Source organism: Anser cygnoides, chromosome 1 (assembly GCF_040182565.1).
Source record: "Anser cygnoides isolate HZ-2024a breed goose chromosome 1, Taihu_goose_T2T_genome, whole genome shotgun sequence".
Taxonomy (NCBI): domain Eukaryota; kingdom Metazoa; phylum Chordata; class Aves; order Anseriformes; family Anatidae; genus Anser; species Anser cygnoides.
In genome coordinates, this window is record NC_089873.1 from 159,629,007 (window position 1) to 159,917,364 (window position 288,358).

The following is a 288,358-nucleotide window of genomic DNA, read 5'->3' on the forward strand; positions in this document are numbered from 1 at the left end:
TTTGCAAGTTTCTGATGCATCAGTTAGGCTACTTGTGTGAATCTCCACACAAGAGGATGTGTAAGTTTCAAAGTCTTTACAGAACTTAACTGTAGTGTTGCACGTGGCTTTTTTTCTTCTTCTTTTTTATTTGTTTATTAACTAGGTTCTTGCCAACTCCACCAAGCCAGACTTATGTTCAAATAATCAATAAAAACAAAGATAGCTTTGAGATTTCCATGTTTTTATAGATTTTTAGCCCAAGTGGCGTTACTGGATGCAAAAAAAAAAAAAAAAGTTATAAATATTCCTTTTGGAACCTAACTAGGTGATCTACTGTTCTCTTCCATACATACTTGGAAGTATTTATTCTAAAGAGAGAGGTGCTTTTATATCTTCCTGCCTCTATGAAACAAATTTAAGTAGATAGGCCACCTGAAGGTCAGCTAAATTCCACTGAAAACACACACACACAAAGTATAATTTTTCTAGCAGACATGTAACTCAGAGGAAAATGGAAAGCCTTTGAGGCTTTACCTACGTAAGCTCTCTAATGAATATACTTTAAATTTTTTTCCAATAAAACTTTTTCCATCCTTCCTGTCAAAGATTATGGAGTCAAAAAAAACTTTTAGCAAAGGAGAAGACATAAAGGATCCTGGATCCAACTAGTCTGGAGAATTGAGATGAGGATCCCTGAACTGTTTTATTATTATTATTATTATCATCATCATCATCAGTATGTGTCCAGGCACCACATTTGCACTATTCTTTTATCCATGACAGACTTCTGAATGCCACTTGTGGGATCTGTTTTTTCTTCATCTGCTTTTCAGTTAACACCATGGTAAACAATACACCTGCAGCAGCTTTCATCCTCCAGCTTTTGACTTTTTACTTCCTACTAACATATTTCATTTGTATGCGTTAGAAAGAACAATAGCATAGACATTTGGAAATTGTTCAGGTAATTCATTGATGTAAGGACAACATCATTTTGTGCTTTATTAGGAAGATTAAGAGAAACATGCCACTCCATAATGTTTTGTATACAGTTTTATAATTGTAACAACAAAAGAGTTATCTGAAAGGAATACATAAAACTGAAATTATTGTGTTTTGACCAAAGAAGAAAACGTTTTCTGAATTAGTACAGTATAATCTAAAACCTAACTTAAGGGGTCACCACGGGATCAAACAGCACACATGACCCAATTTTCTACTAACAGGGAGACAAAATACAGGTCTTGTACTTGACAATCATGTGCATACTTGAGTTTTCAGCTTATATGATGAGACAGATCATCCTGCTGTGCACTGTTTTGGAAGCTAAAGAATACAAGGCATGAAGTAGCCAAATCTGGTATTGTAATTGTAAAAAGCAATTCAAAGTCAAGAAAAGGTGTAAAATTTGACTTATTTATAATTGCATAGATTTTTAGAAGAACAAAATGAACATATCAGGTAAGCCCCTATTACTTGAGTTAAAAAGAAGAGAGTTAAAATTAAAAGAAAAACAAACAAAACAAACACAATCAACAAAAACAACAAAAAAAACCCACAGAACATTGAGTCCTTTCAGCTCCTCAGTTTTTCAACTCAGTTTGAGCCGCCACTTCCTTAACATATTTTCAGATTAAAAAAATGGATTTATGCAAGACTTATGATTTCAGTCCAGTGTTTAGAAAGCAGGTATACATGTCATCACTGACACCAAAATCAAAAACTTATACTTGAGGAAAGGGGGGAAAGACAGATATTATTGCAGAGGGTGCTGTTTAAGAACTTGTATAGGACTTTTGTACAGGACAAATACTTATTCATAGTCTTAAGCATGCAAATTTTGAGTAGGCCCACTGAAATCAGCAGAATTACCTGGCACATACAAAATTAATTATATGTGTATATAAGACCAAAAATTTATTTAGCAGGCAGAACATTATAAGAAAGCTTTCACTATAAATGCCCACTCTTTTTAGAGAATAGACATGATTTTAGACTCAAGAGTTTGGACAAATCTGGTGACACAGCACTTCATGGATGCTGTTAGAAATAGCAGGTGTGCCAGTATTTTAAATTTTGATAGGCCATATGTGGAGTAACTTAGCATGGTGCTAGATAACTATGTGAATTATGTTATGCAGATTGACAACAAATTTGGAATTTCTGAAACACAGTAAAACTCATTTAAGTATATATTACCTCATACATGATTTACAGGTTGATATAGCTGATTATCAAGCCTACTGGATTCCTTCAGGGACTGTAGGACTTGTACCTACTGAAACTCCCACTGATTTTACTAGGAAAGGGATTACCTTTAGTCAGTAGATACTTATAACAGCATAAATACAATCCCAACTGATAAACCAGAGCAGTATTAACTTTAATATTATTTGAAAATAGTTTAGTGCTTTTCAAGAACCTAGTTCAGGATTTTTACTCATAATAAATTCAAGTAGTAAAAACTGTCATGCCTGTTCCCAGAACTCAAGGGAAGCTGCAAAAATATATCAAAAAATATATTAAAAAATAGAGACAAAAATCAGTGCTTTAATGCCAAGGTTATCTTTTAGTTTAAGAAAAAGAGCAGGAAAGAGAAAATGTCAAAACAATCACTGTTTTGAACAGTTCTGAGAAAACAGCGGAATTGAAATCAAAACACAATTTTTTAGAGCAAGTTTTATCTCTCAATCACCGCATCTCAGGTGTGAATTCTTAACACTTATCCTCAATAATTTTTGTACAGATTTTTCCTTTAATTCTGTACTTTCAAGTAGCTCTGAAATCTTATTTTGGCAATTTCATTATCTTTACCGAAAGAAATTCCATTCTATTATTCTAACCGATTTTACATTGTGTGTATCAGTATATATTTATTCAGACAACTTTTTGAGATTGTATTTTTCAAAGTCTGTAGCACAGACAATATTCTATTAAAATGGTGTTATTCACCAATTCATTATTGTAGTATCATATCAGTATACTGCAGTTTTTATTCAATAGTTGTCTGATGGGGAATAAACTACTTTTTTTGTGCAGTTTAAAATGACTTTACTAACCTCAAACTATCAGACTGTTTTTTTTATCATTTATGCATTTTTATTTTATGATAAACCTTTGCAAATTTCTTTTTATAGCAGTAAAGATAATAAACAAAAATTATGATACTTATGATTCAGTGTTTTCTCTAATGCTTTTCACTCTATAACACGTTAGGTGGAGAAAAGACACTTTTATTTCAGTAATGCTTTCACAGCTGTCTCCCATAAAATCCCCATAGAAAAGCTAATGATGCATATGTGGGACAAGCAGACATTGAGTTGGTTTGAAAACTGGATGAATGACTGGGCACAAAAAGTTGCAATCAGAGTCACAAAGTCTAACTGAAGGCCCATGACCAGAGGTGTTCTGTCTGGACATCAGGAATTTTTGTTTTCTCGTGAGGGTGGTTGAGCATTGGCAAAGGTTGCCCAGAGGGGTTGCGTAGTCTCCCTCCTGGGAGTTATTCAAAAGCCACATGGATATGGTCCTGGTCAACCAGATCTAGGTGGCCTTGCTTGAGCAGGGGAGTTGGTCCAGGTGACCTTCAGAGGTCTCTTCCAACCTCAACCATTCTGTGATTTTGTTCTCTCAGTTCTCATTTGGTAGATATTGCAAATCCCAAACCGATAGTCTGTCTCCCCTTTCGTGTTTGAGTAGTCCATCTGAAACTTGTGAAATATCAATACCTGGTACCTAACAGCCCAACTTTTAGGCATTGCAGTCATGATTATTGTGATGCCAAGGTCTGTTCCCATGGTTTGACTTCATTTATAGGATGACAGACTACACAGTACTGAGACACTTAAGGCTAATCGTCACTAAAAATTTGAAACTATCCTTTCATTTGTAAAGATGGGCTCTCCAAATAAGTCTCACATTGAATGACAATTGAGAAGAAATACATAAAAAAATATTCAGAGCAAAGGCTCAAAAGTGATGGCTACAGGTTAAAAGTTACGATTTTTTTTTCATTTTTTTCAGTCTGAATAAGAAAATTAGGGTATGATTTAATCAGGTGTGTTGATTTTACTGTGATTTTAGTTCAAACCCTCACGTAAAAGGAAAAAAAGTATGGGAGTACCTTGAAACTAGGTCTATTTGGAAATGGTATTTTAAAAATTGTACATTTCAGTGTTTTGATTTTATATGTAGTTAACTGCTTTCAGGTTCTTCAGCTTTTGGGACTGGCACATTTTTACCTGAACTGTAACATTCTTGAAGGAGAAACAAACAAAACCAAAGCACAGTACTGGACCAAAAGGTAAATTTATCTTTCAAATACTATAATTATTTTCACATAGATAGAACTGGAAATGTTTATGTCACTGTCCTGAAAAATCTCTATTTGTATGGTCTCATCTGGTCAGGGAAAATGTACATTCACAACAGATTGTTCACCTATTTTTTCCCAGTAATCTCTGGAGAGAGATACTTAATGAATCTCAGGGAAACTCGAGGAATAACCAACATGTAATCCCTTACTCTTTCATCTCTGAGTCTCCTAACATGGGTATAAGTGTACATAGTAGCTGGATTTTGGCCAAAATTCTGCCAGGAGAAGGTGATAATGCCACTCTATAGAAACAGCTGTAACCCTTTTGTGTTCAGAAAAGGGTATTTACTATATGTAGAACTAGCCAAAACCCTTAATAATTTCTGTGGTTCAATTATACAAAGGGAGAATTAGTGAGGTTATTTACATTAAATTGTTTCTATTTGAGTTAGTGATTAGGCAAGACTAAAGGCATTTCTTTTATGTGAATCATGGCTAAGATGGTTGAAGAAAACAGATGAGAAAATAGCTTGTTCGCTTACATAGCTGAAAGCTTATTAGAATTAAAATGTAAATATACTTATTCAAACATTTTATTTTTAATAGATCATAAAATAACAATTCACATCACTATATAATTATTGCCTTGGACTGTAAAATACTTAGATAAATGTGTTAATATATTTATAGCTTGTCTCATACCTTCCTAAAAATGCTTACCATTTGACAGACTCCACAAACACCTGTCATCTTGTCAGACTATGCTTTGCATTTTATCTTTTGTCTCTTCTTCATAAAATCTATGATTCTTAATGAGATTTCTCTTCAGAGAGATTAGAGCACTATAACGCTGTCATTCAGACAAGATTTTGCATCCTTTAGAAAAAGGATTCTATAATTTATTTTTATCTAAAACATCTCTAGTATCATTATAATTGGAAAAGGAAAACAGATCTTGATAAACACAAGTACCAATGTATTTGCAGATACCTAAATGCCTGGTTAAAAATTCAACTGGAAGCTTAAATTCCAGGTAATTCATTCATCAGTATCAAATAGAAGCAAATTGTAAAGTAAATTTATAGAACCTTATTGATTTTTGTTTTTCACCCAGTCAATCCTCTGACTTTATCTTGTCGTTACGTAAAGACTTAATTTTCTTTTCACATTATGTACTTTTATGCCCTCTGAATTCCTGTTCTGTATTCCATTTCAAGTATTTTTGATATTGTTGAAACAGTAGTTGTGATATTTAAGATCAAAAAGTCCTTTTTTAATAGGAATTAAATATACCCATCCTCTGAAGCACAAGTATTACAATGAGGTCATTTCACTCAGCATGGTGTAAACTAAGCACAATCTGCATTGACATAGCTTAAAATGAATATTGCTTATTTAAGGATAATGTTACACCTCATAACAACTCTGAAGTTGGAGAATGGGTTGTAAACAGAAGTGATCCAACTGGAATTTATGGTCGCTTGAGAAAATTAAACTTCCTTTGGCTTCAGAAAATGAAAGTGTGAAGTCTTTTCTCTTTGAAGAAAAATGATAATCAGAATTTCTTCACACTTCCCCCCAAAAGAAGAATAAAGCTGCATATAGACATGTAGCGTTACCACATCTCACTTTATGACAGCTACATCATGATGAGATAAAACAGCATTGCTATCACAGTCAAATACTATTTGCGCTGACTCCACTGAAAAATCTAGAAGACAATACCGCTGTAGTCATATGGTTGTATGACTCCATCCTAGAAAGTCTTGTTCGTTTTGTTTGGATTTGATCTTGATTTCTTTTCTCCTCAATGGGAAAAGGGCATGAATTGCTTACAGCTACTCTTGCTATACGTTTTTGTAAGGCAAGATAGAAAACATATACCTGTTAAGGAATAAAAAATTAGTGGGGATTGAGACATGATCCTTCCTGAAGGATCTGGCTTTACAAGCTTGCACTACAAAAGAAGTTGCAAAACCGATACTTATATTAAGTTTTAAGTATTAAGTTGTTCAGCCCTATCCTTGAAATCATTGTTTTCAAAGTATTCCTTGGGCAAAGCCTAGTGCTTCCAGTAATTTGAAAAGAAATAGAACTGATTTCATCTGTGGATACTCAGTTGGTCCCAACTAATTACTGCAATTTTGATTGTTGAAACTGATGAAGACTCTGAAGAAGAACATAAGAAAATTCACTTAAAATAATACTACACTGTATTAATAGCGTTCTTAAGAACATCTTGTAGAGAAATTAATATCTAGCCCAGGGAAGATTACCATCATGAGTTCAAACACAGCTTGCTATTCTTGGAAAAATAACATTGTTTATATTTTTCTGCATAAATAGATGATATACGCAGATCTTTTGTTGTTCTTCAGTACAAGATTCCAAGGTGAAAACAGTTTACACAACTTAATCATTTTAGTATTGAGTGAAAGTAGATTAAAGTTTAAAGTAGATTAAAGTTTAAAGTTCTAAAGATAAAAACAATAAACTAAACTAATTGATTCCAAGACCTCCTCACAAGGTCTACAATTTAATTTCAAGTATTGAATGTATGTGTATTCTCAATTGTTTATGAAGGGAAAATGAAAATTTGTGCTAGTGGTCAAAGGAGCTAGAACTAATTTTGCAAATTCTTCAGATATCCACAAGGAATTTTGTCCTGCCCCCCCCCCCCCCCCCCCCAAAAAAAAACACATTGTGGCATAAAGGTATGATTTCAGTTCACATCAGAAGACATTCTTCTCACTGCAGTACAGTTAAGCCCCACAAAGTGCCAAAAAACCTGCCAAAAAGTAATGTATTTACAAATTAGTTTTACATGTTGGCATTAGTTACTTGTCTGACCTTGCATTCAGGGCTTGATCTATCTGGAGGGGAACACGTAATGCCGTGCAAGGTTGTTTGGTTGTATGACTGACAACATGACTTTAAAATTTTGAACTGTTTGTATAGAAGCAAAATACAGAAGAGTACACTATCCCCAAGGGAAACATAGAAAACCACCTGTTGCTTCTCAGGTTTAAAGTCTTCCCTTCAAAGGTGTAAGCATCTGTTAAGGTGTAAGAAAAGGTGTAATCAGCTGTTTGAGTACAATTCTTACGTATACACGAACATTTTCCTCTCCAGTTTCTAACTTGCAGTGCAACATTTTTCATCGTACTCTTAGATCAGGATTCTGATTCTAACAATGGTTCCTAGTGCCAGTTTCCAGAGAAGAGAGAAGCAAACCAGTCCTGACTGCTTTGAATGAGATGGAGATAGCAAACAAATGTAAATGAAGAAAATAAACCTGTGGAAATGTTTTCAAGTAATTGTTATTGTCCAAAATCTTTAAATTAGTTGAAACCCTGAAAGTTAATTAATATCAACTTCGGTTGCATCACTAAATTTGAAGTAGTAAGGCAGACTTGCACCATTGCAGAGCCTCAGTCACAGTTTAAATTGACACTGTCTCTAACTCTACAAGAATGAAAGAGAAAAGCATATCTTCCTACCTTGTCAGCTCCTGGCAGACCTAAAGAAAAAGTTGTTAAAAGGTAATGTTTCTTAGGACATTTCACCAAATATGTAATATTTGGTAGTAACTAGACAACAAATGAAAGGGAAGATGAAACAGTAGAAGGTACTTGCATGGCCTTAATTTACATGGCGATTGACAATGACAATCTGCAATGGTTTATAAGGACCTGTGGACCTGTTGTTCAATCTTAACAAATACTTAAAAACATTCTTCAAAGTCAGCCTTACCTGCATGCACTTCAGCTTCTGAGGTTGTTTTACTTTTGTTGTTGCTTGTTTGTTTTTTGTTTTATTTTTCAGGGCTGGGAAGAAAGCTTAGAACCCATGTAAGTAACTTCACAGAAAAAAGTCAAGGTGAAGGAAGTACTCAAACTCCTCAACACTAAACAACTGTAGAACCCAGAAACACTTACCTGCCAGCTTCTGAACTTCAGTCACTGCTAAACTAATTCCCAGTAAAGTAGTACCACCAGGGTTCCACTGTATTGAGAAGGCACCACCAATGTAACTAGCTCATAGAGTCTCTAAAACTACTTTACAGAGACAATAGAAAACATGAAGAAAAACCAGCCTACTGAACACTGAGTTCATTTCACCATAGTAGAAAAACACCAAAAATAACCCAAGCCTCAAACTTCCCTAAGGAGACAATTCCCCCCAACTCCTCATGCTTCCTATATGCAAAGGTCAAATGATCCACACCTGGCAGATTTCACTTAACAAGGGTGGAGCCAAGAGACCTTGTGGAATAGGCTCATCTACCTGGCTTCAGTGTTTTAAGGTCAATTGCTCCTTATCGCTAAGAGAAATAACCTGACAAGGGGCTTAGTTGTTAGAGTTGACCTAATGAATTAACTGCAAAAGGTGCATAAGGGTCATATTTCTGTTAGTCATTCTGTGAGGAAAATTAGTACAGAGCCTGTTAAAATCGTAGAATCATAGAATATCCTGAGTTGGAAGGGACCCATAAGGATCATCAAGTCCAACTCCTGGCACCACACAAGTCTACCCAAAAGTTTAGACCATGTGACTAAGTGCACAGTCTAATCTCTTTTTAAATTCAGACAGGCTTGGTGCAGTGACTACTTCACTGGGGAGCCTGTTCCAGTGTGCGACCATGCTCTTGGTGAAGAACCTCTTCCTGATGTCCAGCCTAAACTCCCCCTGCCTCAGCTTAACACCGTTCCCATGGGTCCTATCACTGGTGATTATGGAGAATAGGTCACCTGCCTCTCCACTCCCCCTCGCGAGGAAGTTGTAGACTGCAATGAGGTCCCCCTTCAGTCTCCTCTTTTCCAGGCTGAACAGGCCCAGTGACCTCAGGTGCTCCTTATCATCTTCCCCTCCAGGCCCTTCACCATCTTCATCACCCTCCTCTGGACACTCTCCAACAGTTTAATGTCCTTTTTGTACTTTGTTGCCCAGAAAGAAAAAAGCTAAAGAAATGGTTGACTGCTCTGTCGAATCGTGTTCCTGGTGGAAAAATTCTGGGGACCAGATCTGGGGACTAGTGATTCTTTAAACATCACTCATTTTCTTCTTACTGCTGCTAAGCACTGAGCTGATGTTTTCACGAAACTCTTTTTCTTGCTTCTGCATAGTAATGGTCATCTCCAAGCCCAAGGTTATACTATCTGAAGCAGGAATATATTCTCCATGTGTGTAATGTTTTACATTAATCTGCAGTCAACTTCATCTTCCATTTTATTGCTTGGTCAGTCTCATAAGGTCCTTCACAATTTCCCCTATCCCTACCTCCTTTAATAACTTTATATAATCAGAAGATTTTCCACCCTTTACTCACTTTTCTAGATACATACATGCACAAAGCTGTTTAAATACATATGAAAATATTAAAATATCTTCGGAGACCTCTAGGTAACTTCCTTTCACTGTGATAACTTATCTTTAACTCCTACCCTCTGTTTTCTGTCTTTGCACCAACTGTTTTATCCACATAATGGAGTGTCATACATGTCCCATTCCCCCACAGCCTTCATTCCCATCTGGTAGCGATGACGGTATCTCTATGACTGCAATCATCATAAGATGTGGGAGCATAATGCTGCTGCCAGGTGCAGTCCTGTTCTAGTGTGAGATTCAGGCATACATTATGCAACTAATTCAGCTCCCAAAATCTCTGCCAAGAACAAACTGTGCCACCTGATGCCAGAGAGACACCCCAGCATGGTTCAGAGAGAGTATGCCTCAGCGAGAGTTCTCTATTTTAGAGTATGGCTTAATCCTTAGCTTGTTCAAAGCATTTTCACAGTGATTTTAGATGCTGCTGTTTGCCACTGTTTGTTCCCTTTATGAAAATTTGACCTATTGATTGCAATCAAGTCCACTTATTAAATTTGTTGTACAGTTTATATAATGAGTCCATTTATCAAAATAAGGTTTTGCTTGTTGTGAGATATTTCTCAATTAAAATGATTTATAAAGTCTAGCATACTGACAATAAAATTAAATACTTCAATGTAATGTTGTATACATAAGGCAAGGCACTGAATGTTACAGTTTAGTTTATTGGCATATACATACTGTTTTCTCTTGGTTTATATGCTAGCATTATTGCTTTTTGGCACAGATGGAATTTACAACAGATGCGGTTGTTTTACTTCCTTTACTTGCAAATATGTACATGATCAACAGGAAAATTTAACCAATATAGTATTTTCCTGTTACAGTTTAGCGGGATCATTCCCACCATGCAGGACAACAACAATAGTAGCAAATTTAGGAACTGAGTGTACTTAGTATATAAATCGTTCTTTATCTTTAAATGCATTTATTTTTAGTTGCTACTCTGTGTTTCAAATCTCACCTTTCCTGTAGTACTATGTATTGCCAGGTTTGAAAATGAAACTATTTTTGAATCATCAGAGAGCAAAAAAAGCCTAAGCAATCAAATTTAGGTGTGAAAGACACATTTTCATGATTCAGTAACTTCAAAGTAGCTAACTCATATTTTCCTATTCTTTCAGAAATTCAACTTTAAATTGAAAATCTTCATGGAAAAGTTTATCTCAAGGCTCTGTGGTCTGTTCTGAAAAGCTATGCAACAAGAAACAGTGCTTAAAAGAATCCATTGAGGACTATACCTTTAATCATATTATTATGCATACTATGCTCTAGTTCTACATTTATTCACTGTGGACATTGTGAACCTATTTCTTCAAAAATATATGGAGGACAGAGTACATTTTCAAAACACATTTGAACTTTTTGTCCTAGATAAAACAAGCACTTGAAAACTGTACACACTAGGTAATAATGGTTTTATTGATGTCTCACAAATCCCAAAGAAATCTAGTACTCTGGAAACTGGATTTATTATACTCCTTCATATGTTTTTCTAGAATGCCCTTTCTCTCTCTCTCTTTTTCTCTCTAGATGTGGGAGTGTGTAATACCTTTACCCAGTACTGAGACAAGTACCTTTTTGAGCATCAGGTCAGTCTCAGAGGTAGAAAATGAAATGTCTTACCTCTAAACTCTGACTGATTTCTGTATATTCTGACAAAATTTAAAGATATGTTATCTTCCTAGAAGTTTAGAATCAAACAGAATCTAATTATATGAAATAAAAATAAAGAAGATCGAAAGTCCTTTGCAAGCCTTTAAGAAATGTCAACCCTCTCACTCTGGAGTTATCAATAACTTTAGTGTCACAAAGCAGATTTTTTCTTTTTTTCCCCTGTAGTTTGAACTGTTTTTCTTGTACTCTGAAGTCCTGGATCCACTATGACAGGAGACGGGAGGTTCTGTAATGATTTCTAGAATACCTTGCTGTCTTCCCAACTTGTTTCCCATCATTTTGTGATCATAAGGTCTCAGTTAACTTATGATTCAGAGTTTGGCTCCAAACCATAAATATTGTACAAATTATATTATGTTATCTGTAAAAATAAATCTGGAAACAACTTCATATGTCCGTTAGCTTATGAACAGTATATATATATATATATTTCACTATGCACTAATATACGGAAGTAGAAAGAAGAGTAAAAAATATTCCTAATATTAATGAATTTTATTTTATCATATTTTACATCTTATTTTTAAGTCTGACAGCAAAATGGATCTGCATTTAATATTCACTGCTAGTGCCTCACAAGGTAGATGATATATATCATTATTTGAGATTCAAGAATATCTATATTTCTCTGTAGTATACAGTTTCCAACATTATTTTGAAAGCTTGCTTTTTCTGTAGAATGAAGTTGATATATTCAGTAACAGAGAGACTGTTTTTGAGAGTATATTAGTTCTAATTTGGAAGTCTAATTACAAATGCTGCTGGGAAGGTCATATTTCAAAAATAATGATGTTAAATCTCTCCTGTAGGAAAGGTCTTATGGTTTTAGAATCTCTTTCCTTTTACTTAACTGATTCATAATTCCTTGCCTTCATTATGAACACGTAAGCATTGCGTGGTAGCATGATAAAATATTCAAAGCTTTTGGAATCAATTGCTGTTACTTTCCTTCTGATCTAAAACAAAAAGTTGATGGATGTCAGTTCTTCAACTTTGAGATGTTTAAACAAACAAAAAAGAGGTAGATGACAACGCCAGAGGCCTAGTGGGCTGATATAACAAAATACTTCTCACGTCTTAAGACTGAAATGATACACTAAACTTTCTCTTCAGAACGCAACTTAATGGAAGCATAATGTAAACCTAGATGCAAAATGTTTCACCTTGAATTTTGGTTTTAAGTTTCACATTCTAATTTTTTCAGTTCCCTCACTGGACCAAAAAAGTACTGATTATATAAAGTAGTTTCAAAGATATCTTTGTACAGAACTCAACTATCAAGGTTTTATCTAGGGGAAAACTGCAAAACATTTTATGTTTCCTCATTTTAGATTCAAAAGGAAAAAAACAGTCATCCTCGCCTAACTATTCAAACTATTTTGATGAAAATTTTATCCAGGTTAAAATAATGTGTTATCTCAACTCTTTATTCCCCAGAAATATGGCAATAGTAAGCTGCAAAGAGACATCGTTTGCAATATGTTGGATACCTTTTACTCAATCCATAGACTGAAGATGCTGATAGGTGTCACACTATTTAAAAAACAAGTAAAATATGGTAATATTTTATTATGGTATAACTGTGGAAAAGTACATTTCTGTCTTTAAAATATAGCATTTTATATATATATATATGTTTTTATTATTATTTTAGGTTTCTAGAGCAAATTAAAATCCTCAACTAACTTCACTGGCAATAACTTTTCTTAATACAGCTGAAATGTGAAACCATTTTCAGGTGAGTTCATGAATGCTGAAGATGTCTTTGTAGTCTTTAGTTACATAGGTTAATATCTACGTGAAAGCTTAGGTAGTCTCAACACTCAGTCCTTCCTTTTATTTCTGGAGGTGTTAAAAGGGCACTAAATGCTATTTTCTATAGAAAGATGAGAGAAATAGTTATTCTAATTTCCAGAGCACTGAGAAAAATAGTCATCAGTCAAGAGCATTTGAAGTTGTCTATTGATAGGTGTGGAGCTGCTCCTAGTTCCCCAGAGGACAAAGGGACTAACAGAAACAATAACATTTTGATTAAATAAGTAACTGTAGCCCTTGTGCTCAGAAAGGGCAGTGAAATATTTTTATTTACCTTTCTGTGATTTATATCAGATTCTATATTTAATCCCTCCTATGTTTAATTTCCTTTCACTGCTTGGACAAGAGAAGGGTTCTAGCATTTACAGTATTAACTCCTCTTCTTGTCCTTTTTGATGACATAGTTTATATATTTTCTGGCTCTTCCATAATATTCAAAGGTCTTTTCTCCTCCAGGCTTAAACAGAAGGTATAACAATGAAAACTTCTTGTAGAAAGACTGAGAGATCTTAAAGAAAAAGTTTTTCTTGTTTCTGACTGCAAAACATAAAGCACATTTGAACAATAAAAAAATAAATCTTCCCTGTGACCATCATCCCTGGTAGGCACCTGGACAAATTTTGTATTAAGTAATTGCTTTTGTCTTGCTCCTTTGAGAACTTCCTTTGAGGTTCCAAGTGTCTTCAGTTCATGATGAACTTCAGGGACAGGAGAGAGGTTTCTGAGACTCTTGTTGCAAACAGTCACCATCTTTCAAAACTGAGTCCTCTCCAATAATATTTAATTTGTAGGATATCATTTATATTCATCTGATATTTGTGGCATTTGTGAATCTGTTTTTATATGGCAATGAGCTCTAGATTAGCAAAGTAGCATCCCTGTTATATTACAGTTCATTTCTTCCCTTCTGGACACACAAAAGATAATTGAATTCATAGAGTAATGTCCTGAAAGCATGTGTTATAGACTAGTCTTCCTGGATAAACTAAAGCTTGATTAGAACTCTGAATATTCTTAGATTGTGGCCAAATGCCACTGCTATTAAAGCTGAATTTTAATAGAGGCTAATGCGGGCTTTGGATAACATCTATAATTCAGTTTAAAAAGTTCTTTGACATTGTTCGTAACATCGTGAAATCACTATCAATGTGTGTGTTAAGTTTTAAATCAAAAGAAAATGAGGCAATGAAAAGAAAAGCTTTTTACTTACTAGATCCACATCACAGGATTCTGTGACATGTGACGTATAAAGTGAATAGAAATTATTAAATATTCTTTATCTTAAAAAGAATATATAAAACATAAAAATAAGGTATCAAATACAGATGGATAAATAAAAAAAATGAATTTAAATTCTCTTAAAATAAGAAATATAATTTTAAATCATTTTTCCCTACACATTTATTAAAGAAGGTAACCCATAAATCTCTAATGGCTTACTTTCAGTAAGTAGTCAGGATTACTTTCTCAGATTTGTAACTGAATCTAGTGCCCAGTCTACACATCCACAATTATCTAATTTCTCTACAAAAGATACAAATACAAATCAATCAATCAAAAGATGCAAATACAAAGCAATTTTCTGTGTTTAAAGACCATCTTAACACTTATGATGAAATCCAAACAGTTTTTGAACATCCAGATTTAAATTCAGAAGACTAGATGAGACAAAAAACCTCTGCAGCCTTTTTGAGAGGTGAGAAAAATTCTGGTGAAAAATTTGAGAGAGATAATTGGATATCTGCCTATTGTCTTCTGTTTGAGGTTGGTGGGATCCACAAAGCTAGTGTCCTCCTTCTAGGTCTTTGAAGTATCTGATTATGCTCAGAAATATCATACAGAAATACCGAACTTGATACTGTATTTTATTTTATTTTTTCCCCTAATAGTCTTGATAGGATTGAAATCTGCACATTTTCATTCCCAGAGTGATTTTCTCATCAACAGGGAATATCCAGTGAGACTCCAGTTTTTCTGTTGGAAGAAGGTCACCATGATGTCAGGAATGTCAAAGAATTATGTGTTCAAAAGAATAATTGAAGAAAAGGATAGAGGATATCCAAAAGACTTTGATGGGCAAACTTCAGCTCCCACTCTCTGTTTCTTCTTTGACCTATTCACCAATGTCCTTAACAAAAAAAATAAAAAAATTCTCTTTGCTTGGATATCAGATATGACCCAACTCTAATTCATAAATCTGCAACCTGAGGTAGATATAGTTTTAAGAATAAAACAAACCCTTTCAGTTTATTTAAGATGAACAACCTATCACACATACAGTTTCCTACTTGTTGATATGTACACCACATGAAGATTTGTGTGGTTTCTTTTGTAATCAAAATATTGCTCCCTGATGCATATTAATGTGTGCTTGTGGGAGTCAGAGGATGTCAAGTAGAAAAGAGTAACTGTTAAGGGAAGTCTAGAATTAATTATAACATAAATGGATTAAATGCATGTTTCAGAGAAAACAGAGAATAGGACTAAGCAAGAAAAATGACTGATGTTGCTTCCCACTGTGCATGCATAGGAGTCTGAAGAACATATAACTATTAATTTTCTACTAATTACACCACGGCTTCCAGACTTGTCCGAGTAGCAAACTTTATAGACTAGTTTTTGTATAAGCAATCACTCTCATTCCTTTTCAAAGTACAAATACATATATTCTCTGCATCAAGTCTCAGGCAGAATCAAAGTCATGAAGTGCAAGACTTCATAGCACAGCACCATGTGTAATCAGGTTATTAATTTATGTTCTTTTATACTTTCCCTAATTAGTACTGCCAAGCTGCTTAGGCATCATTTGCTCCAGAAATTCAGTCACAGAAGGAAAGGGGAAAGGTGTTTCCCTTTGAACTGAATTTCAGAGGTCAAATACTTACACAGCTGATAGGTTTAAGGGTGGTTTTTCCTTTGTATGATTTCTTTTTGCTATTTGAGGCCAGTCAAGAAGTCATGAACTACCTGAGTCAGCTCTTTGTTGTTCAGGAAAAAAACAGGCGTCCCAGCTTTAACTGCTGTTTTGGAATTTCATACAAAAATAGACCGTATTTTTCAAGGTGAGCATCCTACTCTTCATCAAAAACAAACAAACAAACAAAAAAACACCCTCTTGAAACATTTTACCCTAAAATAAATAATTAGTACATAGTGATTTGGAAATTTTGCATACACACACAACTTTGATTTCATTCTTTGTAAAGGCAGGATGTCAGGAACAAGGAGAAAGAATTAGCAAGTGAAAGATTAATAAAATCATCTTAAATTATTTAGATTTGGATTAATGTAATCAAAGTGTATGACAGTTATCTTTCATGTTATATATAAATTTCATGCATTTTAGGCACATAGCAGAGAAGTTAGTCATTAGAATGCTACCAAAATTATCAGTTTCTGTCTATTAACCCAATGCTTTCCTAGGGTTTAAAATTAATTTTCCTGTACATGTATCAACACGGCAGCAAAGAAATCTACTACAGAGTCATGGCTCCTAAAAAAAACTGTTTGGGGTTTGTGTGGCAAGGTTTTGGTAGCAAGGGACAGCAGGGGTGGCCTCTGTGAGAAGAGTCCAGAAGCCGCCCCATGTCAAATCAGAGACAGTTCCAGATGGCTCCAAAAGGGACCCGCGGCTGGCCGGAGCTGAGCCAATAAGTGATGTTGTTTGCACCTCTGTCAGAGCAGATTTAAGAAATGAGAAACAAACAAACAGACAAAAACTACTGAACAACAGCAGCTGGGAGAGCGAGGAGTGAGAACCAGCCCTGCAGACACCAAGGTCAGTGCCGCAGGAGGACAGGAGGTGCTCCAGTCACCCAGCAGCAGTTCCCCGGCAGCCTGTGGAGAGGCCCCTGGTGGAGCAGGCTATCCCCTTGCAGCCCATGGGTCCCACGGTGGAGCAGATCTCCATGCTGCAGCCCGTGGAGGGAGCCCAAGGTGGAGCAGGGGCAGAGAGTGACCAGGAAGGAGTGCCAGAGCTGAATGGAATAACCGCGTTAGGGACTGACCACAGCCCCCATTCCCCATTCCCCTGCATCAGTTTTGAGGAGGATGTAGTACAGCGTGGATGGGGAAAAGGTGTTTTTAGTTTGCTTTTAGTTTCTCACTGTTCCATTCTGTTATAAATAGGCAATAATTTATATTAATCTCCCCATGCCAAGTTTGTTTTGCCTATGATGATAACTGGGGAGTGATCTCCCTGTTCCTTTTCATCGTATTTTCTCTCTCTCTCTCTTTTTTCTTTTTTTTTTTTCCCCAAAGGGAAAGGCCCTTTGGGGAGGGGGAGCAAGAGAGCAGTTGTAGTGCCCAGATGGGTAAAACCAACTCACAAACTTATTTAATAATTTAAAACACTCTATTGGTATGAAATATTGACTACATAAAAGTGAATATAATTGCTAAGTGTAGAGGAAAATATAACTATTTTTTCCATATGATTGGATGGTCAATATGGGATTATACAGATAAAAATGGTTACTAAATTTGAAATGTAAAGACGTCATGACAAAATCAGAGATATTCAGAGAGACAGAAGGAAGAAATGAATGTGACACAACAAAACAGAAGTCCTTTATTTCAAGTGCAGATATTGCAACCAACCTTAATAAAGTATTTACATTTTGTAAGTAGCCTACTATAGTGCATCTCTCTTAGTGATAAATCAGGAAAATGAAAAATGAATTTAAACTCAATTATTACACCTCACTGTCTCAAAGATGTTAGAAATCCAGCACTGACAAAACTGTGCTGATGAAGAAAGAAAAAACAAATCACTTCTGGTCTCTGAGTTCCTCTTTGCAAATGCCTGCTGAATTCAGATCTAATTTTAAGACATAGAGGGAATGGTCAGACAAAAAGATCAATAGATTACAACCAGCATCTCTGATATCAAGTAAGTGAATTTAAAACAAACAAACAACAACAACAAACATAACAGCAAACACAATTAACAACACATTCTGAAGCATAGGTCTATGTGCAGAGGTACATATCCAGGCATACACACTACATATATACATACGGACACACTTATATAAGCATATGTGTTCAACTTGTGATCATTTCTCTAGCAATTCTAATGAATTAGGTAATTGTGAAAATGGGAGTATGCCACTCAGTTCCTGTTGACTCAGGATCTGCTGTCTTATGAAAAAATAACATAGGCTCTGTGTGTGAAGCAGCATCTCTGACGCTTAGTGACATGTGATCACTTAATTGATAATATCTTACCTTTCAGGACTCCTGCTGAGCTCAACTGTTAGAAAACTGCCTTTCATGCCACTAGCTGTCAATATGTGCAAAAAAAAAGGAACGTTATGAAAATCATGAGACAGGAGAAGATGCCTTGTTAGATGCAGACAATCATCTGCTCTTATAAAAGGAAAGGCTTCCTACTCGTGGTGAGTTCTTGCAGATTCCATGAAGCAGACTGACTTTCTCTCTGTAAGACAAAAGTTGGGTACTGTCAGAAAATAAAATCAAGGAAAAATATAGAAGTTGTCATTGAAAATGATCATCTTTCTTAGAAAATGTGGTGGAGTGCAATACCATCTTGTTTCACCTACTATGCTGAATCCTTTCAGATTTTCTTTGTCTTCCATATCTAATTACAGATCTCTTTCCATATTTTTATATATTATATAGAAACACATTTCTCTACTTCTCTCTTACCATATTTCTGATGCCCTCTAATCCTCTATGGACTCCATCCAGCAGCACACTAACTATTCCTTTCATATCTTTTATTCTGGTTGATGTTAGGACATCACTCCTTCAGGTGGCATTCAAAAGCACGTGCCAGTCCCTGAGGCCTCTTGAAACTGGAAGCACGCTCTGCGTGCTCTGGAGCCCTTTGTAAGGCCCACAAAAGTATTGCAATAATTCACATCTCTTCAGAGACAGCAGCAAACCAACCAGCCAGCCAGCCAACCAACCAACCAAAAAACTGGAAAAAAAACCCTGGAAATATAGCAAAGATCATCCTTTTTTCTTCTTTCTTTTTCTTTCTTTCTTTCTTTCTTTCTTTCTTTCTTTCTTTCTTTCTTTCTTTCTTTCTTTCTTTCTTTCTTTCTTTCTTTCTTTCTTTCTTTCTTTCTTTCTTTCTTCCTTCCTTCCTTCCTTCCTTCCTTCCTTCCTTCCTTCCTTCCTTCCTTTCTTCCTTTCTTCCTTTCTTCCTTTCTTCCTTTCTTCCTTTCTTCCTTTCTTCCTTTCTTCCTTTCTTCCTTTCTTTCTTTCGTTATTCTATATATATATTTTTTTTCAGAATGGTTTGGAAGAACATAAATAGGAAGCGTCTGTGTTCTGCCAGTTTAGTAGTTTATAAAGGTTATGTCTTTCCTTTTATAAAAATAATGCATGTAAATAAAGTAGATTTATATGTGATGTAAAATCCATCAAAGATGTTGCAGAAATTTTGCCTGAGGATCTTAACCAATGTTAAGACAACATTTCTTTCTAAATTAAATAGAAAGATTTAATCTTGGAGTATTAAAAGACTATATTCAATACTGCAAGCAGATTTCATTTTCTTTTTTTTTTTTTTTTGTTTTGTTTTGTTTTCTCCTGGCTTTTATGTTACAATCTTGGAAATAAGCAAGGTCTTATTTGAAAGCAGAGTAGTTTTTAGTAAGCATAGTGTTTTGCCCATTTCTAAATGGTGAAACTGAATGTTATGGTTCCAAGTAAAACATTTCAGTAGTCCAAGACAGTATGGTGTGCGGTCAGCCTTTTTTTTTTGATCCTTCTCCATTTAAGATATTTCTCAGTACAAGCCTTATCAATTTAGAGTGTCTGTGGAGATGTGTTAACTAATTTGGTTACTAAAAAGCTTTAGGAACATGGAACCAATATGAAATGAGTAAAGAATCATTTACTCATAGTGCTTTCAACTGTATTTCATTTTCCATTGTTCACCTCTAAAATGTCCATCTAGATTAAAAATAATTGAGATAATTACACAAAGTCTGATTCTTAAATTTTCTGTGGTGGTGCAACAGAATGCCCAGATGATTTTTCTTTTGCAAGATGACTCATTCACTAGACCTTTTAATGGAAATGATAGGGACAGGTGATAGTTTCAACTTCATTACATGTCTTAACTATGGACACTTGTGACTGGTACCCCATGCTCCTGAACCCTGGCAGTATGGCTAGCATAACCAACAATAAGGCAAATATCTATAATATGTTAGCAGGCTCTTAATGTACACTTCTGTCCCCTTCTCTTTCCCCTTTTCTTCTCTATGGGGGACACCCATAACCAGAGTGATAAAGAGCATTAGTATTGTCAAGACCCAAGTGCTGGGTAACCAGGAAGGTATGGGGAATATGCACCGTCAGGGTGGTTAAACCCATCAGCGTTGTCAATAAGTTGGGTTACCAGGAACTGGTGACACCTGTCCCAGAACTGGGAAGCACAACAGCATGGGAAAGCATAACAGCACAGGGAGCACTGTCTATTAAACCAGGCAGTAGCAAGCCCAAAGTGGGACTTAGACCAGAATTGCTATTGGACAGCAAAACCTCCCCATCTCTCCTCTCCCTTCCCTTCCCCTCCCCTCCCTACGTCCTACCCCACCTCACTTCCCAGTGGCCAGGGACACCTCCATTGTCATTTTCTTCATCAAGTGAGTGACTCATTCTTTTACATGAGGTTATGGTTGTATTATGCGCTGATTGATAAGAATTTGACTTGATCTGCCGAGGGTCTGTCCAGGTGACAGAAAAGCCCGTGTAACTGAGAATTCTAGAAAATCTGTGCACCTGTAAGCTACTTTAAGTGCTAGAAGTAGTAAACAATAAGATATGCTGATTACTATTTTTTTTTCTTATGTAATAATGAATCTTTAATTATAACCACAACCCTGTGTCTAGTTATCATTCTGCCAAGGATCCCTTAGGAATCTGTCTGTCCTCCGTTATGTTGGGTGACAATACTGCACAAGCCTTTGCAGAATTCTCACAAATAGTTTTTCAGTAGATGCAATGGATGTCCCTAGACTGGAGGACCACAAAGACAATTGTCTTTGATCTCTCCCAGTAAACTCTAGGACGAACAGAATCATCTGGGTCTTCTTTCAATTTCTGTTTGTGTAATATCTAGTATGTAATGAACTCCATATATACAAATATGTCACTAAAAGGATCATCCTACCCATACAGTATTAGGGAAGCTTAACTTTGTCTGGGAACATGAGAGAGAAAGGAAAGATATCATGGCAAAATTTTTTTGAGTCACCTTTGGCCACTTGGAGTTACCTACTTTTCAGCCACTGTGTCTCTGTGCATCCAAAATCAGCAACAATCCAATAAGTTTTTAGGGCTGTTCATAAACTTGAAACATCATTGGCAGGTGTTTTCAGCAGAAAGTGTAGTCCTAGACATCAACCACTACTTCTCTTGCCAGCAAGCATTATCTCTTTTTAACAGGATTTAGGCTAATACAGCCAACTTTCCCTCAGGGCTCTCTTTATGCCAAGAACAGAGTTACTAGAGAATCAGCTCTATTTGGTTTTGGTGTGGAAACACAGAACTGAGCATCACTGTAATACTGATAACAGTGGAGCTCATCACAGCTCACAGTTCCCATTTCTGATTTACATGTTTGTGTAGCAAGTAACAAGACTGAACTCTGCACAATGATACCTGTATTAATCTTAAAAGTGGAAGAGTAATTAATGAAACTATACAGTTCTGATTCCATTGAAAAAGTTGTGAATGGAGCTATCCTACTACAATTACATAAAAATGTGTCCAATCTGTAACCTCAGTTTGTATAAGTCACGAGTAAAAGCATGAATACTGTTTTTGCACATAATAGTATTAGCAGTGATGTCACTTCTGGCCATTGCATGAACTCATCTACCAAGTTAGTTATCTCTTTCCCACAGCCAACTCTGAAGCATCTGGTTAGTTTTTACTGTTGGAGTTTGTGTTATTATTAAATATTAAAGAATAATAAAATAATCTTTATATTATAAAGAATAATAAAATAATATTTAATATTAAATTAAATTACGATAATAAATAAAATTGCAGAATGGGAGATAATTAGAAATATTGCTATCAGAAGACCAATTTTTGAGCATTCAAATGTAAAATACTTTTAATAGGTCTGCATTTTGGATAAGTTTAGCAACTAGTAGTGGCTGAGAGAAATGAAATGGAAATGCTTCAGAAGACCTTCATTTGGGTGGTATCCAAGCTTATTCTTATTTCAAGTTGTTTTTTTCTGACAAACTTTATTTCCTGTCTTCATACTCATTTGTCATATCATCAAACACATGGACCATCATAAAGTATGGATACGGGTCACACATGAATATAGAAAAAAATCAGCTCTGCTATTAATACAAGGCCTTGGCACTACTTGTTGGATTTTACTAGTCATGAAAGGCACAGATTAATTTATTTGATTAGACATACTCCATGGAATCTCAAGACCATGTTATTAAGTGACTGTGAAATAAGAACACCAATGCATTAGCATTTTCATGTTCTTACAAAGCTTTGTGACCCTTAATACAACATGTCAATTTTGGTAGGTTTCTCTTTTGTGTGTGTCAAAAGACATTTGCACACTCTCTTTGTTTAGCTGTAAGTTCTAATATAACATGTAAATAAATTAAATATTTGTCTTTCATCATATACATATTTTCCAGTGTTAAAAATTGCAATTTAATTAAAAATTTTTCATGTATTTCTAACATTTTATTTAATGCAAACTACCTTGAAAACCGGGGTTGTCATGTAAAACAGCAAAAAGTCTTTTCATTCTTCTTCAAAGAGACCGTACTTATTCAAATATTGGGTTTCATGAAAAAATCAACACCTCTGATGGTTTAGCCAAAGTTTCAGAAGTATTTTTTCCAGATATAACTCATGTGCATTCATACCTGCAATGAAGTGCTATCAGATTCCGTTGGGGCTGCCCTCCTTTATCCATTAAATTACCTCAGAGGCAAGATAATACTTCTGAGGCAACCTAAATTTCAGGTGAACTTCTGTAGACAACCTTTTGATAAAAGCGATGTGGCTGAGCAGTGAGCAGAAGATATAGTGGACTTGTCAAGTTTTGTCCAGGTTTAGAGCAAATGCTGAGAATCCTGACAACATCAGACAGTGCTGTCAACATTGTTCTACTCAGACTATACGGGAAACATATTTAATTCTCTTCAGCTGCAGCCACTGGCCACTGGATAAACTGTAGCTTTTGCAAACCGTGAACTGAGCACCCAGATGTAATCCCATTCTTCCTTCACATTTTCATCTTCCATCATTGCTGCTGAACTAGGCAGAACAATAAATAGTTAGACTCCTTTACAGTTATTCTTTTAGAGACCTTATTTTACTTGAAAATGCTTACTTTTGAAGATGTCTTTTCACCTTGCTTTTACAGAATTGCTAAAACAATAAAATCCTTTTGAAGTGAAAATAACCAAAATTAAAGCCTCCTCTGTTTAACACACTTTTAAGAAATCATTTCAAGCCACAAAATGGCTTAAAAGCAGACATTTTGTCAGGAGCTATGAGCTTCAGAAAAGCTGAACACAAGTTCTCTAGCACATTTCTAATTAAATATGCAATTAAAAAACGTTCAGTGGCCCCCAAGGCTTCCAGCCTAGTTAATAGAAAACTTCTCATCTTATTTTAACAAGTAAGATAAAACTTTTTTTTTCTTTTAAAATATCCACTGTTAAATAAAAATGCCATTCTACTTTGTTTCTTCTCTATGCTTCAAGAACTTATTGAACACTGAATCAAATGGCAGTTATCATGTTTTTAGAAGGAAAAAAGATAATAAACATTAAGTAAGATTTTTGAAAAGTTAAAGTAACACAGACTGGATTTAGGGAGTGACACTTTAACAGGGAGCATAGTGATAGGACAAGGGGTAATGGTTTTAAATTAAAAAGGATAGATTTAGATTAGATATAAAGAAGAAATTATTTACTCAGAGGGTGGTGAGGCACTGGAACAGGTTGCCCAGAGAAACTATGGATGCCCCATCCCTGGAAATGTTAAAGGTCAGGTTGGATGGGGCTTTGAGCAACCTGGTCTAGTGGAAGGTGTCCCTGCCCATGGCAGGGGGCATGGAATTAGGTAATCTTTAAGGTCCCTTCCAACACAAACCATTCTATGATTCTGTGATTCTATGATTTCTGTTGATCAATTTCTTTTGGTTGAGTAATATGCAAGTTACATAAAAGAGTAGTGTGTATTATGTAAAGTATCTGGTTATTTTAACTTATTTGAAGGCTTGCATTTTAGTATAAGAATTCACATCAGAAGTGTATTTATTTCATTTGGACTACAAACCTTGTTCCAACTTCTTTTTTGATGGAAAAGGTATGGTGCAGATTGTAGAAGTTCCATTATAATAGCATTGATTAGATGATGTTGTACTTTTAGTTCTTCATCCTCCAAAGGATCTTGAGTTCTGGGCTTTGGGACTGAAGCATAGATGAAATATATACATGGAAAAGGGCATGCATGATGGATAAGAGTACTCAAAATACAGGGGAGGAATGGGCACAGTCCTGGTTTCAATGTGGAAGTTAGAGAAGGCCAGTGTACAAGGAAGCACTGGAGAACAAATCCAACAGAAATAAGTCAATGGAAAGTACTCAGGGAGATGCTGAAAGCATTTTGTACAGCCAAAGAGAGGATAAGATAATATCAATATGAATAAACATTAACACAAATCTACACTGTTAAAATTCCTACACAATATTGTTGCTTTTGAGTTATGGTGATGGAATAGTTCACATACCAATATTAATCATAATAATCAAGGCAGTTAAATTTTCTGGCAAGTAATGCATTTCATTTGTTAATTGCCTTCACTGTTAATGCTTTTTCACATATAAATCCTTATTTGTTCTTAAAAGTCATAGACATCACGTCCATAGATTGGAGAACTTATCACATAAGTTGGTGCGGCATGGAATGGTGAAACCATGTATATGCAACTTTTAAATTCTTTACCTCATATCAAAATGACTCTAAATCCTGCAATAAATGTTTTGTGCTATAGTCAATTTTCTGTCACAAAATATTTTCTGTAAAAGGTTCCTACAATGTTACAGTTTTTCTTTTGATATTATTTCTTTCTTGAATTTTAAAGAAAATGTATTATTGACAGATTTGTTTAGCACAGTAAATATTTGAAGATGTTTTCCCTTAAAGGTCATCACTATTTCCCTTTGTGCATCCCTATTCTAGAAAGTGAGCAATTTCCAACTACGTAGAAAAAAATCTATACTGTTTCAAAACTTAATGAAATAGGGTACAGAGGAAACAGATATATTATTTCTTTATATCTCTTCAGGTTTGGATTTCTCAAAGCTTCTTTTTAGTGATTTAGCTTTAATAGGTGTTTTTTTTTTTTTTGTTTTTTTTGGACAAATGATTCATGTCTTCATGTGGCTGTTTCAACATCTGAATGTAATGTAGATATGTGATAAAGTATTAATTTATTAACACTAAACAGCAAGAGAAATATATATCTTATGATAATTGTGCATTTTCAATTAGCGATGACTCTGAAAAGGGAACTGCATAGACACAGTCAAATAAATCTAACAAAATCAATTTATAATTTACTCAAGGAATGATGACATGTCAAGTAAAAGGTTTTCAAGATCTGATTTCCTAAAGTCTTTGGAAGTACAAAAATGTACAGCACACTTTTCTTCCTGATCAGCCGGGCCTTATCCAAAAGACATCCTTCTCCTCTGCGGCTGCTTTTAGAAAAAATCTTTGGATTTTCTTAGCTTTGCACATATAAAACTGCTTTGCAACCTGATGGACCTGTGATCAGTCTTTTGCAATGACTAGAGATATAGACTTTGTTTCTCCCATTTTTATTTTATTTGCAACTGAGTTTGGGAGAATAATATACCAGAAAATCATAAATTCAACATTCCCTTCTATATTCTGAAATAATAATATTTTTTCTATATATGTATATGTACTCATGTTGTGAGGATATCTAATTCTGTTTCACTCAATGAGTTGTGGTGGTTTCACAGTAATGGGCAGCTAAACTCCACCATGACTGCTTTCTTACTGCCCGTCTTCAAAGGAAGAGGTAGAGAAAATATGTTGAAGAAGGACTCAAGTGTTGAGATAAGGAAGAGGAGATCATTCACCAGTTATCATCATGGGCAAAACAGACTCAGATTAATATAATTTATTGCCTATCACTAGCAGCCTTGAACAATGAGAAACTAAAAGTAAACTACAAACAGCTTTCTCCCCACCCACCCTGTACTATGTCCTCCACCCTGAGTGGCACAGCGGAACAGTGGCACAGGGAATGGGGGCTGCGGTCAGTCCCTAACGCTTCGTCTCCACCGCTCCTTCACGGTCACTCTCTGCCCCTGCTCCAGCGTGGGGTCCCTCCCATGGGATGCCACCCTTCCTGAACTGATCCTGCATGGATTTCCAAAGGCAGCAGCTCTTCAAGTACTGCTTTGTCATGGGTCTATACCACAGTGTCCATTGTTCAGGATTGGACTGCTCCAGCATAGGTCCCCCACAAGCAGCAGCTCCTGCCGGAACTCCTGCTCCACTGTGGGCTTTTCTCCATGGCCTGCAGGTCCAGCCTAGAGTCTGCTCCTCTGTAGGCTCTCTGTGGGCTGCAGCATGGACCTCTGATGTGGTACTCCATGGGCTGCAGGGGGACAGTCTGTTCCGCCATGGTCCTCTTCAGAAGCTGCAAGGGAGCTTCTGGTCTCGGGCGTTGAGCTCCTCCTGCCCTCCGTCTGCACTGACCTTGGTGTCTGTGGGATTGTTTCTCTCTACATTTTCCCACTTCTCTCTCCCAGCTGCTGTTGCACAACATTTTTTTCCCCCTTTTCTTAAATCTGCTTTCCCAGAGGCCCAACCAGTGTTGCTCACTGGCTCAGCTCTGGCCAGCAGCAGGTCCCTTTTGGAGCTGGCTGGAGCTGTCTCTTCTCTAACATGGGGCAGCTACTGGGCCCTGCTCACAGAGGCCACCCCTAACAGCCCTCCCTCCTCTACTACCAAAACCTTGCCATGTAAACCCCGGAAAACACATGGATTAAATGTGAGCTCTTTTTTGAATGATCTATTCTGAGATTAACTCAGGGAAAATAAATACTTCAGTGTTAAATGAGAGTTTTTTGTTAAGCAACTCTTTGAATGCCTTAACTAAAGTAATAAACTAGTAGTAATAAAGTAATAAACTATTGGAATTGTATTTCTGTATTGAATATTCATGTTACTGAGTTAAAAATCTGTTTTAGCAAGATTTTCTAATATTCCCAAAAATGTTCTAATTCTCTAATCGTTCCCTAAAACACTAGTGTGAATAAATTAATCAAATTCCTTACAGAGATGAACCCATGAGATGGAAGGGAGAAAGGTGAGAAGTGTTACTTTATTAGGTATCTTGATCAAGATTTATTGCCATGGAATTTGAGTTTTGATTTGGAAAGACCTAGGATTAAAATTAATTTTACATAATTAATAGAAGTACAGTTTGGGAACCTGTACCTTAGTGACCTACCCAAACACCAATTTATTGCTCTGGGATGGTAATAAATACTTCTAGACTAAGTTTAGTTTAACCTATATTATTCTAGAAAAAGATGAAAGATGTAAGAAATTTCAAACGAGAATGGAATAAAGACATACAGAGAATGACAAATAAAAGTAATCCTCTTTAGACAGTGAAAACTAGAGAGATTTCTGCAGTGACGGCAATTGGACTGTGTTAGCCAAGTAGGAGAATAAAAACAGAAAAAAAGGTAAAAGTTGAAATACGGTCAATATGTCTGAAAATATGATGTTTTCAATGCCTTTGAGGATAGTTTATATTTGCCTTTGTATGGATGGTGATGTAAAGAAATGCTAAGAAGTTGTTTTAAGTATAAGGAGATTAATAATAACTGCTGAGTTGTAGTTAAGAAGATGGACAACATTGACAATATTCCTGAAGTAATCTGCAGTTATCTACAGACCTACAAGAAGAAAAAGCTAACTTATTGCTGTTGAGGCCTGTGTCTCTCTACTAACTGCATTTTCAAATATCCAAATCCAAATCAGAAATACATCAACTGCTATAGATTCAATATTATTGACAATATTCTGAGTAAATGGGTTTGATGCCAGGAAAAGTAATTTGATCCTGCAGGAATATGACAAAATAATGTCAACAGTTGTCAGAAATTTGCTGAGTTGAGCTGAGGTATTTGGCTGGTAAACTTGGAAAGCCAAAGAATTATGAGTCCACTCCAAACACAAAAAAAGATAAAAAGACAAAACAACAACAACAAACAACAACAACAAAAAATACAAATCCCATAATGACCACCTTTTCTTCATTATCAAATATTTATTTAGCTAGAGTCACAGACTAACATTATTTAAAGAGAAAAAGCCTAGGAGAAGTCTAGACAAAGTTATTTGTTCCTCCATCTTCACAAGATTACTGATTTGCCATTAATCTTTGTCTTAAAAGTTGTTAGATTTACAATTTTAAAAATGGATTAATTTAAATAAAATGCCAAATGTTTAGCCCTCAATAAATTACAGACCTTATCAAATACGTGCATACATCCAAACATATTAAAATGATTTTTAGTACAGAATTAAATAATATGAACATCATTTGTACCATACAAAGACATATTCTTAGCAAACTTAACAACCGGACCTTTGCAAAAATTATCATTTTTCTTGCATAGCAAAGAAACAAAGTAGCTTTAGTTCTATTCTTTAAAAAGGTCAAATAGGTTTAGCCATTTATCCATCATAATAACTATGGTGCTACTATAAGTAAATACTTAAATACCTTTTCTTCCGCCTTAATTTTCATGGGGATTCACAGAGATTTAGCAGCAAGACTCCCATTAGAATATATCATGTATCTAAATGAAGACTTTCTACCCTGAAAATTGAGATGTTAGGACACAATTCAGCAAGAATATATTCAGGCAAGTAACCTCATGTACATTTGCATTCTTCGTGCATTCAGTGGAACATCTGAATTTTGCTAATATTTTTTGGATCTAGCTATTAAATTTTACACAGGAAAACAAAACAGCTTGCAACCCTAATTCTAAACACAATGATTTTTAAATAGAAATGTATCATTCATTTACTATAGTATTGTGGATTCAATGTTTCTGAATTAAGCATATTTTTCAGTTATGAGAAAATTAACTTTCCAGCATTGAGAATTGACTATTTTTTCCTCACTGAAGTTTTTCTTACATATTCAGGTGGCAACTACTTACTGCTAAAGATTTCTACAAAACTGAAATCAAGGACTATCATATATGCAACAAAATTGTTGAATTGATGAATTTTTCATTTTAATCTGTACACAAAGGAAGACACCATGATGTCTTATGTAAGTAGAAATTTTAGCACCTCCTAACGTACATAAATTCTAAATAGATTATAGATTATACTTTGTATCTCCACCTCTTGGGACTTGTTGCCGTAGTCTGAAGAATTAGTTTAAAACAACTGCATTGGAAGAATTCTTTGGAAAGGTTCCCACTGTTTTCTACAGACATTGTTGGCTCACACTTAATATGGTGGGTTAGAAGACAAATGAGATTACACATGTATATGGAAAACAAGACACTAAAATATTTTTTCCTAATATTATTGGAATGACCCCAAGGTGTTAAAAAAATATTTGAAGAATTTCAAGATTCTGTTTAATTGTTTAATCTGTTTTTATCTGAACATGTATTTGTAATAAACACATACTTGGATTCAGACCTGCTCCTGACCTTATTAAAAAAAAAAAAAAAGTTTTCATGTTCAATGTGGGAGTAAAATTTAACTCAGGAATATATTAGAATCAATAATTAAGAGGGATGACATACGAAATAAGAGTTTCCATATCTTAAAGTATTCAATCACCTTGTTTTAAGTGACATAATCTTGCAGTGTTATCACCCAACCATAGTCATGGTGGTCACAAAGTATATTTAGTTGAGATACTGTGAGAAACACTCAAATGATGAAAGTAATTGTATAGATGAGGAAAGTATCATATTGCTGACTTGTCACTGTCTTTGAGAAAGGTTCAGTAATGGTAAATTTCAGGTTTATTCATGTTGCACTTGCTGTGATAATGAAATTGGGGACTAAACAGACAAGAAAATAATATCAACTTTGTCATAACTTATTCATATTTATATTCAAGAGTAACTTTGACTGTTCTGAATGACAAAGAAAAAGACTAGTAATTCAAAGGTAATAATGCTTATATAATGCTTACTTTATTTTTCTTATGCCTTTTATTTATTTATTTTTTAAAGATGAGGTAAAAAACATAATTTCTTACTTCATCCTTTATTACCTACAAGAAAAGAAGATTTTGATCAGTAGTTGCTTACTGGCCCTATTAACATCTCCTTTATTAACCTCCCTTTAAAAATGACAGTAAAAAATACTGACCTAAATATTAACAACATTTTTTTTCTGCACATGCATAAAATCTCCATCCAAAAAATAAATAAAATAATAAACAAATAAAATAATAATAAATAAAACAATAAATAAAATAAAATAAAATAAAATAAAATAAAATAAAATAAAATAAAATAAAATAAAATAAAATAAAATAAAAAAATAAAATAAAATAAAATAAAATAAAATAAAATAAAATAAATAGGGTATCTATCTATCTGAGCTGTCGGGATCTGTCCCTGGGAGAGGAGTTTGCAGTACTGAGCTCAGCTCTAAATCCCACTCTGTAATGAAGTGGATCCTGAATGCACAGGAGATTTTGAGGAATGGGACTCAAACTGGCCACCTGGATACGTGGGTGGGTAACTGCAGCCAGACAGCACGAAGCTCTGGGAAGAGAAGCATGCCCAAGCAATTAAGGATATGGTTTCATTAGTTTCATTATATGGTAGAGTTCTGGTTTCAGCTGGGATAGAGTTAATTTTCTTCCTAGTAGCTGGTATCATGCTGTGGTTTGGATTTAGGATGAGAGTAATGCTGATAACATGCTGATGGTTTATTTGTTGCAGAGCAGTACTTACACTGAGCCAAGGACTTTTTAGGTTCTTCTACTGCCCTGCCAGTGAGAAGACTAGGGAAGCAAAAGTAGCTGGGAGGGGGCAGAACCAGCATAGCTGCCCCAGACTGGCCAAAGGGATCACAGAAGCACAGAATCATAGAATTGTAGGGGTTGGAAGGGACCTCCAGAGATCATCGGGTCCAACCTCCCTGCCAAAGCAGGTTCCCTAGAGCAGGTTGCCCAGGTAGGCGTCCAGACGGGCCTTGAATATCTCCAGAGAAGACAACTCCACAACCTCCCTGGGCAGCCTGTTCCAGTGCTCCGTCACCCTCACTGTGAAGAAGTTCTTTCACATATTGGCGTGGAACTTCCTGTGATCCATTCTGTGGCCGTTGCCCCTTGTCCTGTCCCCACAAACCTCTGAAAAGAGGTTGGCCATATCCCTTTGTCTCCCACACTTAAGGTATTTATAGACAGTGATAAGATCCCCTCTCAGTCTTCTTTTCTCAAGGCTAAACAGACCCACGTCTCTCACACTTTCCTCATGAAAGGATATTCTATATCATTTGGCATCATGATTAACAATAAAACTAGGGAGGCCATTGCTTTGAAGAGGGGCTGAACAGTGGGTGGTGAGCAATTGCATTATGCATCACCTGCTTTTCATGTTCTATTATTCTTATTCCTATTCCTATTCTTATTCTTATTCTTATTCTTATTCTTATTCTTATTCGTATTCGTATTCGTATTCGTATTCGTATTCGTATTCGTATTCGTATTCTTATTCTTATTCTTATTCTTATTCTTATTCTTAACCTTCATTTTCTGCCCTATTAAACTGTCTTTATCTCAACCCATGGGTTTTTACCCTTTTTTTATTTTTCTCTGATTCTCTCCCTCATCCCACTATCCCACTTCTGGGGTGGGTGAAGTTGGGAGTGAGTGAATGGCTGTGTGGTGCTTAGCTGCCTTCTGGGTTAGACCACAGCAGGTAGGCATTGTTATTTTATGACCATTCTGTTCTAGCCATATATTGCATCCTTACTTTGATGGTGCTAGTTCCTCAGTTGCAGGCAGGCACAACTATTAGTGAAATATGCTGTCAAATTGCATCAGGATCCAATCCAACTGAAAAAAATAGATACTCATATATTTAGTGAAGGTACCACAGGAGGTCTTTTAATTATTCTGATATTATAATCATATAATATTTTTCCAGTTGCATTCTGGATTGTGTTCAACAAAAGCTCCAAAGTAGCACGGCATTGCTAGTCAGTCAAGGGAAGTGATTGTCCCACTCTACTCTGAGCTGGTGTGGCCTTATCTCAAGTACTGTGTGCAGTTTGGGTCACCACAGTACAAAAAGGACATGAAACTACTGGAAAGTATCAAGAGAAGGGCTACTAAGATGGTGAAGGGACCAGAGGGGAAGACATATGAGGAGCAGCTGAGGTTACTTGGCCTGTTCAGCCTGGAGAAGAGGAGGCTGATGGTGGACCTCATCGCGGTCTACAGCTTCCTCACGAGGGGGAGTGGAAGGGCAGGCGTCGATCTATTCTATTTAGGGACCAATGATTGGACTTGAGGGAATAGTGTCAAGCTACGACAGGGGAGGTTCGGGTTGGATATCAGGAAGAGGTTCTTCACTGAGAGGGTGGTCACACACTGGAACAGGCTCCCCAGGGACATAGTCACTGCACCAAGCCTGTCAGGAGTTTAAGAAGTGTTTGGACTGTGCTCTCAGTCATATGATCTGAATGTTTGGGTAGACCTGTGTGGAGCCAGGAGTTGGTCTCAGTGATCCTTATGGGCCTCTTCCAACTTGGGATATTTTATGATCCTATGATTCTGTGATGATTCTAAATTTATTTGTTTTGATACTTGCTACTAACTGTATTTTTTTCAGTTACCTCTCCTCAGCCCACCTCACAACACTGTCCATGATATTTGTGTCTGCCTGCAGCTGGGGAGGTAACGTGTTGTTATTGTCTCTGCAATAAAATATAAGGCCAAACACTCCTTTGTTTTAGTTTTGTTTCAGTAGGGCTCCCAGATTTAAACCCACCAGTTCCACTTCTACAAAATTGCGCAGAATGCTTTTTCTTGTTTTCAAACTACTTCAGAGCTTCACTATTGACAATAGGAAGAATTTCAAGGACAGTATAATCAAGGAAAAGTATGATAATTTTTATCTTTATTTTTTTGTGTGTTTAGGAGAGATGGGCAATGTTCTGTTTCTTTTTATTTTCTGAGTTTATTTCTGAATTTCCAATTAGATAAGGCATTTTATGTATTATGCATAAAGATGCACAGTATAAACTGGCTGTTTGATTTGAGAAATCTCAGACTACAAGCCAATGGGGCCTATAGAAAACTACTTGTTTTTTCTTGCTTTTCCTTCTAGCAGGATTTCAAACTTCAATGTAGCAACAACAAGAACACTGTTGCACCATTCATTCCATTGTCCAAATTTAAGTATGAATCTATTTTTTTTAATGTTTTTGGTTATAACTCTGGATTAGAAAATCCAGACATTTTAATTTTTGTCTATTTTTCTTCTACAGTCACAAATCATGTAAGTTATGCTAAAATACATGTATTCCTTAAAATTAGAAAAGCAGAATAAAAATTTAATCTATCCAGAGATTATACAGTTCAAATGCTTTAATGCTTTTAGTGATTCACATTCTCCAGTCTCATTATTTAATATCTAATAAATACACAAAAACTGTAGCTTCTTTTAGCTGTCTTATTTAATTTTTAAAGAGAAACTGATCCCTGTGTAACTCCATTTTGAGTGCTGGCATTTTAATTCCACTGAAAGCTGCATGCCTCTTTTATTGGCATCTTTATTCTTGAAGACTGAAAAAGAAATCATTCTGCTACATAGCCATAGGATATGAAAACAAAGGGCATTGGAAAGTCATAGTTTGCATAAATGCACACATCTTGACAAAGTGGCAGAATTTTCTCTTCTTATCTCCATTTTCATTTCAGTGAATAATTTAGTCTTAATAACATACTCCAAATTAGAGAGGCTCATTTTTTAAAAGCAGTTGCACTAGTATTTCTATGGCTGTTTTATTATGAGGACTTTTTTGAAACAGTAACTGTACTTGTTTGCTCTTTAGAGGGAAAATCTCAGCAAAAATACAAATGAACTACATGTCAGTGCTCACATACTGTCCCTGTCTACCTTAAGAAATTCTTCCATGTGCTCTGTTCTGAAATATGAGAAGATCTGGGGTGTTTTTGATAAAATTTACAATGCCCAAAGGAAAAAGAGATTCCCAGGAAACAGTCACATTTACAGCCACATCTTTGTTTCCTGGCAAAGTCCTAAGTTTTTTGCTTAAAGATATAATACAAACTCATCTTATGATTCTTTTGCATAATATGAGATTGAATGCTGATTTGGACATATATAACTATGATTGCAGTAGATCTCTATGGGAAACATTGTTCTCATATAACTTATACTATGTCCTGATAGAAAATCAGAGAACTTTCCCTCTGTTTGTGACAAGCAGGAAAGTAATTGCTTTGAAATGAATTGCTGCTTTTTAAAATAAATGTGTCATGCATTTTGAATGCCTATGTATCATACAAAACTATATATGAACCTGATGAAGCAAATAGGTTTACTACTGAGAATACTTCCTCTGAGTGAATATTTTCTGTGTGCCTCAGGTTCATTTTCTGGTGTGGTGGAACACTTAATGTCTGGGAGACTATTCACACTTCAGTGAAAACCCACAAACAATTTCAATAGTATTGTATTTATTATTTTTATTTTATTTCATTTTATATATTTTATTTTATTTATTTATTTGTTTATTTATTTATTTATCTATTTATTTATTTATCCTGGGGTTTGCTGTAGTCTTGAGTGAAATACTACTGAAGTGACATTCCTAAACTTACTGGAAATAAGACTGAATAGAATCATAGAATCATAGAATTTGGCCTTGTGATCAGCAAGAACTTTTACTTGGCCTTGTTGAACCTCATGAAGCTCACACAGGCCCACCTCTCAAGGCTATCAAGGTCCCTTTGGATGGTATCCCTTCCCTCCAGCATGTCAACTGCACCACACATCTAAGTGTCATGGGAAAACTTGCTGAGTGTGGACCCAATTTCACTGTCCATGTCACCAACAAAGATGTTAAACAGTACCGGTCCCAATACTGACCCCTGAGGAACACCACTCATTACTGATTTCCACTTGGACATTGAACCATTGACTACAACTCTTTGAGTATGACCATCTAGCCAATTCCTTACCCACCAAGTGGTCCATCCATCAAATCCATGTTTCTCCAGTTTAGAGACAAGGATATCATGGGATGCAGTGTCAAATGCTTTGCACAAGTCCAGGTAGATGCTGGCTCACAGTTAACCTCCTGTCCATCATGACTCCCAGGTCCTTCTCCACAGGGCTGCCTTCCGGCAGGTCAGCTCCCAACGTGTACTGCTGCATGGAGTTATTCTGCCTTAGGTGCAGGACCCTGCATTTGCCTTTGTTGAACTTCATGAGGTTCCTTACTGCCCAAAGCTCCAGCCTGTCCAGGTCCCTCAGAATGGCAGCATGGGCCTCTGCTGTGTCAACCACTCCTCACAGTTTTGTGTCATCTGCAACCTTGCTGAGGGTGCGCTCTGTTCCATCTTCCTAGTCACTGATGAGTGAGTTGAACAAGACCAGACTCAGTACTGATCCCTGGGGGACACCGCTAGCTACAGGCCTCCAACTGGACTCAATGTTGATGATCACAGTGCTCTGAGCTCTGCCATCCAGACAGTTCTCAATCCACCTCACTGTCCACTCATCCATCACACACTTCCTGAGCTTGACAGTATAGAAAGCCTTGCTGAGATAAAGGTAGAAAACATCCACCGTTCTCCCCTCATCCACCCAGTCACTTCGATCCCTGGGAAAGATGGAGCAGCTAATCCTGGAAACTATTTCCTGGCACATAAAGGAGAAGAATATCATCAGGAGTATTCATCATGGATTCACCAAGGTGAAGTCATGCTTGACCAACCTGCAAAACTTCTATGGATAAATGATCAGCCAGATGAATAAAAGGAGAGCAGTGGATATCGCCATTACTGGACTTCAGTAAGGCCATTGACACCCCCGTAAGACATAGCTGTTGAAGTATAGGTTGGATGTGCATACAGTAGGGTGGATAGAAAACTGACAGAGTGACTGGGCCCAGAGGGTAGTGGAAACATTATTCAAAATCTAGTTGGAGGGCAGTAACATGTGGAGTACCCCAGGGGTCTATACTGGGTCCAGTCCTACTTAACATCATTAATGATCTGGACAATGGGGTAGAGTGTACCCTCAGTAAAGTGTAGATGACACAAAATTGGAGGTATGGCTGATTCGCCAGAGGGCCATGCTGCCATCCAGAAGACCCTTGACAGGGTGGAAAAATGGGCTGACAAAAATCTCAGGAAATTCAACAAGAAGTGCAAAGTCCTGTACCTGGGGAGGAACAGCCCCAGGCACCAGTACATGCTAGGGGCCACCCAGCTGGAAAGCAGCTCTGCAGAAAAGGACTTAGGAGACCTGGTGGACACCTGGTTGAACACGAGTAATCAATATGCTCTTGTTGCAAAGAAGGCTACCAGCATCCTGGGCTGCATTAGGCAAAATGCTCTCAGGAGGTCAGAAGAAGTGATCAGGTGATCCCTCTGCTCTACTCAGTACTGGTGAAGCTGCAACTGGAGTAGTGTGTCCACTTCTGGGCTTCCCAGTAAAAGAGTGACATGGACGTACTGGAAAGTTTCCAACATAGGGCCAAAAAGATGATGATAGGACTGAAGCATCTCTCCTACAAGGAAAAGCTGAGAGACGTGGGACCATTCAGCCTCAGAGGTCTGAAGGGGGAGCCTCAGGAGGCACAGGATCCCCCCCCTCAGCATCAGGAGATTCAGAGGGATCTTGTCAATGTGCATAAATACCTGAAGGGAGGGTGCAATGAAGATGGAGCCATGCTCTTTTCAGTGTTGCCTAGTGACAGGACAAGAAGAAACAGGCACAAACTGGAACACAAGAGGTTCCCTCTGAACATCGTCAGGAAGCACTTCTTTACTGTGCAGGTGATGGAACACTGGAAAAGTTGCCCAGAATGGTTCTGGAGTCTTCACCCTTGGAGATCTTCAAAAGCCACCTTGACATAGCCCTGGTCAATCTGCTGTAGGTGTCCCAGTTTGAAAACGGGGGTTGGATCCCATGACCTCCAGAGCTCACTTCCAATCTCAACCATTCTGCATTTCTGTGACTCCATTACAGATATTCTCATCCCTTATTTCTTTTTGTACACATTTTTTAATTATCTTTATCATGAATCAAAAGACTTAAAATTAAAAACTGGAGAGTTAAAATTATGAACTACCTGTTTTTAGTGGTCAGAGTTAAATACCATAAATGTCTATAACTTACACTGGATACATTTTTTCTCCCATTCATCAAAAGGATTGTATGAACTAAGACAAGGGCCATTAAAGAGAATGGGACAGTCTCCATTAACTTCAGCGATGGTTCAATCAGATCATATTATATAACTGCATATGAAGGTAAGATATGCTAAAATCAGTTTTGCATCTCATGCCAGTCTTAACACCAACCAAATTTAAAAAGCACTGTCAATTACCAGCATAGAGAAAATATTGAAAGTGAACTTGTTTGAGAAGCATGGAAGTCAATGTCTGTTAAAATATTAAATTATAGAGTTCTTAAAAATGTTATCCTCCACTAGTTTATGTATATTCTATGAATGTGTATATATATATATATTTGTAGCTTTATTTTAAGTATATCAGAACATGTTATGTCTAGTTTTTTTATAATCTCTGACTGTACTCCTCTTACTGCTTGTTACAAAAACAGTGCCTGGGATGTAACAGCTCATAATAATAGAGGCATGTAATATTCTGATTTTGTAACAATATGGTTTTTTTTTTTTTTTTTTTTTTTTTGTGTAAGAACTGCTGCTAATATAGCTTCATTTTTTTTCATTGCTATGTCTGAAGTATTATTTCCTTATGGCAAGGGAAGAAAAACTGGAAAAAAATAGAATATGTCCTGGCTGATTTTTGGATGTAGGTATTTACGCTAAGAATACATGAGCAGGAACTGTATGTTACTTCAATGTCTCTAACAATGGAAAAAGACAAAATTTAAGTTCTGTGGAATTTTTCTTTATTGAGAATTTTGATATGAAAATGTAACAAAGCATGGAATAATGGATGGTACTTTTACTGGAGGTGAAACAACTCTGGAAACAAACAAACAAACAAACAAGATTTTGAAAAATACCAAGCTTGATTATTTATTCAATCACTCTCAGATGACCCCTGAAATGATAGCACATGCAAGTGAAAAACACAGTTTTGCATCTATTAAGATTTTTTTGTTTGTTTGTTTGTTTGTTTGTTTTTAAGGAAATTGGCCTTGTAGTCTCTCTCTCAAAAAGCAAAGAGCAAAAAGCAAAAGACCCTCTTACTGGTCTCCTGTGAAATGAGAGCTGTATTAATATGCTGACTGACAGGAAAGCACTCTCTTCTGCATACATATGTCTGTGTCTTGAAACAACATAAAAGTATCATGGAGTTTCTCACTGCAACAAATCTTTAGTTGTATTTATTTTGCTTTCTATAAGCCACAAATAGTTTACTGTAAAGACTGTTGGGAAGTCTGTTTGCTTTATCCATGGCACAACAGCTGATCACATCATAGCTTAGACAACATGATACTTCTCTGAAATTTAGGAGGAATTTTCTGTATTTTCTGTATCTGTGTATTAAGCTCATTTATCAAATGGCACTTTACCTGAAAACAGGATATGTGAAAACTTCTTAAAGAATTGTACAAATCAATAAAGTGTACAGTCCTTATCAGTAAGTAGTAATAAAGTACGCTTTTCTCTTTCTAGTTTTATTTTTATTTTAATATCCTGATTGATAATGATAATGAGATCATCTGTTTTCACTGTTGATTTTTTCCCATTAATGCAACCAAATTTTAAAGTTTCATAACGGGAAAAAAAAAATCAGAATAAAAACAGAACTGTTATTCTTGATTTGTGTGCTCTTATCCCCATGTACGGAGAATTTGCTCAGCCTGTGATGACGCTTCAAAAAGTTACACCAATCACATTTCTGCTTTTGTGAAGACTGAATTTTATTAAAACCTTTCTATCACATTTCATCTTCTCTTATTGCTTCCAGATCAGAATCTCTAATGCCGTACTTCAGTACTTCAAACATAATGGATGAGATCACCACAGATCTTTTGTTTTTCTGTTTCTTTTAGTATTTAACTGCTCTTTCAGTAGAAGATGAGCTGTGAATGCCCAAATGGAGAAGGAATTACAATCCTTCTACAGTCTTAAGTCTAAAAGGCAACAATATTACTGAAATTGAATTTGTAGCCTCTTGGTAATTAAGGTGAAGAAAAAAATTTAAAATAAGTTTTTATCTTAAAAATATTTAGAAAGTTTGCTTTATTATAAAAATACTTCAGGAAGATCATTGAAATACAATCCTTTTAGACTAGACTGCGTCACTTAGTCATCTTCAGTAGCATTGTTCCCTTCAAGTTGTCCTATCACTGTTAGTCATATTATTTGTGGACAAACACACTACTTAAACTGAGGGTAGAAAACCTAATTTTATGTTAGTTATATATTTTTCTAATGCATTAAAGATAGCATTTAGAATACCTTTTTGTTCAGAAATTGTAAATCAAGGAAATTAATATATTTTTAGTTATAAACAACATATACTGTTTATTTCTTAATAAAGTCAAACCTGTATATTTAGGCGATATCTTCCTTATGCAAGTATGCTGAAAACAAATGATATTTCACTGAAATTTGTGCATTTATTATGTAATATGATGCTTATCTGCAAGAAATCTGAAGATAACATATTCTCAGCAGAGATGACAATTTATGTTGACTTAGGGGATGATGTGCTTTATTTCACAAATATTAATGTGAAAACTTGTGCCAATCCTTTTGGGCCAAGCACAGAAATAAATACATCATTGAAATTTACATATATAAATATCATTTTCTATCTAAATTTCACAGCTACACTGAAAAGCCAATCTGTTACTTCTGAAGTCCAATGTTCTAATGTAGATCGAGGCAAAGATTAATAAACATCATAATTCTGTAAAGCTATTAGTGGTTATGTCTATGCTGAACTATGAAAAACTATCTAAAGATCTTTTTGTTCTGATGAACAGCATCAGGATCAGATATGGTAGTTGCAATAGGAAAATGTTTATATTTTGTGGATTTTCTTGGAAATTGTAAGATGACAAATGATGGTTCCCATTTATATAAGAGGCCTAACTGCTGTTTATTTTTACATTTAAACTGTTTTAGCAAAGGTGACAATAGATTTGCTGCAGTCATGCAAAATTAGAAAAGCTTTACAATAGCATCTGTAACCATGGTGATATATTTATAAATATAGCAGGACAATCATGAAGTCCAACATGAATGAACATTGTAAATAAACTTACTTTTATGAGATATAAAATCAGTTTTGTTTTAATGAACCTGTCTGTATTGTCCAACTGCAGAAAAATCCAGACTGGGAAAAAGTAAGCAGTTCTTTTGAAAGTGTAAGGTTGATGATTTTTTACTCAGAGTTAAATTCTGTTTAGCTCTTTATTAAGCTCTTTATTAAGCTATTATTATATAAATATCTTTATTTAGCTCTTTGTTAAGCTGTTCTATTTAGCTTTTTATTAACATCTGGCTTAGCAAAGTCAAGAATGCTCCTTGCTACCTGCTAATGTAATATCTGTTTGTTGCTGTAAATCCTGAAATATTTATAGCAATATTGATAACACAAAAACCTTTTCTTCATACTGCTGAATGGATTCATCTACACTTCCCCTGGCAAATGAGGAGTGAAACAACTGAGTGAGGACCAGGAACATCTCTTCATCTCCTTTTCTGATAGGACAGGAAGAGACAGTTCCTCCACTTTCACTGTTCTGTCGTTGTCCTTGTTCCTGGTTCCCTAGAGCAGGTTCATAGAATCATAGAATCAGTCATAGAATATCCTAAGTTGGAAGAGTTCCCACAAAGATCATCAAGTCCAACTCCTGTCTTTACACAGGGATAACTAAAAAGTAAATCATATGTCTAAGAGCATTTTCCAGATGCTTCTTGATCTCTGGCAGGGTTGGTGCCATGACTAATTTCCCTGTGGGGCCTGTTCCAGTGCATGACCACATTCTCAGTGGAAAATGTTTTTCTAATATCCAGAACCTCCCTGATGCAACTTCATGCTGTTTTCTCACAAATTTCTCTTCCTGCATGAAACCATATTTTCAACTTAATACGTCAAGGTCCCACCTAGCTTTCAGGTAGAAGAATATATGTAGCTTCTTTGCTTTAAGGCTCACCTGAAGTTCTAAACAGCACAGTATTATAAACCTAAACACAAGATTGAGTTCTCTGAACCCATCACCAATGTGATGCAAACCATCAACATTCGGTTAGCCCAATTATGATTTTTGTAGGTCCGTGCCAACTGAACTATTCTATTCTATTCTGTTCTGTTCTGTTCGCCATTTACTTTTATTGCGTAGCAACTTGGTATCGCAACTAAACATGTATGCAGTATGAATTAACATAAGAGAATGCTAAAAAATCTGGCAATAATACATAATAAAGAGTCAGTAATTATTCAGAAAGCATATATTGTCCAAAGGTGTCATGAAGTTTTGCCTACAAAACAAATTTGCCAGTCTTGTAAAAACAACTGGAAAAAAAAAAATCAAACCAAACCAAAACATTCAGTGGCAACAGGCTGAAACAAAAATGGCCTACTGTCCTCACCATCAGTCCAGATCGAGGAGCTCCAGGACAGATGAAATCTCTTCCCCTAGTGCAGAATATTTCAGCATGCACACCTCATTCTTGTTGTCTCCCTATTTACACACTCCTTGTGTGGCAAGACCCCCATAACAGAAGACTGGATCACAGTCTGGGTAACATGGACTGGATCACTGCTTCTAGGTTGTTTGTTGTGCCAGTGCTAGAAGCTATTGTTCCTTTGGGCAGCTGGCCCACACAGCTTAAGGCTTCCTGTCTGCAAGCAGCCAGAGGCTCCCTCGCAAGGAAGGTTCCTGCAGGATGCCATGTGCAGCCAGCCCCCAGATGAGGAACCTGAAGATGATCTCATCTCCCAGGTGAGATATACCATGATAAGCCATTGAAGCATAGTGCTTACATAGCCAGGGACTAACAATAAAGCCATTATTAACTGTATTGTGTTATTGGTATATTTCCTTTATGTTTGCTTGTGGTGTAATGACCACACGGAGGCCAGGGTTCTTTAAGGATCCATAACTTCTACTTCTTTATTGAGGGCATAACTTCAACCTATTGAGGACAGGCTCCGTTCTTGTACCATTCATTCTACAGCAGTACTTTTCCACTAACTATTCATTGGTCAAACATCTTTGTCCGGCAACAGCAAACACCCAGCAACTTCCATGTCTTAACTACTGGAGAACAAGCAGTCCGAGACAGCAAGGCGTCTCCTGTCTTCTGGTCTGCAACCTATATGTGGCAGTGAAGTCATGATCCTATTTCTAGAATGTAAGAAAGACACAGAAGATGAAAGAGAGAGAGGCAGAGAGAGAATGATTCAGAACTTATGAAAGTTCTTGAAATATTCTGCAAAATGGATTTCATGGTAAATCCTTTTGTAAATAACTGAGATGATACTGAGCAAATCACTGAAGTTTCTCCTTTTGCAGTAGTGCACAGAATCCTGTGCACAGAATAAAGCAAAGGCCCTGTGAGGAAAACAGCAATATACTACAATGTAACTGCCACTTCTAATACTTAGTCATAATAAATTACAATTTAACTTGAGACTTAGAATTAATCTGAGTAAGATCATTTTGTGAGCTCTGCGCTTATTACTGATAAGATTTAGTATACTTAAGCATAGGATATATATATATATACATATATATATATACACATTTACACCAAATAATCCCTTTCTACAATAACAGCAGCATGTACTCAAGAAGTAGCCTCATAGCTCACTACAGATGTTCTAGAACCACATAAACTATGGGATGGTAGCTAATGTGATTGTGTGAAAGTATCTCAACTTTTGCCTTTCTTTCTTCCGCTGGTTTGTCTCAGATATTTTTAAAAATCTCAAATGGTTCTCTTCTGAGCTGCAGGACTAGGTCTAGAATATTCACTTATTTTCAGAGCCTTCGAGTATTATTATAGAAGAAATAAGTAATAAAGTTAATAAAACTTTTAATTTTTTTAGAGTTTGAGCCAGCAGGAGTCTCTCTTGTTCTGTTCGTCACAGAAACACATTCAGTGTTTCAGAAGAAAAGGTTTCCCAGGTGATAAAGAACAGTAAATTTTAATATATTACTCATTGCAGAACTAATTACAACCATTGTAATACTGCTTACATCTATATGTTTTTCTTTTTCTGCACGAAAACTCTTAGCTGTTAATGTGTTTTTATTTCTTGCTTTTAATTTCAGTGTTTTAGGCAAATCATCCTGATGCAGACTACATTAGTCATCATTCTACCTGCTGTTTTAAGGAGTATAGAGAAAAGTATAACCACTGACAAGTCTACTTCAGGCTTTTTGTTTGGTTGAAGGTGCATAATGTATGTAAGAGATATTAAGATAGTACTCTATCCATGATAAACTGGTATCAGCAAACTTCAAACTTCAAAAATGTTATTTCTGCATAGGTAATGTGTTTGGCTGTTTACAGTTAAGCTGACGAATAAAATAATAAAAGACATATTAAGAAAGTTGCTTTTCTCCTTTTAAAAAGAAAACATGAGGTAAAAATATTATTCTTAGTGATAAAAATGCAATAGGCATAATTTAGAGAAATTTACAGAAACGTGTTTATTGTTGGTTAAAAAGTAATATTGACAGATTGGTGCTAAAATTCTTAAAGATTTTTAAGCCCTCGTGAGTTTGAACACATTTAGGAAGGATTATGAAATTACACTAACTTTTCTGAAAGTTTTCAAATGTGAAAATGAACTTTTACACACTTATTTAAAGGAACAAGTTAGTGTGGGATTTTCTAAAACTGATTTTCCCCTAGCCTTCCTGTCCTTCCCAAAATGTTCTGTGAGAAACCCGGTCCTATGGGAGGAGAAAAGGTTTACAACCATGCAAGATGCAACCTTAATTGGTATTCAGAAAGAATATTAAGCATGTTTAAGCCAGAATATGCAACATAATGCCAATGAGATTGTCTTTGCTGAATGTATGTAGTAATGATTCTCCAAACAGAATATAATTCCTCGATTAAGTAATGACTGAAGAGAGAGAGCCTTAGCAATTCATCCAGACATTTGGGATTTATACAAACTGGGCACAACCCCAAGATTTTAAGTATCCTCCTTGTATCAACTTGAAGCATAAGCTTTCGGAAGAACAGTATGTCTTGTGTCTGATATGCATGATAGACTGATTTACAGTACTTGCTTATAATGTAGATTATGGATTTGTTCTGAAGAGAGGTATCATGGTCTCTGATGGACTGTTTTAATGAACTCACTAAGAATGCACTTTAAAGCACTGCATCAGTTTAAAAATTAATACAAAACAGTATAAATTCAACTTGATCCCAGTGGTAGTAAGCCTTGTAGATCTAATATCAGGTTCAATTTTGTCTACCTTCATGCAGTTTGTAGGATGCACAAGTACTGAACTGACTGTCTTATTTGCCTTTTCCCTTTGGGTAATCACTATCATTTTAGTGAACTTCTGACTGTACTCCAGGGTATAGGTAATGAAAACCAATATCAGATGCATACGATATTAGACAACCGTATTGCAGTGCTGCCATCATGCATCATTACTATCAATTTGACCTTGTCAGCACATTGTGCAATATGTTCTTTGCTTTAGGTTTTATTACTGCTATTCTTCTTGTCTGCAGGAGTTATGTGATCTAATTGATCTCAAAAGCAGACTTACCCCAAACTAGAATAAGTGCTCTGTCTTCAGACATATTATTGCACTCATTTCTTGCATTCTTTCTTAGCTCATATCTGAGCAGACCTGTTATGTGCATTATTATGCACTGTAATGTATTTTGCCTTTTAGATAAGATCTTGCAGTCCTTGTCATTCACTCTTCTCTAGCATGAGTAAAGAGTTTATTAGGGATGCACATTTAATCTTCTGAGATTAGCTGCTGTCAATGCATTTATACTACAATTTATTCTGAACATATACACAGTTGTAGGGATAATGCTATTCAATAAACATGTCATTTTTGCATGCTAATCTTCAGTGTATTAACATGGCATTCAGATCAATTGAAGTCAAATTGAAATGGGTTTCTGTGACCAGAAAGATACAAAGTTTTCCAGCTACAGTATCAGTGTAATATGAATGAAGAATTATATGATTGTAATACGCGGATTACCAAAGTGATTGGTGATTTCAGATTGTGAAGATACGAGCAAGAACTAGACAAGTGTTACAGCATTTGGAAAACTTTTCAAGGGACAGTGGCTGAAAGATATTTTCTTGGAAACAAAAATCAGCATTTGTTAATCACCTGTCTGAATGGTTTGGAACAGTGGAGAAGGGAGAAAGTGGATGAAGAAGAGATACTGAGATAGCTAAAAAGGAGATGGAGTTTTAAGAACAAAACCTATAAATAACTGAGAGAAATGAGAGGAGCTTGGATAAGAAACAGGTAATAACTTTTTATTAATTGTTTAGTAATTTTACTCATCTTCTGATCTTTAGTCAACTGGTTAGATGATAAAATCAGGAATAGTCCTAAACTCTGGATTCTCTTCTTGGTCCATTATTCTTTATTATTATATATTTATTATTATTATTTTTTTCATTCACAGCTGTCTCCCATTACTCAGCAATTCCTGATTTCTTTTAATTTCTAGGCCACCTAACCTTGCTACTCCTGACACGTTTCTAAAACACTAAGCCAGAAAAATGTAGCTACTTTAAAGACATCTCCTAATGTTTTTTTAACAAAAAAGTCATTCTGACAAGGACTAGTTTTCTGCTTAAGAGACTTGAAGAAATAGGGAAAAGGCAGTTAAGAAAATAAGCAGTTTAAATGCAGTAACAGTTTCCTCTATTATAAACTGATAGTGGAGGTTTGCTGAGGTTCCAGAACAGATACATGAGTAAACAACGTAAAGTTAGTGAGGAGAAATTAATGAAGATATGCAATTCAACTGGTATAAATTCCACCTAAATCCTTGTACTTAAAAATTGTATTCCTTGGTGCTATGATTTCAAACAGACAGAATACACAGGTGTTCGGACAGTTCTTTTCAGACATACGTCTGATTAATGATTACAATTTCACTATTAAATAACTCAGATTATGCTACTATCAAGTTATGTATTATATTATTAGGTATTACATATATATAATAAAAAACATTAAATAAAACATTAAATAAATAAAAAATAAACTAAAAGAATACTGAACATCAATTAAGAAATCCCTTTTTAAATGTCAGATAAAATAATTCACCTAAAGAAAACATAGAAATATAGCAATCATTCAAAATTTTTCCTTTTGAATAATCATTTTGCAACTAAACTGGCAGTGAAAGTGTGCTCATATTTTTTAATAAGTTTAAATCTTAGAAGTTATATATGGAAATTTGAATTGCACTGCTGAAACTACAAACTGTTCATCAGAAGTTTTATTTAAACTTTTAAAAAATAAGCTAACGAATTGAAAATAAAAAGCATAAAAATAAATTACTTGAGAAAGAATTCAGCTGGTTTAGATATCATGTCAGATATTTGATTTTGAGCAAGAAATATCAGATTCTCTTTTGAATTCCAAAGTGTACAGAATGTCACAACTGCACAGAAGCCTTAGTCTTCTTAGTGTATTAAACAGAGGGCATAGAGTGACTAGCACAGTCCATCACATCTCTCTAAGCTAAGGCTTCAGGTGCCTAAAGTCATGTGAGATGAATCTTCTCATCGATGTGTCGATGATTTTTTTGTGCTTGAATTACAGTAGAAAACCTAGGGGCATTTGATAACTGATTACAACATAAATGTGATGATGTTGAAAGACCGTGTAGACAATGTTAAGATGAACATGACTTTGAAATGTGATGTTGTTCCACTGCATGTTTCTCTACAAAGTGTTTGTACTGTACTGCCCTTTAATCCATAAACAAAGTTATGGAGTTATACATCAAAATAACTTTCTCCTGAAGAGATTTTGTATTCTGGCTGACTTTCAGATCTAATGTACATTAGCAGTAATGATGTTTTAAGATATGATTTTTCTGTTGCAAACAACCTCAACCTTGTTATTAATGTTTCCCAAGCCTGTAAATCCAAATTTTCTGGGTGAGTTATTATATGTGTTTGAACCACCAGTAGATTAAGTCAAATGCATAGCTTTTTTTTTTTTTTTTTGCTTTTTTTTTTTTTCCTTCAAGAGAAGTTTAAGATACTCTGGAATGTCATAATCTGAGGATGAGAACAAAAAGATACACTTGGCAAAAACATTAAATCTGCTTCTAGTTTTAATATCTTGTAATTTGTGTAAATCCATTGATTTCAGCTAAATTATGACATTACCACACATTGACAGGAAATGGCAGGTATTCAATATTTATGTTTTTTCCTATTTTCTTCAGTAGCTATCCAATGATCTTAAAGGAAAGGAAAAAATGGAATACTAGTCTCCTTACCTGGTCCTGCTCATTACACCATAGACTCCTTTTTCATTATCCTTGTAGAGCTATAGCCTTCAAATTAAATTCTGCATTGTTAGGTGTTTTTTTTCTCCTTATGTTATTCTCCTTATGTTAACACAAAGAGCATTCTCTGAAGGAAGAATTCTTACTGCATTAGGAAAATATACTATTCTTTTTTTTTTTAGCCACGGAGGTTAATTGCAATGTCAATGCCCCAGATGTTCCTTTAAGAGGTGCCAGATTTCTTAAACATACTCCTGATCTTTAGGCAGCAGCTGCCATGTACTGCCAATGCTAGATACCCAATGAAAACACAGTGCTACAGATTATTTTTACAGTGTTTTTCTAACACACTATATCATGCTAAGGAGGCTGTGACAAAGTCTTCAAGAGGACTTCAGTATATGTACTGTGTCCTAATCCCCTGACACATAATCCCATGTTTCCCTAAAAAAAGAGAAGCTTTCCTATTCCAGAGGAAATCACTATAATATACTCAAAGCTTACTCTTTTTTGGTGTGAACTTGCTTTCAACTTACAGTTTTTTTTTTTTTTTTTCTTCATAGAATCATAGAATCATTAATGTTGGAAAAGACCTGCAAGATCATCTGGTCCAAAAAATTCCCCATACCACCAATATCACCCACTAAACCGTACCCCTAAGCACCACATCCAACCTCTCCTTAAACACCCCCAGGGTCAGTGACTCCACCACCTCCCTGGGCAATGCCTGACTACTCTTTCTGAGAAGAAATGTCTCCTAATTTTCAACCTAAACCTCCCCTGGCACAACTTGAGTCCATTCTTTCTTGTCCTATCACTAGTTATCTGCAGGAAGAGACCAACCCCCAGCTCCCCACAACTTCCTTTCAGGTAGCTGAAGAGAGCAAGAAGGTCTCCCCTGAGCGTCCTCTCCTCCCGACTAAACAACCCTGGTTCCCTCAGCCTTTCCTAATAGGACTTGTGTTCCAGACCCTTCACCAGCTTTGTAGCCCTTCTCTGAACACTCTCCACGGCCTCAATGTCATGCTGACATGCTTCTTGACATGCTGAAAAATCTAACATGGAATAGTGCTCTGGTAATAGCTATTCTGCCTTTACATATTTGGATCCTTTTACAATCTGATGAATGATACCCATGCTGGAAAACCTAGAAAAGTCAGAATGTAGGTCTCAAGCATGGGTCTGTGGTTGTGTATATTATTTGACCGTCTGGAAGACGGAAAAACTTCTTCTGGAAGAAATTTACATTTGTGCCAGCTAGCATTCTTCCAGCACATGGATAAGTTTCAGCATTCAGGAAAGACTAGAGATTTTCTTCCATATTCATCTTGTCACCTTGGTTTGGGAGAAAGAGTCTTAAGTACAAATTCTGAGCCCTGACAATTTCTTATAGACTAAAACTTGTTCTATTTACATGGATTTTTTCTCTAGGTCTAAGAGGAAATAAATATCCCCTTCTTGGACTCAAGCAAAAAAAAAAAAAAAAAAAAAAAACCTCTACATTTTTCATAGTGAACAGATAATACAATCAGTACAAAGATGTTTAAAACACATTAATGTAGCAGGCATACGAAAATCTGACTGACTTCATGTAGCATGTGTTTTTGTATCATGACAGCCAAATAAGAAAGACAATCATATCACTCTTTGCTAAAGAGAATCATTTTTCAACTGCATTGCAGTTCTCCACAGAATTTCCACAAATTTATTTATTTATTTATTTTTCTCTCAGAGTGGTCTGTTTGTGTGTGGTGCACAAACATGGTGCAAAAACTTGCAATTTCCCCACTGATATAAAACCTCATTGAGATAAACATAGCAACCTGATTTAGTCAAGGAAAAAAATACACTTAATTTTTTTTTTTTCAGCATAAGTTATAACTTTGTAGCTGACTAACCCTTTAGAAGAGGGAATTCTTATAAGAAATTCATCCCATGTGTGCAAGGTCAGATTCAGAGGCTAAGTGTTCTACAGCAAGCCTCTAGGCTTGTTTTTACAGAAGCCCAGAGGACCAAAAACGTGTTCAAGTCAGACAATAATGGGAAAAGAGAAATAACAACGATACAAACTGTGGAGAAAAAATAATATCCAGCTCTGTGTCCTCAGAGGAAGATGAGACAGAAAGAAAAATTTCCAGAGAGAAAAAACCTCTACTGTAAGAATATTAAGGCACAGAAAATAACAGTGAAATTATTTACAAAACTTAAGCTTGCCCCAAGGTGATGTTATGAAATAATCATATAATCATTTTTTATTTGTGGTCTTGGATGAACCTGGGGACTTACTTCAATTGTGAAAACACTCATTACCCTGTCCCCCTCTGCATGGGCAAGTGACTAAAATACAGGTTAATGTGATAAAATTTGGACCACAGTGTAGGGCAGAGAAATTGCTATCAGCTGATATTTCTCATATATATGTCATTGTAGAAGCAAAAAAAAAATATATATTTCTCTCTCACATGAACATGCTGTCTGCCCATTTTATTTATTTTGAATCAATTCTCAGACTTGTCACTTCACACTCCCTCTTTTCTCCCATCCTCTTGCCCCAGGACATATTATGGCCATTACTTTATGGATTAGAAAACTGGTATTCGAGGATGGTTCTAACTGCTACACTCATTTATCCAAAGAGGCAAGAGTGGTTTATATTACTTGCTCCTCCAGGAACATGGGATGTGTTTGGAATGTGATAGGACATGGTCAGGGATACCTGCCCTTGACAAAAGAGAACCTGCATACTTTGAAAATAGTGTCTTGATTCATAATGATGGAAGTCATATGAGTAACAAGGGTCATATCTAAGTAAGTACATAAATAAGTTTGCTTACTACTGCACTTAATCTATTTCCCACCCTAAGATTTACAGTAGTACTTGTCAGAAATAAATTACTGATGGTATAAACAGTACACAAGCAGCTGCCAGTCAAACTAGGCAGTCTGTCCACTGCCTGTTACAGGGTTTACTGTTTTATACTCTTTGAGCAAAGATTACTTTAGTTTGCCTTATGCAATTAAGTGATATGTATTTTCTTATTCTTATAAATGCAAATTGTAATGACTGCTCTGAGTGCCATGACTATGTATGCATGTAGGATTAAAAAAGTCTATAAATAATGTGTTTTATTTATTTCCTAAACATAAGGCTAATTTCTATTCATTTAGACACACATGACAGTCATTAATCTGTACAGTAATTAGAATTAATCTTGCAAACTGAAGATAATGTAAAAGCATATGCTGAAATATAAACTGTTTCAATGGTTTATAATTAACAGACAAATTCAGCTTCTGATAAATTGTTCCCTCTATTGTTACAGGCTGTGCCTAATTACTATGAATGATTAGATATTGATTCTTTTGTTCAGATCATTGAGCAATATTTTTGACACAAACATTACTCTTGTGTGTTGATCTTTTTTCCCCTTCTTTCAATGAGTTTCTGAAATATTCTTCTTTCAGCACTGGTCAGAAATTTGAATTTAATCTGGATTATGAACACTTGTACAAAAGACAGAAAGAGTATGAATGAATAACAATGACCTTGCTATTGTTAAAATAATAAATTCATGATTATAAATAACTTCATATTTTGGAATATGATTTCATATGCCAGAATTTATTAAGGTCCTGATACTGAAAACAATCTTAATTCTTCCATCGTTTTCTAACGAAATAGCAAGGCTATCTTTCTTCTGATATTGAAAGCAAAAAGTGGGTGCAAACCATCATAGTTGCTGGGAAATATTTAAAAGGTAATTCTAATACATTCATTACTATTTTGAAAGTGTTCCAAGATGGAGACAAACTTCTCTCATTCATATCACTATCTGAATAAGAAATTACAATCTCTGCTACATATACTTTGTTTATATAAAGCATATATATGACATATATATGACATTCATAGAATCATAGAATGGTTTGGATTGGAAGGGACCTTAAAGATCATTTATTTCTAATCCCCCTGCCATGGGTAGGGACAACTCCCACTAGAACAGGTTGCTCAAAACCTCATCCAACTTGGCCTTGGATATTTCCAGGGATGAGGCATCCACAGCTTCTGTGGGCAACTTGTTCCAGTGCCTCACAACAATCATAGTAAATATTTTCTTCCTATTATCTAATCTAAATCCACCATTTTTTAGTTTAAAGCCATTACTCCTGTCCTATCACTACACTCCCAGACAAAGAGTCCCTCTCCTGCTTTCTTGTAGGCTTCCTTTAAGTCCTGGAAGGCTGCAGTGAGGTCTGTCTTAGTGTATCTTCTAGTTCTTCACCCAAGTCATTTATGAAAACATTAAATAGGATTGTCCCCAAAATTCCTCCCCCCCCCTCCCCCCCCACCTTGTGACTGGTTTCCAGCCTGATGTAACTTCATTTACTATAACCATTTGAGACTGACCCATTAGTCAATTGTTCACCTATTGTACTATGTATGTGTCTGGCTATATGCTGAACATTTTGTCAAGGTGGATACTGTGAGAAACAGTATTGCAAGCTTTGCTGAAATCCAAAAAGATTACATTTACTGGCTTCCTTTGGTCAACTAGGTGGGTAACCTTGTCATGAAAGAAAATTATATTTGTTAAGCAGGACTTTCCCCTTGTGAACTCATGTTGACTGTGACCAATGACTGCATTGTCTTTCAAATATTTTTCAGTTACCTGAGATTGAAATTTAATGAGTTGGATCCTAACTTTTGTGATTCATATAAAGAAATATTCTTGCTGTTGTTTCCATCAAGACAGAAAAAATAATACATTGTTGAAATCATGGGGATGGGGAAAAAGATATAAATTAAAAAAAAATCTCTTTTTATAAATTACTGTATTAAAATGTATTTCTGTAGCTTTACATAGCTTTTAAATGAAAGATAAAATACATCAATGACATTGCTTCTTTACACAAAATTCATTTTCTTTTAAATCCAGGGTTCTCATCTACTTACATGGTCATTATTAGTGGAAAAACTGAGGAAATCACAAGTTTTTTGTGTTTGTTTGTTTAAATTTAGTTAGTTAGTTATTCCTAAAACTTACAGATACGCAAAAGGGTGCAACTATTAATTAATTTGAAATATTAGGGGTCTAGAAAAAGGACAATGTATGTTGTATTCTGAACTTTTTAAATGACTGATGTTATAATAAACTGTTCTTAAATATCCCTTGATTAATATGAAATGCTTTCTAAGATTTCTGAACTAGTGTGAATTTTAACAAATATCCATACTGAGGAAATTGTAGTTCAGATTGTTTCTACATGTAAATTAGGATGTTTTTCAGGTTTAGTTCAGCTTGTCATGTTTTAAGGTGAATGCACTCTAATTCGGATTTCATAGCATGTGAGATGCATATAACCTTCTACGCAGAGTGTAAACAAGAAACTTGGAAAAAGGAGACTGAAAAAAAGACACAGAAACAATTCTGCCAAATGTAGTGGTATGCACATATAGAAAAGGTATTTTATCTTTTTACATATAATTGTAATTTCTTTTTTCTTCTACATTGTAACAATTTTTTTAAAGTAAATATTAAATATCAAAGTAAAATATATTTTTGATTTTATTCCATGTTCAGAACCATTGCTTCATTATAGTGCTAAGCAAGCTCATTTTTTATCAGTGTAGACAGGAGAAAAGTTCAGTTAGCATTAGAGAAAGAACTTACATTTAGGACCCGGAAAAAGGAGAAATGGAGCACGTGTGCATTTCTTTGTCTTTTTCATTATGTAAAATGCTAGCATAAGGAGCATTACACTGGAGTTTCTTAATATTACCTAAATGGTTGGTTAGAGAGGAAAGACTCTAATGAATTATTAATACGTATCCATTTTAGAATAGGTCTAGAAGACCCATCTGCTGAAAATCCAGGTCAATGGGTTGAGCAACATATGCGTGAAGCTGAATGCATTGCTATGTCTTTAGGTCCCCATTTTTCAATCAGTTACCTAAATAAATTATCACCTGTTTTGCTTCTACTATGAACAGAAAATGACAATATCCTTTCTGAAAAAAAATTAAAAAATAAAAATATAATATTAATTATAGCTTCACCAGATGTTTAGATTTTAGATATTTACTTTCAGCTGTATTGAGTAGACTTTCTATTTAAAAAAAAAAAAAGGAAAACTGAAGGGGAAAAAAAAGCAAAATGTTACAGTATTATTGATGCTTTAAATAAGATGTTCTGCTTTATTTATTTGTTTGTTTATTTTTTTGAATTTGATAAGTAGAGCAAAGTCTGCACTTACATAGTGGAATCATATTGGTATTCTGGAATAATTGGTGTGTTGGAAGCTGCTGTAAAACCACATTTATTTAGGGATAAGAAAAACTACCCTTCTTAGAAATAAGGAATATTAATTGACCTGGCAAAGTCAATAACGTCAAAAGGAACAACAAAAGAAATAACAGCCCAGAACTCAGAGACAATAAGTAATCCTCCCATGCAGCTTTCATCACAAAAGCAAAACAGCAAAGCAGTTAGAGATACTATCGAATGTTATAAGTACTGGAAAATGCAGAATTACATCTGCCATTTAATCCTCAATGAGGTAGTATCATCAAAGCAAGTACATTACCATTACATATTTATATGTAGAAGAGACTAAGTCCACAACTTTGCCTTGCATTTTAGCAAGTGTATGTCTTAAAGTCAGTAGCTACTGAGCTACTTGTAAAGTTCAAGTCAATCCAGTCTATTCCAGATAAGCTTGTATTGTCAGTTTAAGCTTATACTTTCTACAAAAATGTGTATAAAAAGCCTAGCAAGTCAGTGTTTCAGTCTTACATTTTGTACAGTCTTGCTCAATTGGATGAATATATGTTACAGGATAATCAGAGTTAAACAATTTTACATATTCAATTTCTATAGTTTCTCACATTTAACACATCAGTTAACATCAAATTGTGCATGTAGTTAATTTATTCTGGTTATCTGACATACACTGGAATTATTCATGAGACAGTCACAAGTACCAACGCTCGTGAGGTTGGTATTATAATTATTGTGAGAAAACAATCATATATGAGGGAACGAAACATCTTTCAAGCAAAGCATTGTTTATTTGAATTTTCAGTTTACCAGTAGAGATCAGGCAGACTTACAAAACAACTCATCCATGTAGAGCTCAAAGACAGGGGGAAAAAAAAAAGAAATATATATATATATATGTATATTCATATATATATATATAAATATATTTCAAAACCATACAGCAAAACGAGGTGAAAGTAGAATGTTTGTAGTTTCTCAGTGAACAAGTGATAGTTCTAATATGGTTAACATTAGATTTGTCCCTTGCTTCAGTCAGAAAATTCAGTTAATTTATTGACACAACTGAGAACAAGATAATTAATAGAATACAGATTATCAAAGGTCAGAGAAAAGCTTGAAGAAATAGTACCATAATACATCCGAGCCTCCACCTGGGGAGCCAAACTATGAAAGATGCAAGGTAGGAGAAAAAAACATGTTCTCTTCGTTCAGCAGCAATGTAGTTGAAGATAAAACAACATACCTGCTGTTTATACATTTCTTCTAATCAGTAGTGAGAACAGTGCAGCAGCTGTGCAAAGCCATCAAATGCCACACACGTGTTTTTCCTTTTCCCTAATTAACCTTGTTGAGTAACCCCACTGTTTCACTATTGACTGTTCTCAGTAATTCTGAGACCCTGAAAGCAGTCACCATCACTATCACATCTCCATTATCTTCTCCCATCTCTTCACTTGAGCCCACATTTTTCTGTTTACTTCCATTCACCTACTGCTTTAATCATAGAGATCTGTTACTGCATTGTATCATAGTATAATTCAGTAGACTCTCTAGAGTTCTCACAACTACTAGATTTTTTTTAAATGAAATTCAAGACATTCCAATTAAAATAGCTTATTTAAATCAATTTGTGCTAAACATCTTCACTAAGTTCTGTCTCTTAGTTATACATAAGATGTCTAGTGTCCTTGCCTTGACTTGTGAGCCTTTCTGTGCCATTGCAACAAACAAACTCTTACACTAAGGAATTAAAGTGCCTTGACTTTCAGTGCAATGAAGAGCCATAGTTCTAAGTGTTTGTTTATTTGTTTGTTTTTTACTTATTTTATTATGAATGTCAGTTTACTGCAACAAAACTGGTATATAATTTCACCATAGACTGTCTATAATATATACATGAGCAATGTCTGCATTGCAGAAAATTCAAAACTGGAGAATCTTATTTTACCAGATATGTAATGTTTTTGTATGCATCACCACTGCAATGTTTCATTGTATGAAGTAACATAATTTCAGAATATTCACAAAAATTACCTTGATTCATTCATATATTTCATTGCTTTGCTTTTCAAAATCATCTGGCTTTCTGCGTACATTTAAAGCTCACATTCATTACCAAAGTATCTGAATGCCTTCCTGGATGACCTGAAATACTGAAGAGTATTGATTATATCTGTATTTTGTCATTTACTTAAATGCTATGCTACATATTGTGGAAAATTAAACTATAAGCTAATTCAATTTATTGGTTTGTGAATACAGTGAAACCTTTTGTATCTTCTATAATATTAACAAAAGCTTTGTATTTAAATTGTTTGTTCTCAGCTGTATTAACAATATAGTCTATAAAAATAAGTTGAAAGCACTGTATAGATCAATAAAAACTTACTTATATTTTATTTGATATTTAGTATAGTTATTACAAAATTAATTATTCCTAGAACAGCCAAAGGAGGAAGTGATTTCACATAAAACACTGATTAATTAGAATGAATATATTTCTTATGAAATTCTTGACTTCTAACATTTTTTTCTCTGATTAGATTATAATGTGATGCTTATATATAAACAGAAATAAGTATGCCCATAACATGCAGAAATGTTTCATATAAAGGTTTGAAATCACTTCTTATTGTAAGCGTTTTAGTACCAGAGTGTTTGGAAACTTCAGTTTATATTTGCCCCCATTCTACCCTAAAATTAGTAACAGCCCAAAGATCTGAATTTAAAATATACTAAAATGGACTCCGGTGCTTTTATCCTATTGTTTACTACAAGAAAACCAAAAGCTTTGCATAAAATTTATCAGTCAGCATACTCTGAAGTGTTGGACTCTAAAAAGATATTATGAACGTATAATATGAAATGTAAAGGAACGGCACAGTGATGAAGGAAACTTGTGGCCCTGTTCTTTTCAACACAAAAGCACAGATTTTTCTAGCTGGGAAGCTTTATATCTGGATATTTTCTGTCTATAGTATTTTCCAGTAAAAAAGTAATAGTTAAAAGTATTTCAGTGAAGCTGGGGATGACGATAATTCCCTACATGTCTTTCAGCAGACATGTTGGAGCAGATCACCCACTTACATAAAGCACAGCACTAGTGTAATCACAGAGATGTGAAGATGATCTACTAAATGAGTCTTTGTTTCACAATGGCTTCTGAGTGTTCTGAGATTATAATTACATCTGGTGTATTTTTATATCTGTGGGCTCTGAAATTGGGATGACACTTTGTGAGTTTGTATACTAATCTTTTTTACATAATAGGAGAGACTTGCTGCTGCTGGACTTCTGTTTTTGAATCCTATGTCAGGAAATAGAAGGGCTAGTATTTTAACACATACAGGCTAGTATTTTAAGGCACTGACAGAGTGCTTTACAAAAGACACTATACAGAGGCACTTATAAATATATATCTTGCCTGCATGACTTCTCCTTCATCCAGTACTAATTTCCTCAGGCCTCAGACATGTTTGTTATCCTCTGTACTACATTTGGTAGAAGGGAAGTTATTTTTTATGAATGTTGTCATGTTTCATCTTCAGTAACTGATGGGTTTCTGTTCCAGACTTAGAGTAGGAGTCTACTGCGTATGTACCTTCATGTAAGCTATTATGATAATTTCGTGGTCTCTGTGGAAACCAAGGATTAGATTCAGATTCAGCTGTCCATATAGGGCTAGCAGATATGGCACAACCCCCGCCCCCTCCCCCCCCCCCCCCCTCCAAATCTGTGTCCTCTTAGAGATGCGGTTGAAGATCTGTTAGAATCATATATAGTATATCAAATGCTTCTGGCAATCTAATTCAACCATCTGTGAAGTAAAGAAGTAAAGAGAGCTGTGCAGATGGATAGCCAACTGTAATAGCTGAATTAACCTGCAGAAACACTGGCATTTAGTGTCAGTTGACATGCAATGCTGTTTTTAAGCTACATATATGGGCCCAACTGGTCTGACAGAGGTCCTGGCAGAGACAAGAGCTACAAGCTACAGACCGAGGATAGGGAGCCAGGCTCAGTTTACAGTGGTAGAGGACATGCATTCTCGGTGACGTAGCAGAGATGCAGGAGAGCTAAAACAAAACAAAACAAAACAAAAACAAACAAACAAGAAACAGTTACAGGAATATTCAATGCTTAATAGTACTGCCAAGTTTTAGGCATCCTCCGGAATGTAGGTACTGCGTCTGTTTTCCTAGTTTCATTGTTTGAATCAAGAATATCTTTCTTAAAAACAAAAAAACAAACAAACATTATCAATAACAACAAAATATTATCTTGAGAATGTTATATATCTTGTTTTATAATTTATGATTATGTATTCAGAAGTAATTATGGTTCTAATATCTCAAAGTCTATGATATTTGCTTAACTGTTTAATAGCTTCTCTGCAGATGATCCCTGATGTACTTCAAAGGAGTGGTAGCCAATATATAAATGCATTCAAAACTGTAAGCCACTGAGGTGTCCTCTATATATTTTAAATAACAGAACAGCAAAAATTATTACATACATATTTATCGTTGTTCATAATCAGCTGCACAAGCACTCTTAGTCAAAACAGAGGATAATAAGAAGGAAGTAGTGTGCTTTTAATTTATCCAGGGGCTGACTGCTTGAAGATCTCATATAGGATACAGATGAAGCACTGTTTTCCCCTGTTGAAGGGACTTGAACCTGGTATAATCAGTGAAAATATATAAATAAACAAGCTATTATGGCATGACAAGAAGGGATAGTGAGAAGATTCTCAGTGCTCTTCCAGTAAACAGAAGCCATTGTATTCTGCTTCATTGGAATAACTTACTATACCCTGTATGACTGTACTGTAAAAGGGATTCAGTGATGAGTGAGTTCCAGGTTTTATTTCAACTCCTTCTGGGAGTCGCTCCTCTGGCTGGAGCGATGGGCTGAGGTCAACTGCATGAAGTTCAACAAGGCCAAGTGCCGGGTCCTGCACCTGGGCTGCAACAACCCCAAGCAGAGCTACAGGCTGGGAGATGAGTGGCTGGAAAGCTGCCTGGCCGAGAAGGACCTGGGAGTATTGGTGGATAGTCGGCTGAATATGAGCCAGCAGTGTGCTCAGGTGGCCAAGAAGGCCAACGGCATCCTGGCCTGTATAAGAAGCAGTGTGGCCAGCAGGTCGAGGGAAGTGATTGTGCCCCTGTACTCGGCTCTGGTGAGGCCGCACCTCGAGTACTGTGTTCAGTTTTGGGCCCCTCGCTACAGGAAGGACATGGACGTGCTCGAGCGAGTCCAGAGAAGGGCGACCAAGCTTGTGAGGGGTCTGGAGAACAAGTCTTACGAGGAGCGGCTGAGGGAGCTGGGCTTGTTCAGCCTGGAGAAGAGGAGGCTCAGGGGCGACCTCATCGCTCTCTACAGTTACCTGTTCATTTAGTTTTTCAGTAATAATATAAATGAAAAAAAATGGTAATGCAGAAAGTGGAAGCTGGAAAGTTCCCTAATCACTAGATGCCTTAGCTGCTAAGCATAGGTAAGATGAAACCTTCTAGTCCAGTAATACTGTACTGCCATTGTTAGGAACAGGCCACTGAGATTGCTGGTCCTCAGTACAGAGGAATGTCAAACTTGCCTTGCCTGAGTTTGTCTTGAATGCCTGCAGTTTTATTTTTGCTTGATTTAGCTGTGACAGCAGTTTTTGTAATTTCTTTATTTTTCTAAGATTTTTTTTTCTAATGTCTCTGTATAATTTACCTTTGCTTATTTCTGTATGTTAGGCATATACTTTTTATACTGATTGTAGTGGTAAGTCTATGTTTCTAATGACATATTTATGACTGCTACTGTCATGTTATTTAGAGAAATGAAGGCCTAGTCTGATAGCAAAGTCCTTTAGAAGTAGGGACAAAGGATGTGGAGGAGCACATGTGGAGGGGTGGTGAGAGACAAGGGCCAGGCTGACAATGGAGACCCCTTGGCTATAACCAACACCCATGGGAAGTTAAAAAAATGCAGACCAGATCTAGAGAAATAGTCTTAGGCATAACAGAGTAACAAACAAGGATCTAACATATGTAAAGTCACATACGGTAAATTTAGATGTGATGTAAACTTCCAGACTAATGAAGACTAAGGCCTGTCAGACCGACCTTGGTGCCAGGAAAGGTGATGGAACAGGTCATCTTGAATTCAATCACACAGCGTATGTGGGACAACCAGGGAATCAGGCCCAGTCAGCATGGGTTCGTGAAAGGTAAGTACTGCCTGACTAACCTAATCTCCTTCTTTGATCAGATGACCTGCCTGGTGGATGAGGGAAAGGCTGTTGGCATAGTCTACCTAGACTTCAGCAAAGCCTTTGACACAGTCTCCCACATCATTTTCCTAGAGAAGCTGGCAGCCCATGGCTTGGACAAGTACACTCTTTGCTGGGTTAAAAACTGGCTGGATGGCCAGGCCCAGAGAGTGGTAGTGAATGGAGGGAAATCTATCTGGCGACAGGTCACGAGTGAGTGGTGTTCCCCAGGGGTTGGTGTTGGGGCCTATCCTCTTTAATATCTTTAATGATGATTTGGATGAGGGAATTGAATGCACCCTCAAAAAGTTTGCAGACGACACCAAGCTGGGGGGAAGTGTCAGTCTGTTGGAGGATAGGGAGGCCCTGCAGAGGGACCTGGTGGGTTGATGGTCAGAGGCCAATGGGATGAGGTTCAACATGGCTAAGTGCAGGTTCCTGTACTTTGGCCACAACAACCTCACCCAGCGCTACAGGCTTGGGGCAGAGTGGCTTGAAAGCTGTGCAGAGGAAAAGGATCTGGGGGTGCTGGTTGATGCTCACCTGAACATGAGCTAGCAGTGTGCCCAGGTGGCCAAGAAGGCCAACAGCATCCTGGCTTTTATCAGGAATAGTGTAGCCAGCAGGACCAGGGAGGTGATTTTTCCCCTGTGCTCTGCTCTGGTGAGGCTGCACCTCGAGTACTATGTTCAGTTTTGGGCCCCTCACTACAAGAAGGACATAGAGGCCTGGAAGAACATCCAGTGAGAGCTACAAAGCTGGTGAAGGGCCTGGAACATAAATCTTATGAGGAGCGGCTGAGGGAACTGGGGTTGTTTAGGCGGGAGAAGAGGAGGCTTAGGGGAGAACCTCTTGCTCTCTATAACTACCTGAAAGGAAGTTGTGGGGAGCTGGAGGTCAGCCTCTTCTCACATGTAACTAGTGATAGGACTAGAGGGAATGGCCTCAAGTTGCACCATGGGAGGTTTAGTTTGGAAATGAGGAGACATTTCTTCTCAGAAAGAGTAGTCAGGCATTGGAACGGGTTGCCCAGGGACGTGGTGGAGTCACTGTCCCTGGGGGTGTTTAAGGAGAAGTTGGATGTGGAGCTTAGGGGTACGGTTTAGTGGGTGATATTGGTGGTATACGGAATTTTTGGACCAGATGATCCTGAAGGTCTTTTCCAACCTTTATGATTCTATGAAGAAAAAGCAAGATTTAAAAGCATGTTATCAAACTGTTATCTAGCATGTTTATCAAACTGTTTATCAAAGCATGTTATCTACAACTTCCTCGTAAGGGGGTGTCGAGAGGCAGGAGACCTTTTCTCCATTAACACCAGTGACAGGACCCGCGGGAACGGGGTTAAGCTGAGGCAGGGGAAATTTAGGCTCGACATCAGGAGGGGGTTCTTCACAGAGAGGGTGGTTGCACACTGGAACAGGCTCCCCAGGGAAGTAGTCACTGCACCGAGCCTGTCTGAATTTAAGAAGAGATTGGACTGTGCACTTAGTCACATGGTCTGAACTTTTGGGTAGACCTGTGCGGTATCAAGAGTTGGACTTGATGATCCTTAAGGGTCCCTTCCAACTCAGGATATTCTATGATTCTATGATTCTATGAAACGTATAAAGATGTACCCAACTGAATCCTGGAAGCGGAAGAAGGAAATATTCAACATCAACATTATTTTTTATTCCAGCAAAGGACTTATATGCTGACGACTCCACTATTTTATTTATTTTTATTTTATTGATTTTACTGGTATTATTTAACATCTTTGTCAGCGACATGGAGAGTGGGATTGAGTGCAACTTCAGCAAGTTTGCATATGACACAAAGCTGAGTGGTGTGGTTGACAAGCTGGAGGGAAAGAACGTCATTTAGATGCATCTTGACTGGCTTGAGAGTTGGACCCGTGCAAACAACATGTGGTTCAACAAGGCCTAGTGCAAGTTACTGCACCTGGGTCAGGGCAATCCCAAACATAAATACAGGCTGGCTGATGTGTGGATTGAGAGCAGCCCTGCAGAGAAGGACTGGGGGCTCCTTCTAAAGAACTAAATTTGATGTACTGAGAACTAAATTCCAGGCTATTTCTCTACTGGTAAAGAAATGGCCAAGGAACATTTTGGTGTCTCTAGAACTAAAAAGAATGCACAGCTCCCTTTCTAGAAAATCTGACACACACACACACACTCACACCCCTTTCTGCCCCCTGCCGCAGACCAGGATGATTCCCCTAAGGTTGACTATTAGCAACAGTCCCTTGTATATGCTGTAACATTAACATTGTCTGAGAGCAGGCCACTAACCCAAGACAAAACCATGCTGGCTAATCACAGCACATTCACTGGTGCTGTTTAGTTTTCCTAGCATAGGCATCGTTTCTAAGACCAGTAGTGACATCTGAAGAAGAATGCATGAGATGGTCTCCTAAACCCTTTCACAGTGTTCTATCTCCCATGAGCCCTTCACTCTCAATAATTTGAAAGCTAGATTATTCGTGAAATAGTTAGGTTCAATTCCTCACCCACTTCCCATTTTAGCGTGGTTGCTATCTTCTTGTTTTTCTGTTCCTTGTTGGTGGCAGCAGCTACCTTTTCATGCTGATGAGTGATGCTGAGAGTGTGCTGAGGAAAATGAGGTGCTACCCTTGACTGGAAGCAGCACAAACTTTCCTGTGACTCCTTTCTCCACTGGCAATGGGCCGATACTTAGCTGGCTGCTCCTATGTATTATGGGATAATTGTTCTGATTCTTAGTGAAACATAGAAAGGCATTATTGCTAATATGCACTGATTTTTGCTAACTGTATGTGGTTAGCTCAACTTAACAGTTGTCTTTTGATAGAACCCATCTGCAGACTAAAAGGACAAAAGATAAATTCCTAGATTTACTGAAGCTAATTAAAGTTTTGCCACTGGATGCATTAGGTCTTCAGTTTGTTTTTCTGCAATTGAATCACCTCCAGAATCAAAGATATTGACCTTAGACTGTCAAGGAGCCAAGAAGAAGCTAAAGAAATTATTTTCTTAGTAAAATATAGAACTTGTTTTGGATAAAACTCTCTAAGTTTGTTATCTGTATTATTAGTACATCATTAGTACATACATTAGTACAGCTACAGCTGTCTCTGTAGCTGTAAGCATGGAACACATGCTAGAAACTATACTCTTAGTAAAATGCATACACAGAGATCAAAGAAAGAATGGTTCAAAGTTTTATGTCTCAATATATGAAGTAAGCAATTACTTATAAGAAGCATCACAGTCTTGGCATGACTTGTTTCAAGAAAACTGTGGCTTTCAGAAGAAATTGTGAGAAAAGTATTGGCTTGGAGAGCTGAAGTACAGATAGATAATCTGATCATTCCTTTTTAACTGGACTTCTTTTAGGGAATAGAGATTGAAGTGCCATCTCTTCAAGTGACATTCTAAACACAGATTCCCCTAAAATTAATGTTTCAAGGTTTACCAAAATTACAACTTGAATTAAAGCTAACTAAAAAGCAAATATTAATTATCTATCAACTTTTGATGCACATTCATAAAATAAGAGTAAATAAGATATTCATGAATTATTTTTCCTTGTTGTAACCTCAAGGCATAAGCTACTAGCTCTTCAGTCTTCTCATTTATCCACCTAGGAACTGAATTATTCCTTAGTCAAAAAGGCACAAGACTAATATTATCTTTTAATCATATCACTGATATGCCAGATCCTGTTACATTATATCCAGTGTGACATTATATTCCAAACAGTATATAGCTTCAACCAGCAATTTCTTTTATGATGCCTGGCAGCTCATAAATCTAATAACATTCTGTCCTTGATGAGGAGATGTCATTCCTGTGTGTTGTGATTTAACCTGGTTGGCAGCTAAACACCACACAGTTCCAGCTCCCGCAGCCACTCCAGCCGCTGCAGCTGCTCCAGCTCCTGCAGCCATTCCCACTCCTGTGGCTGGGTCAGAGAAACGAGCTGTAGCAGTGCAAGTTGCCCCTGCAGAGGGTATTCCAACCCCTGTGGCAGACCCTGTGTCTGGGTCAGAGAAACGAGCTGTAGCAGTGCAAGTTGCCCCTGTAGACAAGGTGAAAAAATGGTATAGAGACTCAGGTCGTTTAGAACGCAGACAGTCTTCTGCTAGGTCTAGGTATAGAGAAGACGAGGCTGGGCCATCAAATGTGCAGGAGGATGAAGATGAGGATGAGGATGTCGAAAAATCAACAGTAACTACCCGAACCCTATACCAGCGTGAGCTACGAGATGTGCGAAAAGATTTTGGTCGCTGCATAGGTGAGCAACTTGTCACCTGGCTGCTCCGGTGCTGGGACACCGGAGCCAATTGTGTGGAATTAGAGGGCAGGGAAGCCAGGCGGCTGGGATCCCTTGCTAGAGGGACAGGCATTGACAAAGCAATTGGAGATGGAGCACGATCTCACAGCCTCTGGAGGTGTCTCCTGTCAGCTGTGAAGGAAAGGTATCCCTTCAAGGCAGAACTTGTATGCCTACCAGGCAAGTGGACCACCATGGAGAAGGGAATTCAGTACCTGAGGGAATTAGCCATACGGGAAGTAATTTATAAGGACCTAGACGACGCACAAATATCCACGGATCCAGATGAAGTCAAGTGTACACGACCCATGTGGCGGAAGTTTGTACGGAGTGCACCATCATCATATGCCAGCTCATTGGCAATAATGGCCTGGAAAGAGGATGAGGAACCCACAGTGGATGAAGTGGCTAAACAGCTCCAGCAGTACAAAAAAAGTCTCTCCTCTTCCCTACAGGCCTGCGTCTCGGCTGTGGAGAAACTCTCTGAAGCGTTCCACCAACTTAAAGAGAATTAATCTTCCCCTCAACCTGAATGAACCAGTGCCCACCAACTAAAAGACAATACTTTTGAGAAACTTTCTGAAGAGGTCCACCAACTTAAAGAGAGTTTATTTTCCTCCCCACCTGTACAAACCAGTGTATCAGCTATTAGGGGTAAGCGTTCATCCGTGCAAGGAAGACTATATGGTGGGTACACACCCCGCATCACCCTGTGGTTTTACCTACGTGGCCATGGACAGGACATGAGAAAATGGGATGGAAAATCTACTGCGACCCTAGAGGCACGGGTACGTGAGTTGTAAAAGAAAACAATCGGGAAAAAGGGGTTCTCTGAAAAGTTTGCTGCTCCAACTTCCAGCAGGCAGTCCTTTAAACACAGAAATGAAGATTCTGATCAGGACTAGAGGGGCCCTGCCTCCAGCCAGGGGGAGGAAAGGGACTGTTGTAGTTTAACCCAGCCGGCAGCTAAACACCACACAGCTGTTCGCTCACCCTCCCCCCTCCCTCTCTGGGATGGGGGAGAGAAACGGGAAAGTGAAGCCTGTGAGTTGAGATAAAGACAGTTTATTAAGACAGGAAAATAATAACAATAATAATAATAATAATAATAATAATAATGATAATAGTACTACTACTAATAATGTGTACGAAACAAGTGATGCACAATGCAATTGCTCACCACCTGCTGACCGATGCCCAGCCTGTCCCCCAGCAGCCGACCCCCCCATCCCGGCTAGCCATCCCTATATATTGTTTAGCATGACATCAGATGGTATGGAATACCCCTTTGGCCAGTTTGGGTCAGCTGTCCTGGGTCTGTCCCCTCCCAGCTCCTGCTGCACCCCTAGCCTGCTCGCTGGCAGGACAGAACGAGAAGCTGACAAGTCCTTGGCTTGGTGTAAGCACTGCTCTGCAACAATTAAAACATCAGCGTGTTATCAGGACTCTTCTCATCCTAATCCAAAACATAGCACCCTACCAGCTACTAGGAGGAAAAATTAACTCTGTCCTAACTTAAACCAGGACACTCTGCAATATGGTCTTTTAAACGAAGTGCTTAGTTCCTCAGACATGCCCAATTTTCTATAAATCTACTTGGATTACTTGATGAAGGCAGAGTTCAGAAAAGGTTTCTTGTCTGCTGAAGACTGTAGATACCCGTTTAATAAAATTCCACTAACAGTAATAAAACAGTTTCTTACTCTGGACAAACTAATTAGAAATTAGGCTATTTGGAATAAGACTAAATAAGATTAAAACCTTTATTTCTGTGCCCACTTTATGGCTCTGTAAAATGATAATCACTTGGAAGACAAATCAACTTTACATTAATAAATATGAAAAATAGTTTTAGAGTAGCTGAAGTAAAATAAGACAGTTTGTTTTCAGATAATCAGGAAAGTCTATAGACCACAACTGACTGAAAAGAAACATCTACGCCAAGGGGAAAGCAGGGCTATGCTTTTGGAATCACTATTAAGGAGGCAGTTTCCTCAATTTTTGAATCTCAAAATAGCATAGTTCTATACATAATGTTGCTCTTTCCTTTCTTGCAAATAATGTCTTTTTTTTTTTTCTTTTTTCTTTTTTCTACACAAGTCCTTCACATTAATCCATGGAATTAGGCAGTATCTTATATAAGAAACCACATGTATCTTGAATTTGGATGTCACATTTTGAAAACCTTTAGGGCAGGATCTTAAAAATTAAGAATTTTTCTTGAAATAAGTCCCACTGAGAGTCATTTAAGCAGTCTGGGAAATCAACTCTTTATCAATTATGCCTAAGTGTTTTAATAACATTTCAGACTGCTTGTGATTGCACACAGAAGATGAAAGATGAGCTGACGTTTGAAAAGAGGTAAATACGCTGGAAGTGTAAATCAGTCAGATAATTAAAATGCTGACTTACAGTAGCACTCTACACTATGATAAGTGGCACTCTTCTGCCATGACACTTAACCTTTCTGAAAAGGGCAGTTTTCTACTTTCTGAAGCAATTAAAGTGTTTTTATCTGGGTAATGATTGTGCATGTCAGCCATGATGTTCTTTCTTTCCATTCCTTTTCTGTCATTAGTTGGTACAGAAAATATTCAGGAGTTTGTTCAACTGCTTAAACAGTGTCTAGTGTCATTTGTAAAGAGTAACATATCAAAGATATTTGAACAGAGCTGGGAGACAAACACAGGTCTTGACTAAAACTTATGATTTCTAGGCTAGCAACTAGATACTCCGTAGAATGTGGTAGAGCACATCAAATAGAGCTAGGAAGCAGAATGCTGCTCCCAAACATCTTGGTTAAAGCCATAACAATTTAGTTCAGGAATAACTCAAAACATGAATTATTAGTACTGATCTTTCCTTGTGCCTTTTATTTTTCCCAGGCACATCAGAGGAGCTCAACTAATTGTTCATCATGTAATAACTCATAACTGTACATCATGTAATAAAACAAAAATGGTATTTGTTTTTCTCAAAAAAAATATTATTTTGGATGAAAATACTGTTTGGTTGAAATTTGCTTTTCTTTCTAACTGTATGCCATTCTCATATTACTTAGCTTGAAATAAAAAGAAATATCCGTGTTCCTGTTGCCTACTCCTTTGAAAATGAATATCTGTGCTTCATCACCGTTTCACTAACTTTGTTTTCAGTCCCGATGTGATTATTTAGAAAGATTTTGTCTATATCCATAGCTCTGAAGTTTGGGATCAATCTTGTCAAGTAAACTGCTGTGATGGTTTTACCCAACTGGGCAGCTGAACACCACAACCGCTCCCTCACTCCCCCTCCTCCAAGGAAAAGGGGGAGAAAACACAATGAAAAAAGTCACAAGAGTGGATGTAAAGATAGGGAGATCACTCACCAATTATCATCACAGGTGAAACAGAGTCAGAATAGGGAGATTAATTTATTACCTATTACAGACAGGCTAGAACAGTGAGAAACTAAAGGAAAACTAAAACCACCTTCCCCCCATCCACCCTCTTCTACCTCCTCCCCAAGAGCGGTGTAGGAGAACGTAGAATAGGGGCTGTGGTCGGTCTATAGCACGTCGTCTCCACCACTCCTTCACGGTCACTCTCTGCCCCTGCTCCAGCATGGGGTCCTTCCCACAGGATGCCATCCTTCCCAAACTGATCATGCAGGGGCTGCCCACAGGCAGCAGCTCTTCAAGAACTGCTCCAGTATGGGTCCATATAGCGAGGTCCATCATTCAGGAGCAAACTGCTCCAACACCAGTCCCCCACGGGCAGCAGCTCCCCCAAGGACCCCTGCTCCTGCATGGTCACCTCTCCACAGGCTGCAGCTCCAGCCCAGGGTCTGCTCCTGCGGGGGCTCTCCATGGGCCGCAGCCTCCTCCAGGCCACATCCACTTGCTCCACCAGGGTCTCCTCCATGGGCTGCAGCGTGGAGATCTGCTCCGTGTGGGACCCATGGGCTGCAGGGGGACAGCCTGCTCCACCTTGGGCCTCTTCACAGGCCTCAGGGGAATGTGTGCTACAGTGCCTGTGGCACCTCCTGCCCTCCTTCTGCACTAGTTTGGTGTCTGCAGAGCTGTTTCTCATTCCTCACTCTCCCATCTAATGTTGCAAAGCATTTTGTTTGTTTGTTTGTTTGTTTGTTTGTTTGTTTTTTCCCTTTCTTAAATCTGCTCTCACAGAAGCACAGACAACATTGTTCTCTGCCTTGGCTCTGGCCAGCAGCGGGTCTCTTCTGGAGCAGGCTGGAGCTGGCTCGGATATGACATGGGACAGCTTCTGGACTCTGCTCACAAAGGCTACTATAACATTGCAATGTAAAGCCAATACAACTATATACTCCTTATGCAGCAAAAAGTACTTCCAAGCTTTTCTGAGAGATTTAATTAACATTTATTTTCCTGAGTTCTACATGTTTAATTTCATGAATGCCCTCTGGCTTTTACATTTTTCCTTACCTGCCTATATAGCATTTTCTTATACTGTACCTTTTACCTTTGAGATCTCAGCTTTGTCTTGTGTAGAAATCAGTTCTGAAGAAATGGATGAATATAAGTTTGTTACTACATTTAAATTACTATTATTCTTGCTTAAGTTGTTCCCCCAAACCTAAAGGTTTTGTTTGTCAGGATTTTTCCTTTTCTGTATTCGTTACATTATCTTCTTTGCACCCTTTTATACTAACATGGGAATCCATTCTCTCCATTCCCACTAGGATGTTGTATTCTAGTGAAAGCTTTCCTTTAAGTTTCCCTTCCCAAGGCAATAAGTTCTCTTTTTATTCTTTTTTTTTTTTTTCTGCTTCTCCTTAAATAAATAATAGAACCCTTGCATGCCTCTACTATTCTGGTCATTCTTAGTTCACTATTTGCTTTTGTGGATATCTCTATGGGGACAGTATTCCTGGGATTATGTTAACCTCATACATAGATTGTAACAGTGAGCAGGATATGGATATTCAAGGAAATATATTTCTCTCTATAGACAAAAATAAAATCGCTTTTCTAGGTTGATGTGTTTTGGGAATTTCTCTTCATTAGCTGTCATTACTTTCCCAGATGACAATACACCTTCTTCGGGGAACTTCATCGTTATTCACACAAGAATGAAGCTAATAGCCCTCAAAAGGAGCAGTACCTGGGGAGAGGGCAAGTACAGATTAACTACTAATTACCTTATCATTATGTTAATTCAGGCTACAGTTTCTTCACACAAATATATTACTAACTTTCAAGGTAACTTAAGACTTATTTTTGTATCATTTTTGTTAACCAAATACGTAATAGTTTATTCTCGTTTAAGAAGTGGGATAAATGCAGTATTTGGAATTGGCAGGTGAGTGCAGGAAAATGCACCAGTTGTCACACCTTTTCCCCTGAATACTCTATCTCATCTCTGTGCAATTTACTAGAAGACTTCTCTCTTGACTGCTTTTCCCATGGCTGGCTTTGCTGGTATTAGGGGACTTTGCCTTGGTGTTCTGAGCCACAGTTCAGTTGAGGATTTTGGACAAATAAATCTAGATCTCTTCATAATGAATAAGCACTAGAAGAAAATGCGGCCTACAATATTATAGTAGGATAAGTAGAAAACCTAAAAGCTACATTCAGAAAATTTGGACGATGCATCTATCATGTCATAATTTTCCTTCAGTTGCACATGCCCTGACTTCCACAATCTTTTTCTAATACTCTTCATGAACAACCTCTATTACCTCTGACTCTATCTTTCATTTTCAAGTTGCATTAAGTTTGCCCAACACATGTCCCTAATGCTAATCTGGATGCTTTAGGCATTGCAGATTTTAAAAGACACATTTGTATTAACTATACAGGAGAAAAATGCTAATGGACTACATTATCATTGTGCTTGCTTTCCTTCTAATTAAACTGACAAGATATTAATATAGGGTGAATGCCTTCTCCTCCCACAAGTTTAAATCTGACTGTAACTTCTTTCTTCAGAAGAATGTTAAAAACAAACAAACAAAAACAATTAAAAATAGATGAAGGAAAGTATTTAAGAATTAGATATTTTATCTCAAGTTTTAAAATATCATTGTGCCATTTAAATGTTTTAATGCTATACATTCTTGTAGCTAAATGTGTGCTATTTTCAGAAAGCTAGAGTAAAAAGGGTGTCTGTTGGTGGAACAGCAATTCACTGCACTCACACCATAACCACTAAACAGGACTGGAAAACGGATACATGCTGTTTGTTGTAATTACAGAGGTTTGGAAGCTATTTAATCCATCCCACAAGCTTATTCTTGTCAAAGCTTCCTATCAAACACTGCCTATCAAATATTTAGATTTTACCATGACATTCAGAGGTGTACTCAGGCATACCCATTTGTCTCCTGCCTACAGTCATCCTTGAATTAATCAGCTGAGAAGGTCAACTGCTTACTTTCCTTGTGATTGATTTTTATGCTAAAGAAAAGAAAGGAGTGGAAAATAAGAAAAACATAAAAGTAAGTTACCTGTTGAACAGTCATACTCTTTTCCTACAGTCCATCTTTGTATTTGATACCTCTGTACCTGCAGGGTTTTATTCTATTGAGGTGCAAAAAAATAAAAAGAAAGACTGGATTAAAATTCTAAATTTTCATTCTAAATGGGATTAAGAAAGAGACTGATTTGAGGCTATTTACTATTTTTTTCCCCTCTAAATTTTAAAAGGTTTGAAAAAAATCACTTATCTTGCCTAGCTTTACAGCATGCATTCAAATCGGTTACCAAAGCATGGGGTGTCATCTGTGATGGCGATAGACCCACCTGGCTCCTAAGCACCATTACAGGAGGGCATGAATCTATGGTCGGTCCTGGCTCATATCTGCCAAAACAATGTAGCTCTCTTAGGTAACCTCTGACATCTCAAATATGACCATTTTTTAAGCAAATATCTGAGCTGCTACTTTTTTATGTATAATTGGATCTCAGACACCAAACTCATGTGGACACCTAACAGACTTCTGGAGGTTACTTCCAACCGACATGATTCGTTGATCATATGATTCTATATATAAAAACATATCTTTAGGAGTCTCAAACATGAAGTGAATCTAATTTTCCTATTCCTGTGGAACAACACCAGAGTCCCCAGAACAACAAAGCAAGTATCCAAACTCATCTTTGCTTAAGAATGCATTTATTCATATACCACTTTTAAAGTTTATGCCTAAAGATAAGCACATACTTAGAAACTTTTCTGGACAAAATTAGACCACACATATCATTCTGTGGAAACAAATGGAATAATATGTGTTAGCAAGTACTGCAGAATTTGAACAAAGGTAACCAAATTCCTACCTTGGCTGGAAAAATAAACAAAGCCCCCAAAACCTGGGACAAAACCTCTCTATGTACAATTTGATTTTAATAGTCATACTTCTTTGAAGCTCAGCACCTCATTTTTATGACTGTGTCTTCAGAAACAGCAAAAAGGTAATCCTCATATTTAGATCTGACTTTCCTACAAATAGATTTATTTAGTAACTGCAAAAAGTTGCAGTCAAAAGCAGATCATTACGCAGAACAGGATTTAGGGCTTTTCTGTCAGGGCTCTTCTGTCTTCCCGTAGCAGATGTATAACATTCAATTCATTACATAGTCCACCAAAGCCAAGTATACTACCACTGATGCCCTAAATGCCCTTATTCCATGCCATTTTTATTTTTAGTGTTCTTCCTAAAAACTCTGAGGAAAACATTGTATGTAAAATTTTTCCATTACGATGAAACTCATTTAAATGTTTTATATGGTACTTTAACAAATCTTAACTTTTTTTTTGTATATTATCAAATTAGAAGTTAATGCCTTAAAGTAAATAGAATTGTGAAATATTTTTTTTTCTTTTTAATAAAATGAAAAAAAAATTCACAAAACAAGGTTGATACTCTTACACTCTGAATTTTAAAATGCTTGCAAATTCTTGTTTAATTAACTACCCTTCTGTGCTGGAGAAAAGAAAAGAAAGGAAGGAGCACCTATAATACAGCAATTTACTCATTTGCTAGCTTACAAGAAAATATGCTGCTGTCTTCAGTTCTTTCCTAAAACACATTTTGATAAACATAATGCAGTGAGAAGAGTTTTCCTTCCCTTCCCTTCCCTTCCCTTCCCTTCCCTTCCCTTCCCTTCCCTTCCCTTCCCTTCCCTTCCCTTCCCTTCCCTTCCCTTCCCTTCCCTTCCCTTCCCTTCCCTTCCCTTCCCCCTTCCCTTCCCTTCCCTTCCCTTCCCTTCCCTTCCCTTCCCTTCCCTTCCCTTCCCTTCCCTTCCCTTCCCTTCCCTTCCCTTCCCTTCCCTTCCCTTCCCTTCCCTTCCCTTCCCTTCCCTTCCCTTCCCTTCCCTTCCCTTCCCTTCCCTTCCCTTCCCTTCCCTTCCCTTCCCTTCCCTTCCCTTCCCTTCCCTTCCCTTCCCTTCCCTTCCCTTCCCTTCCCTTCCCTTCCCTTCCCTCCCCTCCCCTCCCCTCCCCTCCCCTCCCCTCCCCTCCCCTCCCCTCCCCTCCCCTCCCCTCCCTTCCCCTCCCCTCCCCCCCTCCCCTCCCCTCCCCTCCCCTCCCCTCCCCTCCCCTCCCCTCCCCTCCCCTCCCCTCCCCTCCCCTCCCCCCCTCCCCCTCCCCTCCCCCTCCCCCTCCCCCTCCCCTCCCCCTCCCCCTCCCCCTCCCCTCCCCCTCCCCCTCCCCCTTCTCCCCTTTCCCTTTCCCTCCTCCCCTTTCACTTTCCCCCTTTCCCTTTCCCTTTCCCTTTCCCATTTTGTGGGGGGACACATATATGCAAGACATTTCAGGGAACTGTGCAGTTTGTAAGATGTCTTTGCTTCAGGACTTTAAAGTGATAAGTAAGCAAAACATTTTCATATTCCTACTTTTTTTTTTTCCCTTTGCTATTTAATTGATACACAGACTGCTCCATACACAATTGAGTACTACCTTTTATTCTGAATTATAGATCAGTGTGCTAGTATTATATCCTAGTAATATTAAAATTGATGAGACTTTTTGACATTCCCTTCCTTGGTCCTTTAATCTGACATACGAAAGAAACACTGTATGTCAGGTATAGTCATAGGCTATTATTACCAATATGTTTTAATTAATGTCTGGTGTGGTTGTAGCCTTTTGAATGAGAAAAGCCCAGATAAGTCCTGCTGTCTCTTCTCTCTAGTTTCTATTGTTTAAATTTAGGAAGCCAGCACATGATAAGAAAAGTCCAAGGACTGCAGGCAAAAATGGTTTAAGAAGAGAAAGATGACAGCAGGAAGAGGGAGGTGAAACCTAGGAGCAACTTGAAATGGCAAGAGGCATAAGGGATTGAAGTACAGCTGAGGGGGCAATTGAGGGCATGAAGAAAGGAAAAACTTGCTGTCAGAAATCACTTTTGTTTAATATTTTGACCAGTGATCTGTATGAGGAATGCACCCTCAGTAAGTTTGTGGACAATACCAAATTAGGCAGGCCTGTTGATCTGCTTGTAGAAAGGCTCTTCAAAGGGATCTAGATTGATGGGCTGAGTCCAATTGCATGACTTGTTGACTAGCAAGGCTAAGTGCTGAGTCCTGCACTTGAGGAAGAGTGGTTGGAAAGTTTCCCAGCATAACAGGAACTGGGGATGTTAGTCGTTGGCTGAACATGAGCCAGCAGTGTGCCCAGGTGCCCAAGAAGGCCAATGGCATCCTTGCCTGCACCAGAAATAGGGTGGACCATGGGATCAGTCTGGAGAAAAGGAGGCCGAGGGGAGAGCACATCAGTCTCTACAGCTACTTTAGAGGGAGCTGCAGTGATAAATGTGTTGCTCTCTTTTCTCAAGTGACAAGTGATAGGAATTCCTCATGAGGAAAGTGATAGAGTTCCTCATGAGGAATAAGGAAATGTTTTCAAGATGCACTTGGAGAGGATTAGTTTGCATATTAGGAAGAATTTCTTCATGGAGGGGGTATTCAAAGATTGGAACAGGCTGCCCAGAGACATGATGGAGTCCCCAACCCTGAAGGAGTGTGGACGTGGCACTAAAGGACGTGGTTTAGGAATGGGAGTAGGTGGGTCAGGCTGGTGGTTGCACTTGATGATCTTTAAAGTTTGTTCCAACCTAGATTATTCTATTATAAATTGTTTAAAGGAGTTTATTCACTGCAAAAATACAGGAGAGGAAAATGAATAAGGGAAAATTAAGGAACTTTTGCTGGATGTAATTAAAACAACAACAACAACGACAACAAAAACCTTGTGAAGCATATTTTATTGGTATCTCAAATGATATTAACATTTTCTGGAAAACAGTGTTGTGAACAACTAGTGCCAACATGTTGCTTTGTACATCTTGCATTTAGAATCATCCATATACATTCCCAGATGGAAAGATGGTAAGTTGTAGAACAACTATAAGAAATACATATTTACTTGGGAGCATAGTGCACTCTTTTGCTCAACTAAAGTCTATGAGAAGGAAAGGCACAATATTAATAAATAAATAAATAAAATCCCTAGCGTCTCTAAAACAGAAAATTTTGCTAAGGACAGAGGAACAAAGTTATTCCAGCTTCAGAGTGGAGTTAATATTTCAAATAAAAAAGCTGAGGAATTAGAATTATAAACAATATGTTTTCACAGATATATTAGTGCCAAAAGCCATGTACCGTCATAGTCATAACGAGTAACCACTTGGTAATTTAAAGGGAGAAATTACATTAAAATACAAAACTTAATGTTTTCTTGATGAAAAAATGTCAAAGAGAAAAATTCAGAAAGAGGAAGCACATGATAATGATTATATTAATTACCCTAGTTAGCAGTTAGTTTTGGAATTAATGCATATTCTATGTGATATATCCTGTTGCACTACAGTTTGTTCAATCAAGTTTCTTTCTAATTTTTAAATTGTGAAATGCAATATGTAATTATGTTCTGCTTAATATTTTCTGTTTAGCTGTTGCTTTAACTAAGGCCAGATGAACTACAATTAGATTTCAAATGGCACATCTAGCACTTTCGGAATTAAACTAGTTTTTCTAATTTTTCATGAAACTGATAAAAATAGGGGAGGAGAGAAACATGAAAAAGCCTTAGACAAACCACTGTACACTTATAAAGGAAAAGGGGTTCCTTTTGCAGCTGCTCTCATGAGAGTTGAAATTTTCCAGAAGATAAATTTTCTATTCTAATAGAGGATAAATATACACAAGATAAAATAAAACACCATAATAATAATTATTTTTAATAAAGCACATCTCTACTGCTTGCTAATTATTGTAAAATGCAATAAAGAAAATGGAAAATACAGGCGCTGTAATTAACCAAGCACTCCTTGTGCATCATTTAAGATACATGCATTCTCTGCAGATGAGGCAACTTAGTTGTTCTTTTGCATGCTTTTGCTTTTTATGAAGCTAATATAGGAAAAAAAATGGAGGTGTGAGAAAGTACAGGAGTAAAGAAGTAGTGCCCTGTACACTGCTCACATTTGCTATTATTTGATACTGTTAACTCTGATCTTTATCTACATTTAGACATTGCTTAATCTAGAAATGTCACTTCCCCCCCCCCCCCCAACTATTTTGCTGTTCTTGTTTTACTCTGATTTTCCACTCTCTTGCAAATGTTTGGTTGATTATGGTACGTGGGAGTTTAGAAGCTAGCAGCCATTGCATCACCCTTTTGAATTCCTTTTGAAGTGAGGTCATGTGTAGCAGAGGATGACTGACTTATAAAGGAAGCTCACATGAAAAAATGGGACTCATTTCACTTTTCCCTGGTTTATTTATATAGTCAAAAACCACAGGACAGAAAGCAGAATTTATCCAAAATGTTGTGGAACTTCACACACCTTCTTTGGATACTTGTAATATTCTTGCATCTTTATTCTGAAGATGACAAAAAACCCAAGTATTCCAACTCCTGAATAAGCATTCCAAGTTCTGACAATGATCTGTATCTTCATATTTATATCTGTTTATCTACATGTGAATATAGAAGTGACATATACAGTTGTCTAGTAGGACGTGGTTCTTTTCTTAACAAAGGAAACTTTATGTTTCATGTTTTAGTGCAGCTACGCAATGCCTAACTCTGAGTTTTAGACTTCATAGTGTGGAAAAATGATATCTGATTAACTTGAAAGCACTAAGTATTTACATATGGAGGAAGGGAGAGGATAGGTGATAGATCCAGACCTTGTCAATGTAGTTTAATGTGTCAGTGTTTTACCTGGAACTTTTGTTAGCTTTATATTTAGAAAAAAAAAATGTTAAAGAACAAAACATACTTACGTTACTTATACATAGATTGGATCATTCTAAATTTTCCTTTTTGTTTGCTTTTTATGATTTTTGTTTGTTTGTTTTGTTTTAAGAATGCAATACATAATTCTGAGGACAATCTTTTCTTTTCTAAAATTTCCTGGTAGAAGATTTATTACACTTTAACAGCCTAGACAGGTTTGGATTTGCTCACCATTCAAAAATCAATGCTCTTTTGTCTATGATTAAATATCAAATAAAATGACAGTAAGGCCTAAGCAAGGCAATTTGAATCTAGGTCTTAATTTCTTTATTACTACTACATAAAAAGTGTATAATGTATATCACTAATTATTTTCAGCATTCACAACAAACCATCTCTATTCAAAGACACATCTTGAACTCCTTTGCCATGTAACTATATTTTCCTAAACCAAATAATTTAAAACAAGTGAGGCTTGAGCAATATTTTCCTGAATAAAGCTCTGCATTTTTCAGCCAGCTGCAGCAGTGGTATTTCAGCTTGTCTAGAAAACAAAAACAAAAGCAAACACAAACAGGATTATAAATAAAGTCTGAAGGTGACACAGATAAGTGAGTTATTTTTGAATTTAAAACAAATAACAGCTAACACTGAGAGATTATTTCTGATTTTTAACTCTGATAAGAAATGCAAATTTTATTCAAATAAAAATTAGCCCGAATTCCCCTGTTGTGGTTATGTAACCTTACTGGAGCAGACTCACAACCATTAATTAACCCAGTTAAAAATGCAATACAATACGTTAATTTATAGCTTACTTGTTATTTTCATATATGAAAGTGAGTTTCTCAAATTCTAACTATCCAGAACAGCTTGTATTCATTCACTTCAAAGGGAGCCTATGGTAACCAGCACAAACTTCATTATCTAACTTTAAGATGTCTGAGGCAAGATGAATCATTCCCTTAGTGTGTGCATAGCCAAGCAGGAAGTTCTTAGGGCATCTCAAATTATGTTATCCATGGTCAGAAAAATAATTTAAGAGTAGGGATAAGTTTGAAACCCCAAAAAGATGCATTCTCTATCATCTTTTTTGAAACTGAGACACTCTGCTGTTGTAAATGGAACAATCCAAAGGGCTGATGCAGACCATACAATGACCCAATGAGCCCAGCACATTTTTACTAGGGTCTCCCTGATGAGTATGATCTCACTGAGCTCACATGATGTCAAACTAGTGAGTCTGCTAGGCTTACAATGACTTCTTAGGAGAGGGCAAGAAGCATTAAAAAAAAAGCCTGGTGTGGGTGGGAAGGATGGCTGAAAAGCTGAGTAGCTGAATCACACAATGGTTGAAATCAGAAGACACCTTTGGAAAGTCTCTTGGCCATCCCTGCCCCTGTCAGAGCATGTTCACCTACAGTAGGTTACCCAGGTTACCCAGGATTGTATTGTGTTTTGAATATCGCCATAGGTGGATGCACCACAACCTCTCTGAAAAACCTGTTCCACGATTCAACTGTCCTCACAGTAAATAACCATTTTTCCATGTTCAGACAGGATAGCGTGTGTTTCATGTTGTTCACGATGCCTCTTGGTGCCACTGAGAAGTCTGGCTCCCTCTTCTTCATTCCCCTGAGCCTGCTCTTCTCCAGGCTGAACAGTCCCAGTTCTCTCAGCCTTTTGTCATATGAAAGATACTCCAGTGCCTTAATCTGCTTCATAGCATTTTGCTGGACTCAGTCCAGCAATGACATAACTTGCATAGATTTCTGTCAGCGCTAATTTCTCATGCCACCCTTACGTACTGAATTTTTACCTAACTCAGTCATAACTTTGCTATTGCAATGGTAAGGCCTACCCCTGAGACCACTGCTCAGGTAAATGAACCCCAGACTATGTACCTATGCAGCTCTGCCTGTTAAGGTTACTCTGGTATCCTATGAGTAAGAAGGAAGGAAGCACAGATGACCAAAGCTGTCAAGCAATTGTTAACAACTTTATATGTGTGCAGCTCATCTGGGGACTGTGATTATGACCTATGCAACAAGTGTTAATTGTCTCTACATATGGGAATACACTGGATTCATGGTAGAGGACTACATTGGACCAGGGGAGCTGGAGCTTTGATTTTTACAAGTCTGAAGTGTGTACATATTGCAGCATAGACATCTTGGAAAATGGTTCACTAACCACCTGCTATACTAGTTCTGCTTAGTAAATAAATTTGAGACTATGTGCAGCTGAGTGCTGTGGTTCTGGTCTTATGACTGCAGCACCAAATTCCCCCATGTGAAATTGGTTTCACATTTTACATAGGACCATCTCTGAACAAAATATAGGAATGATATCACTGTATGGATGTATTCAGAAAGTTAGCATTATTCATTAGTCATCTTTATTATTATCACAATTATCGGAATTAAAATAAAAATTAATGCATTATGACAAAAAAAAGTTTTTCATATTGCATACATGTGGTAAGTTTTGATTTTCTAGAGGTGATTTTTTTGAATAATTTTCAATACTAGTGACATTCAATTGTTTAACTGAATATTCCTCGTTTAAGACAAAAAGAATCTAAAGGGAAATAAAAATTCTCCTCAGCTTTTCAAAAGAATACCAAATCCAGGTGCTTTTGAGCTTAATGCATTGCTGTTATGAAGTCTCTGGAGGTGTTAAGGGAATAGTTCTTTGTGATAAGTAGAAGAAAAGTTTATTATTAAGGGGAAACTGTGAAGGGGCAAAGAAATGTAAAGATGCATACTAATAAGAGTTTTGTTTTTACCTTCAATTTACACCGAAAAAATGAGGACACCTACTTTAAAAAAAAAAAAAAATCACTAATATTACTGTCACACAGGGACAGATCCACCTTCCAAAAGGTGGGAGGGGTGGCATGTTAAAATTCTTTAAATATTATTTGAATTTTTCTCCTTTGGGATTTAAAATTGGGTTTTTCATACTAGCTAAAGGACTTTTGACCCTCATGAATTAATAACTTAAAGATGAAATAAGAGTAAAGTAGTAAAGATCTTGTCTGGCTGGAGAAACCATGAGAGTTGTAATTGAGAGGCAGTCCAAGCTGAAGATACTGATGTTTGGAAGTCCACTTCCAGTATGGAACTATTATGATTGGCTAAATATGACGTTCAGGTGATATTCATACATAGAACCATAAACCATGAAATAAAAAATGTATGACATTTTGGCTATGAATTTATATTAATATATGGATGGATTACTATCTCTATAAGATCTTGTTGGTTATCTAACAGGTTATCTGTTCTAGCTACTTTACCCAAAGCCTTAAAAACAAACAAACAAACAAACAAACAAAAACCTTCTTTCAGATAAAGAAAACTGTAACGGTAAATATCTTGTGGTTTATATTGCATTTCTAGCAACTTATACCGTAAGCATTTCAGAAAGTATTAAAGTAAAATGGAAGACTGAATTAACAGAACAGGTTTATATATTATTCAGTTATGTGCTTTTCATTAATTTATGTTAAATATGAATCCCAGAGAAAGAATATCTCACTTTTTTAATACTTCATTGATATTTTGTTATATTTTATTCTGATATTCATGAAGCATATTAATTGCAGATTCATTCAATTTCTTCCATGCCAATGATTTTCCTTCATCTTTTAATAAATATGTCAACAAACAAACAAACAAACAAAAAACACTGATAGTCTTGCCATATGGAACTATTTATTCTCCAATAAATATATAAATTAGGTGACCTTGTAGATGATTGATAGGATGGTTAGCTTTTATAGGTCTTCCACTTGTTAGAATAGAATATTTTCCTGCATCTAATTACAAGTTTGTTAATATCCTTTAGCTGGGACAATTTGCATCAACTTTGCAAAATGTGATTGTGGAATTTTGAGCTAAAAATATGTGAGAAGATGATTTTAAAGACAGGAGTGTTGTAGACAGGATTAGATCTAAGTGGGGACACAGATACAGCTTCAAGACTTTTCACTTCAGGGACTTGAAATAGCACATAAGAAATTCATAACCTTAGCCTAGCTGCTCATAATGACTGCAGAGAGTGCAACATTTTTGAAGAGTAACTGAGATCTTAGGGAGATGGAAAAACTCCAAAGGTAGCCATTCCTTTCACCTGACTCCAGTGTGAGGTTAATGCTCCAAACTCAGATGTCACAGGGTATGTCTACATTAGCAAGTAGTGCAGCACAGTTCGAGCGGATCTATAGACAGAAATAGCTGGTGTGAGGATCAAATGCCCGTATTATAATAATGTGCACTAGTTCTAGATTGCTGCTATGTGATAAATGCTGCATAAGGTTGTAATACAGTAGATGCTCTCCTGAACTGTATTTTCCTTTACTGCTGAATCTGGCAGGAGCCAAGTTTTGGCACTCATACACAGTTAAACTCAAAAAATGGTCCTAGTTTTGTGTGGGATATGGTTAATTTTCTTCCTAGTAGCTGATATGGTACTATGTTTTGGATTTATGATGGCAATCATTCTGATAACACCCTGATGTTTTAGTTGTTGCAGAGCAGTACAACAGAGGAAGAAATTCTTTACTCTGAGGGTGGTGAGGCACTGGAACAGGTTGCCCAGAGAGGTTTTGGGTGCCCCATCCCTGGAGGTGTTCAAAGCCAGGTTGGATGAGGCTTTGAGCAACCTGATCTAGTGGGAGGTGTCCCTGCCCATGGCAGGAGGCTTGGAATTAGATGGTCTTTAAGGTTCCTTCCAACATAAACCACTCTATGATTCTGTGATTCTATGATTTTAAGTTTTCGCTGTCTCTGTGAGCTAGGTTTCACAAAACAAGCATGAATGATATTTTCCTATTTGATATTAATATACTAAAAGCATTTCGGCCTTTCTGAACTTGTCTAAGAATTATTCAATATCTAAAAATAACTTGAAAAAGATTAGAATTTAAAGTCAGTATAAAAGGAAGAAGTGTAGTCCAGCATATTTTAAATATTTTAAATAAAATATTTAAAATATTTTTAGATAGTTCATAACTATTTTTTTGTTATTTTCTATTATCTTTTCCTTAAACAATACCAGAAAGTTTTTTTTTTTTTTTTGTCTTAGTCTCAGATTATCCACTATATCAATGGCTGTTTTTTACTACAGATTTGCACAAATTAATTTTATGTATCTATGACGGGAAATAATTTATTTTAATATTTTTTATGATATCCTGCTTGGCTAAATGGTAAATATATCATAAAATATCCACAGACTCCACTGAAACTCTAAAAATTGCTTCTCATGCTGCCCAGAATCCTCAATTAATAGATATCATATTTATAATTTAACTGTTTATGTCAGTAGGAAGCAAAACTGATACCCTTTAACTAGACACAAAGAAAAACTGATTTGCATAACTCACACTTTTAATGGAAAATTAATCAGACTGAATTTTGAGAAGATTTCTAAGAATTTCTAATCTATTCAAAACCACTTGGTCATCTTGGAACATCCAAAGGTATTGAGGTCACTTTTTTCTACTTTATACAATTCTGACTCTCAATTCTGTTTGGTATATCTCATCTTGTTTAGAGAAAAACAGAAATTACATCTGTTATAATGTTTATTATTAACTTCTAAGTGGAACTTCACAATTTATTTATGATTATTAGTATTTTTAAATTTATTTTGCCAGCAGTAACAAGAACATCGATAATGGCCTAAAATAATGCATTAATAAATCAAATGAAATATCTCATTTTAAGACATTTTATCCTGTGTTTCACATAATCTTACAAACTCTGCCTCCATAGGTTGATATTTATGCATCCTGGAATGTACTTAGAGATTATTCTGTTAAAAAATCACACAGATATATCATTAGCTTTCAAAAGTACATTAATTGTTATTCCAGATCATGTAACCAAGTACCTGGTCTTTTCTGGCAGATAGATCTAGATGTTTTTCAAGGAATTAAGTAAAAAAGTTCATGTTTGATTTTATTTACTTATTTATTTATTGAGGTACGGGTTAACTTTCTTTTAGGATGTGATATATTACCAATGTTTTAGTAATTGTTGTTTTTGTTTTCAAGTGTGGTTTAAGATAGCCTTAATATATTCTTGGTCATGCCTACATTTAAAATGTAAGGGACTGACATTCCAGCGTGTGGAGCATGTGGCTTCTGGGACTTTTTACTCTCCAGTGTGGTTTCAAATGGATCCTGCCAAGCAGGCTAAAATTTCCCAAGCTGAAATCTACTCTTTTGAAGCCAAGGGTTGTGGTGCTACTGTTGGCCTTTCTCCCTGTCCCAGGATTTAAGGCTTATTGTTACTGCTGAAAAAGCTGACTTCAGCCTTCATATCTGTAGTGGAATCCTTGTTTGTGAATGACACGTCCAACAGAGTATCATCCCTATTTGACTCATCAATCACCTACATAAAGATATCAAAATATTAGAGTAACATAAACTTGGCTGGTGACATAAACTTAGTGGATCCTCGACTACACATTGTCTCAGCCAATGTAGTCTCACAGAAATTCTTTTTTTAATGTGCTTTGTTCACAAGTTGATATTGATAATAATTCTGCTTTTAAATCTGTTGTAGAAAGATCTGTGTATACATAAAATAGCTTTTTAAAATATTACTTTTTAAGCAAGATGTGAGTGCATTTTTTGAACATAACTATGGGTTGATTGAGTGAAGCTAGAAAAGCTAAGCAATTCAGTTCACTTTAATGTTATATTTACTTCAAAAGTCACTTTTGAGGTGAAATGGTGAGTATTATTAATTATCACTCATCAGTGGTCTACAGGAAAAAAAAAAAAAAAAGTAGTAAATTAGTCCAGATCCAGTAAATCTCCCTTATAATTGAATTCATATTCTCTTTTGTAAAAAAGGAGAGTGTTTTTTTTCCCATTAAAATAAATTTTCTTATCTACTTAGAATACATATATCAGATTAATGAATTTTCTTTCATCTCCCATTTTTTTTTAAAACAAAAGATATCCTACATATTTTAAAATCTGTGATTCATCAATGTGATCATTTATTATATGCTTCTGCAATGTTCTGGCTACCCTTCTGCTATAAAAGCACAAAAAGAGCAGAAACAGTAGAAAGTGTGTAAGATAGCCTGCCATTAAGCTTGAATATTAGGAGCTTAATAGAACAAAGGGTAAGAGTGATTAGTTTGGAAATAAAGAATTGGACCAAACATATGCATTGATCTTGACTTGAATATCCTGCAAATGATCTACTTCAGTGCTCTTTTGTTTACACAGCTCAAATATAATGTAATTGCGACTCAGTGTCATAAAACACTGAGACATTTGATGCTTATTAACAAGGAAAATTAAACACACACTGCTATTTCCATTGTAACAGATGGATTATTTTAATCCCGTTTCATAATCTCTCCCCCATTTATTTTAGGATTTAGAAAGTATTAACAGTTTATAGAAATGGAGACAGCTATTTTTTTGTCTTTCCCTTTCTTTCTTTCTTTCTTTCTCTCTCTCTCTTTCTTTCTTTCTTTCTTTCTTTCTTTCTTTCTTTTCTTTCTTTCTTTCTTTCTTTTTCTTTCTTTCTTTCTCTCTCTCTCTTTCTTTCTCTTTCTTTCTTTCTTTCTTTCTTTCTTTCTTTCTTTCTCTTTCTTTCTTTCTTTCTTTCTTTCTTTCTTTCTTTCTTTCTTTCTTTCTTTCTTTCTCTTTCTTTCTTTCTTTCTTTCTTTCTTTCTTTCTTTCTTTCTTTCTTTCTTTTTCTTTCTTTCTTTCTTTCTTTCTTTTCTCCTTCCTTCCTTCCTTCCTTCCTTCCTTCCTTCCTTCCTTCCTTCCTTCCTTCCTTCCTTCCTTCCTTCCTTCCTTCCTTCCTTCCTTCCTTCCCTTCTTTTCATTTGCTAACAGTGTTTTATAAAACCTGTCCTTGTTTGATTGCCATGAAGATTGCCTTTAGTATTACTTTGTATTACTTTTCTTTAATTATTATTATTTTGATATTTTTTTAGCCAAATCTCAAAAATATCCCCTCTTTTCTCTTTTTAGGAAGTTGAAGAAGAAACTGTTGAATGAGAGTAAATTGGTTAGAAGCTCGTGTTCTTTTTGTATTACTCATTTTGACTTTGCAGCACCTCTTTTTCTAATCCCAAAGAAATTTATTTATACCATACCTATATTAGAATTCTTTATTAAAGGGAAAATTGTAAAATTTGATATGTTTAAAACAATATTTTAGAAAAACTAATTGTGGGAAATTATCTGTGGAAGCTTTAATAGCAAGATGACAATGAATGTACTTGTACAGATGGTCAGAACTTGCTCTGATGTCTTCACTGCCCACTCATTCAGTGTGTTTGCTAAATTGTTAATCCAAAGGTAGAACCCTAAAATATATTTTAAAGAAAAGAATAATGCTTTTCAGTAAATGTGACAGTTTTTACCTTTATGCTGCCATGCAAAGGCAGGGACTGGGAGAATGTAGGACTGTCCACTGTAGGGATGATCACATTCAAGACCAACGAACGAACTTGAATGTGCACAAGGCTATAGGGCCTGAGGAGACGCTTCTGAAGGTCCTGAGGGAACTGTCACATGAAGTTTCTAAAAACGCTGTTCATCATATAAAGAAGCTGTGATAGTCCATGGAAGTTCCCTCTGCCCGAAAAGGGGAAATGTTTCACCCATTTTTAAAAAGGAGAAAAAGGAAGACCTGTGGAACTATAGGATCTTCTTAGAAACATCTTTAATTCCCAGAAGAATCTGACTTCTCTATTATACTGAATTTTTCATAAACACACCAAAAAAATTATATTCTTTTAAGTTTTCTGAAAGAGATTTGCAAAAGGGGCAACAAATATTTTGGATCATTATATATGCTGGTTTAGGAAGATTCTTTCCCCAGGATCATGTTATAGATCTCTCCTTCTCTCATGTTACTCTCCTTCTGGTGGAAAAGATATTTTCACCTCCAGCTTCTTAAATTAAAAGGAAAGGGTAGAAACTCTTTGGCTCCAAACTGTCTTTAGTCATAAGGGATCTGAATGCTGAATGCTAGAGAAATCAAATCACTGTGTATTTCACAGAAGTAATGCTCAAGGTGCTTTTTGTCTTTTTTTCTAATATTTGCTTTTCTTGGATGGGACTTTGAGCTACCTTATCTAGTGGAAGGTATCCTTGCCCATGGTAAGGGGGTTGTAACTAAATGATCTGCGGTTATTTAGCCTGGAGAAAAGGAAGCTCAGGGGAGACTTATTGCTCTCTACAACTACCTTAAAGGAGGTTGTAGCTGGGTGGGGGTTTGTCTTTTCTCCCAGGCAATGACCAACAGGACAAGAAGAAATGGTCTCAAGTTGTGCTAAGGGAGGTATAGTTGGGACATTAGGAAAAAAATAAATAAATCTTCATTGAAATGGTTGTGAAGCATTGGAACAGCCTGCCCAGGGAGACAGCTGAGCCATCATCCATGGAGGTATTCAGAAGATGTGTAGATGTGGTGCTGAGGGACATGGTCTAGTGGTATGCTAGGTTTAAGCATCTAGTGGCAGTGCTAGGTTTAGGGTTGGACTTGATGATCTTAGAGGTCTTTTCCAATCTAAATTATTCTACAATTCTGTGATCTTTAGAGGACCCTTCCAACCCAAACCATTCTATGATTCTATGATTAACCCCCCCCCCCCTTTTTTTTTTCTCCAAGTATGTTTTCTGGAAGGTTCTCTCTATGTTATTTATTCTTTATCTCTACTCATCAAACTCACACATAGAACACGCAGAACACATGCACACTTCTAGATAAGTATATAACTATGTGCACCTTTATTTATCCTTATATAACTGTACATATAATATTGTTGTTGTTGTTGTTTGTTTGTTTTAAGTAAATGATATAAAATGGCTAATGTGGACAGGCTCCTTTAAGATGATTCTGGGGTAGTATGAGGATCTGGTTCTCAGTATTCTCTAAATTTATAGTTGATATACAGCTTCCCTCTCTTGGTGTATCTTCAGCATAAACCTCTGATATGAGTTGGTCACACCTTTATTGTCAACAAGGTGATAGAAATACTTGCAAGACAGGAACAAACGAACTTTTACATATTTGTGTCTTTATATCTATGCATTAAGGTGAGAAGACTCACTCCCCTATGTTACCATACAAAAGAACTAGAGGTTGCTGTATCACTAGCTTGGATGAAGATGCCTGCCCTGCAGATGTTTATATTGTTCCACATGTATGTATTCCATCCCATTTCTCCTGAGTATGTGAATAGTATTTTATTTTAGTATTTTTAAGAACCACCTAAGTAATCATAATTCTTAATTTATTCATAATAGTCATGTGCAGAAAAGATGATCTGAATGGTGCACCTTAATGTAAGATTGCACTGTCATAAATCATTGAAATATTAATGGAATTCATAGAATCATAGAATCGTAGAATATCCTCTATGGGAAGGGACCCACAAGGATCATCAAGTCCAACTCCTGGCTCCACACAGGAACCTAAAAATTTAACTATATGTCTGAAAGCATTAATAACAGACAATGAATGGCCTTTCAGATGGCCTAGAGATTCAAGAGAAAAGTATTAGCAATGAATCATTACTCTTTCAGCTGAGAAACGTTAAGAAAAAATAATAGCATGGATAACTGCATCTTTCCATAGTAAAGGTGTTCTATTTTTCTCTTGTTATCTTAAATGTTCTTTCTTCCAAATGTTTTTCACTGGTTGGTTAGCCATTTAAGTAAGAATTCCTTTATTAGATTGTACACAAAGAACAGAAGAAAAGTTTATCTTGGTCCAATCTGATGTATGAGGTGACAACAATATTCAGGGGAGAGTGATTGCTTGAGTCACTCAATTACAATCCCACAATGAAGCAGAATTACTCATAGTGAAAGACCCTTGTTGAGGAATTGTAGTCAGTACAATCTCAGGAAGAGAGTTACATAGGGTTCATTCCATCCTCATTTCAGAAACTTAATAAAGAAAGTGAATTTCTCAGTTGTCCTCATGTTGCAGTTTAACCTGGCAGGCAGCTTAGAATCACCAAACCATTTGCTCCCTCCGTCCCAGTGGGATGGGGGAGAGAATAGGTTCTGAGGTTTAACCCAGCAGGTTAACCCCAGAAGGTAGCTAAGCAACACACTTCTGTTTGTTCGCTACCCCTGCCATACTGGAGAGGGGAGAGAAAAAAGTTAAAACATTGTGTGTTGAGATAAAGACAGTTTAAAAAGACAGAAAATGAAGAGAAAATAGTAATAATAACAATAACTATAACAACAATAATAATAAAAGAATATACAAAGCAAGTGATGCACAATGAAACTGCTCACCACCCACTGACTGATACCAAGCCTGTCCTTGAGTAGCTGCCTTGGCACCCACCCCAGCCAGCCACTCCATATTTATTGTTCAACATGACATCATATGCTATGGAATATCCCTTCGGACAGTCTGGACCAGCTATCCTGGTTCTGCCCCCTCCCATCTTCTTGTGCACTACTAGCCTCCTCACTGGCAGGGCAGCATGAGAAGCTGAAAAGTCCTTGACTTAGTGTAAGCAGTGTTCTGCAACAACAGAAAATATGAGTGTTATCAGAATTATTCTCATCCTAAATCCAAACCACAGCACCATACCACCTACTGGGAAGAAAATTGACTATCTTAGCTGAAACCAGGACAATATCCATCCCTTAATCCATACCATCTACATCATGTCCAGGTTTCACACTTTCCAGTACATTCCAATTATTCACCACCTTTCTTGTCCTTTGATATACACTGTGATGGTTTTGCCCTTCTGGGCAGCTAACCTCCACAACAACAACTCTCTCACTTCCACTCCTCAAAAGAAGAGGGAAGAGAGAAGAAAGTATGCTGGAAAGAACAAAACAAAACAAAAGGCTCAAAGGCTGAGATAAGGATAATTTAATTAAAGGGAAAAGAAAGAGGGAAAAAAACAAAAACAAAAACAAAAACAAACAAACAAAAACAAACAAACAAGAAAAGGCCACATGGAAACACAAAGGGAAGAAAAAAAATAATATCCTCTACTTCCCATCAAAAAGTCATGTTCAGCCATATCCTAGGAAGCAGGGCCTCAATACATGTAGCAGTTGTGTGGGAGGACAGCCATCTTCATAACAAGACTCCCCCACTCCCCTCCCCCGCCCTCCTTCCCCTTTTCCAGTCTTTTATTTTTGAGGGTAACAGTGTCTTGACACTATGCCAGCACTGATCAGTAGTAGACAAAACGGAGGTATGGTATCAGGGCTGTTCTAGCTACAAGTGCAGAGCACAACACTACATGGGCTGTGGCAGGAAAAGTTAAATCCATCCCAGCCAGACCCAGTACATACACACACACACACAGATATCATTCTCTTAGTCTATGGGCCATCCTTCTTAAAAGTCTGTTGAGCTTGTTTAGTCCTTGACTTTGGGCTCCATTTATTATAACAGTCCTTCAGGGCAGGAGAGATCATAGAATCATAGAATCATAGAATATCCTGAGTTGGAAGGGACCCTTAAGGATCATCAAGTCCAACTCTTGACACCGCACAGGTCTACCCAAAAGTTCAGACCATGTGACTAAGTGCACAGTCCAATCTCTTCTTAAATTCAGACAGGCTCGGTGCAGTGACCACTTCCCTGGGGAGCCTGTTCCAGTGTGCAACCACCCTCTCTGTGAAGAACCCCCTCCTGATGTCGAGCCTAAATTTCCCCTGCCTCAGCTTAACCCCGTTCCCGCGGGTCCTGTCACTGGTGTTAATGGAGAAAAGGTCTCCTGCCTCTCGACACCCCCTTACGAGGAAGTTGTAGACTGTGATGAGGTCTCCCCTCAGCCTCCTCTTCTCCAGGCTGAACAGGCCCAGTGACCTCAGCCGTTCCTCGTACGTCTTCCCCTCCAGGCCTTTCACCATCTTCGTAGCCCTCCTCTGTACACTCTCCAACAGTTTCATGTCCTTTTTATACTGTGGTGCCCAGAACTGCACACAGTACTCGAGGTGAGGCCGCACCAGCGCAGAGTAGAGCGGGACAATCACCTCCCTTGACCTACTAGCGATGCCGTGCTTGATGCACCCCAGGACACGGTTGGCCCTCCTGGCCGCCAGGGCACACTGCTGGCTCATATTCAACTTGCTGTCTACCACGACCCCCAGATCCCTCTCTTCTAGGCTGCTCTCCAGCGTCTCATCGCCCAGTCTGTACGTGCAGCCAGGGTTTCCCCGTCCCAGGTGCAGGACCCGGCACTTGCTCTTATTGAACTTCATGCGGTTGGTGATCGCCCAGCTCTCCAACCTATCCAGATCCCTCTGCAAGGCCTTTCCACCCTCATTCGAGTCCACAACTCCTCCAAGTTTGGTGTCATCAGCAAACTTGCTCAAAATACCTTCTATTCCTACATCCAGATTGTTTATAAAAATATTGAAAAGTACCGGCCCTAAAATGGAGCCTTGAGGGACCCCACTGGTGACCGCCCGCCAGCCTGATGCAGCCCCATTTACCATAACCCTTTGGGCCCTGCCCGTTAGCCAATTGCTCACCCATCGTATGATGTTTTTATTTAGCTGTATGGTGGACATTTTGTCCAGTAGGATCCTATGGGAAACCGTGTGTCCTGGTTCCAGTTAGGACAGAGTTAAGTAGCTCATAGTAGCTGGTAGGGTGCTATGTTTTGGATTAGGATGAGAAGAGCGCTGATAACATGCTGATGTTTTAATTGTTGCAGAGCAGTGTTTACACCAGGCCAAGGACTTTTCGGCTTCTTGCTCTGTCCTGCCAGCGAGCAGGCTGGGGGTGCAGCAGGAGCTGGGAGGGGACAGACCCAGGACAGCTGACCCAAACTGGCCAAAGGGGTATTCCATACCATCTGACGTCATGCTAAACAATATATAGGGGTGGCTGGCCGGGGTGGGGGGGGCCGGCTGCTCGGGAATAGGCTGGGCATCGGTCAGCGGGTGGTGAGCAATTGCATTGTGCATCACTTGTTTTCTTACACATTATTATTGTTAATACTATTACCATTATCACTATTATTATTATTATTGTTATTATTATTTTCCTGTCTTAATAAACTGTCTTTATCTCAACTCACAGGCTTCACTTTCCCGTTTCTCTCCCCCCATCCCAGAGAGGGAGGGGGGAGGGTGAGCGAACGGCTGTGTGGTGTTTAGCTGCCAGCCGGGTTAAACCACAACAGTCTTTTTGGCGCCCAACGTGGGGCCCGAAGGGTTGAGATATCGACAAATCTGACCAGAGTGTGTTAAACTAAAATTGGTATAAGTATTGGACCTGCTTAATAGTTGCTAGTCACGATGTTGATTGCCTTAATCTCCAGTCTGCTGTACCTGTATTCCAAATTGAGTTTTATGGTGCGTTACTTTCTGTATGTGCTCCCTGTTGCACTGTTTATCCTTTCCGGGCCCTGGTTTAAGATTGTTATGGTACTGTGCGGTGTAACAATGGCTTATGAAATGATGAAATATCTGGTCACGACTTTAACCTGGTATTTGTACTCAGCACTGACATCGACTCTATACTTTGGAACCCATATCTCGGAAACTATTAGCAATTACACCTATTGCCTGTTTTCGTTAGGGAGCCAATCTGTGAAGGGGACAGGGGAAGACATGTTTCCCTACCTGTTCACTCTCCCTTTCTCCTTCACCACCACCCTCTTATCCCCCGAGTTAGTTACGGTGGTTCTCCGAGATGTTGAATATCCTTGGGATACTCAGACCAGCCTGCTCTTGTTGTTATGTCTCCTGAATGCGCTTCAGATTTTGTGGAGGGTTAAACAACTACTTAGGAATCTCATCCGGAGATCTGTCTTGAGGCGGGGTAGTTGCGAGTGGCAGGGAGTGTGGGAGGATATGGGCAGGTTTCTAGAGCAGTGGTCACCTCCAGTGTTTTGGACATTCACCCCTGAACAACTGCAAAATCCTAAAAAGCTGGCAGAATGCTTGAAAAAAAGGTGTCATGACTCTGGCAGTTCCAAAGTGACACAAATCACTGTAGCGTGCTGGGGTCTGGCTTGTGCCTATCGAGCTGCAATTGATGTTATTAGCAACCTAGCTCCAGCTCCTGCAGCCGCTCCAGCTGCAGCTCCTGCAGCTACTCCAGCTCCAGCTCCAGCTCCTGCAGCCGCTCCAGCTCCAGCTCCAGCTCCTGCAGCCGCTCCAGTTCCAGCTCCTGCAGCTACTCCAGCTCCAGCTCCTGCAGCCGCTCCAGCTCCTGCAGCCGCTCCAGTTCCAGCTCCTGCAGCTACTCCAGCTCCAGCTCCTGCAGCCGTTCCAGTTCCAGCTCCTGCAGCCGCTCCAGCTCCTGCAGCCGCTCCAGCTCCAGCTCCTGCAGCTACTCCAGCTCCAGCTCCTGCAGCCGCTCCAGCTCCTGCAGCTGCTCCAGCTCCAGCTCCTGCAGCCGTTCCGGCTCCTGCAGCCGCTCCAGCTCCAGCTCCTGCAGCTGCTCCAGCTCCAGCTCCTGCAGCCGTTCCGGCTCCTGCAGCCGCTCCAGCTCCAGCTCCTGCAGCCGCTCCAGCTCCAGCCCCTGCAGCCGCTCCAGCTCCTGCAGCCGCTCCAGCTCCAGCCCCTGCAGCCGCTCCAGCTCCTGCAGCTGCCCCAGCTCCTGCAGCTGCCCCAGCTCGTGCAGCTGCTCCCACTCCTGTGTCTGGGTCAGAGAAACGAGCTGTAGCAGTGCAAGTTGACCCCGCAGAGTGTATTCCAAGCCCTGTGGCAGACCCTGTGTCTGGGTCAGAGAAACGAGCTGTAGCAGTGCAAGTTGACCCCGCAGAGGGTATTCCAACCCCTGTGGCAGACCCTGTGGCTGGGTCAGAGAAACGAGCTGTAGCAGTGCAAGTTGCCCCTGTAGACAAGGTGAAAAAATGGTATAGAGGCTCAGGTCGTTTAAAACGCAGACAGTCTTCTGCTAAGTCTGGGCGAAGTGAAGACGAGGCTGGGCCATCAAAGGTGCAGGAGACTGAAGATGAGGATGAGGATGGCGAAAAATCAACAGTAACTACCCGGACTCCATACCAGCCATCAAAGGTGCAGGAGACTGAAGATGAGGATGAGGATGTCGGAAAATCAACAGTAACTACCCGGACTCTATACCAGCGTGAGCTACGAGATGTGCGAAAAGATTTTGGTCGCTGTATAGGCGAGCAGCTTGTCACCTGGCTGCTCCGGTGCTGGGACACGGGAGCCAATTATGTGGAATTGGAGGGCAAGGAAGCCAGGCGGCTGGGATCCCTTGCTAGGGACGCATGCATTGACAAAGCAATTGGAGATGGAGCACAATCTCGCAGCCTCTGGAGGCGTCTCCTGTCAGCTGTGAAGGAAAGGTATCTCTTCAAGGAAGAACTTGTATGTTTACCAAGCAAATGGACCACCATGGAGAAGGGAATTCAGTACCTGAGGGAATTGGCCATACGGGAAGTAATTTATAAGGACCTAGATGACGCACAAACATCCACAGATCCAGATGCAGTCCAGTGTACACCACCCATGTGGCGGAAGTTTGTACGGAGTGCCCCATCATCATATGCCAACTCATTGGCAATACTAACCTGGAAAACGGAGGAGAATCCCACAGTGAATGAAGTGACTAAAATACTCCGGCAGTACGAAGGAAATCTCTCCTCTTCCCTAAAGGCCTGTGTCTCAGCTGTGGAGAAACTCTCTGAAGAGGTCCACCAACTTAAAGAGAATTTATCTTCCCCTCCACCTGAACGAACCAGTGTCCACCAGCTAAAAGAGAATGCTTTAGAGAAACTTTCTGAAAAGATCCACCAACTTGAAGAAAGATTATCTTCCCCTTCACCTGAACGAACCAGTGTCCACCAGCTAAAAGAGAATGCTTTGGAGAAACTTTCTGAAAAGATCCACCAACTTGAAGAAAGATTATCTTCCCCTTCACCTGAACGAACCAGTGTCCACCAGCTAAAAGAGAATGCTTTGGAGAAACTTTCTGAAAAGATCCACCAACTTGAAGAAAGATTATCTTCCCCTTCACCTGAACGAACTAGTGTTCACCAGCTAAAAGAGAATACCTTGGAGAAACTTTCTGAAGAGATCCACCAACTTAAAGAGAGTTTATTTTCCTCCCCACCTGTACAAACCAGTGTCTCAGCTATTAGGGGTAAACGTTCATCTATGCAAGGAAGACAATATGGTGGGCACACACACCGCGCCACCCTGTGGTTTTACTTACGTGACCATGGAGAGGACATGAGAAAATGGGATGGAAAATCTACTGCGACCCTAGAGGCACGGGTACGTGAATTGCAAAGGAAAACAATTGGGAAAAAGGAGTTCTCTGAAAGGTTTGCTGCTCCAACTTCCAGCAGGCAGTCCTTTAAACACAGAAATGAAGATTCTGACCAGGACTAGAGGGGCCCTGCCTCCAGCCAGGGGGAGGAAAGGGACAATCGAGTTTATTGGACTGTGTGGATTCGATGGCCTGGCACGTCAGACGCACAGAAGTATAAGGCTTTGGTAGACACCGGTGCACAATGTACTCTAATGCCATCAAGCTATAAAGGGCCAGAGCCCATCTGTATTTATGGTGTGACGGGGGGATCCCAGCAGTTAACTGTATTGGAGGCTGAAGTGAGTCTAACCGGTAATGAGTGGCAAAAGCACCGTATTGTGACTGGCCCAGATGCTCCGTGCATCCTTGGCATAGACTATCTTAGAAGAGGATATTTCAAGGACCCAAAAGGGTTCCGCTGGGCTTTTGGCATAGCTGCTTTGGAGACAGAGGACATTAAACAGTTGTCTACCTTGCCTGGTCTCTCAGAGGACCCTTCTGTTGTGGGGTTGCTGAGGGTTGAAGAACAGCAAGTGCCGATCGCTACCACAACTGTGCACCGGCGGCAATATCGCACCAACCGAGACTCCCTGAGTCCCATCCATAAGCTAATTCGTCAACTGGAGAGCCAAGGAGTGATCAGCAAGACTCATTCACCTTTTAATAGTCCCATATGGCCAGTGCGAAAGTCTAATGGTGAGTGGAGACTAACAGTGGACTATCGTGGCCTGAACGAAGTCACGCCACCACTGAGTGCTGCAGTGCCGGACATGCTAGAACTCCAGTATGAACTGGAATCAAAGGCAGCCAAGTGGTATGCCACAATTGATATCGCTAATGCATTTTTCTCCATCCCTCTAGCAGCACAGTGCAGGCCACAGTTTGCTTTCACTTGGAGGGGAGTCCAATATACTTGGAATCGGCTGCCCCAGGGGTGGAAACACAGCCCTACCATTTGCCATGGACTGATCCAGTCTGCGCTGGAGCAGGGGGAAGCTCCTGAACACCTGCAGTACATCGATGACATCATTGTGTGGGGTGACACTGCAGAAGAAGTTTTCGAGAAAGGGAAGAAAATAGTCCAAATCCTTCTGAAGGCCGGTTTTGCCATAAAACAGAATAAAGTTAAAGGACCTGCACGAGAGATCCAGTTTTTAGGAATAAAATGGCAAGATGGACGCCGTCAAATCCCAATGGATGTGATCAACAAAATAACAGCTATGTCTCCACCAACTAGCAAAAAAGAAACACAAACTTTCCTAGGTGTCGTGGGGTTTTGGAGAATGCATATTCCAAATTACAGTCTGATTGTAAACCCGCTCTACCAAGTAACCCGTAAGAAGAATGCTTTTGAATGGGGCCCTGAGCAACGACAAGCCTTTGAACAAATTAAGCAGGAAATAGTTCATGCAGTAGCCCTCGGGCCAGTCCGAACAGGACCAGATGTAAAGAATGTGCTCTACACCGCAGCCGGAGAGAATGGTCCCACCTGGAGCCTCTGGCAGAAAGAACCTGGGGAAACTCGAGGTCGACCCCTGGGGTTTTGGAGTCGGGGATACAGAGGATCTGAAGCCCGCTATACTCCAACTGAAAAGGAGATATTGGCAGCATATGAAGGAGTTCGATCTGCTTCGGAAGTGGTCGGTACTGAAGCGCAGCTCCTCCTGGCACCCCGACTGCCGGTACTAGGCTGGATGTTCAAAGGAAGGGTCCCCTCTACGCATCATGCAACTGATGCTACATGGAGCAAGTGGGTTGCACTGATTACTCAGCGGGCTCGAATAGGAAACCCCAGTCGCCCAGGAATCTTGGAGGTGATTATGGACTGGCCAGAAGGCAAATACTTTGGGATGTCACCAGAGGAGGAGGTGGTTCGTGCTGAAGAAGCCCCCCTGTACAACAAGCTACCGGAAAATGAGAAGAAATATGCCTTGTTCACTGACGGGTCCTGTCGTATTGTGGGAAAGCATCGGAGATGGAAAGCTGCTGTATGGAGTCCTACACGACGAGTTGCAGAAGCTGCTGAGGGAGAAGGTGAATCGAGTCAGTTTGCAGAAGTAAAAGCCATTCAGCTGGCTTTAGATATTGCTGAACGAGAAAAGTGGCCAGTTCTCTATCTCTATACTGATTCATGGATGGTAGCAAATGCCCTGTGGGGGTGGTTACAGCAATGGAAGCAGAACAACTGGCAGCGCAGGGGCAAGCCCATCTGGGCTGCGGCATTGTGGCAAGATATTGCTGCCCGGGTAGAGAACCTGGTTGTAAAGGTACGCCATGTAGATGCTCATGTGCCCAAGAATCGGGCTACTGAAGAACACCAAAACAACCAGCAGGTGGATCAGGCTGCTAAGATTGAAGTGGCTCAGGTGGACCTGGACTGGCAACATAAAGGTGAATTATTTATAGCCCGATGGGCCCATGACACCTCAGGCCATCAAGGTAGAGATGCAACCTACAGATGGGCTCGTGATCGAGGGGTGGACCTGACCATGGACACTATAGCACAGGTTATTCATGACTGTGAAACATGTGCTGCAATCAAGCAAGCCAAACGGTCAAAACCTCTTTGGTATGGAGGACGATGGCTGAAATATAAATATGGAGAGGCCTGGCAGATTGATTACATCACACTCCCTCAAACCCGCAACGGCAAGCGCCACGTACTTACAATGGTGGAAGCAACCACCGGATGGCTGGAAACATATCCTGTGCCCCATGCCACCGCCCGGAACACTATCCTGGGCCTTGAAAAGCAAGTCTTATGGCGACATGGCACCCCAGAGAGAATTGAGTCAGACAACGGGACTCATTTCCGAAACAACCTTATAGACACTTGGGCCAAAGAACATGGTATTGAGTGGGTGTATCACATCCCCTATCATGCACCAGCCTCTGGAAAAGTTGAACGATACAATGGACTGTTGAAGACTACACTGAAAGCAATGGGTGCTGGGACATTCAAAAATTGGGATACACATTTGGCAAAGGCCACCTGGTTAGTCAATACCAGGGGATCTGCCAACCGAGCTGGACCTGCCCAATCAAACCTGTTACGCACTGTAGAAGGGGATAAAGTTCCTGTAGTGCACGTAAGAAACATGCTGGGTAAAACAGTCTGGGCTACTCCTGCCTCAGGAAAAGGCAAACCCATTCGTGGAATTGCTTTTGCTCAGGGACCTGGATGCACTTGGTGGGTAATGCAAAAGAATGGGGAGGTCCGGTGTGTACCTCAAGGGGATTTGATACTGGGTGAGAATAGCCCATGAGTTGAATTGTAGTATGTTAATTATTATATAATAATGTATGTCATCACTACCATGATTGCTATATATCATAGATGAAAATGGTGATTAATTAGAATGTATTGGACAGAGTGTAACCTGAGCATGACATAAATGGTATGGAATAAGGGGTGGATATCTGTCCTGGTTCCAGTTAGGACAGAGTTAAGTAGCTCATAGTAGCTGGTAGGGTGCTATGTTTTGGATTAGGATGAGAAGAGCGCTGATAACATGCTGATGTTTTAATTGTTGCAGAGCAGTGTTTACACCAGGCCAAGGACTTTTCGGCTTCTTGCTCTGTCCTGCCAGCGAGCAGGCTGGGGGTGCAGCAGGAGCTGGGAGGGGACAGACCCAGGACAGCTGACCCAAACTGGCCAAAGGGGTATTCCATACCATCTGACGTCATGCTAAACAATATATAGGGGTGGCTGGCCGGGGTGGGGGGGGCCGGCTGCTCGGGAATAGGCTGGGCATCGGTCAGCGGGTGGTGAGCAATTGCATTGTGCATCACTTGTTTTCTTACACATTATTATTGTTAATACTATTACCATTATCACTATTATTATTATTATTGTTATTATTATTTTCCTGTCTTAATAAACTGTCTTTATCTCAACTCACAGGCTTCACTTTCCCGTTTCTCTCCCCCCATCCCAGAGAGGGAGGGGGGAGGGTGAGCGAACGGCTGTGTGGTGTTTAGCTGCCAGCCGGGTTAAACCACAACACCGTGTCAAAAGCCTTGCTGAAGTCCAAAAAAATCACATCAGCTGGTTTCCCTTGGTCCATCATACGGGTGATCTTATCATAAAAGGAAATCAGGTTAGTTAGGCAGGACCTACCCTTCACAAACCCATGCTGGCTAGGACCAATGACTGCTTTGTCCCCCAGGTGCGCCTCAATAAGTTCGAGAACCATCTTCTCCATGATTTTACCAGGCACTGACGTGAGACTGACAGGCCTGTAATTGCTAGGGTCTTCTTTCTGACCCTTCTTGTAAATCGGCACAACATTTGCCAGCTTCCAGTCTACCGGGACCTCTCCAAATTCCCAGGATCGTTGAAAAATAATTGAGAGAGGTTCCGTGATGACGTCCGCCAGCTCTTTCAGCACCCGGGGATGAATCCCATCCGGACCCATGGACTTGTAGGGATCCAGGTGGAGTAGCAAATCCCGCACACGTTCAGGGTCGGTTGGGAGTTTGTCATCCCCACCGTCCCGGTCCTCCAGCTCAGGGCACCCTGGGTCCCGAAGCCCATCATCGGCATTGAAGACAGAGGCAAAGAAGGCGTTAAGCGTCTCTGCTTTGCCTATGTCATTGTCTGTGAGGAGACCTTCCCTATCAAGGAGCGGCCCTATGTGTTCTTTAGTTCTCCTTTTTCCATTCACATATCTGAAAAAGCCCTTTTTATTTTCTCTCACAGACACAGCCAGCTTCAACTCTAGGTGTGCTTTGGCCACACGAATTTTCTCCCTACAAACACGAACAGCATCCCTGTATTCTTTCCATGACACCTGGCCCTCCTTCCAGTAGCGAAACACTCTCTGTTTCTGCCTAATCTCCATTAGAATGTTCCTGGTCAGCCACGCCGGCCTCCTGCCCCGCCTGCCTGACTTGCGATATTTAGGAATTGCCTGATCTTGTGCTTCTAGGAGGCATCGCTTAAAGAATGACCAGCACTGGTGGACATCGAGGCCTTCAAGAGCAGTTTCCCAGGGGACCTTGCTGACTAGTTCCCTGAGCAGCCTGAAGTCCGTTTTCCCCATATCTAGGGATGAGGTTTTGGTGGCACTTTTCCTTCTGTCACCGTAAATTTTGAACTCAACCACTTCATGGTCGCTATGACCAAGGCGGCCACCAATCACCACATCTCCCACCAGACCCTCTCTGTTTTCTAGCAACAGGTCTAGGAGGGCACCTTTCCTAGTTGGCTCCGTTAGCACCTGCACCAAGAAGTTATCATCTAGGTGCTTCATGAACCTCCTGGACTTGCTCGTGTCAGCCGTGTGGCACTCCCAGTTAACGTCTGGCAAGTTGAAGTCCCCCATAAGGACAAGGGGAGTTAATCTCGAGGCCTCTCTTAGTTCTGTAAAGAATAATTTATCGGCGCTATCGTCCTGGCCAGGCGGTCTGTAATAGACTCCCACAACGACATCCCCTTTATTCGTTCGTCCCTTGATCCTTACCCAGAGGCTCTCAACTTTGCCATCGCCGACCTGAAGTTCCACACAGTCCAGCCCCTGCTTCACATACATCGCCACCCCACCACCTCGCCTACCCTGCCTGTCCCTCCTGAAGAGCCTGTAACCATCTATCGCAACACCCCAGTCACAGGACTCATCCCACCAGGTTTCGCTTATGCCGATGATGTCGTAGTTGTGGGACTGGGCCAGGACTTCTAGCTCATCCATTTTATTCCTCATACTGCGTGCGTTCGTGTAGAAGCACTTCAGGTGCATCTCCTTACACTCAGCACCTTGTGGATCTGCCCGAAGGACCTTACTGGCACACAGCCCCTCTGATTCTAGCGTACCTTCCCTTAGGTCTTCACCGGCGTGCCTGGTTTTAGCCCCTTCCCCCTTCAACTCTAGTTTAAAGCCCTATCTATCAGCCCCGCCAACTCCTGACCAAAGATCCTTACCCCTCTCCGAGAGAGGCACATCCCATCCGGTGCCATCAGGCCCTGTGTAGCATAGACCTTCCCGTGATCAAAGAACCCAAAGTTCTGCCGGTCACACCAGTCTCGAAGCCACGAGTTTATGTGAACAGCACGCCTTTCAGCTTTGATCCCCCCTATCGGAAGGACAGAGGCAAACACAACCTGCGCCCCTGATCCTCTAAGTAGTCGCCCCAAATCCCTAAAGTCTCTTTTGATCACCTTCGGACTTCTCGTTGCTACTTCATCGCTACCAGCCTGAAAGACCAGTAGCGGGTAGTAGTCAGTGGGCCGTACCAGGCGCTTGACTTTCTTGGCGAAGTCTCTCACCCGAGCCCCAGGGAGGCAACAGACTTCTCTGCGGGTTGGGTCTGGTCGGCATATTGGTCCCTCTGTCCCTTTCAGAAGGGAGCCCCCCATAACAATAGCTCTTCTTTCTTTTTTGAAGGATGATGTGGCAATGCGATGTGTAGGTCGCCTTGTCTTAGGCGCTCCCTCCAACTGGGACGGGTTTTTATCTACTTTGTCATTCAGATTGTCTTGTTCTAGTCCTTCATATCGATTATTTAAGGGTAGATGAGAAGGTGAGGTGGGCAGAGAGAGGGCTCGCCTACCACCCCGAATAGGCACCTGCCTCCATTCCCCCCCTTGATCTAGGTCTCCTCCCGCTGCCTGGCAGGAGGAGGGAACCTCCGTCTTCTGCATAACAGGAGACGCCTGTGCTGTGGCAGGCTCGTGAGCCTGCCTCAGAGAGGGTAGAGTGCACCTCCACCAGTCAATTTCCATCTCCGATTCGGAGATGTGTGTGGTGTTGGATTTTTGCATGCTGAAGCCAGCTCTGGTTCCACCACCAATATGCTTTTTTTTTTTTGGTTTCATCAAAATTCATTCATTATTATCTGTGCGACTCTTGTAGCTATTATGGCTGTAATACCATTAAAATGGCATATAGTAACCATAGTAGTGATGATATACAGTATTATATAGCAATTAACATCATACAGTTCAAATCGCTGGCTATTCTCACCAAACAACATTTAATAATGTCATTCAGTGACTTGAATAATAGAGTCATAAAGATTGGAAAAGACTTCCAAGATCATCTGGTCCAACTGTTCCCCCAGCTACCACTAAACTAAGTCCCTAAGTACCACATCCAACTTTTCCTTAAACACCTCCAGGGATGGTGACACCACCACTTCCCTGGGCAACCTGTTTCAATGCCTAACCACCCATACAGTGCCTCGCTTGGATGTGTCTGCAGTTTTGGAAGCTTGACTATCTTATGTTCTCCTACAAATGGACCTTGAGCTTGTTTGGAGGTTCTAGCAGAGGAGCACAGCTACTGTATACCCCTGACCACTGAACAGTATGTTTCTATTGAGGAAAGTTGTCCTCTTTGATTGGCCATGCAGCTTTGGGAGGGACACACATGGAGTGGTGAGGAAGGAAGGGGAAACCCACCTAGCCAGTCAGATCAGCTGAATCAACCCTGGCAATCAATGGGGTGACAGATGTCGCAGACAGATTGCCCTCACATCCAAGGTGAGGTACATATTGGACTACCTCCTCCCACATTATTCACCAAGTGCACTCAGGTCCATGGATGGGTTTGCCTTTGCCCAAGGCAGGAATAACCCAGACTGTCTTCCCCAACATGATTTTTGTGTGCACTATGGGGACTTTATCCCCTTCTACAATACTTAAAAGTTTTGATTGGGCAGGTCCAGCTCAGTTGGCAGATCCTCTTGTGTTTACTAAGTAGGTGGCCTTTGCTAATTGTGTATCCCACTCTTCGAATGTCCCAACACCCATTCTATTCTTTAACAGGCCATTGTGCTCAATTTTCCCAAAGGCTGGAACATGATAGAGTTATCATATACTCGCTCAATGCCATGCTCTCAGGCCAAGGTATCTATGAGGTTGTTTTGGAAATGAGTCCCATTGTCTGATTCAATTTTTTCTGAGGTGTCATGTTACCTTAAGACTTGCTTTTCAAGGTCCAAGATAGCAGGAGGTGGAATGGGGCATGGGATATTTTTCCAGCCATCTGGGTTCCTTCCACCATTGTAAGTACATGGCAATTGCCATTGCGGGTTAGAGGGAGTACGATATAATCAGTCTGCCAGACCTTCCTGTATTTATATTTCAGCCATTTTTCTCTATACCAGAGAGTCTTTAACCACTTGGCCTGCTTGATTGCAGCACATTTCACAGTCATGAATAACCTGTGCAACAGTGTCCATGGTCAGGTTCACCCCTCGATCATGAGCCCATGTATGTGTTGCATGTGTTCCTGAATGAGATATCATGGGCCCAATGAGCTATAAATAACTCACCCTTATATTGCCAGTGCAGATCCACCTGAGCCACTTCAATCTTAGCAGCCTGATCCACCTGCTGTTTGACCTGATGTTCTTCAGGGGACCAATATGGGTATGTGAGCATCTCCGTGACGTACTTTTGCAACCAGGTTTTCTACCCAGGCAGCAATATCTTTCCACAATGTAGCAGTCCAGATGGGTTTGCCTCTGGGTCAGATGCCAGTTGTTTTGTTTCCATTGCTGTAAACACTTCCACAGGGCACTTGGAGATGAAGTAGGGGTCATCAAATCTATGTAAAAGGAAATACATAATAATAAAAAATAGGTGATGAACTTATATATATATATATATATATATATGTGGTAACATAATAAAGTGGAGGGTACCCAGAAAGACAATGAAAGTGAAAACTTTTGTCAAAGTATGAATACATTTTTGACGGTTAATATAATGTGGTTTGAGTAACCGTGAAACATGTCAAGAGACTAAACGATGTGAAGCGTGAAAACATTATAATGTGTACATTCAATGAAGAGGGTGATGTATTCCCTCTCTACTGTTATGTATGGTTTTTACAGGTAAGACTAATTGCTGCTACTGAAATTCAATATATTAATAATAAAAGACATAATATTCCATTGCCCTTTCTATACCTGGAATTCTAGAACAGATCATATTTCAACCTACCAATATATATAAATATATTTCTTTTTTCTGTGTGTCTGCCAATTGTAACTTTTGAATTGTTATTTATCTGGGCAAAGCTTCCCAAGCTTAGTCTCTTCCAAAACATTTTTGTCTTAAAAACAAGAAAGTTCAGACATTTTCATGTGTGATCAGAATGATCCTTCCAATTTAAACCATGTTGTGTTCATTTTTAGAGTGGTGTAACAAAAGCTTTGATGAATGAGATGGGTATGTAGAATATACATCAATGCTTTTAATAAAGTGTGGAAGGCTTTAAAGGAATACCTGAAGCTTATGTCTGTCTTTTAATTTAATTTAATTTAATTTAATTTAATTTAATTTAATTTTATTTTATTTTATTTTATTTTATTTTATATTTTATTTTATTTTATTTTATTTTATTTTATTTATTTTATTATTTTATTTTATTTTATTTTATTTTATTTTATTTTATTTTATTTTATTTTATTTTATTTTATTTATTTTATTTTATTATTTTATTTTTATTTATTTTATTTTATTTTATTTTATATTTTATTTTATTTTATTTTATTTTATTTTATTTTATTTTATTTTAGTATTACACAGATTTACTATCCTCATAGAATAACAACAACAAAAAAAAAAGAATTTAAGTCACATTCTGGTTTACAGTTTTTTTTTTTTTTTTTTTTTAGAGCATATCTTAAGAACTTTTATAATACTTGAGAAATATTTAATCTACTGTATAAGGTAGATGACCACTTTATTAAGTCATGTGTTTTTGTTGTTGTTGTTGTTGTTGTTGTTTTCCTTTCATATTAGAAGTCACTGAGAGAGCTTTTTAAATGTCATCCTTTCTTACAGAGAAAAACAGAGTACATTAATTGTGCTACTAATTTTATTAGTTGCATATTAATTTCAAGACCATTGTAACAGTTTGTTATATTAAATGCTTTAGCATTCTGCATGTAAAACAGAATTAGTGCATACCACTTGTACATATCCTGGTAAGCACAAAACAGTTTCTCAAGAAAAGAAGAACTTTTTCCCTGTATTTTCCCACACTGCCTCCCTTATCCATCTGGAACCTGTATTTCCTCTCCTTTGTCCCTTACCCTGTATGTCTCACAATAGGTTTCAAACAGTCCACTAAAAATATCCCACAGTAAGCTTTACACAGTCCCCAAATCCTTTCTTCCCCATGCCTCCCACAATAAATCCTATAGCCAATTAGGTTACAATATGCTAGACTGCAAGGTGTTTTGGAAACTGAGTTTCTTCTGCTGAATCATCTTCATGGGCTTTTCAACAAGAACAACGGCCTAATCATTCTCCCTTGCTGTTCTCCAGAGCAGTCAGGTCAGGGTGCTTTGTTTTCACTGATAACCTTACTTAAATTCCTCTCCCATGCTACTTTTATGCTGCTGTACTGACCTTTCAACGTGGCTCAGAAAGGTTCAACTCCCCATAAGAACAGGGTCTGCCGTACAGAGACTTTCTCAAGTTATTTTAAGATGACTTTGCCCATAGTTGTTGCCCTGAAGACTTTTCTCTATCAAGCTCCCACCACTGTATCATCCTCCCTATTCTGATATCCACTGACATACTTAATTTAAAGCTTTCTTCACCTGATTAGCAAAGTTGACAAACGTGACCTCAATTGAAAAATATATCCTGTCTCAATAGCTGACCTTATTGTTCAGAGAAGAACCCCTTGTCATAAAAGCTGAAGTACTACCTGCACAACCAGCTGAATTTACACTTGTTAGCCTGCAGGACGCATCTTACCCCACCCAGCCCTTTCCCATAGAAGAGAAGGCTGTATTTTCAGCCTAGTTGTCTCTGAAGCTTTCCTTAATGTAGCCTGATCCTTTTCTTTGGTGATTAGAGCACTGCACTAATTCTGCAAATTCAAATATGAAGATGGAAACTCTCTCCTGATTCCAGAAGTCAAAAGCTTCCAAACATCTTTGGAGTCTCAATTCTCCACTTGTTCAAGTACAGCCTCTTGCTACCCTTCCTTACTTGCACAGTTGTAGTTCAGGCTCTTGTCTTTCTGGAGTCTCTGTGAAGATGCTATTGACCTCCTGTTGCTATGCAGCTAGCTCCCCTCCTCCCATAGCTCCTTCACTTGGTGACTCTGTGCCTGCACCACAGGCCACATCCCACAGGTATGGCCACACACAGCTGTGCAGGGAGACCTGCAGCTCAAGACTTGGAAGATAGCATCCACCTTCTGTCTGAGGAAGTCTCTCCAAGACAAGGCAATGGTCTTTTAAGTGAGAATGAATTTGTTTGAATTGGTAGATTGTAGCAGCTCAAAATGCAAATTGTAAGAAGTAGGTAAGCAACAGAATTGTATGGGAAGGATCTCAGTGAGACAGAAGAAGGAAAGCATTGATGTATTAAAATTTTTCTCGAACTTTTGTCATTATTTCACTTCATCTCTATAATTTCCTGTTCACTGTCTAAAATATTATAAACATGGAACTTCCTTCTTGAAGGTGTGCAGTCAGAATCTATCTCACTGAATGACTATAGAACCTCTCTCACTTTTCACTATAAATTATCAGCTTTGCTGCAGTTCACGAAGCCTTTTATTACTAAATGTATAGCGCTGCACAGAAAATAAATGTAACACAAAACTCGTATTTATGTTGAGAAATATAACACAAAACAAATGTTTTTCAGATATGTGGTTCCAACTTGGCTGTAAATCAGCATGTGCATTTTGAATGGATTTATTTATTGAAAGAGAGTAATTAAGTAATTTCTTTTAAAACCTCTGTCTTTAGAATTGGCTGGGTAATGCCGAAATGTTTTATATAACTAACTTTTTGAAGGCAAAATTTTCCAGAATATATTTCTAAAAGCAGAACTTTTTAAATTAGCGGAAACAATCAAGGGGCATTTAAGACTGGGTAACAGTCATTTGCAACAAGTTGTATTTCCTTTTTGTTTGTCATCAATGAGAGGGCATGTCACTATATCTCTAGAGTACCACTGGAATTTAGCAGCGTCTGAATGAGATTGAGCTGTTCAGTAGGCAAGATTGCTTGCTGTTTTCAACAGGAAGGTAATCTCCAGCCAGAAGGAAAGGAAGTGAATACTTGAAATGAAACTGAGTAGAGAAGCCAGAAATTCAATCACCCAGACAGGAATTTAGTGAAGACGTGCATTCTCTTGTGAAAGCAGTGGCAATATCAACATGGCACGCATGAATACAAACACCAATTTTACTTTTTTTTCCCACAACTAATATAGGAAACTATAACGTGGTGGGGAAGTGTATCACCAAGTAAACATTTTAAGAGATGAAGAAAAAAACAACACACACACAAACCCCCACAACAAACCTGTCTACAGATTTATTTGCCTTTAGGGTTTTTCCCAAGATTTATGATTGAATGATTATGATTATTGGCAAGGGAAATAGGAAACTAAACTGACTTTGAAATGTTATTTTGCTGCTTTCCTATCTGCTATCTTTTAACTTACTGATATGAAATATTATAATAATGATTATATGTTCAGAATGTAAAGCTAATATACATTCTGTAGTCAAATGATAGCTATCCTTGAGGCAAAATGCTTATTATGCGTACACTGTAAAATGTGTTTGCTTCATTCTTTTGGGATACCTCAATATACAACCCAGATATCAGCTGAAAAATGTAACAGGAGTTTCATTTCATAGCTGTCACCAGGGAGTAAAAAAATGTGGCTGGCTGAATAATATTTATATGTAGTTCTCTTTTTGTATGCTTCAAGTCTTTGAACTTGAAAAGAAAAAGCTTAATCAAGGACTTAAAAAAATGTTTGTTAAGACATGTCCAGATGCTGTTGTACTTGAAAAGACAGTTGCAAAGAGAATCTCAAGTATATTATATTTAAGACTTCTTACTGGGATTAAAAATGAAAAATCTTCAAATAAGTGTAGATGATCAGAGTGAAAAATTAATTTACTGGTTTTCGAGCTCTTTGACTAGTAAATATACCAGGATATGCTTTGATATATGTAGTATTTTTAATTACACTTCAGATGCTGTGCACTTCAGAAATACACATTCTAGCTTATAATGAGATAAGTTTTAATACCTAAAGTACTGACAGTTTTAATTTTTACATTTGTGCAAGGGCATTCAGCCAGGGGGCAGGCGGGGCTCAAACCACTCATACTATTGTAAACAAACAAGTTCACATAACGAAAAGTTGCCACAAAATGGGGAGATAATGTCTACACAAAGAAGGAGATGGGAAGAAAATGGCTGATAATGGCAGGCAACATGCAGAGATACAAATGCCAAGATCAAATATAAAATTAATCTCTACTTAAGATGGTAACTTATCACCAGATGCAAATAATGAAGAGAATGACTGGGCCACAATATTAATAGCACAATGTACCACCAATAGAAATTGGATTTGAAAATGACAAATGTGACTGTAGAAAATTTTGGTTGAAATATGTGCAAAAGAGAAAGTGAAATATTGATTTCTGGAACATAATGTGACTGTTTCTGTAAACTACTCTGATCATCCATGATCACCCAATTACCAATAAATTTAGTTACTCTCTTGGGATGTGACTACAACTTTCTACTTAGTCTAGAATTGGAATGCCCTGAGAAATAAATGGAGCTCAAGTTTGCTGGCTAAATACACTGAACTGTGCATTCTCAGACAAAATGCGGACAACACCCTTAATGAAGCTAGCTACAGATTTGATAAATCTAACGTTTTTGAATTCTCTGGCAACATAAAGAAAGGTTAGGTGCTCAGTCATTGAAACTTGGTTTGCAAGAGTGACTTATTTCCTCAGAAGAGGCATTTCTGGAGGTATGAATGTTAAAGTGGCTTCAGAGTAGGAAGTCACCTAAATAACATTTGTACTTCCAGGTCTAGGAATTGTCTTGGATGCAGACACACTTAACTACTGTCTTGGGCAAATGGTAAAATTTAGTTAAACATGACTCCACCAGAAAGCTCTTTTCTTATATTTTGAGTAAAATATATCCAGTATTTATGTTATAAAAGAACAGAATAAATTTCTGCTTTGAGTTATTTTTTTGTTTGTAGTATTTTTTCCTTCCCATTCCTCAGCTCCACAAAGATATTTTCTGTTGCCCTTCAGAGCTATCAGATTTTGGATCCATGATGCTGTCAGTGTGACTTAAAAAGAACATTCTAACATTCTATTCTTAATAACAACATTCTATCAAAAATGGATAAAAACAAAGAAAAAAATTAAAACAAAAAAATGTCCCAAATAATGCAAGTTATAATCATCGCACAAATTTTTGATGTTGTTATATACATATGATATAATTAATTATATAGAGAAGTAAGCATGTAATGTATTACAATGCTGGCACTGGTGAATACATACTTGCAAAGGGGACGTCATTTTGTACAGCCTGAGACTGTCAGCACAAAGTCAAACTATTCCACTGTCTAGGTTGTATCTAGGAAACTTATCTGAATGAGGTAAGCATGTTCTGACTGCTTTCTGGTGTATGTATTGAGGGTCTCCTCAGATGAATTGGAGTAGTAATGTATCATCATAAAACACCTACACGTATGTACAAGCACACACAACTCACACTCATGCATGCATGCACGTGCACAAAGGGAAATATAACCTCCCAGTTTCCACTCCTAGACCAACAACTAACTAATGAAAACTAAAGAAGTATTTCTCTCTGGATGGCAGCTCAACAACTGTCTTCAGAGGCTTTATGGATGTATATGGTACAGGAACTTGCTTCTGTCAGGGTTAGGAGAAAGGACCAGATGCTCCAATCTAGTATGAAGAGACCTGAATTCTAATGCTACCCAGCATGGGACTAACCATGCAATGCAATCTGAAGTAGCACCCTTTCATGTAACTACTCTTGAAGTAGAAGGACAGCAATATGGCAAGCAATCTGTTATAAGCCTTTATAGCTAACAGCCAGAGTTATATGATTGTCACTTAATGAATAAAAGAGTGGTTTTCCATAATTTTTAATTAGCATATTTCTCAGAAGCTTGTTAAAGTGAAACAGTTTGCTATGCCAGAAAAATAATACATTTCACAATGACTTACAAGCTTTTTCCTTTTTCTAAAGTTTTAGAACAGCATTAAATTGGCAGGGGCTTATTATTACTATTATTTCAGTTATATTTCTCTTGTTATTTGTGTTAAATTTCCAAGATCCTCCCCCCCCCCCCCCAACCCCACCCCCCCCCGACCCCAGAACATGCAGAGCATGGTAGTTACAGACGAAACGAATGGTGCTACACTTCAGAGTTTATTGGGATTCAGTAATACATTAGTCTGGAAAGAGGAAACTTTATAAACCACATGATACTTTCTTCAGAGCAATTTGGCACCCACATTCTGCACAGCTGCAATAAAGGTGAAGACAGTATTGGTTAACCAAGTACTTGCCTATTTATAGCTAGCAGATATGAAAACCAAGGCAATTCATTTTATGTAATACAACAGAGATGCTGAATGATACTCGATGCATTTGATGTAGGGCATAGTGGACAAGAGATCTAAAATGAATCACTTAATGAAAAATGCTCAGCGCTAATCCTCTGGAAAGTTCTACAGCTATTCACCTTTTATGAATTGTGGTTATTATCCAAACATACATAAGGTGAAAACTATGAATTATATAACCAACTTTGTATGCCACACATATACTTACTAAGTAGTACTTTCCCATACAAGTGCTCTCATTAAATTCAGAGAGAATGTGTGTAAGTTTAGTATGCAAACGAACAATGAAAAAGATTGTATCTGTACATTATTTTGAAATTCATCTTTTGTCAAAGAGTTTCAGTTCCTGAATGGTTTAGTGAACTCTGAAAATTAAGACACGTTTAAAAATAATCCTGTACATAAAAACTTCAAATAAACACCAAATTAAACAACATATAAAGTACTATATATGCCATTTGCATAATAAGCTATTCATGTGTCTGTAGGCTAGTACAATTATATATCAGACACCATCAATCAAGCTTTTTAATATGTGAAATAAGTGAGACTGTTCTTATTTGCCCTCTTACTTGTGTGATATATAGGCAGATAGAGGAACAACCCATTTGTCAGGCTGTACCTTCCTGGTGAGTTACTATGTTTGTTCCATCGAAGGTACGATATTTCTCTGAGACATTTTGGACTGTCATAGGAAGGGAAGGGAAGGGAAGGGAAGGGAAGGGAAGGGAAGGGAAGGGAAGGGAAGGGAAGGGAAGGGAAGGGAAGGGAAGGGAAGGGGAAGGGAGGGGAGGGGAGGGGAGGGGAGGGGAGGGGAGGGAGGGAAGGGAAGGGAAGGGAAGGGAAGGGAAGGGAAGGGAAGGGAAGGGAAGGGAAGGGAAGGGAAGGGAAGGGAAGGGAAGGGAAGGGAAGGGAAGGGAAGGGAAGGGAAGGGAAGGGAAGGGAAGGGAAGGGAAGGGAAGGGAAGGGAAGGGAAGGGAAGGGGGAAGGGAAGGGAAGGGAAGGGAAGGGAAGGGAAGGGAAGGGAAGGGAAGGGAAGGGAAGGGAAGGGAAGGGAAGGGAAAATTTGTACTCTTTTTTAATCTTTAGAATTTTCTGACCTTTTTTATAATTATTATTTTAAAATAACCTGCTGATATACTGGCAAATATGTTACATTTGTATTCATGCAGTAGATGCTGACAAACAAAATTTCTTGGATATGCTGGGATTCTAATAAATGTAACCATTTATTTTTCAGTATTGTTTAGCTTGATAAGAGAGAAAATATTACCATGCTGCTGAAAAAAAATGATGAAAAAATGGGCTTATCTGATTACTGCATGGTGTTTTATTTTTTTTTTTTTCCTGTCATATGTAAATATATGGCAAAGCTTTATTAAAAATGCTTCAGAGGAATTGGCTGTGTTGTTGACCTTCCCTGGGCTATGCAGCTTAGTTTGAATGCTTTCAAATTTATGATTGTTTGCATATTTCTCGGTTTTGTCATAGGTTATTTTGCAGTAAAGAAAAATCTCCACTTTGAATGCAAGACATTCTTGTAGAATGTGAATTCTACAATATATATAGTCCATTACAATATGGATACTTTTATTTAGAGTATATACTTGTAAGGTGAAAGTACTTATAAAGATTTAGGACACATTCTTGCACCTACTAATAACTTGACTTTCAAGACTAGGTATTTAAAGAATTATTTTAGATATAGGGTCCAATTCTGATCTCATACCATGCTTTGATGTGCTTCAGTGGATCAGAGACGACTTTTAAAACTATGTAAAATCAAAGATATAAAACAATTTTTAAAATTCTTCAAAATTTTCATAAAAAGAGATATTTGACTGCCAAACTCATCCGATAAAAAATTTCATCACAAGAGTGCTTATTGTATAACAGAAAACTTTCTTAATACTTCTCCCAGGGCATTGTGCTCACAAAGGGTATCAAAGAATAGTATTCACTATATGCTACCAAGGCTACTTGTGCAATAAAATTAATATTTGGAGGATATTTTAAAACAGAATACTTTGGTAGAAGACCAAGTAACTAAACAAAAAGAATATAACATAACCCAAATCCAACCACCAACAAAAAAATTATTCCTTTTTTGAGATCTGCCCATGTGAGTTCTTGAGGGTGAAGCTAATATCAATAGCTCACTGAGAGAGAATGATACATGCCTCTGTTCAGCTGCACACAAACTGGGTTCTGTTGACATTTGATATCGTTTATAGAGTAGCTTCCCTAACTTTTCACTTCAAGAGGACATAGGTACATGCTGTAACATCAGCCAGAAGCACGGCATTATCTAGCTGCTGTTTTTTTTTTTTTTTTTCCTCAGCTACTGGTTTTCTTCTCATACTGCTCCTGCCATGGTCCCTTTGACATGATCTGACATCTGACTAATCTGCATCTCTGTGTGTTGTCTGTGCAGATGCACTATGTCATTACAATCCTGAGGGTGACCCTTGTACCAGGGGTTGGTGTAGGTCTTTCCGTGACTTATGGAGTTCTGCTGTAGGATGCTGTATAGTACATATAAATGGGAATGTTTCAGGAAAGGGAAGGAGAGATTTGTTGTTCTTACCCTATGGGAAGTGTAGACCACAGAAATCCATCAATGGTAGCCCTAAGCCTCCTTCAGAGTGCATTTGAGGTCTGGACTGTTTAGCTTCAATTTCTTGCAATTCAGTAAAAGTATGTATGTGTATTGGTTGGGGATTAAGAGATCACTGTGATGAGACTATTTAGAGGACTGGTAAATCAACCCAGTGTCAAAGTCTAAAATAAAACTTTTCTAAGTTTATTAATTGACAACACACTTCATGGTAATGGTTAGTCTTTACCTGTTACTGATCAGAATCACAGAGTACACAAACTCTTTGCCCCTAATGTTTATATTTCATTACCTTTGTGTGTGTTTGTGTGTGAGTGCTATGTGACTCCACAGAGCTGATCATTTAGCATTGATGACTACAGTCCCATATGACCCTTATTCACCCAGGCTATGGTGATCTGTCTTTAAAGCTCCTTGACATTAGAAGCCAGAATAGAAGGTTTGTCTTCTTTCTTCTCCATCTTTCCTCAGCCATCCTTAGCGTTGTATAGTTCTCACATCCACACTCCCCAAAAAGGGCAACCATAAAATGTTCTTGATACTCCTCACCTTACTTTTTTATTTTTATTTATTTTTTTTTTGCCAGTTGTCTGTTGTAGGATGCAAACCTGCCTTTCCATTCTTATCACAAAGCTGGATCACAACGCACTACTGACTTAGTGCTTTGCTAAACTGAATTATTGTGACAGAAAATATCTTGCAAGGGATGACAGCCTGAGGGACTAGATAGACATCCTCAGAAGTATCTGAAGGCAGAAAATGTTCTGGAGTTCTCCCCAGTCTGTACTTAATTATGCCTCTGCAAGGTTCTCCCTTTTTGAGCTATTTACTTAAGGCTTTTAACAAAATAAATAGCAGGTTTACAAAGTTTATCGTTTCAGTTCATCTCTCACTACACTCTTAAGGTAATGTTGTAACTTACAAAAAGAACTTTAAGTGGTCCCTACAGTTTCTTCAGGTATCTCTCAAAGGGTAAATAAAAGCAGGTGCAGCAATTTTATTCCAGTTACCTGGTTTTATTTTATTTTATTTTTTTCTAAAACAGATACCATCCATTTTGAAAGTTAGTTTAGTCTCTTGTGGATCCTTCTGAATTTGCTCCTGGTGAGAGACCATTAAGTGCTTCCCATACTCTCACCTGCAAAGGAATAAAGTTTAGTAGTAGGAGAACATGAGATATAGTGAGCATAATATAACTATCATCCATTTGAATCTAAAATAAGTAAGCAAATATGCTCTCTAAAACTTTCAAGCTTTTAAACTTTCTCTATTTAAGACAAACATATCTTATTAGGCTTCTACACAGGTGTCAAGCTAGCTACATTAACAGAGAGGTATGTTTATCTCTACATAACATATGTCCTCCATTGATTCCAAAACCTGAATTTAATAAAAAGGTTCAAAAATCCTTGGTCTTTCCCTTGACCTGATGCCTTATACATTTGGGAGTATGGATTCCTATTTATTTCTTTATTTAAACTGGAACAGAAGCTGTTTATACTTTTTTTTTTTTTTAATTTTCTGTTTTTGTTTTTTTTGATTTTGCTGATTTTATCTGCAGTGAAGTAGTGCCCTTGTGCAGCAAGCCTAAACAAAATTTAGTTAACTACAGTGATTCTCTTTTGGTAGTATGCTATACTGTAAACAGTGAAATAGCTATTCAGATTTCCATCTATTTACGCTGTGTTCAGCTTTCAATGAGAAATTATACTTTGAGATTTTATATTAGAAATTAAGGTAGACATTTGATTATAATAACTTATGAATGGAGCTAAATCTAACCGTAAAAAAAAAAAAAAAAAAAAAAAAAATCAGTGACATTTGTGGGAAAAGAATCAAAACAGAAAAACCTTTCAACAGTCACTCTATGTATCTATATATGGAAAAACTATCAATATATATGCAAAAACTATGTTAATGTGTAATTAGAGCCACAAACCATGAAATCAAATTAGGTAGAACTTAACTTTCTTTCCACCTTTAGAATGAGTAGTTGGATTTCTGATATGATTAAGTATATATATATATTTTTTTTTTCTGAAAATATTTCCTCCAGCATGCTAGTGCTGCATTTTCAGAAATGCACCAAGAGAAGAATTCATAATGATGTTCATTAAATGCAGCACATGTCATTGTTCAACTTCAGCCTTTAAGAAGATTGAGGAAGATAATGGCGTTGAGATGCAGTGGAGACAGATATATTAAAAAAAAAAAAAAAGTGTTTTGTACAGAGTATCTACAGAAGCAAGGTCATTCACAGGAAAAACAACAACAACAAAACAACCACATTTTCTTAAAAGGTAACCCCTTTGACAAAATGGCTAATATCATAAATAACTTTGGAGATCTTCTTAAATGTCTAGTCTCAGATGACTTCAATTTAATATATTTTCAAACACTTCCTCAAAGGTAAAGTGTCAGGAAAAATAATTTCGGTCTTTTTGATAGAAATGACAATGACTAGATGATATTATCACAATTTTCTTCATATTATACCATTTATAACATCCACTTTAGTCCTTTGATCTTTCATCATCAAGTACAAAACATTAATTTACAGTATGAACATATGTTAATAAAGGCTAAGAATTAGGAAACGGTTTGAAATAGTGCCTTCTGTAGAAAGTTATTTAACAAAATCATAAAGTTTTGCTTCATTGAAGGAAATGTGTTAAAATTATATTTATTCTATGGATAAAATATCTGATATATAGGTGTTTGGACATGGAGTTTGTCTTGCAACAAGCAGATTATTGTACTCTTATCACACTCTATAGATACCTTAAAGAAGGTTGTAACGAGGTGGGGATTGGTCTATTCTCCCATGTGCCTGGTGACAGGACGAGGGGGAATGGGCTAAAGTTGCAGCAGGGGAGGTTTAGGTTGGATATTAGGAAGAACTTTACTGAAGGGATTGTTAGGCATTGGAATGGGCTGCCTAGGGAAGTGGTTGAGTCACCATCCCTGGAGGTCTTTAAAAGACGTTTAGATGTAGAGCTTAGCAATATGGTTTAGTGGAGGACTTGTTAGTGTTAGGTCAGAGGTTGGACTCCGTGATCTAGGAGGTCCCTTCCAACCTAAATGATTCTGTGATTCTGTGATAATCAATGTCTAATTTAAGCACTGAATTTCTAGGAAAAAAAAAAAAAAAAAAAAGGAAATGCTGAAAAGTTAAATAATATGGATAAAAATCCCAGGTGGATGCCTTGAGAGGATGACACGGAACAAAAACGAACAAACAAACAAACAAAAAAACACCTACAAATAAAAATCAGTGTATAAATATTAACTGTGTCACTTATGTAAGTCAAGTGACAAACATAAATACATATTTATTGACTTCTATAACTAATTTATTAATAGGAGTTTGGAATTCATAGAGGCGACTAGAATTGGAGGACCTTGTGTTAGCTATAAAAATACATAACATTTTGTTGTTGCTGTCCGTTGACTACATGGTTTATACAAAACACCAAAAGAGCATTTCTAACAAACCTTTGAGCTGAAATACTCCTTTGTATGGTTATGTGTGCTTGTCCTACTTGAATAGTCCAATGTTCATAGAAACAAATCAGAAAAAGGTTTTGAACCTAGCTGGCATATAATATCTGATTCATAACTATGTGTGAATCATAAAATTGTACAATCATAGAATCATTAAGGTTGGAAGAGACCTTCAAGATCATCTGCTCCAACCATCACCCTACTACCAATGTCACCCCCTAAACCATGTCCCTAAAGGCAAGGTCCAACCGTTCCTTAAACACTGCCAGGGATGGTGATTCCACCACCTACCTGGGCAACCCGTTCCAATGCCTGACTACTCTTTCTGAGAAGAAATGTCTCCTCATTTCCAACCTAAACCTCCCCGGCACAACTTGAGTCCATTCTTTCTTGTCCTATCACTAGTTATCTGCAGGAAGAGGCCAACTCCCAGCTCCCCACAACTTCCTTTCAGGTAGTTGTAGAGAGCAAGAAGTTCTCCCTTGAGCCTCCTCTTCTCCAGACTAAAGAAACCCAGTTCCCTCAGCCGCTCCTCACAGGACTTGTGTTTCAGGCCCTTCACCATCTTTGTAGCACTTCTTTGGACACCTTCCAGGGCCTCGATGTCCTTCTTGTAGTGAGGGACCCAAAACTGAACACAGTACTCGAGGTGCGGCCTCACCAGAGCAGAGTACAGGGGAATAATCACCTCCCAGGTCTGGGCTGCCAGATTCTCCAGGAGAATACTATGGGAGACCAGGTCAAAGGCTTTGATGAAATCTAGGTAGACTATGTCAACAGCCTTTCCCTCATCCACCAGGCAGGTCACCCAGTCATAGAGGGAGATGAAGCTGGTCAGGCAAGACTTGCCTTTCATAAACCCATGCTGACTGGTCCTGATCCCCCGGTTGTCCCACATACATTGCGTGACTGAATTCAAGATGACCCATTCCATCACCTTCCCTGGCACTGAGGTCAGGCTGACAGGCCTGTAGTTCCCCAGGTCCTCCTTACAACTCTTCTTACAGATGGGAATCACATTAGCAAGTCTCCAGTCATTCAGGATCTCTCAGGATGACCAAGACTGCTGATAGATGATGGAAAGTGGCCCAGCAATCACATCCGCCAACTCCCTCAGCACCCTTGGATGGTTCCCATCTGACCCCATGGAGTTGCGACAGTCAGGTGGAGCAGCAGGTCTCTAACTGTTTCCACCTGAACTGGTGTGTGTGTGTGTGTGTTCTACTGCTCCTCGTCCCAGACCTCCAGGATGAGAGGCTGAGTACCTTAGGATAAGTGGAATGTCTAGTAAAGGCAGATGCAAAGAAGGCATTGAACACTTCAGCCTTTTTCTTATCCTCTTTAGCTCATGCTGGTTATGTATTTGAAGATTTTTTTCTATCTTTTGGTTAGTTGTAAATAGTCAAAATAATAGAGAAAGTCTCCATCTAATTTTTGAATTATAAAGCTATGGATACCAGAAAAGCCATAGTTAGCAAGTTAGATCTGTGGACTATGGAAGGATTTTTAAAGCTAAGTTCAAGGAATAGATAGAAGGGCATTTTATTCCAAATGACAGCAGAAATTCAGATGAGACGTCAAGTTATCATCCTGAAGAACAGAAATACTTTAGTCATAACCACTTTTAAAAACAGTTCTAGCAACTATCCTTTATTTAATAGCTCTGCGCTATTCATCTTCCCTGCAGTGAGTGAGTGATGACCCTTGCAACTGTAGTAATTAAACTTTTCAGTTGCAATAAGGGCCTCTGACAGTCTCAAAAGGAGAATTACAAATTAGAACTCTGACAGCCCAGCCCTCTGAAAAGAGAGTCTTTTTCCCCTTGGCTTTTTAACTCCAATTCAATCTTGTCAGGTGTGAATAAAAGTTTCCAATGATAAATCACAGATTTTAAGCTGGTAATATCTCTGAATGAGCATTTTCTATTGCTCTAATCACAGTGATATAAATATAATATTATACCTTACAAGTTCATTAGCTCTCTACCTAATGGTATAAAAAGGAACTGAGTATTCATTATGGACTAGGCAGTGATATGGAGTAGAAGGACATGAATCAGACCAGTGGGTAGAACATAACCTAGTGGGACATTCTTTTATCTCTGACCACAATGTAACACACTGGACTATGCTTTATCAAGCTTAAGCCATACCTAGTTCAATTGGTGGGCAGAGAAGGAAGTAGCTTGCAACTCAATCTAAAAGACCCTATCATTTACCAGAACTAGTGTAGATATTTTAACCTGTCATCCAATGGGTAAGAAATGTAGCACAGATGAGATCAGAGCTGTACTCACTCACCATTCAGCCTTCTGCTGAAAGATTCTTATCTGACCATTATCATATGGCTCTTTAAGACTCTGCTTAAATTGCATTTTCGATGCCTGAACTGGAACCTTTGTTTTGGTTTTTACAAAATACAAACTTCTGGAGGCATGTCTAGCGTCAAAGAGATCTATCACAGAGCCCTTCTTACTTTCCCATAATCTTATCCTATCTCATAATTTTGCTCACCATTTGGTAGTTATTATTATTATAATTTCTTAAAAAAATGTGCATTAAAAGAAACAATTAAATTCAATTTTGCTTAAAGCCTCCTATAATAAGTCTATCCTTAACAGCCTTATTAAGCTAAGTAACAGTAATATGCAATTAAATAATAATTAGATAATTACTTTTGCTGAGATTAAATTATAAGTAATGAAGTTTAAATTAAAGTATTGACCTTGGGGGATAATAAACCATGCTAATTGAAACTATAAGTTAATATATGATACAATAGATTCTCAAAACACTAGAGGCTTCAGGGAGGTATGACTTCCCTCCTTTCCTCAATGAGATGGGCTTGGTCCACCTTTGTTTGTATTGAAGTGGAAGTGTTTGTACAGTCTTGCATCTGAAGTATGAAATTCTCCAGAAAAAGGATACAATCAAATAACATACAGTGGCTTCAAAAGCTACTGTCTAGATTTGAGACATAAGAACAATGATTTGCATAATTTCATTTTTGTGACAATATACTGTTACCAAAATCAGTGCATATTGACTATTTTGAGGCACATTAAAATTGGCAATTAATTCAAAGTCTAGGCATTCAAAAACGCATCATAACCCCAAATTAATTGCATGTATGTTTACATGAGCCTCTTACATCATTAAAGGGCACAAAATATTAAATAAATAAAAGTATTTAAGTTCCTATTTGAGGTATTAATAGTATGCTATAGCAGTATTTTAATTTCTTTATTCATGAAAAAGAGATGTCTAGTAAGGAAAGGTTTTTTTTTTTTTTGGGGGGGGGGGGCAGGGGGTAAGAAATATTCATCTTATTTGCATATCTGCCTGCAACTAAGATAAGTAATAGGTACAGTGAATGATCGCTGCTATGAGGTTCTGTGAAAATGAACACCAGTAAGAAGCATTTTTATTTTTCCTCTCAGCTATATTTTTTAAAATGCATCCTCAAGTGAGACTACAAAGTTTTTCCTCATTTGAAATAATATTAATCCACAGAAAAGCAGTCGTATGGATATTTGGGTGTTTGTAATACAAGTATATTTTTATTTATTATTAAAGAGTTTTTCAGCAGTATGCTTTAGATGATATCACCCCAGAAAACACCTTGAAAAGTAGCTTGTTCTGCAAACGATCACATTGATTTCAAATAAACTTAATGACCAGCATTCTCTTTGAAGTCCAAGTCTCCTGTTGTTTTAAACAACAGACCTCCACTGCATTTAGTAATATTGCATTGATTTAGAACAGCTGAAGATCTGGTACGTTAAAAGTGCAAAAATGGTGTTCTGTATACAGAGAAATCAGTAGGGCTGTTTGCAAAGCAAAGATCATATGGAAATTCTGGAACTGTTCCTACAGAACTTAAGCATAATAATTATAATAAGTGATTTATATTGCTTCTGTATTACCAGAAGTGGTTAAGGATGGCATATAGTTAAGAATATGGTTAAGAATAACATATGGTAAATAACATGGTTAAGAATAACATATAAGAACAGATCTTTCAGGGTTAACATTCTAATGCATAAAACACATTGCCTCAATTCTGATAAAGGCTTTTTGCCAGTGCTTTACTAAGAGTGATGATGGAGGGAGACAAAAAAAGCATTCTGCAAAATATATTGAAAGGCGAGCCTGACAGAATAAATCTCATTTGTGTCCCAGCCTCACACTTGCATTGCTAAGCTTTTTATATTCTTGGCAGTATGAGTCCTGCATCCTGAACATAGATACTCTTTTAACTTCCATTTATAATGCAACCAGAAAGACGTCTTGGTAGAACAGTCACCTTCAGTTTGACTTATAAAAAGGAAATCATTTAGACTGCAAGGATAGTTAGTTGGACTGTACCTTGAAGCAATATTTCAGTGCTACATCCTGTGCTTAAGTGCTGTCATCTTTCAAATAAAGTATCTACTCCTAGTAAAGAACAACAGATCCTCGTCCTCTTCACATTGCTTTTGTCCAACTTCAGTTTTGATCCTGACCTTCTCAGAAAGACAGGACAAGGAAACTCTGTTACTGAGTCTAAAGCACTGTTTCTCAGCCTCTGTTGAAATATAAGATGTAAACTTTGATTCTGAAAGGGCTGTGGAACCTACCAAACCTTTTATTTTCAGAGACAAAATGATATAGAATGGATTTTGACTGGAAAGATTTTAGGTATTTAAGTTAGAGCAATATTGAAGACACTTAAAATTTTTATTTGAAGGCAAACTAATCCTTGCTTTCAGTTCATGCATAATTTTCTGTTCAGCACCAATTGATGAGATGCCTATGATTGAGTAATTCAAATAAAAACAGAATGATTTCAGTTCCTTTCATTTAAATAAATATGTTATATAACTTATCCATACATTTCAAGGACTGATTACAAGAATTTTTTCAACACTACCTTTCTGACAATGTGATTTGTAAGCATATTTATTTTCTATGTACTGACTTTACCAAAGCAGTATTTTAGCACTGTCCTATGCATCAGCTTTATGAAAAATAATACAAATATAAATATAAATAAATACAAATACAAATACAAATACAAATACAAATACAAATACAAATACAAATACAAATACAAATACAAATACAAATACAAATACAAATATAAATATAAATATATGTGTGTGTGACTGTTTTGAGGAAAATAATCTGATACTTTTCTAGAGTGCTGTGACTAACTGTATTGAACCAGAGCTATTTTGGCATGAATACTGCAGGGCATATTCACTTTTGGCTTAGTTCTACAGAAAGCTGCATGAAGTGCTGAGCACCTAGAATGTTCCCTGGTTTCATTGACTTCCTATCTGTTACGATTCATTCCTATGCTCAAGGATATTTAGCTTACATTAAGTAAACTCCAAAAGAATGATTGATTCATGTTGCATTCATTAATTTCAGCTGTAAAGCAATCATGTCAGAAAATGAAGAAACAAACAAACAGCAACAAAAAAAACACCTCTCTCCTCAGTTACACATGCAAAACGAAAATTTTTAGTATCACCTGGTTTTCATGGACTGAAGGTCCTTGTAATTACAAGATCTGTATTAGTGTATATTAACATATTCATTTTGGATCACTGTGATTAGTGTTTATATATATACATGCATAACACAAATATAGAAACACATCCTATGTACAAAAATAGTGAGATGAAAAAGTGTAGAAGCTGCAGTTCTGTACAAATGACTCCGATCACTTAATGACTCATAATGGTTCACTGTGAATATGAGGCATAATGTAATGAAGTACAGCTTGTTGACAGCCACCCACTAGTGACAGCCTGTACAGTAATCCAATGTTACAGCAATGATACTATGTTACAAGATTTTAAAAATTTTTGTTTGAGTCAAAATGAAGTTTGGACATATGACAAAATTCAACTTACATGTGCCTTTTCCTTTATGAAATCCACTTTAGTTAACTACTGAAAATGAGCATACATTTACACAGGGAAATTAGTTTGAATTTGGTACCTACTGGGCAATACCCTGTGCTAGAAAGCTTGTGCATAGAATCATAGAATATCTGAGTTGGAAGAGACTCACAAGGATCATCAAGTCCAACTCCTGGGTCCCCAAAATGCTACCCAAAAAATAAAAATAATAAATAAATAAATAAATAAACAAAGAGATCATGTGTCTGAGAGTGTTGTCCAAATGTTTCTTGAACTTTGGCAGGCCTGGTGCCACGACCACTTCTCTGGGAAGCCTGTTCCAGCACCTGACCACCCTCTCGGTGAAAAACTTTTTCCTGATATCCAGCCTGAATAATTTGCTACATTTCAGCACACATTTCCATCTCCAGTTTCAGACAAATCTCTTATGGCATATTTTCATGCAGCGAGTGACCTCAAAGATCCGAGTGAAAGGAAACCATCCTTTAAAGGGATCATCCCATTTCTATCCTATGTGCTCTTTCTGCCCATAAAGAAGATGCTTGTTCTGAAGTCCTATCTAACTTTGGGCTAGTGATAAAACAATGAGAATGTGCTCTCATGGCATGTAATGCAGTATGATGTTTTGCTTTGACCTTATCACACTCTACAGGTACCTTAAAGGAGGCTGTAGTGAGGTAGGGGTTGGTCTATTCTCCCATGTGCCTGGTGACAGGACGAGGGGGAATGGGCTAAAGATGCGCCAGGGGAGGTTTAGTTTGGATATTAGGAAGAACTTCTTTACTGAAAGGGTTGTTAGGCATTGGAATGGGCTGCCCAGGGAAGTGGTTGAGTCACCATCCCTGGAGGTCTTTAAAAGATGTTTAGATTTAGAGCTTAGTGATACAGTTTAGTGGAGGACTTGTTAGTATTAGGTCAGAGGTTGGACTGGGTGATCTTGGTCTTGGAAGTCTCTTCCAACCTAGATGATTCTGTGATTCTGTGATTCTGTGTGATTCTGCTTTCTTATCTGAGTAACGGCACCAAGTACTTTTGATACAAAGAATATAATCTTTAAACTTTTAGGGAACTACTTTGAATATTCTTATAAATAAAATTCAAGCATTATAATTCTGTAAGCACAATTATAGTTCAAGTATCTTTATATATAAGCTAGTTACTTAGGGGAAAAAAAAAAAAAAAACCATTACTTAGGATTTTTAAGTAACTCCCCCATCTTCCAATTTCCTCAGTATTTGTTCAGGACTGTGGTGGTTTTAACCAGTTGGGCAGCCAAGCTCCACCACAACCACTCTCTCACTCCCCTTCCTCAAAGGGAAAGGAGGAGAAAATATGATGAAAAGGGCTCAAGGGTTGAGATAAGGACGGGGAAATCACTCAACAATTATCATCATGGACAAAATAGTGTAGGGAGATTAGAGAAATTTATTGCCTATTACTAACAAGCTAGGGAAGTGAGAAACGAAGAAAACAAATGAAAAACACCTTCCCCTCAAGCAGCACAGGGAAACAGGGGAATGAGGGTTGCAGTCAGTCCCTAATGCTTTGTCTCCACCGCTCCTTCACGGTCACTCTCTGCCCCTGCTCCATGTAAGGTCTCTCCCACAGCATGCCATCCTTCCTGAACTGAGCCTGTGGGGTCTGCCCACAGGCAGCAGCTATTCAAGAAATGCTCCCACATGGCTCTGTACCACAGGGTCCATCTGTCAGGAGCAAACTGCTCCAACATGGGTCCCCCACAGGTGGCAGCTCCCCCCAGGACTCCTGCTCCTGTGTGGGCTCTTCTCCATGGCCTGCAGCTCTGGCCTGGGGCCTGCTCCTGTGGGGGCTCTCCATGGGCTGCAGCCTTCTCCAGGCCACATCCACCTGCTCCACCGGGTGCTCCTCCATGGGCTGCAGCATGGAGATCTGCTCCATGTGGGACCCATGGGCTGCAGGGGGACAGCCTGCTCCACCAGGGTCCTCTTCGCAGGCCGCAGGGGAACTGCTGTTGCATGCCTGGAGCACCTCCTGCCCTCCTTCTGCCCTGACCTTGGTGTCTGCTGTCTGCAGGGCTGGTTCTCACTCCTCAGTGTCCTAGATGCTGTTGTACAACAGTGTTTTTTTATTATTTATTTATTTATTTATTTATTTCTTACATCTCGTCTCACAGAGGCACAAACGATGCCACTTGTTGGCTCAGCTCTGGGCAGCAGTGAGTCCCTTTGAAACTGGCTGGAGCTGGCTTTTATCTAACATGGGGCAGCTGCTAGATTCTTCTCACAGAAGCCACCCCTGCAGCCCCTCACTACTAAAACCTTGCCATGTGAATCCACTACAAGCACACATAAGCAACTGTGGGCATCTGAAACTGTCTGCACAGAAGTGAAGGGAAAAAAAAAAAAAGAAAAAAAAGCATGCTTTTGAAACCATTCATTTCTGTAGCTTTCATTACAACCCAATCTTCCAGCAGTTCTCATTCCTGACTGTTAATCTCATGTTCAGATCAAGGATGTATTTAACATCATACCTCCTTTTATACGTCTAACTTTCCTTATTGAATTTGTATATCTTCCCTCCTTCCTCACCCCTCTCATCTGCTCTAAAACTGTGTATTGAATAAGTAACAATACACAAGGAAAAAGTCTTTAGTCTTGGGTTTTGATTATTTCTTTATATAAGTAGAGAATTTTAATTAAAATTAAATCCATACTTAACCACAAAATAATGTGTTTTCGAAGTATTTGGAGCTGGGGTTTAGTTTGGAATTGTTCCTAACATTTTTCAGAAAGTGCTTGTCTGATTAAAAAAAATGAAAAATGAATACTATACATAGAATAACTATACTTAGATGATATCCATATAAGGCTTAGGACATAAGAAAAACTGGTGATTCTGTAAGAAATGTACTGCTCTCTCATGCACTAGGAAAAGTTGTTTTTAGGATAAAAGAATACTAGCAGTCAAAATGAGGTATATAATTTGTTAGCAGAATGCTCTGTCCTTTTGTCCTGTTCCTGACTGAATAACAATGAAGAGGGTATGAATCTTAAATGTTTTGGATTATTAAAATCTCCTTTCCACTGAACAAAAATGTGATTGGCTGTCTAGGAAATTGGACTGTAAAGAAGTACATAATGATGGTTATAGATTAAAAATCACCTATGTGTGCCCTGTCTAAGTGCTCTCAATCATTTAAATATGAAGTAGAATGAAATAAAAGGTAGTTCTAATTGATATAGATTTTAATAGGAACTTTGTGATAGCATGCAATTGAAATTTTATCCAAAACCAACAGTACAATTTGATAGTCAAATAATGGAGATAGAACAACCTGTGCTTACAGTTCAAAATTATATACCCTAGTTCTGTGTAAGAAAACCAATGGAACTACTATTCCCTTTTTATTTTATTTTATTTTATTTTATTTTATTTTATTTTATTTTATTTTATTTTTTATTTTATTTTATTTGATAGGAAAACTTTTGGCATTTAAACTATTGCATTATACCTCCTATTTAAGTAGCTGCTTTTTATTACATTAGATGGTTTTAATTGTTGTAAATCTTACAATTTGATGGAGATATTTTCATAATATTAAGAAAACAGAGAAAGAATGAAGTTGCTATGAAAATTAGAGAGGGGAAAAAGGGAATGGAAGTGCTTAACATCAATTCTAATTCTGTGTTGCTCTTTGAATACATGCTGCTACTGTATTGTGACTTCAAGAAGCTGCAGACAATATTTTATAGAAAGAATAAAATGGAATAACACATATGCATGTTCATTTGCATGCACAGCTACAATAACATGTTTATTTGCTAAAAACCTTAACATGATTGCAAAATAATGCCCACAGTATAATTAATTTTTCTCTCCTTTGCTTGCAGCATTAGAGTTTTTAGTTTATAGATTCATAGTACTTTCTCATTTATTTAATGGAATGCCTCTACATTTTATAAACACACTGCTTTTCAGCAATGATACAATATCATTGTGCTTTATGTTTTTGCAGTAGATATCATCATAACTGCAGAAATTATTTTCCTTCTGTACTAGCATTCACAAATATATATCCCTGGATGCCTCTGCTTTGCTTAAGACTATGAACAGGTGGATATCCAGCCCCACCTGTCAAAGGTCAGCTTCTTCCACTGGAGAAAGCCCTAACATTTTGCATACCGCTTTCTCAGCACTTGAGAAGGTAATGACTGCCATAGTAATGCTTTTGCTACATCACAAATATCCTGATAACTCCTCTGGAATGACAGTGCTACTTTTGAACCTCTTCATATGTCTTGAAAACAATCTATACATTCCTCTCTCTTAGTGTTAATTTCTTTTTCAGTTCCATTTTGAGAGCAGTAGGACATGCTTTTTCTAACTGAAAACTTCTACTAAATATGTATGCATACAGAATCATAAGGGAAAGAAAATGTTGAAGGATCATTACTTTTGTCATCAATCAGTTGTCCATGCAAATGTAGCCTTTATACACAGAGGATTGTTTTAAACTCTCAGCCAAATGTAAACTGATTTTCACAGGTCACCAAATGTCCCTGCCAAATTTCAGATTTCTAGCAGTTGCAGCACAGCTCAGATGCTACAGCACTTCAAAAGCAGAATAAAAGCATCAAGGATTATGCTAAATTGTCACTAAAGCATTATATTTACATCCTCCAGTTTTTAAAACAGTGGAACCATTTTTTATTTTTTTTTTCCAAACATTTCACGTACATCAGTTGTGCCTGGTTAGACCACAAATTCAACACAAATCACTCTGAAAAAGACTCCTGATTTTTCAACTCTTAAGGTGACTATTTAAACAGAAGGGTGTTAGCATTACTAAATATGGATAAAATTCTCAACTGTGAGTTTAAAAGGCTTTTTATTATTATTTCTGACTTGTGCAAATAGGAGCTGCCTGTCTGTGTAACACAGAACTGCTACACATCAAATATGGCACGTATCAGCCATAAGCAGCAGCTAATTACCCTTATCAGCACTGCAGCTGTAGCTCCTTCCTAAGGACAAGGAATGACATAAAGGGTCTTCTCTACCTTACTTTATACAGGAGTAAAATACTATTTCATGCATAATTACCTTCCAGTATGATTACCAAAATGCTTAAGGAAAAAAAAAAAATGAAAAAAAGGAAAAAAAAAAGAAAGAAAAAGAAAAGACAAAAACCCCAGCTATTTTCTTGAAATTATCTGAATAAGAACCAAGCATTTCTGTCTATACAATAGAAACATAATCAAAGGTCAAAAAATATTCAAGAGTATATAGTAACAATCCATGCATATATTTGTCACTTCCAAGAACTGAAATTACTTCTAAGTAATAATGCAACTGAAATTACTTCTAAGTAATAATGCATTTTTCAGGAAACTTTCATTAAATGTAATGAACAGATCAACAGTCTGTACTTTGTTTCAAATAAGTAGAAAAATATTTATTTGAAAAGAATGGATTGAAAGGTAGTGTATACAATACAGCACAAGGTGTTTAATATTCTTCATTTCTCAAAATATCTGAATTCCCCTCTCAGCCACCACCACCCAGTGACCCAGCCAGTGCATGGCAGGTCTCTCTAAGGGGGGCAGAGCATCCTTGGCTAATTGGAGCTGGTTGGAGCTAGTTAGAATCAGTTGGAGCTGGTTAACACACCTCCTTGCACTCGTGTTTCTTAACTCCTAGTGGGAGCAAATGCTCACTTGAGTGCCAACTGCCACCCACGGTCAACAAGGTCAAAATGTACATTTTTTCATAGACAGATCAGGTGAAAACATCAAAAGGAAATAGAGGTACACTTTGATAGTTTCTAGTTAGATTTGTTACAGTGCCAAAATCCCAGTTGTGTTCCTCTAGATAGTCACTGAAGAGGGATGGACATTTCTAAAAGACCTCAAAGACAGAGCTAGTTATTCTGAACTACATCTTATGTATATTTATTTGAGAGTGTCTGCCCCTGCCAAAGCCATCTCTTTTTTTTTTTTCCTTTTCCATTCTTAAGTGCCCCATTGTGAGCCCATTACCTTTACTCTTTTTACTATGTACTGTACCCTTTAGAATATAAGTTAAAGTCAGAAATAGTTACTGAGAAGTTCTTCACCTTTCATATCAATCAACCCTTAGAAATTTATTCTAATTGAAGGTTTTCTTTTTATATAAAAAGTTGAAACTTTGTTTTTGACATTCCAAGCCATGCTTTGACGTTTTCTAGCTCTTCACTCCATTTTTCTCTGAGGATGACCTGAAACATATGTGCACTAGTGGTGATGAATGACTTGATGCAGTATGAATAGGAAATTCCCTAGACATCTTCTTGATCTGTGACATGGAGTACTAAAGAAACCATAGTACTGACCCTGTTGACATTATTTGAAAGTTATGGTAAAACCAATTTAAATGTTAAAATGTTATACAAAGTGTCCACAGGCTAGACAACTAAGCAAAGAGAAATAGTTGTTGCAGGCTACCCACTCTTGAAGAGACCTATAGACACAGTCATTTTGCCTTATTACTTTTTCAAAGATAATTACAATTAATACTGGAGTTTTAGGATCAAGATCAGGAGATTAACCTGTTTTGCTTCTATCTGGCTTCTTTCCCAAATGATAAGCATGATAAGAGAGAGGTATCTGTTTGCTAAAATATTTCAGTTGTACTGACTGCATTTAATTTGAATATTGACAGTAAAGAAAGAATGTCAGATTTGTGAAGAAATGGGACCTCTTATTTTATTCAGTGATCACTGAGGAAATAATTGACTAATCTTGAATGACTACATCCATCCACTGACTAGCCCTCTATTGTCTCCAATGGGGATTCAAACAACTGTCTCGGTATCAAGACACCTAGAATGCAGGGACCTAGTCTGTGTCGGGAGGTGACTACCGTTTCTGGTACACACGCAAAAAACAATGTACATCTGAGTCAACAGCTCTGGTCCAGAATTAGTGATATTTTCTGTGATTTAAAGATTTCTAACGTTTTGTTGGTAAGGCTGATTTCTTAGTCTTTACATAATGGTCTTTAAACTTTAGTATACATTACTACTGAAGCTTCCGTATAACACATACAGCAAAGATCATTGACATGCGTAAGAATTTCAGCATTAGGACTTATTTGAAAATTTTGATGAATCTGAGCTGTGGCAGAAATAAGTGAATTCCTCATGATCCTGAGGAAATACCCACCTTGAGCAAAACATTTTAGATTATTATTGTTGTCACTTTATATACCTTAGTTTGTCTTCAGGAAGTCAATTGATCTTTATTCCTGGACAGCAACAGACCCTGATCTTTACTTTGTTCTGACATTTCTCCATGTAACCCCACAGCAGTTACAATACTGGAAACTGTGATTAAAAAAAAAAAAAAAAAAAAAACAAAAAAAAAAAACAGCACTAGGATACACAAGATAGTATAAGGATACAAAAAAAAAAGTTTTTCATCATCATAATCAGGATGTTTACATATTAATAATTTTCACATTTATGGCTGGAGTAGATTGTCTTCAGATTTATGATTCTGAACATGAGCAACAGATGAAACTAGCACGTCATACAGTACAAAGAAACATTGTAACTACCATAAACAGCTTTCTGCACATTCTTTAAAAAGTAGGTTGGTTTTGACTCACCCTTTTATATAGTGGCAACAACCATCTATAGCATCGTAATAATTTCTTAAAACAAATATCATGTTCCATTAGTCCTCTGTATGCTAAGCTACTGCTAAAACTAATTGTTCAATTTTATTGTTCATATGTTAGTAACTGTTACTCAAACCTGAAACACAGGCTGTGATAAGAACAGCTTGTCTGATTTTAGCTATTGTGTTAATGTTTTCTTTTTGCCTATTTACCTTCCTAGCAGATCTTTGAAAATGCTTTGTGGAACATAGTGAATGTTACAGATTTCATTACAGTGAGTATTCCTGATCAAATAGGAATTTTTATCCTCCTCTAAAAAATCTGTGAATTTCTGTTAAAGTGGGAGGATATGCTGGCTTCAAGGACAACTGCTGTTCACTTAGGTTTGCCCCATCACTTAATTTTTTTTCTTTCCACTTTTCTAATGTGAAGGTACAGAAGTGCTATGTTGAGTGTTTTGTCACTGGATAACAGTCTTTTCTTCACTTATTGATGAAAAAGGGCAAGACAGTCCTGTACAATATCCAGCGAATCAACAGAATCATTTATTTCAAAGAACTCTACATCAAATTTAGAAACAAAACTTATAATTGTCTTGTTAATTGTGTTAACAGGAATCTTAGAGTCTACCTATCAGGGAAAAAAAAAATCTACGGTCAAATAAAAGCATGATAATTTCTACATAATTTTATTGTATGCAAACTTAGAATATTATTGCAAGCTATCACTGAAAAGAATGATTCTGTAGAACAGTTGAAATACATGCAGTATAAATGCAGACATCCCAGTTCTACTAGCTTCATTTACGTTGCTGAATAAATCTCCAGGGAACAACCCCTTGATCCCAAGTCTAATGCTGCAGAATGGGTCATGTTTCTGTTTTTCAAGGGAGTCACCCAACAGTTGAATGGCTGCATCTGCACTGCACAGAACATGGCTTGATGTCCTTTGTTGTCTCCATGTAGGGTCTTTGTAGCATTAGGACATAATTACTGTTTTGCTTATGTGAGTTCGATTGTTTTTCCCAGTAAAATGCATCTCAAACAGTATGATGGGTATGCTTTAGTTAAGTGAAATAGCATGAAAAAAAATCAAGGTATGTGTTGTGTGTGCTGTGCTGTGATGTGCGAGCGTTATGGGGATGTTGCAGGTAGCACAGTTGGCTCAGTTATTGTGTAGGAGTATCTATGACAGGGATAAGTCAATATGGTGTAGTCTTCTTCCATTTCCCTTTGGGGACCAGCCTCTGGTGTGAACAATCCTGCATAATTGCATCCAGGTTGGACTTAGGGGAAATTAGAAATTTCTCTGAGAAGAGAGCTCAGGAGTAAATTAAAAGTCAAGCTGTATGGATAGTCAAGAGACAAAGACCCAGAATTGAATTGGAGATTTAATTTTCCTTACAGTCTATATTGCAGTGTTGTCTCTCTTAAAGCTGAAATGTTTATATTGCAACTCTTAATTGAGGTAAGAGTTGTACAGAGCTGGGTGGTAGAGTTTAGGGAAAATATGACCGAAGAAAAAAGGTGTTAGTGGTTTTCATATGCACTTTAAGTTTTCAACAAAGGAAAAGAAAAAAAAAAACTACTTGGATAAATAGTGGATTTAGTTAAAAAAAAAAAAGTATTTAGTAGTTAGTTGGACTAATAAATTACTGAATTAAACTGACTCCATGCATATTGTTCTAACAACATGCTTCAGGAAAGCAGTTCTTGTTTCCTTTACAGCAGACCCACAGAGGCCCATGTATTTATTTTTCTTCTCTAGTATTCTGTAGTAGTCTAGGTTTGTCCACATGGCATGCTGCTGAAAGTACAGTCTGTCTTAGTACCACTGATGTGTTTCTACGCATTCATCCACAGACTTACTCATGCATCCACACTGCATGCATCATACTTGTTTGCTCCTGCTCATTGCATAACTATAGCAAATTTCACCAAGGGCAATAATGTAGATTGGGGCATTGAGGGGTTAATTTTAAGTAGTGATACTTAAGAAGGCATTGATGTCCCTCAGTGAGCAGCTGTCCTACTAAGTCATTTTAGGTAGATAGGAAGAATCATGGCATTTTTACTTCATCCCTTCCCCTCAGACTCAGTTTAGATAAGAGAACAAGCTAGCTTGTTCTCTTATCCCTCAGGAGGCTTCTTCCACCTGAAAGATTTTGAAATACTTAAAGTGTTCTTTTGTTTTGTTTTGTTTTGTTTTTTTTTTAGTTACATTCTTCCTAATATGTCCAATATAATCTTAGTATTTTGTTATCTCACATGCAACCATGTTTACGCTTCTGTGGCAAAATTGCCAGCCTACATCCAAATTTAGAGAGAGAAAGAGAGGGAGAAGAAGTGGCAAGTCTTGAGAATATTTGTGGTGATGGAGGGCCAGCTTACATTGAAAGAGCATGATCCAATGCACACATATTTCTATAGAGGGTTTCATATCAATCTAATTTGTGAACCATAACATCTGTTGCCCGGGTTTTGCTAGGAGCAAAACATAGTTGCCTCTTCTCCTAAGGGAATTCTATTCCAGAAGGGAACTCAGAACTGTGCTGGCATGTATACGGATAAGATGATTTGAAGACACTCAAGAAAAATTGGGACTATTTCCAAATGACATGTTGCCTATGTAGTGCTGAATTTACATAACTGGAGATCTTTAAATAAAGCTTTAGTAAATACCTGTCATGAATGGTTTTATTAGACTTGATCCTGACATAAAATTGCTAACCTCCTGTAACCCTATCCAGCCCTGTTTTTATGATCCTGTGATTAAATGTATGAAGACCCTCAAGAGCAAGAGGCTTAAATTTAGATGGAAGTATTTTTTTAATAAACAAATAGCATCAAAAGTAAGATAGCAGACCACTTGCATAGCTCACTCCAAATGCCAAGCATATCTAGCCTTGTGCGGAATCAAACCTTAGGTGCAATTTAATGTTTTTGTCTAAATTGTAGGTTTGTTAGGTACTTCAGTATTTGCAGGAAGCAGAAGCTTGACATTACTTTGGATACGGACTTTTAAATTCCACTTAATTTGCACTTCAAACATCAGAGCTTGTTGACAACTTTGCCCCTGCTGTATAACAACTAAAGTGTTTTGGGGAATATCCAGGGGCAGAACTTTAGGTACTCTAGCTTAACTTGTCTCAAGAAGAATTATGGGGTGTGTTAATCAAGGTAGAAATATGCTCTCATTGCATTAAACATTTCTCTTTTAACTATTTTATAACACTTGTATAAAGCTTTCTGACAATATATAGCAAGTGGACTTAAGGTACTGTACTAAATTAAATAGCATGCTGGGTGTTCAATGTGTTACAGATGTGTTTCAACTTGAAATATCAGTTTGTACTATAGAGCTTTAAAGTCACAAGCCAGTTGGTTTAGATTTAAGTTGCATCATCTTTAACAACAAATTTACCTTGATCCAGAATTTTCCATTACTTCTAGTATTCATGATTTCTCTGAGCAAACAATATTTAAAGCTAATAAATCTGAAAAATAATATAAACTGCAGACAGTACACTTGAACTTACAAGCATTTTTGTTATGTATCATCATATCCTAGTTAAGTAAAATCTTAAAGATGTTCATAATAACTAAGGCTGAGTAAAACTTACATGGGAAATATCAGGAAGATAGGCTGATAGAAATCTTTTTCTTTCTCCTATATTGAAGGAGGAGGAGCTACCTTTTATGTTATTATTTTTACTCAGCAAATTTCATACTGCAGATTGAATGTAAAAGCATTTGAGGTTTGCATTATTATGGAAATCAACCCTGTAATCTGCTTCCTAGTGTAGTTATTTAGAAGATATTTAAAGTGGGTGTGAAACACCCTGAAACTGGAACCTGCAACACTTTGCACAGATGAGAATTATGGCATGAAATACAGTATAGCATAGTACCGGGTCCATTTATGAGGAGCATTTGATTAAATCTATGGCATGCTGTTTTTAACTCAGCTCAAGCTCAACATGAATCAACAATGTGCCGTAGTGGCCAAAAGGACCATCCGTATCCTGGGGTGCATTAAGTACAGTTACAACTAACTGATCAAAAGAAGAGATTGTCCTGCTATACTCAGCATTGGTGCAGCTTCATCTCAAATGCTGGGTGCAGTTTTGGGTTTCAAAATATAAAAAGGATATAAAGATATTAGAACACACCCAAAGGATGGCAACAGTGACAATGAAAGGACTAGAGGGAACAAATTATGAGGAGCAACTGAAGATACTTGGCTTGTTCAGCTAAGAGGAGACTGAGAAGTGACCTACCAGCTGCCTTCAAGTTCCATGTGAGGGTGAGCAGAGAGGGAAGTGCTGATCTCTTTTCTCTGGTGATGGGTGATAGGACATGTGGGAATGTCTTAAAACTGGGTCAGGGGAAGTTCAGATTGGATATTAGGAAAAAAAATTCTTCACTGGGAAGGTGGTCAAGCCATCGAAAATGCTCTCCAAGGAAGTCGTCATAGAATCATGGAATCATAGATTGGTTTGGGTTGGAGTTGACCTTAAAGTTCACCTAGTTCCAGCACCCCTGCCAAGGGCAGGGGCACCTCCCACTACACCAGGTTGCTCAAAGCCCCATCCTACCTGGCTTTAAGCACTTCCAGGAATGAGGCACCCACAACTTCTCTGGGCAACATTTTCCAGTGCCTCACCACCCTATTAGTAAAGAATTTCCTCCTTATATGTAACCTAGATCTACCCTCTTTTAGTTTAAAGCCATTCCTCCTGGTTCTATCAGTACACTCCCTGACAAAGAGTCCCACCCCAGCTTTCCTGTAGTCTCCCTTTAGGTACTGGAAGGCCATTATAAGGTCTTCCCAGAACCTTCTCTTCTCCAGGCTGAACAACCCCAACTCCCTAAGCCTGTCCTCATAGGAGAGGTGCTCCAGTCCCTTGATCATCTTTGTGGTCCTCCTCTGGACTCAGTCTAATATGTCCATGTAATTCTTGTGCTGGGGGCTCCAGAGCTAAATGCAGTACTCCATGTGAGGTCTCATGTGGCCAAAGTAGAGGGGGAGGATAACCTCCTTCAACCTGCTGGCCATGCTTCTTTTGATGCAGCCCAGGATATGGTTGGCTTTCTGGGCTGCAAGCACACATTGCCGGCTCATGTCAAGCTTTCTGTCAACCACCACCCACTGGTCCTTCTCCTCAGGGCTGCTCTCAATCCATTCTCCACCCAGTCTGTATTTGTGCTTGGTATTGTCCCATATGCAGGACCTTGCACTTGTCCTTATTGAACTTCATGAGGTTCACACAGACCCACCTCAATCCTCTCAAGGTCCCTCTGGATGGCATCCATTCCCTCCAGTGCATCAACTGCATCACACAGCTTCGTGTCATGAGAAAACTTGCTGAGGATGCACTCAGTCCCACTGTCCATGTCACCAACAAAGATGTTAAATAGTGCCGGTCCCAATACTGACCACTGAGGAACACCACTCATTATTGATCTCCACCTGGACTTTGAGCGACTGACTGCAAATTTTGTGTGACCACCCAGCCAATTCCTTATCCACCGAGTGGTCCATCCATTCAATCCATGTCTCTCCAGTTTAGAGACAAGGATTTCATGGAGGACAGTGTCAAATGCTTTGCACAATTCCATGTAGATGATATTGGTTGCTCTTCCCCTATCCACCAGTGCTGTAACCCCATCAGAGAAGGCCACCAGATTTGCCCTTAGTGAACCCACATTGGCTGTGACCAATCACCTCCTCATTTTTCATGTACCTTAGCATAGTTTCCAGGAGGAAAACTATTTTCATGGCCCAAGGCCTGTCAGTGTTCAAGAAATGTTTGCACAGTGCTCTTCATTTTACTCTTAGATTACCCTGTGGGAAGTCAGGATCTGGACAGAATGATCCTTGTGGATCTGTGCAGGTAGATTGACTTTCCCCAGGGTAAAAACTATGACTTTGAGCCTTTTCTTGCTAGAATGTAGCTGGAAACTTTGTATACCACATCCCACAGTTTTAAAGGGGTCGGTCCTGCTGAAACAAAGGCATTTAAAGCCTTTTCATATGTCCAAAGCTGGAAGGATGTGAATATCCCATATTCCTGTTTCAGGAACCTGCCAGGTTGCTGGTCAGATTTTAGATAACCTAGAATATTTCAAGTGACCAGGTTACCTGTATTCAGGCCTCAAAATTGAGTTTATATCTCATTAGTACGGAAGCTTAAACCTGTAATTCATGTCAAGACATTTTAAAAACTTAATTTTAGATGCCTGAGTCAAAATCTCACATTACAAATACAATTCTGATTTTGCACATATATATTAATTAAGCCTACTAATGAAGCTTAGAAGAATTCCTGTTTTGTGGATATTAATCAGACTTAGCTGTCCACTAGGTGCCAAGCTAATTAGTACTGTCCAACTAATCCTTAAAAAACTCAAGAGCTGAAGCCTCAGGAACTTGTGAAATGTCAAGGTTCTACTGGCAGTACAGTGGCTTTTCCAACATGTAACACCCAAGGATCAGCATTCAGGTAATCTAGGACATAGACTTGTTCCCATGACAGAAGCCTGTCTCCAGTGTTGGGTATTGCTTAGGTTCCCTTGACTTGAAGGGCCCTGAAACATTAGTTACCAATATTCTTTCAGTTATTTCATGCTTCAGTTATTATTATTATTTATTTTCAGCAGTGCTTTTTCCAACAGTTCTGCTACAGAAAACAGGCTAAACAGACTACCAATTATGACTTCAATGACTGGCATAGAGCCAGGATAAATGGCAGCTTTTGAATTTCAATATAATTTTATATGCATCTTCATTGCCAAAGCTAAACTACTAATTAAGCAATAATCCCACAACACTGTCAGGTATACAATGAAGCAAGCACTTCCTGGGCTCAACTTTTTGTAAGCAGATATGCTTATTCCTAAGCTATGTAATGTCTCTATTGGGGTTATCACAAATCCATTACAAGTTTTAATAAAGAATTTAATGAACTAGACTGGAAAGTTTCCTTTAGGGCCTTGTCCTGAAGACCTTACTCACATTGAACTCCAATTTGAAGTCAAACTCCAGAACTTCTTACTTAATGACACTTTCTACTACTAGTGTCTACATATTTTTTTTTCCATTCTTTCCCTTACATTCTTACAGAAATCAGCTGTGGTACAAAAAGGCAGGTGGGAAGATTTTTAAAGGATCTTTTAGATCTTCTCAGTTAGGAAAGCTTCCTTGTCCTCTTGGAGTTTTGTGTTTGTTTTGATGACTCAATTCTAAAGGACATGAGACCTAATATTTTCATGGCCAGTCATAGTGTCCTTGTTCTTAGGGGAAAACAAGAATGCACAGACTACCATATAAAAAATGTTCTACACAAAACTGAAGTTAAAGTTAATATGAATCTTTATCATATGTTTGCCAGTAAATTGTACTTGTTTTATAGTTAGAGTCAGCTTGCAGTGTAGGATTCTTCATGTTTCAGCCCAGAATTAGTCATTTAATCACAAGGGATTTCAGTTAGTATAAAGTCAGTAAGTTTACAGCATTTCCTTGTTGTAATGGTTGAGTTTTGTATCTTTAATACATATTAAAAGTTTTATGAGATGCATCTGAATAACCATTAAACATGAAAATAGTATGCATGTGAACATTCAAAGCTGAATGTGCTTAAGACTTTCTAAGAACACAGACAAAATAGAATTTTCCCATTCTATTATGTTTTTGTATTTGGAACTGCAAAATAAAATTTATCAGCAGAATATATATATATATATTTAGGTTATAGGGTGAGGAGAAGGAGAAAGACTGTAGGATACTAAAAGGGTTTGGGGATGGTCTTTCAATCACTCTCACAACAATTTTCTTCCTTCCTTCTAAGAATCTACTCCTCTGACCTGTAAATTTTTATCTCTTCTCAAGTTGTTTGTCTTGCTCCCTATGACATCCTATCTGCACTGCCCTTCAATTGTTTCACAGGTTACTGCAATTTGAGTAGGAGAGAGAATACATTAGATATTTATAAAGGCATGTATTATTTGGATAGTTGTCTCAATACAGCTGAAGAAAGGGTAAAGTATCAGTAAATGCTTGCTGCTTCACTGTTTCTCCTCTAGATCTGCTTCTCTTTATAGCAGCAGCAGAAACTAGTTTTTCAGATAGGAAAAATATACTGGCTATTCTGTAAGCAAGGAGTTCAGGAAATGAAGACATAATTTCATCTATCTTAGGCAAAATCAGGACCTTAATGGCTGCCACTTAGCTTTAGCATAGAATTGGTTGTGTTTGGCAGTGATGGGTTGTTTAGTACCCTTAAAACTGTTAGGAAATTAACATGCAAAACAGACAGATGAATTAGTAGATTAAAATTCCCAAGTAATATTTCAAAGCAAAATGGTGGCTATTATAGCTCACTGTGCTCCTTTTCTTCTAAGAACAGGGATCAGAAAGTAAGCATTAAGCAAACAGCAACTTCCAAGCCGTCTTAAACAGATTCTTAGGAAAATCTCATGAAAAATAAGTTTATCTTTTTCAAGAATATTTTTGAATATTTATAGAAGCAATGAATCTGTAAAGATCAGCATTTGCCATTTCTAGACAGACAACTTCCAGAAGATGATAGAATTAAATCACAATGGTGGCCAAAATTAAACAATTTTTAATACCAAAAACAAAAAATTAATCAAAACTTTTAATGCTATTTAAATTATTCTTTTCTTCCAAAGAATAAACTAAAAACACTTTCTTCAAGAAATATTTGTGGGTTTGTGTATCAAATTTATTGCTTTAAAAATTACTTTAAAATTTATTACTTACAAATTTTAAAAAAATTAAAAATATTTTGATTCTAAGTTAAAAATACTAAATTACACAATTTTCACAATTTTTTTAAGGAAAAGTTAAAAAAACACTTAAATTTACATAATAATAATAATAATGAAATAAAAATAAAAGGATCGTTTCTTGATTTAGAAAATGAGAGTTTCAAGAAAAAAAAGAATTATGACAAGTGCATTAGGTATTTCCATGGCTGGCACATAACCAAAAAAGTATCAGTTTTTATTGCCCTTTGGAACATTCAGGATAATTTTCAGATCTGCAGTTTATTTGAATGTTTTACTTGATTGACAGTAAGAAGAAAAAATAGTGAGTTAATATATTATCATCACAGTCATAATTTTTCTTAGAATAGCTAAAGAAGCTGATTATGATATGATCATATCTTTAATGATGGTAGGGCCAAATTATGTCTAGAAAAAAATATACATATAATTACTGAAGAGTACCCAGCATATTACTTTGCATCTTTTAGTTTATTTTATTATTTTTATTTTTTTTTAACTTTATTATACAGAATGGATTATTGTGCATCAGGGTAAGATACCCTCAGGCTTGAATGTCATTATTATCATCCTCTAAACTCTGTTCAGTTTCCATTTAAGACTAAGTCTGCTTTCAACATAAAAGTTCTACATCTGGGGAATTCCAGATAGTTATGTGTTGACAGGGCCAAGCTCAACAGATATCTGGTAGGTAAGTCAAGTCAAAGTCTTTGAGCTTGGCTTTCTTTTCTTTTATTGGTTTTCTTTCTCTGTTCCAGTCATAGAATCATAAAATCACAGAATCGTTTCAGTTAGAAAAGACCTCCAAGATCAAATCCAACCATCAACCAGACCTGCTGAGTCCCATCACTGAACCATGTTCTATAGTGCCATGTCCCCATGTCTCTTAAATACCTCTAGGGATGAAGACTACACCACCTCCCTTGGCAGCCACCTCTAATGCTTGAACAACCTCTCCATGAAGAAATTTTTCCTAATGTCCAACCTAAATCTCCCCTGGTGCAACTTGAGATCATTTCCTCATGTCTTGTCACTTGTCACCTGAGAAAAGAGAATAACATTCTCATCATGCAACCTCCTTTCAGGTAGTTGTAGAGAGCAATGGGATCTCCCCTCAGCCTTTGCTTCTCAAGACTAAACAACCTCAGTTCCCTCAGCCACTCCTCATATCTTTTTTTCTAGTCCCTTCACCAGCTTCATTGCTCTTTGTACATGCTTGAGCAACTCCATATCCTTCTTGTAGTGAGGGGGCCAAAACTGAACACAATATCTGGGACATGGTCTCACCAGTGCCACATACAAGGGCACAAGCATCCCTTTCCTAGTCCTGCTGGCCACCCTATTTCTGATGCAGGCCAGGTTGCCATTGGCCTTCATAGCCACCTGAGCATGCTGCAGGCACTTGTTCAGCTGGTTGTCAACAAGAACTTCCAGGTGTGCAACATTCTAGCTACTCTTCCCCATGCCTATACTACTGCATCATTTTGTTATGACCCAAATGCAAGGCCCAGTACTTGGCCTTTTTTGAATGTCATGCAGTTGGATGTGGCCCACTGATCCAGCCTATCCAGATCCCTCTGCAAAACCTTCCTACTCTCAGGCAGATCAGCAGCCTGACCTAACTTAGTATTATCCGCAAACTTACTGAGGTTGCACTCAATTCCCTCATCCATATCCTTGATAAAACTGTTAAACAAAGATGCCCTAGTAAGGGCAACTTAGCGGCAAGACCAGTTGTTCTCTGGATACCTGCTACCCTGAGCTGGTGGAAGGGGATGGGGAACAGGATGTGGCCCTCACTATCCATGAGGAAATGGTCGGCGACCTGCTACAGCACTTGGATGTACGCAAGTCGATGGGGCCGGATGGGATCCACCCGAGGGTACTGAGTGAACTGGCGGAGGAGCTGGCCAAGCCGCTTTCCATCATTTATCGGCAGTCCTGCCTATCAGGAGAGGTCCCAGTCGACTGGAGGCTAGCAAATGTGATGCCCATCTACAAGAAGGGTTGGAAGGTAGACCCGGGGAACTATAGGCCTGTTAGCTTGACCTCAGTGCCAGGGAAGCTCATGGAGCAGATTGTCTTGAGTGTCATCACGCGGCACTTACAGGGCAACCAGGTGATCAGGCCCAGTCAGCATGGGTTTATGAAGGGCAGGTCCTGCTTGACGAACCTGATCTCCTTCTATGACCAAGTGACGTGCTTGGTGGATGAGGGGAAGGCTGTGGATGTGGTCTACCTTGACTTCAGTAAGGCTTTTGACACCGTTTCCCACAGCATTCTCCTCAAGAAACTGGCTGCTCGTGGCTTGGACTGGCGTACGCTTCGTTGGGTTAAAAACTGGCTGGATGGCCGGGCCCAAAGAGCTGTGATGAATGGAGCCAAATCCAGTTGGAGGCCGGTTACTAATGGAGTCCCCCAGGGCTCAGTGCTGGAGCCAGTCCTCTTTAATATCTTTATCGATGATCTGGATGAGGGGATCGAGTGCACCCTCAGTAAGTTTACAGACGACACCAAGTTAGGTGCGTGTGTCGATCTGCTCGAGGGAAGGAAGGTCCTGCAGGAGGATCTGGATAGGCTGGACTGATGGGCTGAAGTCAACTGCATGAAGTTCAACAAGGCCAAGTGCCGGGTCCTGCATCTGGGGCGTAACAACCCCAAGCAGCGCTACAGGCTGGGAGAAGAGTGGTTGGAAAGCTGCCTGTCAGAGAAGGACCTGGGAGTACTGGTTGATAGTTGGCTGAATATGAGCCAGCAGTGTGCTCAGGTGGCCAAGAAGGCCAACAGCATCCTGGCCTGTATAAGAAGCAGTGTGGCCAGCAGGTCTAAGGAAGTGATTGTCCCCCTGTACTCGGCTCTGGTGAGGCCGCACCTCGAGTACTGTGTTCAGTTTTGGGCCCCTCGCTACAAGAAGGACATGGAGGTGCTCGAGAGAGTCCAGAGAAGGGCAACGAAGCTGGTGCGGGGTCTGGAGAACAAGTCTTAAGAGGAGTGGCTGAGGGAGCTGGGATTGTTTAGCCTGGAGAAGAGGAGGCTCAGGGGTGACCTTATTGTTCTCTATAGGTACCTTAAAGGAGGCTGTAGCGAGATAGGGGTTGGTCTATTCTCCCACGTGCCTGGTGACAGGACAAGGGGGAATGGGCTAAAGTTGTGCCAGGGGAGGTTTAGGTTGGACGTTAGGAAGAACTTCTTTACTGAAAGGGTTGTTAGGCATTGGAATGGGCTGCCCAGGGAGGTGGTTGAGTCGCCATCCCTGGAGGTCTTTAAAAGACGTTTAGATGTAGCCCTTAGTGATATGGTTTAGTGGAGGTCTTGTTAGTGTTAGGACAGAGGTTGGACTAGATGATCTTGGAGGTCTTTTCCAACCTAGACGATTCTGTGATTCTGTGATAGTACAGAGCCCTGGGGAATACCACCATCTGAATTGAATTCACTATAACTGTTGGAGCCCAGCCATCCAGACCATGTTTCACCCAGTGAAATATACACATGTCCAAGCCATGAGCAGCCGGTTTCTCCAGGAGAATACTGTGGGAAATCGTGTCAAATGCTTTACTAAAATGCAGGTAAACAAAATCCACAGCCTTTCCCTAATCTTCTACTTTATCGTAGAAGGAGATCAGGTTAGTCAGGCAGGACCTGCCATTCATAAATCAATGCTGGCTGCATCTGATCTCACAATTGTCCTGTACATGCTGTGTGATGACATTCAATATGATCTTCTCCATAACCTTCCCAAGTGTCTGTAAGGGTATGTAGAAGGAGTGTCTGTTCCTTTAATGGTATGTGGTTAAGGACTTTTTCCAGTGCAACAAAGGATAATAAGAAAGGAAGTCAGTTAAAGGAACCAAGTCTGATAAATCACACTGTGTTATGAGGGCTTGTAAAAGTGTAGGAATGGTTATTCCAGAAGGGTTATCTAATTGAGGACTCCTAAGCTGGGAGACAGTAAGCTGATACAAACCTCACTAATTGATGGGATATAAACCTCTCACTAATTGATGGGATATAAAACTACTGGTGCAACTTCCAGGAAGAATGGGCTTTGAAGCTGATAATATTATGCACCTGGGGGGCTGGACTGAGAAGGTGCAGGAAATTGCAAAGCTCTGCAAGCCCATGGGAGAATGTGCAGGTGGAAGAGGGAGCACAAGGAGCAAAGAGGGGGATTAGGTAAAGAAGGTCATAAAAGGGCCAGTTGTATATAAAATGAGGCCAGTCAGTACTCTTGTCTGGCTGAACCCTATGCCTGATCACCGCAGTTTGTCCTATCTTCTTAAATCTTTTCTCATTAAATATTTTCTAAACTGTCTCTCTGCATATTTGCGCTCTCTCTCCCATTTGTATGTGGTCTTCAAGGACTATGTGCCAGCTACTGGTGAGACCTGTGTGAGTGTGAATGAAGTTAGTGTTAGAAGTTAGTGTTAGTTAGTTAGAAGTTAGTTAGAAGTTAGTGTTAGTTAGTTAGAAGTTAGAAGTTAGTGCCAGCTACTGGAGTCGGGCCAGTGGCATAGGCCAGCGGACTGTGCTGCCAGCTACTAGAGTAAGTGGGAGTCCTAGTGTCAGTATTTGGGGGGGAGAGGAGCAGATCATAACTCTCTGGACCTAGGAAGGGTCCTACAAATTTTGTGCATGGATTGCCAGCTGCTGGGTGTCACTATAAGTGGACTGGGTGCCAGCTACTGGGGTCAGACTGGGGCTGTAAGCATCCCTGGCCTGTGGCGCTAGCTATTGGAGTGTGTGGGGTCCTATCATCAGCTACTGGAGGCAGTGGGATCTTCTACTCCCAGCCACTGGGGCAGAAGCGGTATGTGTTCCCAAACCAGCTGCCGGGGAAGGGCTCGGTATGAGTGAGGTGAGTGTGGGGCTCCCCACCAGTGGCTGGAGCAGGGCTGTGTGCCTGGTGCTCGTTGCTGGCGGGGCAAGTATCCATGTCTTCCCCAAACTGGTCTGCATGTCTATTCACTAGCAAACTTTAAGCTGGACCAGCCGGAGAGTAGTGTGAGTCTTTGGTCTGGTCTGAGTATCAGGCGGGCAGGGGTTCTGTGCTTGTACACCTGGGGGACTGTGAATGTTGTCTGCATGAGGGGTGAATATGTGAGTGCATGTGTGTTTGCAGCAGATTTCAAGCTGGACTAGGCAGTGAGTAGAATCACAGAATCATTAAGGTTGGAAAAGACCTTCAAGATCATCTGCTCCAACCATCACCCTACCACCAATATCACCCACTAAACCACATCCATAAGCACTATGTCCAACCTTTCCTTAAAGACCCACAGGGATGGTGACTCCACCACCTACCTGAGCAACCCGTTCCAATGCCTGACTACTCTTTCTGAGAAAAAATGTCTCCTCATTTCCAGCCTGAACCTCCCTTGGCACAACTTGAATCCATTCTTTCTTGTCCTATCACTAATTATCTGCAAGAAGAGGCGAACCCCCAGCTCCCCACACCTTCCTTTCAGGTAGTTGTAGAGAGCAAGAAGGTCTCCCCTGATCCTCCTCTTCTCCCGACTAAAGAACCCCAGTTCCCTCAGCCGCTCCTCATAGGACTTGTGTTCACCAGCTTGACTCATGAGGCAGATGGGAGGGCTGCTATCCAGGCAGGGGTGCTGTACAGACAGAGGGGTGATGCCAGTATTTGAGGGAATCTGTACAGGATGCCTGGGATCCGGGTGGGGATTTCTGGATGGACAGAGAGACCATGCTGGTCCTTGAGGAATCCAGGCAGGGGTGCTTGAAGGACAGAGTGGGAAGGAATCGTAAATGCGTGTTTACTAGTGAACCTAGAGAGTACTGTGTGTGCCTTCACTTGTGAACTTCGGTCTCTATCAGCTGGAGAAGAGGTCTCAGCTGTCTGTGTCTCTACTTTATGTGAGTCCAGTGCGTAAGTGCTGTTGAAGTCAGCCCCAGCCTGTGGCAGCCATTGTGACTGGTCATGTCAGTGTCCTGTCCCAGTGTGTGTGTGTGTGTGTGTGTGTGTGTGTGTATGTGTGTGTGTGTGTGTGTCTCTAGGATACATGCTCAGCTTTGCTACTGGTTGAATCTGCAAAGGGGAAAGTGGCAGCAGTGTGTCCCAGCCTGGGCAGAGACACTGGGTTCCCAGGCACTGGTCTGGGCCCCAGTATCTGGACAGGAGTACTCCTGGGCTGGAGTGGCTGGAGGTCAGACTGACAGACCTGTTGTTCCCTGGATCCTCCTTTCTGCCCTCCTTGTAGATTGGTGTCACATTCTCTAACTTCCAGTCAACTGGGACCTCCTCCAGTTACCCAGGACTGCTGATAAATTCCTGTAAGTGGCTTGGTGAGTACTTCCACCAGCTCCTTCAGTACCCTTGGATGAATCCTGTACAGCCCCTAGACTTGTGACTGTAACATATGATTGCACAGAAGATAGTATCAGACCTGTGTGAAACTGTCCCTTCTTTCTATAACAGATCTTATTAGATTTTATTTTCATCTCTTTTATTTAATCATCAAGATTTTAGGTTCATAAGCCAAGTGCTATTTTAAATTCAAGATTTAGAGATGTGGAAAATTCAGTTAAAGCTAGCATGTTTTCTTTCTGTTATAGAGAAGCCATAAATCCTTTCCCTGAAATTACCATCTGAGAAAAATTCAAAGTTACTCTCTATATGATTTCAAGGGCTTTGTCAGCTTCAAGAATTCTTTGAGTGAGACCTGGCTCACATTTAGATTTTTCAATTAACTGGTACACCAGTGTTAATTTTCTTATAATTCTACTAATTATGAGCACAAATATTTGGATTCTTCTGTGATGCACTTCTTTGTATTTTGCATAAAGCTAGTCATTATATCACAAGTGGTTTTAAATCTGAAGTTTTACAGTCAAGTGAAAATCTACACTTTCTATGTCAAAACAGTGTCAGAAGACAAAATTAGTCACCCTATAGAAGCATTAAGTTTCTTTTTGTCTTTATAGTACTCAAAGCATAGGTATATAAGGTTGCTTTTATCAGTTTTCAGTAATTTGACATGCAGTAATTTTAAAGCATATGTTTTACAAATGTGAATGAAATTTGCATGAGATGTGGTAGGAGAAGACTGTAGCATAATATGGGACCATAGACCTATAGGGATTTCTACTCATGAAAAATCTCTTGTAGTTTGATAGCAGTCACAGTTCCATAACTTATTAGTTTGTGGGGGTCACCTCATGCTAAGTACTACTGTATTTCCTATTCTGGTGTACTGGGATTCTTCTAGTCCTGTTGTTAGTATATGCACCATGACTCATTTGTGCTTAGTGGAGGTGAAAAATAACAGGTGTTATTGAAGTGACCCTTTGTAAAACTCTAGTGGGGTGGGATTCCACTGTCAGAAGTGTAAGAGCTACTCTTGATCAATAGCAAAAACTGTAAGGAATTTATTTTTATCCAAATTTATTGTAATGTTTAACAATACTGATGAGTTTAGGTCAAATTCTATAACCCTTTTGTATTTTCTTGAAGTCTTTCTGGAGTACATTTCCATTTTAATCTATGCAAACTCTCTCACAGCTTGAACAACCAATTTATAGCTGTCTTCTGATGATTTATGTTTAAAGAAGCAAAGCCAAATACAAATGGCATTTGAAATAAGCAGCTCTCTAGCTATTGAACAACTTGTACCTCTAACAGTCTCTGGTTAATAAGTCCTCCATAGTTTGCAAAAATACATTAGAATCATAGAATCATTAAGGTTGGAAAAGACCTCCAAGATCATCTGGTCCACTGATCCACTTAATACCAATATACCCACTAAACCATGTCCTTAAGTACCACAACCAACCTTTCTGTGGGAGAACATACTGTGGGAGATCTTGTCAAAGGCTTTGATGAAGTCTAGGTAGACTACATTAACAGCCTTTTCCTCATCCATCAGGTGGGTCACCCGGTCATAGAAAGAGATGAGGTTGGTCAGGCAGGACTTGCCTTTAATGAGCGCATGCTGACTGGGTCTGATCCACCTGTTGTCTTGCATATTCTATGTGATTTCACTCAAGTTCATTTGTTCCATAACCTTCCCCGGCGCCGAGGTCAGGTTGACAGGCCTGTAGTTCCCCGGATCCTCCTTACGACCCTTCTTATAGATGGGCATCACGTTACCAAGTCTCCAGTCATCCATGAGCTCTGGGTCCATGACTATGCCCACTGATAGATGATGGAACGCGGTTCAGCAACCATGTCTGCCAAATCCCTTGGAACCCTCAGGTGGATCCCATCTAGCCCCATGGACTTGTGACAGCCCAGGTGGAGTAGCAGGTCTTTAACTGCTTCCGCCTGGATCATGGGGGGTTTCTTCTGCTCCCCATCCCAGACCTCCAGGTCAGGAGGCTGAGTACCCTGAGGATAAGTGGTCTGACTATTAAAATAAATGTAAAGAAGGCATTGAGAATCTCAGCCTTTTCCTTATCCTCACTAGTCATGTTCCTCCCTGTGTCCAGTAAAGGATGGAGATTTTCCTTGGCCCTCCTCTTACTGTTAATATATTTGTAAAAAGCATCTTTTGTTGTCTTTTACCACAGTGGCCAGTTTGAGCTCATGCTGAGCTTTAACCTTTCTGTTGTTTTTTTTTTTTTTTTTTTTTTCCCTGCATATGCTAGCAAATTCCTTGTACTCTCCCTGAGTTGCCTGTCCTTTCTTCTACTGGACATAAGCTCTCTTTTTCTCCCAGAGACTCAGCAAAAGTTCCCTGTTCAGCCACACCAGTCTTCTTCCCTGCCAGCTCATCTTATGGCACACGGGGACAGCCTGCTCCTGCACCTTTATGACTTCCTTCGTGAGGAGCATCCAGCCTTCCTGGACCTCTCTGCCCTTCAGGACTGACTCCCAAGGGACCCTCCCTACCAGTGTCCTGAACAATTCAGTCTGCCCTCCAGAAGTCCAAGGCAGCAGTTTTACTGATGCCCCTCCTGATTTCACCAAGAATAGAGAACTCTACCATTTCATGGTTACTCTGCCCAAGACAGCTCCTGACCACCACACCTCCCACCAGTCCTTCCCTGTTTGTGAACAGCAGGTCTAGCAGCGCACCCCCTCTGGTAGGCTCACTAACCAGCTGAGTCAGGAAGCTGCTTTCCACGCACTCCAGGAACCTCCTAGACTGCTTCCTCAGAGCTGTATTATATTTCCAGCATATGTCTAGGAAGTTGAAGTCCCCTGTGAGAATAAGTGCTGGCAATTACACAACTTCTGCCAGCTGCTTGTAGAATGCCTCATCTGTCTCTTCACCCTGGTTTGGCTGTCTATAAAAGAACCCCACCAGGATGTCTGCCTTTTTGGCCTTTCCCCTGATCCTTTTACTCACAGGGACCTGACCTTATCATTCCCAGCACTGAGCTGAACAACATCGAAACACTCTCTAATGTAGAGAGCCACTCCACTGTCCCTCCTTTGTTGCTTGTCACTTCTGAAGAGCTTATAGCCATCCATTGCAACACTCCAGTCATGGGAGTGATCCCATCATGTTTCAGTGATGGCAACTAAGTCACAGTTTGCCTGCCATACAATGGCTTCCAGCTCCTCCTGTTTGTTACCCATACTGCGTGCATTGGTGTAGATGCACTTCAGTTGAGCCTCATTCTCAACCCTGGAATTGTTCCCCATCTCATCTCTAGCAAGACTCATTTTATCCCTGTCCCCCTTCATACCTAGTTTATGTTATAAAAACCTCTTTAAAAGTTCACTTTGAACACTGAGTGACAGGCACACAACACCTCTTGCAAATATATCTTACATGTTTACAAAATACGTCAGTGTGGCTAATAGTTTCAAAGAGGATATGGGTCAAAATTTTAATGAGAAATTTACTGAATCTTAAAATTGTTATTGAAAATACTTAATAAACTGGCAGGGAAGCTTGAAGGGAAACAAAACAGAAAGCAAATAACAGAGGCAGGGTTTAAAATTCAGAAGTACTTTTCTGCTTTGTAAATATATCTGTGGAAAAAAGTCACATGGTACTAGGCTAGAAACAAATGCTGATTGCTTCAGCTGGGGTGTTGCTTTCTTAATATAGTTTTGTAGAAGTGCCAAAAATTATCCTAGCCATCTCCAGAACTGGCAGAAAAAGTGTGAAAGAAATTAGAGGGGAAAAAACATCACCACCACCACTAACAATAAAACAACCAGGAAGCCAAAGCAATTAAATCTAATCAGATTTTGAAGCACTGGGGTTTGGGTTTGTGATGGGGCCAAATTCTGAAGATGGCCTCTAAAACCTGATTTCCTACTGGGCTTGATGTGGCTTTGTTTCTAGGGAATACTGGGCAATTACGGTCTTCTAAAATCTCTTCTGGCAATTTTATCCATTTTGGAAAATTCAAGCTCTGCTATTTTTCTGCTTTTATACAAAAAAAATGTTACACTGAATTTAAAAGAGAAAGAAACGGGGCAGAAACAGCTGAGACAGCTTCTGTGACTACTGATGGAGAATTAATACTCAGAACTAGAATGAGAGCTCTGAAGAGTTAGAACCGCTATTTTATGTTAAGAATTGCTAAAGTATGACCAGAGAAGATGTCACAGATATGACTCTCTTCATGATCCTGTGTCTGTTGAAAAGCTACTAGACACTTCTAACTCTTCTTTAACTTCTGGTTTTCTTCCTAAAAAGAGATAGTACTTTATTCTACTTTCTTTTATTCTCTGAGGGGAGAGGGCAAATAGGTTATTTCATCTAAAATTTTAACTTCAGGATAATGTGTAGCTCTGCTTCCAGTCACAATGTTTGGCAGAATTCATTTGAAACTATGTTTTATCATCAAAGACAAGCATCAAGCATCTCCTTACAACTGCATGGAACCTTTTTTTTTCTTCATTGAAATTAAGGATATGCAATACTTGTTTACCTATAACCAGACCCTGAATGTTAGCCAAACAAACAAACAAAAACAAAACACAACAAAACAACAACACAAAAACCAACTGATCAACCAAAAAAAATAACAACAACAAAAAACACAACTTTAGACAATCAATATATGCATAGCTTTTGCTACTGATAATGACTACAAATGTCTCGTTAGTTCTGCTATACCTATGAAGAAAGCAGTATTCATAACCACCAATTACAGTGATAAAAAAAATAAATATAAAGTATCTTCTGATATAATGGGTTTTCTCAGAATAAGGAAATGAAGAAATGTTGACTACTATTTCAAAAAATCCTTTTTTCTAATCAAGAAATAACAAACACTAGGCTCAGTATAACAATTTGACCCATAATCCATACTTCCTTATTATTGAAATACAGGGCTAAATTCACTGGTAAAGAATGTGATCACAAATCTAATCAGCTTATCTTTACACTTGCTTATGGGAATTTCACATTTATTATATCTGAACATCATACAGCGAAGTTTAGCTAGGTACAGCAATGCATATATCTTCAGAGGGTAGACAATATAGATGCTATCATGTTAAGATATTCTGGAGAAGGTGCTGAAAATAAGACAACCCCTATTCAGAGATATGTACATCATCAGTTCTACATAATTTGCTTGCTGACCCCAAGAAAATGCAACTGTTACCAAAGGACAGAATGTCAACAATCAAAATTAGTAAAAGTCAGCGTGGAATTCCCTATCTCCTTTCTCCTCTGAAATGTAAAAACTGTAGAAGTAGCTCCAAGTTGAGTACCTTGATTTTAAGAGATGACTTCTAATAAGTCTCAGGGGCTCTTAATGTCTGTCAGAGACAGATTAACTCACCTTCTTATTGGTAATGACAGCCCAGAAACCTACTGTAAGACTATCCCAGGCTTAGCAATTGAAAGGTACAAAATAAAAATCCTTTATTGTCTCTAGAACCAAATCTTTAAATTTACTAACAGTTCAAGAAACTTAGATATTTATAAGTGTCAGTGTGAAGATTTTCAACAGTTTATCTTGATTATATTTACATTCTGTACAATTACTATTTTTTGCAATGTGTGGAGGAGTGTTGGTTTGGCTGGAGTTGCATAAAAGCATAAAAGGCTCAGTCTTCTCAGCTTTAACCTATGAATTTATTATCTGCATTTTTTTCTTTTTTTTTTTTTCTTTTTTACACCTGCTTTTTATAGTCTTGTGACATAGGAAAATGTTAAAATACAAATGTAGCACTTTAAGTGTATTTAAAGTTCATAGTCAAACTATATGGGAGAAACAAGACCATAATTTTGTAAATCTGGGCAGGATATATGATTTTTCTTTTTTGTTCTTTCAGAAATGTCTTCTATTTACTCCTACACAGTGACCCAATTTTACTAGAACTGAACACCTGTAACTCTCCATTTCTCTTCTGACCTGGTGGCTGGGTCACGTGTGCTTAAGTATTGAAAGTATGTTTGAATTACCTTGGACTGAGTGTGCTTAAACTTTAATAAAGCTCTCTGCCTGGTAGAATATATGTATATATATTATAGAATATATATATACATATATTTTTAAGGAATCATCTCTACCACTTGTGTTTTGAAATGAAAGGGGTCTGCTCTTTTTCTTGGTTTGCTTTTGGAATCTCAGTAAAGTCTGTATACACGGTTTGTTTTCAGAACATTACTTGTCAGCTGTGTCCCTCAGGATATTAAGCTCGTCAGCCTATTTTCTAATTCCAGTGGGTCTTATCTGCAGAGTAAATAACCTGACTGCTCAGATTAGGGTTGTTATACCTATTGCTACAAAAGCTCTTGAGGAAAATTTCTGTTCAAAGTGGGAAGAACCTACTGAATTTAGTTAGCCACTTAGTAAGTGTCTTCATGATCACAAAAGCTGAACTGAAGTGGTTCAATACATTCAACTTTTTCTTTCAGTCTGGCCTATTTTTTTTTTCCATGTAAAGACATTGTAAAGTTCCATTTTGGATCCCCTGTATCCCTTACGCAACAAACAGAATTATTGTTGTAAAACATCATCAGCCCATTAAGACTGTGTTATCAAAACATCTGACCACTACACTTTAATGTATCACTTATTTTCAGCACTACTGGGACTTTTCTGAAGGTACTGTCAGGGCTTCTATGGGTAACATTATTTTAAGAGTTTACTAACTGGTACCTTTATGCAATTTTTAATGATAAATTTAAGAGGGAGCTGAGTGACATCTCAGATATCAAACACAGTTATAGTAACTAAATAATTAAAATGTAATGTGTAATTATCATAAACTTATATAATTCAATTAACTGCATGGATCTCCTTTAATCTATGTCAGCTGAAGACCTACACTTTGTGTGCTGTTTTTTTAGCTGCTGTCATGAAATTGCATAACTGGAAAAAAATAAATATATTCATTTGAGTTATCATTTGCTTCTTTAAAGGTGCCCTGTAATTAAATAATTGCCACTCTAAAGGTTTCTATAGTTATTTTTGAAGTTACTTATTTTTAGCTATGGCAGTAGAGTTCATTAGCATAATATGATCTCTTCACCAGCTTTAATTAATTCATCATTATGACATATATGTGAGGTAATGTCCTTGCGCCATGAGGATGAGGCCAAATTTACAGCACTTACTTATTTTGACAAATATAAAACAACAAGAAAAAACAACAGGATTGATAAAAACAATAATTTTGAACAACTGGAAGTGACAATCTGACAAGTATCTCAATAACTGATATTAATATTGTTGTGGTTTAACCCGGCTGGCAGCTAAACACCACACAGCCGTTCGCTCACCCTCCCCCCTCCCTCTCTGGGATGGGGGAGAGAAACGGGAAAGTGAAGCCGGTGAGTTGAGATAAAGACAGTTTATTAAGACAGGAAAATAGTAATAACAACAACAACAACAATAATAGTAATAATAATAATAATATGTATGAAACAAGTGTTGCACAATGCAATTGCTCACCACCCGCTGACTGATGCCCAGCCTATCCCCGAGCAGCCGGCCCCCCACCCCGGCCAGCCACCCCTATATATTGTTTAGCATGACGTCAGATGGTATGGAATACCCCTTTGGCCAGTTTGGGTCAGCTGTCCTGGGTCTGTCCCCTCCCAGCTCCTGCTGCACCCCTAGCCTGCTCGCTGGCAGGACAGAGCGAGAAGCCGAAAAGTCCTTGGCCTGGTGTAAACACTGCTCTGCAACAATTAAAACATCAGCATGTTATCAGCGCTCTTCTCATCCTAATCCAAAACATAGCACCCTACAAGCTACTATGAGGAAAAATTAACTCTGTCCTAACTGGAACCAGGACAGATATCTATCTATCACACATTTTTTACCATTTTACAAATAATATAACACACATTATAAAAAATGTTATAAGACAAATAATGGTATTTCCTATGCATATTATATGTCACATCATGTTTTTGACTTTGGGTAAGTAATTTTGAAAACTGCTATAAGCCACTGCTATGCAATTTTACAATCTTTCTTATTGTATTATACAAAAATGTTTATGGTATGGAACTGCTTTCCATAAAGATGTACTTAATCCCCTCAAAAAATAGCAGGGCTGTTTTCCTGCTTGGTGATTTTGATTTATAGACAATAGGATTGTTAATTTTCATTAATGCCAATGACAATTTAAAAGTTAACATATTTAGCAAGTTTTAATACAGTTCTAAACATTAATCCTACCCAAACACGAAATGATGAATAATAATTTAAAAAAAAAAAAAAAAAAAGAAAGATATTTTCCAAGGCATTGAGTGAACTTGTTCATGACAATTATTTTATAGATATCCAAGACCTAACCCTTCTGAAATGCGAAGCCTGATGAATCTTGCAGTTTGGCTCTGTTACTGAAATCTGCTTCTGGTCAACGTTAGAGAAGAGAGGTTGTCAGTATTATGGCATATGACAGGTGAAAGCAAAATAATGCCTCTTAGCTACCAACCACCAACAGAAAAATCAGACAAAAATGTTACTAAATATTACTAAATGTAACTAAATTTTTTCTTGTCTGCTTTTACAGACCATACTACTGAAATGGGAGTAGAGCACCAGTCCTAAAAGTTACATTATCTCAGATTTTATGAAACACTCTGTAACCATCTGAGGTTTTTATTAGACAATAACTGAATTCTATAGTAACTGTTAATTATCAGTATTTTAGAGGTTTTGAACAATTAAAAATATATATATTTAGAAAATATTTTAAAAAACTTCTCTCCCTAGAAAAAAATCTAGTTTGTAATTTAGGGAGATCAAGAATAATTTCAGCAGGTCTCTAAAGAAAAAGCTTCTTTAGTCAATTTTTTGTGTGCACTAAACAATATTCATATTTTAAGAATTATATATTTTATACATTATATATATGAAATTTCATCACAATGAAATGAAGGTTTATTCAAGTTTATATGTTGTCATAATATTACATGTATCTATGTGCTCATGAATTAGGCATAGAAATTGATTAGGTTTTTTATTTTGAGTAAATTTGGTTACTTCAAAAATATTTTTACTTTGCTTTTAAGATTCATTTATTACCCAAAACAGGTCCTGAAATAATCTAACAAGATGCCATATAACCTGCCTAACTGTGTCCCTGTACAGCAGCATTGTTGTTATGTCAGGATGAAAAAAGGAACAGCAAGTGCAGATGACTTAAAAACTCATTCAGCCAGAAAGGCAGGGCAAGAATGTGTCTGTGTTTATGAGACTTCATATGCATTTACAATTTTGTATTAAACAAGCATCAGATAAAACTCATAAGGAGCACAAGATGCTCAGATCTGTGCTATTCTGAGTCTTCTACATTCTAGTTTGCAAAGATGATACGTATTGAAAGAAGTGCAGAAAAGATTGTTATTTGGAGGCAATAATTTTACTATTTTCTCTCACATGTTCAGTTTGTGCTAGTTTCTTTCTTTTTAAACATCAAAATATGTCCAGAGCCATTTTCCTCAGTATACAGTTATCAGTATAAATTGTGTCTTCCTTCTTTTTAGACTTTTTCCAGTGAGATATAGGCCTTCTACACTTGAAAGCTTAACCAACTAAAAAAAGAATGTCCCAGCTTCCACAGGAGAATGGAAAACCTGCTATCAAAATACCTTCTGTGCTTAATACTTTATGTTCTTGGAGTGTAGCAGGTGAGGGTTCAAGCTCCCTGTTACTGAGATGGACCTTGAATTCATCTTCTACTTCCTGACAGATGAGGTATTATAAAAAAACAAAAACAACAACAACAACAACAACAAAAAACTAAATACCAACCAACCAAAAAAAAAAAAAAAAAGAAAAAGGGCATCAATTCAAGTTAAAGTCAGACTGCTAAGCACCCAGAGAAGTCACCATCATTTCAGTCCAAGGTTACATCAGTATTTTAGAAGTATATCGTTTGATCTGATGAACCATCTGGGGAGAAATGTACTAATCTCTGTTCTCTGTATGCTATTTATTGTGCCCTAGATCATCTAACACATTTTTGCCTTGTCTCTGAACATAGGATTTCAAAGGCACTTTTGATCTTGGTTGGACGTTAGTTAGCCCACAGGGGTAAAATGTCTGGAAACCCAGTTTGTAGATCAATTATTCCTTGATAAAGTGTTACTGTGCATCAAATCCAATGTTTAAAGTGATAAGATTGACATTTTTTTCCCATACTTTTTAGCCTCTTAAAAATATTTCTTCTTTAAATCAGAAAGGAAAAATGATGCATCAGTAAATAGATCGGTGCTTCCCATTGCTGATGATACTGAAGTACTATTTTTCATGTAGTAATTACAGAATGGTTTGAGTTGGAAGGCACCTTAAAGATCACCCAGTTCCAACTCCCCCTGTCATGGGCAGGGACGTCTTCCACTAGACCAGGTTGCTCAAAGCCCCATCCAACCTGTCCTGAACACTTCCAGGGATGGGACATCCACAACTTCTCTGGGCAAAAAGTTCCAGTGCCTCACCACCCTCATAGTAAAGAATTTCTTCCTTAAATCTAATCTAAATCTATCTTCTATTAGTTTAATGCCATTAATCCTTGTCCTATCACTGCATTCTCTCATAACAAGTACCTCCCCAGCTTTCCTGTAGGCCTCATTTAAATACTGGCCACTATAAGGTCTCCCCATAACTTTCTGCAGGCTAAATCACACCATCTTTCTCAGTCATTCTTCGTAGGAGAGGTGCTCCAGCTGTCTGATTATCTTTGAGGCCCTCCTCTGGACCTGCTTGAATAGGCCCATGTCTTTGTTATGCTGGGGGCCCCAGAGCTGAACACAGTACTCCAGGTGGGGTCTTATGAGAGTGGAGTAGAGGGGGAGAATCACTTCCCTCAACCTGCTAGCTACACTTTTTTTGGTTCAGTCCAGGTATGACTGGCTTTCTGGGCTGCAAGCACACATTGCCAGCTCATGTTGAGTTTTTCCTCCAGTGGTATTCCCAAATCATTCTCTGCAAGGCTGTTCTCAATCCATTCATCACCCAGTCCATACTGGTGATTAGGATTGCTCCTGCTCAGATGCAGGACCTTGCACTTGGCCTTGTTGAATTTCATGAGGTTTCCATAGGCTCAACTCTCAAGTCTGTCAAGGTTTCTCTGGATGGCATCTCTGCCGTCTAGAGTTTTGACTGCACTATAGAGTTTGTGTCATCCTCAGACTTGCTGAGATTGCACTCAACCCCACTGCCTATGTCACTGATAAAGACGTTAAATAGTGCTGGTCCCTGTACCAGCTCCTGAAGAACACCACTTGTCCCTGGTCTCCACCCAGACATCAAGCCTGTATGATGTGTTCTGTGGTCTGTACTTCTTGTATTTGTCTTTCTTTAACAGACAGTTGCAGTGTAATGACATTTAAGCTTAACTGGGCTAGATATACAAAAGGAATAGTAATGATTTTAAGATGTCTGTTTTGGTTGAGGGTTCCAGAAGGACATTATTGCCTAAAAATTTCACTTTGCGCACTAACTCTCAGAAGACTGTTTAGGAACATAGCATACATCTCAATGTTTTTCAGTAGATGTGGCATTAAACTTCATTCCATACTATTAAATACTATAAATTTCTTACCATACTATTAGGTTTGAGTCCAACTCATACTATTAGGTCTGTTTATGCTGCCTGGACAGATGGGTTTTGAGTGTGAGTCAGTCTTGTTGTGTTTGTCCATCTTTCCTTTTTTTTTTTTTTTTTAAAGGATTCAGTCTCAATTTTTTAGCTAGCTATATGAGTGAGTGGTTTCATATAAAAGTTACATACAGCAGAATAAGATCTCTGAAGTCCCTACGTAAAAATTCTTTTAAGTGGATTTTGAAACTTTGAGAGACTTTTTTATTTTTTTTTTATACTGAATGTTTTTCCTCCCAGAAAAAGAAATCAAAATCAGATTTTTTTAAAGCTTTTATCAAGTTACAACAGCATTACCGAGAGATTCACACTACGTTTCTTTGTTGCAGTAACATCAGCTCAATAAGAATGTATGTTAATGACAGATGTACATCTGCTTTAGCTAATATTCAAACCTAATAACAAATACTTTAAAAAAGGCCAAAAAATTGAAGAAGCCCACATTTTTAGAATTTATGCTGTCTGATATTGAGATGTCAAGGAGCTCATACTGAAATAAGCAAGTTTTACTTCTATTATTAGTTTTTTTTTCCAACCAGGCCAGGAGGCTTCTCTCAAAAAATGTATTACAAATAGGATGATAATTGAATGGAGGGACCCAGAATAAGTTAATAAAATTTTCCTCACTAAGCATGCCAAATTCCAATAAAAAGCCTCAGGTTAATCTGTGCTTTTTTTTTTTTTTTTTTTTTTTTAATCATTTAAAATACACTTGATTTCTTACCATTAATCTTTCTCTTTGTTTTTGTTTTTAGGTTTGGCATTTTAACCAGTTCTCTTTCCTAAAATGTTTTTAGAAATAGGTGAAATTGTACACTGCAAATCACTGTCAGTTACCTAACAGAATCCCCCAGTTTTCTGACAGATATTAATCCCTGCAGCAATATTGCTAAAAAGAAGGAAGCAAGGAAAATAAAAAATTAATAAATGAAATGACTAATGCTTTTATTGCATGTATGACAATGCAGTAGTTGTTCCATGATCAGCGAAAAGATGCAGCTGTTTCTCATGGATTATTGTGTTAGATCTCATACACAATCAAGGTTTCAGCTCTTTTAACAGGTTTCATATACTGATAGCACTGTGAATGGGTTAACTGCTCAGTTTCAATTATTGAATGAGTTAGTCTCTCCTTATTGTATTTCTACTCAGAAAAATCACTAACTAAATTTCAGTTCAGTTCAGTTAGAGATATTTCTTTCAACACAGTTACCGAAGGGCCAAAAACCCAACAGATCCCTACTTCAGTTGGTAGTCATGTTTCCAGTTCATGTGTCAATTTCTGTGATATCATGGCATTCATTTTTTTTACTAAATCCCTGTCTATATTGAAATATGCAGTCTGTGTTTTTTTTAAAGAAAACAGTAAAAGATAAGCTGAATTCAGTTTACATCCTGTACCCTGACCTGCAAATTTCACAAGCAAAGCACTTATAAATGCATTACCAGTAAGGTGCATATTTAAATAAGAATTCATTTTGATGTGTATGCTTTTGCCTCATCATATAACTGACGTATTTTATTTCCCTACGGAAAAGGTAGATATGTTTGAAAACTAAAACTTAGAATATCTTCTCAGATAAACTAATGTTAACTGCACTGCTTTGATAGCATTATTCCTGATTTACAGTAGTGACTGAAAAGAGAATAAGGTCTCATCCTTTTATACTGCTTTAATGTCACAGACATTTTCTTTGTGTCCCTTATGTTATATTTTTACACATTCTCATGCTGCTGTCTTTTTCAGTATCTTATTCCATAAGCTGCCTTTCACAGCATGTTGCTGAGATGGACAAAGATATTTTCATCACCCTGTCTACACCTAAAGTCCTAAAGTGATAGGAAATTGAAAGGAAAGTTGTGAGATAATTGCTCTGACCTATTTACTGCAGCCTCCTGACACTACTATCCTCCTGCAGCAAAGTTATCAGCAGCCTGAAATGAGGAAATAAAAATGGACTCATTAATGACTCAAAAAAAATATTTTTTTGAATAAATTGAAATCTGGGAATTGACAATTATATAGTATGTGAAGTAGTGAAGTCTACATATTCACACAGAAACAAGCATCTATGATTTAACTATAGCTTGTAAAGTTTTTGCCATTTCATTAGATACATTAATTTTTATTTATTTTATTTTATTTTATTTTATTTTATTTTATTTTATTTTATTTTATTTTATTTTATTTTATTTTATATTTTATTTTATTTTATTTTATTTATTTTTTATTATTATTATTTTTAACATGCATGTCTTATTGGAGTTATAATGAAGCCTAGAATTCTGAATGCTGAGTCTTTTTTAGCTTAAACAATACTACTTGTAAAGGGCCTGATGTAAGAAGTAGGTGATGAAAACTTTTAAGTAATCAGTGTCATTAGGCAGAAATTCTCCAATACATTTTTTTAATATATTGTTATATTTTATAGTATTTTGCATGAAATATATAACAATGCTTTCAAGTTCATTGCATTTTAATTGGACATAACTGTTAGTATCACTTCAGACTGTAGTGTGGTAATGCTTCCATGTTGTGGTTTAACTTGATAGGCAGCTAAGCACCACACAGCCATCATTCTCCCCTGCAGTGGGATGGGGGAAATAATTGGAAAAAGAGGTAAATATTGTGAGTTCAGATAAAGACAGTGTAATATGACAGAAAAGAAGGGAAATAACAACAATTATATATATATTTATATATATATATATATATAAAACAAGTGATGCATAATGTAATTGTGTGGTCTACAGTTTCCTCATGATGGGTAGTGGAGGGGCAGTCACTGATCTCTTCTGTCTGGTGACCAGCAACAGGGCCAAGGAAATAGCATGAAGCTGCGACGGGGGAAGATATCAGGACAGGCTGGATATCAGGAATAGGTTCTTCACCTAGAGGGTGGTCAGGCACTGGAACAGGCCCCTCAGGGAAGTGGTCATGGCACCAAGCCTGCTGGAGTTCAAGAAGCATTTGGACAACACTCTTAGATAACATGGTCTGATTTTTTGAGTGGTCCTTTGGGGACCCTGAAGTTGGACTTGATAATCCTTGTGGGTCCCTTCCAACTCACAATATTCTCCTATTCTATGATAGCTCACCACCCTCCAGATGACGCCCAGACATTCCCCAAGCAGTGGCAGCCTGCATCGGCAGCCCCCTCCAGCCAACTACCTCCATTTTAATTGTTCTGCATCACATCATATGGTATGGTATGTTCCTTTGGTCAGTTTGTGTCAGCTGTCTTAATTCTGTCCCCTTCAAGCTTCTTGTGCACCATCAGCCTTCTTGCTAGCATGATAAGCTGAAAGGTGCTTTACTCAGTGTATGCACTGCTCAATTAAAACATCCTTCTGTTATTCAACATAATTTTTCTCGTAAATCCAAAACACAGAATCATACCAGCTACTATGAAGAAAACTAACTGGTTCTCACCTGAAACCAGGACACTCCAACAGCTTAGTGCCAAACAGTAAATGATTGACCTCACTTTAAGAACTTATAATCAAGAAACAAAATGAACAAAAATGAAATACCTCTTATTTCCTAGCATAATGTCAGTTATTCTTTATTCCACAGTAGTGTGTGGTTTCAGTTACATTTGAGTGGAGAGCTAAGAAAAGGGCAGAGGCTTTGTAGAGAACATAGCAATAAGCAGGGCTTTCTGTGAGTGAAAACCAATATAAATACAGTATGAAACAAGGCACACATTGATACACTGGCAGAGGTCAGCTGTAGACTGGCAAATCAGACAAGAGGATGAGCAGTTCCTCTAACATTTATCTGTAACAAGAGTGAAGAAATTGCTTTGTGAGCAGTGAAAATAGTGCAGCTTGATTTCCAGAGCTTTTCTCTGTGCTATGCTCCAATGACAGAACAAATTCATCTCCCCTGACATGTCCTATGGCTGTATCTTCCCTTTCAGTATTCCCCACACTTCCCTACATTTTTTTTTCTCTCTGACACTGTATGCACTCTTCTCAGGATACCTCAGACATCACTGACCTATTAATTAACAGTTACATAAGAAGTGGTACTTTTTGACCTATTTGTTCTTATTTGGCTGGTAAAAGGCCAAATGGAACAAAAAATTAGTGAGCTGAAGCTTTTCTCAAACTTTAAGTATATGGGCCAGCCTTTTCTTTCCAGCCATCTAATTGATGAAATATGAGGAAATTTGTCTTTAAGAGTTACACTTTCTTCCATTTGGCAGAAATTAATCAATCATATAAAACATATATATTGGGGAACAGGTGATAAACAGATGGACAGATATTTTACTCATGTAAGCTTCTTTTCATTAAGGAATTTGTTAAAGTGATTTTATCATAGTGGATTTTAAGGAAGACAGTAAATACAAGAAGTCTCATTTTGTGCCTGGTATAATGTCCTTACCAATTCTAAAAATGATGTATAATTATTTAAAATGTAAAATAAAGCAATAAGCTGAGCTAATTTTTTTTAAGGCTTGTGTAAGTTCAACTGAAGTCAACTAAAAACCAATAATGGCTTAGGTGTAAATGTAATTTTGTTTCTCATTTTGTGTGAAGACATAATGGCTTTAAATACTTACAGTCTATATTTATTAAAAAAAAAAAAAAAAAAAAAAAGTCCTGCTGAACAACTTTGAATAGTAGAAATAGCAAGATGTGAAGTAGCAACAACTGGGAGATTTGGGGAAAATTTCAATCAAAAATTTTAAGGAAAGGACAATTCTGAAATCATTAATCTACTGTTGTTTGGTAAATGGGAAAGAAAGGGAATGAGGGGAAAATTAAAGTAATAAATTGCAGACTGGAAAATATCCAAACCAGAAACTGGACCTCCTCCATTGTTCATAGGCAGACAGTAGCCGCTTGTTCCTATCAGCCTCAGTTTCCTATCTTGTAGTAAGGTGATCCACACTCTGAATGTGCTTAACTCTATCCACTGATGGAAGAAAGAACTACTTCTACCAATGCTATCATTTTAGGCAATTTAACTACATAAATTCCATTCCACCTTTAGCAGTCAGTGAATCAGTTAGGATCTGAGAACCATAATACTAATCACAGAATCACGGAATCACAGAATCGTCTAGGTTGGAAGAGACCTCCAAGATCACCGAGTCCAACCTCTGACCTAACACTAACAACTCCTCCACTAAACCATACCACTAAGCTCAACACCTGAAGGTCTCTTAAAGACCTCCAGGGATGGTGACTCAACCACTTCCCTGGACAGCCTATTCCAATGCCTAACAACCCTTTCAGTAATATCCAACCTAAACCTCCCCTGGCACAACTTTAGCCCATTCCCCCTCGTCCTGTCACCAGGCACGTGGGAGAATAGACCAACCCCTATCTCACTACAGCTTCCTTTAAAGTAACTGTAGAGAGCGATAAGGTCTCCCCTGAGCCTCCTCTTCTCCAGGCTGAACAAGCCCAGCTCCCTCAGCCACTCCTCTTAAGACTTGTTCTCCAGACCCCTCACCAGCCTCGTTGCCCTTCTCTGGACTCTCTCGAGCACCTCGACATCCTTCTTGTAGTGAGGGGCCCAAAACTGAACACAGTACTCGAGATGTGGCCTCACCAGAGCCGAGTACAGGGGGACAATCACCTCCTTAGACCTGCTGGCCACACTGCTTCTTATGCAGGCCAGGATGCTGTTGGCCTTCTTGGCCACCTGAGCACACTGCTGGCTCATATTCAGCCAACTATCAACCAGTACTCCCAGGTCCTTCTCTGACAGGTAGCTTTCCAACCACTCTTCTCCCAGCCTGTAGCGCTGCTTGGGGTTGTTATGGCCCAGATGCAGGACCCGGCACTTGGCCTTGTTGAACTTCATACAGTTGACATCAGCCCATTGGTCCAGCCTATCCAGATCCTCCCGCAGAGCCTTACTACCCTCGAGCAGATCGACACACGCACCTAACTTGGTGTTGTCTGCAAACTTACTGAGGGTGCACTCAATCCCCTCATCCAGATCATTGATAAAGATATTGAAGAGGACTGGCCCCAGCACTGAGCCTGGGGGGACTCCACTAGTAACCGGCCTCCAACTGGATTTGGCTCCATTCACCACAACTCTTTGGGCCCGGCTATCCAGCCAGTTTTTAACCCAACGAAGCGTACGCCAGTCCAAGCCATGAGCAGCCAGTTTCTTGAGGAGAATGTTGTGGGAAACGGTGTCAAAAGCCTTACTGAAGTCAAGGTAGACCACATCCACAGCCTTTCCCTCATCCACTAACCATGTTACTTTGTCATAGAAGGAGATCAGGTTCGTCAAGCAGGACCTGCCCTTCATAAACCCATGCTGACTGGGCCTGATCACCTGGTTGCCCTGTAAGTGCCATGTGATGACACTCAAGATAATCTGCTCCATGACCTTCCCTGGCACTGAGGTCAAGCTAACAGGCCTATAGTTCCCCGGGTCTACCCTCTGGCCCTTCTTGTAGATGGGCGTCACATTTGCTAGCCACCAGTCAACTGGGACCTCCCTTGATAGCCAGGACTGCCGATAAATGATGGAAAGCGGCTTGGCCAGCTCCTCCGCCAGTTCGCTCAGTACCCTCGGGTGGATCCCATCCGGCCCCATCAACTTGCGTACATCTAAGTGCTGTAGCAGGTCGCCAAACATTTCCTCATGGATAGTGAGGCCTACATTCTGTTCCCCATCCCCTTCCACCAGCTCAGGGTACCAGGTATCCAGAGAACAACTGGTTTTGCCACTAAAGACTGAGGCAAAGAAGGCATTAAGCACCTCAGCTTTTTCCTCATCCCTTGTGACTAAGTTTCCCCCTGCATCCAGTAAAGGATGGAGATTCTCCTTAGTCCTCCTTTTGGTGTTGACTTATTTGTAAAAACATTTTTTGTTATTGTTCTGGATTCAGTTAGGACAGAGTTAATTTTCCTCCTAGTAGCTGGTAGGGTGCTATGTTTTGGGTTAGGATGAGAAGAGCGCTGATAACATGTTGATGTTTTAATTGTTGCAGAGCAGTGCTTACACCAAGCCAAGGACTTGTCAGCTTCTCGCTCTGTCCTGCCAGCGAGCAGGCTAGGGCTGCAGCAGGAGCTGGGAGGGGACAGACCCAGGACAGCTGACCCAAACTGGCCAAAGGGGTATTCCATACCATCTGACGTCATGCTAAACAATATATAGGGGTGGCTAGCCGGGATGGGGGGTTCGGCTGCTGGGGGACAGGCTGGGCATCGGTCAGCAGGTGGTGAGCAATTGCATTGTGCATCACTTGTTTCGTACACATTATTATTAGTAGTACTATTATCATTATTATTATTATTATTATTATTATTATTGTTATTATTTTCCTGTCTTAATAAACTGTCTTTATCTCAACTCACAGGCTTTATTTTCCCGTTTCTCTCCCCCATCCCAGAGAGGGAGGGGGGAGGGTGAGCGAACAGCTGTGTGGTGTTTAGCTGCCGGCTGGGTTAAACCACAACAGTCCCTTTCCTCCCCCTGGCTGGAGGCAGGGCCCCTCTAGTCCTGATCAGAATCTTCATTTCTGTGTTTAAAGGACTGCCTGCTGGAAGTTGGAGCAGCAAACTTTTCAGAGAACCCCTTTTTCCCGATTGTTTTCTTTTACAACTCACGTACCCGTGCCTCTAGGGTCGCAGTAGATTTTCCATCCCATTTTCTCATGTCCTGTCCATGGCCACGTAGGTAAAACCACAGGGTGGTGCGGGGTGTGTACCCACCATATTGTCTTCCTTGCACGGATGAACGCTTACCCCTAATAGCTGATACACTGGTTTGTACAGGTGGGGAGGAAAATAAACTCTCTTTAAGTTGGTGGACCTCTTCAGAAAGTTTCTCCAAAGTATTCTCTTTTAGTTGGTGGGCACTGGTTCATTCAGGTTGAGGGGAAGATTAATTCTCTTTAAGTTGGTGGAACTCTTCAGAGAGTTTCTCCACAGCCGAGACGCAGGCCTGTAGGGAAGAGGAGAGACTTTCTTTGTACTGCTGGAGCTGTTTAGCCACTTCATCCACTGTGAGTTCCTCATCCTCTTTCCAGGCCATTATTGCCAATGAGCTGGCATATGATGATGGTGCACTCCGTACAAACTTCCGCCACATGGGTCGTGTACACTTGACTTCATCTGGATCCATGGATATTTGTGCGTCGTCTAGGTCCTTATAAATTACCTCCCGTATGGCCAATTCCCTCAGGTACTGAATTCCCTTCTCCATGGTGGTCCACTTGCCTGGTAGACATACAAGTTCTGCCTTGAAGGGATACCTTTCCTTCACAGCTGACAGGAGACGCCTCCAGAGGCTGTGAGATCGTGCTCCATCTCCAATTGCTTTGTCAATGCCTGTCCCTCTAGCAAGGGATCCCAGCCACCTGGCTTCCCTGCCCTCTAATTCCACACAATTGGCTCCGGTGTCCCAGCACCGGAGCAGCCAGGTGACAAGTTGCTCACCTATGCAGCGACCAAAATCTTTTCGCACATCTCGTAGCTCACGCTGGTATAGGGTTCGGGTAGTTACTGTTGATTTTTCGACATCCTCATCCTCATCTTCATCCTCCTGCACATTTGATGGCCCAGCCTCGTCTTCTCTATACCTAGACCTAGCAGAAGACTGTCTGCGTTCTAAACGACCTGAGTCTCTATACCATTTTTTCACCTTGTCTACAGGGGCAACTTGCACTGCTACAGCTCATTTCTCTGACCCAGCCACAGGGTCTGCCACAGGGGTTGGAATACCCTCTGCGGGGTCAACTTGCACTGCTACAGCTCATTTCTCTGACCCAGCCACAGGAGTGGGAATGGCTGCAGGAGCTGGAGCAGCTGCAGCGGCTGGAGTGGCTGCGGGAGCTGGAACTGGAACGGCTGCAGGAGCTGGAACTGGAATGGCTGCAGGAGCTGGAACGGCTGTGGGAGCTGGAGCGGCTGCAGGGTCTGCCACTAGGTTGATAGTAGCATCAATTGCAGCTCGATAGGCACAAGCCAGACCCCAGCACGCTACAGTGATTTGTGTCACTTTGGAACTGCCGGAGTCATGACACCTTTTTTTGAAGCATTCTACCAGTTTTTTAGGATTTTGCAGTTGTTCAGGGGTGAATGTCCAAAACACTGGAGGTGACCACTGCTCTAGAAACCTGCCCATATCCTCCCACACTCCCTGCCACTCACAACTATCCCACCTCAAGACAGATCTCCGGATGAGATTCCTAAGTAGTTGTTTAACCTTAAACAAAACCTGAAGCGCATTCAGGAGACATAACAACAAGAACATGCTGGTCTGATTATCCCAAGGATATTCAACATCTTGGAGAACTATCGTAACTAGCTTGGGGGATAAGAGGGTGGTGAAGGAGAAAGGAAGAGTGAACAGGTAGGAAAAAATATCTTCCCCTGTCCCCTCCACAGATTGGCTCCCTGACAAAAAAAGGCAATAGGTGTAATTGCTAATAGTTTCTGAGATATGGTTTCCAAAGTATAGAGTCGACGACAGTGCTGAGTACAAATACCAGGTTAGAGTCATGACCAGAAATCTCATCATTTCATAAGCCATTGTTACACCGCACAGTACCATAACAATCTTAAACCAGGGCCCGGAAAGGATAAACAGCACGACAGGGAGCACATACAGAAAGTAACGTGCTATAAAACTCAATTTGAAAAACAGTCACAGCAGACTTGAGATTAAGGCAATCAACATTGTGACTAGCAACTATTAAGCAGGTCCAATACTTATACCAATTTTAGTTTAACACACTCTGGTCAAATCTGTCGATATGTCAACCCTTCGAGCCCCATGTTGGGCACCAAACGGACTGTTGTGGTTTAACCTGGCCGGTAGCTAAACACCACACAGCTGTTCGCTCACCCTCCCCCCTCCCTCTCTGGGATGGGGGAGAGAAATGGGAAAGTGAAGCCTGTGAGTTGAGATAAAGACAGTTTATTAAGACAGGAAAATAATAATAACAACAACAATAATAATAGCAATAATAATAATAATAATATGTACGAAACAAGTGATGCACAATGCAATTGCTCACCACCCGTTGACCGATGCCCAGCCTATCCCCGAGCAGCCAGCCCCCCCACCCTGGCTAGCCACCCCTATATATTGCTTAGCATGACATCAGATAGCATGGAATACCCCTTTGGCCAGTTTGGGTCAGCTGTCCTGTCAGAAAAAGCGCTGACGATTTCGCAACTTCTGCCAGCTGCCTGTGGAACTCCTCATCCGTCTCCTAATCCTGGTTCAGCAGTCTATAACAGACCCCCACCAGGATGCTTGCCTTGTTGGCCTTCCCGCTGATCTTAACCCACAGAGACTCAACCTTATCAGTCCCAGCCTCAAGTTCCACAACATCAAAACACTCTCTAATATAGAGAGCCACACCACCCCCCCTTCTGTGCTGCCTGTCCCTTCTGAAGAGCCTATAGCCAGACATTGCAGCACTCCAGTCATGAGAGTGGTCCCACCACGTTTCCGTCATGGCAACCAAGTCATAGCCTGCTTATTGCACAATGGCTTCCAGCTCCTCTTGTTTGTTACCCATGCTGCATGCATTAGTGTAGATGCACTTCAGTTGGGCCATTGCCTTCTCCCCTGGCCTTGCCATTGTTCCTCCTGGCACAGCTCCAACAAGCCTTATTTCAGCCCCGTCCCCCTTCTTACCTAGTTTAAAGCCCTCTCGATGAGCCCTGCCAGCTCCTGGGCTAGGATCCGTAAGACTACTAGTATCTCAGAATACCCGGAATAGTGACAGGAAAATGTTAGCTGTACATAATGTATACAGGATGGTAAAATAGATTTTGGGGTATCTTATTTTACAGTATTCATATACTATATACTACATACATATACTATAACACCTAAGAACATCTCTGTGACTTCACTTGCAACATGTCATAAATGGAAAAGTATTGAATCTAAGCAGAACTATTAGAATTATGTCAGATGTTAGTAGATTGTAATGTGATACTGTAACTTAAACAGCAAATGAGATCTTTGATTACAAATGTGAGGCTGTCAGGTAAGTGTACGGAGAAGATCAGTTATCTACACATATTCCTGCTCAGATTATTACTAATAACATCTCTGGAGTAACTGTGTGTATCCAAGGACTCACTACTTGTTTCTGAAACATTCCTAATATCCCAATACCAATGCCACAAATACTATCAACTAAGAAGCTGTTTTTTGTTTAAAATTGCAATATTCACAAAAGACAGGAGTGAGTCTGATTAGATTAAAAGAATAATAACCAGTGAGAATAAAATAGTAATCACACATTAAACAGCAATTTCCAAACACTTCTGTGCAAGAAGATAATTTGTTTGCACATGTACTGTGTTAATGTAAGACAGAACTGTACTTTAGCAAGTACTAATGTCAAAGGAGTTTAAAGTCAATGATTACCATAATCACCCATGGGCAGTTATGTGAAATCTCATTTTAGTCTTAGTACTCTTAAAGAAAGATACATTTATGGATGCATTTATGTTTCTTTATTTTTTATTTATTTATTTATTTCAGGTTGCCCAAAAAAATATGAAGCAAGAGAGGGCTGCAGAAACTTCTAATAAATGTAAAGAACAGGTAAGCCATAGTAGAGCTCTGTCTCCTGTTCTTCAGGTACTTTGGACTTGTACCCACCATTACACTGAAAATTTACTTCTTTAAGCTGGTCTATCTTGTTATCTTCTGTCCCGTTCCACACACCCCCCCCCCCCCCCCCCCCATCTCCTGATGAGTGAGGCAGAAGGGGAGAGCAGAATGGAAACTAAAAAGCAGAAATTTCAGAATAGTCTGATTACAACATACATACAGCACAATTATGTAGATGAAACTTTTGCATGGAGTGCCTTATTGCACAAATTTACTTTTATATTTCCTGATACATTTTAATAATCAACAGACTTTTTTTATTTCTGAGTATACTCGTATTTTGTCAATATTAAACAACAGCAGCAAAAATACTTCAAAAGTAACAACTAAAAATAGCTCTTTACAGCTCAGACATTACTTATACAGTTCACTGTTTTATTGTTTTCATCAGCTACAGCACGTCAGTAATATTTTCAGTTAATTTCTTTGCTGGATATTGAAGTAGAAAAGTGCAACAGTAAACACTGCATACCATAAAAAGCATAGACCATAAACATAGCAGCTATAAAATATGACATAAAACATCTTTTACATCACTGTGTACTCAGCAAAATTCAGTTTGTAGCAAATGTTTCTAGAGTTATTATAGCATGAAAATTTTGGCTCATTGGGTTTAAGACCACAGAAATAGAACGTTTTTCTGAACTATAACTGAAACCGCTAGAAACATTAATTGTTAAGAGATCAAAAACAATGTTCCAAAGGAAAAGCAGTATACAGACTTCTAAACTGAACTACCCTTTAATGGGGCAATTTTCTGAACAGAGTTTCATTAAAGAAGAGACAGAAACAGCTTTATTACTGTCTATGCTCATTTGGATGGAAAATAATTTTAATAGTCATGAACATTTATTGGACTCCATTGACTTAAACACCTTTCATATGCTGAATATAGGTGCAGACTTATCATACATGGATGCTCAAGGTCCTGAAGTAAAGATAAGCAGCCAAAAGAATTTGGATGATCTACAAACTTGAATGGTGTTGGTAGTAGCTACAATAAAACTGAAAATTGATGAACAATTTATTCATTAACTAAACATCTTCCTGACAGTCATAAAGTATGGTATTTTACCATATATTTAAGATCTTCATATCCATTAGATACGATCATTTTGATACTATTAGCTGATTTTTGAGAACCATTAATTTCTCAGGTTTGCTGCTGATTATGCTTAACAGTACATTGTAGTTTAAGACTTAATTTTGAATGCATATTATCTAATAGGGAATAACTAATTCTTCATTGCAATTATTTCTTAATTACAGTCATATAGAGACAGAATTGTAACTACTTGGACTATATGCATTTCTATTTTGCATATATAAAGTTCTGTAAGCCAGTAATTAACATCTGTAGAATAGAATAGAATAGAATAGAATAGAATAGAATAGAATAGAATAGAATAGAATAGAATAGAATAGAATAGAATAGAATAGAATAGAATAGAATAGAATAGAATAGAATAGAATAGAATAGAATAGAATAGAATAGAATAGAATAGAATAGAATAGAATAGAATAGAATAGAATAGAATAGAATAGAATAGAATAGAATAGAATAGAATAGAATAGAATAGAATAGAATAGAATAGAATAGAATAGAATAGAATAGGACAGGACAGGACAGGACAGGACAGAATAATAGAATCACAGAATCACAGAATCGCAGAATCATCTAGGTTGGAAGAGACCTCCAAGATCACCTAGTCCAACCTCTAACCTAACACTAACAAGTATTCCACTAAACCATATCACTAAGCTCTACATCTAAATGTCTTTTAAATACCTCCAGGGATGGTGACTCAACCACTTCCCTGGGCAGCCTATTCCAATGCCTAACAACCCTTTCAGTAAAGAAGTTCTTCCTAATATCCAACCTAAACCTCCCCTGGCACAACTTTAGCCCATTCCCCCTCATCTTATCACTGGACACATTGGAGAATAGACCTCAAACAGAACAGAACAGAACAGAACAGAATAGAATAGAATAGAATAGAATAGCTCAGTTGGAAGGGACCTACAAAGATCGAGTCCAACTGCTTGACCACTTCAGGGCTAAACAGAAGTGCAAAAGTATTAATGAAGGCAATGCCTCTTGAACACTTACAAGCATGGGGCATCAACCACCTTGCTAGGAAGCCCATTCCAGTGTTTGACCACCCTCACGGTAAAGAATTTTTCCCTAATATCTAGTCTGAACCTCCCCTGGTGCATCTTTGTACCATTCCCATGTGTCCTATACCTGGTTACCAGGGAGAAGAGAATGGCACCTCTCTCTCTATTTGCCCTCTTTGGGAAATTGTAGAGAACAAGCAATAAGATCGCCTCTCACCCTGCTATTCTCCAAACTAGACAAACCAACTGTTCTCTGTCTCTGCTCACAGGATATGCCTTTTAGCCCTTTGATCAGCTTTTCTGCCCTCTTCTGGATGTGTTCAAATACCTCCTTTTCATATCGTTGAATCCAGAATGGCACACAATATTCAAGGCGAGGCATCACCAGCACTAAATATAGTGGGAGGAACACCTCTTTTGACTGGCTGGTTATGCTGGTTTTAATGAACCCCAAAATGCAGTTTGCCCTCTTGGCTGCCAGGGCACACTACTGACTCATATTGAGATGACTGTTGACCAGCACCCCCAGATCCCTTTCTGCTGAGGTGCTCTCCATCCACTCATCTCCTATTCTGTACTTGTGCCTTGTGCCTGGGCATTACTTCATTCCAGAAGTAATAACAAAACCTAATAGCAGAACCTAGCATTTACCTTTCTGGAACTTCATGCCACTGGTGATTGCTCAATGCTCCAATTGCCTAGTGGTTACTTTGTGTAGAAACAGCAGTTCCTCTTGCCTCTCTCTCTGGACTACAAGATTAATTTTATAAACCACAAATCATAATTCTCTTTAATAAGCAGAACACCATATATATGGAGCTATTTTTAGTCCTTCTTCATTCCTAGCTGAACTGTGACAGTTGCTCCCCAGATTTACTGTACTACAACAGGCACACACGTGCACACATAAGATACGTATCTATGCATATCTTTTCTATAATCCATTTGCATTCATAGTCTGAAGTAATTAGATTGATATTCTAGGAAGAAAAAGTGACTTCAACTACTCTGAAATCAGTATTTATAAAAGATTGGCAATTCATGTACCTTCAAAGATCTGGCCTAAGTGATTTTCTTCACAGAAATGACAGCAAAACAAACAAACAAACAAACAAACCCCCAAATGAATTCATTTCTGGGGGACTGGAACCCAGCCACAGAACCATCCTTGTTTCTTCTGAGAATATTTTTGTTTTAATCAGTTTTAATATTGATCCATATATTCCATCAGTAAAAGCAACACTGCAAAACCCCTTTGCCATGTTGTGTCATAGCAAAACTTACAAACAGAAGTTAGTTCAGAAAATAATGGTTTGAAAAATATGAATAACCTATTGCATGATAGTCTATATATTTAATCCATATTTTCCCTCCTACACATCTCAGAAAAAAAAAATAATTGAGATTGAAATAAGAGGTAAATTTTCAAATTTGTGATGAATGCATACATGTTCAGTGCGTGATTATATCTCAGATCTGCTGGCTGGCATTTTAATAAATTTCTTGAGCAATGGATGTTTGTAGACCTAAAGATCAGCTGCTTAGTTCTCAGACAGGTAAAGTAATAAGAAAGGTTTTTTTTCAAAAAACACAGAGGCATTGCTTATGCTCTATAATCAATAAACCATGATTTGTAGTTACAGACTTCTGTGTTTTTTTTTTGTTTTTTTTTTTTAATTTTACTTTTTGCATATTGCCTTAAAATGCCCTCATGCAGACAAAGTAAGAATTGGCATTTTCTACTTATAACCAGTAGAGCAGAAGGAACACCTCATGCTTGCAGAAATTCTGCTGATTTGTATGATTTGCATTTGCTGAAGTAATAAAGGTTTGTCATTCTTTATTTATAAAGACAGATTTACCCTATTATTATTATTATTACTATTTTTATTTATAGGCCACAAATAACAAAGTGTTGTGGGTAAGAAAGGCCATTGTACCAAAATAGCTATGTTTATTTATTTCACCTATTGATATTCAACTTGGAGTTTTTCACTTCAGGTTGCACGTAGCAAAATTAAATATCTCAATAACAAGAAAAGAAGTAAAGTAGCTTTTAAAAGTTTTTCCAAGCTTTTCAGGATGGCTTCTTTGCACTCTGGAAAACACAAATTCTGACATTTGTGTATTTAGATGGAGTTCAGCTTAGTAGACTACATGGTTCCCAGAAGAATCTTCCATCCTGTTCAAATGTATCTTTAACCTAAAGATTTCTTGATCTTCTTTTAAGTGAATACCAATTTTAAAGCCACTGGCCTCACTTTTTCCTTCTCCTTGAAGAATGAAGAATGCTGTATCTTTTTATGACTGTGTAGCTTTAAATGGCTTCAGAGATGATAGAAAAAAAATTATCTCACTTACCTCCCTACAGTTCTTCTTCCTCATGTTCATTTCAAAGACTGCAGTTAGCCTTAAAGATACTCTGTATGGTAGGCAGTTAACATCGTATGTAAGTTTTATAGCCTCTTTCTCCTGCTGCCATGAAAGAATACCATGAATGCTGTATTTCACAATGTATCCCAAGTTCTGAGCTAGGGAAGTGCAGAGGTAACTTAAAGCTCACTGAGAGCATACAGACCCTTTCTCTCACTGCTTTACAACTTGTAACACCTGAGAAAGACTAGAGACCTGGCCTTAGTGTTCATGAGTTTCTAACAATTTCTAATTATCTGGACAGAGGAGAGCATGTGTGGGGAGTTGTTTGCTTGCCTTTTTTTTTTTTTTTTTTTTTTGCTAAGGCTGGTGAGTTCTTAAGACATTGTTTATGATACGAAAATCAAATGCTTGCATTTGCTTGCAAAGATTATAACATGGCTTTTCAGAGGGAATAAGCAGGTGAAGCCTCTGTAAACTGTGAATGTGCAGTCCTGGCAGCTCGTTTTTAAATGTAACAATAATGCTGATTTTAATGACCTACTATTACAACAGTTTGATTCTTGAAGAGGTGGAAGTCATTTGCTCTCCTTTCAGGTATAGACATACCACTTAAAATCATAGGTGTTGGTTAAAAAGAACATGAATAGGAAGGAGGAGACTGAGCATCTTTTGTATAGGAGGCAAGAATAATGCTGACATTCAACTTCACTGCACTTTGACAGTACACTTCCACTGACAATCCCATACACATTTAGCTGAAACCATGGGCTGGGTGGGAATTTTATGAACATTTTAAGATTGCAAATGCTGTATTATTATTATTTTCTTTTTGTCACAGAAAAGGTGAACTAAACTTCTATATTACAGCCTGTATCTATTTCCAAAATTTTGTATTATATATTGTACAGTGAAATGTCTGAAATGGAAATTAGAAGAAAACGTGACTCTGAAAGAAATCTCAAATCACTGAAAACAAACTTCGGTATGCTTAACAACACCAAGGTGACTGTTCAAAAATTGGTTTTGACCTAATTTCTTTTGTCATTCTTCCAGATAAAAATAAAATAAAATAAAATTGCATCTGCTACAGATATTATGCCTCTTAACTTTGTGTATTTCAAAGAAATATATTTTCCCCAAATTTAGGTGATATTGCCACTTAGAACTCTTTTGATTTACACCAATAGTTATCATAAATTCACACAATAATTTACACTAGAAGGGACTTCAGGAGGTCTCTCCAACTTGGTGGATTGACCTGCTTAGTGTATGAAGTGAAAGCAGTGGATGTAAACTTACTGGATATTAACAGGGCTTTTGATACTGTCCCTCACAAAACATTCAGAACAGCCTGAAATACTTTGTTTAAGCTTTGCCCATTTTCTCTTGGCCCCCCATCATGACGCATTGTACAGTCATGGCTCCATCCCCTTGATGACCTGCCTGAAAGCACTAGGAGCTTCTGTTAGGTGCCCCTGCAGTCAGCTCTTCTCCAAGTCCAGCTGACCAAGTCTTGGTCTCTCAGCCTTTCTCACAAGTCAAGTGCACTAGCCCTTCCCTGAATCTGTGCTGCAATTGATCACGGTCTTTCTTGCTTGGGGGTGGGAGATGAGCAGAGAACAAAACGAATGCAAAATGAATGCAGTATTCTGTAGGTGGTCTAATAATTGCTTAGTAGAGGAGATAATCACTTCCTTTGCTCTCCTTGCTGTGCTTATTTAAAAAAAATCCTAAGACACTGTTGGCCTTGTTTGCTGCACAGGTACAGTGCTGGTTCATGTCCAGATTGCTGTCTACCAAGACCCATACAAGCACAGAAAACTGCTACAATGTTGACGTGAAGCTCAATCTTTCAATTAAAGATTTTTTTGTAGATAAAACTATACATGAAAAACATGCACCGTGCATTCATTATTATGAAGAACAACCAAGACAACATAAAAAATGTGTTGGAAAGTATTTTTTCTTGTAAAATTATCCAGATTCAGAATTAAGCTTCAGGTGTATGAAATTTAGTGGAGAGACCAGTGATACCTCACAGGATCACCGCTTTTGTTTGTCACATAATTTTATGCAGTCTTTCATGTTACTATAGATAGAGATGGCTATTGTTAGTCATCATAATTATTATGCTCTTTATCTTAAACTTTATAATTCTGAATGATCTTGTTTTCCTTGAGCCAGAATTATATGCCAAGTATATACATGTTTTCATATAGAAATGTTACCTTTAATGCAATAGATATTGAACGGCTAAACTGCAACAAAAAAAAACATTTTACACATAGTTTAAGGATTGTAAAGTTGGATATATTTTATAATAAATATAATAATATAATATATAATAAATAATAAAAAATCTGTTATGGTAGCAAAAAAAATCTTCCTTGCACATGAGAAAAACTTTTTTTGTCTTTACTCTGCAACTTAATGTAAATTTTCTCAGCAGTACTTCTGAACTTCAGGGTTTACATTCAGTGGAATTCAGAAAATATCTAACTGACTGAGCAAATACTTGCAGTCTGCAGTGACCTCACGTGCTCATGGCAATAATTCTTTAAATCCTTTTTTGTTTTATGGAAACAAATTATTTAAAGAACTCTGACTTATCTGGTTTGAAGATGTTCACAAGCATTTCAAATAGTATGACTTTAAATTAATCTGATTTGCATTACTTCCAGTTACACTATTAAGTTATGTGGATGTTACTACTAAGAATATTCTACTCCAAGTACTGTGCCAAGGTTTGGAAAAATATGATTATCACTGTGAAAGCTTTGCTGTCCACACACTAAATGCACTGTCCTTCATCACATTGCCTGCTCAAAAGGAAAAGTACATACTACTTTTATTCTTTATTTTGTCTCCTGTTTTAATTGAAGTCAGACTGAAATCTCTATTGCACTTCAAAGGGCCTTTATTCTATATAATTTTTTAACTATGTCAATGCATATTGGTAAGAGAAGAAATAAACCATATTGAGCTAGTTCTTCATGTAAACTACAAATTGATCTTCCTCTCCCCATTAATCTTACAATTCATGCAATCTCTTAGACAACCTCTTTCCTGCTCAGTGGTGTAGAGATCATCTATAGAAACACACACACACACAAGAGAAAGTTTCTGTTGACATTGGAAAATTGACATAGAGTCAAAGATGGGCCAGATAAAAAAGGCCACAAGCCAGACATTTGGTATGAGAATTTTTTTGCTTGTTCCTCGCCCCCCCCCCCCCCCCCCCCCCCCTTTTTTTTCTTTTAACATAAATGTCTGGATTATTGGCTAGTTCCTGAACACGGTTTTGTCCAACTGCTACAGGCCAAAACTTGTCACAAGTACATAGAAACTGCTCCAGTCATTCCATAATGAAAAAGGAAATTTTAGCTGAATCCAGAAGAATAATTTGGCAGGAATACTTTCTATATCTTGGTCCTTGAAAAATATGACATTTTCATTTTTCATTTTAATGTAATATAATTCAGTAAAGCACACCTGCCTAGCGAAATATTAGATTAGACTAATGACCTTGTTCCTTGTTATTAGTAAATAACGGCCTTCATCAGGGGACATGTAAAGTTCAGATGACTCATTTAGAGAAACTTTACAGAAGCTAAATAAAACCCTCAGCATTTCTCAGTCTTTTCTGAATGAGGACTCCACATCACATTGAGCAGGCATTTAAAGATTTGTTCCTGTGCAATCCTGCATTTACGAACTCTGTGAGTGTAGGTGACCTATGTTTTCTTCCACCCTCAAATACAAACTGACATTTATATGAAAGTAGTAGCGTGAGGGTCCCATAATATAAAAAAAATATAAAATATGAACTGATAATCTATTTTATACATAGCAAATGTAATACACTGAAGTGATCCTCCATGTTTGAGAAATGGTGAGGGGTCTGGTAAACAAGTCTTACAAGGAATGGCTGAGGGAGTTGGGGTTGTTTAGCCTGGAGAAGAGGAGACTCAAGGGTGACCTTATCACTCTCTATAGGTACCTTAAAGAAGGTTGTAACGAGGTGGGGATTGGTCCCATGTGCCCAGTGATAGGATGAGGGGGAATGGGCTAAAGTTGTGCCAGGGGAGGTTTAGGTTGGATATTAGGAAGAACTTCTTTACTGAAAGGGTTGTTAGGCATTGAAATGAGCTGCCCAGGGAAGTGGTTGACTCACCATCCCTGGAGGTATTTGAAAGACATTTAAATGTAGAGCTTAGTGATATGGTTTAGTGGAGGACTTGTTAGTGTTAGGTCAGAGGTTGGACTGGGTGATCTTGGAGGTCTCTTCCAACCTAGATGATTCTGTGATTCTGTGATTCTGTACACCTGACACTCTGATAAAGCTTTCATCAGTGCTAACTAGAAGAAATTCCACTTAAGATGCTCAGCACACACTGATTTGGAAGGTAGCATGAGACTGAAACCATGCCAAATCTGTAAGGCAATCAAAGCACAGCAAATTATGGAAGGAGAATTGAATATCTTAATATATTTACAGACACACACACACACACATTATATTGTCTTGTCTTCCATATAGTAGACAAGCAGTTCACGAGAAAAGCTCTTTTTTCTTCAATATTTCAACAATGAAACTTTCAATTTTCAACACTTTTATTCAATCTCTTGTTCTTAATAGTTGTTATGAAACTTTTACCTTTTGCTGGAGTTGATATGAATGATGGAGTTGCATACGAATGATTTATATTATGTTTGTTGCATGCATGACTTCTTTTAAACACATCTGGATAGCTTTTCCCTCCACTCTATATGGTTAGGCATTGGCTTCGATGTCACCTGTCTTTTTAGCTTTTACAGATTACTTTACAGATTATCATTTCAGAGGTTGGACTAGATGATCTTAGAGGTCTCTTCCAACCTAGACGATTCTGTGATTCTGTGACTGAAACAATGAAGTTGCTTTTTCAGGAAAACTAACTGCAGATTGGTATCCATTAGCATTGCCAGTACATCACTAATTCTACTGTAAATAGTATTGTCATCTAGATCATAAAATCATAGAATCATTGAATCATAGAATGGCTTGGGTTGGAAAAAACCTTAAAGATCATCAAGTTTAACCCCCCCCTGCCATAGGCAGGGATGCCATCCACTAGATCAGATTGCCATGGGACCCATCCAACCTGGTCTCAAACACCTCCAAGGAAGGGGTATCCACAACTTCCCTGGGCAACCTGTTCCAGTGCCTCAACAAACTATGAGTGAAAAAATTTCCTCCTACCATCTAATCTAAATCTCCCCTCTTTTAGTTTAAAACCATTCCCTCTTGTCCTATCATTATCTGCCCAGCAAAAAGTTGTACCTGTTCAGTTTCATCAGGAGATCCAAACCTGTTTTTTGCTTACAGTGGGAGGACATATATATGCAGCATTCCCAACAGGAAATATAGTGCAACAGTGACTGGTACTTTAGACCAATGACTTCCCCACTCATCTACAGTTTTTAGACTCAGATCCTATGGTTAATCAATGTAGACCTAGTATCCTTATTATTTTAATTAAAAAATATATTTTCAGAAGAATGCAAACGTGTACATAAAAATACAAGATGCTCTGAAGATATAACTAATACCCTTAAGAAGCCACTTGAAAATGTTATGCAGAAAATGAAGCTTTGTTTTTTATCTACAGATTCTTTATTTCCCTGTAATCTCCATAGTGCAAATTCTTCATATTATTATTTATTATGCATAATGTAGAAGTGCCTCTGAATCCTTGTTGTGAACAGTCTTTGTCCATACCAGTTAATCTAAGGTTGAAACAAAAGACAACAGGTATGTAGTGTACCACAGAAGCACACAGGAAAAAGTTAATATTGATTAACATGATAAATAGTCATCACAGCATGTCAGATGTCTGGCTATGCAAGTATAAATACTTTAAATGTTGGTTTTAATATGAACTTTTTTTTTCCCCACCAATTATATTAGATTTGACAATTTGTAAAACTCCATATAGAGTAATAGATAACTTTCCATAATTTTGAATGTAAACAATCTAAAATAATTTGTTCCAAATTGAAAAGCAAAATAAAACAAAACAAAACAGTAGATTGAAATTGTTTAGCAAGAACAAAACAAAAGTGAAAAATAAACAACAAAAAAAGTAAAATTAAGAAAAATTAAATAAACTTAGGTTTTTAACTGCTGTTTACACTCCATTGTAGTTGCATGCATCCAGCAAACGTCTCCTGTGGATCTCTGAAGGGTATGCCACTGTTAGACAAATGCGAAGGCTAGTGTCTTTTCTGCTCTCCACCAATGTGAGTGGAAGTACAAGCACTGTATGGATTAGGGAGATTTGCATGCCCTTCGTCTTTCATTATATGACTTGGTATGTGGATGTGCCTCCTTTCTGGGGATGTAGCATGTACAAGGGTGTTGCAGAGATAAAAAGTAAAGATCAGATAAAAAGTAAACATCAGAAATATGTATTACAGTGCACTGTCAAACAAGAGTCACAGTTTTAAGAAACTTATAGCATGCCTGGGTAATTTTGAAGAGACAAATGGGAGCAGAAAATAGAGTAACATGCCATACATGAAATTTAAAACCTGACTGCTGTATTCATACATCTTTCCTAGATCTTTCCAAGAAACCTGACGCCAGCTTTATATTATCATGTCTGGACTATGCTCTGCATCCATCCTTGATACATCTCTCAGTTACACACAGAGTATGAGATTTATCTAACTTTACTAATCTCAGAGACAAACATCCAGAACCCAACATCTAGGTTCCCTCATTCTCCAATAAATGAGATGGATAACTCCCAAAGGTAAGGTTTTTTATCCTACAGCAAGTATATAAGAACAATAAGACAAATCACTTCTAGAATGTGCTTATCTGTCTCTTTTTGTTAGTTTTTACAGGATGACTGACATTTAAATTGCCTACTCTAAAAAAGATGAATACTATCCTTAACTTTTAGGCACACAAGGAACAATTCTTTGCCCTTGCACAAGTGTCTAGTGCTGTGGGAGATAGACTAAACCTGCTACAGTTCCCTTTAAATGCCATGTCATACCCTGCAGTTCAGTAGATACCATGAATACTGTAGACCATCACAGATAGGGCTACATGACTACTTGTGGGCAACAGGAAGGATCCTGTAAGGTTTGATGAGATGCACCTGGTGAACAACACTTGAGTTTCATTGTTTAAATCTTTAATTTCCAATTTTCATTGCAATGCCATTAAACAGCAAGGGTCCAAGCTCTGTGTACGTGTGTCTTGATTGTTTTCACTGACTTTGTAAGGAAGCTTTGGGTTTTCTTTGTTTGTTTATTTATTTATTTATTTTTGTTGTTGTTGTTGTTTTTCCCCCCATAACAACCAGGGGCATTGAATCTATAGTGACTCTCCCAGCCTAGTAATTTTTGAAAAGGAAAGCCTTGTTTCTCTTCCCTGCAAAACCTAGGATCTACTCTACTAGTGATGGCATAAAAAAAAAAAAGACATATTGGGTCTGAATTTTGCTAAGCACTTAGTATTTCATAAAGTAATAGGTGCTTTATCATCAAATGGAGGAAAGTGCTATAGAGCAACACAAAAAGGAAGCTTCAAAGATGTGTGAGAGATGTACAATGAACATTATAAATTGTGCATCAGTGTCAGCACATTTGACTTCCCCACTAAAATATACAGGTATGTATGATGAAAAGAAGCATCAAACCAGAACAATGATAATCAAATAACAAATTTAAGAGGAAAGTCTTAGTACAATTTTGCATTTAATTCAGATACAGAAGCTTGAAACAGAAAAAAATACAGCTGAATCTAACAAAACCAGAGCATGGTACATATACTTGTTAGGAGCTATTAATACATCTATGTGCACTAATGGTGAAATTATATTACAAGTAGTCCCAAAAGCATTAACTAAATGCCTGTCTGTGATCTAGTTGCATTCAGAATAGAAATGTGTTTTTACTTTCTTTATTCAGCTTTAAGTCCTTTTAGTTATTTCCCTTATTTAATAAAAATTTCATGTCCGTATATTAGTAAGTTGATGGGGACCCAAAAATAATTAGAAACTTTTATCAAAATTATTAATGAACTAGGAACAGCTCATCAGACTATTACACTTTTTGCTACCGTAGATTTCATCTGAATACCAAAAGAAAGAAATTCTTCAAAGACTAGGGTGAATGAAACTGATATTATTCTTAGTTATACTAGAAGATATCAAAAGCCACAAGCCTTCCCTCATTTCTCATACAAAATTTCTTACTGCACAATATATAGGCATATCTTTACACTTTCTCATCTTCCTCAACAAATCACATGTGATGTTAGTTGGAGGTTAGCTTTGACCAATTCACTTAGTTGGTAGAACACAACTTTGGGTCTTCAAAACATGCATTTAAAGTAAACAACTCTGCCGTATCTATGAACCACCTATAAAGCATAGATAGAAAGGAATTCATTTTTCATTCGAGTTAGTTCCAGTAAGCTACCTGAATGGAAGGAAGGTACTCTGTCTTGTACAAAACTGTGATGTGATGATCAGCTACAGTACCTGGGCCAGGGATGTTTCTCCTCTAGCACAAGATAGTGCTGCTGCAATTGGAGATTCCAAGAAGTTTTCAGGGTAAAGACAGGTGCAGTGTAGAGATGTTAGCATTCAAACAAAAGTAGAGGAATGATCTAGCCAAATAATATGGCAAGCAAGGAACTGTGAAAAAGCTGACTATGCAGCAAAGAGTGCACTACTTGCATTTAACCTAATTTGATGATAATGTAAACTACTCTTCTGTAAGCCTCAGCATGCTGATGGTCAACTGTGGTGGATGCGCTAAAGGCAGGTGGAAGAAATGTGTTGCATTAACACCAAGGAACTTATAAACAATGACTGATGATTTAGGAGAGTGGAGAAAAAGAAGCAACAGAAAATATTTTGCTGCCCAAACATCCCCAAGGAATAGCAGCAGCAACTGAGAAATAACTAAAACACAGTCTTCCCTGAGGGTTTGTGTAAGATCTGACTAAACTTTGCCTAAACATAGATTTGCTTATTTGCAAGGAACATGGAACTGATCTGCTGGAGTTAGTTTGTAAATTTAATCGTAGTTGATATGGTGTACTTCATTTGTGCTTTGAAGCAATATGGTAAACTGGAATCACTTCTTTGCCTGCCTACACATATTCTTTACCCACCACCTTTAAGGAGCAACTGATGAATATGACTCCGTCAGTCAAGTAGCCCTATCGGTCACTGGCTATGATCTTCAACTGATGTGCGGTCATGCTGTTCCTGCACAGATGGCACATTCAGCTTGTAGTGGAGGAGGCTGTGAGGAGCAGAAGAGGTAAAAGTGCATGGAGGTCACTTTTTTCTTCCTGAGTGTTTTTGGTAGGCAGTAGTTGAAGGAAATATCACAGGAAAAAAGAGCTGAGAATTCTAATCACCGATTTTATTCATCATTCTATTCTAAGAATTCTAGTCATCTCAGAGACTTCTCTAGCTGCAGCTACTTGCTCTTGTAAACAACTGGAAGATTACTGGTAATACACTGGGGTGAGGGAAGGGCTTTGATAGCTTTCATTATGCCCTTGACTGCACAGCAGCAACACAAACAGCTCTAGTAAGAATTAGGTTCTGCACCCTGAAGTGGTTGCAGGGATGGATCCTTGTCACGTATCCCTTGCAATAGCTCCAATCTCATGTAACATTCCTCATCCATCAAGTCTAGGGTATGGTACCAGAAAATCAGTGCATTAGAAATACACAAAAGAATATAAAGATAAAACTAAAAATAGTGAAGTTCACTTAAAAAGGATTGTTCTTTGCTAGAAACTCACATTGAAAATATTTTAGAATGAAAAAACATAACAGAAGATGAGCCAAGGTGAATAACAGTTTAACCAGTTTAACCAGTTTAACCTTGAACTATAAAAAAATCTATGACAAAAAATAGAGAGCCAACAAAACACCATTTTAGATAATGCACATTGGGCCTAATTCTATTAAACTATTTGTTTCTCTTTGAAGCATTGTCCTTGCCTAAAGGAAGGCTATCTAGAAATATCACTTATTAGAAGAGCTCTTATCTTCATTTTATTTTAATTAAAAAAAAGGTAATGTGGCAGCAGGGTTGCAGAAGAAACCTTCGTGAGGGTGGAGGGGAGGTGAATTTCATACCATCAACAGAGTTCTTAACTAAATTCTAATAACTTACTATTGACTACAGTTTCTACTCCCCTTTGGCACTGTGCATTCCCCCAGAAATAGCAGGACTGCAAGGTTGTTTCTGAGAATATAATTTGAATAGTGTAATGACAGCCAAGAGAGAACTTGATCTGAGGAATCTTTGACATTGGGGATGAAGCAAAAAATCAAGTGTCTTGGACCTTAGGCTTTACTTTTACAAATGTTACGTAGGAAAAAAAATCTTCATAAACTGAAAAGTGTATTGTGGAATAACTTAGAAAAATGTGCAGTTGCTCCTCAAGACACTATTTTTTAATTAGTCATCATCAAAAATCCTTCTTAATTCAGATTTCATGAACACCAAATAACTTTATTTGTCTTCACTTTTGTTATTTGTCCTTATCCTGCACTATATTTATCCAGTGTTGACTTTACGTATGGGAACTGTTAGGCAGTTAGTAAGAGCAACAGAGTGCCTGGCAAGGTAGCAAAGTGAATGAACAAAGACCAGTTGTGTACTTGCCCTGTACAAAAGCCTTGAAAAGCAAAAGAAATTGCAGTTGCTGCTCATGAAAGTGTGTGACTGATCAGTAGCTGCTGCTGTCAAAAGGTAAAAACAGGAGAAAAGAAGGAAAGAGGGAAGGTTAGGAGTTTATTGCTATTTGTCCCTACCAACAGCCCTAAAGCCCCTTACATAATCCTGCTCTTCAGGAGTCTTTCTCTTCACTATGTCTTTCTGTTTCTGCTTTTTTATTTTATTTTTTCTTTCCATCTCAATCCTTTTCTAAAACAACCTGGCTTCTGCTCTGCTTCATGCAGTAAAATTCACTTTTACTTACACAGCAGAGAAGTTTTAAGTTGGCTCTACATTAGCTGCTCTTTCATCTGTAGAAATCAGCTTTATATGAGTGACTTGATCTGGCCTAGCTTTTTTCATTTCCTGCTACTTTAATTATATATCTCATAAAGTAACTAACTCTGAGCTGACCACTGTAGCTGGAGAGCGAGACTTGAATTCATAATAGATAGTTGTGTGAAAATGTTAGCTCATTGCTTACCAGAAATTTAAACAACAAAACAAAACAAAACAAACAAACAAAAACAGGTGTGAAATTGCTGGCAAAAACATCATTATGCCATTGTGTACATAATGTACACCTGACCTTGATTGCTCTTCTGTGATTCACATTATTTCAAAGGATAAGGAAATGAGAAAGTATGAGAAAAGATATGAAACAAATGGTGTTCTTCATATAAATGTACAGATACACAGTCTACCATTGAAAGCAGTGGGATAGATATCTTATTTAGAATGTAGTTGTCTGGATCTGTATGTATAATTAGTACACCCTCTGTGTGTTAGGTTGATGGATATGCATTGATAGCTTTCTAAAATACAGAAGATGGCAACGATTGCATGTCTGGTAAGTGTATCTGTAAATGCTAATGATTTTTTTAGTCCTCATGTATATTGCTCTGGACCACAGCCAATCTTTCAAGTTCTTGGCATTTCATCACAAACCCTGTTAACTGGGTTTGTGATAAAGACTGTATAGATTGGCTGCATACCCTCCCTGTTCTGCTCTCAGGTACGTATTTCTCTTTATTTTCACTGTAGATTACTAGTTTTTCTCCATGAAAAAGTCACCTATGTTGAAAATGTATATGTGAATTACTAACCAAGTAAAATCTTGGAATGAGCCAACTTATTCCACTAAAGATAATTTGAGTTCTACCTCTTTAAGCTGTAAATGACTTACTACATGTTTTTGTATTCTGTATTGCTTATTGTTCATCTTCCTCACAAAATAAGCATTTCCAAGAATGACCTGCTATCATACTCACCTTATATTTTCTCAGGATAAAGTTGCATTCACAGCAGGGACTTCTCTCTTTTTTTTTTTTTTTTTCCTAATGAAACAAACAGCGAATGGTTACTAATCCAGCCATTAATTCATCTAAACTTTGGTTATAATCAGGGACTATCCGGTCAATATAGCTGCTGATTCTGAAGGCTGTTCACCTATCCATATATATATATATATATATATATATATATATATACACATATATATACATATATATATATATATATATATATTTATATATATTTTCTGGATGAGCTCAATTGCTCTCTATGTTCCACTGTCAGTATTGAGAAAGAGCTTGATCCACTTGCCTAAGAGTATTACTTTCTTTGTCTTGGGGTATCTGAGATGTTTGCAAAGGGCCAGCAAATATAATCCAGTGAGACCTACACCTTAGAGCCAGAGTCCAGACAGGATATCTTGAGGCACCTTTTTGCAGGGTTGGTTGCATTTAGGTAATGTAAGCATTAATGTAAGCATCTTCTCTTATTTCTCCACTGAATTATAATAAAAGCTCAAGCTAGAAAATGTCTCCAAGCCAAAAACCTGGGAAGCAGTCTTTGGTTCTGTACTGAAGATGTATCCTGTCCAGTTTAAAAGAAGATAACTCCATTAATTTGCATTTACACTTAACTTATATCTAAGTTATACCAGAAAACAAAATTAACTGGGGGGATTTGCTCGAGATTCTCCACTCACTGTATTTTTTTTGGTTTTGTTCTGTTTTGTTTTGTTTTTCAATAACATTGACATATATTATAGAGCTGGTCCAAAACACTCTTATTTGTGCACATTTTAAAATGCTTATTATTTGAAATCCAGTCAAGGAGAACTACCCAGCTACCTTTTTTTTCTTTTTTTCCTCAGCCTGTTCTTTTTCAAATTTGACATACATTTTTTTTTTTCCCCTTTTAGGCTCACTGTTGTTGTTGGAACTGAACGTCAGTTGATGTCTTTATAGATTTAAATAATGGAAACATAATATTCCATACAATCTTAAAGGATTTAGTGTTGCATTTGCTTTTTACTGGGCTATCTCAGATACTTTTAAGGAATATTAAAGAAAATGTACAATACATAGGTATGAAGTAATCTTTTGTTGGCCAGTCTCATTTTTTTTTTTTTTTTTCACTTGTAGTGATTCAGAAGTGAAGTGTGTGGAGAAGCACATATTCCAGGATATTTTTCATTTCTTTTTATTATGAGGTTAGTTATTTATTCAGGCTACTAAACTGGTTGTATTTATTAAGCTCTGCCAGTAGGGCCCTCCCTTGCATTATATTTGAGTTCAAATGGGATATTTTCAGTTTGAGTGTATAGACAATTTCTGGGCAATTTTAACCCTAAAATTATAAATCACTAGTTCTGGTTAGCCAAAAGATTAGAGTACTTTTGTACCGAGAGATCCAATAAGAAGAAATTTCTACAGTGTTTTTCTAAGCAATTTCCAGTGAAGATGTGTATATGCAATTAATGTCCAACACTTTTAACTGCAGTATCTCTTAGGAAATTTAAATATAGAGCCAAGCCAGTCAAATCTGACTACTTGCCACTGAAGTCTCAAATTCTTAATGCATGAATATGAATTGGAGGAAATACTGACGGTGCTCCAGGACCCACATCTACCCCAAGATAGAAGGCTATTCTGTTTCTGCCCTGACTGTTTTGGAACAAAACTCAGGTACAGAGGTTCATATTGGAAAGAAACCCAAGCCAGTATATTGGTCCTGAAGTCTGAACAGTCATGGATCAGGTCTATGCACATAACAAAATCAGACCTATCTACTGTTTACAACAAACCATTTAGACTGAAATGAACAAGAACCTTCCTTTCAATTGTCTGTACATATGCTTACTTAGTAAATAAGATTTTATTTTTTTTTTCCCAGTACTTAGTACCTCCAGTGTAGAAGATAGCCGTGTGTATTTCTTTGTAATAACTTAGATATATATTTGAAAATAAGTATCTTAAGAGATTATTCTTCTTTTAAAAACACATAAATTACTTAAAATACCTGATATGGATATACTGTTTTGGGAAGGAGGAAAAAATATCAGCTGTTCTAAGCTGTTTTTGTTAAAAAAGGCATCTTTTCTTTTTATGACTTCATACATTCCTATTAGCACACCCAACTTTATAGATGTTATGTTTATTCCAAAATCACAAAAACTGCTTTAAAGCCAGAATTTTAGAGCAGAGATTTTCAGATTTGGTTACCTGCTCATTTCCCAGTTTGCAGTTGTACTGAGACCCCTAAAACCTTAAGATGGATTCTAGAGATATGAATATCCAAGCAATGTTTTGGAATCATGTGACTAAATATGTATTTAAGAAAGTAGTTTTCAAAGTCTGAGATTGCAAGCTTACATATAGCTAAATATGTTAACTGTATATTACACTAACTAGTCCTCCAAGATTTATTTTATCTAATTTTGATTAGTATGAGGAACAGGTGGGATGAGCTGGAAACTTTGATTCTTTCCCAGAGATATGTTATCACTGGTATTAGTGAGACTTGGTGGTATGAGTCCAATGACTGGAGTACTGGGATAGAGGGCTATTGGCTGTTCAGAGGGGATAAGCCAGGCAGGTGAGGTGGAGGTGTTCCATGGTATGTAAGGGAGAGACTAGATTGTATAGTGCTTGCCATTAGGAATGATGTTGTAAAGAGCCTCTGGGTGAGGATTAAGGGTACAGATAGCAAAGCAGATATTGTCATGGGTGTCTACTATTGACCACTCACCCAGGCCAATGGCGCTGATGAGCTATTCTATAGGCAGTCAGGAGAAATCTTGGGATCAGTTGCCCTCATCTTTATGGCAGATTTCAACTTCCCAGACATAAGCTGGGAATATCATACTGCTGCAAAAAGCAAATCTGGGAAATTCCTAAAGCTTGATGAAGATAATTTTCTGTTGCAAGTACTGAGTGAGCCAACTAGGAAAGGTGTCCTCCTAGATCTGTTGTTTGAGAATAGGGAAGGCCTTATGGGAGATGTGACAGTAGGTGGCTGTCTTGGCTACAATGATCATGAAATAGTTGAGTTCAAAATTTTTTGTGTAAGGAGAACAAAGGTCAGGAGAGTTACCACCATGAACTTTAAGAGAGCAAACTTAAAGCTTATCAGGTAGCTAGTTAGCAGTGTCCCTGCAAATCATCTCTAGAGGGTCTAGGGTTTCATAAAAGCTGGTTGCTTTCCAAGAGCCAGCTTTAAAAGCCCAGGAACAGCTAATCCCACTGTACCAAAACTCAAGCAAGTAAGACAGAAGACCAGCCCAGATGAATAAGGAACTGCCCTTGGAACTTGGGCAGAAAAAAGAATAAAATATAACCTCTAGAAGTTAGGTCTGGCTTCACAGGGAGATTACAGAGTTGCAGTTTGCATCTGCAGGGAGAAAACAAGAAAAAAAGCCCAACTTGAGTTGACTTTAGCCAGTGTGGTGTCAGACAACAACAACAAAGTCTTTTTTAAGTATGTCAGCAACAAGAGGTCAAAGGAAAACACTGGACTGATACTTAAAACTGATGGTCACCTAACAAGTAAGATGAGGAAAAGGTGGAGGTATTTAATGCCTTTTTTACCTCTTTTTTTTTTTTTTTTTTTTCTTTTTTTTTTAGAATTATTGAATGAGCAGCCTGGTCCTCACAGTTGAAAGACCATGACTGGGAGTGCACTGGTGTTCCATCTGTGGTCAATGGAATTTTAAAGGGCTGGTTCCATCAGATGAATGTTCATAAGTCAATGGGTCCTGATAGGATTCACCCCAGAGTACTGAAGGAGTTAGCCGATTTTATAGTTGGACCCGTCTTAATTTATCTTGGGAATCTGCGGAGGTCCCTGATGACTGGAAGCTAGCCAATGTTACACCTATCTGTGAGAAGGGCATGACAGAAGATCCAGAAAACTACTAACTACTCTTAGTCTCTGAAAAAGGTATAGAGAAGATCATACTGAGTGGTACTGAAAGGCATTTAAGGAATAAAGGTAATATCAGACATACTCAGCATGGGTTCATGAGGGAAAAGTCCTGTGTTAGTAATTTGATATCCTTCTATGATAATGTCACCCACTTAGTGGATGAAGGGAAGGTGGCGGACATAATCTTTATGGATTTTAGTAAGGCTTTTGATACTGTCCCTCACAGTATCCTTCTGGAGAAATTGTCTAACTGAGATAAACAACTACATGCTGCACTGGGTGATGAAATGGCTCAATGGCAGAACTCAAAGGGTTGTCATGAATGGGGCTACATCTGGCTGGCTGCCACTCACTAGTGGCGTTCCCCAGGGCTCAGTTCTGGGGCGGGTTCTGTTCAACACTTGTATCAAGATCTGGATGAAGGAAATGAATGTATCCTTAGCAAGTTTACTGATGATACCAAACTGCGAGGTGCTGTTGACTCTGGAGGGATAGGAGGGCTTGCAGAGAGATCTAAATAGACTGGAAAATTGGGCAAACATCAATGGCATGAAGTTCAACAAAGGAAAATGTCAGGTTCTGCACTTGGGATAGAGTACTGCCAGACACAGGTACAGACTGGGAGATGAGTGACATGAGAACAGCTCAGCAGAAAGTGATCTGGGGGTGCTGGTTGACAGCGGACTCAACAGGAGTCAGCAGTGAGCCCTGGCAGCCAAGAAGACAAATTGCTTTTTGGGGTTCGTTAAAGATAACATAACCAGCCAGTCAAAAGAGTTGTTTCTCCCACTGTATTTAGTGCTGGTGTGGCCTCATCTTCAACACTGCATGCCATTCTGGGTTCAACAACATAAAAAGGATATTGAGATACTTGAATGCATACAGAAGAGGGCAGCATGGCTGGCAAAAGGGCTGGAAGGCATGTCCTGTGAGTAGAAGCTGAGAACACGTGGTTTGTCTAGTTGGAGGTTCAGGCTAGATAGTAGAAAAAATTTATTTACCGTGAAGGTGGTCAAACGCTGGAACAGGCTTCCCAGTGAGGTGGTTGATGCCTCCTGCCTGTCAGTGTTCAAGAGATAATGCCCTCATTAATATGCTTTAACTTTTGGTTAGCCCTGAAGCAGTCTGGCAGTTGGACTCAGCTTTAAAGATCCCTTCTAACAGAACTATCCTATCCTATCCTATCCTATCCTATCCTATCCTATCCTATCCTATCCTATCCTATCCTATCCTATCCTATCCTATCCTGTCCTGTCCTGTCCTGTCCTATCCTATCCTATCCTATCCATCTTATTCTATTCTAATTCTATTCTACTCTACTCTACACTACTCTACTCTACTCTACTCTACTCTCTGCTCTGCTCTGCTCTGCTCTGCTCTGTTCTGTTCATTAATGTATTTAAGTTCTCATCTCTTCTTGGTAGTTTCTAGCTTTTTCTACTGAATGAACCTAGATGGCTGCCTGTGAGGCAACTAAAGTTAAAAGTGATTAACTATTTTCTAAGTGACCATATGCAACTGACTAAAACCCTAGGGGTGGAATGTGATTCATTGATTATCCCCCTACAATGGTAGAAGGCTCAGTGGAGGTGGGCAAGTGTGATATTCCCATTAAGCTCGAGGAATAATGTGGAGTGTTGTTGACTACAGTGATTGCTAAGAAGCCTACTTTATCTCAACATAAAGGGGAGCAGAGAGTTGTCTTTGTTTTACATATACGACTATCGACAGTTGAATGGATCAACTAGTGGTGCAAGTATTTCTTCCTAAATTCATTAAAATAGTGTAAATATCTTCCTGAGTTAGCCAGACCAAAACAGGGGAGTCAATACATCGTTCAGACCAATGGACAGTATTAAAAACAAACAACTATCAAAATAATTTTGAAGACAGCAACTAGCTTGAGCTGGCAAAAACCCACTTATTCCTTCTCAGCAATTGGTGATGCTCCGTGTCATGATGGTGAGTATACAGAGTATAGAGACCTACCAGTGTATATTGGGATAGATGAATGGGAATCACATTTGTATTGTGATCTTACTGGATAAAGCAATTTCTATGTTTTGTTTTTATAGTGATTTCAGTACATTACTGTATTACTTTTTCTAAACTGAAATCCTGTTTAACTTCAAATATCTTCCAGTACCTTTGATTTTGATATCAAACATTTCACCCTCCATACATGAAATATCTAGAAGAATAGTGGAATCTGACATCATATTATGAGTACATTCAAAAATTGAGAGTATGCACTAAAGTTTCTTTTAAATACTGTATATAAAATAATGTGATAGGGTAAATGAAGATTGAACTAAGACTTTAATTCTGAATCATTGGGCAGTCTGGAGATTCTTAATTCTTCTGCTTTGGTTTTAACTTCCTGTTAAGGATTATATCTGCAACCAGCATGTACACGCGCACACACACACACACAAAGATAAAATACTGATAGAAAAAACTATTATTGAAGAATTTCTAGCTGTGAATGGAACCAGAGCAGAAATGATAGTCTTTCTTTTTTATTATTATTATTATTTTGTTATTATTTTAATAAAGCAAAATGAAAAACAATATAACCTCAAGGTTTTTCTAATGGGAAGAAATCTAAGTTCTGATAAACCACAGACTAATATTCAACCAAGGCAAAACTGAATAGATCTAACTTTATGGTCTTCTGTCATGGAATGTTGAACATAGGCTGACTGGCATTGATCAAAATGAGATTCTACATAAGTCACAGAACTTTATAATGTATCAGGCAACTCTAGTAGAAACTAAAGTGAGTATTAAGAATTTTTACTTAATTTTTCCCCTCCCCACATCAATGCCACTCAATACCAAGGCATTCATTTATTATTCTTTTGCTCATATCTCAGTTACTCTATTTCTACCAAGGTCAGCATGGCATATTTAAAACAATGAAAACAACAACAACAAAACCAAGAAACAAACAAACAAACAAACAAACAAAAAACAAACAATACATTTCATTTAAGAAATCGGTCTTTTTTGTAGAATAACAAGATCATTTATAAGGGATATCTCTGTAAAAGCAATTTGTTCAGTATTTAAGGAAATACATGGATAACTGAATGTGTAAGTACTGAAATTGTGGAAGAAACATAAAATATGTTGTTGTGGTTTAACCCGGCTGGCAGCTAAACACCACACAGCCGTTCGATCACCCTCCCCCCTCCCTCTCTGGGATGGGGGAGAGAAACGGGAAAGTGAAGCCGGTGAGTTGAGATAAAGACAGTTTATTAAGACAGGAATATAATAATAACAATAATAATAATAATAGTGATAATTATAATAGTATTAATAATAATAATGTGTAAGAAACAAGTGATGCACAATGCAATTGCTCACCACCCGCTGACCGATGCCCAGCCTATCCCCGAGCAGCCAGCTCCCCCACCCCAGCTAGCCACCCCTATATATTGTTTAGCATGACGTCAGATGGTATGGAATACCCCTTTGGCCAGTTTGGGTCAGCTGTCCTGGGTCTGTCCCCTCCCAGCTCCTGCTGCACCCCTAGCCTGCTCGCTGGCAGGACAGAGCGAGAAGCCGAAAAGTCCTTGGCCTGGTATAAACACTGCTCTGCAACAATTAAAACATCAGCATGTTATCAGCGCTCTTCTCATCCTAATCCAAAACATAGCACCCTACCAGCTACTATGAGGAAAAATTAACTCTGTCCTAACTGGAACCAGGACATATGTAAATTGTCTTTCTGTTCTTATTTATTAGCGTTAGTTATTCCTAACATTTTATGACTGTATGTATTTTTCTTTGTTAGTAGATCCCCACATAAAAAGCACTATATGTTTAGTTGAATTAATCTATGCTCATGCAGTAAGAGTTTACACTTGCAGAACTATGTGCTTAAATAATCACTGGATTGCTGAAAATGACACAGAAGGGAGGACAACAGTCAGACAAAGAACATCATTGTCAATTTATCAGCTTTTTGTTTTTTCTGTATTAAAATAATAATAAAAATAATAACTTTGGGTGGAGAAAGGGAATCTGAGATAGGTTCAGAAGCCTCATATATAAATTCATGACCATTTGCACATCTGCCAGAAATGTGCAGAGAATCATGGGTGATATTCATATTAGAACTGTTTTCATAGAAATGAGGTACCTGCACTATTAGCTTGATTAACCATTGCACTTATCTGCTTGCACCTTTAATAAAATGCTTTTTACCAGCAGAAATTCATATACTGATAGACTGTTTTTTTTTTTTTTTTTTTTCTTAAGTACTTCTCTGAGAGGTACAGACAAAAGACAGTAAACCAAACTGGAAAATATTCAGCATCAAGAAATTCCTTTCAGTCTTTCACTGATATATGATATAAGGATGGCTTTTAAATAAAACTTTTTTATAGTTGAAAAATTGTGGCTAAATTTGGGTTGATTCTGCAGAATGGTAAGGTTGCTACCATATAATATTGCCTCTCCAGGTCACTTCCCAACTTCTCATATGGATTCAAGTTCATACGTGTTTTCTGCCTGGCCTACTCCTGAAGGAGAGGGACATCAAAGACTGGTGTTATGGAGGTAATCCTGATGCAGCTGTCTCATCCATATCACATATTTACTCTTGTAATTACTCTTTGGAATTCTACATAAAATTCATTCTTCAAAACCAAGATCTCCTTAAGGTTTCTGACTTTTCTTTGGTGAAGCTCAGGAGGAACCCCATTCCATGTCATTATGGTATCTACAGAAGTGCAAAAAACACCTGCAGACTTTCAGTTCATCTGTTTATTAGTCTGTTCTCAATCTTACATTTAGAGTTTAAGATGGAATGTTGTCATGTTTTGGGCTGGGATGGAGTTAATTTCCTTTGAAGAGGCTCACACAGTGCTGTATTTTGGATTTTTGATGAAAATAGTTGTGATAGTACACCAATGTTCTTAGTTGTTGCAAAGCAGTGCTTACAGAGAGCCAAGGACTTTTCAGCTTCTTACACTTCCTTGCCAGTGAAGAGGCTGGGGGTGCACAAGGAGTTGGGAGGGGACACAACCAGGATGACTGACCTAGACTGGCCAAAGGGATAATCCATACCATATGGTATCACGCCCAGCAATGAAAGCTGGGGTAAAGAAGGAGGAAGGGGTGGACATTTGGAGTGATGGTGTTTGTATTTCCAAGAAACCATTATGTGTGATGAGCCCTGCTTTCTTGCAATTGACTGAACACCTGCCTGCTGATGGGAAATAGCAAATGAATTCCTTGTTTGGCTTTGCATGTGTGTGCAGCTTTTGCTTTACCTCTCAAACTGTCTTTATTTCAACCCATGAGTTCTCACACTTTTACCTTTCTGATTGTCTCCTCCACCCCACCAGGGGAGAGTGAGCAAGCAGCTGTGTGGTATTTAGCTGACTCCCAGGGTTAAACCACAACAAGCGTGTGTCTTACCAGTTTCATTAAATATTTACCTTTGGGGTTTGTTGCCATATGCTTGAGAATATTTCTAATTTTTTTTTTTTTTTTAATGATAATAGCTATTATTGACATTATTCTGTTCTTGAGGTCAGGGACTAAAAATGATTAACAGAACAGATTGGCAATGCCACGTTAAAAATGAAAACAAAACAAAAACAAAACGCCCAAACCAAAAATAAACAAACACACACACAAAACAACAACACCAACAAAACAAAACATGCAACTCTTCCCAAAAAGGCAAATTACTTTAGGAATTAGATATTTCAGAAAAATGTTTTGTTTAGGAAATAATACAATAAGTGAGGAAGATAGCTGATACTCAGATGGAATGGGCTGTGTTCCAGTTTTTCTGCCCACTGCCTCTTGTCTTGATACTGAGTACCACTGGAAAGAGCCTGGCTCCGTCCTTGTTACACCCTCCCTTCAGGTATTTATAGACATGGACAAGATCTCATCAATAGCCTTCTCTTCCCTAAGGTAAACAGTCCCAACTCTCTCAGTCTATCCTCACAGGAGAAATGCTCCAGTCCTTTAGTCATCTTTGTGGCCCTTTGTTTGGACTTTCTCCAATATGTCCATCTTTTACTGGGGGCCCCAGAATTAGACACAGGACTCCATGGTGTGGCCTCACTCATGCTAAGTAGAAGGAAAGGATCACCTCCCCTGACCAGCTGGCAATACTTCACCTAATGCAGCCAAGAATGTCAGCAGCCTTCTTTGCAGCAAGGGCATATTGTTAGCTCATGTTCAACTTGGTGTGCACCAGGACTCCCAGGCCCTTTTCTTCCAGGCTGCTTTCCAGCTGGGTGGCCCCTGGTGCCTGGTGCTGTTCCTCCTCAGGTGCAGGACTCTACATTTTCCCTTGTTTAGCCTGCAGAAGAGAAGGCTCCAGAGACACCCTATTGCAGCCTTTCGATACTTACAGGGGTCTTATAAGAAAGATTGAGACTTTTTACAAGGGCATATACTGATAGGACAAGATGTAATGACTTTTAACTGAAAGGGGGTAGATTTAGTTAGGAATAAATTCTTTAGGAAGATATTTTCTTTAGGAAGAAATTCTTCTCTACGAGGGTGGTAAGGCACTGGAACAGGTTACTTGGAGAGGCTGATGATTTTCCTCCCTGGAAATGTTGAAAGATAGACTGGATGGGGGTTTGGGTAGCCTGATCTAGTGAGAGATTTTCGGTTTAGTGTGTAAATGATATACTAAACAGTATCTGTGTTTGCATACTATTTGTGACATCACTAAGCTATGTAATGAACTCTGTCTTTTCCCGATCACATGTATTTTTTAAAATAGTTACAGATGTTTCTTGTCTAATAAAAAGTTACTGAAACCTTAGAAGAGCCCCAGTCTATGGAAGGGGGTTGGAGTAGATGATTTTTAAGGTCTCTTCCATTCCAAGGCATTTTGTGCTTCTGTGATTCTATATAGTTAAATAAACCTGTCTCATTTTTGACATCCCTGGTCAGATTTAGTTCCATTTGGACTTTAGTTTTCCTACCATCATCCCTGGATGCTTTGAATGATGCTACTGTATTCTTCCCAGGTTCCTATTGTTGCTTCCACTCTATGTACTCTTCCTTTTTGTGAGTGAGTTTGTCCAGGAGCTTCTTGTTCTTCTATCAAGGTCTCCTGTCATTTTTGCCTGATTTCCTGTTTGTTGGTGTGGACATCTCTGAAGCTTGGGGGAGGTGTAGAGCCCACAGATCTCTTAACTCAACATGTTTATTAACCTATATTTCAGATTTTTATTAAATGTATCTTGTTTTTGATTTTCTTTTCCTTTTGCTGGTGAGAAAAAATAAATACTTTAATTTATCCAGCAAAGACTTTTTTTTTTTTTCTATTATGAGATTTAAAAGGTCTGAAAGAGACTTCAGACTTGTTAAAGATCTTATTTGTATTAATCAGATGGAGAAACTGAAAATAAAAATAATCATGGGATAGCTCATACTTTTGAACTTTAATGTAAAGACTTGTCTAGTACACTACACTATCACATCTTAAGTTTTCAAAGCAAACCACACAGTGATTGACTTAGATCATTAATTATAGCATCACTGTTGAAACTTCAAGGAAACTTTTGGTTTTTGATTTCTTTTTAAAAGTTTAAGTTTTGAATGTTACAAGGGATACCAGAAGTCTAGCATGATTTGATCATTCTTGTAGGTGCCTATCTTTAAGAAGTGGTTCAAGATTTTAGATTCTGGGGGGACAGAGGCATCATGCAAAGTAAACATTCAGGCACCAGGCCCTGAAGAATAAAAGATTTCCAACTCATTCTTACTGTTACCGATGAGAATATTTTCATCTAATTTTTACCATCTGAAAGTCAGGTGCCTTGTTTAAATTAGTGATGGAAGTTGCTATCACTTATAATGCAGAGAGATAGGTATCTTCATAAGTTGTTCATCTTTTTAAAACGTGTAAGTGGCAGAAGTCAGTCCCTGAAGGGTTATGTTCTTTCTCCATCAACTGTGGGAGAAACTTGAATAACTAGAATAGATGTAGGATTTCTGGATTTCTAGGGACCAGAGGTGAGATAAATGCTATTCTTTTTTATTTTTTCTAGACAGTATTTTTCTCTGTGTGCTTTTGGTTTTCTCTAGATGAAATACGAATCAAGGGCAGAGTTAAACAAACAAACAAAAAGATTAAAGGAAAGAAGGAAAAAAAAACACCTTTAAAGAATATTAATCAGCGATAAGTAATTAGTGACTATTTTCTAAAAGCTAGTTCTATTATTAGGATGCAAAGAGCAGCTAGAAGATGTTCAAATTCTCTGGTGTTGCCTTCCCTACTCCCTTAAGAGCAGGACTGAGAGTGGCTCTGCTAAAGGATAAGAAACCTATCATTACATTTTCTCCTCAGTCCATTATATTGAACAACAAAAAAAAAACATCTGTTTTATACAGAAGCTCATTTTCATTCAAAGATAGAAAATGATCAGTAATCGCATTCATAGCTTCTTTTTCAAGTAAATCTGAAATTAATCAGAAAAGTTTCAGTTTAACCAAAGGGACACAAGGGTGGTTTTGCTGTTGTTGTTATTGTTATTTTGTTTTCTTTTGGGTTTGTTTGGTTGGTTTTTGTTTTTATTTTAATTTTAATTTAATTTTATTTTAATTTGAACTGAGGGGTCACCACAACCTTCAAAAAAAGAAAAAAAAAAATAGAGAGCAAGGTATAAGTAAAAAGAAGTGTGGAAAACTGGGTTTCCCTTCTGTTTCTGTGAAGGTTACAGTGCTTTGAATGAAATTCTTCGTATGTTTGTGAACAGCAAAGTAGTGAATGAATTACCTGTATGACAAGTATGCTACATTTCTGTCATCAGTCTTCAAGTGAAACTTAGAGGAGATAGAAATGTCTCCTTATGTTGTAAGATGATTAAGTATTTCTAAAAATGTTTTATGTTCTATCATTCAACCTCATTATTTTTATGTTAATAGATACCTTATTTCTTAATTAATGTTAATTCTGTTTCAATTTTGGGTAATAGTTCTTGGCATTGTTTTCTCTCTATAAATCTCTCAATATTTTATTTCTCAATATCTGTATATTATCTTTGCAATGGAATTTTCTCATAGTACATCTCATTGATTTAAAAAAAGTACCATCTTTCTTGTATGTCTGTCCCATCCTTTTTTGATGGAAGAAACCACAGTGCGTCTCAGTAGGTTTTCCATTATCTATGAGAATACAGATGGTCTTTACTTGCTTCTCGTCATTTCTTAACAAAAAGTAAAAAGTTAAAAAAGTCAAACACCAGAAAAATTCAAACCCTTTTTAATTGTGCAAAGCAGTCAGTAAAGCAAAAGAGTTTTCTTCTTTCTTTCACTGACTCACATGCTCAAAAAGCATTTTTTTAACAGTACTTTATTGTTTAAATGTGTCAGTACTATTTATGTCACTTTTTGATATATTTTCACTTGCTAAGCTGGAAGAAATATTTCATGACCAATGAACAAGTCCCCAAAATGAATTAATAATAGTATTTTATAGGGATTTAGATTAATAATATTAAAGATATAGTACAAGTCAGTTTTGAAAAAAAAACATATAAAATTGGAGGAAATAAAGCATCACTACCTTCATTATACTATATATGATAGCCTAAAACGGAATATCAAATCTTAACAATTCATACTACAGATATACTACTACTATCCCTGGGTCTTCCTGCCGTGCCCAAATATCTTTTATTTTGATTAAGTTTACAAAATTCTAACTTCTATGGCAATGTTCTGCCACTAACGTTTTTCTAAGACATCTGAAATTTATATATTTAACAGACAATATTGCACTATGATAGGTAGTATTCACTAGGTAAAAATGCTCAATGCACTCAACAGAATATATATCTAGATTTCTATACTTCATCTAGATTTCTAGATTTGCAAGGCCAGCAGGAATGATTATGACAGCTTATCTTGATCTTCTGTGTGGAACAGGAGTAGTACTTCTTTGTTTTGACCTTTGGATTGAAACATAGCTTCCAGAAAAACAACCAACCAACCAAACTTTCCCCTTCCTCCCTGTGTCAACCCTCCCCACCCCCCCCCCCCAAAAAAAAAAAAGCCCACACATGCAATAACATCATTTTTCTAAAAAAATATTCAGTCATAACAATCTACTGCACCATTAATATATATATTTTTTCCAATATCAAAAATCACCTCTGGTAAAGATTTACCATTCTTTTTCTAGTTTAAATTAGAGTTGATGTAACAGTCAGTATAACTGGACACAGGTTTATCTATTAGACCATATATTAAAATGTTTCTTTATTAAAATGTCATTATCCCTTTGTTGTAATCCGGTGACCATGCTGGTGTTCATTCAAAATTTTATTATTAGCATAACTTTGCTTTTGTATTATACAGAATAATGTCTGTCTGCCTAAGACAGGCTAGACTTCATGTTGTTTACTCAAGCTCCGTATTTTCCTGATATATTCTGAAAATATGTGACATATTCTGATTATATCCTGTTATATTTCCTGACATTGTGACATAAGCTTGCTTTGCCTTAGTAAAGTGTATGTGAATTTGCTTTGCTCAAATTCATAGGTGACCAAATAAAAACAAACAAAACAAAGCAAAAACAAATTACCAAATACCTACACACACACACACACAAAAGCACAACCTGAGTTAATAAACCTTTCCCTTAATAAGATTTGTTATCTTGAACTCTGCACCTCATTAATGTTGTCACATGAGGTTTTGGTATATGCAGAACACAGGCACAGCAAGTCATGTCTACCCAGCACATATCATGTAAGGAATATGAGCTGTATACATAAAAAATATCTTGTGTCTGTTAAGAGCTGAAAAAAAAAAAAAGAGAGTTTTCTGTGCCTCCCAAAAGCTTTGTTGTGCAATATGGTCTATTACATTTTTAATGCAAATATATTTATGCATCTTTGAGGCCAGAGAAAGAGTTTTTCTCTTTTGATCCTGCTAATCCAAAAGATGTACTTATACTTTTAAAGTGCATCCCTTCTGGCCTTCATTTTGATAGGCTAACCAAGGAAAGCTTTTAATTTCTTCCCATAAAACTCTCAATTTTCTCAATTTTTACAATAGCCTTCCTCAGCTTCAGTTCATCTTTCATAAGCATGGATGAGCTCTTTCAAGTGTCTTGTGTACTGACATTACATCTCCACTTTATTCGGAAATACGGATAGAGCCTGACATTGTTTTTACAAGTTTGAGACCATTCTGGAAAGACACTTGGATGCCAAGGTATGTAAAATAACACTAACATTGGAACTTTTGCACCTGACTTCCATGTAGACACAGAACAACAGAACGGTTAAAGTTGGAGGGGATCTCTGGAGGTCATCTGGTCCAACCCCCTGGCTCAAGCAGTAGCACCTAAAGCTGCTTGCTCAGGACCACATCTAGGCAGCTTTTGAAGATCTCCAAGGAGATTCACAACTTCTTCAGGCAACAGTGCCTGTGCTCAGTCACCTGTACAATAAATGCTTCCTGATGTTCAGACAGAACCTCTTGTGTTTCAGTTTGTGCTCATTGCCTCTTGTCCCAGTACTGGCCACCCCTGAAAAGAGCCTGGCTCCATCCTGTTTGCACCTTCAGGTGCTTGTATACATAGATAAGATCCCCCCCAAGCCTCCTCTTCTCCAGGCTGAAAAGTCCTAACTCTCTCGGCCTCTCCTCATAGAAGTGCTCCAATCCTTCAGTCATCTTGGTAGCCCTCCACTGGACTCTTTCCAATATGTCTAGGTCTTTCTTGTATTGGGGGACCCAAAACTGGATACTGTACTGTGGTGGTTTTACTCAGGTGGGCAACCGAGCTCCACCACAACTGCTCTCTCACTCCCCCTCCTCAAAGAGGAACGGGGAGAAAATAGGATGAAAAGGGCTCAAGGGTTGAGATAAGGACGAGGAGATGGTGCAGCAATTATCGTGACTGGCAAAACAGACTCAGCATAGGGAGACAGTAAGATTTATTGCCTATTACTAACAAGTCAGAGAAGTGAGAAACGAAAGAAACCAAAAACACCTTCCCCCCCTCATCCACCCTCTTCCACCTCCTCCCCCGGAGCAGTGCAGGGGAACGGGGGAATGGGGGTTATGGTCAGTCTATAGCGCTTCTTCGCCGCCGCTCCTTCTCGATCACTCTCGTCCCCCGTGCTGTGGGGTCCCTCCCACAGGATGCAGTCCTTGCTGAACTCATCCAGCGTGGGCTGCCCACAGGCAGCAGCTCTTCAAGAACTCCTCCAAATATGGGTCCATACCACGGGGTCCATCCCTCAGGAGCAAATTGCTCCAGCCTGGATCCTCCACGGGCAGCAGCTCCTGCCAGGTCACCTGCTCCTGCGTGGGCTCCTCTCCACGGGCTACAGGTCCAGCCCAGAATCTGCTCCGGCAGGGGTCTTCCACAGGCCGCAGCCTCCATCGGTGCAGGTGCACCTACTCCACCGTGGTCTCCTCCATGGGCTGCAGCGTGGAACCCTATTCCACCATGGTACTCCATGGGCTGCAGGGGGACAGCCTGCTTCACCATGGTCCTCACCACAGGCCACAGGGGACTTCTGCTCCGGCGCCTGGAGCACCTCTCCCCCTCCTTCTTCACTGACCTTGGTGCCTGCAAGGCTGTTCCTCACTCCTCTCACTCTACCAGCTGCTGTGGTGCGTAGCATTTTTTTTTTTTCCCTGTCATCAATATGCTCTCTCAGAGGCGCAAAACAACATCACTTACTGGCTCAGCTCTGGTCAGCAGTGGGGCCCTTACCAAACATGGGGCAGCTTCTAGATCCTTCTCACAGAAGCCACCTCTATGGCCCCCTGCTACCAAAACCTTGCCACGTAAACCCATTACAAGTACTCTAGGTGTGGCCTCACCAGTGCTGAGTAGAGCACCTTCATGTAGAGCTTTATATTTAGATGTCCTAATTTTGAATGAATTACCACTCTAATTTTCAAAAAAGGCTACTAAGTTGGCTGCAAGACATTATTATAACAGTTAAGCAAGGAGGCAAGCAGATTAAATAAATAAAAAAAAAAGGAAGTCTTAAGCAATGACTGACAAATTTTACCGATTCTAGAGAACCTACAAATAAGACTATACATTTAAGACAGTCTGCTATTTATATCTCTACATTGTTCATGAAATCCTCTCCTGTAAGTCTTCCACACTGCTATTTACTTTCCATTGCTGTTTATTGTTGTTATTATTTCTATAGAGGGCTTGATTAAATAATGCCAGCATTCAGTAATAAATTGATAAATCTTCAAAAGTTTCAATTTGCCATTTTTTACTATTTGGTATGATTATATAAGGAAAGTCAAAATGACAAGCTTAATCAATTTTATGCAGTTTGTATTTAATCAAAATATTATTCAGTTAAATCTAGTTTATCAAGTTCAATGGTGAATATGAAAAACAGAAGTAACACATTGAAACTAATGGTTTCAGATATAAAAGCCTGTATGTATTCAATTCTATATTTATCAAAAATAAAAAAAAAATACTCTGAATTTTCTAGGAGCAGTATAATGTCCACAAATAAAGAAAGATATATTCTGTTCTTTTCTGGCCTCATTCTAGTAGGATAAAGAAACTCATGCTGCTAGAGCATATTTCTGTACTTTTTATCTACATTTTAACACACAAATGCATGCTGACTTGTGGAAAAAGACTCTAATCTATATTAAAAACTTTCTTCAGCCCTACAGCTCAAGTCATTTTCATAGGACAGTTTTCAAATTGTGCTGCTTTTAATCTCCTGTAAAGTTATAGATTACACTTCAATTTTTGTAGTATTAGTGGAACAGCCTTCTTAACTCTGGTCTAGAATTTTCTTTATAAAGCAAACTATCTGAAGACATACATTAAGATTTTTTATGATTTCTCCTCTTATAATTGATTTAGACCTTCCAATTCCACAGAAAATATCTCTATTTTCTGAAACCCCTGTGAAACTGCAGCTCCTACTTGTTGTGTTATTACATTGAAAGAAGATAATTTCCATTTTTCTACATAAGTATCATATTTTAGGTTCTCCTCTAAATTTCTTCAAATTAAAATAAACTTTGCTTATTATTATTATTATTACTATCTGTGGAATAATTGCTGGAGGTGACTTATTAAGGCTAAACATTTGTCCACATCTGAAGAGAAGATTTAGTGTTGAGGAAACTTTCGGAGTGAGATGCAGCAATTATGCAAGGAATCTGTTCCATGATAGTCCCCTTGGCAACATAACCTACAACCTTAGGTATTGATGACAGCAGGGGAGCTTGGTATGCTAACTCTGAGAGAAGTATCATGGAGGATAGAATGGAGTGAAGACACCATGGCCTGGCTCTGTGATATTACCACAGGGATGGGGAACTTAACGGTACTATGGAACTGATAGACTGCATACCCTAAGCTGAACTAATAACCAAATCACGTTCTCTGGGTGAACGTTGCCCATTGTAATCTCATTATAATGCCAAAACCACACCCCCATCCCAAAGGCTACTTGCTTCCAAGGTGTGACCACCCTTCACTGAGCATGAGCTCTGAATTTCTTTGAGCCTATGCCTTTAAACAAAAGCGAGAAAAATTAATACCAATCACAATGAAGCCATGTATAGCTAGAGTCAGAAAAATGCAAGGCTTTAGCTGAAAATAAAACAGGCAGTCATGATTATATCTTCTATATTTTTCCATCATTAATCACCTGTCACTTTCATTAATCTCCTACATCACCTTTCACTTTCTCAATTTTTACTCCTCCATCTATACAATGCTTCATTACTGCCATTCAGTTCATTATTAAATTTAGCGAGTAGAGGTGGATTAGTCTTTGATATTTGTAAGATGAATATAATTTGAGATATTGCATTATTTTAAAATTAGTATATTCTTAATACTAAATGAAAGTGCTGTATAGCACTTCAGTAGAATGAAAGAGAATAGCAGATTCAAATAACTTTTTGAAAATACACATTTTTAGGAGATTTTCAGCTCTGACAAGGTGAAAGAAGTTCAGTTGTAATTTCTATTTACCTAAAGAGAACCACGTACACTCGTACAAGTTATTACAGTTTGTATGCCCTCCTGTATATGGTCTTGGTCTGAGAACTAAATATATAAACTGCAAGTCTAGACAGATCACTCCAGGAAAGAACTGAATTCCTAATGGGCATAGAAGGCCACTCGCCAATATCCAGGCTTAAGTTCTTACCAAGTTTCTAATGCGCACAGTATGTGAGATCAAAATGAATGGGAATCATCTCACCTGACTTTTAGCTATGTAATGAAAGATGTGTGAGTTAGTCATGACAAGCATTCCTTACAAACTAATGGAAAGAAATAGACAATTCCAGAAGACAGTTTGTCTTGCGAATCTCAGATAGTTCTAAAAACAGAGAGGAGTTGCTCTCCTTAGATGCTTTGTTTTAAAATATATAAATTAGGGTAAATTAATCTCAACAATCATTGTGATTTCTCAGCAGTGCTTTAACTCACGGGCTAAAAAATAGAGGTAAAGACTAAGTTTTATAATAGTCAAGCAGAGAGAGTGATTTCAGCTTCCCATTTTAATCAAACTGCGATTGTAGTCCACCTGTATGATCCCTCCTAAACAATACTAGGAATACATAGAGGAAAATAAGCTCATTAATGTCTAGGAAATTTTAAGATACAGTACTTATATACATATATATATGTTTTAATTAAGTTAAAGTTAGCAGAAATAGAAAATATGAGATACATATACAGTGAGATTCCAGTCTTGTATAATCACTTTTGCATTTCTTAAATTGGATTTTAAGCAAAATATTTTCAGTATAAAATAAGCTCGCTTTTTAGGTGCCTGGAATCAATAGTCTAAAATAGCCTAAAATATCTTTAGTGGTTTGTAATGAGGAGCAAACATGTTCAGAAATATGTATTGGAGGAGAGAGGCACCTAACATTTTATCAATACAGACATAAAAGTAGATCCACCTAAATTCCATTCTCTGGAGTGTTCAGTCCAGTTCTCTGGGAATGACTGACAAAAAATGTAACCACACAGTCAATTCAGAAGCCCTCCTGTGAGAGCCTCCCAATGTCCATACCTTCCTAGTAAACCAGCTGGTACAAATTGTTATTCAAGACCTGGAGGCACTCAGAGGTTGGAATCCAAGAGTCTGCTGAGGGAGGAGCTTCATAGCCCTCCCTCATTTCTGCACATTAACAACACCCTCTGTTGCACAAGTTCTGAGTCTTCAGCGAAGTGGTTAAAATACAAAGCTTATGTCTTCCTTTTCTTGGATGACTTCTGTTTTAATCAGTGCTGTTAGGTTACGTGATAAAAGCTTTATGTGTGATCACTAGCAACGATGAAGCTGAACTAGACAGTGAGTAGGAAAAGTGGAATGGGAGCTGGATGGAGGGGGACTATGTTTCTAGAAGCAGCACTGTGGGAGGAGCTGGTTATTAGAGGGACCCAAGGCCAGCTGCTGGAAGGACTATGAGGTCTGCATGTGTGTTTCTAGAGCTGAGGGGAGAACAAAGGTCCAGAACCACCAGCTAGATGGATTGTGTATTCAAAACTAGCTTCTGGGGAATCTGTACTGTTTATGTGTGTATGTTTGCATGTGTGTTAACAAGGTGGGTCTTGAATGGGGCTTCACCATCTTTGTAACGCTCCTTTGGACACTCCAAGTTTTATAACTTTCTTATACTGTGGCACCCCAAACTGCACACAGTATATATGTGTATTGTATATGTGAGTTCGTGGGGGCATGGGGCTGCGTCAGCCTTGCTTCTGTTAGGCTCGATTTGGCTCTGCTCTAACAGATACTCCAATGTAAAATGTGTCACTTGGCTTTGTGTTACTTGGTGGTTCAGCAAAGCTCTCCCAACAGTATGATTTCCTCATGTGCTTTTTCCCTCCGCCACATCTTAGGAGTATGGTTTCATCTCCGTTGATCTGGATAACTAGGCTAGGACATACTTGGATATTGTTCTGCCGCTCGAGGAACTTGGTCTAAAAGAAGAGCTATTAAAATATAGGCAATGGCACAGCCACAAGCACACAGAGGTAGCTTAATAAACTGAAGCAGAAACAAAGAAAATTAGTGATGTGTATATTTTAAAATTGTCTCAGTAATATGATCAATAAAAACAAAATTAAAGAAAATTCACTAAAAGAAATACCTATGACCAGAAGGAAAATGATATTATGTAAAAGAAGTGAGAAGTATTCATGGTATAGGTAGGTTGAAAACTAGATTCAAAATCATCAAAGACTGAGGAAAGCAAATAGTATTTTTAGAGATTAGACAAAGACAGATTCTCAAATATCTATGTGAGAAAAGAAACAATGCAGCAATGACAGGTTTATATCCATTATTTGAATTGGAAAAACTCATAAAATTGAATCAGACAACTGTGGATAGACAATAGATGATGGAAGTTGGTGTGGTAGGAAATGCTAATGGAGGAACTAGGACCAGAAAAAGAAAAAAATAGTGAAAAATAATTGTACAGCTTACAATAGGAAAGTTTTCTAACAAATTGAAGGACTATTGCACTGAAAACAAAGAATGATTTCAGAAGGAAATATTGTGAAGCATACAGGGGAAGGAGGAAGGGGGACAGGGGAAGGGAGAAAGAGGAAGGGGGAAGGGGAGGGGAGAGAAAAGGGAAGGGAAGGGAAGGGAAGGGAAGGGAAGGGAAGGGAAGGGAAGGGTTAAAAATGATGCTTTCAAGTATTGGTGTAAATCTCCACTTAGTCCTCAGAGGTTACAATTATCTGTTTAACCTACAGTGGATAGAAATGCTAACCCTTGTAGCTGGTGACCCGAATTATTGATCTCCTGACATTAGAAAACATGTTAGTGATCTGTAACAGCTCTAACTGAAATATTTTATGAACTCTCCATATTTGCAGACACAGTAAAAGCAATATTTAGTCTACTGGAATTTCTCCTTGCCAAGACAGTAATGTGCTCTACAAGATTTTCTTTTGCCTTTGAATGATGTTATTTAGAGTGTGCCAGGCACTGAAATTTCCAGTAATTCCCTCAAGAAGTAATTTTTATATCTCACTATGGTAACTGTTCTATATAAAAACATTTTCTTGAATTATTTACTTACTCTTTTTTATTTTCTTCATACCTGCTTAAGTATACTTACTTTCTCACTCTTCAGTGCTAATACTGCATTTTTCTTTTTAATCTTTCGGCTAAGCATTATATATCTAATTTATTTAATACTTGCTTGTGTTGAGACCTGTTCTTCAGGCACTTTATTACAAACCCTCTTCAAGTGTTGATTATCTTGCTGGAAAAGGGTTACCCATAAAAGAAAGGAATGTACTGAATATAAGTGCCTGGTCTCCAGGCAGACACTTACAATGTAATTAAACTTCCCTGGTCTAGGACATTGATTTCTGTTCAGACTATGAGAGGATTTTTATCTACTATAATAGGCACCAAATGCATTTATAGTTTGCTGCTTAATATCCCCTTTAATTAGTGCCACACCTTAGTGGTTTCTCAGTCATTATATTTCTCCACAAGATGAGAGATAACATGAGAATTTCTATAGAAGCATGACTGAGGTGGAATTGCTCTCTCTTGTTCCTAACAAAGGTGATATTAAGCTTTTCAGATATCCTAAAGATGATAAGTGGAAATGTGTAGCAAGTGTGGAATGAAGCACATGAAGAATAGAATTAATCCAGGAAATTATACTTTAATGAGCTATTAAGCAGATTATTGCTCAATAAACATCTTCCTTAACAACAGCAATAACAAAAAGAACAACACAAAAACAAACAAACAAAAAAAAAAAAACCAAGAAGCACAGTAGGTGTAATTTGCTCCTTTAGTAATTTTTAGAAAATTTTGTCTTACTTTTTATTGTCCTTGTTTTTCTGGCTTAAGTTCATTTCCAGGGTCATTTAGCATTCGTCACTCATCCAGAACAGAAGTTTGATCATGTGGGATTAACATTTTGCTTTCTGCTGTTTTTAGTAAAGATAGACCATATTTGATTGATGGTGATATTGAAACATACAACCTGCTGAGAATGTCTTACATGGTTTGGAAATTTAATAGTTTGTGGAGAGTTTATTAGCAGACTTGGAATGCATTAGTAAGATGTTCCACGTGCTTCTAGTGAATGATTTGAGTTTAAAAAAAATGTTGAAATTATTTTTTTGTCCCTGTGATACTGAAAAGAATGAATCTGTATCACCATCCTGTTTTTTTTTCTCTTTTTTTTTTTTTAAAGTATAATTTTTGTGTAATACAAAGCAGAAAGCATGACATTTGCATTTTAGAAATTATGTTATCACCCATGGCATAATTATTATCTTGTCACTAATAAATGATAACTCTGATTGGAGATAGATCAGATTTTAAAATGCTTTTACATTATCTGTATATATATATATAATATAATATAAATTAATATAATATAAATTATAATATAATATAATATAAATCATACATGTATATAATTTATATTATAAAACCATTTATAAGGTTTTTATTTTTGTCCAGAGAAGTTGTGGATGCCCCATCCCTGGAAGTGTTTGGGCCAGGCTTTGAGCAACCTGGTCCAGAAGAAGTTGTCCCTGCCCATGGCAGGGGGAGTGGAACTAGATGATCTTTAAGGTCCCTTCCAATTCAAGCCATTCTATGATTCCATGATTCTATTTTTTTATTTTTTATTTTTTTTCATGTATAGATGCTTAAGCTCAGAAGATTTTACTGTAACCTAAAAAGCACTAAATACTAAGTTCCTACACCTCCTTCTGAATGCTTTTTCTCTTTTTTTTTTTTTTTTTAGTTAACACATTTAAATTATTTATATACTTCCAGTCTCTGTACATGATTGGTAAAAAACAACACTACTCTTCAGCATTTGTAACTGAATAACAATGAACAACTCATCTAAATCCTGGCGTCTAAAGTTAAGTCAGTCTTGTCTTGGCAGGTTGTTCAGTCACGTATTCCTGGTATCCTGTCTGACCTTCAGTTTGCACTGCAGGGAGGTTTTGGGATTCTGCAAGTCCTTTACTTTATCTCCTGGCTACGTGTAGAAACCTTGGATAATTTGGAAATTCTTGTATCACACTGGAAAGCTATGTTTATCTCAAAATCTTTTATTTGAAAGAAGCTCTGGAGACCATCAACTTCATGCTCAGAGTAGGTCCAGTTAGAGCAGGTTGCTTAGTGCCATCTCCAGTTGAGTTCAGAATTTCTCCAGGGATCAAGACATCTCAGCTTCTCTAGGCAATCTGTTCCAGCTCTTGATCACTTGATTACCCCCAAGATGATTTTTGATTTCTCCTTTTTATTTTTATTTTATTTTTTTCCACATAGAAACACAGCATTTCACCCAAACAAGGGCCACCAGATATTTTCATTTCACTAGAATTTGAATATTTATCTAAGAGGTGTTTCTGAATACAGATCAACAACTTTGCTGATCTGTATTGATGTGCTTGAACATTGGCTCGCCAAAAACTAGAATGGTTGCTTGGAATGAGGTATGATTACTAAGAATGTGCATATTATAGTGTGTTACATTGTACTTCCATCAGAGATAATGTCTTATCTCATGAACAACCTCATTAGTTTCTCATCTCATGAACACCCAGAAGAAAAAATTGCTCAGTACCTCTGAAAACTAAACAAAACAAAACAAAAAGTAAATTAAAAAATAATAATAAAGAGTACACATCTGACAGATGAGTAAAGTCCACATTAAGACACATAAATTTGAAACTGCTTGTATGCATTTACATGTGAGCTAGGTAGTTTGGTTTACTAACCCTTACAAGATCAGATCATATTTGAGAAATATTTATTGGAATTTTTTAATATTTTCTGTGACTTCCAGTTGGATTTCTGAAAAGCATAAGCCAGCTCTGTGTCATGTGTACCAGCCTAAGCTACATACCTGGATTTCTGAAAAAGTCTGAAATGTCACCAAATGTGCTGTATAAGGGCAGCTGTTCAATGCAAAATCAGTAAAATGGTTCGGTTGCCAAATAACTCATGCCACATGAGGCACCCTACAGTATTTTTCTGGGCCTGTAGCTGCTGCTCCATAAAATGCCTGTTCCCTGTAACTGCTATGTTTTACCTGTCAACTTCCCATGGGTGTTTCATGTATGCTTGGTGTTAAAACAGCAGTAAACAATAAATTGAGGTTCCTGAATCAATCCTGAAGAAAGGTAATTTTTGTAGAACTGTGCAATGACACCCACCACATTAAATGGCAAAAAGAGTAAAAAGTAAAATCAAGTGTTTAGTCCTTTTGTAAGACTAAAACATTCCCAGAATAGATTTTCTATTTTGATGATTTTTTTTTTTTCCTGTAAAAAATGGGAAACTTTCAGAAAGCATCAGAGAATCAAGGAAATTGAGACAAGTAACATAATCTAAACAATTTAGGTTTTTCTGTTAAAGTGATATCTTTCCAAAAGTTTCTAAATTAAGATCTAGTTGAACATTGTCAAATAAATTTTTGAATTGTACATTTATCCACTATAGTTGACTTATCTATCCAAATCATCTGCCAGATCAGACACCTAGATAACAAAAGCCCTTGCAATAGTATACATAGTGATAAATGCTTTACGTTTTGCAGAAATAAAGCAATTTGCATCAGAATTAAGAAGAGAAATGCTATTCTCCTGATGACCTGAAAACACATTTTTCTTTATAATCACAACTTAATAGAATATTAAAGACTTATAAGCTAAACAGAAATAAAATAAATAAGTAGAACAAAATATTAATCAGACCAGATTTTCTCATGTTACTTCATATCTAAACTTGGTATTGTTCTCAATTCTGTGAAAAGAATGGTTTTGTAATAACATGTCTGGAAAAAAAAGACTCCATATTAGCACTTCGTTTTTTAGAAATATAATAGATCCTACATCCTAGGAGAACTGGTAATGTATCCTCCTTTTACACAATATTAAATATAAAAGTTTCATCTCTGCTAACGTGTATTCCAGTTGAGGAGAAGACACAAAAAGAACACCCTGTCTTCATTTGTTCTCATAAAGTAATGGAATTTATTGAATTATTTAAAGTCACATTAAGTTCTAAGCTGCTGACAAACACTGTAAACCTTAAAAAAAATGACTTATTCTGATCTTTACTCCATATCTCCCCAGCCAGTCCATTGAATATAATTTTACTGACAGTTTAAGCAAATGAGGATATGGTAAGTAATCAGAACACTGTGCAGGATTTGCGATAAGCCGTGACATTTCTGGAGCAATTAATTATATTTGAATAGCTACATCCCCATTTACTGTGACTTTTTTTTGTTGTTGTTGTTGTTTTTTAAATTTTTATTTTTTTTTTTTAGATTTCTGAAAAATACCTCCCTGTCTGTCCAATAAATATTGCCTAACAAAATGCAATTTTGTTGCTTGGGTAGTTTTCTCTCCATTAACTAAAAGTACAAGCTCTACGATGATAATTGAGAACCTTCCTGGAAAACATGAAAATGAAACTTCAGTGTAGACTACAAGTCAGTATTTCCATTGCTCGTAGCAGATCTTCGACTTTGTATTAATTCTGCATGAACTCAGGACTAGTATTTGTGAGGCTTGCTTTGTCTTTGTCTGAACTTCTCTTGATCTGCCAGAAGCATTGTTTTAACTTGGTTTAAAGCAATTCTCTTACAGCCAGGCGGCTGTTATGTAACTACTTTTAGTTTGTTTGTTTAGTTAGTTTTTTTTTTGTTTATTTTATTTTTATTTTTTTTTTTTAGCTTTGTAAAAATTTCTGGTAAAATAACTATTGCTGTAATCATTTTGATAGAAATTTCTTTAACGAATAGTACTAATCCATTGTCTTTCCCTGTAGACTGATCTATTATCATAAAATAATTATGTGAAGTAGGGGAATACTAATACAAGAGCAGTCTCTAAAAAGTGGCCACAGAATGGAGCCAGAAAGCCTAGGGCTATAGCCAGGTCATGGATCACCCATTATTAGTCATCAAAGGAACGTTAAGAGCTGGGTGAAAAGGTTTTAGGGATAACAAAGAGAACAAAGAACACGTATAAATCATAAAAAACTTACCAGAACAGTAAATTTGGGATATAATGTGGAAATACTGAACAATGAATAGAGTTAAGAGTATTGTGCATGAGAAAATGTTTTAAAGTGGACTCATCAATATTATGCTTCTCGTGGCAAAGACTGCGTCATACTGACAACTGGCTGTGACCTTTCCAACATGCCTCTTTTCAAGGAGGACTAACACTATTGTCTTAAAGACCCAGAGCACCAGAACCAAGCGTTAGCAAAGTGCCAGAAATGGGGATAGAAGCTAGAAAGTCCGTGTATATCAGTTTCAACTATTATTATTGGGAAATAAGTATATTAGAACACTTGCGAGTGTATGTGTTAGTATCATTGTAACTGGATTCATAATAGTGATATTAGATTGCTAATATTTTAATTACACTATCAGCAATTTATTGTACCCACATATTAACTGTGTTTCTTTGGCCTGTAATATAAATTGCTTGGGTTCTTTGGTTTGGCTTCCTGTCTTTGGGACGTTTTTGTAAGTTTCATGCAACCAGTGAAAAAACAGTTTGTTTAGTTTTTCTTTTATAGTTTATATTTAACGTGTGGGTTCTGTTGATTGATAAGTTGGCATACTTACTTGGTACTAACTTGCCATGTAATAGTCTTGATTTACACACATAAATCCTTTGCTCTTTTACAATCTATCAAAAAAAAATCTTTATATACAAATTATTAAAGTGCTTTTGTGCTTTGAAATGTCTGGATTTGGTCTTCCACTGATCTACTTTGTGTTAACTTATATAATGAGAAATGTACCTGCCAGAAAGGGCCTTTTTTTTTTTTTTTTTTCTCTTCATATTCTTGTTTCTCAGGCTAGAATGTTTGTAAATAAATATTTTAATTTTATTAGACTTTTTATGCTTTCGTTCTTTTATTGTCTTTTTTTTTTGAGATGATGATAAAGAAAAATGACAATGTCTAGAAAGCACATTACTTAAATTTATGAACAGAAAATAAATTATGACTTGAGTTCTGAGTTTCATAAGCATAAGAGCACAAGAAATGTATGCCAAGGAAAGCTCAAGACAGTTTGGTCAAGAGACTGAATTTCATTGATGCTACATTGTTGCAGTGATTGGAAATATATTCTAATGACAGTACTTTGAAATCAGTCAGTTTTTTCTTTCATTCCTCTTCTTCTGAATCCTTGCTTATCATATTTGACAGAGTAATGGATACAGCAACAACAGCTTTTCCAATCCGTAGCTTCTTTGCCAGTGTAGACTGTGAAAAATAACATCACACATTGTATGTCTGAAATTTTCAGTTTATAATAAGTGACTATGTAAAATAGCACTCTAACCTTTACACACAATGTACTTGAATGCCTGAATTCCCCTGGGCTCTGTTTTTTGTTTTGTTTTGTTTTGTTTTTTTCAAAAATTTATTTTTTAAAACATATTGTCATCATGACAGGAGAAATCTACTGTTAACTGGTTCTGAATTGTAAGTTGAAATGACTATACTTTTTTGTACCTTTTTACTGCCTATGGGAAACTGCAATAATGATTTCCATCAGGTCAGACTCATCAGCTCCAAGAAGGTCAGCTTTGAAAATAAAATAGGACTGCTTTTACCAGTATATAGTATTTACTACATATATATTTTTGTCACATATGTGCTCCTTATAATTTAAAAAGAAAACAAAAACAAAACCACCACTACCACCACCAAAATACACAAAATTAAAAAGCTCAAACAGACCACAGAAAACATTCTCAATGAAACTGGCTAATTGTACAGATTTGTGAGATTGGATCTTATAGGAGGTAGTCAGAACAGAAAATTCCACAACATTTTACAGTTTGACTAATTTCTCAGAGTACAAAACAGTTAGAGAACATGACTTCTGAAACTAGCAAAATACTAGATATCCAGGCAGAGAACATATGTATCTCAATAAATACACAATGTAGGTATGTGCATGACTGTATTGTAGCAAGGCAGATTTGCAGTATTTTTCTGCATGCTTGTTTTAGTGCTTCCTATAATGTACTACTCAGTATTTACATGTAAGAATCAAATTAGTCTTTCCACTCCTAAGATGGGATTCATCTCATTTAACTTTAACTTTCTGAAAGTTTTATGAATAACCATTGCCATCGAACACATCTATGTATAAACCTATATTAGATTTGTGTTTCATTCATAGTTCAAGATAAGTTACTTTTTTTGAAATGTCATTCTCTCTGTTGAGTAGAAGGAACTCCACTAACTTACACAACATGCTCTTTTTAGTGGGCAACAAAAGAAGAAATTATATTTCTGAATCCAAATCAAAATCTTATCAAACATATGGCAGGTAGGATTTATTTCAGCTAATTTTGGAGGTCAGCAGTAGCCATCTATATCTGAATTAGTGTGTTAAAATTTGCTTTTTATTTCATGGTTAAGTGTTTTTTGTATGCAACTGATATGACCCAGTTTAGTGATGATCATACTTTGAGATGAAATGGTTTATGACTCATACATTTCCTGATAAACACATAAATCCCCGAAATTCAGCCACTATATGCACATTCTTCCATGTTTTTACTAAGTATTTCTGAGGTCTAACAGCTGGAAATCATATGTCTGAATATTCGTAATTTGCCTAAAGAGGACTCACACAGAGATATAGGAAAGAAAAAGGAATTCTTCACGTTGTACATTAATTTATTAATAATAAAACACTTGCCTAGAAAGAGGGAAACCTAAATTCATTGTCTGGCTCAGCAGAAGGATACTAAAAGCATTCAAGGCCAGCATCTCTGCAACAAGCTTCGTGGCACTATTTCATGTTTTCTGAAACCATGTCTACATAGCCGAATTGGTTTAGTAAGACCAGAGAGACACCGCAAGCTGGAATGGACAACTTGTATGTAAGTTCAAAGAGTAATACTCAACAAAAAGTTTCTGTTACTTAATTATTCCTCAACTACCCAAGTGCAAAATGAAGTAAAGGCTTTGTTCTGGTTTTACACAGATGGGCGGCTGAGCTCCACCACAACCACTCTCTCACTCCCCCTCTTCAACAGGAAAGGGAAGAAAATATGATGAAAAGGGCTCAAGGGTGCAGACAAGGAGAGGGAGATCATTCAACAATCGTTACAGGCAAAACAGACTCAGCATAGGGAGATGAATATAATTCATTGCCTATTACTAACCAGCTAGAGCAGTGAGAAACTGAAAACAAACTATAAACACCTTCCCCCCACCCACCCTCTTCTACTTCCTCCCCCCAGGTAGTGCAGGGAAATGGCAAATGGGGGCTGCGGTCAGTCCCTAAAGCTTCATCTCTGCCGCTGCTTCATGGTCACTCTCTGCCCCTGCTCCACATGGGGTCCCTCCCATGGGATGCCGTCCTTCCCAAACTGATCCTGCAAGGGCTACCCACAGGCAGCAGCTCTTCAAGAACTGCTCTAAATATGTGTCCGTGCCATGGTGTCCATCCCTCAGGAGCAAAGTGCCCCAGCACGGGTCCCCCACGGGCGGCAGCTCCCCCCAGGAGCCCCCAGCACGGGTGCTTCTGCGTGGGCTCCTCTCCACGCGCTGCAGCTCCGGCCCGGGGCCTGCTCCTGCGGGGGCTCTCCATGGGCCGCAGCCTCCTCCAGGCCACATCCACCTGCTCCACCAGGGGCTCCTCCACAGGCTGCAGTGTGGAGATCTGCTCCATGTTGGACTGCAGGGGCTGCAGGGGGAAAGCTTTGTCCACCAGGGGCTTCTCCACAGGCCGCAGGGGAACTGCTGCTGCGTGCCTGGAGCACCCCCTGCCCTCCTTCTGCACTGACCCTGGTAGCTGCAGGGCTGCTTCTCACTCCTTCTCCCAGCTGCTGTTATGCAGCAGTTTTTTTCCCCTTTCTTAAATCTGCTCTCACAGAGGCACAAACAACATCACTTATTAGCTCGGCTCTGGCTTGTGGCAGGTCCCTTTTGGAGCTGTCTGAAACTGGCTCTTGATCTGACATGCAGCAGCTTCTGGACCCTTCGCACAGAGGCCACCCCTACAGCCTCCTGCTATCAAAACCTTCGCATGTAAACCCAGTACAGGCTTATATTTTTGTTTCCTAATAATGTTAAATAGCTTTAGAAAACTGTAATAATCTATTTAAGAAATAACATACAAGCTTGTTAATAGTATTTTTATAGAACGTGTAGTCTACAGTTATATACAAAAACTGATATGATTATTTTGTAAAGTCATAAAATTAAATACTGAGCAATTTTGGATCAATTGGAAAAACTATACTATGCTAGTTTTAAGAGCATTATTTTATCTGCTTTCTTACTCATATATTACAATGGGAAAAACATTTGCAGGAAAACCTTACCACAAGAAATTTATAGCCTAAGCAAAGCAGGCATAAGAAAAATAAACTGAAATGACCACAAAAATGTCAGAAAAAAAAAATCAGTGTAAAATTTCTTGATTATATTTCAAGTAGTAGCATCAAAATAAAGTATAATAAAATGCTAATAATGTTCTGAAAACTCCATCTGACATCTATATTGTCATACTGAAAAACTTTAAGTTATAGGAACACTTTTTTTTTTTTTTCCAGTCCTTATGAAACACTATGCAACTGTCTTTCTACAACAGTATTGCTTAAGTTTATGCTAGAAATTTTACCTGCAGCCAAAGTATTTATACCACTCAGAAGGCCTTGTGGACAGCTGGTAATAATAGCAAACTGCAATGTGTTTGGACGAGCATCTTTACATTAATTGTAGAACCATATAATCGGAGAATGGGTTGTACTGGAAGAGACCTTAAAGATTCTTACCCAACTGCCATGGGCAGGGACATATTTCACTAGGTCAGGTGAAATATGAATATGAAATATGAGTATCACTAGATCAAAGCCACATCCAACCTGGCATTGAACATTTCCAGGGATGGCAAAAGGAAGAACTTCCAGGGATTAGCAGGGAACCTGTCACAATCATTATGAGTATAAAATATTTATTATTTAGGTAAAATGTAACTAATAAAATAACAGACTAATTTAATCATGAAAAAAAAAATGTATATTAAGAAGACCAAAGATTTCCTATTCAAATAGCTGACATTAGTATTATAGCTGTTTGCTAATACCTCATATCACTTAAGTAAGAGAAATTTGAGTAGAAAAATGTATATTTTTGTATAGTCTTACGCTTATCAATTGTGTAGTCTGTGACATTGTGGTGTGACATTACTCAGGTGGGCAGTCAAGCTCCATCATAACCTCTCTCTTACTCCACCTCCTCAAAGGGAAAGGGGGAGATAATATGATGAAAAGGGCTCAAGGGTTGACATAAGAACAGGGAGACCACTCAACAGTTATTGTGACGGGCAAAACAGACTTAGTGTAGGGAGATTAGAGAAATTTATTACCTATTACTAACAAGCTAGAGAAGTGAGAAACAAATTAAAACTAAAAACACCTTTCTGGTGCCTGGAGCACCTCCTCCCCCTCCTTCTTCACTGACCTTGGTGTCTGCAGGGCTGTTTCTCACTCCTCACTCTCCCAGCTGCTGTTGTGCAGCAGCTTTTTTTTTTTTTTTTCCCTTTCTTAAATCTGCTCTCACAGAGGTGCAAACAACATCACTTATTGGCTCGTCTCTGGCCAGCGGCAGGTCCCTTTGGAGTCAGCTGGACCTGGCTCTGATCTGACATGAGACAGCTGCTGGACTCTCTCAGAGAAGCCACCCCTGCAGGTGCCCACTGCCAAAACCTTGTCATGTAAACCCACTACAGACATAGTTACTTATTGTTGGTAATAACTCTAGATATGCTTGTGTGAGTATAAAAATATAATAGATACAAGAAACAAATACACAGTTTATAAGGTTTTCATATTTATCTGGTTGAACTTTAGACTGTTTACAGCAAAAGCACTTTTTTCCTGCCATTAGTGTAAACTTTTATGTGTGCAAGAATACACATATTAAAAGTAAAGTATTATTTACAGAGAAATATGGAGGGTTTTCATTTTATTTATTTATTTTTTAACATCATATAAGAAAGCCAACATGAATAAATTAAAGCTAACATAAACAATTTTCAGGGAAAGTACCAGTATATATCAAGCATGTAAGAAACAGCATCTCTGAGGCTATGAAATGTTTAATGTTCAAATTAATGTTGATTTTCTAAGTAAAGCACAACATTAGTGGTTATGAGTGAAGCAGTCTTTACTTTCCATAAACCAATATTTGCTGAAAGGAACATAGAGTGATCTGAAAGTTGATACTGAAATTTAAAATTTTATAAACAGAAGTTTGAATAGAAACATACTTTATTTTACATATTTTTAGCAGGGAAGTATTTTAAAATCTTCTGATGTGTTGCAGCTGTCAAATTAACAAAAGAAAATAAAAGGCTGAAAGTACTTTTCTAAGCTTTGAAAATCTGTCTTCCTCTGTTATACAGTCCTGTATTCTGTGAGAAAGTGCTGACACACCGTTCACCATTATTTATATAGAAGTCTAGCTTCTGTTATTGAGTATTACAAAATACATTGGAATCATTAGTGAAGCCTCAGACAGCTGTGTGCATCTTCATGTTATCTACTAGGAAAATGGTCTGCGTCTAAGCTCTGGTGCAATATAGCCAAGGTGTCTAATGGGCAAACCCAGACAACCTGCTGGAAAGCATGACGTGCTTTTATGATGATGATGATGATGATGATGATTATTATTATTATTAATTTAAATTTAAATTTTATTTTATTTTTATTATTTATTTTATTTATTTTTCCATACTCATACACTAGGTTTCTTTTCAGAAAAAAATGAGGAAAAAAGGGAGAAATATATACATCCAGCTTTTATATGTGCTGAAGATTTGCAGTGGTCAATCAAGGAACAGGGATCCTCAATCCCTCAGTTTAGAAATACTCATAGTGTCTCAGAAATTAGGACAGCATTTCCTGTTCTTCAGTCCACCCTGGTTTAGTATTTCATGGTAATAAACTAAGCCATGAACAGAGCTTCACAATATATCTAAGGAAAGGAGAATCAAACAAATGTTTTGTTATTGCAACAGTGGGCAACACTGAAAACCTGTGGGGCAGACAAAAATGCAAAAATATTGTCATGGAAATTAGGGACTGTCCTGGTTCCAGTTAGGACAGAGTTAAGTAGCTCATAGTAGCTGGTAGGGTGCTATGTTTTGGATTAGGATGAGAAGAGCGCTGATAACATGCTGATGTTTTAATTGTTGCAGAGCAGTGTTTACACCAGGCCAAGGACTTTTCGGCTTCTCGCTCTGTCCTGCCAGCGAGCAGGCTGGGGGTGCAGCAGGAGCTGGGAGGGGACAGACCCAGGACAGCTGACCCAAACTGGCCAAAGGGGTATTCCATACCATCTGACGTCATGCTAAACAATATATAGGGGTGGCTGGCCGGGGTGGGGGGCCGGCTGCTCGGGGATAGGCTGGGCATCGGTCAGCGGGTGGTGAGCAATTGCATTGTGCATCACTTGTTTTCTTACACATTATTATTGTTAATACTATTATCATTATCACTATTATTATTATTATTGTTATTATTATATTCCTTATATTCCTTATATTCCTGTCTTAATAAACTGTCTTTATCTCAACTCACCAGCTTCACTTTCCCGTTTCTCTCCCCCATCTCAGAGAGGGAGGGGGGAGGGTGAGCGAACGGCTGTGTGGTGTTTAGCTGCCAGCCGGGTTAAACCACAACAGGGACATATTGTCCCCACTGTTTATTCTCCATCTCTGTGCACATCTCCCACAGGTATCAGCTGGCACACCATTCATTGGCTAAAAGAAAAATACAGTCCCAGGTTTTGTTAGAGTCTTCTGACTAAATTTTCCTCTTTCATGTGAGTAGAACAGATTTGTATGGCTATTCTGATCTTCCTGCATATGTAGAAACACCAGTGCTAGCAATGAAAGTTCTCTGCAAAAAGAGAAGAGATAATAAGTGTGTCATTGTGCAGACAGGAGAAGAGAATTTAGTTTTAATGAACCCATTACTTTCTTCTAGACTGCTAAAAATTGCTACCCTGAATAAACTAATTCAATAGATGCTGCACTTTCTCTCTCTCTCTTTTGAATAAATGGAATGACTTTTATGAAACTTTATTTATTTATTTATTTATTTATTGCATACATTGTGTAGGGCAATTAGGGCAGCTTAGTAAATTGGTTATTTCCCACTGGATATTGTAATTCATAACAAACTAATTAATATTTTATCGGAAAATGCTACATACTTTCATTGTTGTTTGTTTTTAATTAAAACTAAGGTGCTGAAACAGTCAATGGCAATTACAAATACATGAAAGGCATTAAATATGATAATTTAAATTGTTAATTATGCATTATCACATTGACATGTTAATCATTTCTGGTGGGAACACAGCACATTTTACTTAAATACTAATACTGCACTCACCATTTCAAGTACTGAGTAAACTTGTGTATTGCTAGTACAGACCTATGTCTTAAAGGCTTAAAGGCTGAGAGAGTTGGGGAAGTTCAGCCTGAAGAAGGGAAGGCTCAGGGGTGACCTTATTGCAGCTTTTCAGTACTTAAAGTGGGCTTTTGAAAAAGATGGAGAGCAACTTTTTGCTTGAGCAGATGATAAGACAAGGGGGAATGGTTTTAAACTAAATTAGGGGAGATTTAGATTAGATGTCAGGAGGAAATTCTTCACTCAGAGGGTGAGGAGGCACTGGAACAGGTTGCCCAGAGAAATTGTGGATGCCCTATCCCTGGAGGTTTTCAAGACCATGTTGGATGAGGCCTTGGGCAACCTGATCTAGTGGGTGGCCCATGGCAGGGGGCTGGAACAAGATGATCTTAAAGGTCCCTTCCAACCCAAGCCATTCTATGATTCTATGATGATTATAATACTTAGAGAGAAAAATTTGTGGTGTTTATTTATCTTTTGAAAGGTCGACTTTCACAATGGGGACACTTTGAAGCTTACATGTGAACTTTGAAATGTACTTTGACTATGGTGCAAAAATAGAAGACAAATTTAAAAAGCTTTTCAGGAACAAATTCGTCTATGTATTTAAATGTTGCAAAATGAATCATTGCATAACATGGTACAAAGATAGGCATCGAGATCCCACTTTGGTGGAAACTAATTTTCACAGGAGGAGGCACGCTAGAACTCTCTTGATCAGTAAAGAAGTTCTGTGATGTTTAGATGGATCTTGTTGTGTTCCAGTTTGTGTTAAATAGGTTTTTCCCAGTTATCCTTTACATCCTGTCAAGTTGTAGAGAACATGGTACAATTACTTGAGGAAATGAAAACCACAACAACAACAACAACAACAAAATAAAGGAAAAGAAGGGAAAGAAATGGGGATGGGTAGAAATGAAAGGACTGTTGGCATTATTACCAGTAATGATGGTGTTTCAAAAGATACTTTCCACAAACAGTGGACCAATTCTATCAGAATGTATTATGCATGTTTAACAAATACCTTACTGAAACCAGCTCCTAAGATCACCCTGCCTGCATTTATGCCCTGGCATAGATGCAAAGACCATAAAATAGTTGTGCCCTTGTACCTGTCCTATTTTATATGTTCATGTCTGCTTATTATTTTATTTTCTCAAATGTTGCTGAAAAAAGAAGCATATATGTACAAACATTCAAAATTTTAAGGGATACTTAACTAATAAAATAATTATATTGGTGGTTTCAGTATTCTTTGTAGGAAGCATTGCTTGACCAAGCAGAAAAAGCCTGTATGCAAAATCTATCAGAGAATGTTGAAGTAAAATTTGTGATGTGTGCTTTGTGTAAATTATGCTGTTGGAGCATTCAAATGGGGAGAAAATTGGATGTTGTCTAAACTTGCTGATGGTGGATTAAATACTGAAATACATTGCAAAAGATTCTAGTTAGATTTATGTGTTTACTTTTTTTTTTTTTTTTTCCTGAGCAAAATCTATTCCGTGGCGAAGTGTAAACATAAAAAGATGAAAAAATGCACAAACTGCAGATTGTCTTAATAAATGTCCTTAAAACTTGTTGTATTATACGTTGGCAGAACTCAGAAAGGGGAGGGATCACAGTGATTAGGCTTTGCTAGAAGCTATAATATTTGTTACCAAAAAAAAAAAAAAAAAAGATTATTACAATTCATATCAGCTGTTTGTGATCTCTAGGAAGGAATGAAGGATTAGATGGACGGATGGATAAAAAAAGGAAGGAAGGGACAGAAGGAGGAACAGGAGGGATTGACAGATTGGTGGGAAAAATGAGATTTGTACTGTCTGCTGGACAAAATGGTACTTAAAGACAAATATAATAGAAAGGTCCAGTCCAGATACAAGTTAGGTTAGTGATAGATCCTCAGATCTTTTGGACTATATCTTGTAGAAAACAACTCAAATAATTTCTCTTTCACCCTGTGAGCATTGAAACTCATTTTAGGAATGTCAGAAGAAATAACCAGCTCTCATAAGACTGTATACAAGAAATATAATCAAAAACAACTTTCTCAGTATAAAATTCAAAATGGAACAATAACGCAGAACAGACTTTAGAGATGTGCAACAAATTCCAATCTTTAGTTTTTGTGTGTATGAGACCTTTTCAGGGAATGAAAAACAAGCTTTTAATGCAAGTTTTCAGTGAATGTTGAATGCTGTTCTGCAGATTAAAGATACTTAAAACCTAGAAAATATGAACATGAAAATTAAAACATATTTATTTATTTATTTTTAATTTTTAATTTTTAATTTGTTATCTCATGTACATGAAGCAGATTAATTCTGACGGAAATTTGCCAAAGATAAGTGTGTGTCTCAGAAATCTGAAGTACAAATTTCACAAATTATATTTGAGCAAATTGGAGATTATAGCTGTTCAAAACTGTTTTAAGAATGAGACTAGGAAAGAAAAGAAAAAATATATTTTGAACATGCCTATGATTTTTCTAGACATTGTCACTCAGTGTGTCAATCTTTCAGTCAGTTATGTCATTCTTGAATAAAAAATATTAGCTATTATTTTTTTTTCTATTTTTACCCTACGTGAAGGAAGTAAAATCTAAGCCATTACTGTTTAGAGAAGTTTCTTGAAACTTTCTTACTGTAAAACCCAAAATTTCTCTCTTTTTTTTTTTTCTTTCATCGTCTCAGCCAGAGTCCTAGCCTGTTCAGTAAAATTTTATCTACTGTACTCTTCTCTGACACTCTGCTGAGGTCTTCAGATCATATTAATACCTGTGCTATTTCCAGTTCCTGACCTGTACAATTTTTCTTGAATGTAAAAATAAAAGGACAAAAGTACAGGGTCAGGTCAATGCCTTATCTCTAAAAGTCAAATATCAACCTGTTGAAAAAGAACGTAAGAAAAGGGAAAAGAATATGTCACTTCCCCCTAATAATCTTCAGCATCCAAACACTTATAGTTAATCTAATTAAATGTTTATGTAGCCCATAACATTTCTTTTCCATGAGCTAATACAGCATTCCTTTAAACTACATATAATTTTTTTAAGGACTACCCTAACTTAACTATAATGTGGAAAAAATTATCCAGCCAAGTGCAAGGTCCTGCACATGGGTCATGGCACTCCAAAGCACAAACACAGGCTGGGTGGAGAATTAGCTCCCTCTATTCTACTCTCATGAGAGCCCACCTTGAGTACTACGTTCAGCTCAGGGGTCCCCAACATAAGAAAAACATGGTCCTGTTAAAGCAGGTCCAGAGGAAACCCACAATAATAATCAAAGGTCTGGAGTACCTCTCCTATGAAAACTGGCTGATGGAAATGACGTTGTTCATCCTAGAGAAGAGAAGGCTCCAGGGAGACCTTACAGTGGCTTTCCAGTACTTAAAGGGGACCTAAAAGAAAGATGGAGAGGGACTCAGGGAGTGTAATGGTAGGACAAGGGGTAATGGTTTTAAAATAGAAGAGGGCAGGTTTAGATTAGACATTAGGAAGAAATTCTTCACTATGAGGGTGGTGAGGCACTGGAACAGATTGCCAGGAGAAGCTGTGGATGCCTCTTCGCTGGAAGTGTTCGAGGCCAGGCTGGATGGAGCTTTGAGCAAGCTGATCTAGTTGAATGTGGCCCTGCCCATGGAACCAGATGATCTTGAAGTTCTCTTTCAACCCAAACCATTCTATGGCTTTATGGTTCTATGACTCTTACCGGACTTTTCCTGTTGCTGTCTACATGTTCATCTCATACACTTATGATGCACAGTACCATCACAGAATCACAAAATGGGTTGGGTTGGATGGGACCATAAAGATAATTTAATTCCACTGTCCCTGCCATGGGCAGGGACACCAAACATGTCCTCTTGCTTTTTGATCCTACATATTAGATGCAGCATTTTGTGATGATCTGTATTTCTGATAATCAGCTATGCTTGGAAATATGGAGTCTACATAAGAAGATGAAAATACTATGCTTGTGATATGTGGCATCTCTCACAATAAGGGATCTTACTATTGAAGAAGCCCCTGCTCTTTCCTAAAATGTAGGTTAGCACTGGGTGGAGTACCCAGTGTCTGACCAGTCAAACAGAACCATAGAATCATTAAGGTTGGAAAAGACCTCCAAGATCATTTGGTCCAACCATCCTCCTACCACCACTATCACCCACTAAACCATGTCTCTAAGTACCACGTCCAAACTTTCCTTGAACACCGTCAGGGACGGTGGCTACAACACCTCCCTGGGCAACCCATTCCAATTCCTAACTATTCTTTCTAGGAATAAATTTCTCCTAATTTCCAACCTCCCCTGGTGCAACTTGAGGCCATTCCCTCTTGTCCTATTGCTAATTATCTATGAGAAAAGGCTGACTCCCAGCTCGCCACAACTTCCTTTCAGCTAGTTGTAGAGAGCAAGAAGGTCTCCCCTGAGCCTCCTCTTCTCCAGACTAAACAACTCCAGTTCCCTCAGCCGCTCCTCATAGGACTTGTGTTCCAGACTTTTCACCAGCTTTGTAGCCATTCTCTGAAAATGTTCCAGGGCCTCAATGTCCTTCTTGTACTGAGGGGCTCCAAACTGAACATAGTACTCGAGGTGCGGCCTCCCAGAGCAGAGTACAGGGCGATGATCACCTCCCTGGTCCTGCTGGCTACACTATTCCTGGTACAAGCCAGGATGCCGTTGGCCTTCTTGGCCACCTGGGCATACTGCTGTCTCATTTTCAGGCAAGCCTTGGCCAACACCCCCAGAACCTTTTCCTCTGCACAGCTTTCGAGCCACTCTGCCCCAAGCCTGTAGCGTTGCATGGGATTGTTGTGGCCAAAGTGCAGGACCTGGCACTTAGCCATGTTGAACCTCATCCCATTGGCCTCTGCCCATCAACCCATCCTGTCCAGGTCCCTCTGTAGGGCATTCCTACCCTCCAGCAGATCAACACTTCCCCCCAACTTGGTGTCATCTGCAAACTTACTTAGGGTGCACTCAGTTCCCTCATGCAAATCATCAATAAAGATATTAAAGAGGATGAGCCCCAACACCAGCCCCTGGGGAACACCACTGGTGACCGGTCGCCAGCTGGATTTTACTCCATTCGACCACCACTCTCTGGGCCTGGCTATCCAGCCAGTTTTTAACCCAGCAGAGAGTGTACCTGTCCAAGCCATGGGCTGCCAGATTCTCCAGGAGAATACTGTGGGAGACTGTGTCAAAAGCTTTGCTGAAATCTAGGTAGACTACATCAACAGCCTTTCCCTCATCCACCAGGCGGGTCACCCGGTCACAGAAGAAGATGAGGTTGGTCAGGCAGGACTTGCCTTTCATGAGCCCATGCTGACTGGGTCTGATTCCCTACCTGTCTTGCACATGCTGTGTGATTGAATTCAAGATGACCTGTTCCATCACCTTTTCTGGCACTGAGGTCAGGCTGACAGGCCGGTAGTTCCCCAGGTTCTCCTCACAATCCTTCTTATAGATGGGCGTCACATTTGCAAGTCTCCAGTCATCTGAACCTCTCATATGACCATGACCGCTGACAGATTATGGAAAGTGGCCCAGCAATCACATCCACCAACTCCCTCAGCACCCTCGTGTGGATCCCATCTGGCCCCATAGACTTGTGAGAGTCCAGGTGGAGCAGCATATACCAGAACATCAGACAAACATGAATTCTGATAATTGTGCCTAAGAGTCTAATTCCTTGTCTTTAATTGATATTCAAAGCATGCATACGTTAAGCAGCCCAAATTCTTCATTAGAATTCAGTTGTGTTGAGTTCTGTATATTCTGTTAGCACTTCTGGAGTTTATGCCAGTCTTTCATTCCTTATTCACAAATAACTTTTATGAGATTTTTTAAGACCATAAAAACAAATGCAATATACTTATTTGAAAGTTCACCCTAAATCTGTATTTTGTTTTTGTCATTCTTGCAGAGAACTGTTTATATGGCTTACCTTTTTTGCATTTCAAAGTTCTTGAACATAAAACATAATTGTTCAGAAAATTATTCTGCTATAACGTACTGCAAATGGTATGCATAACATGCTGATGGATTAACAATTCCCATTCAAATGAATGAAGTTTGTGTTTTACAATTCATTTCAATACAGAAAGAGAAATACTAGATGTAAGCATTTGAAGATTCAGAAATCAATAAACCATGAAATTTGGTTGTAGGATTACATGGTTGTAATATCTTGTGAATACCTGTTGAACTGCATTTTGATGTGGATTTTAGCTGGACTTAGACAACACACATTCTGTAATTGTATATACACATATATACATTTATATATTGGTCCTACAGTTCTCTTCCGTAAGGATTAGCTTTTCTTTGTATTAAAATTTCTATTGATGAAATTTCCTTGTATTAAAACATGTTGATGAAATAATGAACAGGTATCCATTTATTTGTGAATTTTTCAATTAGTTTTTTAAAAGGGGAAAATCGCTTTTACTTTTTCTGCAGTTCAAAATTTCTGATATAAAATGAAAAAAAAATGAATAAGAAGATTTTTTTTGTTTGCTTGTTTTTCTTTTTCTCCAGTATATGTGGGAACAACAGAAGACAGTGAAAGCACTTTCTTCACCTAAGTTTAACAATATATCAGTGATTTGTAAAACATTTAACTAGATGCTGCATGACATGTTGACAAAGTAATTGGAGAAATGCAAAAGTAACTAAAACTGATCAAAAGACAGAAGGTATTATTAACAAACAAACAAACAAACAAACAGAAACTCTATTGAACAGATGTATTTCTAATTTGCTCACTGGGGATCAATTTTTCTCCATGTATTATGTCAGTGTGGAATGGAATAAAAATAGAATAGAACAGAACAGAACAGAACAGAACAGAACAGAATAGAATAGAATAGAATAGAATAATTTGATCTAATGCAGTGCCATTCATCTGCAAACCAAGAAGACCAAACTTACAATAAAGTAAAAAATTATGAAAAGGTCTAGGTAATTAAAACTACTGGTAAACAGTAAAGAATCAATTCATGCTTTTCTAAGCAAAGGAGTCAGAGTTAAAATGATATCACTGGATTTAAAAACAAGCAAAATGTCTCTACACTAGAATGTCATGATATTATTAAAAAAGTGAACAAGAAGCTAAATAATCAACAAAAGCAGTGCATGGAATTCCATTACTGACAGTCGAAATTAGGTGATATAATGCTATTCACATGTGGAAAAACAAACAAACAAACAAACAAAAAATAAAAGAAAGAAAAACAAACCCACAAACTGAAATGGACTCCATTAAGTTGTAAGAATTTTAATGTGGACTGTACATATTCAGCAGTTTATGAACACTTATTTTAGATGTACAGTGTCAATGAATATCTGTGCATTAGTACATAAGTGATATATGGGATCTAAGAATAATACAAAAAATACTTAAGTGGCAATGGTAACTATTTTTCTGTATTTTTTGGAACATACATTTGTACCAACGTAATATGCCCTGTTGCTTTTCTGTAGTGCCTTGAATTTCCAAAGAAAAATACAACATTTGCCTTTGGTACACAGGATATTAAGAAGATGCTTGGACTGCTAAAACCAGAAGAAGGCAATTGCCAGACTCCTCCAGTAATTTTGGAAAGAAGCAGTGCAGCTGAGGCAGAATGAAAACATAGATATCTATAATTCTTATTAAAGGTACGTAATTCAGAGAAAATGCAATAAAACAAGGTACAAAGCAGATCATATAGCTGAAGCTATTGCTTCATGACAAAAATACAATTGTTTAAGTTTACAGATAATAGGGAATATCGGTTCCAATCACAGTGGTATTACGAAGTGGTTTGTTTTCCATTGTACAAGACACTCCTGTCATAGTGAAACACTCTGCAACTAAATGAATGATACTTTCTCTAAGAAATAGGAGAGAGGAAATAACCTGGTTTGGAGGTATGATAAGTAGACAAGCAGGATTTGCTGTCAGGATTTTCAGAGAAATAATATTTATGTAGATAACACGGGAAACACAGAGTCTTGGGGGGTATTTCACATGTTTAAAATATTAAATTCTGTTTTAATTGTGCATTATATTTCTTTATAAATATAAATACATAGGTGAAAAGTATTACTATGTTTTGGCTTAGGAGTGTTTGTGAGTGGAATGGAGGAAGAACAGGAGAAAAGCAAAAGAAAAGAAAATTGTTAGAAAACAATTGAGCCTTTCAAATCAGATTTTAAGAAAAAAATCAATGAAACTCTTGTTTATGTCATGCACAGTTAGAAACAGAAGCAAAACAAACCATGTACCCATAAAAATAATCAAACTGTTTGAGAGAGCTCTTGACAGGGATTTTAAATAAAAAGAAAAAAAACTGAAAATGAAAAGTTTCTTGTTTATTTATTTATTTACATATGTATATATATATAAGAATTATTGGTCATATAAAGAATCCACCAATGTCTATAACGCATCTGACATCGTGGCAATAAAAATAAAAATCAAACATGGATGCTTTTTTTTTTTTTTCCCCTCTAAAATATAATGCTCTAGCAAAAGCAGATATCATTTATCACCCACTGAGTTGTGGGTCCAACTGGTTGATCGCTTGAGAATCTAAGTAATCTTTATTTTGCGGTGTTGTGTAAAAAAGAAATTTATTAGAAAGATAATGTGAAATGAGTTCTGATATTAATTAATGACTTGTTAAATCACAAAAATTTGAAAGCTACAAGCTAACTAGTAACAACTCAGAATCACAATTAGTAACTGTAAAATTCTCTTAGTTCAGTAAATGATGCAATATTTATATAAAAACAAAATAAAAGTCTGTCAGTTTCTTTAAAGAGCTCCAATTCACATACATATACTGATAATTAAATATTTAGGCATGAAGAAAGTGTTGAAACCTTAAATAATAAATAAATAAATAAGTAAATTTATACATTAATACAAGTAAATTTATAAATTAATATTTTTTTTACTTGATTCACTGAGTGAATTTCTATAGACAAAGTGTTTTTAAACTTTTTTTTTTTTTTTTTTTTTTTTTTTTCCTAGAGCTAGACCAGAGTTATAGTCTGGCTACAATTACTGTTACACTGAATTTTACAAGCATACAGTGTACATTAGATTAGCATGCCACATCTTACAGACTTTATTACCTGAAGGGTTTTTCGTCTGGAAACTATGATGAATATGCTCAAATACTTTTCTTAAACCAGAGTGTTTTGTTTAGTTGTTTGCTGTTTTATTTTTGTTGTTGTTGATTTAAGTAACATTTTTATTAAAAAAAAAAATCATCTTTTAGAAAGACATTTTAAAATATTTTAACCTACACCACCACCACTGAACTTGTCCCTAATAGCTGTTATGATCCTGTGTTTCAGATATAGAATGAGAATAATGCTGATAACATGCTGATGGTTTAGTTGTTGCAGAGCAGTGCTTACACTGAGTGAAAGTCTTTTCTGCTTCACATACTGCCCTTCCAATGAGGAATCTGGGGGTGCACAAGGAGCTGGGAAGGGACAGAACAAGGACAGCTGGCCTAGACTGGCCAAAGGGATATTCCGTACCATATGGCGTCCTGCTGAATAATAAAACTCAGGAGAATGTCTGGGGTGGGTGGGACCACTTCTCAGGGATGGGATAGGCATTAGTTAGTAGGTTGTGAGTAAGAGTTTGGTAGGAGGGGAGCTGCAGGCCCTTTGTGAAAAGAACCCAGAAGCTGCCTCAGGAGAGCCAGTTCCAAAGGGAGACAGCTCCAAAAGGGATCCACCCCTAAAAAAAGCTGAGCTAATGAGTGACATTGGTAGCACCTCTATGAGAGCATATTTAAGAGAGGGGAAAAAACCTGATGCACAACAGCAGCTGGGAGAAAGAGGAAAGAGAAACAGCCCTGCATACACCAAGGTCAGTGAAGAAGGAATGGAAAGAGGTGCTCCAGTTGCTGGAACAGAAGTTACCTGAGGCTTGTGGAGCAGGTTGTCTCCCTGCAGCCCATGGGTGGTACCACGGTGGAGCACATCTCCACGCTGCAGCCCAAGGAGGAGCAAGTCGACCTGGCCTGAAGGAGGCTGTGGCCCATGGAGAGCCCTTGCAGGAGCAGACCCTGGGCTGGAGCTGCAGCCCGTGGAGAGATGACCACACAGCAGCAGGTGATCTGGTGGGATCTGCTGTATGTGGGGGACCCATGTTGGAGTAGTTCACTCCTGAAGGATGGACCCCATTGAACAAGACCCATATTGGAGCAGTTCTTGAAGATCTGCTGCCTGTGGGAAACCCACGCAGGATCAGTTTGGGAAGGATGGCAGTGGTGGAGTTTTGTTGACCAGCAAGATAAAACTACCACTCATCATGGAGATTTGTTCAGCAGAGTTATTTGAGCTCTATTAGTATTTTGATAAAATGTTTCTCAATTTAACAGTTAATTTTACACAGAGATATCAAGCATGATTTGGTGCACTATTATTAATTAATTTTGGTAACTAGACACAAAGTGATATTAATAAAAATTAAGTATTCAAACATATATATATTTGTGTGTACATACATATGTATGTGTATATATATCTAAAAATCTACTTTAGTCAGGCATAACATAGCTGATGGAGAATTTCTAAAGTCTGTTAGATTCTAAGACATTAACAGTTCAAGTTAATCAGCTCCTTCCTCCTTTCTTTCATACTCTATGTACAGTAAACACCTTCATTTTAATTAACAATATTTATTGAGCTGGAAACCATGTGCATATAAATGTATGCATCTGGTAAAATAGTTAGGGTTAATACAGATTTAATTCTTAGAATCAAGAACACAAGATAAACCTGCAACAGCCTATACACCGATTACTAAGTTCTGCCAACCCAGTCTCATTTTAGGAAAATCATGAAAACCAGCCTTAGGACATATAAATGGAGTCATAAAACTCCTTTACTACAATGTGTAAATCAGTGATGATTATTAGGTTACTTGTTAACAGATACTATGGGAAATTCTAAAATAAGCATCAAAATTACCATATTAATGAAATCTTCCATACGTATCTCTTGTAGGCAGAAATGAAACAGAAAAAGATGTGTTTTACTGCTCAGCTGCCAAGGTAAGGAGAAATCTGTTTATAACACTGAAAAAAGACAAATTAAGAAGCCTTAAAATACTATTATTAAAATATACAAGACTAGACAAGAAAATATTGATGCATTTTGTCCTTAATAACATAATGGAAATAGCTAATAACATACTTTCCTATTAAATAACATTAAATTTACTATGGTGGAGTAATCAAATTTGGAAAAGAAGCAAAAAGAAACAGAAATATCCGTATAGTCAATATTCATATACCTCTACTTCATAAAACTATGGCTTGAATTACTGTGGTATTACCATGGATTTATGTTTTTGGAGATAATCCATGGCATGCAATACAAGAATTGTGTGAAAGAAACAGACAAGAACCATATATTAGAGTCCAGCTATTACATTAAGGATGTTATACTTATTCATTATTTTCAGGCACACAAATGAAGCCATTTAATTCCAAGTAATAACAAGGCTGCCTTTACTGTCAGTAAGTAAAGTAACTGCAGAAAATCCTTTGTTTTATTCAAAGATGGCTGAACAAAAACGTTAGTGTGAAGCACCCTTTAAAGGAACTATTTCTTATCATTGACTCTCCATTGTGGTTTAACTGCAGCAGGCAGCTAAGCATAACACAGCTGCTTACTTTCTCCCTCCCTGTGGGTTGGGGAAGAGAACCAGTAAAGTAGAAGTGAGAAAACTCATTGTCGAGATAAAGACAATGTACTAGATAAAGCAAAAGCTGCATACATACATACAAAAAATGCAAAACAAGGAATTAATTCCTTACTTCCCATTGGCAGTCTGGTGTTCAGCCATTTCCAGGAAAGCAGAGCTCTATCATATCATGTGTAACAGTCATTTGGGAACTCAAACACCTTAACTCCAAATGTCTCTCCTTCCTCCTTTCACGAGCCTTTATTGTTGAGTATGACATCATACGGTGTGGGATATGCCTATGGTCAGTTGGTGTCAGCTATCCTGGCTGTATCCCCTCCAAATTCATTATGCAGCCCCAGACTACTTGCTGGCAGCGCAGCATGAGAAGTAGAAAAATCCTTGACTTCGTGTAAGCACTTCTCTGCAAGAGCTAAAACTTCACTGTGTTATCAACACTGTTTTCCTCACAAATCAAAAACATAGCACCATAGCAGCTGCTATGAGGAAAATTAACACTATTGCATCCAAAACCATCACACTGGAAGAAATCTGTATTATTTCCTTAGAGTATATGCCTAAATATTAAGATGGGTAAATCAATAAAGATGAAGTGTGGCTGAAATCAGTATTCATCTTCTACAATTTAAGAAAAGGTTTGAACATTTTCTATACCACATCTAAATTCTGTATTCCATTTCTTACTCCATATCCCATAACCTGCTTTTAGGTGATTTGTAATTCTTTTATAGGAGTGAAGAGAAGTGGATGCCCTGACATAGAATATTTAACCTGGAAATATTCGTATTCAGGAGGACATTCCTAAGTAGCTAAAAAGGCAAAATGATATACTCTGATTTAGAAGGACTAAATGCTAGGGACAACTAAGCTATGTCAGAACATTACAGCAATTGTTCACATGGATTAGCCAAAGTAATTTGATATCTTATATGTTTTTTAATTTATTTTTAATTGGAAAATAAAGTATTAATATCTATAAAGTGCATACTTTTCTTGTGCTGATTGTATGATTATTCACGTCAATTATATCACTGCCTGGACTACATAAGAACAAGGACATAACTTCCTAAAATAACAAAAACAATATTAATAATAGTAATGATAATAGTAATAATAAAACTTTGGATTTCCTATTTTTCTTCTGTTAAAACTATTTTCTTTAAACACACTAAATTAGGGGAAAAAAAAAAAAAAGAGTGAAATTAAGAATAACATAGCCTGCTGTCATATATTGAAATTCTAATGAAGAAAATCTGTAGCTGAAGAATCTGATATCCTGTCCCATAGACACTCAACATAAAAAAAGATGACTATCTTTAACTCATTGTTTTGAAATAGGTATAGATACTTTTTTTTCTTTTATCTTTTTCCTTTTTTTCTGTTTTAAATATTCTCATCAGTATTTCCAAATGTGCAAATACTTAATTAAGCAGCTCACACAGCTTTAAGCATTTTCACTTTGTTTAGGAACCCTCCATGTAATTCCCCTACCTGCCAAGAACAAAAGATATGAATAAGTAGTGCTCAATTTTTGTGATACGTAACAGTGGGGATGAGGGTGAGGATATGTAGAATGTCACTATTTTATTTTATTTTATTTTATTTTATTTTATTTTATTTTATTTTATTTTATTTTATTTTATTTTATTTTATTTTATTTTATTTTATTTTATTTTATTTTATTTATTTTATTTTATTTTATTTTATTTTATTTTATTTTATTTTATTTATTTTTTAAAGTTCTCTTGCTTTTATCTTTTTTGAGTATTATATATTTTCAAAGCACTTTCCTGTAGAGATAAGTTAATATTATTTTCCTGCTTTAGTTTATTCCATGAGTTATAGAAGTCCAGCAGCAGTAAATACATATCTCTCTATACACATCTGTCTGTGTACACAAAGATATATTTATGATTATGCTGTATACCAAAGTATTTAAGTTTTTAGATGTTTCTTAAGAAACAGTGTGCCTTGGCAACCAGCAGGGCCAACTGTGTCCTGAGGTGCATCAAGCACAGAACTGCTGGCTGATCAATGGAAGTGTTTATCTTGCTCTAATCTGCTCTTGTGCAGCCTCACCTCTATATGCGGTTTGGGGCACCACAGTATAAAAAGGACATAAAACTATTAGAGAGCATCCAAAAGAGAGCTACAAAGATGGAAGAGGGCAAGACATATGAAGAGTGGCTGAAATCACTTGCTTTGTTCAGCCTGGAGAAGAGGAGACTGAGGTACAACTTCATAGAGGCCTACAGCTTCCTCACAAGGGGAGCTGAAGGAGAGGCTCTGATCTCTTCTCTCCGATGACAAATGATAGGACCTGAGTGAACAGCATGAAGTTCTTACAGGGGAGATTCAGGAAAAATTCTTCACTGAGAAGGTAGTCAAACACTGGAACAGATTCCCCAGGGAAGTGATCACAGCAACAAGCCTGCTTTTGTGTTCCTGTGCAGATCCAGGAGCTGGACTCAATGATCCTCGTGGGTTCCTTCCAACTCATGATATTTTATGATTCTATGAAATGATTTAAAACTTTGAGTTTATTTTTATTTCATTCATGACTAAATTTAATTTAAAAGGAGCAAAGTTTTCTTTTACAGAACAATGGAAGACAGTGTAAAATACCCATTGAGGTCCACTGTCACTCTTGAAACAGGACAGACAATTGAAGAAATATCCTGTCTGCTTACTAAATGTTATTTAGAGGATTTGGGCAAGGCCATACTCATATTGAAGGGAAGTTCTTATGCCAGCCCACTGACACCTGAAAGCTCAGTCAGAGTGCACTTATACCCCAGTGTGTCATTATTTTCAACAACTGTTGATATAAAAAATTACTCAATATCTACAACAAATAAGTAAAATCACAGTGAACTGAGACTTGACCAGACATTAACTTTTACCACAAGGAAGTCCATGTCCTTGTGTTTTGCTGTGATGTTGTAAGTCCCATCTGTCAGTCTATCTTCAGGACTCCAGAATTTCTAATTTCTGCAGAGCTAATTTCTGCAGTCTAGTCTGAGGCTTTATCATTCCTGACATGCCCAATTGAAACTCACTCAATATATCTTCCTACTTGTTCTAGACTTAAAACTGCCTGAATGGTTTGTATTAACACCGAGTTAAAATAAATACTAGTAACACATACTTTATTAAAAAAAAAATAAAAAAAATTGCTACTGCCTTGCCTGACAATTATCTGACCAGGGGTTTTGGTCCACAATATAATTGTAGCATATTTGTATTTGTACTACAATATTTGTATTACAGTCATGTCGTTCACTGATTATCTGAAGCCCATTGCAAATTTTGTTGTGCCACAAAGTCTTTTAGGAACCTCCAACTATGTACAAGCTCGTGTTACTCCCTTTACAAGAATTCCTTCTGGTTAGGCCACTGCCCTAGGAAATGGGAGGCTGATAATCAGTGTCTACACTTTCAGAGATAAAACTTGAAGATATTTTATGTATTTAGTCTTAAATAACTTGTCCATCAATCATGTAGACAGACACAAAACAGAAGGCATAGATTACCTTAAGTTGTTGTCTCTAGAGCTGTAATTATATGAACTGCTGAAGGAATCAGGGTAAAGCACCAAATGGATCCATAACACTTCCCAGAGAAATTTAAAGAAGTTATTTTCTGATTGGTTGAAGAAGCTAGTAAAAATTGTGCACGGATCAGTAAAGGTCAAGATGTGTTTGATTCTTCTGCCCACCTCCTAGAAACAGTTTTAAGATAACAGTATGGTTTCATATCCAAATAGAAGTTGTGATACAATAGATATCACTAGAAATAGAATATCTCATATTAATTTGATTTTTGTTTTTGGCTTTTCCAGATCAATGTTTTAGCAACACAGTCTTTGCATGATTCTCTCAGTAGAAAAAAAAAAAAAAAAAAAAAAAAAAAAGATTCACCTTTTTAAAACAGGAGCAAAGGACTCATGAAAGATTGCCAAATGAAATTGTAAGAGGGATTTGATCACAAGTTCTACCATAAATTACATTAATAGCCCACTGAAGTACTTAAGAGTGGTTATTGTGGTCTCTAGATGCACTTCTGATTTACTTTGTGTTAGTATCATGTATTAATCTATGTTTCTTCTTTTTAATCTCTCATAAAATAGATACTGTCTTCACTATAAAACGTTTAATTGGAAAAATCATTTCAACATACTGATTTAAGTTTATTGCAGTGAATCTCAGCAAGCTTTGTTTTAAGAAGAGAAACACAAGAAGAGGAAAGATCTGCTGAAAGCAAGTAACAAACTGGTTATGACAACTAAAGCATAGTTAGACCAAGTGTAAATTTAAATAGATGCTATTTTAATGAAGAAACAATTAATCAACATGAAAAATTTATTGATATTAACATTATAAAGAATGTTTTCTAGATTTTATGATTTCACAAAATATAAAATATTCAATTTTTAGAGCTCTGTAATATTATTATGAAACAATGTGCAAGATAACTGTTCAAAAGGTGCTAACAATGCACTGACTGCATAAAAGCTGTGCTGAATGCTGTTGTGCACAAAAATAAATAAATAAATAAAAAATATTTCAAGTAATGGGAATATCAGTTACTTTAAATATCATATTTGGATTCTATTCCTATTTTTTGTTGGTAGTATCATTTACTCATACAGAATTTATGAAAAGGTATTTAAAGTAACTAACTGTCTGCAAGTTTGTTGCAAATATGATGTATTCCAGGTAACTATGAATTTGTGCGATACCTAAGATATAGTCTAGAGGAGTGTTAATTTATACACTTTCCTATTTGTAAAAAGTGAGAAACTGAGAGAACAGAGTTCCACAATGATTGACTTAGGAAATTATTCTATATAATATTTGAATGATTTGTAGCACCAAAAATGTGTTCCTGTGATATGTACTGGTGACAAGACAGGAACAATTTTGGATAGGGATTTCAGTGAAGCAAATTGGATAGTAGTGAGTGCTGAAGTAACAGATGCAGATATTTAATTCAACAATACAGAAGTTATACATTTAAGTATTGTTAGGAATAACACAAATATCTGAATTAAGTTAGGACTTCCTAGTTTAAAATGAAAGAGTTAAAAATCTATGTGGTAGTAGTCAGCCATAAGAATAAGAATATAATGGAAAGAAAAATGATAAACGTGTATTTAGGGTAGATGAAGTTAGGTGCGAGTCAGAAAAATTTTAATTAAATTTTTCAAAGCCAGTGCCTCATTTGAAAGAGCATTGATATTAACTCGTGTCTGATAGAGACGTATATCAAATTAATAAGCACAGAAACTCATTGATATGCTTGAGGGCAGCACTGTCATTCAGAGGGAAACAGAAAAGTTGGGGTAACAGGCTGACAGGAACAACATGAAATTCAGCAAGGACAAAAACAAAGTCCTGCCTCTGGGAAATGAGAGCCCTTGCTTGCATGAGGACTGATGGGCTAGGGAGCAGCTATGAAGAAAAGGAGCTGGGGCCCTAGGGGGAAATGAGTTCAATGTGAGCCACTGGTGCACCTTGGCAGCAAAGATAGCCAGCAGTGTCCTGGGCTGTATCAATGAGAGCACAACCAAGGGAAGTCATTGTGGTACCTTTGCTAAGGATTTATTAGACAACATCTAGATATTTCATCTAGTTTGGAGCGCCCTTAATAACAACAAACACATAAATAAATAAATAAATATAATAATAAATAAATAACAAGGCTCAGCAAATAACTACCAAAAAGGTAATGGCATAGGAGTATGTCTTGTTAGGAGAGATTGAAACAAGGGAGGTTCAGACTGGTTATATTCCATGAGAAACGTCAGGCAGTGGAGTAGGTTATCCAGAGATGTTTTGCAGTCTCCATCTCTGGATCTTCAGGTGTTTTTAAGGGCCAAGTGGACAAAGCCCTGAGCACATTAGTCTGACCTCACAGGTGATCCTGCTTGGAGCAGAAGGTTAGACTAGAGATGTCCCGAGGATCCAAACTGAACTATCACATGATACTAACATGAACAAACAAGTAATTAATTATTACTGGAAAAGAATTGTTTTCACAAACAGAATGACATTTGATAATATCATTCCCTACAGCAGGTGAGTTCTGGAATAGCCTATTAATTAGAAAAGCAGACAAGCACCAGCAAAAAAAAAAAAAAAAAAAAAAAAAAAAGCTTATTTATTTATTTATTTTAGTTTAATGAGTTAATGAAAGAGTTTACATAACTTGTTTGCCTGAAATATTAAAGAACAATATTATTTCTATATTCATCTGCCTTTTTCAACACAGTTGAGTATCTGACTCTAAATTTTATGTGAATTGTTTGAAAATATTTCCCTCAGAAGAATCATTAATATATTGTGGGGTGAAACCTACCCAAAAACACTGCTCTGGTATGCAAGAACTTGAATACATATGCCCAGCACTAACTCATTAGATGAATTTGGTATGCCCTGGGAAAACAAACAAAGGTACTCAGCTGGTGGTAAGAATGGGGTATATTTTTTGGATCAGGTTCTAAATGAAGAAAAACTCCTGCACCCTAATAGTCTCTTAGTATTATTCTGTTGCCATTAGTTAGGCATACTCACCACAAGTGCTTAAGCTCAGTTCCTCTTGATTTTTTCTGCTATATATTTCTTGTAGATTTGCCAATTGCAACAGATCCCAGGGGAGATGGTTCACTAAGTAATTGTTTGATTTTATGTCACTGAGTAATGCAGTTCTGTTCTGGCAGACATGGGAATTCCTCCATGATGTTAGTACAGTTAACTGTTCCATTCAATAGTTTCTGCTACCCAGAAAACAAATAAGTAAACAAACTCCCATTAGTTCTATATAGAGCTCTCTAAAAATGAAAGTATGTATAGTAATAAATTAGTTTGCCATGAATTTACACCAAAAATATGTTTTTATGCTTTAGGTCCACTGTGGTCAACCATTCTTTGAGAGTTTCAGTCCATATTGAAGGAAATCATTCACTATGCCTTTTAACTTGTCAGAAAAATAGTTAAACATTCAATATAGTAAATAGTGCAGGCATATTTTATCAATTTATAGCATAAAAATAATATTTTTGCCAAAAATATAGACCAATTTACAAAGCATATACACTTACTAAAAAATAAGAAATGAATGCAAACAGAAAACAGTAAAAAAATCCAGTTTTTATTGAGTCCTCTGGATAGGACTCTTTAGGGTCTGATTATTTGAGTCCTTTTATTGAGTCCTCTGGATAAGACTTTATTTCCACAGCTTTTTAATTGGATTTGGCATGTGGCATACTTTTTACAACAGAAAACATTTTTTTTTTTTCTTTCCTAATTACATGAAGTGGAAAACAGAAGAAAAGAAATAGTTCATATTTAGAGATATAGCATTGTCCAACGGGTTGAATGTTGTTGGTCTCAGAATATGAGAAAACTTTGTCACAATAAATTTATTGTATTTCTCCTTTCTTTAACATTAAGAAACATAAAAGAGATAGATTTTTTTTAATCTAGTATTTAATATTTTCTGAGGTACAAATTGCTGTGAACATTATTTTTTTTTTATCAAATAATTGCAGAAAAGCTTCACACATTGGAATTAGTTATAAAGGTAGAATTTCTCAAAGATACATTCTTATTCTTTGGGAAGCTTATACTGACTCTCCAGTGGGAGATCTATGATTGACTTGAATAGCTACGAAACCAAGCATGTTGAGGGAAATTTAGGTGGCTGAAATGCTCTGTTAATAGATAATACAATTAGAGATCAAAAAAAAAAAAAAAACAAAACAAAAAAACCCCAACAATTTAGAACTTAATCCCTAGCTATTCTTCAGAACTCCAGTAAGTCACCTACTGGTAAGCCTTTTCATTCTCTGAGATACCCATTCAAAGTTTCTCAGAAAAGCTTTATTCACTGCTACCAAAAAATTGCAATGTGTCTTGCCAAGATATCACAATACCATGAACACAGAAACCAATTCCACACTCAGCAGGTTAAATTATTTTCTCCTTCCTTCCTTTTTATGTACCTAACCTAATAATTTGTAAGCATAAAATTAAACACTGAATTAATAACATTAAGCTTAGAATCATTTGGAAGGAAAGAAAAAAAACTTCATAATTTTGGAATAAGTAGTCTTAGCACTATATCATGTATTCTTTAAGATTTTGATACAAGTAATATTTGGTCAGTATTTAGGCCACTTTTGAAATGGAAGTTATGAAAGGTATGTGAAAAGTAGGAACCCTGGTTCCCTTTTAGTTTCTTCTGTGCATTATTGAAGTTGCTTAAATGGACATTACACCTATTTTGTCCGATGGGCCCAAGTGAGGCTTTTACACCTAACCATGGTTTAACTGATATAAATTTCATCCACATTAGCATGTTAGCTCAGTAGTGCAATTTTTTTCAAATTAATCTCTTAATTGAGCCCCTCCACTAAGCTTTATTTCACATTATGGAGAAACCTCACAGTGAAGCTAACAAAATTTCTCTCAGATGAAACCAAAGTGGAAGATATACTACAGGGGTACATAGTAATGTTCTCCAACCAGTAACAGCTCTTAAACCAGTTGGCCTGACTAGAACTGGAGCTAAGGAACTCTCCCCCAATACTCTAGAAAGTAGGTAGGGTGGATGTTATGTGCTTTACCCAGATCTACTTCTTTTGGGCAGCATTACTTGTTAATGTTAGTATAGCCTTGCTTTTTACAGTTGGAGGAGAGAATGAATCAAAATACCAAAGTGGAGCATGGGTAAGTAATATTCACTTTCTGCACAGGATTGTTGGGAGGTTTAATTCCTTAGAGTATGTTGTGCCGGTAGTGAAGGCAGATAGATTTCAAAAAAAAAAGAAATTACACTGACACTCTAGATACAGAGAACAAAATTCAGAATATGCCCTATTACAGACCAGAAGATGTTTGTAACTGTAAATAGTACTATTCGTTTCAGTAGAGTGATTCACAGTATTAAAAGGATGCACTTGCTTGCTAGTTTGTTGTGTGAAAGGTATTTGAAAAGCAGAAATACCTTAATTTCAGTAAAGATAGAAAGTTACATATTTCTGAAGCTATACAAATACTATAGCAAAACTGCTTTAGTATTTTTCTGCCCTTCAGTAATCTCTCACTCCACCCCTTTCAGTTTCTAGCTCCTGACTGTGCCACCTGCTCTGAGTGGCAGTCACCTACTTTCCAACAACAGAAAGAACCAGAAGTAAATGTTTGCTTGTTTCTCCAGTTCATCCTGCCTTAAGAGCATTTCTGTCAAATGTTCTTTGATATTTGCCTCCAAGAGACTGGCATGCACAACTCCCAAAATAGGCTAAATAATCACTCATCTTTTGAGATAATATAGAAAAATAATAGGGCAAATTAAAAGAACAATGAAATTTCAAGCACTCATTTAAAGGGAAAGAGAAATAGCAGTGTCTTCTTCCATGATTTAGAAACCAAGACTTTCACTACTTAAAGTTATGAAAACATATTTTGTTTAATATACATATACATCTGCATTTAGACAATCAATTTGCCATAAATAGATTTTCCTTGAGTCCCATATCAAGTAAAAATTTTCATAGAATCATAGAATGGTTTGGGTAAGAAGGGACTTCAAAGATCATAGAATCATAGATCAAAGATCACCTAGTTTCAACCCCCCTGCCATGGTTGCTCACTAGATTAGATTGCTTAAAGACCTATTTGTCCTGTTTTTGTCTGGGACAGAGTTAATTTTCTTCCTAGTATCTGGTATGATGTTGTGTTTTGGATTTAGGATGAAAATAATGCTGATAACACACCCATTAAACTGTCCTATTAAACTGTCTTTATCTCAAACCAAGGGTTTTGCCTTTTTTTTTTTAATTCTCTTTTCCATCCGACTGTGGGGGGTGAGCAAATGGCTGTGTAATGCTTAGCTGCTTTCTGGGTTAAACCACAACACCCATCCAGCCCAGCCTTGAATGCTTTCAGGGATGGGGCATCCACAAATTCTCTTGGCAACGTGTTCCAGTGCCTCACCACCCTCATAGTAAATAATTTCTTCCTAATATCTAATCTAATTCTTCCTTCTTTTAGTTTAAAGCTGTTACTCCTTATCACTACACTCCCTAATAAAATGTCTCTCCACATCGTCCTTATAAATGCCCTTTATTTACTGAAATACCACTGTAAAGTCTTCCTGGACCCTTCTCTTCTCCAGTCTAAACAGTCCTAGCTTTCTTTTGTCATAGGAGAGGTGCTCCAGCCCTCTGATCATTTTCATGGCCCACCTCTGGACTCATCTGACAGTGAACATCCTTCTTGTGATGGAGCCCCAACCGCACACTCCAGGTGTCGTTTCATGAGAGCAGAACAGAGTGGGAGAATCACCTCCCTTGACCTGCTGACTATGCTTCTGATGCAGCCCAGGATACAGTCTTTGTGGGCTGCAAGCACATATTGCCTATTCAGGTCAAGTTCTCCATCCACCACTACCCCAAGACCTTCTCCACAGTACTTCTCTCAACCCATTCATCACTCAGTCTGTACTGATGTTTGGGATTACCCGAATCCTGGTACAAGACCTTGCACTTGGTCTTGTTGAATTCCATCAGGTTCACATGGGCCAACCCCTCAAGCCTGTCAAGGTCCCTTTGGATTCCTTCTATTATGTCAATTGCTAGAGTCATTTTGGAATCATCCACATACTTGCTGATTCTCAGTTTGCAGAGGGTATGAGGTGGAGAGAAAACAGACAGATTTAGTTGCTTTCTTCTGTTTAACTGACAAGACATACATTACTCTTTAATTTGTTGATAGACCGCTTCTATGTTTTGTGTTTGTTGTTGTTTGTTGTTTGTTGTTTTTGTTTTGTTATGCAGTTAAGATTCACATTGCGAATTTACAGAGCAGAGTGAGATTTCCAGAAACAGGCAGTTTGTTTTCAACTATTTTGTTGTTTATTTTTATATATTTTAAAACAAAATTGCACTTGTCAGAAAGCAGAAAACTGTTCATAAAATGTCTGACAGATGTATTTTCTAATGACTATACTATCAATTTATCAAGAATTCCAGTAAACAACCCCCTATCTTCATTTTAAGATCTTTGTTATTTAATGTTAGAAACATGTTTTACTACATTTTTTAAGGCTTCTAATGTATTCAATTTGAGAATTTTCTGACTTTTTCTCTAATATTTAAAGCATGTAAGAAATGCACTGTGAGGTTAGGAAAAATATGCACAACATTCTCTTACACGTCTTTTTTTCATTCAGTGATATATATATTAAAAAAAAAAAAAAGAAGAAAAAAAGAGAGAAAAAAAAAGACAACACCAGTGCTCCGTTAAAAGCTCTGTTTAGCATAAGAAGCACTATTTTACATGTGCTAAACATGTGACCTCTTCTAAGGGTAAAATATCATACTACATGGTGATAATTCATCAAGAAAAAGACATAATGACTCAGTAAGAAACAGAAATGAAAATCACCACACAGGTGAAAATCAGCATAAATGTTCTTTAGTCTGTGTATTGATAATGATTCCCTGTGTCATGCAATATGAAGATTTTCTGCTGGAAGAAACGTAAAATGGGCACAGAAAGACATGGAATTGTACTTTTGGTTTCATTAGAGGAAATGTCAAGGCAAAATAAAACAAAAATGCCTAAAAACAATCATGTTTTATAAGGGTGATCTTCTGTGTATTACATATTTATCAAGGCACGTAGAAGAGATGTGAAAGACAAAGTCTTCCCATATTGTAAAAATCTATATTCAGACAAGGCTATCCTGGGAAGGAAAGTTATATTCTGGATATTGTTTCTTGGTGGTAGTGTTTTGCTTTGTTTTGTTTTTCCAAGAATGAAGTACATACAGAAGTTAATAACACACCTGTAAATTAAAGAAGAAACTAATAAGAAAGACTTCAGCTTAACAGCATAGATGCAGCAAACGTGTTGAGTAACAGTACCAACAATCACCTTTCTATCATAGTGACTACAAACTAGTCCCTCCTAACATGAATTGATAACTTTAAAATAATTAATAAAATAATAATTCTAAAATAGCAAATAGAAAAACATTTATTAAACAAGTTTTTGAATTAATTGAATAAATATAAATCAGAAAGAGAGGAAAAAATATATTCCTCTTTCTGTTTACTTAGTTAGACTCAGTGAACAACTACATGTTTTAAAGTGTTAGCCCTAAACAGTCTGGAGGAGTAACAAAACAAAACAAAAACAAAACCACCCAAACAAACAAACAAGTAAAAACACAAAACAAAGCATTTTAAAGAACGAGGGATATTCATACATTCCTCTTAATCAAACTGGCTGGAAAATGATTCCCAAGTAGCACAGTAATTTATCAAGACACATGTGAATTGCTTACTACATTTGGGCAAGCTTCAAATACATTTGCAAGAACTCAATTTCCAAGCTGCATAGGTTATAAAATACAGGAGGAAGATAAAAAAGTCATTTTACCTGGATTTACCTTGAGAAGTACGCCAGAGTGCAAAATTCTTTGACCAGATTCTTTTTAAATATTCTACGTGTGGAGGATGTAGTCTTTAATATCAAATTTACTTTTTTGAATATATTTGATGTTACATGGGATTTGTGATTTAGAGGAGTGACACAAAGTTTATTGAAATCACAACACAAATGATTTGATACGGTACACTTAGCAAACTGTAGTAATTGCAATATACTGTTCAAATACAATACCAAAGTGATTCCTATTGATACCAGTAGATAGTTAACTCTGTTTTGTGTGAAAGAAATAAAATATGTACTTTGAGGAAAAGGCAAGATGACCTCAGCCTTGGAGATGTCTGAATGATGATTAACTGAGGAACTGCTAATAAGGAATCAAGAATGTTGACATTCTTGAGGGAAACATCCTGATGATGTTGATCCTGATGACCCTTGATTATGTCACCAACCAACATAAAGTGAATAGTTGGCTGAAAAACAAAGGTTAGTGCTATTTTAATGAGAACTATCTGTGAACTATTCTCATTGTAATAGCAAAAATCACAGAATCACAGAATCACAGAATCGTTTAGGTTGGAAGAGACCTCCAAGACAACCTATTCCAACCTCTGACCTAACACTAACAAGTCCTCCACTAAACCATATCACTAAGCTCTACATCTAAACGTCTTTTAAAGACCTCCAGGAATGGTGACTCAACCACTTCCCTGGGTAGCCCATTCCAATGCCTAACAACCCTTTCAGTAAAGAAGTTCTTCCTAACATCCAACCTAAACCTCCCCTGGCACAACTTTAGCCCATTCCCCCTCGTCCTGCCACCAGGCACGTGGGAGAATAGACCAACCCCTACCTCGCTACAGCCTCCTTTAAGGTACCTATAGCGAGCGATAAGGTCGCCCCTGAGACTCCTCCAGGCTGAACAATCCCAGCTCCCTCAGCCACTCCTCTTAAGACTTGTTCTCCAGACCCCTCACTAGCTTTGTCGCTCTTCTCTGGACTCTCTCGAGCACCTCCATGTCCTTCCTGTAGCGAGGGGCCCAAAACTGAACACAGTACTCGAGGTGCGGCCTCACCAGAGCCGAGTACAGGGGCACAATCACTTCCCTAGACCTGCTGGCCACACTGCTTCTTATACAAGCCAGGATGCTGTTGGCCTTCTTGGCCACCTGAGCACACTGCTGGCTCATATTCAGCTGCCTATCAACCAGTACTCCCAGGTCCTTCTCCGCCAGGCAGCTTTCCAACCACTCATCTCCCAGCCTGTAGCGCTGCTTGGGGTTGTTATGGCCCAGGTGCAGGACCCGGCACTTGGCCTTGTTGAACTTCATACAGTTGACCTCGGCCCATCGGTCCAGCCTATCCAGATCCTCCTGCAGAGCCTTACTACCCTCGAACAGATCGACACACGCACCTAACTTGGTGTCGTCTGCAAACTTACTGAGGGTACACTCAATCCCCTCATCCAGGTCACCAATAAAGATATTAAAGAGGACTGGCCCCAGCACTGAGCCCTGGGGGACTCCACTAGTGACCAGCCTCCAACTGGATTTGACTCCATTCACCACAACTCTTTGGGCCCGGCCATCCAGCCAGTATTTAACCCAACGAAGCGTATGCCAGTCCAAGCCACGAGCAGCCAGTTTCTTGAGGAGAATGTTGTGGGAAACGGTGTCAAAAGCCTTACTGAAGTCAAGGTAGACCACATCCACAGCCTTTCCCTCATCCACCAAGCGTGTCACTTGGTCATAGAAGGAGATCAGGTTCGTCAAGCAGGACCTGCCCTTCATAAACCCTTGTTGACAGGGCCTGATCGCCTGGTTGCCCTGCAAGTGCCACGTGATGACATTCAAGACAATCTGCTCCATGAGCTTCCCTGGCACTGAGGTCAAGCTAACAGGCCCATAGTTCCCCAGGTATACCCTCCAGCCCTTCTTGTATATGGGTGTCACATTTGCTAGCCACCAGTCAACTGGGACCTCCCCTGATAGCCAGGACTGCCGATAAATGATGGAAAGCGGCTTGGCCAGCTCCTCCGCCAGTTCGCTCAGTACCCTCGGGTGGATCCCATCCGGCCCCATCGACTTGCGTACATCCAAGTGCTGTAGCAGGTCGCCAACCATTTCCTCGTGGATAGCAAGGGCCACATCCTGCTCCCCATCCCCTTCCACCAGCTCAGGGTACCAGGTATCCAGAGAACAACCAGTCTTGCTGCTAAAGACTGAGGCAAAGAAGGCATTGAGCACCTCAGCTTTTTCCTCATCCCTTGTAACTAAGTTTCCCCCTGCATCCAGTAAAGGATGGAGATTCTCGTTAGTCCTCCTTTTAGTGCTGATGTATTTGTGAAAACACTTTTTGTTATCTTTAACAGCAGTAGCCAGATTGAGCTCCAGATGAGCTTTGGCCCTTCTAATTTTTTCCCTGCACAGCCTCGCAACAGCCTTATAGTCCTCGTGAGTGGCCCGCCCTCTTTTCCAAAGATTATAAACCCTCTTTTTTCTCCTAAGGTCAAGCCACAACTCTCTGTTCAGCCAGGCTGGTCTTCTTCCATGCCGACTTGTCTTTGGGCACGTGGGGACAGACCGCTCCTGAGCCATTAAGATTTCCTTCTTGAAGAGTGCCCAGCCTTCCTGGACTGCCCTGCCCTTCAGAACCACTCAGACATCACACTCCTAGGCTGTGAGATCCTCGCCCAACAAGGGACCTTTACTTTCTGAGGATGCACATAATGATTTTGTCATGTCAGCAGTATGCTAATTATGTAACCAATCAGATGTTAGAGGATTGTACAAACATGTAAATGTATCAATAAGGAATTTTGTAAAGAGTGGTGCTGAAAATTCTTAGGGGTGCCAGCTTTGTGGGAAACCACCTGGCACCCAGACTTGCACAATTCTGAAATAAACAATATCTCAACCTACAGTGTGGTTTGGCTCATTGTGCACTGGGTGACAAATCAGAACTTTTTACTGGACAACACTGTTGCTGGTCTCTATAATATGTTCACTACCATGATGCTGGTTGTCCCCCATCAATGGGAAGAAAAATGTGGGTTGAAGCCAACTCAGGCCCATTTTCAAAAATTCTTTTGTTCAGTTTTTATACTCTCTGTTCGACTGAACCACATATACACCACTCCCTACCCCATCTCTTCCTTACTGATCTGGGGAATTCAGGGAAATATTTACACTCTTTTAATGAACTCAGAGAGAAACACACTACCAGTCGATCCATTCAACTGACATAGCTGTTTATCTAAAACAAAGGCCACCTTCTGGTCTCTTGTATCGAGATAAAGTAAGCTTCTTTGCAACAGCTGTAGTCAGTCACACCCGGTATTATTCCCTGAATTTCATAGGTACATAGTCTTTGCCCATGTCCTCAGTCTTATTCTATTGTAGGAGCTTATTGTTCAATCACACAAAATAATAATTTGTATAGCAGTTATAACTAAGTTTACCTTGGTTTAACTGAACTGGTAATGACAGACATGGAGAAGGCTGAGGTACTCAACAACTTCTTTGCCTCAGTCTTCACTGACAGTCAGGCTTCCCACATCTTTGGGTGCTGAACCTCTAGGAGAGGGCTTGGGGGAGCAAAGTCCCTCCCACTGTAAGCAAAGAACAGATTTGAGACCACCTGATGAAACTGAACAGGAATAAGTCTGTGGTGCCCGATGACATGCAACCCAGAGTCCTGAGGCAACTGGCTGGTGGAGTTGCCAAGGCGCTCAACATCATATTTGAAAAGTCCTGGCAGTCAAGTGAAGTCCCTGGTGAATGGAAAAAGGGAAACATCACCACGGACCAGTAAGCCTCACTTCTGTGCCTGAGAAAGGCATGGAACAGATCTTCCTGGAAAAAAATATCAAGGCACGTACAAGTCAAGAAGGTGATCTGAGACAGCCAGCGTGACTTCATCGAGGGCAAATCCTGCCTGACCAATCTAGTGGCCCTCTATGGTGGAGTGAATGCATCAGCTGACAAGGGAAAAATGACCAATATCATCTACCTGGACTTCTGCAAAGACTTTCCATTCAGTGGATAAGGACTTCTGGACTTCTGTAAGGCCAGTGGATAAGAAATTGGCTTGAAAGCTGCACCCATAAGAGTTGTGGTGAATGACTCTATGTCCAAGTGGAGGCCAGTGACAAGTGGTGTCCACTGTCTTGATAAAGATATTAAACAGAGGTCTGTCCTGTTTAATATCTTTTTCAACAACATAGATAATGGGATCGAGTGCACCCTCAGCAAGTTTACAGAAGACACCAAGCTGAATGGTGCAGTCAGTACAACAGAAGGAAGGGATGCCATCCAAAGGGACCTGTACATTCTTGAGAAGTGGGCCCACACGAATCTATCAAGGTTCAAGTCTAGGTGCAAGGTGCTGCATCTCTGTCAGGGCAATCCCAGACATGAATACAGACTGGGAGAAGAACACACTGAGAGCAGCCCTGAAGAGAAGGACTTGGGGTTTCTGCTGGATGAAAAGCTTGACATGAGCCAGCACTGCATGCTTGCAGCCCAGAAGGTGAACTGCATCATCCTGTATTGCATCAACAGAGGCATGACCTCTGTTGCAAGGGAGGTGGTTGTCTCCCTCTACTCCTCCCCTGTGAGGCCCCACTTGAAGTACTGTGTCCAGGTCTGGAGCCCCCAGCACAAGAATTATGTTGATCTGTTGGAACAGGTCCAGAGGAGGGCCATGAAGATGATCAGAGGGCTGAAGCACCTCTCCTATGAAAAAAAGGCTGACAGAGGTGGGGCTGTTCAGCCAGAAGAAGAGAAGGCTCCAGGGTGACCTCACTGCAGCTTTTCAATACTTAAAGGGGGCTTATAAAGAAGATGAAGAGTGACTTAGTACTCAGGAAGATAAAGACAGGACAAGGGGGAATGGTTTTAAACTAAAGGAGGGGAGTTTTAGATTAGATGTCAGGAGGAAATTCTTTACTATGAGGGTGATGAAGCTGGAACAGGTTGCCCGGGGAAGTTGTGGATGCCCTATCCCTGGAGGTGTTCAAAACCAAGTTGGATGAGGCCCTGGACAATCTGATATAGTGGGTGGCATCCATGCCCATGGCAAGGGAATGGAACTAGATGATCTTTAAGGTTCCTTCCAACCCAAACCATTCTATAATTTTATAATTCTATGATTCTATGAACTCTGCAGCTGTTACAGGAACCTATGACACATCTACATGCAGAGGAAATGACTGCCTTTAATACTAAGAATAGTAGTGTTGTGGTTTAACCCGGCTGGCAGCTAAACACCACACAGCCGTTCGCTCACCCTCCCCCCTCCCTCTCTGGGATGGGCGAGAGAAACGGGAAAGTGAAGCCTGTGAGTTGAGATAAAGACAGTTTATTAAGACAGGAATATAATAATAACAATAATAATAATAATAGTGATAATGATAATAGTATTAATAATAATAATGTGTAAGAAAACAAGTGATGCACAATGCAATTGCTCACCACCCGCTGACCGATGCCCAGCCTATCCCCGAGCAGCCGGCCCCCCACTCCGGCCAGCCACCCCTATATATTGTTTAGCATGACGTCAGATGGTATGGAATACCCCTTTGGCCAGTTTGGGTCAGCTGTCCTGGGTCTGTCCCCTCCCAGCTCCTGCTGCACCCCTAGCCTGCTCGCTGGCAGGACAGAGCGAGAAGCCGAAAAGTCCTTGGCCTGGTGTAAACACTGCTCTGCAACAATTAAAATATCGGCATGTTATCAGCGCTCTTCTCATCCTAATCCAAAACATAGCACCCTACCAGCTACTATGAGGAAAAATTAACTCTGTCCTAACTGGAACCAGGACAAGTAGTAAGAATAATAAGAATATGAGATGACCAATATTTAACTGGAAAGAAACACTTAGCATAACATTTTCAGAGGGGACCCACTTCATAGGAAGATTTGCTACCTCCTGGGTCCCAGATTAGGGATGTGAAAAGAAAGCTCCCTGCCCACGTTTGGCCCTTGGACTATTACCTGTTATTGATTTTTCGGGTAGGCAGAGATAAAACTTCAAAACGAAGTCTGAGGGCAATCAAAAGAGACTTCAGGGCCTTGGTACAACTAGTTAAGTGGTCAGGAACATAAGTAGTGTTTTCCTCTATCCCTCCCGTTGCAGGGGTTGACAAGACAAGGAACAGGAAGAGCCACAAAATCAACATCTGGCTCTGAGCCTGGTGTCACCAGCAGAACTTTGGTTTTTTTGATCACGGGTCATTTTACAAGACAACATGCCTGCTGGCAGTGGACGGGGTTCACCCGTCTCTAAGGGGGAAAGGATCTTTGCTCAGGAATTATTAGGAGTCATTGATAGGGCTTTAAACTAGATTTGAAAGGGAAAACAGATAAAATCAGGCTTGACAGAGCAAAGCCTGGGGGTGGTATTACAATGGTTATGGAATGGTGTACTAGGAAGGTCAATCGGTCTGCTGACCTTGTTGATGTTGGGGATGGAGAGCCACATGGTAGCAAAGGTACAAGGAACATTGACAGGTTAGAAATGATAAAAGTGCCCAGGAATGGTCATGTAGGAATCTGGGCTTCTGCCCCCAAAAAGGTGACATGATTGCTAGCCCAGATGAAGTGCATCTACACCAATGCACACAGTATGGACAACAGACAAGAGGAGCTGTAAGCCATTGTGCAATAGGAAAACTATGGCATAGTTGCTATCACTGAAACACAGTGGAATGGCTTGCATGACTGAAGTGCTGCAATGGATGGCTACAAACTCTTCAGAAGGGATAGGCTGTGAAGAAGAGGTGGTGGGGTAGCTCTGTATATTAGGGAGTGTTTGGATTGTCTTGAGATTAATAATGGCAATGACAGGGTTGAATGTTTATGGGTAAGAATCAGGGGGAATTCAGATGTCCTGGTGGGTGTTTGTTATAGACTGCCTAACCAGGCTGGAGAGGCAAATGAAATATCCTACAAGCATCTGGGAGAAGTCTCATAATCACTAGCCTATGTTCTCATGGGGGACTTCAAGTTACAGATGTCTGCTGGAAAAAAACACAGCAGAGAGGAAACAGTCTAGAAGGTTTCCAGAATGTGTGTAAGATAACTTCGTTACAGCTGGTGAGTGGGCCAGCTAGGACAGAATAACTTGTGTGTGATGTGAAGGTTGGAGGCCATCTCAGGCACAGCAATCACAATGCAGTTTTTGCTTCTTGGAAGTGACGGGGTTAACAGAACTGCCACCCTGGACCTCCAGAGGGCAGACTTTGGCCTGATAAGGAGAGTGGTTGGTGGAGTCCTTTGGGAGGCAGTCCTGCAGGGCAAAGCTTTCCAGGAAGGCTGAACAGTCTTCAAGAAGGAAATCCTAAAGGCACAGGAACAGGCCATCCCTATGTGTTGAAAGATGAGCCAGTGTGGAAGAAGACTGGCTTGGCTGAACTGAGTTTTGTGGCCAGAGCTCAGGAAGAAAAAGAGGGCTTCTTATCTTTGAAAGAAGAGGAGGGACACTCAGGAGGACTACAGAGATGTTGTGAGGCTGTTAGGGGACAAGATTAGAAGGGCCAAAGCCCAGTTTGAGCTCAATCTGGCTTTTGCTTTTAAAGACAATTAAAAATGTTTTTATAAATACATAAACAAGAGAAGGAGGACTAAGGAGAATTTTCATCCTTTATTGGATGTGGGAGGTAACACAGTGACAAGAGATGAAGAAAAGGATGAGGTACTTAATGCCTTCTTTGCCTCAGCCTTTAGCAGCAAGACCAGTTGTTCTCTGGGTACTCAGTCCCCTAAGCTGGTAGATAGGAACAGGGAGGAGAATGAAGCCCCTGTAATCCATGAGGAAGTGTTTAGTGACCTGCTAAACCACTTAGATGTACAGAAATCAATGGGGCCAGGTGGGATCCACCCAAGGGTAGTGAGAGAGCTGGCAGATGTGTTCACCATGCTGCTTTCTGTCATTTACAGCAGTCCTGGCTGTCAGGGGAGGTCCCAGTTGACTGCTGGCTAGCAACTGTGATGCCTATCTACAAAAAGGGATGGAAGATCCAGGAAACCACAGGCTTGTCTGTCTAATCTCAAAGCTGGGAAAGCTCACGGAACAGATTTTCTTTAGTGCCATCACATCACATTTATAGGGCAACCAGATGGTCAGGCCCAGTCAGCATGAGTTTATTGAAGGCAGGTCCTGCTTGATAAATCTGATCTTCTATGACAAGGTGATGTGCTCAGTGGATGAGGAAAAGGCTGTGGATGAAAAGATATCTAGAGTTCAGTAAGGCTTTTGACACCATTTCCCACAGCATTCTCCTAAAGAAACTGGTTGGACACCTCAAGGCTTGGATGGGGGTACGCTTCATTGGATTAAAATGTCTCGGTAGCCGGGTTCAAAGAGTCATGGTGAATGGAGTTAAAACCAGTGTGAAGCTGGCTGACAGTGGTGTCCCCCAGGCCTCAGTATGGGGGCCACTCCTCTTCAATATCTTTATCAATGATCTGGACAAGGAGATCTAGTGCACAATTGTAGTCTTAAACTGATCAAACCTTGAAGAAAACAGGGAGACAGGTAATCTTAAACTAGCAAAAGCGAGGGAGATAAGGGATGAAAGCTAAAAAAAAGAAAGAGAAAAACTCTGATTCCAGAATGACCTATGGTATGGGGATTGGTCTCTTCTACCAAGCACCAAGTGATAAGATGAGGAATAATGGCCTCGAGTTGTGCCAGGGGAGGTTTAGGTTGGATATTAGGAGAAATTTCTTCACTGAAAGGGTTGTGCAGTACTGGAATAGGCTACCCAGGGAAGTGGTTGAGTCACCATCCCCAGAGGTTTTCAGATAATGTGTAAATGTAGAACTTAGTAGCATGGTTTAGTGGTGGACTTTAGTACTAGGTTAAAGGTTTGATTAGATGATCTCAGATGATTAGATGATCTTTTTTTTTCTAACCTGAATGATTCCATGATTCTGTGATTTTGTTGTGATGGATCTCATTTAAACGTGGTGCAGAAAAGACTATAAAAATAATATATGACAGCAAAGAAATGTGAGTATCTTCTTTTAAAGAAGCGTAAAATTAGGAAATGATTTGTTAATGCTATGGTGTTGAATGATTGTTAGTTTGGGAATCAGGGTAGAATCCTTCTGCAAAAACAAAATAAACAAACAAAAGCTATTTTGCCTACTTGTTTGCTTTCCCTTTTCATCTCCCCATTTGCTGCAGAAAAATCTGTATTTTCTCACTTTATATAGCTCTGGTTGTTGCATATATATCATGGGAGTGAGACAATGAAACAGTTAAATAAATAAACAGTTTCTAAGGAGATGGGTTGAGGTACATTTGATCTAACTTAATGTGCTTCACAGAAACTAGAAATTTGATTAATATTGCTTGTTCATGCTTGAAGCACAGAAAAAATGCTCAAAGGCAGATGGAGGGAAAACTAAAAATCTAAAAATAAAATTCCCAGTGGAAATAAGGATTTTCATTGTTCCATTTGGTTTCTTCTGAGATGTAAGTCTCGAGACACTGAAGTGAATAACTCATATGAAGAAAAATTAAGAACATTGTGTAGCTTGACTGTAGTACTAAATATTCTAGAAAACCCAGAAATACAAAATTGAGACTGGTATAATTATTAAATTATCTTTAAGTGCAATGAAGAAATACCTGAAAACAGAAAATAGAAAGGAGACATACAGTCACATAATACTGATTATCTATATTCCATTTGGCTATTATTCATAGTTTTATGATTTAATTTGTCTATAAGATCAAGGAATATTTATAATTTCAAGAGCAACAAAACATTATCACATTTGTAGCATTTCTGAACTTAACAGAAAAAATTCTGTGGATATCTGAAGGGAATAACATTCTGCTATCTATAGTTTTTGTCTGCCAACTGGTGGAAAACATAAATACCTAGCTACTGGATTCACACTACCTATAAATAGTTCGGGTTTTCTGTCTATGTTGTAACAGGGAATCACAGTAATGAAAAGTATGTTAAGCAACTCATAAACAGTGGTTACTATACATTTTCCTGAAGTTAACTAACACAAATAAGGGAATCCTTATCACTGATTTATTGAATACTGTACTACATTCATTTTCTGTCATGTTTGCTTTTGTACTTTTGAGAACAGCTTTAGTACTAGTAGTCTAAGGAAGCTAATAATCTGGTTTAGTACTAAGTGTCCAAAGGCTGTGTTTAAATTTCAGTTGGTAACCTCAGATGAACTTTATACAAGAGCATTTCCAGAAGGTTATTTACCTTGCCTTAGTTGCCTATTTCAGTATGAAAAAAGAACAGTTGTACTGAGATTGTACTTTCAGGTGTCTACTGGGTGCTTAGAACTTAAATTTGTTCACAGTTTTATTTCTAAGGGTTTGTTGTTTTTTGTTGTTGTTGTTTTGAAAGATACATAGATTGCAAAGTAAAATATTTGTCCTCAAATCCCCAAACAAAAGAAGTTTGTGTACCTCTGTTGAGAGCTTTGACAGATCCCGTATTTTTTAATAAATTAGGTATTAATTGTGGATAGTAGGAGAATCACCCCAAGTAACCTCATTTACTGTTAGAAACCACAATCTCCAGATTTCTGAAATGTCATCTATATGTCCAAGGAAATGTAAACACAGAACATAGTATGTACATCCACTTTGGGGTGCAATAGTATACCATTGTGTGTCTAAGCAGGTAAAGTGTAGATGAGCTGATAAGGTACCTTTTTTATTTTTATTTTTTTTTCTATTCCATAACTATCAAATAGGTATTGAGTTGTTCAGGCATGATGCAATTAACAGACAGACATTCAAGATGATAGGTAACCAAGAAGCTTCCTAAGCTTAGAATCACAGAATCACAGAATGGTTTGGGTCGGAGGGGATCTTAAAGATCATCTAGTTCCACTTCCCTGCCATAGGCAGGGACACCTTTCACTAAATCAGGTTGCTCAAAGCCCCATCCACCCTGGAAGTATTCAACTTCCATGGATGGGGCATCCACAGATTCTCTGGGCAACCTTTTCCAGTGCCTCTCCACCATCATAATAAAGAATTTCTTCCTTGTATCTAGTATAAACCTACCTCTTTTTAGTTTAAAGCCATTACTTCTTGTCTTCTAACTACATAACTTGACAAAGAAACCATCCACATAAAATTCCTTTGTTATGAGACCTAATTCTTGTTCTGTCATTAGTTTTTTTTTTTTTTTTAAGCTTTTCGCTTCTCATTTCAAACTCCTTTCTCATTTTTACAAAGTGTAACTGAAAAGTCTTCCTTTACTGAAGCTTGTTAGTAGACATTAGCAGGAAGATTATATACAGGAGGATGGAATCAGCTATCTCTCTTTGGGAAAATGTACTAAAAGGAGTTGTTTTCATCCTCTTTAGTATGCACCCCAGTTCATAGAAGATTACATAAAAAAAAAGAAAAAAAGCACACGTAAAGCTTTCATTTAAGGTTCTGATATTCTAGTTGATTCTGATGCTCTCCCTGCAAGTTTGCTCAAAGATGCTTGTTACATAACGTCTTTGTGTAATTGAATCAGACTAGATCCTTCCCTAATAAAATAATAAATAAAATATAGCACATTAAACACAGACTGTACCTAGAAAGATTTAAGCTGAAATTCATTGAGATTCAATTTTTTTCTATTTATCTACATTTTTTATTTTTATTTTTTTATTGTGGTAATTTCATAGATGATAGAATGGGTAAGAAAAGATTTCATGTTACTAGGTTTCTGTCCCTTCAGATTCAAGAAATCTCGTAGACTTGAATTTCTAAAAAATAAATAAATAAATAAATAAAATTTCCAAAAGAAAGACAGGAAAAACAGTTTTCAAAAAATAGGTGGTAAAAGCTGTTGCTGATAGTTTCACATTCATTGTATGTATAGTAATAAATCTTTTCTTCCTTCCTTCCTTCCTTCCTTCCTTCCTTCCTTCCTTCCTTCCTTCCTTCCTTCCTTCCTTCCTTCCTTCCTTCCTTCCTTCCTTCCTTCCTTCCTTCCTTCCTTCCTTCCTTCCTTTCCTTCCTTCCTTCCCGTATGTTAATAACATAGGATATTGCCAACTATATATAACATATGTACAGGTATTTTTTCCAGCTGGATTTATGTATTCTCATGAACATCATGACATATATAACATAAGTTTAACACCTTGTCTTTCAAATTTCTTGTGGGAGAAAGTAAGAATTTGCAGAATGTTAAGATGTTTTTGCTTGAGTTGTAGTGTTATTGTCTTAAAGCAATATAAGTTTTTCTGACATCGACACAACACATCCCACAGGGTTATTGTTCACTAGGTATTAAAAGATTTATTTATTTTTAAATGTCAAGCATCTATACTGTTCCTTCAACATATGGTACTATAAAAAAGCGTAGTTTTCTGTCTTACTTTAGTGAAGACACTAACAAACTGTACTTTTAAATATCTGAGTTAAGGTCAATTTAATATTTTCTTCTCTTTAGGTCAAAACATTAAAATGAGACATAAAGAAAGAAGACTTTTCATTCCCACAGTATAAAAGTGTCTTTATTTCCTGAAGCATGCAGCAGTCCTACGTAATACTATGTGAGGGATGCGTACAGCATTTGGAACAAAGATGCATACCTCATTCTATCATTATTTTATTTAGTGTTTGCCATCTGTCTTGGCATTAATATTCAGCTTGAAAAAGTTTGCCTCTTCATTCATTTCTGCTTTTGTTCCTTAGAACCATAGAATCATTCAGGTTGGAAGAGACCTCTAAGATCATCTAGTCCAACCTTGAACCTAGCACCACCAAGTCCACCATTAAACCATATCACTAAGCACTACATCTACACATTATTTGAAGACCTCCAGGGATGGTGACTCAACTACTTCCCTGGGCAGTCTTTTCTAATACTTAAAAACTCTTTCAGTGAGCATAGAATGATATAAAAAATGTGCATTTCTAGAATGAGATGGTCATAAGATCATTCCATGACACATTCAGGCCACATGAAAAAATAATTCCATACTGTTCTTTTCAAAAGCACCCCTGTCGCCACCTGCTTCTTCTAACAGACCTAGCTACCTTTGTTCACCAGTTAGAGGGCTTACCACTCAAACTACACAACTCCCGTACTTTTTTCCCTGTCCTCAGTCAATTTCTCCTGAATATTAAAAACCTCACACATAATGCCTATTTACCACTATGAGCAAATTATTCTGTAAAGGCACGGTAAGTTGAAATCTAGAGCTCACAATGATTTTTCCCTTATGAATTTGATTATAAAGGTAATAACTTCTTACTCTAAAATACAGATTTTTCAACAGAGTGAACTACTCATTTTCAGGTCCTGAAAGCATCTTTGTCGGTTTAGGGGGAAAGAAAAAACACAATTACTGCTGATAGAATAAAACTTTAGAGAAAAATCTAAACATTTAGAAAAAAAAAAAAAGGCATTAGTATAGAGATCTTTTGACCTATCTTGGTAAATGCAAAGTTAATTGTTGATATCTGCCAAATCCCTTTAAACAGTGGGATTGTTTCCTTCTCTCAGGAAACAGTTTAACAGTTACAATTTACAAGAGGAAACATTGGTGGGATCCTGAGTAAAGATACATGTTCATGAGAAAGTCTGAAACATGACATTAACGTGAAGAAATGCCATTTTCCTGGCAACAGGGTACAGAAGCAATACACTGCAGGTTAAAATACTTGCTAACATGAATGTTTGCTAACAACAAAGGTCATTTTCAGTAATAACATAGTTCTGAACTGCATCCTCAAAGATGGTTAAGATCCAAAAAAAAATGTATATTTTGACTAGGACTATCTGATTCTAACAATGCAAGGCCACTAGAATTTTGACCTTGTGGATTTAAAATGTAGCAGATACTTTGTATATGGTCCTTTCTTTAAAAACAAAAACAAAACAACAAACTAGAAAGAAATACCTGTTTCATCATCAGTGCTAACTGACAGCCACAGGGATGTTGGTAACAATTCTTTTTGATATTTGATGTCATTCAAATGTGCTATAGTGCTGCCTGTATATCTATAACAGAAGTATACACAATTCAATTCAGAAATTATATATCATTCAAAGTTTCCCATTACACAGTCAAGCATTATAGCTTATCATGTAAGGAATTATGACATTCTGATAAATAAAAATATATGCTTCTATATATATGTCTTGGCCTTATTTTTTTAAGGTGATGAATATACACTGGAAAATAATACTATTTTCATAGATTAAATAAAATTCCACTGACATAAACAGTATAGATGTGAGGTATTAACAATGATCTCTGTTTCAAGAAGTTTGCAGAATACCTATTGCACGTAATCTGACTTAACACTAGTTGCAGAATGCTTCCAACCGCCTCCAACAACATGCAGGTCTGAAGTGTAAAAGGTTAAAACCATAAACTAGTATTCTCCACACAATAAACAAGAACAAAACTAGTTCTCAAGAGTGCTGTAACAGAGTTTGTGATCTTTCTTGATGATCCTTGAGAGAGATCTATGCCTCACAGAAAAAAAGAAAGCAAAAATGTCTAGGAGTCTTTTTAATTTAACATCTGGCCTTCCCCTTTACACCTGGAGTACTGTGCCCAGTTCTGGGATCCCCACTACAAGAGAGACTGGAGAGAGTTTAGGAAAGGGCCAGAAAGATGATGAAGGGATGGGAGCATCCCAGGAAAGGCTCTGACAGCTGCGGCTGTTTAGCCTACATGAATGTCCCGGTTCTGGCTGAGTTAATTTTCTTCATAGTAGTAGTAATGATAACATATTTCTGATTTAAGAGAAAAATAATGTTGATAACACACTGATGTTTTAGTTGCTGCAGAGCAGTGCTTACACTGAGTCAGTGACTTTTCTGCTCTTCCTGCTGCCCTGCCAGCAAGGAGGGTGGGAGTGCACCAGAAGGTGGGAAGGGACAGAACCAGGACAGCTGACCGAGACTGGCCATGGAGATATTCCATATCATATGAAGTCATGCTGAACATTAAAACTGGGGGGAGTTGACTGGGGGGTGGCCACTACTCAGGGACTATATGAGCATCAGTTAGTGGGTGATGAGCAATTGCATCGTGCACCACTTGTTTTTTATATAATAATAATAAGTAATAGTAGTTGTAGTAGTAGTATTTAATTTCCTTTCTTACTCTGTCCTATTAAGCTGTCTTTATCTCAAACCATGAGTTTTAATGCTTTCTGTTTCTCTCCCCAATCCCACTAGGAGGGGAGTGAGAAAAAAGCTGTGTGGTGCTGTGCTGCCTGCCAGATTAAACCACAACAATAGGAGAAGGGTCTATTTACTTCTTTTATGGTAACTGTTCAGGTCTTATTGTAGGATACAGCTTCTTTTTAAATGAAAAAATGAAACTGCCAACATGAGATTGTTTCTGCTGAGCCATCACTTCATTTGTATTAGTTTTATAGAAAACAGTGGAAGAATACTTCTGCTATTCTTCACAGTACTCTACCGAAAACTGAAATATTTTTGAAAACTTTCAAATGACAGAATATAGTGGCTGGAAATTCATTCTTGAAGTCCTGAGGAATGTGTTTTTCAACAATGGAAAAGATATTTAAAAAGACGTGTGGGAACATTTTTTATAAAAATTTTTCTCTTATTTGAAGAGGAAGATGAGAGCTGAACATTTTATTTACAATCAATTTTCTTATACTTTGGTTCTCATCCTCTGATGAAGCAAGAAATGGGAAATTCAGTGTTAATTGACGTTAACTTTGGGATCTGAGTCATTTTTACCAAGGTAAAATTAACAGTATGCAATATGAATAAGGGAAGAATCTAGTATGATACCAGTGGCAAACCGTAGGCAGAACACTGGTCAAAATAATTACTATAATTGAAGTTGTTCTCTCCATAATTTTTAATTTTGAGAGATGAAAAATGAGTTCAGAGAGGAGACAGGAAAAAAAGCTAAGAACAAAGGCAGATGACTGCAGTTATGGAAATGTATTTTGGAGTCTGACACAATAGTCTAAGTATCAAGAAAACAAGGTCTAGGTCTGTGGTAGAGAAAGAGAAAGACTGGCCATGCTGCAGCCTCGTTGAAAGGGACCTGGTGGGGATACACTAGACAGCAGGCTGAATATGAGCCAAGAGTGCACTGTCAATATCAACGTCAGTTAGTCTACTTAATTTCTTTCTTCCACATAAGAAGAAAGAAATAAATCCTTGGATGCTTACTTTCCATTCAAAAATACAGTTCCAGTGACTTTTTTTTTTTTTCACCAAATTTGTTACTTTTTTTTTTTCACCATGTGTCTCAATTTGGAATAGACAGATATTTCTTGGACTATTTCAACAGCATAACTATGAGATCACATCAACTCTGTTAGATTGATTGCTTTTATTCTATGAATAAGGTGACTTTACTCTGATGATAAAATTTCATCTATCTTTCTCTTTCGGAGAAAAGAGAAAAATAAAATCTGTAATAGGTAGCTGTTGTTTCACACCAACCCAACAAACTAGAAGTCTAGCCAGCAAGTCTTATTATATTTTCAACCCAAGGAAATAAGCAATATTTTACTTAGTAATATCATGAAAAAGTATGTGGCCAGACCCCCAACTAAAGAGTTATAAATGCTCTACCAGTAATCTCCCACAGTTTGTTTCAAGCAAGCTATTATGACGAGTCAGTGACTTGCCAGATTGAAAGCCTTGATGTCATCTCACCAAACTACAGCTGCAGAGCCAGTAATCTCACACAGGATTTATCTTTTGCAACAGAGACAGACATGAATCTATAATCAACGTTTTTTTCACTTTTTTCCTCAGCTTCCTGTTCACTTCCTCTGATTATTGCCCCTAACTCAGAAGTGAGCCCAGTTCATTTGTTCCTTTTAATGAGTCCTTTTCAGTGTACCATAACAAATAGGTGAACAGGAAAAAGGAAGGTAGCGTGAAAACTCCTGTTCGTGCCAAGTCTTTTCAGAGGCTTTCTTTTTTAAAGGAAGATGTTTGAAAGGAACCATGACAGGACTGTTAATGGCTGGGTCTCTTACCTAATCTGCTTGACTGAAGGAAAGTAATAACATCATTGTCTTGCCAAGACTTTTGATGGATGTGTATCACAAAAAAATGATTCATTGGTCTCAATCTGTAGAGAGAGAATGAGTCTGTTAGACAATTTTCTAGGCAATGGAAAGACAGAGCCTCCTATAGAGCCTAATTAAACCCTCTGTACTCCAGGGTAAATATTTAAATGAGTCAGGCTACATATACTCTATAAATGCCTATTGTTTTGGAAGAATATTAAGAATTGAGTGACTATTTCAGTATAGATAGCTACACCTATAGCTAGCTGAGATATGTGTCAGAGCCTTATACACTATATAATATTAACTTGATTGTCCTCATGCAGACTGAAAAAGAATGAAGAATAGTGTTGGAACAAATCAAATTTTATACAATTTGGAATATAGTCCCTTGGTTACATCACTAAAGGTATGTTTGGACTGAAAAAAGGAACCTCTGAAAACCTACTGCAAACTGTTGTGACATTTTAGGGTAGAATCCTGACCTCAGTGGGTCTCATGACATTTTTGCAGCTGAATTGTTATGAGATATGGGTTTCAATCTGTAGACAGAAACACACTAGGTTCTGTGAACCAAGAAGCAAAAAGGTGAAACACTCAATCCTGATTTTCACAGTAGTAACATATTTCTGAGGCCTGCAACGTTATTCCTAGATAAAATACAAAAATTTATAGATAATTTATCTGTAAGAAATTAGCAGCTTCCAAAATGTCACAACACTTTGAGTCTACTTGAAGAAAGACAGGGAGGAGGGCAAAGAATGTAGCAAAGAAGTAGCTTTATAATTATTTGAAGTGTAAAGAATTTAGTCCAGCAAAAAGACATAGAACTAATTCAGCTGTGGTGAAATGATCCTGCATGTGTATAAATATCAGAATAGCAATTCTGAATCCACAAAGATCTGAAATAAGAACTGTATCTCTTGGCACACACTTGGCAGGTTTCAAACATTTATTTAAAATGCTGGGAAGAAAATACAAATACAGATCAAGTCACTGGTGAATTGGAAGTTGCCATGGAGATGAGCCAGCATGAACTTATTATAAAGAGAGAAATGACTTACAAGCTTGAGATGACAGCCCTCTGCAGTTGTTGGGATTAAAAGGGAACAACTTTCATAATTTGGACTAGATTGTCATTTTAGTTACACTGATGTAAATCCATGTAAGTGCCACTAACATAAATTGAGTTATATGAATAAAATGGAAGTAGAATATACTTTTTTTTTTCTCTAGAAACAGTTATAAAGGACGAAAATGACAGTTATTAAAAACATGACACACTTACAGATTATTATTATAATTATAAGAAAATAATCACAACAGCAGACCTTGTAGGAAAATGAATATATGAGTCAAAATGAAAACAGACTACTTCCAAATCTTCTAAATTGTGTAGAATTTTATATGTTCTAAAAAAATATTTTTCTTCCATTACTTGTTCTTTTGCAGGGACTGTTGTTGCAATAAATCAAATCTATCATTCATTTCCTAGACCATACTGCATACTGTTACTGAAATAAATAACTTAAAGTGGACTTATAAAAAAGATGGAGAACAACTCTTTGCTCTATCAGATAATGGCAGGACAAGTTGGAATGGTTTTTAACTAAAAGAGGGGAGATTTAGATTAGAGGTTAGGAGCAAAGCCTTCACTCAGAGGGTGGTGATGCACTGGAACAGGTTGCCCAGAGAAGCTGTGGATGCCCCATCCCTGGAGGTGTTCATGACCAAGTTACATGAGGCCATGAGTAACCTGATCCAGTGGGTGGCATGCCTGCCTATGATGGGGGCTTGGAACTAGATGATCTTTAATGTCCCTGAGTCATTCTATGATTCTATGAAATACTTCCTTTATCCATCTATAGCTAATCAGAACCGTGGGTGTATTCTTCAGTTACTTAGCTTTTGTTTCCTTTTCTAAACTATTAAGATACTGCATTTGAAATATAACTATGTTCTTCTAGATTGTATCTGAAAACTGAAATTCTGGAGAAAATTTATGTATCTCAGCATGGGAAAATCTACTGCTTAACCCTTTTGCCCAACTAGTCAATAGTAGAGGTTCCTGAAAGACATAAAGGTTTAAGAATAATATAAAGAATGGTACTGCAGAAATGACTGAAATCCTAGCATCCAACATGAAAAAAAGAGATAGTGAAAAACTCAGTCTTTAAAAAAAAAAAAAAAAAAATTGATATTAATCATTAATGAAGTTTTTATTTGTTTTTATTTTAATGTAATAAACAGAAATTGGAAAACCCATACCAGCCATGCCAAAAATGAATAAAGCATCAGGCATTAAATGTTATCTCAGGAGAAAAAAAATCAGGAATATATAACATGAAAAATGTTTTCTATGAAAAACCAAGAGTAAAAACTGCCTGACAAAACTAAGGTTCTCCTTTTCATCTAGTTGTTCTATGTACTTTCACAGGCTATTTAAATTTTCCTTCAGCCTAAGTAGATTTGAACAAACACTTTCCTCTCCTCACAGATGTTTATAATTGTAAAATCATTAAATAATAGAATCATAGGATGGTTTGGCTTGGAAGGGACCCTTTAAATAGAAGGAAGGTCCACTTTAAATATTGTAAGGCCACTCTAAGGTCTCTCTGGGGCCTTCTCTTCTCCAGACTAAATAACCCCAACTCTCTCAGTTTGTCTTCATGGGAGAGGTACTTCAGCCCTCTGATCATCTTTGTGGTGTTCCTCTGGACTTGCTCTAAGAGGTCCATGTTTTTGTTATGTTGGTGGCTCCAGAGCTGAACACAATACACCAGGTGTGTGTCTCACAGTAGAGGGGGAGAATCACCTCCCTCAGTCTGCTAGCTACACTTCTTTTGGTGCAGCCCAGGATACAGCTGGCTTTCTGGGCTACAAGTGCTCTCTGCTGGCTCATGTTCAGTTTTTCATACACCAACACCCCAATATATTCCTCAGGGCTGCTCTCAATCTACTCATCACCCAGCCTGTATCCTTGTTTGGGATTGCCCCCACCAAGGTGCAGGACCTTCAACTTGGCCTTGTTGAAATTCATGAAGTTTTCATGGTCCCACATCTCAAGACTGTCCAGGTTTGTCTGGATGGCATCTGTTCCCTCCAGTGTACTGACTGCACCGCTTAGCTAGGTGTCGTCTGCAAACTTGCTGAGGTTGCACAGTGATGACAGAATAGTGCATAATGATAGAACATCAAGGGAGTCTATGGCGAAACTAGATGACTTTCAGTTGGTGCCATGATAATGGAAAAGCCGAAAAGGCAGTTTACCTCAACATATTTTTGTCAGTTGTTTTGTATTCTCTATTCATGGTGAGACTCACTGCTTTGTCCATTCATTTTACACCAAAGAGAGATTGCACAAGGATGCCGTTCAGTGAGTAATTGAGTGTTGGAGGCTCACCTCTCTGCCTGTACTCTCTCTGCTTCAGGACAGGTCAGCTATAAAGGTAGCAACTGGCAATGGTCCCAGCTTGGAAAAAGGCTGTGGTGGTTTTACTCGGGTGGGCGACCGAGCTCCACCACAACCGCTCTCTCACTCCCCCTCCTCAAAGAGGAACGGGGAGAAATTATGATGAAAAGGGCTCAAGGGTTGAGATAAGGACAGGGAGATCACACAGTAATTATTGTGACGGGCAAAACAGACTCAGCATAGGGAGACAGTAAGATTTATTGCCTATTACTAACAAGTCAGAGAAGTGAGAAACAAAGGAAAGAAACCAAAAGCACCTCCCCCCCATTCACCCTCTTCCACCTCCTCCCCCGGAGCGGCGCAGGGGAATGGGGAAATGGGGGTTATGATCAGTCTATAGCGCTTCTTCGCCACCACTCCTTCTCGATCACTCTCGTCCCCCGTGCTGTGGGGTCCCTCCCACAGGATGCAGTCCTTGCTGAACTCATCCAGCGTGGGCTGCCCACAGGCAGCAGCTCTTCAAGAACTCCTGCAAATATGGGTCCATACCACGGGGTCCATCCCTCAGGAGCAAACTGCTCCAGCCTGGATCCTCCACGGGCAGCAGCTCCTGCCAGGTCACATGCACCTGCGTGGGCTCCTCTCCACGGGCTACAGGTCTGGCCCAGAATCTGCTCCGGCAGGGGTCTTCCACAGGCCGCAGCCTCCGTTGGTGCAGGTCCACATGCTCCACCGTGGTCTCCTCCATGGGCTGCAGCGTGGAGATCTGCTCCACCGTGGTACTCCATGGGCTGCAGGGGGACAGCCTGCTTCACCATGGTCCTCACCACAGGCCGCAGGGGACTTCTGCTCCAGCTCCTGGAGCACCTCTCCCCCTCCTTCTTCACTGACCTTGGTGCCTGCAAGGCTGTTCCTCACTCCTCTCACTCTCCCAGCTGCTGTGGTGCGTAGCGTTTTTTTTCCCGTCATCAATATGCACTCACAGAGGCGCAAAACAACATCACTTACTGGCTCAGCTCTGGTCAGCAGTGGGGCCCTTACCAAACATGGGGCAGCTTCTAGATCCTTCTCACAGAAGCCACCTCTATGGCCTCCTGCTACCAAAACTTTGCCACGTAAACCCACTACACGGGTAGACTGCAAACTACAGAGATTTTTGTGTTTGGGGTTCAGAGATGTACACAGTGACCAGATTAGAGTTCCCCATTTGTTTCATTGTCAGTCAAGACAATTAAAATTAAATTAGCTTCAATAAAATAAACAGTAACTGCTGAGGAATGGAGAAGAATCTGAAAGGAGTTGACTTCCTAAAATGACTGTAAGCTCAAAGGCGCGTCTAATTTAACCCTTCTTTACTCCTAACATTATTGATTAATGAAAATCAATAGGGATGACAAAATAACTTGGAATGCTTCTCATTGAAGTAGGGCATTTTTTTATCATTTGTTGTTATCATATCATACTTTTCTTCAACTTCTTGCATCTTCTAGGATCAGCCTTCCATGGTTATCAATGACTCTTTCCAACATCACCCAAATGCTTCTAGAGATCCTGACCCTCTGTTACCACTCTGTGACACACCTGCTTCTCTGTGCTAATTACCTATTAATCTGTGAATTTTCATTCTGTAATACTATTTTGACAGTATAAACCATAGAAATATTTTCAAGAACAAAATAGGATGAACAACATTGATCTTGCCTTTCCTTCAGGTGTCAGATCACTCCCATGAAACAGCTAACCACAAGGGACACTTCAGATGAGAAATCAGAGATTTCAGATAAAGTGTGTACCTTCTGCTCATTTATAAGTTGTGATCACAGTTGAGATACCTTGATATGTTTCCAAGCTAACACAGAAGACAGATACATGAATGGCAGTTTTGACTTTTACATTGCTTTTTTTGCCTGTTTTCTGTATGGTAATGTTTATGTGCATTTTCATATCTACTAGAATTACATTATCAAACATCTTTCTTTTAAACAAATTATTATTATTATTATTATTATTATTATTATTATTATATTATTATTATATATGGAACAGAAATCACAGAAAATTAAGTAACACTGAATTATTATGTATCATCACCTATTATGTTATTGTAACTTTACTGCATAAAATATAGTTCATTTTTTCCCTTAAGATATTACTGGTATGCTTCACTTTTCTTTGACTAGAGTTTTCCCCAAACTAAACTTAATATCATAAACCTCTGTTTTAATTTAAAAATAGATAGATGATTAAGTAAGTTTTTGCTTATGGATAGGAAAATAATTTCAGTATAAAGCAGAAAATAAGAGAACTTTCTACTCAGCATAATTCTCACAGGTAGAATAAAATATGATTTATGAAATAACTAAACCAAAATAAATGACATGGTGTTGAGAAAGCAATGACATTTGTGCTAGGTCATGTATGTGATTCTTCAATATATAGCTTTCTAATGCTACAGAAGTTGTTCTCACTTTTTAATATGAAGAATATTAATAAATAATGATTATTTTTATTTAATATATGTTGTGTAATATATTAATTTATTAATATGAGTTATAAAATACTTTTTTTTCAGTTAGTGAAGATGCATATTTTATATTTGATGACAAAACATTTAACTTAACAAAATAGCACTTCACCCCAAAAATAAAAATTATCTACTGCCTGATTCTAAGATATCAACATCTTTTCCTAAATCAAACTCAGTCTGTAATTTATTAAAAAGCAAGAACTCCCACATATCCATATTCTAGTACAGATTTAAAGGAATTTGGAGAGGTTCCAGTTGACTAGACGCTTGTTAATATTATTCCAGTTTTCAAGAAGGGCAAGAAATGCCCTGGTAATTACAGGTCTGACAGTCTTATGTTGGTGCCTGGTAGAATTATAGAGAAGATTCTGGGAGTTACTGAAAAACACTTGAAAGCAAATGCAAAGACTGGCCAAAACCAAGAAGGGTTCATGAACGGAGAGTCATGCCTTACTAACTTAGTACCTTTTTATAACAAGGTTACACAACTAGAAGACAAAAAGAAAACAGTGCATTTTTATTTTTATTTTATTTTTTAGCAAAGCTTTTCATACTGTATCTCACAGTATGGTTCTGGACAAAAAGTCAAATGATCATATGTACATCCAGACATGTACACAGCATGATGGAGGAGCAATTGTTCAGAGAGATGGGTTCAAAAAATTTTAGGAAATCAGACTGGTGTTCAATCACTGGTGGTGTTCCCCAAAGCTCAGTTTTAGAGAGACTGTTGTCTTTAATGTTTTTATAGATGATCTGGACCCAGGAGTTGAGTGCACATTAAGTTTCTGGATAATGCAAAATTAGGAGCAGTCATTGATTTTCTTGAGGGGAGAGAGGCCTTACAAAGAGATCTTGATAGATTGCAGTGCTAGGTATATCACCAATGGTATGAAATTTAACAAGAGCAAGTGCTGGATTCTACATCTGGGATGGTGTAACCCTGGATGTTTGTATAGACTGGGGGATAAGTGGTGGAAGTGCGGCCCTGTAGAGATGGTTCTGGGGTTTGGGTTTGATGGTAAACTCAATCTAAGTCAGTAGGTGGTCTAAAGGGTCAGCTGCAACCTGTGGTGCCTTAAACACACTATAGTTAATTGGTCAAAAGAAGAGATTGTCCCACTATACTCAGCATTGGTGCAGCCTCGCCCCAAGTACTATATGCAGTTTGGGACTCCACAGTATAAGATGGATATAAAACTATTAGAATGGCCTCAAGTTGCACCAGGGGAGGTTTATGTTGGAAATTTTGAGACATTTCTTCTCAGAAAGAGTAGTCAGGCATTGGAATGGGTTGCCCAGGGAAGTGGTGGAGTCACTGTCCCTTGGGGTGTTCAAGAAAAGGTTGGACCTGGTGCTTAGGGACATGGTTTAGTGGGTGACATTGATAATAGGGTGATGGTTGGACCAGATGATCTTGGAGGTCTTTTCCAACCCTAATGATTTTATAATTCTATGATTCTATACTTTCAGAAATAAGTTACAGTCATATTTAGTTAGTTATTAATGTTAATGGTGACATTATAACCATACTAGATATTCTTAATTGATTGCTCCATTAACATTATTTCAACTCAAAACCTGAGGAAATAGTTTTTTTTGTTTGTTTGTTTGTTTGTTTTCTTTCCATGACTGAAAATAACATTTTTTCTAGTTTAAATTAAAGGAACTCTTGAATATTTATTTAAATACTATATATATATGCATTTATATAACTCAGTGTAATATAAATGATATTCCATATATTAATCTTATTAAAATGTATTAATAGTAATAATCTGAGAGGTCATCACATCCAATTATGTTCAGAGGATGTTCTTTGTTTAAAATTTATAGTTTTGTTTTCCTTTAGTTAACTTTTTGTCTCTTTGTTCCTATTCTTTTGATTCTTTCATTGATTCTTTATGTATTTACTGGGGGGGAGTATTTCCAATTTCTGTTTCTACCTTTATAAATATTAATTTATATACATTAATAGTTTTTATTAAATAACAAATATAGTAAAATATGGAACCTGAGAAGTTAAAAATACTTCAGCAGTGCAAGCTTAAAGAATGTAATTTCTCATGATTTTTGAAAGTATTATGGTTCAATTAATATCATTAATAAGTGGATGATTCACAGATGTAGCAAAAGTCTAGCATACTGAAAAAGGCAGATTCTTAAGTTTGTCTCAGAAACTGCAGTCAGCCAGAGGTTATAGGATAAGGAGTTTCACAGTAATAAACTAATAGGCAATAAGGATCCAAACTATGCTCAGGGGAAGGTAGAGTGTGGTAGCTTTATTTACAGAGAGTTCATTTGGTAAGCAAGCTCAAATCTTTTGCACTAAAACTTTAATCTCAGATAAAGGTAATAGACACTAGGCTGCAAAAACAAACTGTAGGAAAATATTGCCACTTTTGCCTTACAATTATTATTATTATTGTTATTATTATTATTATTATTATTATTATTATTATTAGTAGTAGTAGTAGTAGTAGTAGTAGTAGTAGTAATAATAATATTTTTTGTTACTTTGCCCCATATTGTGTAAGCTTGGGACAGGTAAGAGGCTGGGAAGGAACCTGAATTAGCCAAAGGGATATTACATACCACATGACACTGTTCAGCAATGAGATCTGGAGGAAAGGAGGAAGAAGTGGGAGCATTTGTGATTATGACAATTGTCTTCCAAAGTATCTGTTAGGTGTGCTGCAGCCCTGCTTTCCAGTAGACTACATCAACAGCCTTTCCCTCATCCACCAGGTGGGTCACCTGGTCATAGAAGGAGATGAGGTTGGTCAGGCAGGACTTGCCTTTCATGAAACCATGCTGACTGGGCCTGATCTCCAGGTTGTCCTGCACGTGCTGTGTGATTGAATTCAGGATGACCTGTTCCATCACTTTTCCTGGCACTGAGGTCAGGCTGACAGGCCTGTAGTTCCCTGGGTCCTCATTACGGCCCTTCTTATAAATGAGCGTCACATTAGCAAGCCTCCAGTCATCCGGGACCTTGACCACTGATAGATGACTGAAAGTGGCTCGGCAATCACATCCAGCTCCCTCAGCACCCTCAGGTGGATCTCATGTGGCCCCATGGACTTGGCACAGTCCAGGTGGAGCAGGAGGTCTCTAAAGCTTTTACTTCACTTACTAAATTGTCTTTATCTCAATCCATCAGCCTTCTCACCTTGCTTGTATTTTTCAGGTGTTCCACACAGGAAATGTGTGGGTCTTTGGCCAGTTGCCGGAGTAAAGCCAACACATAGCATTTCACAAATGGAATAAAAAAAAAAATCAAAACCAGTCAGTAGTAAACTCTAAATTCATGATGCCCAACTCAGTCCAGTCCTGTAGACTTGCACTTTCTATAAGTAGATTTTAGATCATTTAGATTTCCTCTCATAGGAAAGTTAAATACAATTTATTTTCATAATTATTTACGTAATTTAAACATTAATCTAGGAAGTGGGACACCTGAAAGTCACCTAAGAGTGTTTGAAGCCACAGTTAAAACCAGAAAATATCCTAAACATAAATTATAAACTGTTAATCCTAAAATGAGACAAACTCTCTACTACAGTTGTTGGAGTTGAGGAGCTGTGTAGAAAGTTAGTCAAGGTTTTTGGAATTCAGTGAAACAGAAAGCATAAGGGTCCCTTAAGGACTTAAGGCCCTTAAGTCCAAAAAGGACTCCCTTAAGAGAGTGCAAGCTTCAGATCTGGCATCTGCTCCTGTTCTGGCCTATAATTTTTTTCTAGTGACAAACAAGTGAAAAATAATTTTCCAGAGAGCGAGAATAAGGCCTCGGGAGAACCTTTTCTCAAGAATGTACTGTTTGGAGATAAAGAGTTTAATATTATGGCTACAGGCTGTTTTGTGCCAAATGACAGCTGTGACAGGCAGTAGTCGTGGAGGTTTTTAACTTTTCATTATATAGGCCGTAAGCCTTCTTGAATTCTTTAAGTGACAAAAAAAAAAAAAAAAAAAAAAAAAGAGAGAGAGAGAGGCCAAGCAAAATGAGATTAGATATCTTTTTATGTTCCTCCACAATGGTGTCTATGTGCAGCATGACTAATGCATATGACATCCCTCTTGAGTATATTACTTAGCATACTACACAGCTTTGTGAGAAAAGATTTCCATAACTCATCTTCTTTATAGGATCTTTCCCATGGCAAATTACTCAAACCAAGAGCTGAAAATCTAAAAATGCTATAGAAATAAAAGTATTCTATCTTTCCTAGAAGACAAAATTCTAATTGACTTTCCACTTTTTGTATGATCGACTAGTACTTGGTACATTTGTTTAGGAAGTAGAAAACCATTCAGAATAGGATTTCATCTATGTCTCTTATAGTCCATGAAGAACTAGCTAATAAACACAGAGGTAGAGGAAGTAGGCAACAGGGAATCTGTTGACTAGGCATATAGTAGTAGCCGGGTGATTTGTCATTGCTCACACTGTCTTCCCAGCCATGCCTTTAGACATTGTTTGTGTTAGGTTAGTTCCCAAACTGTGAGCTTTATAGCAGTTACTATTAATGAGTGGTAAACTTATGTCTTATTTTTGCTGTTATTGCAGGTTTTTGTGTGTATGTTAATGAACCTTCATACCAATAAAAGCAGTAAGAAAAGAACCATGAGCCATTATATAGGAGGATGTGAGAAAGTAGGAGTTGACCCTAAGGACTGTGATCATCACGAAGACATCACTTGCTAACAGATAAAGAATCAAAAGCAGGCTAGTAAAAAAGAACAGAAATGGAAGAACTGGTTGCAGGGGAAGAGAAGTGGGGAGGAGCAAGTGTTAAAACAAAGTATAATGAAGGAGAAAAGAGGTAAGACATAAAGCCACAGCAAAAGGATTAAGCAGGACAGTACATTGATCACGCTGTAGATAATGAAAGATATTTAAATGCTTTCCTAATGATGTTTCCCATGTAAGCAACTTCTGAAGTCGCTACAAAGCTGTTAAGCTTTTGCAAAATGCAGTCTGCCACAGAAATCGAAAAAGAACCTGTTCGTATGATGAGAAGAATTAACATAAAAGGAATCCTGAATCTTAATTTGTCATTCTAGGAACACTTGAGAGATGTCCACAAGACCTCACAGCCCAGCACCAGGAACATGTACTGCATGGCTGGGACCACCATACTGACTCACACAACCTTACTCCCAGGATGTGTCACCTTTGACATGGTGGAAAGAGGTCATTAAATTCAACAGTGAATTGAAGAAGTGTGATATCAATTATACAGAACACGGTTATCTGTAATGGGAGCATGGGGGTCTGGAGAAGGGATTAGTGCAGCAAGGGTTGCCCTTAAGGCATGCATTACCCAAGATGGTTGGTAAGCCCTGAACTCCAAAGTATGAATACATATGAATGAGACTTGGTCAAATGTTTAACCACAAAAGAAAGCAATGAGAATCCCCCAGCTCTCTGATGGGAGGCTTTTTATTCTGGTCTTGTTGCTTTGTAAACTGGGTTTTCATGATGATGATGATGATGATGATGATGATAATGATAAACAACTGGAGAAAGAGAAGGGTGATCTGGAAAACAGTGTTAAGAGCCCTTGGCTGGGAACCAGAGGACTACAGTGAAAATATCTGGTCTTTCTCCTCTGATAGTGAAGAGGGGGACTTGTTCTCTCCCTGGGGATAGGCAGCCCCATCACAATTATTAAAGAACAAGGGGAGGAAAGGGCAGATGGGTTCACCTCAGGGGCTGGCCAAAGCATGTTGCTGGGGTAGTGGGATGGGGTCCAGGCTGCTGCCGTGGAGCCTGAGTGGCTACAGAAATAACATCAACCTCTGCTCCTGTACTTGCCTGGCTCTGCACAATGTGGGAAGGAGCACAAACTGCAGAGTGGAAGGAGTGATCATGTGTTTGCTGAAATGCTGAAAGCAGAGAACTGCAGAGGTAGAATTAGACTGAGGCATGGTATCAAGGATCAAAGTGTAGTAACACAATCCAGTTTCCTCTACCGTAGTACAGCATGACCTGTGAAAAAGCCAAGTTGGGGAGTGGTGGCTGATGATGGATGATCAAGCCCTAAAGCCCTAAATGAAATGACCCTAACATTGTCTGCTGCTGTCCTGGCTGCGTTTCAGCTAATTATGAGCTGGAGAACACCAAGCAAGACAGAATGCAACCGTGGACATAATAAACACCTTCTCCATTCCCACAATGGAGGAAGGCAAAGAAAGTTTGCTTTCATCTGGAAAGGAATACAGTATTCTGGCAACAAATTACCCAACTGGTGGAAATACAGTCCCATCATTTGCTATGGGCTAATTTAAGAGAGGCTAGAGATGTATGGTATCTCAGAACACATGCAAAACACTAGAAATGGCTGAACAGGAAATGTAGCCCATAGTGTATGTCTACACTGTTGATGGCCAAAGCTAAGTGGGGATAGTTAGAATGGTGGGACAAACACAGGGTAAATCAGTTGAGGGAGGAGCTTGACTATAAGAACAGAGCATAAATAACCTGCTAATCACTGTGATAGGTGCAAATGTCAGTCACTGAAACCTGTGAACTCCCAAGAACCTCTCAGACAGGCAGATTGTGAGTGCCAACAATGGTGATGGCCCGTTATTAGGTGTCAAGTGACACTGAAGAGGCTAGTCAAGAATCAGGTACTGCCCCATATTTGGACAACATTTGGTGATAGAAGTGAGGACTCCTGGGACCTGGGGGACCCAGACCTGGCCTGGTCCCAGAACCATGAACCCTATGGCTGGAACTGCCACATTAATCCCATGATGCCTGTCTCAGAGGACAGGGAGGACATGAGAAACACGGCTAGCATGAGCAGCTCAGTTTCTCTGTTGGAATGCACCATCTCTCCCATGGTAAAAAAAAAAAAAAAAAAAAAAAAGAGAGAGAGAGAGAGAAGAGAGAGGGAGAGAAGGAGAGAAGAGAGGAGAGGAGAGGAGAGGAGAGAGAGAGGAGAGGAGAGGGGAGAGAGGAGAGGGGAGAGGGGAGAGGGGAGAGGGGAGGGGAGGGGAGGGGAGGGGAGGGGAGGGGAGGGGAGGGGAGGGGAGGAGAGGAGAGGGGGAGGAGAGGAGAGGAGAGGAGACGAGAGGAGAGGAGAGGAGAGGAGAGGAGAGGAGAGGAGAGGAGAGGAGAGGAGAGGAGAGGAGAGGAGAGGAGAGGAGAGGAGAGGAGAGGAGAGGAGAGGAGAGGAGAGGAGAGGAGAGGAGAGGAGAGGAGAGGAGAGGAGAGGAGAGGAGAGTAAAATATGAGTATTCTCATTTTGTCTCTACCCTTCAGGTTAAAATACTCTTTAAAGACGTAAGAAGTGAAGGATCAAACCTCTAAGCAGAGCCTAAAGTCATGCCTTCAATGTCTAAGGTGTTTCAGAGATGTAACTTCTTTATGTAAAAGCAGCTGCTTCCATGAAAATGCATGAAAGTTGAAATGAAAGTGGAAGGCAAAGCCACTGTACATTGTAGTTTTAAAAAACCTCACAGTGCCTTGTGTTTTTCTCTTAGATACTCCCTGATTGAAAGAAGCATTGTATCATATTAGTATTGGTTCTTGACATAGACTATCTGTATTGAGGTCTAAACTGCTAAGTATTACCAAAGAAAATGGCTCCCGAATAATTTCAGAAAACTCATTTTGTCACCTACTGAGTTTTGTTCAATGAAATTTAGTTCTGGTAGCCTTAAAGAATCTGGAAATACTCATCAGATCATGAGATGATTCATGCTGGAAGAGATCTCAGGAAGTTATTTTCCAACCTCATGCTCCAAGCAGGGTCAGATAAGGGCAGATAAGATTAATCAGGGCTTGATCCAGTCAGGTCTTGGAAACCTTTAAAGATGGAGTCCGCACAAACTATTAGAGCAACCTACTCCACTACCTGACTGTCCTCATGCAAAAAAGGTTTCTCCTTATAATCAGTCTGAAAAACTTCTATTTCAGTTTATGCCTGTTGTCATTGGTCCTCTCACCATACACAGCAGCTGTGAAGAGCTTGGCTGTGTCTCCTTGATAATCTCACTGTAGGTACTAGGGACTGTTCCAGTGTATTGACTGGTCCCCCCAGTTAAGTGTCATATGCGAATTTTATGTGCAAGCCCTTTGTTCATTCCTCTGGCTCATTGATAAAGATGTTAAAAAAGGGCATGTCACCATACAGACCACTAACACCTTCAGAGGTGCCTTCCCTTAGATACTCATACTCTAAATAAGATGAAGTATTGTCTGATGTCTTGAGTTGGTAAATTTCTTCGCACCTTCCGTGGAGATAAATAGTCCCATCCAGAATTAAATGGGACTCAGTCCTCATACAGTTGAGGAAGATGTTGTGCCTTAGATCCAAAGAGAAATTTAGGCACTCCTGCCTAACTCTTCAGGTGTTTTAACCAGTTTTCTAAGCTCTTGTCTCAAGTGGTGCAGTGTCTCACCCTCATTAGAAAGAAATGCATAAGTCATTGCAAAGAACAATAAGACAACTTCAAACACATGAACATGAATCACTGTAAGAATCCCTAGATATCTTACTCCCCAAACTTCTTATAGCCTCTTGTCCCAAACTTCTAAGTAAGCACAGCCTATGAACCCAGCTGAAGCCTGGAGATTTCCGAGTTTTCATATCACATTAAGTTTGAATTCAGGAACAGTCCCAGAATATATAAGTATTTTGACAAATATATTCAGGTTATTACCTGAGAAGTATTTTAAAGCTCTCTTTGGAACTTGATTCACAGAGAAAGTCATTGACTTTGATGGGCTTTGGATCAGAACCTAAGTGACAATTCAATTCAATTCAATTCACCTTTAAAAATAATTTCACCAAAATAGCATTGCAGTAGAAAGATAGGGAGAGTGAGAGTCTTTCACTAGTTACCTGAAGAATCAGAACACATCCAGTGGGAATTAAGCCATCAGCTAGGAAGGTGAATAGTCTTAGTGGAAAAAAAAAAAAAAAAAAAGTAACTTTTTATTCCCTCAATAATTACAAAAAATAAAAATCACGAATTATTATAATTAGAAAGTATAATTACATCTCTACATACAGAATTGACATATATGACATAGACAGAATATATTCTAATGTTTCAAACAAAAGCAACTGGGTAAAAATGCATAATTCTAACACAAGATGCTGTACTTGTCCTTATGAAGACTTAAATGAGTCTTGTGGTTGCCTAGTCACAGTGACTGAATATGACTCAATATTTCTTCTGCTGTTCTAGACTATGCCATTGAAAATGCAGGATATTTTAAGTTTATTGTTTGTTTGTTTGACATTGTTTCCCATATATTAGATATTTGTGAACCACTAAAACAATAAAATTAAAAAAAAAAATGCAACTTTCAGAAAAGTACTAAAATAAGTCTTATCTCTGAAATTTACTAAATTTATGTTTTCTTGTTGCTGTTGTTTTTGAGGAAGTTAACCTTTAAAGATGATAATTTTTCAGTTGGTTGCTGTGTAAATTTCTAAAGAAAATGTATTAAGAAAGGCAGCTTAACAAAGAAAGTTTCTACTACCCAATAATATACAAACTTAGGGGATAATTGAAGGTGATATAGACCTGGTTTTGGCTGGGATAGAGTTTATTTTCATTCTAGTAGCTGGTATGGGGCTGTGTTTTCCATTTAGGACAATAATGTGGATAACACACTGATGTTTTAGTTGTGGCTGAACAGTGCTCACACAGAGTCAAGGACTTCTCATGGACCTATTAGAATGAGTCCAGAGGAGGGCCACAATGATGATTAAGGGTCTGGAGCACCTCTCCTATAAAGACAGGTTGACTGAGGTAGGGTTGTTCAGCCTGGAGAAGAGAAGGCTCCAGGGAGACCTTATAATGACTTTCCTTTTTTACCTAAATGGGGCTGACAGGTAAGCTGGGGAGGGACTCTTTGTCAGGGAGTGTAGTGAAAAGACAAGGGAGAATGGCTTTAAACTAAAAGAGGGTAGATTTAGATTAGATATTAGGAAGAAGGTCTTTACTCAGAGGGTGGTGAGGCATGGGAACAGGTTGCCCAGAGAAGTTGTGCATGCCCCATCCCTAGAAGTGTTCAAGGCCAGGTTGGATGGGACTTTGAGCAACCTGGTCTAGTGGAAGGTTTCCTGTCAGTGACAGGGGTGTTGGAATTAGATGATCTTTAAGGTCCCTTCCAACCAAAGCTATCCTATGATTCTATGTTTCTATGACTTTTTTAGCTTCCTATATCATATCATCCTTGCCAGCAAGGAGGCTGGGGGTGCACCAGAAACAGAGGGGACAAAACCAGGACAACTGACCCAAATTGGCCAGAGGGATATTCCATTCCTTATGGCATCATACTGAACAAGAAAACTGGGGGGGGGTGGGGGGGGGGGGGGGTGGAGACGGAATTGGTACCACTGCTGCTTTGGAACTGTCTGGGCATTGGTCAGCAGGTGATGAGCAATTGCCTTTTGCATCACTTTCTTTGTTTATTCTTTTCTTGTTATTATTGTGTTTCCCTCGCCTCACCTCACCTGCCCTCCCCTGCCCTGCCCTGCCCTCCCCTCCCCTCCCCTCCCCTTCCCTTCCCTTCCCTCCCCTTCCCTCCCCTCCCCTTCCCTTCCCTCCCCTCCCCTTCCCTTCCCTTCCCTCCCCTTCCCTTCCCTTCCCTTCCCTTCCCTTCCCTTCCCTTCCCTTCCCTTCCCTTCCCTTCCCTTCCCTTCCCTTCCCTTCCCTTCCCTTCCCTTCCCTTCCCTTCCCTTCCCTTCCCTTCCCTTCCCTTCCCTTCCCTTCCCTTCCCTTCCCTTCCCTTCCCTTCCCTTCCCTTCCCTTCCCTTCCCTTCCCTTCCCTTCCCTTCCCTTCCCTTCCCTTCCCTTCCCTTCCCTTCCCTTCCCTTCCCTTCCCTTCCCTTCCCTTCCCTTCCCTTTTCTTACTCCCTTCCCTTTCTTTCCCTTCCCTTTTTTTTTTTTCCTTCTTTTTTTTTTTTTTTCATATTAAACTGTCCTTATCTCAATCCATGGTTCTTGCACTTTTATTTTCTATTTTCTTCCCCACCCACCCCCCAACACCTTCAGGTGGGGGTGGGCAGCAAATAGCTGTGTGTTGTTTAGCTTTCTGACAGGATATACCATAACAGATAGTTGGTGATACTTCATTGATACTTTTGCCTTACATAAGATAAAAATATCTGAAGTTAAGATTGTGTTAATGTTCATATAAGAGTCAATTTATTCTGAATTAATCTATCACAAACAGAATATTTATGTGTAATTGCATATTTGCAGGCAACTGTTATACAGACAGTATATATATATTAATAAGAAAAGTAATTAAAATTATTTATTTAATTAATAGATTTAGTTAATGTATTTTAGTGGAATTAGAGAGTAAATTACTTTTTCAAAAACTGTCTACGGCAAGTGTTTCAGAGATGCAATTTCTTTATGTAAAATAATTCAGACAGATTGTTCTATGGAATTGCTAAATTCTCTGTAAAAAGTATAAAAGGAATTCATAAATCAATTTTGGTTATGAATGCTTATGTTTTCTTTCTTTCTGGGTGGTTATTTCTGTTTATTTCTGTACTGTAAAAGAACTTTGAGTCACCAGCATAAGTGAATTCTATTTTGCACTGCAAGAATTACCAGAATTTATAGTGCTATTCTGCCCTTGAGGAGAGCGGCACCCCCAAAATGTCTCCCTGAAAGCCACTGTGTCTGAGTTTCAGTAAACTGTGTGATATTTATTTATATATTTATTTATTTGAGAAAAGACAAACCTTAAAGATAGTGACACACCATAATAATGGAGACTCAGGAATTGTATGTGGTGAATTACAGAGCTTCATTTTTCTAACAGTGAAAAGAGGACAGGAACTCTCAGCAACCATCATTAGAACCTGCTTTCTATCAATATCCAAATACTAACCCCTTCATTATCACAAAGAAAAGAAGTTTCTCATTGCTACATTTGACCAAGGGAAAAGGTGAAGCAAAGTTCACAGGTTGAAATAGGTGCCTAAAGAAAACAATGTGGAAGAACAGAAAAAAGCATATAACTTAATTTGAGGCTGACGAGATTAGGTCTTCAGTACCCACTCACTTAGTTTTCATACATTTCACTTGCATAGTGTTATCAAATACAAACCTAGTGGCAACACTGTCAAAGATCTTCTACATTAGATCTGGACAACTTGAGTTATTCTCTGTGAATGAAGTTATCCATTCAGGGTAAGCCCATTTTTAATTACTGAGAACTCTGATTTTTTTTTCAAATGTATGCTTGGGTTTGCTTTGTGATTAGTTACCAGAGTAATACTGTATCATTTCTGTCCCTTTCAGGTTAAAAACGTAATAAAAAATAAAAAATGAACTACACATAAGAAATGCCAGCTGAAGGGCGGTGGTTTGCCCTAACAGAAGAAAAGCAGACATATAGATATTGTGGACAGTGGAAGCTTATTTTGGGAAACTCAGCTTTCCTACAAGAAGGAAAATAGGAACTAGAAGGAGCCCATATTGTTCCACTTATTTATTGATTACTTTTGAAAGAGAATGTGCCTGTGTTATAATGGAGAAATGAACTGCTTTCTCGCTGTGAAGTTCTTTGCAGAGACAGATTTCTTTTTGTTTTTCTAATAAAAGATATGGTGACATGGAAATTCAAACAATATCAAGCCTTTCTACCAGTATTTTGAACTAAACAGATGAGAGGAAACTTGAATCCCAAAGCTGCAAAGCCACCTTAGATTTATCTTAATACAATCTTAGACTATGTTTATAAGCATAGTTTATCCAGGTCTCCCCTATACTCCCCCCACACACACACACCTCTGCTTGAAAATTGGAATCTCTGTGAGAATAAAATCTTTATACATTACAATTTAATTTTTGTCTTTTTCCTGTTTCCTCTTGAGAATCCTATATGTTACATTTTGCCTGCATATTTAGATAGCTTTTTAAAGCTATAATATATAGATATGTGTTTATATTGCAATTAAATACATTTAATATAGATAACCTTTTTTAAAACTCAGCTGTGGTATCTAAATGAAAAGACAACATAAAATCAAGGCTTAGGAAGCAAATCCACCTGGATTATTTCATCTTTAATTTACAACATTACTAAGAGACTTTGTTCACTCTTTAGGCCAGTGATGCATACTGAATATTCATTAGAACATGATATATGAAAGAACACATAGAAAAATTCCCCCCTGGAGATAGTATGTAGTTTAAAAACCTTTAGCATGTGTTAGCAATTCATCTCAAATTTGTATTAGTTTGTACTTATTGAGAGACTTATCTGTCTATGCAAGTCACAACTCTTAATTGCAGTCACTTGCTTTCCATGCTTCCACTCCAAGCGTGAAATAAAAGAGATCGAATTAATATAATTAAAAAAAGAAAAAAAGGAAAAAAAGAAAAAAAAAGTTCTCCTTAAACAAGTAACTGTGGGATTTTATTTTGTTTTGTTTTTGCACAGACAGCATACTGTTGTAAAGTACCATGTTGCTCAGTAGAATCACTAATTTATTTTTTGTGCATAGTATATTAATCAACACATGACATTTCTATTAGTTACCAAATTCCAAATGTCAGACAAACGCTTTTTGATAAATTCTTAAATACTGTAGGAAAAAAAAAAATCTGACAGAGTTATAGATGAAAAAGAAAAATGAGCTGTTTACAGGTTTCCTTTTTGACAGAAGTAAGAATAATATATTTGCTCTCGTGGCACACAAGCATTAGCTACATTTTAAATTAAAAAAATAAATATTTTTCTCACCCCAAGTTGGAACTTATCTCATTTGTTTTGTAAATATTTATTTTCAACTAATTATATTACAAATACTAAATGTTAACTTGAAGAAACTAATACAAAAGTGAGGAAAAATAACAAATTTAAATCTGACATCTCCTTACCCCATTGCATTAACAAACTGGATAAATTGAGACAACATCTGTTAGGAAAGGCAAAAAACAGTACTAGCATTAAAGTATATATTTATACTTTTCCGTCTTCCAAAAAAATAAAATCTATATCTATATCTATATATATCAAATAATATTAGTGATTTTCTCAATTTCTCCAGGTCTTCATCAAGACATAGGTAAAATTATTTTTGAAACGAGTAGGAATCATAGCTGAATGATACTTGTGTAGTGACTGCAGCACTTGGAATTCTAAGCATTTCAGATTAAACCAGTATTACATTATTATAACTAAGAGTTGTGCTCTACAGTAAAAAGTTATTTATTAGCTTCAAGTTTAATATATACTGTAAGAAAATTATATTTTTCTTACATTTCAAGTTTTTCTGAATATTTGCAAAGTAAGTGTATGAAGAATTAACATACTTCAGAATTGTAACCACTATATTTAAATACCATTTAATCTGTGTTACTGTCCCCCAAGAAAGTCATTCAATTATTGGTATCTTTGAACAAAATGAAGCACTTGCTAGTAGATTAAATGCATAAATCAGGCAGAAAATACTGTGAAAGGTCAACAATGGTGTTTTGTGTTTATCTAGTTATGTTGGGTAGGCCTTGATGAACAGTTAAGTTCCTACTCAGCCACTTGCTCACTCCAATCCCCCAGCATGACAGGGGTAGAAAACATGAAGAACAGGAATGAGAAAGCTCATGGGTTGAGATAGACAGGGAGATTGCTTACTACTTATTATCTTGGGCAAAATAGACTTGACTTGGGCAAAGTAAATTTATTGAGAATTAAAACAAATATTGAATTATTGATTTGGATAGTGGGAAACAAAAATACAAGTACTAAAACAACACCTTTCCCCCTCTCTTTCTCAGATTCATGTTCTCTCCACTTCTGTAAACTCACTAATTTAGACTAAAGTGATTGATTTATTGTTTTTGTTGTATATCAGTTTGTTTTGTTTTGTTTGTTTTCTTTTAAATGATTACAGCTGTAAGGTATGTGTGTTTTTGAAGAACAAGATTCACTCAAGACTGAGATGACCTAATGAAATGATAGTGAGATGACCTAATTTGCCAATAATCTCATCTCAGCACTGCCATTACTTTTTACATTAGATTGTTGCATGAAAACACAGAAATAACCTATGAAAGAGAGAGTGGGAATTTTAGGACTGTTATCTGCTTAATATAAACTGTAATTGGTAATATACAGAATAGTGTTCCTGAGAGTTCTTGCCATAGCAATTTCAAACTATGACCTTATTGTGAACCTTTAACAAAATCCAGTGCTTTTACCAAGAAAAAGGTTCTCTTCTCTCTTCCTTGCCTTCCATCATTGGAAACTCAGTGCATTCTCAAGTGACCAAAGTGGGCTGCCTGGGGATTATATGTCTCCAGCTCACACAGTTCCTATGTGTCCAACAGGTAAATATAAAAACAGCCTGAGTGAACCTAAACACAGTTACATTAAACTTCTTTTAATAATGTTCATTTTCCAGCACAGGAGCAGAGAAATGAGAGAGATGTATACCTACTGCATTATATGTAGAATCAGAATCTGAAGATAAACTTTTTTTTTTTTTTTTCCTACCATATAACTCCATCGAGATATAGAGGAAATAAACATAATGTTTCAAAGACTTACTGTATTTTTTTAGTGTAATTTTCCATGAAAGTCAGAACAAAAATGTCATAGTATAGTCAACACTTAATAGAGATTGAGAAAATCTTTGACCATTAATAGCAGTTTGCCCCAGCATGGAATGTGTGAACGCTGCAGTCTGAAAATTTTGAGGCAAATTTCCTCTAGATGTTTTACACTGTGAAAGAAATGGACCTGAATTTTCCTATGTCATCTCATGAAACCGAGTTCTCATAAATGAGTATTCTAGAAGAGTCTGCTCTTATATTGTGGATTGTAAACAATCAATTCCTTCCAAGACTACACTACTAATGACTGAACTCCAAGCTTTTATTGTGGGTGGTATTTTTGCAATGCATTAAGGCTTTTATTTAACTTCCACAAGTGTAAGATGTTTCTGTATAAAATAAAGGGATCCCTTACTGTACCTGTTCGACACATAAAGAGGACTTTCTAAATACATAATTTAGAATTAAATTGTCTTATAAAAACATAATTTAGAACGTATCCCAGTTACAGTTTTGCTGTTTCTGTCTTTCTTATAGGTAGCCCTTTTCATGATGGAGAGAAAGAAGAGCTGTTCAGAAGTGATCACTGTCCTTATATCCACAAATCTCCTGAACATGTCATATTGGCTTACAGAAAATTAGATTTTTACAATTGTCAATGAATGGAACAGAGGGAGACCAAGTAGAGGAACATGAGCCTTTAAGGATATGTGAAGGTTAGTGGAGGGAGGGTCAAGAGAGGTTCTCCTCCCCCTCTACTCTGCCCTAGTGGGACCACATCTAGAATATTGTGTCCAGTTCTGGGCCCCTCAGTTCAAGAAGAACAGGGAACTGCTCTCCAACGCAGAGCCACGAGGATGATTAAGGGAGTGGAGCGTCTTCCTTATGAGGAAAGGCTGAGGGAGCTGGGTCTCTTTAGCCTGGAGAAGAGGAGACTGAGGGGTGACCTTATTAATGTTTATAAATATGTAAAGGGCGGCTGTCAGGACGACAGAGCCAGGCTCTTCTTGGTAACACCCAATGATAGGACAAGGGGCAATGTGTGCAAGTTGGAACATAGGAGATTGTGCTTAAATATGAGACAAAACTTTTTCACGGTGAGGGTGACAGAACACTGGAACAGGCTTCCCAGGGGGGTTGTGGAGTCTCCTTCTCTGGAGACTTTCAAAACCTGCCTGGACACATTCCTGTGTGATATGACTTAGGTATTCCTGTTCAGGTAGGGGGATTGGAGTAGATGATATTTTAAGGTCCCTTCCAAACCCTAATATTCTGTGATTCTGTGATTCTGTGAGTACCAAAATCCCTAGAGGTGCTGTAGTTAGATCACGATGGGAAAGAAAATGCAAATGCTTAGCAGATGCTTGTATATCAGTAAATCTGAGTTCCTGAATTGCAGGGGAATCTGCTGGATTAGTCCAGATATCTGACACAGAAGTGAAGAGTGTCATCAAATTTCTCAAGAAATAGTGGCTGCTTCAATGCACTCAGAAAATCTATAGTATGAAGCCATTGCTTCTTTCAGTTTGTATTCTAAATAAAAAATATAGAATGTTAAATTAATAGGTCAGTTTAAAACACCAAACTTAAATTTGGGCTTAAATTTCTTCACCTTACTTGAAAGCCTGATAATCATAAATATAACTTTTTTTTTTTTATTCATCAGCAACACAGGAAAGATAAAACTAAAGTATTTTTAGTGTTTAAGGTGGAACTTTCAATATCTGATTCAAGGCATTTACCCTGAGTAGGCGAGGCATCGCTTGATCCTTTGAATAATTTTTATAGCCAATAAAGTAGGCTGGTGAGTCAATACCAAAATAGATTACTTGGCACTCCACCAGCAGGCAAGAAGATTGTATGTCAAATATACAGCTTTTCATCTTTGAGTAAATTCATCCTCAAAGGTGACTTCTTTCACAAAGCAAATAATAATAATCATATAATTACTTTGCTGGCTAACCTTCTGAATTGGCAGGAAAATTGCATTGTATGTAAAAATTATTTCCCTAGAACTTATAAAAATGGTAGAAGGGAAGTAGTCAGAAAAAATTGTTTGCAGCACACATTATCCACATATGACAGACATTTAAACTCTGAGTCACTTGCAACAAGCACTCACTTAGACAGGATTATCAACACAGTATTAGCTTTTGTTAGCTTGTATTTTTATTTTATTTTATTTTTATTTTTTAATAATATGTATCTTGGAATACTGATGTACTGATAGATAATGTAAGATAATGTACTGGTACATAATGTACCTTATGTCAAGGTTGACTTTTGTTTTGAAAACCCTTTCAAATACAGCAGAAGGGCACACATCCTTTTCATATAACACTTGCTAAGTTGTCTAGACCTTCTTTAAAATCAATACAGTGAAGTTAGCACTGTAAAAATGGCACTCATTCATCTTATTTTACAAAATTTAGGTTAAGATGACTTCTTTCACATTATGACCTACTTATTAAGAGTTAAAACAAAGATGTCTACATTTGATCAGATAAGCCCTACCCGTGTGTTTCTGTTTATCTTGTGCTCTAATTATGTGAGTTTTGACATGTATGATTGAAGATAACAAGCCGATACTTTTCTAAGAACCAGTCTGATAATATCCAGTGTCTGTACTTCCATATTTCTATACAAGGATGCTCTCATACAGGGAAAAAGGCACTATATCAGATTCAATTTATGTAGTTCCATCAGAAATACATTTTGTCAAGAATGTTAGAAGAAATGTCAGTAGGTGACTGCTGAATTAAAGTATGTCTGTAGATAACTAAGTCCTTCATTATCACTGAACAAAGATTTTTGTCCTCATACTGCTTCGAATTTGTCATTCTGTCAGGCTGCTGCTGCTCTGTGATTCTTCCTTTTTTTTTTTTTTTTTTTTTTTTTTTTTTAGTATGTATGTTTATTCAGAAACTCCTTCACATTGTCACACTGTTAAGATTTTTAGGTGTGCTGTTCCTGCTTCAGGACAGGACTGTAAGAAAGAAAATTTTGTGAAAGTCTTTATGGGAGATGAGGTAAAAAGAAACACTTCTCAGAGCCACCTCTCCACCTAATTATTTGCATGGTCTATATTTTCTTTCCTTCTGCCTGTGGAAATGAATGCAGAGGTCCTTCAACATAACACATACCCTTTCTTTCACAGAGATGTTAAATCTGTGTTTGAGAATCTCATTGTCAAAAATTTCTGTCCTCAGATTATTCATGAAGTTATACATTTACTTAACCTTATAATTGAAACTCAAGCAATGCCATTTGTTAAATTTAGGAAAATCCAGCTTATTTTCTATTTTGAATTGTTCTTCACTGCTCACTGGAGTAAGAAATATGTACAAAACATTTTGTATGAATTTCTGAAAATTTAATTACTTGTGGAACTTACTGCATAAGCAACTGTTATAGATAAAAATGTACACAGAGTGGAAATGTGTTAGTTATTTTTTTGTACAGTAGAAGGCAATACTATGACTAAAAGATCAGTATTTGAAGGAAAGGGAACAGCTAATGTTAGAAATTCTAGCTATGACAAACTGAGACTAATAAAATGAAGACAAAATAGGCATATCTTTCTTGATTATAAATACATTTGAATTTAAATATGATACATAACATCACTAACTTCCTCATAAAAATGGAAAAAAAAAAAAGAAACAAACAAACAATAACCTTTCAAAACATTTTATAAGACTCCTAAAAGTGTACTGGTGTATACTTGTAACCAACCACAGTATCCTTTTTGTAGGTTAAATTTATGCCTGAAAAAGTTGTCTTTTCCTTTTTTTTCCTTTGCATCACTTTTGTATTTGCAAAACTGAATTTCATATAAGAATACAACTACCTGAATATGTAGTTCCAGTTTGTTACTCAGTGTATTTCTGGAAAAAAAAAATATAAAAAAAAGACTTTGGATTTGCAAATTAAGTCTGATTTTCAGCCCGTGAATAATACAAATTGGCTTTGATCAGTGAAAAGAACCACAATAATTACACCGAACTTTAGATTGAAATGGACTAGGGAAAAAAAAAAAAAAAAAGGAAATGAAAGTGAAGTGGCAAGTAAAATTAATTTCCAGTTACTGCAAAGTAATCTTAAAGTTCAAGGGAATAAAATGTTCCCATGTCTGGTAGACTTTTCTAAGAAAGGGTTTTCTAAGAAATGCATTGCATTTCACTCCTTCCAGGAGTCTTTATCCCAATTCATGACTCCTGGAACCTATTAGTGTCTTTACTCCTACCATCCTATACTCTCCATCTATCCCTAGGCTAACGAAAAAGACTTTTTCAGTTACTGAAAAGAGCTCCAGTACCAACACCTTTTATTCAGTGAATTGTAATATTAAAGATAATGAGTACAGCAAAAAGAGGCAACTGCCAGCAGTGAGCACAAAACAGCCCAGAAGCTGTGCTTGAGACAGCACAGGACTATTTGAGATTGTGCAACAGTGGTGCTCGGGAGCCACAGTACATGGTCTCCAACATAAAATGAAGCAACCACTGATATATCAGATGCTTTAATCCAGAGGGACATCAGTATCGAGGCCTTTGGCTGCAAGAAGGGCATGTGCCTCTCCCTGGAGCTGGGGCAAAGGTGACATCATTGGTGGGATGTGAGCCATGGTGTCGGCACTGAGCAGCCAACTGAAGGAGCTATGAACAGGGGTAAGCAGACTGCATAGAACCAAGGGGGATGAAGAAGAAATTGACTAGTTTTCACACAGATCTTGCAGAGGCAAAAACCTGAGCACCCTGATACAAGGAAGAAAAGACAAATAGAGGCTGTACTCAGAAAAGGAGTGGATGGCTCTGTTCCAAGATAGGCAAAGCTGGAAATTTGCTTTGCTTGTAGATCTGCAATTACAGAATAGATAAAGTGTTCTGGGAAGAGGTGAAAAGGAGCAAGATTCTAATCAAATACTTCAGAGCCAGTTGAGCCTAAAGTAAGTGTCTCCCCCAGCAGGAAAATGGTTTATGACAGACAATGAACTCTCCCTCTGAGGATGATGGTGTCACTCATCTACTGATATGATGTTGCTTGCTAGGGTCTCCGGTCCAGGATGTTGTGGAGAGACTAGTGAGGTTTATCTAGTTATCTGACTTACACACCTGGTTGTTCACCCAGTGGGCATCAATGATGCTGCCAAAGATGACCTTGAACTTATCAGTAGTGACTGCGCAGATATGGGAGCTAGGAAAAGCACTACAAACTCTTTTTTTTTTTGAAGACCTCCTGGATGGTGACTCAACTACTTTCCTGGGCTACCTGTTCCAATACTTCACAACCCCTTAAGTGAAGAGTGTTTTCCTAATATCGAATGTAAACCTTCCCTAGCACAACCTGAGGCCATTTCCTCTTGTCTTATCACTTGGTGCCTGGGAGAAGAGACCGATCCCCACACCGCTATAACCTCCTTTCGGGTAATTGTACAGTGCGATAAGATCTCCCCCGAGCCTCCTTTTCTTTAGGCTAAACAACCCCAGTTCCCTCAGCTACCCCTTGTGAGACTTACTTTCTAGACCCTTCACCAGCTTCATTGCTCTTCTTTGGACACACTCCAGCATCTCAATGTACTTCTTATAGTGAGGGGCCCAAAACCGAACACAGTATTCAAGGTTTTTGGCTCACCACAGTCAAGTACAGAGAAACAATCACTTCCCTAGTCCTGCTGGCCACACTATTCCTGATACAAGTCAGGATGCTGTTGGCCTTCTTGGCCACTTGAGCACACTGCTGGCTCATATTCAGTTGGTTGTCAACAAATACCCTCAGGTCCTGTTCCTCTGGGGAGCTTTCCAGCAACTCTTCTTCTAGCCTGTGGCGTTGCAAGGGGTTGTTGTGCCCCAAGCGCAGGACCTGGCACTTAGCCTTGTTGAACTTCATACAGTTGGTCTTGGCCCATTGGTCCAGCCTA

At 37.9% G+C, this 288,358-nt stretch overlaps 1 long non-coding RNA gene across 2 annotated transcripts; it reads right to left on the bottom strand.

The window, feature by feature from the left end:
• Positions 1 to 4,437: 4,437 nt before the first annotated feature.
• Positions 4,438 to 8,457, bottom strand: LOC106046368 (uncharacterized). Of its 2 annotated transcripts, none has more exons than XR_010828681.1 (4): positions 8,236 to 8,457; positions 8,051 to 8,136; positions 7,307 to 7,352; positions 4,438 to 6,181 (listed from the first exon to the last, which is right to left on the bottom strand). It is a non-coding gene; the product is annotated as an uncharacterized lncRNA (long non-coding RNA). The 2 variants fall into 2 exon arrangements; XR_001213200.3 differs by lacking the exon at positions 4,438 to 6,181 and adding an exon at positions 6,992 to 7,085.
• Positions 8,458 to 288,358: the final 279,901 nt, after the last annotated feature.